General features: G+C 48.6%; 4 protein-coding genes and 1 non-coding gene across 31 annotated transcripts; 3 read left to right on the top strand and 2 right to left on the bottom strand.

Annotated features, from left to right (window-relative positions):
- Window positions 1-49,116: 49,116 nt before the first annotated feature.
- On the top strand, window positions 49,117-171,458 carry PPP1R13B (protein phosphatase 1 regulatory subunit 13B). Of its 2 annotated transcripts, none has more exons than XM_007987958.3 (17): window positions 49,117-49,217; window positions 107,613-107,760; window positions 118,413-118,532; window positions 124,782-124,858; window positions 146,594-146,695; window positions 150,387-150,561; window positions 151,427-151,623; window positions 154,621-154,761; window positions 158,385-158,565; window positions 162,123-162,292; window positions 162,630-163,131; window positions 164,647-165,416; window positions 166,192-166,329; window positions 166,403-166,536; window positions 167,355-167,521; window positions 169,020-169,219; window positions 170,015-171,458. In XM_007987958.3, the coding sequence occupies exons 1-17, from the start codon at window positions 49,206-49,208 to the stop codon at window positions 170,054-170,056; spliced, it is 3,276 nt and encodes a 1,091-aa protein (XP_007986149.3). In that variant the 5' UTR covers window positions 49,117-49,205; the 3' UTR covers window positions 170,057-171,458. The 2 variants fall into 2 exon arrangements, with proteins under 2 accessions (XP_007986149.3, XP_007986150.2); XM_007987959.3 differs by lacking the exon at window positions 49,117-49,217 and adding an exon at window positions 49,894-50,156.
- LOC119619171 (small nucleolar RNA SNORD51) lies at window positions 107,780-107,858 on the top strand. Its single transcript, XR_005235604.1, has one exon. It is a non-coding gene; the product is annotated as a small nucleolar RNA SNORD51 (small nucleolar RNA).
- Window positions 171,459-171,546: 88 nt separating the features above from the next.
- Window positions 171,547-190,059, bottom strand: ZFYVE21 (zinc finger FYVE-type containing 21). Of its 3 annotated transcripts, XM_007987951.3 has the most exons (8): window positions 189,858-190,059; window positions 178,294-178,344; window positions 177,244-177,412; window positions 176,194-176,269; window positions 175,995-176,086; window positions 175,332-175,385; window positions 172,443-172,585; window positions 171,547-172,223 (listed from the first exon to the last, which is right to left on the bottom strand). In XM_007987951.3, exons 1-8 carry the CDS (start codon window positions 189,993-189,995, stop codon window positions 172,188-172,190), a joined length of 759 nt encoding a protein of 252 aa, XP_007986142.1. In that variant the 5' UTR covers window positions 189,996-190,059; the 3' UTR covers window positions 171,547-172,187. The 3 variants fall into 3 exon arrangements, with proteins under 3 accessions (XP_007986142.1, XP_007986145.1, XP_007986144.1); XM_007987954.3 differs by lacking the exon at window positions 175,332-175,385 and having other exon boundaries at window positions 189,858-190,057; XM_007987953.3 differs by lacking the exons at window positions 172,443-172,585; window positions 175,332-175,385.
- A 319-nt stretch (window positions 190,060-190,378) lies between these two features.
- On the top strand, window positions 190,379-207,176 carry XRCC3 (X-ray repair cross complementing 3). Of its 7 annotated transcripts, none has more exons than XM_007987955.3 (9): window positions 190,379-190,416; window positions 192,874-192,975; window positions 193,196-193,408; window positions 195,766-195,903; window positions 197,208-197,420; window positions 199,954-200,108; window positions 203,691-203,903; window positions 204,088-204,134; window positions 204,254-207,176. In XM_007987955.3, exons 3-9 carry the CDS (start codon window positions 193,354-193,356, stop codon window positions 204,471-204,473), a joined length of 1,041 nt encoding a protein of 346 aa, XP_007986146.2. In that variant the 5' UTR covers window positions 190,379-190,416; window positions 192,874-192,975; window positions 193,196-193,353; the 3' UTR covers window positions 204,474-207,176. The 7 variants fall into 7 exon arrangements, with proteins under 7 accessions (XP_007986146.2, XP_072867455.1, XP_072867456.1 ...); XM_073011351.1 differs by having other exon boundaries at window positions 190,402-190,420; XM_073011352.1 differs by lacking the exon at window positions 190,379-190,416 and adding an exon at window positions 190,448-190,470.
- On the bottom strand, window positions 201,734-272,857 carry KLC1 (kinesin light chain 1). Of its 18 annotated transcripts, none has more exons than XR_012091097.1 (17): window positions 272,565-272,857; window positions 247,932-248,193; window positions 244,650-244,880; window positions 240,301-240,379; window positions 239,551-239,776; window positions 233,396-233,483; window positions 232,711-232,812; window positions 229,506-229,679; window positions 229,271-229,370; window positions 227,047-227,096; window positions 226,892-226,959; window positions 225,136-225,244; window positions 223,075-223,212; window positions 215,319-215,449; window positions 210,485-210,551; window positions 202,553-209,353; window positions 201,734-202,082 (listed from the first exon to the last, which is right to left on the bottom strand). XR_012091097.1 is itself a non-coding variant. In XM_037984607.2 (17 exons), the coding sequence occupies exons 2-16, from the start codon at window positions 248,190-248,192 to the stop codon at window positions 202,554-202,556; spliced, it is 1,896 nt and encodes a 631-aa protein (XP_037840535.1). In that variant the 5' UTR covers window position 248,193; window positions 272,565-272,857; the 3' UTR covers window positions 201,734-202,082; window position 202,553. The 18 variants fall into 18 exon arrangements, 13 of the variants coding, with proteins under 13 accessions (XP_037840535.1, XP_037840533.1, XP_037840537.1 ...); XR_012091099.1 differs by having other exon boundaries at window positions 223,102-223,212; XR_012091096.1 differs by having other exon boundaries at window positions 223,075-223,236; window positions 272,565-272,855.
- Between the last annotated feature and the right edge of the window lie 12,302 nt (window positions 272,858-285,159).

The raw sequence follows: 285,159 nt of genomic DNA, 5'->3' as shown, positions 1-285,159 counted from the left end.
GCTCAGTTCATCTCACAGCACCTTGGGAGGTAGACAAGGTCATCCTCCCCACTTTCCAGGACAAGGAAATGAGGCTCCGAGAGGGGAAGTGACCTGGCCACGGGCGCACAGCTAGCGTTCAGCAGAGCCCACATTCAGACCCGCAGACCATCTGAAGCCAGAGTCCCAGCTCCTTGCACCCCACTGTGCCACCCACCCCAAAGCAGTGTGAGAACAGGAGCCCCCGCCCAGGGTCGGGCTGCAGACCCTCCGCACCTCCCACTTCCCAGCTGCTGACACTTTGTTGCCCGTGTGGCAGCACAGATGGGCTGTCTGGCATCACACGACACCAGGTTCAAGTCAGATTTGGCCACTTAACAATGTGTGACTGAGTCAGCGAACTTCATCTCCACCCCAAGCCTCGGTTTCCTCATCTGTCAAATGGGGTTGTAATGTCCACATCAGCAGGCCATGGTGAGACTGCCTGAGAATGAACTGAGGTGACCATGCTCCTCTGGATACTACAATCTGAGATGGTGGGGTGTGTGTTGAGGGGAGGGGGTCAGCCCTAAAATCAAGACCAGGAAAACAGTCACAGCGCAGGCACTCTGCAGGCCTCCTGCCTAAGCTCTGGGCTCCCCAGAGAAGCCTTGCGCCCAGCCCACCCAGAATGGGCTTTCAGGGGCCTTCCCATGAGAGAGAGGGGCCCTGTGCTCCCAGTGGCCTCCTGGATCGCTGGGGAGACTCCAGGCTGTCAGAGCAGCTCTGGGGTCCACGCCTCCAACCTCATCCCCAGACCCACAGCAGGAGATGGCTGAAGAAACAAGGCTGGCCTGGGGTGGGGCCTGGCTGTCCCACCCAGTTGTCTAGAAAGTACCCGAATTTTTGGTCAGCTTTAGGTCGGAAGGGACTGGGGTCACTGAGTCTCTGCCAATGGCCTTGCCAGCGCTGTGTCTGAGGGACATTGACTAAATCCTTTTTGCTGTCACTGCTGCTGATGCTGATTAATTGCAACTGGGCAAGTCACCGCCCCGTCCACCAACTGGAGCAAATACTACCACCCACGCGGTGCTTAAGTGAACATGTACCGCCTCGGTAATCAGAATATAACAACAGGACGCTTTACAAACAATAATGTAATAGCCCCCGGTCCAGCTGGGGCGGGCAGATGATAAGATCGTGCTGCGGGCGGGGCTTGGGGAACTCCCGGTGAGATCAGTGTCTCCGTGTCCAGGCCTGACCACCCCGACCACAGGCACTGGCGTTCCACCCACGGCCGAGCCTCCAACCCTGAGGAAGTCCACGCATTCCTCGGCTTCCACTGCAGTGTAGTGCCCTGCCCCGCCCTGCCCGGGGGCTGTACGGGCCCCCATTCTTCCCATCTCAGCCCTTTGCCCCAGGTGCCCCGCTGAGGCTGTGTGACGGCTCCCTCCGCCAGGAAGGAAAAAGAGACCCTGCTTCCACCCTGCCCTTGGTGTCCAGGCAGTGTGAGTGGATCGGGCCCTCGGGCAGCACCCCAGTGAGCCACATGCGTGATCCCTCAGTCCCAGACCAACGTGTGCACTGGCGGCCTATTTCCTCAGTGTACACAGGAGCTTGCAGAGCTGGGCACGGGGCGAGGTGAGTCATGTTCTCCTGGGGCAGAGCATTGAGGGCCACGGCCTCTAAGGGCCCACCAGCCCTCTGCAAGGCTGCCGCCTGACCTACCACAGTGCCATCTGGGGAGCTGGCTGGCTGCACCCTGCACCCTCGTCCCAGCCATGGGAGCTTGGACCCTCTAAGAGGCTTTCCCAAGAGCCTTAGAGGCCACAGCCATTTGCATTGTATGAGGATTTTGGTTTTTTAAAAAAAAGAAGGCCGGGCGCAGTGACTCACACCTGTAATCCCAGCACTTTGGGAGGCCGAGGCAGGCAGAGAATGCCGTCAGGATAGCAAGACCATCCTGGCTAATACGGTGAAACTCCGTCTCTACTGAAAATACAAGTAATTAGCTGGGCGTGGTGGCGGGTGCCTGTAGTCTCAGCTACTCGGGAGGCTGAGGCAGGAGAATGGCGTGAACCCGGGAGGCAGAGCTTGCAGTGAGCTGAGATTGTGCCACTGAGCGCCAGCCCAGGCAACAGAGCAAGACAGTGAAAAAAAAAAAAAAAAAATGCCGAACGCAGTGGCTCACGCCTGTAATCCCAGCACTTGGGAGGCCGAGGCGGGCAGATCACCTGAGGTCAGGAGTTCGAGACCAGCCTCAACATGGAGAAACCCCGTCTCTACTAAAAATACAAAATTAGCCAGGCGTGGTGGTGCATGCCTGTAATCCCAGCTACTCGGTAGGCTGAGGCAGGAGAATTGCTTGAACCTGGGAGGTGGAGGCTGCTGTGAGCCGAGATCATGCTATTGCACTCCAGCCTGGGCAACAAGAGCGAAACTCTGTCTCAAAAAAAAAAAAAGGAAAAGAAGAAGAAGAAGAAGGGGAGAGCTTGCCAAATCAAACACCGTGATATGCCTGGAAGTTTATATTTCACAGTGCAGCCTTTCACTTGAGAACTCCACATGTAACTCACTGGAAGGTGGTTTACAGTTGAGGCCTTTGGTGAGGGAGGCTCCAGGCATGGCCCTGCCTCCTGCTCTGTGCCTGCAATTCCCATGGACCTGAACTTGGACCTCAGCCCCTGTGTCTCTCAGCCGTGAGGCCCAGCATAGGCTCTGGGGAACAGAAGGTGGACAGAGGGACGGCCGCTGGGAAGCGTGGCAGGTGCTTCCTGTCCCTGCCAGGAGACCACTGGCTGTGATGTCACTCTTGTGCTCTGGCCTGGTAGCGACAGCTCTGGTCATGACCCACTTCCCCTCAGGTGACTCACCTGCACCTTCTGCTCCTCAGGTCATTATCGAGCATGACTCACCTTCAGTACCAGCTGAGCGAGGCCCAGAAGATGACCGACTCCATGGGGACCTGAGGTCAGGAGGCAAACGTGCAAGGTGGTTTACGCCTGTAATCCAACACTTTGGGAGGCTGAGGCAGGAGGATCACTTGAGCCCAGGAGTTTGAGACCAGCCTGGGCAACATAGTAAGACCAAAAAATATAAAAATTAGCTGGGCATGATAGCACACGCCTGTGGTCCCAGCTACTCAGGAGGCCGAGGTGGGAGGATCACTTGAGCCCAGGAGGTCAAGGTTGCAAATCACAGCACTGTACTCCAGCCTGGGTGACAGAGGAAGACCCAGTCTCAAAAAGAAAAAAGGAGACAAATGTCACCAGGGGCCATCCTGCAGGAGCTTGGGGAGTTTCTGCTGCTGCCTCCTAGAGACCTTCTTCCTGCAGGGGTGTGGCCCTTTACAGTTTGCCCAACTAGGTCCCCCCGTCCCCGTTCTCTCACGGAGGCTCTGGAGGGGACTTGATGGCCTAGTCAGCAGGGCGGCCAGAATGCACTGCCAGTCTCCTAACTCTGAGCCCAGGGTCCTTTGGGTCGGCCAGGCTCAGCCTGAGCTGAGGGGAGAGGGAGGAGAGCCAGAGGCCCCACCAGAGGGTGAGAGGAGTGAGGGCAGCAGCCAGGGCAGACCCACAGCAGGTGCCAGGCCTGGAAGGCATTCATGAGCCCCTTTGAGACCTTTGGTCTCACCTACCTGGCAGGGAAAGGTTAGAGGTCAGAGGCAGCTGAGGAGGGCACAGCCTGTCTGGGTAGATGAGGGGGCAGAGGTGAGAAGGCACCATCCACCCTCCAGCTGGATGGGGCGGGAGACCGAGCTCAGGAGCTCTGAACTTTTGTCTCACAGCCCTGGCAGTACCTGTCACCACAGGTGGAGGCTCAGGTGCGGACGGTGTGCTCACACCCTCCTGGCTGGGAAGTCTCCTGGGCCTTGGCTTCAGGCTCCTCAAGGTCCCATCTGCTGGCTCCCAGGCGGAGGAGATGCCTGGCCTGTGGTGAGAGGGTGCGGCCCGGGTCCCCCAGCCCCCACTCCACCTCACTGTGCCAGTTTCAGCTCCATCAGTCGGAGCCTGGCTGGTCCGCCTCTCCCCAGAGAATCCCAGTGCCCCCTCCACGGTGTCCAGCCCAGACGCCTTGGTGGCCCAGGGGTACCCAGAGAGCAAAGGGGAGGGAGGTTCAGGGGGCAGCCAGGCTGGGGTTGGGCCTGTGGAAGCCCACCGTCAAGCCTCCAGGCAGATGGAAGGCGTGGCACGGCCGCCCCTCGTCCTGCTCAGCCTGGCTGGAGCGTCTATTCTTATATCCACACTTCCTGCTTCTTTTCCGGTTCTAGGTAAAGGCTGAGGGGCTCTATGGGGCCTGGCTTCTCACACAAGCCCGATCCTGCTTTCTGGACAGAACCATGAAATGGGGGGCTCCTACACGCCTCCCCAGAGAGGGTCCTCCTGCTGTAGGGCGGCCTTGGGGATGCCTCTGCTTACCCCTGCCAAGGGCGGGCCCCTGAGGAGTCTGCAGCAGCCGCTGCCCACATGTCTGTCTGTCCTGCGCCCCACACTCCACTCCCCACCCCCAGATGCATTCTGTCACATGGCGTCCCGCCAGACCCTGAGGAACCCAAGAGGAAGGAAGGAGTGGGCTGGAGAAATCAGGAGGCGACTGCTTCGCCTTTTGGTTTGTTTGTCTGTTTTCACTAGAGAGAGGGTCTCTCTGTGTTACCCACACGGGAGTGCAGGAGCTGTTCACAGGCACGATCAGAGCACCACAGCCTTAAACAGGAATCCTGGGCTCAAGTGATTCTCCCGCTTCAGCCTCCCGAGTAGCTGGGACTTTGGGTGTGCAACACCATGCCTGGCCTGGTGTTCTTTAAAAAGAACAATATTCTGAACTTTATCTCTGGGTCCCCTGGCTGTGGATCCACAGAACCGGGGTTCGCGTCTCTGTCACTTGGGGGCAATCTCAGTACCTTCACCTGTGAGATGGGTTCCCGCTGCGGCAGTGACAGCTGACACAGCCCGGCTGGGTTCACAGGTCACAGCCAGTGTGGGGACGGCAGCCATCAATTCTTTCGGCCACCAGCATCCAGACACCAGTTCGGGGCAACTCAGGCAAAAAGAAGACTCTCCTGGAAGGAGGTGGGGTGTCTCCAGGTGAAAGGGGGGCTCACCTTTCCAGTCTGCAGCCTTGAAACTGGGGCCACCTCTAGGCAGGTCAATGTCTCCCTGAGGCACAGCCAGATCAGTGCTGGGGCTCGTGATATTTTCAGGGAGCTCATGGAAATGATTTTATTTATTCTAAAATCGGGAGAAAATGGACTTTCAGGTTGAAGGAAATGTTTGTATGTGGACTATTAACATATTCATTGTTCCACCAATGCAGTTACGGCCCTTCCTCACACCCTCCCCACAAACTGGGGCCTCCTCCCCGACCCGTCAGGCTTCAGGAGGAGAGTCTGACCCTCAGCTAGAGTCAGAGTCTACTGGGGGACCAATCAGCTGAAGCCCGTGGGACAGGATGACCCGGTCCAGACTTGGGCCACTCCATATCAGGAACATTCCTGGAGAATGGGAGTGGCTGGGAGCTCCCACAGTGGGCTCTACCCTACCATTGTGGTCCCCTGTGGTAGCTGCCATCAGAGTCTCCCACCTCCAGTCTCAGCCATGCCCTTGGTCTGCCCTTTGCCCTCTCACAGGTGGGCACCACATGCAGGAACCTCGGGGCTGCAGGCGAGGGTAGGGTGCTCGTCCACTGGAGCAGGCCAGCAGAGACGGCTGTGGCCATGACCGCCTTCAAGGTCAGCACCACCAGCCCTGACCTTGGCTGAGGGAGGACAAGGACGCTCCTGAGCATGCAGGAGTTTGCTGGAGGGACCACCGGAGGGAGACCTCCCCTAGGATCCCTGACAGCTGGCAGGGAGCAGGCATGGGGGAACTCTGGGTCAAAGGAATTTGGGATGTGGTATGAGACGGGGTGATCCTTAGTGGCCGTGGATGGAGCCAAGACCATCCCCTTCTTTGGTCCCCTCTAGGTCCCCTGATAAAACCTCTTCAGGCTGGGGCAGACTCTACTGAAAGGATAGGGGAGTAGTGGCCAGGGTGCCCCCACCGCACTTCCTGGGAGTCCTGGGTCAGCTTTTCTGAATGCCGGTTCTCTAACCAGAGCCTGGAGAAGGGACGGTGACACGAAGACTTTGCAGCATTTGGTGGGTGAGGGCCCGGAGGAAGGGCGCCTGGCAGAGTTTGCAGCATTTGGTGGGTGAGGGCCCGGAGGAAGGGCGTCTGGCTTGGGGTTGATATGCTGGGTCTCGTAGCATGAGGCTGGTAACTGGCCTCCCTGTGAGGCCAGGGCCGACTCCTCAGGAACCGCCATGGCCACCAGGCAGGAAAGTCCACTGTGGAGCCATCCAAGCCAGAAGGGGCCTCAGATATTATCATTTTGTAGATGGGGAAATGGAGGCTCAGAGAGGGAAAATGATTAACCCAGGGGCACACAGCAATTATGGCAGAACCAGGGCTGCCCTGTGGGAGAACAATGGGCTTTGGGACTGGCTTTGGACCAGCTGTGGGACTCTGGGCAAGCTCTTTCCTCCCTAAGCCTCACTCCCCTCTTCTGTAAAGAAACCCAGCTGGCGTGGTGGCTCGTGCCTGTAATCCCAGTACTCTGGGAGGCTGGGTGGTAATCCCAGTACTTTTGAGGCAGGAGGATCGTTTGAGCCCAGGATTTTGAGACCAGCCTGGGCAACATAACAAGTCCCTGTCTCTACAAAAATACAAAAATTAGCCAGGTATGGTGGTGCTCACCTGTGCTCCCAGCTACTCAAGAGGCTGAGGTGGGAGAATCACTTGAGCCTGGTAGGTCGAGGATGCAGTGAGCCATGATGGTGCCACTGCCCTCCAGCCTGGGCAACAGAGCAAGACCCTGTCTCAAAAACAAACAGAAAAACAACAACAACAACAACAACAACTTCAAGGACCAAGCTCGTGCATTGCTGAGAAGGAGAGTGAGGAGAATCTTGAGACAAGATAGATTCTTAAACGGACCTTTACGGAGCCCTCATTCCTGGGCACTTGCTAAGTCCTTTGGGGGCATCTTGAGAATCTTTTTTAATTTTAATTTTATTTTGCTTTATTTTTGAGATGGAGTCTTGCTCTGTCACCCAGGCTGGAATGCAGTGGCACGATCTCAGCTCACTGCAACCTTCACCTCCTGGGTTCAAGCGATTCTCCTGTCTCAACCTCGGGAGTAGCTGGGATTACAGATGTGCACCGCCACGCCTGGCTAATTTTTGTATTTTAGTAGAGATGGAGTTTCCCCATGTTGGCAGGCTGGTCTCGAACTCCTGGCCTCAGGTGATCCACCTGCCTCAGCCTCTGGAGTTGCTGGCATACGCCAATGCACCTGGCTAATTTTTGCATTTTTGGTAGATAGGGGGTTTCACCATGTTGGCCAGGCTGGTCACAAACTCCTGACCTCAAGTGATCTGCCCACCTTAGCCTCCCAAAGTGCTGGGCGAATCATCTTCTAATTTAATTTATTATTATTATTATTATTATTATTATTATTATTATTATTATTTTGAGATGTTCCTCAGGACTCAAACTCCTGGGCTCAAGTGATCCTCCTGACTCAGCCCCCAGAGCAGCTGGGACTACAGGCATGTGCCATTACCCTTGACTTGGGAATCTTGAGTGGAAATGAACAAGCCCAGGCCTCCTGGGAGCCAGAGGTCATGACAGACAGCCGGAGGCCAGGAGGCTCCCAGACATGACAGACAGCCGGAGGCCAGGAAACTCCCAGTCATGACAGACAGCCGGAGGCCGGGAGACTCCCAGGAGGAAAGTCTGGCGTGCAGTCCCTCCCAGACCGCAGCGGCTCTCCAGGCCCTCTAGTGGGACACCTTCTCGCCATCCCCCTGGCCTTGGAGTTTCTGTACATCCTGTGCCCTGCAGCCCAGGGTGCTCTTGTCCACGTGTCAGCCCAGGCCATCCAGTGCAGACCCCGGAAAACTTCCAGACCTGTGGGAGCCCCTCATCTCCACCCTGTGTGCACTGTGTGCTTGGGGCACACCCAGGGCACCTTCCCGAGTGCTGACTATTCCCGGGCACCTGGGCTGCGCCATCTCACCCTCACAGCCACCCTTGAGGCAGGTGCCCTTATTCTTACCCCTGTCCACAGCTGAGAGAAGCCCGGCTCAGGGAACTGGGTCGCAGAGCAGCGGCAGGGGCTGTGTCAGGTCTGTCTGCATCGCCTCGACAAGCGCAGTGTCCCATCAGAGCAGCTTCTGAAGCATGCCTGCCCTGCCTGCCGGTCTCTGGAGACAAGCTCCCTGGGACCAGGCTGGAGCTGGTTGGTCTTGGTGGTGTCCAGGACTACCTTGCGTGTGTAAGGCAAGGTTAACCAGGTCCCTGCCAGGACTGCGGCTCACATGTGGCACCCCCACCCAGCCCACTGCCCTGCAGGAGTGGCTCCACTTGGCACTGAACTGGAGTAGGCTGTACAGTTCTGTCCCAGGCCAGGAGGGGAGTGCCTGAGGCCAGGTGCAGTTCCCCAGGGCTGGTCCTCACAGGTCCTCCCATGGTGTTAGCAGGGCCCCCACCCAGTCCCGAGGCCTCCTTGCTGTTCCATCCGGCCCCAGGGTGCAAGCGCTGCCATTTGGCACATACATAAAGCGTTCAGCAGGCGATCAGCCTGGGCAGGGCTGGGGAGTGGGAGGCAGCTCCCTAACATCTGGAGAACATTACCTCCCTGTCCCACATGCTGGAGATAATACAGCTTGTTTGTCTGGGGAGATGCACCCTCCTGGCTGTGCCCAGAGCCAGCGGGGCTTTTATGCAATCCAGTGTTTGCAGTGATAACCCTGGAGAGTCACCCCACTTTGGGGGTGAACGCCCCGCCTTGGGAGGGCCCACACTCGAATATTTTCTATACTGGAAGTTATTTAATCCCTCTGGAGTGGATCTCTCCGAATGATGTGAAATAAACCAGCTTTCTCTCTTGAGAGTTGTCCAAACCCTGTATACGGAATAGTCTACCCGTTCCCCCACTGGTCTGCAGAGCCAGCTCTCTCTGGGTCATGTTCTTTAAGATTTTAGGTTTGATCCTAAAAGTAGCAGAGACCAGTAAACCACTCTGATCCAGGGGACTGTGGCCTGAGCAGGGAACCATGGCAGGGCAAGCTGGGCGGTGGCTGCTCTCGGCCGGGGTGGGCTGAGGGGGATGAGGAGGCTGCAGGGAGGCAAAGGAAGGGCAGGCTTGGAAAGAACCTGGGGGGTCTGTTCCCAGTGAGATCCTGGCTGTCTCCCCTGGGAGCGCTTCTGCAGGCAGGGTCTGCTCTTGGGCAGCTGGGTCTGGCTTCCCTGGCAGGGCCGGGAGCGGGGCCTGGAGCTGTGCAGCGAGGTAGATCTGACTGGGTGTCCTGCCTGAGAGGGCCTTCATTTCCTGGATTCCAGGAAGGCTCCCAGAGGGGCAGTGGGCAAGCCCTCAACAGGGGTGTGCACATCCAGCAGCTCCAGCCAGCCCTTCCGGTGGCCAACACGAGGCCGGGTGGAGTTTCTGGGAGTGTGTCTGGCCATCCGGTGTCAGGGGCTGCCCGGCAGGAAGGCCCCGAGTTCAGCTAGGCCCCAAGCCTCCCAGAATAGCAGGGAACCGAGGTCCAAGAACCAGCCCGCAGTCACAGAGCAGAGCCACCCAAGGAGAGCCCGGGGCTGCTGGGGAAAACAGGTGGTGGCGGCCAGTGCCTGGGTGCTGGCCCTGGCCCTCTGTGTGGCCTTCCCTGTCTGAAAGCTGCTGGCTGACCGGCTCCACATTCCATGCACAACCACATGCTGACCGTGAGGTTGTCCCTGAGCCCGAGTGTGCCGACCAGTTGCCTTGGGCACTGCCACAGCAGTGGAGGGCAACACAGATACAGGCTGCAGGCGACAGGCCTGCCCAAGGGGGAGTTGGCAGCTCACCAGAGGCGAAAGCAGATTCTGAGTTTGCAGCCTCATGTTCCTGGGGCTGGGGGCACAGCTAGGGAGGCAGAAACGTGGGAGGGCAGGAAGATGGGGAGAAGCCAGAGGGTTCTGATGCCTCCATAGGAAAGGCTGGTGGGGTCCCCTTGTAACACGGGCCCCTGGGCGGTCAGCATTCCGGCGGGGCCATGGAGACAGGCTGCACCAAGACGGAGGCGACTGGCTGTAGGGTGGACTTGGGATGAGCTAACAAGGCACAGAGAGGGAGGGCTGTGCCCTGGGAAGAACAACGGGGGACCCTAAGAATGAAGCCCAGTGAGGAGGTGGGGTCCCATGCGGAAGACATGGAGTCCCATCACCATCCCCGCCAGTGGGCCTCTCTAAATCGCCCCTACCCTTCCCACCAGCTGCCCCCGAAATGCTGGAGCAGCAGAAATAGCGCAGCTGCTGGCTCTTGCTGGGAGGCCCTGCTGCCGACAGAGCTGTCCCTGGGAGAGGGCAGGGGAATGGGGCTGGAGGGAGCATCCAGCCAGCTGTCTCAGAGGTTGGGGGAAGGAGAGAGAGGAGGCTTGGGCTGTGGGTACCCACTGATGACTTCCAGCAAACAGCTCAGGATGAAAAGGGCTGACTGGAGCGCTAGCTCCTCCTCCCATGATGAAGGGAGGTGGGCGTTGCTGCTGGGCGACCCCTGGCCCGGGCTAGGAGGGTGGGGAGCCATTCCCAACAGCTTCTCATTCGGTGACCCTGAAACAGGGGGCAAAGCAGGCGTCAGCCTTTCCCCAGCATTTCCGCTGGTGGATCTGCCGCACGTGGGCACGCTTCCAGGGCACTCTGCCAGTCCCCAAAACCACACGCGGGGTTGCCACACAGAGGGGACTAAAAACATACTGAGCAGCTTCAGTGCTGGACCACAATTGTAAGCACATTTTCTAGCAGCGATTTCACAGTCCTCAAAAGGCGAGTCCCTTGGGTCCCTCCCAAGGAGCCCCAGAGGCCGAGAGGCCAGTGCTGGTTAACGGACCTCACTTTATTCCAGCTTTATTAGCTAATGGCAGCGAAAAGTTACTTTACACAAAATAATGTGTCGGAGATCATTGTTCCTGGGCACAGCTCCTAAATTCCAGCCCACAACCAAAGGCCAAACGTGCCCGTTAATGATTAAACCTCTGGAATCAGTGCTCAGGGACACAGGCAGGGAGCAGCCCAGAGAGGTACCGGGTGGGGGTGGGGCAGCAGCCAGGCCCCACCCAACAGGAACCAGTTCCTGCCCAAAGCGGGAGGGGAAAGGCTTTTCCACCAAGGGAAAGCTAAATATTGTCTAATTCCAGCACCCAGGACGACACACAGGCTTCCCATTGTCTGCCGCGCCGCAGGTCTCGGTCACGGCCCAGGTTGTACCCATGTGAGGTCAGGGAGGGTGGAGCATCCCAGGGAGGGGGCCTGCCCCCGCTGTCTTCCTCTGCACCAAGGCACATTCCTGGGAAAGGTCTTACGTTGCCAAAAGGGCTTAACCACATGACACAAATGAGTGTAGGCGGGCACCAGTGAGGAAAACCCATCCTTGGCAACAGAAAGCCAGTGCAGGGTGATGCTTCAGACCACAAGAACCATGTTCTCCAAGGTGGCCGAGAGCTTTTCAACTTGGCGAGCCTGGGCACCAGTCCCAACTCTGCTACCTTTTCGTTGTCATATGATGTCTCAGTTTCCTCCTCTGTAAAATGGGAACGTGGTACCTGACCTCAGGGTCGCCATGAGGTCTACTGAATGGCCCCTGTGAAACAGAGCCGGAGCCCTGGAACCTGTAAGCTCTCAATACCCGGCAATTATGTTTCTTACAATTATGATCACAAGATTCTATTCCTTTGCGAGATCCTTTCCAACTGCACTCTTATGTTGGTGTTTGTTTGCAGGTTGATGTTGGGCCGTATTTACATTCAGTGTTAGGGGCTGACCGGGAAGAAATCTGAAAGTGGAAGAGAAGGGGAGGGCACCAGTAACCTCGTCTTCCCAAGAGAAGGTCAGAGGTGAGTGTGAAAGTAAACATATTATTGTTTTTTTGACACGGAGTCTCACTCTGTTGCCCAAGCTGGAGTGCAGTGTCACCATCTCAGCTCACTGCAACCTCTGCCTCCTGGGTTCAAGCAAATCTCCTGCCTCAGCCTCCTGAGTAGCTGGGGCCTGCAGGCACGTGCCACTACGCCCGGCTAATTCTTTTTTTTGAGACAGAGTCTTGCTCTGTCACCCAGGCTGGAGTGCAATGGCGCGATCTCAGCTCACTGCAAGCTCCGCCTCGCAGGTTCATGCCATTCTCCTGCATCAGCCTCCTGAGTAGCTGGGACGCCAGGAGCCCGACACCACGCCCGGCTAATTTTTTGTATTTTTAGTAGAGATAGGGTTTCACCATTTTGGCCAGGCTGGTCTTGAACTCCTGACACTCATGTGATCTGCCCAACTCAGCCTCCCAAAGTGCTGGGATTACAGGCGTGAGCCACCGCGCGGCCCAGTTTTTTTTGTTTTGTTTTGTTTTGTTTTTTGTTTTTTGAGACGGAGCCTCACTCTGCCGCCCAGGCTGGAGTGCAGTGGTGTGATCTTGGCTCACTGCAAGCTCTGCCTCCTGGATTCATGCCATTCTCCTGCGTCAGCCTCCCGAGTAGCTGGGACTACAGGCGCCTACCACCATGCCCGGCTAAGTTTTTGTATTTTTAAAAGAGACGGGGTTTCACCGTGTTAGCCAGGATGGTATGGATCTCCTGACCTCATAATCTGCCCGCCTCGGCCTCCCAAAGTGCTGGGATTACAGGCGTCAGCCACCACGCCCAGGCTTTTTTTTTTTTTTCTATTTTTTATTTATTTTATTATTATTATTTTTTTGAGACGGAGCCTCACTCTGTCGTCCAGGCTGGAGTGCAGTAGCGCGATCTCGGCTCTCTGCAAGCTCTGCCTCCCAGGTTCACGCCATTCTCCTGCCTCAGCCTCCCGAGTAGCTGGGACTACAGGCGCCCGCCACCGCGCCCAGCTAATTTTTTGTATTTTTAGTAGAGACAGGGTTTCACCATGTTAGCCAGGATGGTCTCGATCTCCTGACCTTGTGATCCGCCCGCCTCGGCCTCCCAAAGTGCTGGGATTACAGGCGTAAGCCACCTCACCCAACCAAAACATACCGTTTTAAAATACACAATTTGGCCAGGCATAGTGGCTCATGCCTGTAATCCCAGCACTTTCGGGGCTAAGGCAGGAAAATTGCTCGAGCCCAGGAGTTCAAGGTCAGCCTGGGCCACATAGGGAGACCCTGTCTCTACAAAAATAAATAAATAAACTAGCTGAGCATGAAGTGGAAGGGTCGCCTGAGCCTAGGAGGTAAAGGCTGCAGTGAGCCATGATCACGCCACTGCACTCCAGCCTGGCTGACAGAGCAAGACACTGTATCAAAAACAACAATAACAACAAAAACCAGCTTGGATGACATGGTGAAACCCCATTTCTACCAAAAAAAAAAAAATTAGCTGAGTGTGGTGCCCCATACTTCTAGTCCCGGCTACTCAAGAGGCTGAGGTGGGAGAATCACCTGAGCCAGGGAGTTCAAGGCTGCAGTGAGTGGTCATCGTGCCACTGCACTCCAGCCTAGATGACAGAGTGAGATCCTATCTCAAAAAAAGAAAAGTTCTATGAAGTAACTTTTACTGTGCCTAATCTATAAATTAAACCTTCTCGTAGATACGTATGTATGTATGTATGCATAAGGAAAAGCAGTCTGGTGGGGCGCAGTGGCCCAAGCCTGTAATCCCAGCACTTTGGGAGGACGAGACAGGCGAATCACGAGGTCAGGAGATCGAGACCATCCTGGCTAACATGGTGAAACCCTGTCTCTACTAAAAAATACAAAAAAAAATTAGCCGGGCGTGGTGGCAGGCGCCTGTAGTCCCAGCTACACGGGAGGCTGAGGCGGGAGAATGGCGTGAACCCGGGAGGCGGAGCTTGCAGTGAGTGGAGATCGCACCACTGTACTCCAGCCTGGGCCACAGAGCGAGACTCCATCTCAAAAAAAAAGAAAAAAAGCACAGTCTGTGTAGGCTTTGGCACTATCTCTGGTCAGACATCCGCTGGGGTTCTTGGGATGTGTCCTCATGGATAAGGGGAGAAGTACTGAATACAAAATGTGTGGTTTTTTTTTTTGTTTCTGATTTTTTTTTTTTTTTTTTTTTTTGAGACGGAGTCTCCCTCTGTCGCCCAGGCTGGAGTGCAGTGGCCGGATCTCAGCTCACTGCAAGCTCCACCTCCCCGGTTTACGCCATTCTCCTGCCTCAGCCTCCCGAGTAGCTGGGACTACAGGCGCCCGCCACCTCGCCCGGCTAGTTTTTTGTATTTTTTAGTAGAGATGGAGTTTCACCGGGTTAGCCAGGATGGTCTCGATCTCCTGACTTTGTGATCCGCCCGTCTCAGCCTCCCAAAGTGCTGGGATTACAGGCTTGAGCCACTGCGCCTGGCCTTTTTTTTTTTTTTTTGAGATGGAGTCTCACTCTGTTGCCCAGGCTAGAGTACAGTGGCGTGATCTCAGCACACTGTAACCTCCTCCTGCTGGGTTAAAGTGATTCTCCTGTCTCAGCCTGCCGAGTAGCTGGGATTACAGGCCCTCGCCACCACACCCAGCTAGTTTTTGTATTTTTAGTAGAGATGGGGTTTCACCACGTTAGCAAAGCTGGTCTTGAACTCCTGACCTCTGGTGATCCACCTGCCTTGGCCTCCCAAAGTGCTGGGATTACAGGCGTGAGCCAACGTGCTCGGCCTAAAAGCTCATTTATTGAAAGCCACTCAGTTACAGAGTGGGACAACCTCAGAAAGCAGAGGAAATGCACCAGCTTTAAGTTTCTTTTATACGGGGGTCTTATCTGTATAAAGACTAAACTAAGCTGTGCCTACGTGCGGGTGGGCTGACAGCATGACAGAATTTATTATTCGGTTGATTTAAAGAAAACTATCCTTGACATTTTAGTGTGCAAGTTCATAAGGCATAAGTATAATTACCTCGAAAGCATATATTATTGTGTCTGTTGGAACATCTGGACTTTCCATAGTTGTAGGAGTGTGTCCTTGCAGGTATCTTTAAGATGTTTTCTCCTTTGTAAATATCTCAGTACGATATGACTGCCAAGGAATGTCCCTTGCTAGTTTTAAGATGAAGTTGGTTTTAAGATGGTGTGATCCTGGCTCTCCTAGGCTCCTGTTTCCCTAATAGCAGAAAGAATATTACTTAAAGTTACTGAGGGCCGGGAGCAGTGGTTCATGCCTGTAATCCCAGCAATCTGGGAGGCTGAGGCAGCCAAATCACTTAAGCTCAGGAGTTCGAGACCAGCCTGAGCAACATGGTGAAACCCCGTCTCTACAAAAATACAAAAAGTAGCTGGCAGTGTGGTGTATGCCTGTAGTCCCCGTTACACAGGAGGCCTACGTGGGAGGAATGATTGGATCCCAGAGTTTGAGGCTGCAGTGAGCTGTGTCCATACCACTGCACTCCATCCTGGGTGACAGAGCAAGACTCTGTCTTTAAAAGTTAATTTAAAAAATATGCCAGGTGCAGTGGCTCAAGCCTGTAATCCCAGCACTTTGGGAGGCGGAGGTGGGCGATCACCTGACGTCAGGAGTTCCAGACCAGCCTGGCCAACATGGTGAAACCCCATCTTTACTAAAAATACAAAAATTAGCTGGGTGTAGTGGTACATGCCTGTAGTCCTAGCTACTTGGGAGGCTGAGGCAGGAGAATCGCTTGAACCTGGGAGGCAGAGGTTGCAGTTAGCCAAGATCGCACCACTGCACTCCAGCATGGGCAACAGAGCGAAATTATGTCTCAAAAACAAAAAAGTCTGGGCATGGTGGCTCACATCTGTAATTCCAGCACTTTGGGAGGCTGAGGTGGGTGGATCATCTGAGCTCAGGAGTTCAAGACCAGCCCGGCCAACATAGTGAAACCCCGTCTCTACTAAAAATACAAAAATTAGCTGGGCAGAGTGGTGGCCACCTATAATCCCAGCTACTCGGGAGGCTGAGGCAGGAGAATCACTTGAACCTGGAAGGCAGAGGTTGCAGTGAGCCGAGATTGCACCATTGAATTCCAGCCTGGGCAATAAGAGCGAAACTCCATCTCAAAAAAAATAAATGAATGAATAAATAAATAAGGTTACCAAAAAAGCAGTAGAAGAAATAAAAATAACTATATTAACAATGAAGTTTATAGGGTAATGTGATGTAGTTAAATTCCCATCTTTCACATGGAGGAGTTGGTAGTGTCTAAAATGTGGTAAGTCAGAGAAAAGAGATGCTGTGCATGGCGCAGAGCTGTCCAGGTCACTGTCAGCAGAACTACACACAGCAGGAGTCACAGGAAGCAGCTCTTGGGGAGACCCTGGGAAGATAAACTGGAGAGGGGAGGTTGGGGGCACAGTGTTACTTCTCATCGTAAACATGTCTGTGTCATTTGGGACTGTGAGTGTTTTGCTTTCATTCAAAAGACACTTTGTTGGCCAGCTATGGTGGCTTGTGCCTGTAACTCCAGCATTTTGGGAGGCCAAGGCAGGAGGATCGCTTGAGCCCAGGAGTTTGAGACCAGCCTGGACAACACAGTGAGACCCTATCTCCATCACAATAATGTAATTATTAATTATGCTTAAGTATAAATTTTTTTTTTTTTAAAAGATACTTTGTTGATTTATTTGTTCATTTACAGTCAGGGTTTCTTTCTGTTACCCAGGCTGGAATGCAGTGGCGAGATCACAGCTCACTGCAGCCTCAAACTCCCTGCCTCAAGCAATCCTCCTACCTCAGCCTCCCGAGTAGCTGATACCACAGACGTGCACCACCACTTCTGGCTAATTTTTTAAACAACTTTTTGTAGAGCCAGAATCTCACCATGTTGCCCAGGCTGGTGTGGAACTCCTGGCCTCCAGTGATCCTTTCACCCTGACCTCCCAAAGCACTGGGATTTCAGGCCTAAGCCATCATACCCAGCCAAGACACTTTGTTAATTATAAAAATGTTTGGAGTCATCACCAATTTCAGAACTAAAAATGTAAGTTTGCAAAAAAATCGGGTTCCATTTACCATTTGGCAGAAGTCCCAGAAGAGAAGGTGTCTGGAACCAGCAGGCAGCTTGAGCCTCAAGAAACCATCTGCCTCCATACTACTTCTGCCACGGGGTCTTGGTCCGCCTGTGCAGCCATGAGGCTCAGGAGGGGTGTCCTTGCCTACTCCCAAGGGACAGCCCTCTAAATATTCAAAGGCAGCTCTCCTGCTCCCCTGAGCCTTGTCTTCTACAGGGTAAACTTTACCCACCTCTCCAGCTGTTTTATGATTCTTTCTGGCCAGAAACCCCAGCAACTCAGCATATACAGGGAGACAGGAGTGGTCCTCTGGCTGTTGCTGAGAACACACCACCCACCCACCTATCCATCCACCCATCCACCCACCTCCCCATCCACCCACCCACCCACTCATCCACCCACCCATCCACCCACCCACCCACTCATCCACCCACCCATCCACCTATCCATCCACCCATCCACCCACCCACCCACTCATCCACCCACCCATTCACCTATCCGTCCACCCATCCACCCACCTCCCCATCCACCCACCCATCCACCTATCCATCCACCCACCCATCCACCCACCCATCCACCCATCCACCCACCCACCCACTCATCCACCCACCCATCCACCTATCCATTCACCCACCCACCCACCTCCCCACCCACCCATCCACCCACCCACCCACTCATCCACCCACCCACCCACCTATCCATCCACCCACCCACCCACCTCCCCACCCACCCACCCACCCACTCATCCACCCACCCATCCACCTATCCATCCACCCACCCATCCACCCACCCACCCACTCACCCATCCACCCACCCACCCACTCATCCACCTATCCATCCACCCACCCACCCACTCATCCACCCACCCACCCATCCACCCACCCACCCACCCACCCACCTCCCCACCCACCTCCCCACCCATCCACCCACCCACCCACTCATCCACCCACCCATCCACCTATCCATCCACCCACCCACCCACCTCCCCACCCACCCATCCACCTATCCATCCACCCACCCATCCACCCACCCACCCACCCATCCACCTACCCACCCACCTATCCATCCACCCACCCACCCACCTCCCCATCCACCCACCCACCCACCCATCCAGCCACCCATCCACCCACCCACCCACCTTCCCATCCACCCATCCACCCACCCACCCATCCACCCATCTATCCATCCATCTACCCACCCACCCATCCATCCATCCACCCACCCACCTTTCCAAATATTTATCCATCCATCCACCCATCTATTCATCTAGTTGTCCATCCATCCATCCATGCATCCACCCACATGTCCATACACACACACATCTGCCCACTCATCCACCTGCTCATCCGTTCATCTACCCATCCACCTACCCACCCTTCCATCTATCACTTTCTGATACCTTCTCAGAGCCAGCACCATGAGTTCTGCCCTTAGAGAACATCGAGTGCAAGGGCCAGACTGAAGCCAGCAATGACCACATGGGATGAGAAGTGTTGGGTCAGCCCCAGATGCAAGAGCATCAAAAAAGACTTCCTGTTTGGGGAAGACAGTGAGGAAGACACTTGAATAACCAGTCTCAGGTTAGGGCAGCAGAGAGCAGGAGAAGCAGGGAGTTCTCCACATGGCCAAGTCTGACCAACTCAGGGGTCAGGGCAGAGTAGAACAACGATGTCACCAGGAGTAGTGATTCTACAGCTGTCTCTAGCCTCCTTCTGCAGACACCCTCTCCAACTTCAGGAAAGGCTCTGCAGCAACAAACTCAGCTTTGGAGCCCCTCCTGCTTATGTCCTGGCCTGCTTCTCCCACTGGGTGTTCAACTTTGAGCTGTGAATTCCCCTCCTAAGCCTCCAATCACTACCTATATAAATGAGAAACAAGGCTGAGTATGGTGGCTCATGCCTGTAATCCCAGCACTTTGAGAGGCTGAGGTGGGTGGACTGCCTGAGCTCAGGAGTTTGAGACCATCCTGGGCAACATAGCAAAAACCTGTCTCTACTAAAAATACAAAAAATTAGCCAGGCATGGTGGTACGTGCCTGTGGTCCCAGCTACTCAGGAGGCTGAGGTAGGAGGATCACTTGAGCTAGGGAGGCAGAGGTTGCAGTGAACCAAGATCGCGCCACTGTACTCAGGAAAAAAAGGAAAAAAGAAAAGCACTGTGAAATGTTCTTGGGGATTTGTGTGACAAGGGTTTGCTGAGTACCTGGTATATGTCAGATACAGTTCTAGGTCCTGGGATAGCTGTGGGCCGAAGTCTTGCCCTCGAGGTCCTGTGAATTAGAGTGAGCACCAAAAGCATGCAGCACAGTAGGGCTCAAAAACCAGCAGCCTCAAGAAGTGTCACCCTCTTTTTCTTTCTTTTTTTTTTTTTTTTGAGACAGGGTCTCACTGTCACACAGGCTGGAGTGCAGTGGCAGGAACATGGTTCACTGCAGCCTCTACCTCCCCAGGCTCAAGTGATCCTCCCACTTCATCCTCTTGAGTACTTGGGACTACAGGTGTGTGCCAAGCCTGGCTAATTTTTGTATTTTTTGTAGAAATGAGGGCTGGGCATGGTGGCTCACACCTGTAATTCCAGCACTTTGGGAGGCCAAGGTGGCCAGATCACTTGAGGTCAGGAGTCCAAGACCAGCCTGGCAGACATGGTGAAACCCTGTCTCTACTAAAAATATAAAAATTAGCCAGGCATGGTGGTGCATGCCTGTAATCCCATCTACTCTGGAGGCTGAGACAGGAGAATCACTTGACCCTGGGAGGTGGAGGTTGCAGTGAGCCGAGATCGTGCCACCACACTCCAGCCTGGGCGATAGAGTGAAACTCCATCTCAAAAAAAAAAGAAAAAAAAAAAAAACGTCGGAGCATGGTGGCTCAGGCCTGTAATCTCAGCACTTTGGGAGGCCGAGGCAGGTGGACAATTTGAGGTCAGGAGTTCACCACCAACCTGGCCAACATGGTGAAACCCCATCTCTTCTAAAAATACAAAAATTAGCCAGGTGTAGTGTTGCACACCTGTAATCCCAGTTACTCGGGAGGCTGAGTGAGGAGAATCACTTGAGCCTGGGAAGCAGAGGTTGCGGTGAGCTGAGATCGTGCCACTGCACTCCAGTCTGGGCGACAGAGTGAAACCCTGTCTCAAAAAAAAAGAAATGAGGTTTCACCAAGTTGCCCAGGCTGGTCTTGAACTCTTGGGCCCAGGCAATCCTGGCAGCTTCAGCCTCCCAAAGTGTTGGGATTACAGGCATGAGCCACTTTGTGTGACCAAATGTCACTTTCTTAGCAACAATGCAGATGCAGGACTCCCCACTGCACACAGGGCCCTGGGCCTGGCTCTGGAGGGGATGCCAGGAGCCCCTCCAGCCCCTTCTTCAGCTGTTGAGGAATGTGCGCCCACAGATTCTGTTGGTGGAGTCTTCCTGCTGAGCCGGCTGTGGTTCTGGAAACCTCCTTTCCCCCTTTTTTTTTTTTTTTTTTTTTTGAGACTGAGTCTGGCTCTGTCCCCCAAGCTGGAATGCAGTGGCGCGATCTCGGCTCACTGCAAACTCCGCCTCCCGGGTTCCTGCCATTCTCCTGCCTCAGCCTCCCGAGTAGCTGGGACTACAGGCGCCCGCCACCGCGCCCGGCTAGTTTTTTTGTATTTTTTTTAGTAGAGACGGGGTTTCACCGGGTTAGCCAGGATGGTCTCGATCTCCTGACCTCGTGATCCGCCCGTCTCGGCCTCCCAAAGTGCTGGGATTACAGGCTTGAGCCACCGCGCCCGGCCTCTTTCCCCCTTAAAAAAGCCTTTCAGGCCGGGAGGCTGAGGCAGGAGAATGGCGTAAACCCGGGAGGCGGAGCTTGCAGTGAGCTGAGATCCGGCCACTGCACTCCAGCCTGGGCGACAGAGCGAGACTCCGTCTCAAAAAAAAAAAAAAAAAAAAAAAACCTTCAGGGCCTCCTAGGTATGGCCTGTGGAGGGGGGTAATAAACATGAAGGAGATGTGGCCCTTCCTTCCCACAGGCCTCAACCGCTTGTTCTGCTCAGCCTCCTCCAGCTCAGGGAGCAGGGCCCGCGGGCCACAGGTCGCATGGCTGCGGGAAGAGTCCATCCTGCAATTGATAGGAAAAGATCCTGCGGCCGAATTTGGCCAAGTTGTTGATGGTCACTACGGAAGTGACCTCCGGAGACGGCACATCTGACTGGCCCCAGATGCCCACTCACAGTGATGGCACTGCCCAGACACGGGGCCTTCGTCCATAAGACCCGGAGGCCTGGCCTGGAGGGCCTGGATAAGCACGCGCGGCAGGCTGGGTGGGTGAGGCTGGGCGTGTGGTGGGCACCCACCCAGGGAGGGGCGGGGGAAGTTGGATGCTGCCGCAGGAAAGGCCCAGGCTCGCCTTCTTGTCAAGTTGTCATTGTCACCAAGTCCAGGACACAGCGTCAGAGAAGAAGGTGGCTGCGGCAGGCAAGGCCAGGGCTGGGTGGGGAGGGGCGCTGGGGGAAAAGAGCACCGACCGGGTCTGGGAGAACAGAAGCCCCCCAGCAGGAAGGAAACGTGGCCTGCAGGAGGTGCCCTCTGGGCTTAGGAAAGGGAAGAAGTGGCGCCGGCCACGCCCAGGCCACGCCCCCGATGCCACGCCCCCCGTCAGTGGTGCCCCTCCAGAGACCCGGGCGCACCCTCAGCTGAAACCCTTGTCAAGCGTCCTGAAGCCGGCTGGCCGCCCGCCTGTCCCTGCTGCGTCCCCCGCCCCCAGGAGAGCAGGAAGGCGCGCCCGGCTGCCTTTGCTTGGCTTCTCCAACGTCCCCCAGCCGATGCGCGCTCACCCCTACACCTGGGCCTTGGCAGGTTCAGGGCTGTGGGGGCGGCCGCCCTGGGACAGTCACAGGCCCCCGGGAAGGGTCTGCCGGGTTGGACCGTATCTGAGCCTGGGCCAGGTTCAGTAGAAGGTGTTCTACTACCTGGACAGTAGAAGGTATTCGGGAACGGAGAGAGCCAGGGCCTGCCCACTTGCTCGCCCCAGGGAGCACCTTCTCCCCAGAAAGAGGCTCTGCCTGAGGGGCTGCTCAGGGCCTCTCATCTGAACCCTCCTGGGAACAGGAAGTCTGAACCCTAGATCTAGGGATGATCACAAACATAGGACAAGAACACCAGCCACGAGCCACCACAGCGGCTGCCACCATCGACCTGCACCCACCTGGGGACTGTCACTTTTTTTTTTTTAAGCAGGAACTGATCTCTGCTTACTGCAGCCTCCACCTCCCAGGCTCAGGAGACCCTCCCACCTCAGCCTCCCCAGTATCTGGGACTACAGGCACAGGCCACCATGCCTGGCTAGTTTTTTAATTTTTTGTAGAGATGGGGTCTCAGTGTGTTGCCCAGGATGGTTTTGAACTCCTAAGGTCAAGCGATCCTCCTTCCTGGGGCTCCCAAAGTGTGGGATTATAGGCTCAAGACACAGCGACCCGCCCATTAGGGAAGCAGGAGTCCAGGAGAGCCAGAGCAATGCCTTTGTAAGTTCAGCTCCGTCCTGAGACTAACAAGGCACGTTCCTTGCCAGCCACGACTTGTGGTCACAAGATGCTTACAATGAAGGGAACAGCCTAAAGATACCTGCAAGGACACACTCCTACGAGAGAAAGTCCAGATGTCCCCATACTCGTAACAACATATGCTTTCAAAATAATTACAGCTATCCTTTGATGTACTTACACTAAAGTGTCAAGGATAGTTTTCTTTTTGTTTTGGTTTTTGGGTTTTTGGGGGGTTTTTAGGTTTTTTTAGACGGGATTTCACTCTGTTGCCCAGGCTGCAGTGCAGTGGCACTATCATAGCTCAGTGCAGCCTCAGCCTCCTGGCTTCACGATCCTCCCACCTTGGCCTCCCAAAGTATTGGGATTAGCCACCTCACCTCGCCCGGCTTGTTACTCCATTAACAAGTGATTCCACCTGACCAGCCAGCATCTGGGGGGATTGTGCCCAAGGAGGATGGTACCAGGGCCCCTTACAGTGGTCAGAGCCAGGAATGGGCCTGGGATGGCCATACTCCAAGGTCCAGCTGACAGCCCCAGACAGAAGGGAGGGCAGGCCTCAGGGCAGAAGGTGACCAGCGGCTGGGACCCAGACCAAGGCTGCAGCCCTGAGGTGCCACACAGGGTCAGGCAGACAGGTACCAACAAGAATGGTGCAAAAGGGAAGGGACCCGTCCAGTTGGATGGGCTGTAAGAGGGTTCTGTGCAGAGCCACCTAGCAGGAATCAACCTGGTCAAACCTTCTGGCCTCAAATCTGGCTTGGCTCCTGGGGCTGAGCTGGAGCCCAGCAAGGGGATGGGGAGAGTAGGGCCAGTCATGTGGCTCTAGGGATCCTGTGGCAGGGAGTCAGGCCAGGCCTCAGACTCCCTCTGCAGGGGTCAGAGGCCCAGTTCTGGGCCCCACATACCAGCCTGTGGCCAAGCTCTAGGCTCTTCTGACCAAGGCCAGACTTTTCCTGCAAGGTCGCCTGAGACCAACCCTGGGGGGAGTTGGACGGTGGAGCCTCAAGAGCCCACATCTTGACAGGGCCCCGCACTACCTCCTCCTATCTATGGAACACCCCATCCTTCCTCTTTTCAGGGCAGTTCAGACGTTGGAGGAAGAGACAAAGAGCCTTGAATGTCACAAAAAGGAGGTTGGACTTTATCCTGCAGGCAATCAGAAGCCAGAAAGGTTTCAGGATGGATGAGGTGATCACATTCGAGTTTCAGCAGGCCGCTGTGAGAGCATGCGGAAACGGTGTGGCTGGGGACAGGAACCCCAGTGAATGGCACTGCTGTCCATGAAGAGGGGCAGCAGGGGCCTGGGCTGTGCAGGGACCAGAGGGTACAGCAAAGGGGCTGGTGTCCAGAGAAAGCACAGGGATGCCCCAGGACAGTCGTACCACCATAGGTCTTTGGGTGCCGTCCCTTTCCTTGAAGATCCAGCAGAACGGGTGCTGCTTGATTTCCCAGAAGCCCTTTGTGGAGAGTAACTTGCCCCATCCCCCACCCCTGCCACACAGACTGCTACAGACACCCAGACACCTGAGCTGCAGCCGGGGCAGGCTGCAGGATGCCCAGCCATGTCCCCAGGATGCCCCACACACCGTCCTGAAAACTGACCTGTAACTGCAGCTCTTGGAGCCTTCCGGAACCCAGATCCCCACCTGAGATCAAACCAAAGACCTGGTTTAAGGTCCTTGGTTTGGCTTATTGCCTCCCATTGCTGCCCTAGTTCGCTGTCTTTCTTTTTTTTATTTTTGAGATGGAGTCTTGCTCTGTCGCCCAGGCTGGAGTGCAGTGGTGCAATCTCGGCTCACTGCAAGCTCCACCTCCCGGTTCTCGCCATTCTCCTGCCTCAGCCTCCTGAGTAGCTGGGACTACAGGCACCCGCCACCACACCTGGCTAATTTTTTCGTATTTTTAGTAGAGACAGGGCTTCACCGTGTTAGCCAGGATGGTCTCGAACTCGACCTCGTGATCTGCCCACCTCGGCCTCCCAGAGTGCTGGGATTACAGGTGTGAGCCACTGCACCCGGCCACCTTCGCTATGTCTCTAGGCCAGCCCTGACTGCCCTGAGCCTCAGCTCGCCCAGGCCCTTGCAGAGTGATGGGGTCACAGAGAGGTACAGACACAGTACAACAACAGACATGTACGTGGGGGGTGGCACATGTGACCATGGGAACAGAGAAGAGGGAGAGGGAGGAGGTCAGGGTGGGGACATCAGAGTTGGTGCTTGAAGGTGGGATGAGGTGGAGCCAGGGGTTGCGGGCACCTCCCTCTCCCCCAGGCACCAGTACCCAGCACTGGCTCTTGCCCATGGGCAGGAATGATGAACGGATGTCATTAGCAGCAGCTCCCAGTAACTACCAATAGGTGTGAAGCCCGGTAGGGTTACAGAGGCCTGACATGCTGCAACCTGCGCTTTGGCAGCACATACCTGGGCTTTGAAGTAAGTCTCATTATCTCCAATTCACAAATGAAGAGACTGAGGGCCAGGATGGTGTAAGTCACTATCAGTGAGTGGCCATCCTTGTGGGGTGGGAGTGTCGGCCCTGGAGGCCCAGAGTGGGCAGGATGCTGAAGTCCCTTCCCTGTATCCCTGGGCAGCTAGGTGTGCCCTGCCAGAGCCTTACAGCATCTCCAGTCTTGGGACAGGAGATCCCTTAAAGTGAAGCCGAAGGTGAGTCCCCAGGAGAGGGGATCCGAGGGCCCGGCCCATCTCCTTCCCTCCAGCCTGCCCTGAGTTTCTGAGTTGGGTGACGGGGGCCCAGGAGAGCAGGAATTGTGGGCGAGGCTGGCCTCCCTGAGCCTAGGTGGATCAGGGACAGTTTCTTGGAGGAGGATGTGCCTGAGCTGAACCTTGAAGGCCATGTTCAATTTTCACTAGAGAGGATGGAAGCAGGGATGTGCTGGGATCAACCAACATCATGAGCAAGGATGGGGCCGGAGGGCAGGCAAGGGAGTGATGAGCGGCAGGTGAAGCCAGAGGAGCTGGAATGGAGGGCCGAGGGGAGCAGGAGCCAGGGCAGGCCTCCTTCAGCATTTGGGGCCCCACAGATACCAGCAGGTCACTTCTGTGTAAAGCTCTGTAGCAGCACCAGGGAGGCCTGGGGAAGCACCCCCAGATATACACCCTACACTGCTTGCCTGCAAGATCAGCCCTCCTGGGGCAGCACCACTGCCCAGTTACAGTCGGGTCTGGTCAGTGCCAGAGACCGGGAGGGCACAGGGGCACGGAAGTCAGGAGATTGGAGACCAGCCGCCCTGCTCCAAGAGAGGCCTCAGAGGAGCCAGCTCCACTGAGCCCTCCCCATGGCCAGCCAGTGGCACGCGGCCCTCTGAGGAGGTAAGAAATCCGAGCCTGACAACAAGCCAGATGGACTGTTTCTCCTGGGATGGCAGGCCCCGAGCCAGTGCCTACAGGCCCAGGCGTGACTGCCAGCCCCCAGCCCCGCCTCCCTCCTGGCACTCCACTTAGCTGGGCCATGGGCAAGGCTGCTTTGATGGTGGAAATGCACAGTCACAGCTGCCCATAGGTTTGGGAGCACCTGGAGCTGAGCCTGAGGTTACAGGGGCTCCAGGCCCCATCCTGCCTGTGTGATCTAATGGCTGGTTAATTCGCCTTTCTGGGCCTTGGTTTCCTCATCTGTCAAATAGGAATGACAGCAGTGCTTACTTCCTGGAGGTTGTTTGAGGATGAAGGGACAATGTGTGTGAAAAGCCCCGGGGAGCTACAGCTAGGGTGCAGGGGAGGAAGGATTAGGCAGCACCCCACAAAGCAAAGTCAGAGCTACCTGACAAGTCCACACACCTTCAAGGAGGTCAGGAGGTGGCAGAATATGCCCGGGAAGGCTTCCAGCAGGAAGGTTCTGGAACATCCGCCAATGCTCGAACCCCTTTCAGCATCTTTCCAGCAATGGAGCGCCTCGCTGCTCCTCCAGGCATAGCTGCAGGTCCTCCCCTCTTCTACGGAACATCCTGTGAGCCCCCTGCCCCTCCTCCCCACCAAGCCCTGCAGTGTGTCCCTGAGCTTTCAAGACTGGAATGGCCACCATGTGTGGCGGCTCATGCCTGTAATCCCAGCGTTTTGGGAGGCCAAGGCAGGCGGATCACCAGGTCAGGAGTTCGAGACCAACCTGGCCAGCATGGTGTAACCCCATCTCTACTTAAAATACAAAATTGGCCGGGCATGGTGGTGGGCGTCTGTAGTCCCAGCTACGCGGGAGACTGAGGCAGGAGAATGGCGGGAACCTGGGAGGCGGAGCTTGCAGTGAGCCAAGATCGCGCCACTGCACTCCAGCCTGGACAACAGAATGAGACTCGGTCTCAAAAAAAAAAAAAAAAAAAAAAAAAAAACGAGTGGAATGACTGGAGACACAGGTCATGGCCCATCATCGTCAGGGGAGAAGGTGACCTGCACCATCGCTGTCCAGGGACCCAGGCAACTTCCGGGATGCCCAGGGAGTCCCTCCGCAGCCCCCGCCCAGCTGGGAGTGCTTTCTGTGGTGCCGTGCTAAAGCTGTTCCTTCTTGGGACGAGGGAGGCAGGCATTGGCTCTGGAAGGCTCCAGTAAAGAGGAGCAAGTTCCAAGTTCCCGTCAGCAGCCCCAAAACTACTTGGCAGGTAGGGGAGCCACACCCCAGAGGCCTAAATCCATACATGGTGTGACATGGGCTCCCAGCACACGGGTCTTCAGTCAGTGGCCCAAGGTCACGTCTCTGCCTCACCACCTAGCCCCTCTGTGGCCTTGAGCAAGTTGCTCAACTCCTCTGACTCTGTTCGCTCACCTAAAAAGTTGTGGGTGACAACTGTGTGACCTTCCTCCAGGGAGAGCTACGAATGCTTATCAAGTTAAGTACCAAAAAGAAGTCAGAGGTGAAAAACTTTTTTTTGTTTTGTTTTGCAGATGAAGTCTCCCTGTGTCACCCAGGTTGGAGTGCAGTGGCACGGTCTCAGCTCAGGTTTTAAGCCCCGCATGCATTAGGTATTTGTCCTAATGCTCTCCCTCTCCTTGCCCCCCCAACCCCTGACAGGCCCCACTGTGTGATGTTCCCCTCCCTGGGACCATGTGTTCTCATTGTTCAGCTCCCACTTATGAGTGAGAATATGCGGTGTTTGGTTTTCTGTTCCTGTGTTAGTTTGCTGAGAATGATGGTTTCCAGCTTTATCATCCATGTCCCTGCAAAGGACATGAACTCATTATTTTTTATGGCTGCGTTTAAAAAAATTTTTTGTAGAGATGAGGTTTCACCATATTGCCCATTCTGGGTCTTTGTATGAACACATGTTATTGTTTCTCAAGGGTAAATGACTAGAAGTGAGACTCTCTATATACACACACGTTAAATTTTATAAGAAGGCTGGGTGCAGCAGCTCACGCCTGTAATCCTAGCACTTTGGGAGGCCGAGGTGGGAGGATCACCTGAAGTCAGGAGTTCGAGACCAGCCTGGCCAACATGGCAAAACCCTGTCTCTACTAAAAATACAAAAATTTGGCCAGGCACAGTGGCTCAAGCCTGTAATCCCAGCACTTTGGGAGGCTGAGGCAGGCGAATGACAAGGTCAGGAGTTCAAGACCAGCCTGGCCAATATGGTGAAACCCCGTTCTACTAAAAATACAAAAATTAGCCAGGAGTGGTGGTGGACACCTGTAGTCCCAGCTACTCGGGAGGGTGAGGCAAGAGAATCGCTTGAACCTGGGAGGCGGAGGTTGTAATGAGCTGAGATCAGGCCACTGCACTCCAGCCTGGGAGATGGAGTGAGACTCCGTCTCAAAAAAAATACAAAAAATACAAAAATTTGTTGGGCATGGTGGCATGCACTTGTAATCCCAGCACTTTGGGAGGCTGAGGCAGGAGAATCGCTGGAACGCAGGAGGGGGAGGTTGCAGTGAGCTGAGATCGCACCACTGCAATCCAGCCTAGGCAACAGAGCGAGATTCCATCTAAAAAAAAAAAAAAAATTGTATAAGAAAATTAAGAAAATGCCAAGCTGTTTTTCAAAGGGGCTGAGCCATTTGCAATCGCACCAGCAGCATAAGAGAATTCCAGGTGCCCCACATCCTCAGCAAAATGATACCAGCAGGCATCTTCATTTTAGCCTCCACAGCAGGTCTGATGATGACTAATGATGATCCTTTCATGTGCTGATATGTCATGCATATCTCTGGTGAAGTGTCTGTTCAAATATTTTGCTCATTTTTTATTAGGTTGTTTGCCTTACTGAGTTATAAGAGTGTTTTTTGTTTTTTTGTTTGTTTGTTTGTGAGGGACGGAGTCTTGCTCTGTTGTCTAGGCTGGGTGCAGAGGTGCAATCTTGGCTCACGGGCAAGCTCTCCCTTCCGGGTTCACGCCATTCTCCTGCCTCAGCCTCCCGAGTAGCTTGGACTACAGGCGCCCGCCACCACGCCTGGCTAATTTTTTGTATTTTTAATAGAGACAGGATTTCACCAGGATGGTCTTGATCGCCTGACCTTGTGATCTCCCCGTCTCGGCCTCCCAAAGTTCTGGGATTACAGGTGTGAGCCACTGCGTCAGACCAAGAGTGTTTTTATATATTCTGGATACAAGTCCTTTATTAGGTTTCTGTTTTGCGTCTTGCAGCTTTGGAACCAGAGCTCTAATAAAAACAAGGACACTAATACCAGTGCAGTCATTGCTCCTCTGGCATGAGCACCTGAAGTCACAATGAGGCCTCCTGTGCAGCTGTAGCCCCAAGGCTTGTGCTTCCTCCATGGAAATGTAGATCCTTGAAGACATTTACCTCTAAAAGAGAGGTTTCATCCAAATTAAAAATACAATTTAGAGGTAGTTTTTTTTTTCTTTCTTTCTTTTTTTTTTTTTTTTTTTTTTTTTTGAGGCAGGGTTTCACTCCCGTCACCCAGGCTAGAGTGCAGTGGTGTGATGATAACTCACTATAACCTCAACTCCCTGGGAACAGATGATCCTCCCACCACAACCTCCCAAGTAGCTGGGTGGGATGCAAGCGTGTGCCTGGCTAAGTTTTTGTATTTTTAGTAAAGATCGGGTTGCACCATGGTGCCCAGGCTGGTCTGGAACTCCTAACCTCAGGTGATCTGTCCACCTAAACCTCCCAAAGTGCTGGGATTACAGGCATGAGCCACTGCGCCTGACCAAGGCAGTCTTCTTTATCAATGCAAAACCAAAATGATTTAGCGCAGGGGAACCTCTGCATCTTCTTCATCTGCACACTCAGCTTCCCCAGGCAGACTGAAGAGGAGGGGAGCCAAGTGGTTCTACACTACTCTGCCACTAATAGAAGGCTTTTCTGTAGGACTTTTTTTTAGCTTGCCTTGTATTTGTTTGTTTGTTTGAGACAGTCTCGCTCTGTCGCCCAGGTCGGAGTGCAGTGGCACAATCTTGGCTCACTGCAACCTCCGCCTCCTGGGTTCATGCAATTCTGTGTCTCAGTCTCCCCAGTAGCTGGGACTACAGGCGCCTGCCACCACACCTGGCTAATTTTTGTATTTTTAGTAGAGACACGGTTTTACCATCTTGGCCAGGCTGGTCTTGAACTCTTGACCTCGTGATTCACCCGCCTCAGCTTCCTAAAGTGCTGGGATTACAGGCGTGATCCACCATGCCAGGCCTTGTTTGTTTTGGTTTTTTAATACCCTGACTTGATCAGCTTACTTTTTTTTTTTTTTTTAAAGAGACAGGATCTCCCTCTATCACCCAGGCTGGAGTGCAGAAGTTGATGTGATTGAGGCTCACTGCAGCCTCAAACTCCTGGGCTCAAGCAATCCTCTTGCCTCAGCCTCCCAAGTAGCTGGCACTACAGGTGCACTCCACCACAGCTAGCTAATTTTTTTTATTTTGTGGAAATGGGGTCTCACTGTGTTGTACAGACTGGTCTCGAATTCTTGGCCTCCAATGATCCTCTTGCCTCAGCCTCCCAAAGCTCTGGGATTACAGCTGTGAGCCACTGCACGTGGCCAGTGTGGCTTTTCCATTTTCTGTGTGTGTTTTCTTTCTTTCTTTTTTTTTTTTTTGAGACAGAGTCTCACTCTGTCGCCCAGGCCAGAGTGCAATGGCACAATCTCGGATCACTGCAAGCTTCACCTCCCGAGTTCACGCCATTCTCCTGCCTCAGCCTCCTGAGTAGCTGGGACTACAGGTGCCCGCCACCATGCCCAGCTAATTTTTTTTGTATTTTTTAGTAGAGATGGGGTTTCATCGTGTTAGCCAGGGTGGTCTTGATCTCCTGACCTTGTGATCTGCCTGCCTCGGCCTCCCAAAGTACTGGGATTACAGGTGTGAGCCACCGTGCCCAGTGCTAAGGCCCTCTTTTTAACTGGTGAGATGTTTGCCCCTGATGGCTCCATCATTTAATATGCTAGGGAAAATTCTGTAGGAACAGCTCAACTTCTGGGTCATATGACATCATTCTGCTGTTTACAAATCACCTGTGAGCTAATTTGCACTAATAAAACACATAGCAAAACGATCTGTACACAATTTGGATCAGCGATGAACAATATTTACATGGGCACAATAATGGAATCCTTAATATTATTTTAACTAAAAATATGACATAACTGTATTGTTAAAAAAAGAGAAAATAGGCCGGGCGCGGTGGCTCACGCCTGTTATCCCAGCACTTTGGGAGACCGAGACGGGCGGATCACGAGGTCAGCAGATCGAGACCATCCTGGCTAACACGGTGAAACCCCATCTCTACTAAAAATACAAAAAATTAGCCGGGTGCGGTGGCGGGCGCCTGTAGTCCCAGCTACTCAGGAGGCTGAGGCAGGAGAATGGCGTGAACCCGGGAGGCGGAGCTTGCAGTGAGCCGAGATTGTGCCACTGCACTCCAGCCTGGGCGACCGAGCGTGCCTGTGTCTCAAAAAAAAAAAATAAAAAAAATAAAAGAGAAAATGTGTTGGGAGAAGGCAAAGTTGCTAAATTCTCACTTACCATAGAAAAGGAACCAGCCGGGCGCAGTGGCTCACGTCTGTAATCCCAGCACTTTAGGAGGCTGAGGCAGGTGGATCACCTGAGGTCAGGAGTTCAAGACCAGCCTGCTCAACATGGCGAAACCCCGTCTCTACTAAAAATATAAAAGTTAGCTGGGCATGGTGGCGCATACCTGTAATCCTAGCTACTGGGGAGGCTGAGGCAGGAGAATCGCTTGAACCCAGGAGACAGAGGTTGCAGTGAGCCGAGATGGTGCCACTGCCCTCCAGCCTGGGCAACAAAGCAAGACTCCATCTCAAAAAAAAAAAAAGAGGGGGGGAGGGCCGAGCGTGGTGGCTCACACCTATAATCCCAGCACTTTGGGGGGCTGAGGTGGGCGGATCACGAAGTCAAGAGATCAAGACCATCCTGGCTAACACGGTGAAACCCCGTGCTTACTAAAAAAATACAAAAAATTAGTTGGGTGTGGTGGCGCATGCCTGTAGTCCCAGTTACTTGGGAGGCTGAGGCAGGAGAATGGTGTGAACCCAAGAGGCGGAGCTTGCAGTGAGCCAAGCTCGTACCACTGCACTCCAGCCTGGGCGACAGAGTAAGACTCTGTCTCAAAAAAAAAAAAAAAAAGAAATCTGTACACAGATGGCCATGGCAGCTTTGTTCATAATTGCCAGACTTGCAAGCAACCAACATGTCCTTCAGTAGGTCAATGGATAAATAAACTGTGGTACATCCAGAGAATGAAATATTTTTCAGCACTAAAAATAAATGAGCTATCAAGCATAAAAAGACATCACTGGGCACAGTGGCTCATGGCCTGTAATCCCAGCAATTTGGAAAGCTGAGGCTGAAGGATCACTTGAACCCAGGAGTTTGAGACCAGCCTGGGCAACATAGTAAGACCCCTATCTCTACAAAAAATAAACAAAATTAGCCAGTGTGATGGTGTGCACCTTGTAGTCCCAGTTGCTTGAGAGGCTGAGATGGGAGGATGGCCTGAGCCGGGGAGGTTGAGGCTGTAGTGAGTTAAGATTGCACCACTGCCCTCTAGCCCCGGCAACAGAGTGAGACCCTATTTGAAAAAACAAACAAACAAAACAAAACAAAACAAGCCAAAAAACAAAACAAAACAAAAAACCGAAAATACAAAAAAAATGAAAAGGCTACATACTGTTTGATTTCGGTACTGGACATTCTGTAAGAAGCAAAACTAGGGAGACAGCATAAGGTCAGTGGTTGCCTGAAGTTGGGGAGGGAGGGATGAATAGTGGAGCACAGGGGATTTTTAGGACAGAGAAACTACTCTGTATGACACTAGAGTGGCGGATACCTATGGTTATGCATTTGTCCAAACCCATAGAATGTATAAGAGTAAGCGTGAGCCCCATTGTAAACTAGGGACTCTGGAGATCGTGATGTGTCAGTGCAGGTTCATTGATTGTAACAAATGTGCCACTGTGGGGGGAGATGTTGGCAGTGGAGGAGGCTGCATGGGTGGAGGAACAGGGGTCAATGGGAGAGCTCTGTGTCTTCCACTCCATTTTGCTGTGAACCTAAAACTTCCCTAAAAAATAAAGCCTATTATAATATTTTTTAAAAATCAAGCCAGGCAGGAGAACATGGATTGGAGGCAGGGAACCTAAGGCCATTTCACACCAACTTCCTAGAACTAAATTGAAAGGAAAACCCGCCGGGCGCGGTGGCTCAAGCCTGTAATCCCAGCACTTTGGGAGGCCGAGACGGGTGGATCACAAGGTCAGGAGATCGAGACCATCCTGGCTAACCCGGTGAAACCCCGTCTCTACTAAAAAATACAAAAAACTAGCCGGGCGCGGTGGCGAGCGCCTGTAGTCCCAGCTACTCGGGAGGCTGAGGCAGGAGAATGGCGTGAACCCGGGAGGCGGAGTTTGCAGTGAGCTGAGATCCGGCCACTGCACTCCAGCCTGGGCGACAGAGCGAGACTCCGCCTCAAAAAAAAAAAAAAAAAAAAAAAAAAAAGAAAGGAAAACCCTAACTTTCCAAGCCTAAGTAACAAAAGGACCAGAGGCTGCTCCTTTTGCAAACCTCCACTTTTCTTTTCTTTTTTTTTTTTTTTTGGAGACAGGGTCTCATTCTGTCATCCAGGCTGGAGTGTGGAGTACAGTGGCATGATCTTGGTTCACTGCAACCTCCGCCTCCCAAGTCAAAGTGATTCTCCTGCCTCAGCCTCCCGAGTAGCTGGGACCACAGGCACATGCCACCACCACACCCAACTAATTTTTTTTTGTATTTTTGGTAGAGATGGGATTTTGCCATTGTGGCCAGGCTGGTCCTGAACTTCTGACCTCGAGTTATCCGCTCTCCTCAGTTTCCCAAAGTGCTGGGATTACAGGCGCGAGTCACTGCACCTGGCCCAAACCCACACCTTTTCTTCATGGCAGATGGGAAATTGGCTGTCGGCAAGCAATCAGACTGATTGCTGGCTGAGTCTTCATTTGCATAGGAGTATAACTTTATAACTTTAGCCTCTGATTGGTCACTTTCTACAGCCAATCAGATGTTTGCACAGGAGCGTGACCTTTGTAACTTAACTTCAGCCTCTGATTGACTGCTTTCCGCAACCAACTGTGGGCCACGACTTCATTTACATGAGGCGACTACCAAGTGGCCAATGGGAAACCTGTAGTGGGTATTTGAACCTGCAAAGATTCTGTATCTGGGCTCTTGAGCCCCTGCTCCAGCTGCTTCCACACTGTGGAGCGTACTTCCGTTTTCAGTAAATCCCTGCTTTTGTTATTTTGTTGCTTTATTCTTTCTTTGCTTTGCTGGGCATTTTGTCCAATTCTTTGTTCAAAACCCCAAGAACCTGGACAACTTGCAGTCAAGACCCTCTACTGGTGACAGAAGTGCATGGATGATGATGATGACTATTATTATTATTATTTGGAGACAGAGTCTCGTTCTGTTGCCCAGGCTGGAATACAGTGGCATGATCTAGGCTCACTTCAACCTCTACCTCCCGGGTTCAAGCAATTCTTGTGCCTCAGCCTCCCAAGTAGCTGGGATTACAGGTGCGTGCCACCACACCTGGCTAATTTTTCTATTTTTAGTAGGGATGGGGTTTCACCATGTTGGCCAGGCTGATCTCAAACTCCTGGCCTCAAGACATCCACCGGTGTGTGCATGTATGTGGGTGCGTGTGTGTGTAAACTGCCCCCGGCCCCCGCCGGACCCATCTTTCAAGACCAACATCCTCCAGCAAAGCCCCCTCCTGGCCTCACCTGTGCTCTTCAGACCTCGCTCAGCGGAGCAGCGCCTGGCTCCGGGCAGGCTAAGGGAAGGGCAACTTCCTTTCAGCATCTCTGGGAGGTATGTACCATGTCCTCCTACTTCACTTCGGAGGTGTTTCCTGAACTTTTCAGAACCATCTCAGGCACCCCAGCACCAATTGCAGCAGTCAGCCGCCTTATCTCCAAATACTGCTGCCAGCTGCCTTCTCTAGTGTTGGCAAAAAGGACAGATCACCCTGTTCCCCTTTGTACTCATGTCTGTGTGGGGGAGGCTGGTGTGGGTGAGCCAGTGAGAGAAGATGCTGTTGTTTAGCTGGTGGGGGCATTTCAAGGTCAGGTCGGCAGCCTTCGCACTCAAGGCAGATGAGCAGATGAGCTCGATGGCCATGAGATGGGGGCCCTCCCTAGCAGGCAGCAGTGTCTCACCCAGTTCAGGGAAACAGCAAATGCCTATGTGGTGTTCGGTAATGTGACGCACGCATTGTTTCATGTAACTGACAAAAATCCTTGAGGGAGGCTGGGCGCTGTGGCTCATGCCTGTAATCCCAGCACTTTGGAAGGCCAAGGCGGACGGATCACCTAAGGTCAGGTGTTCAAGACCAGCCTGGCCAACATGGTGAAACCTCGTCTCTACTAAAAATACAAAAATTAGCCGGGCATGGTGGTGCACGCTTGTAGTCCCAGCTACTCGGGAGGCCGAGGCAGGAGAATCACTTGAACCCAAGAGGTGGAGGTTGCAGTGAGCCGAGATCTCACCACTGTACCCCAGCCTAGGTGACAGAGCAAGACTCTGTCTCAATAATCATCATCATCATCATCGTCATCATCATTATCCTCCTCCTCCTCGAGGGAGGCACTGTTATTATCCCCATCTAGGGGTGAACAAACTAAGGCACAGAAACGTTATGTAACTGGCCCAAAATTACACAGCTGGAACTTAGTGGCAGATGTTCTCTAGCGCCACAGTCCAAGCTCATAGGTACTGTGTGAAAGAAAGCACATTTTGCTAACTTTTTGCTACAAAATATCCAAGTAGTTACTGCCAAATGGATCCTGAGCTCATAAAACAATGCAAAGTGTATACATTGTATAGCGTGTAGGATTTAGAGTCAGAAGAGCTGGACTTGAATCTTGGTTCTCCCACTCAGTGGCTGGAAGACCTGGAAAACCTCCATATCCTCATCTGTAATGAAGGAGAAATGGTATTTTCTTCACAGGATTACAGCGACCGGCAAGTGAGATAAAATTATTTGAAACACTTGGGAATGATGCAATGACAATGTTTAAAATCAAGATTAAATTTCAACATAAAAATAAACTAAGGAGCACTCAGAAGTGGCCTTGATTTGGCCCTCTAGAAAGACCACAGCAGGTGTAGGCCGGGCACGGTGGCTCACACCTGTAATCCCAGCAATTTGGGAGGCCGAGACAGGTGGATCACGAGGTCAGGAGATCGAGACTATCCTGAGCAACACGGTGAAACCCCATCCCTACTAAAAATACAAAAATGAGCCGGGCGCGGTGGCGGGCGCTGGTAGTCCCAGTTACACGGGAGGCTGAGGCAGGAGAATGGCGTGAACCCGGAAGGCGGAGCTTGCAGTGAGCACTCCAACCTGACAGAGCGAGACTCCGTCTCAAAAAAAAAAAAGACAGACCACAGCAGATGGACTAGGGGAGAAACCCCAGGCCAGGAAAGGCAGGGGCATCTGAGAAGCTTCAAGGGGTTTTTGCACAAGACAGATGATGGAATCAGCGGTCCTGCTCGGGACAGTGAAGAGACACTGTCCTCAGGAGTGGGACCCAAGGCTGACCTGGAGGCAGCTGGCTGGTGGGAAGGACAGAACAGGGCTGGAGGCCAGCGTGCCAGCTGAGTCCCTCCTCCCCAGGCTCAGCTTCCTCCCACCAGAGGCCCCTGTGACAGGGAGCACAGGCGGTCAGGGAGTTCCAGGTGGGCCAGGGAACAGGGAATTCAGACCGAGAGTTGGATGGAGGCAGGCCGTTGGCTGCCCACCCAGGGGACTGCAGGGAGGTGGGTGCTGAGGGAGCACAGAGCCTAGAAACTGGCAAGGGAGCGAGCAGGGATGGCCTGAGCTGGGAATGGTTTGCCGGCAGATTCACTGGGCAGAGCTGGCAACACTCTCCACCCCTTAGTTACCTGTGAGGGAGCCAAGGAGTCGTCCTCCAAGGAGGTAGTCAGCCAATTTCAGAGTCACCTCTTCTTCTCAGGCCTCCTTCCCTTTCCCTTCCCCACCCTCAACATTCACTAAACACCTGCAGAGGTTTATGGAGACCAGGTGCTAGGAAGGCCCCACATCTGTCCCCACCTGGCCAGCTCATGTGGTCCTTCCTTTCCTTCCTTCCCTCCCTCCCTCCCTGGTTCCTTTCCTCCCCTCCCCTCCCCTCCCTCCCCTGGCTCCCTCATTTCCTTCCTTCCTTCCCCTCCCTTTCCTTCCCTCCCTCCCTCCCCGGCTCCCTCATTTCCTTCCTTCCTTCCCCTTCCCTTTCTTCCCTCTCTCCCTCCCTCCCTCCCCTGGCTCCCTCATTTCCTTCCTTCCTTCCCCTTCCCTTCCTTCCCTCTCTCCCTTCCTCCCTTCCTTAGTGGTTACTTATTGAGTGTCAGGCACTGTTCTAAGTGCTTGGGGCACATATACAGATCCCTGCCCTCCTGGAACTTACACTTCACTAGGAGCAAGACAATAAACAACAAATATAATAAATATGTGAATAAAATGCTTTATTAGAAGGCAATATATGTTAAGGGAAAGAGAAAAAGTAGAACAGAGTGTCCTGGGTAGGGTGTACAGAGGGCAAGCCCAGAAACTGGGATTCCAGGGCCAGCTGTGGGTTTGGAAAGTGATCCTAGGAAACGAGATGAGGAGGGAAGGAGAGAGTACAGGGGGCATACCTGAACCAGGTAACCCTGTGCCCGCCTGGGCTCAGTGGCCTCTGGGCAGCTGTGTGGAATGTGCTTCCAAGCTGGCCTGTCACGGGAGGGAGCCAGGGACCCCACCAGTTCCACAGTCTTTGTGAGGACTGCTCCTTCGCAACAGCCAGGATACTGGAGTGGCCTCCCACAGTCTCAGGGGCTACCAGATGGGTGGGGTGGTAACAGCCTGGGGCAGTGGTTCTCAAAGTGTGGTCCCTGGACCAGCAGCATCAGCATCACAGGGGAATTTGTTAGAAATGCAAATTCTTGAGCCCATCCCAGACCTACTGGATCGGACACCCTGGGGATGGACCCAGCCTTCCGGGAGATTCTCAGGTGCTGAAGGTGGAGAAGCATGGGCTTTAGGGATGTGGCTGGGCACGGCTAACGTCTGCACAGGGTTTGGGGAATTGGGAGTGAGTGGGGTAGTGTAGGGGTGATGTCTTAGTTCCGGCTGCTATAACAAAGTATCATTAACTGGGTGCTTATCAACAACAAAAATATATTTCTCACTGTTCTGGAGATTGGAAAGTCTGAGGTCAGGGCAGCAGCAGGTGCAGGGTCTAAGGAGGGCCTGCTTGCTGCTTCATAGACAGTACCTTCTCTTCCTTTTTTTTTTTTTTTTGAGATTGAGTCTTGCTCTGTCGCTGGGCTGGAGTGCAGTGGCATGACCTTGGCTCACTGCAACCTTCACTTCTGGGTTCAAGTGATTCTCCTGCCTCAGCCTCCCGAGTAGCTGGGATTACAGGTGCTTACCATGTCCCACTAATTTTTGTGTTTTTAGTAGAGACGGGGTTCGTCGTGTTGGTTAGGCTGGTCTTGAACTCCTGACCTCAGGTGATCCGCCCGCCTCAGCCTCCCAAAGTGCTGGGATTACAGGCATGAGCCATCACGCCCGGTCGACAGCACCTTTCTACAGTGTCCACACACACCAGAAGGGGTGAGGGGTCTCTCTAAAGCCTCTTTTATAAGGGCGGTAATCCCATTCATGGGGCTCCACGTGTTATGGACTGAATGTGCTCTCTCCAAATTCATGCGTTGAAATCCTAACCTTCAAGGTGGTGGTATTTGGAAATACATTTGCACTATCGGAGCAGGCCTTGAGGGATAGAGCAAGGGTCAGCAGATCCACCTAGAATGGAAGAGAGGGACCTTGGAGAGCCACAGCCCAGACCACAGGGGCTGTGGAGCACATGGCAGTCTGGCTTGCTGGGAGCAGAGTTGGGGCACTGTACGCAAGGCCACCAGGTGTGGCTGTTACATGACAGCCATTGATGGTGCTATGGAAGGACCTTCAGTGGGGTAGTGACATATGTATTTTGGGGTCCTGTTAAAATGCAGTTGTTCTTACAAACCAGGAAGGCTCGGCTGGGCACCGTGGCTCACGCCTGTAATTCCAGCACTTTGGGAGGCCGAGGCGGGCGGATCATGGGGTCAGGAGATCGAGACCACCCTGGCTAACACGGTGAAACCCCATCTCTACTAAAAATACAAAAAAATTAGCCGGGCGTAGTAGCAGGCGCCTGTAGTCCCAGCTGCTGGGGAGGCTGAGGCAGGAGAATGGCGTGAACCTGGAAGGTGGAGCTTGCAGTGAGCCGAGATCACGCCACTGCACTCCAGCCTGGGCGACAGAGCAAGACTCTGTCTCAAAAAAAAAAAAAAAAAAAAAAAAGACAAACCAGGAAGGCTCTGGCTCAGGAATTCACTTGATGTCTCATACTACAGAAACCCCCTACAAAGAAGAAAGGTGTTTGCATAGAAGTTTCCTGCACACCTGTGCTGGGTGTCCGGCTTTCGTCCTCCCAGATCGATGTTCCATCCTTCACCCTGCTTTCGCTTTTTGGGGGCCACCTCCATGGGCTGCAGCCACAGGTGGAGGTGCCCCTGTGGGAGGTCAGAGGCAGGAGAAGGAGCAATGTGGGAATGGATCCCTTCCCTCTTTGGGCCTGCCTCTGACCAATGCCACTGCCCTCCAGGCTGGCCTCCTCTGGACTTTCTTCTTTGCTGGAGACCTGCCCTTTCTCTTCCTTCCAGCCCTGAGGGTGGAAAGAGTCCCCCGATGCTGGTCCCAGAGTCCTGCCCTCCCCCAGTAGTCCCCCGCTTCTGTAAGCATCCCCCTTTGTAAATCGCCCTCCTGGAATTTCCCTAATTTGCAGAAGCCATCTGTTTCCCCATAGGACCCTGACTGACGTGACAGCGTTGTGAGTAATGGCGGGAACTGAAGCAGCCATGAGGCAGAAAGCTGGGAACAAGCAGAGGGTTCAGTGGAAGAATGTCAGGGAAAACTCGAGATAAAGGCAGGAGTGAGTGGGCGCTTCGGGTAGGATGCCTGGTGAAGAAGAAAAGACATAGGATGCTTGGTGAAAAAGAAGGAAGACTAAAGTGTGTGGCCTGACACGACCTCCAGAGGGAAAGCTCGCTGTGTGCAGGGACCAAGACTCCTACCCTCCTTCGGGCCTAACACGGAGGATGCAAGAAAGGTCAGGAATGAATGAATGAATGAATCAAGTGTCTTGGCCCAGCGCCCTTTTCTTCCTCACAGGGGCCCCAGACAGATTCCAGGAGGAGGGGAGAAAGAGGGGTTTAGACCCTAAAAGGCCAGTACTGTGTGTGTAGGACACCCAGCCAACCCTGCCAAGGCAGAGGGCGGGACTTGTGGAGCTGGGAGGGTTTGGAGGCAGCGGCCACCAGGCGGAGGCCATAGATTTGGCTCCGGGTTCCAGCCACAGGCTGGGTAGCTCTGTGGCCCTGGGCAAGTGGCAAAGCCTCCCTGGGCTTCAGAGAACACCTGCCCGTATCTGAGTCCTTGCAGGAAGACGAGGCTGCAGTCGGCTGAACACTTGCTGAGTTCTGGGCATGGCAACCCCTACCCTTGGACAGTGACCCCGTGACAGAGGCCTGTCGCATGAATGAAAACAGGTGGGTTGGCTCCGGAGACCCACTCCCCGAGTTCCAAGACTCCTGGGTGGGAACTCCTGGCAGGGATACTCTTTTCTGCGGCCTGGGTGGATGTCGTTGGGTTTCCAGCTGTATTTTCTTTGGTGGAGGCAGCAGTGGAGTCTGCCCTCCATGCACATTTATTAGGTGTCTACTGTGTACTGGGGATCCAGCGCGGGACACAAGTGCAGCCTCACAGGCCACAGGGGCCACTCGCGACCAAATGAAAGACGAAAAACAAGCAGATCGCTGGGTGTTTTCCCACCAACTTATTTTCTAACCTGGATAACAAAAAATATTACTTAATGCCCCAGAGGAGCGAATGGAACCGCGACTGGTTCACAGCCAACACGTGCGAAAACAGGTTTCCCCAGGCAGCTGTGGGGCGGGACAGGAGCTGCACGTCCCATTGTCCCAGAGTCCCCACCCCCACACTGGGGAGGCGCTGCCAGCGGGGCCTAGGGTGGGGTGGGAGTTGGCCTGGGGCGGGGGATGGTGAAGGCAGGAGGCTGGAGAGCCACAGACCCAAGCTCTCTGGGGTTTAACTACCCTTGACCATCAGGGCAGAGGGGAGGCCCGAGGGGTCCCAGTGGGGAGTGGTTGGGTTGGATTTCCCAGTGGGAGGGAGGCTAACTTGGAGTAGAGGTGACGGCAGCTCAGGTTGGGGTGGGGCAGGAGAAGAAACGAGGGGTATGTGTTGTGGAAGGACTGACAGGGTGGGGGGCACGGGTAGCACCTGGCATTTGGCAGCAGTGCCAGATGGATCCTAGGGTGGGCGGTAGGCCCAGACTGGACAGGAAGGGGAGTCATGAAATGTGGCCTTCTTGGGGACAGTGTGGCCAAGCTGACGTCAGCACAGAGCCTACGGGTCCTCGGCACCCTCTCGTAGGCCTGGATAAGGCATTGTGGGCACCAGGTCACAGGCCCCACACAGCAGCCCCAAAGCCTGGGGCCATCCTGCGTCTTTCCTTTCCTCCTCCCAACTCCCACCCTTCAAATCTTACCCCAGATAAAAGCCCGTCGCCACATCCACTTCCTCTACCTTCCTAATCCTAAGGGACCGCCCTCCTCCACTTCTGCGGAAGGCCAGCAGCTTCCACCGGAAGCTTAAGACTGTAAATCAGCTGTCAGAAAGAGTTTCCCCTGGAAACACCAGAGGGAAGGCCCCCTGCCCCCAGGGCCAACAAAATCCAGACTTGCCACAGCCCGCAAACTGAAGCCTGACCCTACCTCCTTCCGCAGCCTCCAGCACCTTCCCATACCTGCTCCTCCTGCTCCCTGCTCCCTGCAGCCCACAACTCAAATTCACCTTTTCCTGGCAGAGGCAGCTGTCTCTGTCACATTATCTAGCTTTATTATTATTGTTATTATTATTTTGAGACAGGGTCTCCCTCTTTTGCCCAGGCTGGAGTGTGGTGGTGCGATCTCAGCTCACTGCAGCCTCAGATCCCTGGGCTCAAGTGAATCTCCCACCTCAGCCTCCCAAGTAGCTGGGACCACAGGAGCACCACCACGTCTGACTACGTTTTGTATTTTTGATGTAGAGACAGGCTCTCCTTATGTTTCCCAGACTGGTCTTTAACTCCTGGCCTCAAGTGATCCTCCCGCTCCAGGCTCCCAAAGAGATGCGATTACAGACATGAGCCGCCGCACCCGGCCTGGCCTTATTGTTAAAAATACACTTACCAGTGTTTGTGTTCTTGTCTATCATCTTCTCCCCTGGCTGGAATACAAACTCTGTGAGGACAGGGACCTCACTGTTTTGCTCAAGGCTCTGTCACCAGGGCCTGGAACCGGCTGGGTACATGGAAGAAACCAGAGGACACCAGTTAACGGAGCCCGCTGGCCCCTGGGGCGACAGGTACATGGAGAGCTCTGAGGTGGCAGATTGTGATGGGTGACCCAGGTCTGGGCAGTCTGGAGGAATATGGTGAGATGCATCATCCCTGGGAGATCTGGGGAAACCCTGCAGAAGGCTTTGATTTTCTTTTTTTTTTTTTTTTTTTGAGACGGAGTCTTGCTCTGTAGCCCGGGCTGGACTGCAGTGGCCAGATCTCAGCTCACTGCAAGCTCCGCCTCCCGGGTTTACGCCATTCTCCTGCCTCAGCCTCCCGAGTAGCTGGGACTACAGGCGCCCGCCACCTCGCCCGGCTAGTTTTTTGTATTTTTAGTAGAGACGGGGTTTCACCGTGTTAGCCAGGATGGTCTCGATCTCCTGACCTCGTGATCCGCCCGTCTCGGCCTCCCAAAGTGCTGGGATTACAGGCTTGAGCCACCGCGCCCGGCCAAGGCTTTGATTTTCAACAGGAACAGGCAGCACTTCTTTCCGAGGGACACGCAGAGTGCTTTCTCGTACACAGGGAGGTGGGTGGACAAGGGCCTGGAGGTAGGGGCTTCAGAGAGGCAATCAGGTGAAATGAAGTCCTGTGGCTGGGCCCTGATGCAATGTGACTATGACCTATGAAAAGAGAGACACCAGGCAGGTGGACACACAGCAGAAGATCATGTGAGGAGCCCACAAGAGGGTGGTCACCTGCCAGCCAAGGCAAAAGGTCTTGGAAGAGCCCAGCCCTGCAGCACCTTGAGCTTGGACTTCCAAAAAAGTACCACGAACTGTGAGAAAATAAATTTTTGTTTTTCTAAGCCACCTAGTCTGTGGTATTTTGTTATGTCGGGCCTAGCAAACCAATACAGGTCTTAGCAGTGTTTTTTGTTGTTGTTGCTACTGTTGTTTTATTTATTTTGTTTTTGAGACAAGGTCTCACTCTGTTACCCAGGTGGGAATAGAGAGGCGTTATCTGTATTCCCTGCAGCCTTCACTGCGGCCTTGATCCCCCCAGGCTCAAGCAGATCCTCTCACCTCAGCCTCCCGAGAAGCTGGGACCACGGGTGGACTGCCACTATGCCCAGCTAAGTTTTAAAAGTTTTGTAGAGGCCAGGTGGTGGTGGCTCATGCCTGTAATCCCAGCACTTTGGAAGGCTGAGGTGGGAGGATCACCTGAGGTCCGGAGTTTCAGACCAGCCTGGCCAACATGGCGAAACCCGTCTCTACTAAAAATACAAAAATTAGCTGGGTGTGGTGGCTCATGCCTATAATCCCAGCTACTCGGGAGTTTTAGGCAGGAGAATCACTTGAGCCCAAGAGGTGGAGGCTGCAGTGAGCCAAGATCATGCCACGGCATTCCAGCCTTGGTGACAAGAGTGAAACTCTGTCTCAAAATGAAACAAAACAAACAAACAAACACAAAATTTTTTTGTAGAGATGGGGTCTCACCAAGTTGCTGAAGTTGATCTCAAACTTTCGGGCTCAAGTGGTCCTCCCACCTCAACCTCCCAAGTAGCTGGGACCACAGGCACACGCCACCACACCTGGCTGATTTTTCTATTTTTTTGTAGAGATGGGATTTTTGCCGTGTTGCCCAGACTGGTCTCCAACTCCTGAGCTCAAGAAAGGCACCTGCCCTAGCCTCTGAAAGTACTCGGATTATAGGCATGAGGCACCACACCCAGTCAAGTTTTTAAAAATGTTATTGTAATTTAGTAATACTGTCACCTGATTCAAAAATCAAACATGAAATGCAACAGCAGCCGAGAGATGAAGGTCAGTGTCAATGGCACTGTCATGCTGATCATATGTGTTCTTGATACAATCGACGAAAATGGTCGCGTACTTCTGCAGTCTTCCTCCCCCAAACTCACAACCTCAATGTAATCATGAGAAAAATATCACATACATTTCAACTGAAGGACATTCTACAAAATACCTGAGAAGCACTCAAAACTATTAAAGCCATAAAAAACAAGGAAAGCGGTGGCTCATGCCTGTAATCCCAGCACTTTGGGAGGCCAAGACGGGCAGATCACGAGGTCAGGAGTTCAAGACCAGTCTGGCTAAGATAGTGAAACCCTGTCTCTACTAAAAATACAAAAAAATTAGCTGGGCGTGGTGGCACACGCCTGTAATCCCAGCTACTCCGGAGGCTGAGGCAGAGAACTGCTTAAAAACCTGGAGGGGTGGAGGCTGCAGTGAGCCGAGATCACGCCACTGCACTCCAGCCTGGGCGACAGAGCGAGACTCGTCTCAAAAAAAAACAAGGAAAGCTGGCAGGGCGCAGTGGCTCACGCCTGTAATCCCAGCACTTTGGGAGGCCGAGGTGGGCGGATCACGTGAGGTCGGAAATTCGAGACCAGCTTGACCAACATGGAGAGACCCTGTCTCTACTAAAAATGTAAAACTTAGCCAGGCATGGTGGTGCATGGCTGTAATCCCAGCTACTGGGGAGGCTGAGGCAGGAGAATCACTTGAACCCAGGAGTTCAAGGAGGCAGAGGTTGAGGTGAGCCGAGATGGCGCCATTGCACTCCAGTCTGGGCAGTGAGAGTGGGGGGTGGGGGGGGAAGAAAAAACCAAGGAAAGCCGAGAAACCGTCACAGCCAAGAGGAGTCTAAGGAGATACAATGACTAAATGCCACGTGATGTCCTGAAACAAAGGACACTGGCCAAAAACTAAGGAAATCTGGGAAAAGTATGGACCTGAGTTGATACTAACATATAGATACTGGTTCATTTGTTGTAACAGATGTACTGTACTGATGTAAGATGTTAAAAAATGTGGAAAACTGGAAAGGGGTATCTGGGAACTCTGTATTTCAAACTCTTTGCAATTTTTCTATAAAACTGTTCTAAAAATAAAGTTTATTTTTCAAAAACTAATAGTGAAAAGCCTCACTCTGATTTCTGCCCCTTATCTACCTAGTTGCCATTCCCACATGCAGTCATCACTTTATTAGTGTTCCCTGGATTCTTCCAGAATTTATTTATGCCAATATGAATATATACTAATCTCCTCCCTAAAGGGACATTTTATCTGTTTTAAGAGTATTTAATCATTTTTTAATTTTTAAAAAAATTAAAATAGAGAGGGGGGTCTTGCTATGTTGCCCAGGTTGGTCTCAAACTCCTGGGCTCAAGCAATTCTCCTGTCTTGGCCTCCCAAAATGTTGTGATTACAGGCGTTAGCCACCATGCCCAGCCTTTATTTATTTATTTTTTTTGAGACAGAGTCTCGCTCTGCCGCCCAGGCTGGAGTGCAGTGGCCGGATCTCAGCTCACTGCAAGCTCCGCCTGCCGGATTCACGCCATTCTCCTGCCTCAGCCTCCCGAGTAGCTGGGACTACAGGTGCCCGCCACCTCGCCCGGCTGTTTTTTTTTATTTTTTAGTAGAGACGGGGTTTCACCGTGTTAGCCAGGATGGTCTCGATCTCCTGACCTCGTGATCTGCCCGTCTCGGCCTCCCAAAGTGCTGGGATTACAGGCTTGAGCCACCGCGCCCGGCTATTTTTTTATTTTGAGATAGAGTCTTGCTGTCACCAAGGCTGGGGTGCAGTGGGGCAAACTCAACTCACTGCAACCTCTGCCTCCAGGTTTAAGAGATTCTTCTGCCTCAGCTTCCCGAAAAGCTGGAATTACAGGCGCCCACCACCATGCTCAGCTAATTTTTTTTTTTTTTTTTTGAGACAGAGTCTCACTCCATTGCCCAGACTGGAGTGCAGTGGCATGATCTCAGCTCACTGAAACTTCTGCCTCCTGGGTTCAAGAAATTCTCCTGCCTCAGCCTCCCAAGTAGCTGGGATTATAGGCATATGCCACCATGCCTGGCTAATTTTGTATTTTAGTAGAGACTGATTGGCCAGGTTTGTCTCGAACTCCTGACCTCAAGCAATCTGCCTGCCTCAGCCTCAGCGATTAGTGCTGGGATTACAGGTGTGAGCCACCATGCCTGGCCTAATTTTTATATTTTTAGTAGAGACAGGGTTTCAGCACATTGGCTAGGCTGATCTCAAACTCCTGACCTCAGGTGATCTGCCTGCCTTGGCCTCCCAAAGTGCTGGGATCACAGGCTTGAGCCACCGACAGTCTTCAGCCACTGTGCCCAGCCATGCCCAGCCTTTAATCTACAGCCTTTAATCTTTTTTTTTTTTTTTTTTCTGAGGCAAGGTCTCTCTATGTTGCCCAGGCTGGAGTGCAGTGGCGTGATCTTGACTCACCGCAGCTTCCATCTCCCCGGCTCAAGTGAACCTGTTGCCTTAGCCTCCTGAGGAGCTGGGACTACAAGTGAGCACCACCATACCTCGCTTCTTTTTATTTATTTATTTATTTATTTATTTATTTTTTGAGATGAAGTCTTGCTCTGTCTCCCAGGCTGGAGTGCAGTGCCGCAATCTCGGCTCACTGCAACCTCTGCCTCGCGGGTTAAGTGATTCTCCAGTCTCAGCCTCCCGAGTAGCTGGGATTACAGGCGCATGCCACCACACCCAGTTAATTTTGTCTTTTAGTAGAGACGGGGTTTCACCGTGTTCGCCAGGTTGGTCTCGAACTCTTGACCTCAATTGATCCACCTGCCTTGGCCTCCCAAAGTGCTGGGATTACAAGCATGAGCCACCATGCCCAGCCTCTTTAATGATTTTGTTTGTTTGTTTTTTGAGATGGAGTCTCACTGTGTTGTTGGGCTGGAGTGCAGTGGCACAATCTCGGCTCACTGCAACCTCTGCCTGCCGGGTTCAAGTGATTCTCCTGCCTCAGCCTCCCAAGTAGCTAGGACTACAGGCGCTTGCCACCAGGCCCGGCTAATTTTTGTACGTTTAGTAGAGACAGGGTTTCACCATATTGGCCAGGATGGTCTTGATCTCTTGACCTCGTGATCCACTTGCCTCAGCCTCCCAAAGCGCTGGGATTACAGGTGTGAGCCACTGCACCCGGCCCCTTTAATTATTTTTAACATAAAATATTTCAAACATAGAGTATAAAATACAATGCAGCCCAACACACCCACCATCCAGGTTCAAATGTTATCAATAATTTGGCACGTATATTTCAGTTATTCCTAACTGCTTGGCTCTCTTTCCCCTTGGCTGAATTGTTTTTAAACAAACTGCAGACCCCTTACATATGCTAGGATGCATCTCTAAAAAATATGGACATCTTCTTCCATAACCCTAATGCCTATATCCCATCATTAGTGGTGATTCCTTTTTTTTTTTTTAGAGATGAGGGAGCTCACTGTGTTGACCAGGCTGGTCTCGAACTCCTGGCCTCAAGCAATCCTCCCATCTTGGCCTCCCAAAGTGGTAGAATTACAGGCGTGAGCCACTGCACCCCACCATTAATGGCGATTCCTGATGGGCCGCTCATGAACTTTGTTCTGGGTAATGGGGAGACACAGAAAGGCTTTACAGGGTTGGGCCCTGTGTGCTCCAGGAAGATGGAGGGCAGGGACATGTGGGGAATGGTGGGGGCGTGGAGACTAGAGCAGTGGGCTTATAATGAATGAGCTTAGTCCAAGTGGGAGGTGAGGGGCCGATGCCTGGAGGTGGCAGGCTGGGTGGAGAGGAAGACAGGGACCAGTGGGAAGGACTTGAGGGGGAGCTGACCAGGCTGCCTCAAATGGACCCCTGCCTGGAGGATATAGGAGGCTTTGGTGTGAGGCAGGGTAGCTGCCACTGTCTGTACCCACAGGTCCTGCAGGCAAGAGGGGGGGCCTTGTGCCAATGCTCCCCTTCCTGGGAGAGCAGGCTCATTTGGATCACCTTACCCTGGGGGGCACCTCTCTGAAGAGCCTTGGCAAAACCTATCCTTTGTTAGGTTTCGTGGGCCAGATGTACCCCTTCGTGACTCAGGGATATCAGCTGTCAAAGCTGGGGAAACCAACGCCCAGAGAGGGGGTGCAAGTTGCCTAAGGCCCCACAGGAGGTCAGAAGTAGAGCAGCTAGAATTAGAACTTAGGTATGTCTGTGACTTTCAGCCTAGGATCACTCATTATCTAGAGCTTCCTCTTCTCTCCAAACCCTGCTCCCAGAAGAGGGGTGTCATTAGCCATTCATGCCCAGGTGTGGATAAGTTTAAAAATCCCAGGGACGTCTGTACACTAAGCCTCCTTGCTAAGCACGGCCCCACTACAGAATGCTATTTATGGAACAGCTACCACGTGCCACAAATTGTGCTGGGAGCTTTCCATCCCTCGCATCCGAAAAAGCCCCCCTACACGAGGCACGCACTATTATCCCTACACTCTCTCATCACAGAGACAAGCACACTACGATGCAGAGAAGATGCGGTTTGTTTAGGATCCCAGGCGAGGGTGTGGTGGAGGCGGTGCTGAACCAAGTCTGTCTAACTGGAAAGTCCACACTCTCAAATACGAGCCCCCGTGGCCTCTGAGGGACTGGGGTGGCTCCCCAGGAATGGGCTGGTGGGAGCTCCCTGGCATCCTCCCTTCCTCTGCCCCCACTGTGCAGCAAACCAGAAGCCTCTCCGAGCACCAGACAGGCTCCAGACTGACCCTGACCTCGCGGCGGCCTTCTCCACGGGGCCGGCGCTTCCCAGGGCGGCTTACGCCTTCCGTGGCTGGGGCCAACCGCAGACCTTGCCTTCTGCTGCCGGTGGGAGTGCGGTGCTGCCGCCGGGAGCACCTCAGTCCCCCTGTCGGCTCTCCACCGCGGTCCGGGCGAATGGCATCATGTGGGGGGCCCCGAGCGGGTGCCTGCCCCCCTGGCAGCCTTTGCTGAGGGTCTGCTCAGGGCCCTGCCCAGGGCTCTGTCACTACGGCGCTCAGGATCGAGGGGGCGGCGCCTCTGGATACGAGGCTGCAGGGAGAGACCTGGACCCTGGAGATGGGGACCGGACCCTGCCCGGGGACGCTGGAGCTGGACCTCGAGGGATGCTGGCGCAGGTGGGCACAGGTGGCACAGGATTCTAGGCGGCAACTCGTTCGGGCAAAGGCCAAGGCTCGGGAGCCGGTGCGGGGGGCGCGGCCGCGGAAGACGCTGGTGGGGGCGGGAAGCAGGTGCCGGCCAAGGGCGCCAGGCAGGGGCTGGTTCCGAGTGCGCGGCGTCGGGTCACGCGCCCGCTCCGGGGTCCCCCGCGCCCCTCCCATCGGCCTCTGGGCCGCAGCCCAACGGGGCGCCGGGAGCCGGGGGTCAGGCCACGGTCAGAGTGCGGGTGCGCGCTGTCGCCGCAGGGACGCTCCCGCCCACAGTCGGCCCCCGGGAGCCCGGGTTCGAGTCCCGGCCCTGCCGTGATCCGCTGCGGGACCCGGGCCGGCCATTCCCTGTCGGGCTTCCGTTCTCCCACCGTCCGCGGCCTCCCCTAGTTGGGGCTCACGCAGGCGCCGGGGCGGCCACCGGTGCCCACGGCGCGCCCGCCCCTCCCCCGCCGCCGGGAGCGCGGACGCGCACGCACCTGGCTGGCGCTGAGAGCGAGGGTGGCGGGCGGAGTCGGGAAGCCCCGCCTCCCTCTCCGCCCCCGCTTCAGCCGGGCCAATCAGAGGGGGCGACGGGCCCCGTGCGGGGCGCCGCGCTGGGGGCGGGGCCTGCGGGGGCTGAAGAGCGAGCTGGGCGGGCGGTCGGGAGGCGGTCGGGCTGGGGCTGAGGCTGAGGCGGTGGTGGCGGCCGGGTGCCCGGGACAGCGACGCAGCGCGCCGGCGGCCGCCACAGGGCCGGCGAGAGCCCCGCAGCCCGCCGCAGCCGCCGCCTCGCCGCGGCCGGGCAGGAGAGCACAGCGACGGGAGCGCGGCCTTAGAAGGCGGCCGGAGCGGCGGGCGCAGCTCAGCGCGGAGCGTCCTGTCAGGCGGCGGCCCAGGGTGCCGCGGACTCTCCCCGCGATGATGCCGGTGGGTGCTGGCGGGCGGGCGGCGGCGGCGGCGGCGGCTTCCTTCGCGGGCCGCCGGCCAAGCCTCCTTCCTCCCGCGGCTCCCAGCCCCCGCGGGCCGGTGCGAGGCCGGGCGGGCGGGGAAGGAAGTGGCTGGGCGGGCGCGCCCGGCCGCGGCGCCCCCCGGGCAGGCAGGTGGGGGCGGCGCCGGCTGTCAGCGCGGGGCCGGGGCCGCCTGCGGGCCCTTCCTGCTCGGCCTCCCCGGCCGCGGGGCCGCGGGGACTGCCGTGGGGAGAAGCAGATGCATGTGGGGCTGGTCATCCCTTGGGTCGTCTCCGGCGCGCGGTCGGAAGCTGGGGCACAGGTCTCGTGGGTGGCGCAGCTGTGACCCGCCTGAAACGAACGTCCTGGGGTCGCCCTGGGAGTCGACGGGGTGGGCACCCACGCCCGGAGTTCCCACACTCGGCACCCGCATTCCCGTAGCCTTCGCGGTTGTACTGAGGAAGGTGTCGAGTGCACGGATTTTGAGAGCCATCTTAGGAATTCCCTTTTCCCGTATCTGCAATATTGGTTCGTTTTGCTTTAACTGGTTTGTTCTCCGTGTTCTGAAGGTTGAACGAGGTTCGTTTGTAGTGGTGGTGCCTTTGTCCTGTCCTTAAGGATGCTTTTGCCTAGAAAGACATTGGCCATTAGATTTGCCGTCGTCCTACGGACCCTTCCCTTTACCTATAATCTAAATAGGAGGGGATGCTGAATTCTGATGTTTAAAAATTGGCTTTTTGGGAGGTAAGCATCATGACTTATGAAAAAATGTGGGACTGGTCGTACCCCGCTGGAGAGGTATTGGTTTTCTGAGCGTCTATATAGTGAGTAAAATTCTCAAACACATTTATAGTAAAATAACACAGTCATTTTTTAAACCTACAATACTACATTGAAAATCACATTTCACAGGAAAGTGCGGTTTCTCTGCATTCTCTACTTGAGTTGAATATTGCCATTCTGCTGTGCTGCACCCAAGGACATTTAGATTAGATCCCCCCTCTCCCTCCTTTATTTCCTTTCTCTTGATAATCTCTTCTCCCCGTTTTTAGAGGATTCCATCCAGCATGTTTTGTAGCCGGCTTTCAGTGTTTTCTAAGTCTTAAGGTTTGATCTACTTGATCCTTAGGTCTTTCTTTAGCATCAGGCTTGTTGGGTTTCTAAACATTTGGTTTTAAATGAATAATTGTCTTGTAATGGAAAGAGAATTGGATGAGCATCAGAAGATCTGGGGTGAAACACTAGTTCTTCCACTTTTTAGCTGTGTGACCTTGAACAAGTCAAGGTCTTTGAGCCTGGAATTACCTCTAAAGTAGGGACAAAAATATACCAATATCTGAGCGCTGTCCTGAGGGTCAAATAGCATGATGTTTCCAAAAGTGATTGTTGAACAGAATGTCATACAAATATTTATTCTTAATATGGGTTTGAATTTTCAATTTCTAATTTTAATCGCTATAAGATAAGGCATTTGGAAACTTCCCTCCCTAATTCTCACTGGCTAGATTTTGATGAAAGGCATTATGGTGTTTCATAATTTTGAAAGCAGTTTTAGTTAAATCCTGTAATAGTTGATTGATGCGTTCATACTATGGTGGCATTGAAGGATATCTAGAAATATTTTGGCTGGCTTCATCATTGTATAATGTTTAATTATAAATATTCTGCTAAGAAACTTGGCTTACATTTTCCATATGATTCATTCAGGCATTTTACCTCTATTCCACGTGATTAGAGTTTTGAGTTCCTACCTTAACAGGTTTCCTTTTTAAGAAGTTTGTTTAGCTGGGAATTGGGACATTTCTTCAAATTTCTCAAAACAATAAAATACTGTTTTTTTAAATAAAAGTTCTATTATCTGTTTAATATACTGCTTTTGTTTAAAAATGCCTTTTAGAAACGGATGGCATTGCTCTTAGACTCTCTTTTATGGCTTTTACTTTTGTATTTCCTTCTTGATCCTTAAAAATACTACTTGTGGGACTGAGTCCTTCCTCTATTAACACAGTTGGAGTTGGTTGTAAATTTAGTAGGAGTTTTCAGAAATGCCATTCTTACTTGGTAATGTGTAAACTATGTATCCAAAAATGTAAATAAGATTTTTCTCAATTTATTGTATATTTGGTATTCATCATCATGATGATGATGAATCAAAGGAACGTTGGATCATATTTTGCAGTTTGTGTAGAGCAGCACTGTCCAATAAAAATGTAAAGCAAGCCACAAATGCAATTTTAAATTTTGTGGTAACTACATGAAACAAGTTGAAAAAGTATTAATTTTAACAGTATCCTTTTATTAACTCAATATATCCCAAATGTTATTATTTTAACATATAATCAATAGAAAAAATCACTAATGAGATATTTTACATTTTTTCTGCTACTGTTTGAAATCTGGTGTGAATCTGGTGACAGTTTGCATTTTACAGCACACCTTAGTTCAGACTAGCACATTTCCAGCGCTCAATTGCTACATGTGGTTAGTGGCTACCATATTGGACAACATAGGCTTAGAGTATATTTTATTTTATTTGAAAATTGGCAATTAGTATATAATGTCTGTGGTAACTTTTTTTTTTTTTCTTTTTTTGAGACAGAGTCTCACTCTGTTGCCCATGCTGGAGTGCAGTGGCACAATCTTGACTCACTGCACCCTCCACCTCCCAGGTTCAAGCAATTCTCCTGCCCCAGCGTCCTGAGTAGCTGGGACTACAGGTGTGTGCTACCACACCTGGCTAATTTTTGTATTTTTGTAGAGATGGGGTTTTTACCATGTTGGCCACGCTGGTCTTGAACTCCTGACCTCAAGTGATCTGCCCACTTTGGCCTCCCAAAGTGCTGGGATTACAGGTGTGAGCCACTGCGCCTGGCTTGTGGTAACATTTTTTTCTGAGAGAGAGTCTTGCTCTGTTGCCTAGGCTGGAGTGCAGTGGCCCAATTTTGGCTCACTACAACCTGCACCTCCCAAGTTCAAGCGGTTTTCCTGCCTCAGCCTCCTGAGTAGCTGGGATTACAGGCACCCTCCATCCTGCCCAACTAATTTTTGTATTTTTGTAGAGACAGGGTTTCACCATGTTGGGCAGACTGGCCTTGAACTCCTGACCTCAGGTGATCTGCCCTCCTCAGCCTCCCGAAGTGCTCGGATTACAGGTGTGAGCCACCGCGCCCGGCCATGTGGTAACTTTTAATTAATCACATGGTATAGTACAGTGCCCAGTCTCTCAGCTGTTGGGAATAAATGAGAGTGTCTGGCCAAATTCTCATCTGACACAATCAAATCTCTGTGGAAGTCCTCTGTTTGCTGTTGTACAAAGTGCCATGACTTTCCACTTTTTTTTTTCCCCCTCAATACAGGGTTTCACTCCTGTTGCCCAGGCTGGAGTGCAATGGTATGATCTCAGCTTACTGCAACCTCCGCCTCCTAGGCTCAAGCAATTCTCATGCCACAGCCTCCCGAGTAGCTGGGACCACAGACATGCCACGGCAAATGGCTAATTTTTTGTATTTTTAGTAGAGATGGGGTTTCACCATGTTGCCCAAGCGGGTCTTGAATTTCTGAGCTCGAGTGATCTGCCTGCCTCAGCCTTCCAAAGTGCTGGGATTACAGGTGTGACCCACCCCTCTGCCCCTGCACCTGGCCTTTCCACCTTTTTTTTTTTTTTTTTTTTTTTTTTTGAGACAGAGTCTCACTCTGTCGCCATGCTGGAGTGCAGTGGCACGATCTTGGCTCACTGCAACCTCTGCCTCCTGGGTTCAGGTGATTCTTCTGCCTCAGCCTACCAAGTAGCTCGGACTACAGGTGCGCACCACCACGCCCAGCTAATTTTTGTATTTTTAGTAGAGATAGTGTTTCACCATGTTGGCCAGGTTTGTCTTGATCTTTTGACCTTCTCATCCGCACACCTTGGCCTCCCAAAGTGCTGGCATTGCAGGTGTGAGCCACTGCGCCCAGCTGGTCTTTCCAGTTTTTTTTTTTTTTTTTTTTTTTTTTTGAGACGGAGTCTCGCTCTGTCACCCGGGCTGGAGTGCAGTGGCCGGATCTCAGCTCACTGCAAGCTCCGCCTCTCGGGTTTACACCATTCTCCTGCCTCAGCCTCCCGAGTAGCTGGGACTACAGGCGCCCGCCACCTCGCCCGGCTAGTTTTTTGTATTTTTAGTAGAGATGGGGTTTCACCGTGTTAGCCGGGATGGTCTCGATCTCCTGACCTCGTGATCCGCCCGTCTCGGCCTCCCAAAGTGCTGGGATTACAGGCTTGAGCCACCGCGCCCGGCCGGCCTTTCCACTTTTAAACTAAATTATATTTTGGAATTTTCCCTTAAAAATAGTATTTTTTTTTTTTTTTTTTTTTTTTTTGGTTATCTGTAGTCACTCACCTTTTTATCAATGGATGACATTTTAAAAATGTTTTCCCAGGAAAAAAGGGTACCATTTAAATAATACTTTTCAGTTAGTCCGTAAGATCTGGGCCTGAAAGCATTTAAAAGTTTGATAGAAGTAAGAAGTTTAGTAAAAATGGAAAGCCCAATTTAGATTATGGAAAGGATGAAAACTGCCTTGATTCAGCATAATTTTTTTTTTTTTTTGAGACAGTCTCGCTCTGTCGCCCAGGCTGGAGTGCAGTGGCAGGATCTCAGCTCACTGCAACCTCTGCCCCTCCAGGTTCAAGTGATTCTCGTGCCCCAGCCTCCAGAGTAGCTGGGACTACATATGCACACCACCATGCCTGGCTAATTTTTTGTAATTTTTGGTAGAGACACGGTTTTGCCATGTTGACCAGGCTGGTCTCGAACTCCTGGCCTCAAGTGATCTGCCCACCTCAGCTTCCCAAAATGCTGGGATTACAGGCGTGAGCCACCACACCCGGCTCAGCATCATTCTTTTTGAAAGAGTGTGGACGTTTTGTAGCTAGTAAAACTTTTCATGCATAGATGAGGTATATCTGGGGAATGTTGCTAAGGATACTTTTTTTTTGTTTTCAGACTGGATCTCACTCTGTTGCCCAGGCTGGAGTGCAGTGGCGAGATCTTGGCTCACTGCAACCTCCGCCTCCCAGGTTCAAGCAATTCTTCCACCACAGCCTCCCAAGTAGCTGGGATTACAGGGGTGTGCCACCACACCTGGCTCATTTTAGCATGTTTAGTGAGATGGGATTTCCCCATATTGGCCAGGCTGTCTTGAACTCCTGACCTCAGCTGATCTACGTGCCTCAGCCTCCCAGAGTGCTGGGATTACAGGTGTGAGCTGCCATGCCCGGCCAGGTTGCTTTTTCTTTTCCAAAAGAGTATCGACGAGTCAAGAAGTGTTCTGTAGCTCTGAAGTGTTTTTTCTTCATAAAGAAGGCACTCTGGGCTGGGTGTGGTGGCTCAGGCCTGTAATCCCAGCACTTTGGGAAGCTGAGGCGAGCACATCACCTGAGGTCAGGAGTTCAAGACCAGCCTGGTCAACATGGTGAAACCCCATTTCTACTAAAAATACAAAAATTAGCCAGGCATGATGGCGGGCGCCTATAGTCCCAGCTACTCAAGAGGCTGAGGCAGAAGAATCGCTTGAACCTGGGAGGCGGAGGTTGCAGTGAGCCGAGATAGATAGTACCTCTGCACTCCAGCCTGGGCGACAGTACGAGACTCCATCTCAAAAAAAAAAAAAAAAAAAAAAAAGAAGGCACTCTGGTGGTGGTGGTTGGTGATGTTAGCAATGGGGCACCTAACTTCTATTAGACGCTGTGAAGTGTGGCTTTTATTCTACTTATTCCTGTCCTAGGAGCCCTTTCAGCATGTTTACTGCAGGGTATGGATAACATTAATTTGTTTTTAATATTTAGCTTTCATTAAATATGTACTTATTCTAGGTATTCATTTTCTTCCCAACTATGTAGAAACATTTTGAGATACTAGAATAGGTTTTTCACTTTAAAATAAACAACTGACATGTAATTGACAACAGAACCCTGAACTGGAAATAGGATTCTTGTTCCTACTGTTAGTGAAGACCTTTGGACTTAATCTCTTCGGGCCTGTTTCTCATCTGTAAAATGAGTTGGATGTGGTAATTTTCAGGCATTTATGGTGGATCCCGTAGCTGATTTATGGCAGATATTTGCATGAAGTTCTCTAATATTCATATTGGCTTCATCAAAGGTTGAGGCAACTTGACACTTGTTTTGGCAGGCTTCTAGTAAACTCTTTCATTTCCAAAGCATCTTTTTTTTTTTTTTTTTTTTTTTTTTTTTTTGAGGCGGAGTCTCGCTCTGTCGTCCAGGCTGGAGTGCAGTGGCCAGATCTCGGCTCACTGCAAGCTCTGCGTCCCGGGTTTACGCCATTCTCCTGCCTCAGCCTCCCGAGTAGCTGGGACTACAGGCGCCCGCCACCGCGCCCAGCTAGTTTTTTGTATTTTTTAGTAGAGACGGGGTTTCACTGTGTTAGCCAGGATGGTCTCGATCTCCTGACCTCGTGATCCGCCCGTCTCGGCCTCCCAAAGTGCTGGGATTACAGGCTTGAGCCACCGCGCCCGGCCTCCAAAGCATCTTTTATGACAGAGCAGATAGTAAGAGCTCAGTAAATGTTTGCTATTATTTTTTAATTAATAATTAAGTGACTTGATAAGCTTAATTTTACAGCTGATTTCAGTAAACAAACACCAAAGACAGGACAATATTAAAAAAAATTTTTTTTTCTCTTTTTTTCTTTTTGAGATGGAGTCTTGATCTGTCACCCAGGCTGGAGTGCAGTGGTGTGATCCCGGCTCACTGCAATCTCTGCCTACAGGGCTCAAGCGATTCTCCCACCTCAGCCTCCTGAGTAGCTGGGATTACAGGGACCCGTCACCACGCCGGGCTGGAGTTTCGCTCTTGTTGTCCAGGCTGGAGTGCAATGGCGCCATCTTGGCCCACTGCAACCTGTCTCCTGGGTTAAAGTGATTCCCCTGCCTCAGCCTCCTGAGTAGCTGGGATTACAGGCATGTACCACCACATCTGGCTAATTTTGTATTTTTAGTAGAGACAGGGTTTCTCCATGTTGGTCAGGCGGGTCTCGAACTCACGACCTCAGGTGATATGCCTGCCTCAGACTCCCAAAGTGTTGGGATTACAGGTGTGAGCCACTGTTCCTGGCAAAAAAATTTTTTAATTGATATATTTGTATATGTTTCTGAGGTATATGTGATATTTTGTTACTTGCATAGAACGTGCAATGATCAAGTCGGAGTATTTGCGGTGGCTCAAGCCTGTAATCCCAGCACTTTGGGAGGCCGAGACGGGCGGATCACGAGGTCAGGAGATCGAGACCATCCTGGTTCACACGGTGAAACCCCGTCTCTACTAAAAAAAAAAATACAAAAAACCAGCCGGGCGAGGTGGCGGGCGCCTGTAGTCCCAGCTACTCGGGAGGCTGAGGCCGGAGAATGGCGTGAACCCGGGAGGCGGAGCTTGCAGTGAGCTGAGATCCGGCCACTGCACTCCAGCCTGGGCGACAGAGCTACACTCCGCCTCAAAAAAAAAAAAAAAAAAAAAAAAAAAATTTTAATTGATATATTTGTATATGTTTCTGAGGTATATGTGATATTTTGTTACTTGCATAGAACGTGCAATGATCAAGTCGGAGTATTTGGAATATCTGTTGCTTCTAGCACTTACCATTTCTACGTGTTGGGAAGATTTCAGTGGCTCTCTACTGTTTCAAAATATAGACTACATTGTGTTCTTTTTTTTTTTTTTTTGAGAGGAAGTCTCCTTCTGTTGCCCAGGCTGGGGTGCAGTGGTGCCATCTCAGCTTACTGCAGCCTCCACCTCCCGGGTTCAAGCAATTCTCCTGCCTCAGCCTCCCAAGCAGCTGGGTTTACAGGCATGTGCTTCCACGCCCAGCTAATATTTCTGTATTTTTAGGAGAGACAGGGTTTCACCATGTTGGCCAAGCTGGTCTCAAACTCTTGACCTCAAATGATCTGCCCGCCTTGGCCTCCCAAAGTGCTGGAATTACAGGCGTGAGCCACTGCACCCTGCCAAAAAGGGGTAGTTTTTTTCACCTGGAGTTTGGGGACAACTCAGTTTTAAATGTAAATGTGTTAAATGTATTTTCTTCATTCCTTTCTCAGCATCCTACTTTGAACGGTTTTAGGATTAACAGTTTCTTAGGATTTTTAGCAAAATAGGAACTTAAAATATCACTGAGTTATTGTATTGAAGTTATATAACTGGTTGTCAACATGCATTTGTATGTGTTTGCACAGATGGAGAATACTTTCTCAGCAAAAGTATGGTGGGATTTTGGTGCCTTGAAATGCTGTTGTCATAGTTATTTCACAAACTGTGGTTCTAGGGCTAAACAGAGGAATGGTGGTAATCAGATTCTATTGTGACACTTTTTTGGCTTGATTGCTTTGCTTTATTTCACTGCAAAGATAGCTATGTGACTGTTGTTCAGACTAATTGGTAAGCAAAAGCTGCTGTTACTGGATTTTGTAAAATGAAAATCTTTGGTGATATCATATAGAACAATATAAAACTGGAAAAATTAGGTAGTTTTTATTAAAATTAATGGCATTTGAAATATTAGTGTACAGTTCAGTACAAGATCTTGTTAGTGGCATGACTGAAGTGTTTAGAGAAAATGTTAACTGAGGTTTTAGCAGAATCATGATTTATGCCACATGTTGTGATTGTAATTATCATAGCCCAAGAAAATGCAAAGGCTGTGTGGTAGGAGCATGCCCAGCATGCTGGAGAAACAAAAGTAGGCCTGTGTGGCTGGAGCAGAGTGAGTAAGGGGGAAAGTGGAGGAGGTGAAGTCAGGTGATGAAGACAGTAGTGTAGGATTGATCTTGTAGGGCCTTAGAGGCTATTGTAATGACAAAGGAGATGGAAAGGTTTTTTTTTCTCTTTTTTGGCGGAGTTTTGCTCTTCTTTTTTTTTTTTTTTTTTTTTTTTTTTTTGAGACGGAGAGTCTCGCTCTGCCGCCCAGGCTGGAGTGCAGTGGCCGGATCTCGGCTCACTACAAGCTCCGCCGCCCGGGTTTACGCCATTCTCCTGCCTCAGCCTCCCGAGTAGCTGGGACTACAGGTGCCTGCCACCTCGCCCGGCTAGTTTTTTGTATTTTTTAGTAGAGACGGGGTTTCACCGTGTTAGCCAGGATGGTCTCGATCTCCTGACCTCGTGATCCGCCCGTCTCGGCCTCCCAAAGTGCTGGGATTACGGGCTTGAGCCACCGCGCCCGGCTGGAGTTTTGCTCTTCTTACCCAGGTTGGAGTACAATGGCATGATCTCAGCTCATTACAACCTCCACCTCCCAGGTTCAACGGGTTCTTCTGCCTCAGCCTCCCGAGTAGCTGGGATTATAGGCATGCGCCACCATGCCCAGCTAATTTTGTATTTTTCGTAGAGATGGGATTTCTCCATGTTGGTCAGGTTGGTCTCTAACTCCCAACCTCAGGTGATCTGCCCACCTCGGCCTCCCAAAGTGCTGGGATTATAGGCGTGAGACACTGTGCCCGGCGAGGCATTTCTTTGATCAGAAATGAAACACAATGGGCCGGGTGCTGTGGCTCACGCCTGTAATCCCAGCACTTTGGGAGGCTGAGGTGGGCAGATCACAAGGTCAGGAGATCAAGACCATCCTGGCTAATATGGTGAAATCCTGTCTGTACTAAAAATACAAAAAATTAGCTGGGTGCGGTGGCACGCGCCTGTAATCATAGCTACTTGAGAGGCTGAGGCAGGAGAATCGCTTGAACCTGGGAAGCAGAGGTTGTGGTGAGCCGAGATTGCGCCACTGTACTCCAGCCTGGGTGACAAAGCGAGACTCCGTCTCAAAGAAAAAAAAAATGAAATACAGTGGTCTGTTTATTGCATCATAAGCAGTTCTGAGTAATAGGCATTGCCTAGGTGACTTTACATGTAGCAGGTAAAAGTGCAGACACTCACTTTATTCTGCTTAAATATGGATGCTGGCATTGCCATTTATGGGCTCTCTGTCCTTAAAGTTCCTTGACCCTCACTGACCTCTGAGTTGGTTAATAATAGTAACCTTACATTGTTGGTAGGAGGATCAGATGCATGAGTACAGTGAAAGTGGTCTGGCATGTAGTAAATTTTTAGTAAATATGTTATTTGTAAACTCTGTTCTCTGGAAAGCTTTTACCATCTCTGCCTTGGCCAACCCTACCATCAGAGGTGCTCACTCTGCTGTGTCTTTTTCTGGGATGGGGGATATGATATAATTCATGTACTATAAAATTCATCTTTTAATGTGTACAGTTCATTGGTTTTCAGTGTATGCACGAGACAACTGTTGCCACTGTCTAATTTCAGATTATTTTACTTGGAGTGTCTTTGCAGTACTTGTCTTAGTTGTAATCTTAAACATTTGTTTGTGTGACTGGTTGATTCCTGTTTCTTGTCCTAGACTGTGAGCTTCATGAGAGCAGGAGCTCTCTCTTTTTGCTTCTCATTATACCACTGCCACTTAGCCCAATGATTTACACATAGTTGATGCTCAATAAATATTTGTTGAATAAAGAAAGATATGATGTGGAAGGTCATGTTGGACTTCATTGTGAAGAGGTGTGTGTGTGTGTGTGTGTGTGCCATAACAGAGTTAGACTTGATCCTGTAGAGATGGTCAGAAACCACCAAATGTTTTTATTGTTGTTACTTATTTTATTTTATTTTATTTATGTTATGTTATGTTATTTTTTTGAGATGGAGTCTCACTCTGTCGCCGAGGCTGGAGTGCAGTGGTGCAATCTCTGCTCACTGCAACCTTTGCCTCCTAGGTTCAAGCGATTCTTCTGCCTCAGCCCCCTGAGTAGCTGGGACTACAGATGTGAGCCACCACGCCCAGCTAATTTTTGTATTTTTAGTAGAGATGGGGTTTCACCATGTTGACCAGGCTGGTCTTGAATTCCTGACCTCAGGTGATCTGTCTGCCTTGGCCTCCCAAAGTGCTGGGATTACAGGTGTGAACCACTGTGCCCGGTCAGAAACCACCAAATGTTTTTAAAAAGTGGAGTGATAGAGTCAGGTTTGTATGATAGAAAGATAATTCAACAGGAAGAGTACTTAGGAAACAAATTGCTGTAGGCCTGACTTGAGGCTCTGAAGAGAAAGATCCAGTTGAAAGGCAGTAAATAGATCGGATGGAGAGTGTGTGTATGTGTGCGTGTGAGTGTGTGCACGTGAGGGAGTGAGTGCTTGCGTGTGTGCACACGTAAGTGTGTGTGTGTGTGAGAGAGGAAGGAAGGAGGGAGGGAGGGAGATAGCTGGAATTGAGGATAACAGGTTTATTGCTTCAGCACCCAGGCTTGCCTTTCCTTTAAGATAAAAGATACTGCTTGAGAAGGAGTAAGTTTAAAGGGTTGCGAGAATAATGAGTTTTATTTTGGCTGTGTGGAGCTTGAGATAGATCCCTGCCATGTCCAGAAAGATGTTATCCTTAAATCTTGTTTTTTTTTTTTTTTTTTTTTTTTGAGACGGAGTCTCGCTCTGTCGCCCAGGTTGGAGTGCAGTGGCCGGATCTCAGCTCACTGCAAGCTCCGCCTCCCGGGTTTACACCATTCTCCTGCCTCAGCCTCCCGAGTAGCTGGGACTACAGGCGCCCGCCACCTCACCCGGCTATTTTTTTGTATTTTTTAGTAGAGACGGGGTTTCACTTTGTTGGCCAGGATGGTCTCGATCTCCTGACCTTGTGATCCGCCCGTCTCGGCCTCCCAAAGTGCTGGGATTACAGGCTTGAGCCACCGCGCCCGGCCTATTATCCTTAAATCTTAAGGTAAAATAAATATATTAAATCAAAATTTTTTGCCTCTGTTCAGTGGCTTTAATGTTGTGGGTTCTGGATTGCTGCCTGGGCATCTGCAGCACCCACACACGTCCTCCCTGTGTTGCCAGTTTGCCTGATGAGTGTCACCCTGAGCCCACTGGACCAAGGTTCTCAGGGCAGGGACTGGACTCGCTTTGTCCATCTTTGTGCTCCAGGCACCTGGCAGAGTTTATATGTACACTTTTTGTAGAGGTGTAATTTCTGTCTGTGTTGATTTCTTGTGTTACACTTTTTACTCAGTTGCATGTTTGTATTTCTATCTAATGACATTCTTGAAAATAGTATCAGTAAATAATAGTCAACATCACAAATTACCAAAGTATAAACAGAGATTTTTGTAGAGCTAGTATTTGTGATGGGAAACACAGATGTGAAAGTGTAGAGCATAGTGGTTATCAGCAAGTCCAGACCTGAGACTGTATATTCTGGCTTTGCCTCTTACCAACTCTGTGACTTTGGACAATTTTTTTTTTTTTTTGAGACAGACTCTTGCTCTGTTGCCCAGGCTGGAGTGCAGTGGCACTATCTTAGCTCACCGCAACCTCCACCTCCCGGGTTCAAGTGATTCTCCTGCCTCAGCTTCCCGAGCAGCTGAGATTACAGGCGCGTACCACCACGCCCAGCTAATTTTTTTATCTTTAGTAGAGATGGGGTTTCACCATGTTGGCTAGGCTGGTCTCAAACTCCTGACCTCATGATCCGTCTGCCTCTCTCTCCCAGAGTGCTGGGATTACAGGCATGAGCCACAGCGCTCAGCCGACTTTGGACAAATTATTTAACCTCTTTGTGCCTTATTTTCCTATTTGTAAAAATGGGTTTAATAACACTATATTTCATAATGCTGTTAGGATTGTCAGGTGCTTAGAGTATTGTCTGTTACTATATGTAACAAGTAGTCAGGGTCTGGGCGTGGTGGTTCATGCCTGTAATCTCAGCACTTTGGGAGGCCAAGGCAGGCAGATCACTTGAGGTCAGGAGTTTGAGACCAGCCTCGCCAACATGGTGAAACCCCATCTCTACTAAAAATATAAAAATTAGCTGGACGTGGTGGAGGGCACCTGTAATCCCAGCTATGTGGGAGGATGAGGCAGGAGAATTGCTTGAGCCTGGGAGGCAGAAGCAAAAAGAGCCTGGTTGCAGTGAGCTGAGATTGCGCCACTGCACTCCAGCCTGGGCGACAAAATGAGACTGTCTTAAAAAAAAACAAGTCAGTAGGCCAGGTGCCATGGCCTACGTCTGCAATCCCAGCACTTCAGGAGGCCGGGGTGGAAGGATTGCTTGAGGCTAGGAGTTTGAGACTAGACAGGGCAACATAGTGAGACCCTATCTATATTTTAAAAAAATTAAAATTAGCAGGACATAGTGGCATGCCTTTGTAGACCCAGCAACTCAGGAGGCTAAGGCACCAGGATCGCATGAACCCAGGAAGTTGAGACTGCACTGAGCTATGATCACCCCCTGTACTTCAGCCTGGGCAACAGAGAGAGACCCGGTCTCTTAAAAAAAAAAAAAAAAAAAATGCTGGGCACAGTGGCTTATGCCTGTAATCCCAGCACTTTGGGAGGCTGAGGTGGGAGGATTGCTTGAGCCCAGGAGTTTAATACCAGCCTGGCTATCATGCCAAAACTCCATCTCTACCTAAATAATACAAAAATTAGCTGGGCATGGTGGCTGACACCTGTGGTTCCAGCTACTCCGAAGACCGGGGTAGGAGGATCCCTTGAACCTGGGAGGTGGAGGTTGCAGTGAGCTGTTTTCATGCCATTGTACTTCTGCCTGGGCGACAGATCCTGTCTAAAGAAAAGGGCAGATGTTTACTGAGTACTTTTAAGTTTTCTCTAGCAACCATGAGGCTTCTTAGCAGACAAGATTCAGTCAGAAAAGGATCACAATTACCCTATGACTCTGAGGCAGAATGCTTGTGCCCTTCATGCTGAGAATAGCTAGGTGGTAATTGCAAAATCTATTAAGTTAATATGGACAGAGAGAGAATCGTTTGCTTTTCTTAGAAATTAAAGTTTAGCTGGGTGTGGTGGCTCACGGCTGTAATCCCAGCACTTTGGGAGACCGAGGCAGGTGGATCACCTGAGGTCAGGAGTTTGAGATCAGCCTGACCAACATGACGAAACCTCATCTCCACTAAAAATACAAAGAAATTAGCCAGGCATGGTGGTACCTGTAATCCCTGCTACTCGGGAGGCTGAGGCAGGAGAATCACTTGAATCTGGAAGGCAGAGGTTGTGGTGAGTCGAGATTGCGCCATTGCACTCCTGCCTGGGCAACAAGAGCGAAACTTGGTTTCAAAAAAAAAAAAAAGACATTAAAGTTGACCTTCCCTGTGCAGTACTTTCTGTTTTCCAGACTTGACTCAGAACCAGAATAAGGTCCACTTCACGCAGTGTTCTGTCAGTCAGCTGAAAAGCCCTTCTCGTGGTCTCTACCTGGATGGCACCTTCCATCTTGTATGAAATACCCCTCCCCTTCCTGTGCTTTATTCCTCTTTGTAGTACTTAACTAGTTTTTGAGACAGTCTCACTTTGTCACCCAGGCTGGAGTGCACTGGCGTGATCTTGGCTCACTGCAGCCTCTGCCTCCTGGGTTCAAGCGATTCTCGTGCCTCAGCCTCCCAAGCAGCTGGGACCACAGGCGTGTGCCACCATGCCCAGCTAGTTTTTTGTATTTTTAGTAGAGACGGAGTTTCACCATGTTGGTCAGACTGGTCTTGAATGCCTGGCCTCAAGTGATCCGCCCTCCTCGGCCTCCCAAAGTGCTGGGATTACAGGTGTGAGCTACTGCGCCTGGCCAGTTCCTCTTTGTAGTACTTATATCGGCCTGGTGTTTATTTGTGGAAGCACCATGGAAGCAGTTTTGTTTTCTTTTCCCACTGCAGTATCCTTGGCACTTAGGACATTGTGGGTCTCTGGTAGGCATTTAATATGTACTTGCTTACTGAATGAACTCAGCATGCCTTTAGGATGCATCATTTATGTGCTGGGTCAGCCATTGCTTCTGGTGAGCTCACATTGTCGAGGACAATCATGTAGCTAAAGAATGCCATTCCAAAAGATAAAAGTCAGGATACAAGGTGCAGCAGAGTACAGTAAGAGATCTCTTCTCAACCTCAGGATGTTGGGAAGTTTCACAGAGGAGGCGACATTTGAGTGGGGTTTGGAAGATTGAGGAAGAGAGAGTGATGGTGATGGGGAAGGACTTTTAGGTAGAAGGATTTTATTTTATTTTATTTTTATTTATTTTTTTGAGATGGAGTCTCGCTCTGTCACCCAGGCTGGAGTGCAGTAGTGCAAGCTTGTCTCACTATAACCTCCGCCTCCCGGGTTCAATCGAGTCTCATGCCTCAGCCTCTCCAGGAGCTGGGGTTATAGGTGTGCACAACCACACCCGGCTAATTTTTGTATTTTGGTAGAAACAGGGTTTCACCATTGTTGGCCAGGCTGGTCTCGAACTCCTGATGTCAGGTGATCCACTCGCTTCAGCCTCCCAAAGTGCTGGGATTACAGGCATGAGCCACTGCGCCTGGCCAGGTAGAAGGATTGACGTTTAGAATGTTGAGGTCTGAATCAGCATGGTGTGTTAAGGGAAGTTGCCTAGGATATGAGGCCAAAAGAGGTAAGAGGAAGGGGACAAGGCTGGAAAAGTGGTAGAAGCCAGGTGTGAGGGAAGTGTATTACCTGCATAAGAATTTGAACCTGGTCCTGAGAAAGATATGAAAATATTGAAGGATTATTTTTGAGTTAAAATATGAGTTACCATTTTAGCAATTTTTCAGTGCACAGTTCTGTGGCATTAAGTACACATTGTTGAGCAACCATTATCAACATCTACCTCCAGAACGTTTTCATCTACATCTTCTCAAGCAGAAACTACAGTTGATGGATCTTTTTTTTTCCCTTTTTCTTTTTGGAGACGTAATCTTACTCTGTCACCCAGGCTGGAGTGCAATGGCACGGTCTCGGCTCACTGCAGCCGCCACCTCCCAGGTTCAAGCGATTCTCGTGCCTCATCCTCCCAAGTAGCTGGGACTACAGGCGCCCATCACCATGCCCAGCTAATTTTTGTATTTTTAGTAGAAACAGAGTTTCGCCGTGTCGGCCAGGCTGGTCTCGATCTCCTGACCTCAGGTGATCCCCACACCCCCCCACCTTGGCCTCCCAAAGTGCTGGGATGCTGGGATTATAGGCATGGGCCACCATGCCCAGCTGGTGGATCTTAAGCTGAGATGTAAAGTGCTCCAATTTAAGTTAAAATTGATACCTTTAAGTGTTTGGAGTTGAAGAGAGTAGTCCCTTACAATAGTCAAGGCAGAAAAGGGTCTCTGAGGGATCAAAATAGTTGTCAAGGAACTTGGCGTTGAAACTGAATTCAGTTTGTAGATTTCCTCTATCCTTCACATAACCTTTATTCTTACATGTTACACAGTTCTAATTTACCAGGCTTCTAAGCCATTAGAAGCTGCATCTGAGGTTGCTAGAGGGGTAGTTGTTGGCAGACAGACTGGAGAGTGCGGTCTCAGGCTGGAAATCATACAGAGGTATAGCTTCAGGCACAGCCTGAGGTTGAGGTCTGAGGGTGGGCAGCCTGACCTTAGTCAACCCAACTATAGTCACAATTATAGATGAGAAATTACACATAGGGTAGTAGTTAAAGTTCCTCATGATGACTGAGTCATCAAGAAAAGAGTAAATAATATCAGTGATGTAGACAGCAACTGGATACATTTTAGATGAGCTGTGTGCAATAGAAACATAACTTTTTTTTTTTTTTTTTTTTTTTTTAAAGAAATAGGGTCTTGCTTTGCTGCCCAGGCTGGAATGCAGTGACAGACTTACTATAACTTTAAACTCCTGGGCTCAAAAAATCCTCCTGCCTCAGCCTCCTGAGTAGCTGGGACTACAGGTGCACACCACCATCCCTGGCTAATTTTTGTTGTTGTTTTTTTGAGATGGATTCTTGCTCTGTCACCCAGGCTGGAGTACAGTGGCATGGTCTCGACTCACTGCAACCTCCGCCTCCCAGGTTCAAGCAATTCTCCTGCCTCAGCCTCCCAAGTAACGGGGACTACAGCCATGTGTCACTACACACGGCTAATTTTTGTACTTTTAGTAGAGATGGAGTTTCACCATGTTGGCCAGGTTGGTCTTGAACTCCTGTCCTCAAGTGATCCACCCGCCTTGGCCTCCCAAAGTGCTGGGATTATAGGCATGAGCCACCGTGCCCGGCCACAATTTAAAATTTTCTAGGAGCCACTTTAAAAAGGCAAAAGAGGCTGAGCCTGGTGGCTCATACCTATAATCCCAGCACTTTGGGAGACCGAGGCGGGTGGATCACTTGAGGTCAGGAGTTAGAGACTAGCCTGGCCAACATGGGGAAACCCTGTCTGTACTAATACAAAAATTAGCCGAGTGTGGTGACAGATGCCTGTAATGCCAGCTACTGGGGAGGCTGAGGCACGAGAATTACTTGAACCTGGGAGGCAGAGAGTGCTGGGAGCTGAGATCGCACCACTGCACTCCAGCCTGGGTGACAGAGTGAGACTCTGCCTCAAAAAAAAAAAAAAAAAGTAAAAGAATGATGTTGAAATTATGTTTAACTCATGTAAAAAATATGACTTGAGGCCGGGCATAGTGTCTCATGCCTGTAATCCCAGCACTTTGGGAGGCTGAGGTGGGCAGATCATGAGGTCAGGGGATCAAGACCATCCTGGCCAACACAGTGAAACCCCATCTCTACTAAAAATACAAAACATTAGCCAGGCGTGGTGGTGGGTGCCTATAGTCCCAGCTACTTGGCAGGCCGAGGCAGGAGAATCACTTGAACTTGGGAGGCAGAGGTTGCGGTGAGCCAAGATCATGCCGTTGCATTCCAACCTGGGCGACAGATTGAGACTTCATTTTTTTTTTTTTTTTTTTTTTTTTTTTTTTTTGTTGAGACGGAGTCTCGCTCTGTCGCCCAGGCTGGAGGGCAGTGGCCGGATCTCAGCTCACTGCAAGCTCCGCCTCCCGGGTTCACGCCATTCTCCTGCCTCAGCCTCCCAAGTAGCTGGGACTACAGGCGCCCACCACCTCGCCCAGCTAGTTTTTTTGTATTTCTTAGTAGAGACGGGGTTTCACCGCGTTAGCCAGGACGGTCTCGATCTCCTGACCTCGTGATCCGCCCGTCTCAGCCTCCCAAAGTGCTGGGATTACAGGCTTGAGCCACCGCGCCTGGCCGAGACTTCATCTTAATAAAAAAAGAAAAAAAAATTACTTGAGTATGTAGTTAATATTAAAACATCATTAGTGGGGTAGTTTACATTCTTTTTTTTATACTAAGTGTCTCAAATTTTAGAACATATTTTACATATATGTCACAACTCAGTTCGGCTTAACCACACCCCAGATTCTCAATAGCCGTGTGTGCCAGTGGCCATCATATGCACAACACAATTTCAGATTTTGCCTGAGATGGAAGGGTTAACCCAGCCATTCAGAGAATGCTGCCATTCATAAGAATTAGTTCCTTAAGGATTATAGATGGCTGGGGTTTTATTATAGTAGTTTTCAGTTATGAATACTTGGTTTGTATGTTTGGAAAACTATTGGGAGGCAGTAAAGAGTATAGATTTTGGAACAGACTATCTGGGTTTGAATCTCAACACTGTCTTTTCCTAGCCATGTAATCTTGGGTGAGTTACTTAATTTCTCTGTGTCTCAGTTTCCTCATCTATAAAATGGAGGTCATAGTAGTACCTACCTCCTTAGGTTTTACGAGTTTTAAATGAGTTGTTACATAAAAAGAACCTATAAGAGGCTGGGCATGGTGGTTCATGCCTATAATCCCAGAACTTTGGGAGGCAGAGGTTGGGAGGTCACCTGAGGTCAGGAGTTCAAGGCCAGCCTGGCCAACTTGGTGAAACCCCATCTCTACTAAAAATATAAAAATTGGCTGGTCGTGGTAGTGTGTGCCTGTAATCCCAGCTACTCGGGAGACTGAGGCAGGAGAATCACTTGAACTCGGGAGGCAGAGGTTGCAGTGAGCTGAGATTGCACCACAGCACTCCAGCCCGGTCGACAGAGTGAGACTTCATTTCTTTTTTTTTTTTTTGAGACGGAGTCTCGCTCTGTTGCCCAGGCTGGAGTGCAGTGGCCGGATCTCAGCTCACTGCAAGCTCCGCCTCCCGGGTTCTCGCCATTCTCCTGCCTCAGCCCCCCGAGTAGCTGGGACTACAGGCGCCCGCCACCACGTCCGGCTAGTTTTTTGTATTTTTTAGTAGAGACGGGGTTTCACCATGTTAGCCAGGATGGTCTCGATCTCCTGATCTCGTGATCCGCCCGTCTCGGCCTCTCAAAGTGCTGGGATTACAGGCTTGAGCCACCGCGCCCGGCTGAGACTTTATTTCAAAAAAATAAATAAATAAAATAAAAATATGGGCCAGGGCAGTGGCTCACACCTGTAATCCCAGCACTTTGGGAGGCCAAGGCGGGTGGATCACGAGGTCAGGAGATCAAGACCATCCTGGCTAACATGGTGAAACCCCGTCACTACTAAAAATACAAAAAAATTAGCCGGGTGTGGTGGCGGGCACCTGTAGTCCCAGCTACTCGGGAGGCTGAGGCAGGAGAATGGCATGAACCCGGGAGATGGAGCTTGCAGTGAGCCGAGATCGCGCCATTGCCCTCCAGCCTGGGCAACAGAGCGAGACTCAGTCTCAAAAAAAAAAAACCAAAACCCAAAATTAGCCAGGTGTGGTGGCACACGCCTGTAGTCCCAGCTACTCAGGAGGCTGAGGCAAGAGAATCACTTGAACCAGGGAGGCGACAGTTGCAGTGAACTGAGATTGTACTATTGTACTCCAGCCTGGGCATAGAGAGTGAAACTCCATCTCAAAAAAAAAACAAAAACAAAAAACCAATAACAAGGCTAGGCACAATGGCTCATGCCTGTAATCCTAGTACTCTGGAAGGCCAAGACAGGAGGATCACTTGAGGCTAGGAATTCCAGATCAGTCTAGGCAGCATACTGAAACCCTGTCTCTACGAAATATTTTTTAAAAAGGCCAGGTGCAGTGGCTCACACCTATAATCCCAGGGCTTTGGGAGGCCGAGGCAGGCGGATCACCTGAGATCAGGAGTTTGAGCCAGCCTGACCAGCATGGTGAAACTCCATCTCTACTAAAAATACAAAAAAATTAGCTGGGTGTGGTAGCGGGCATCTGTAGTCCCAGCTACTCGGGAGGCGGATGCACGAGAATCACTTGAACCCGGAGGTGGAAGTTGCACTGAGCCAAGATCGTGCCACTATACTCCAGCCTGGTGACAGAGGGAGACTCCATTTGAAAAAAATAAAAATAAAATATTTAGCCAGGTGTGGCAGTGCTCACCTGTAGTCCCCAGCTACTTTAGAGGCTGAGGTGGGAGGAATGCCTGAGCCCAGGAGTTTGAGGCTGCATTGAGCTGTGATGGTATCACTGAACTGCAGCCTAGGTGGCATAGTGAGACCCGTGTGTATATTAACTATACACTATAGATATGTGTTTTTATCCTCAAAATATTTATTATCTGTAAAATGTTAGGCTGGATATGGGTGGCTCACTCTTGTAATCCCATCATTTTGGGAGGCCAAGACAGTAACGTTGCTTGAGGCCAGGAGTCTGAGACCAGCCTGGGCAACAACATAGAAAGACCTTGTCTGTATTAAAAAAATTTTTTTTGGCCGGGCATAGTGGCTCACGCCTGTAATCCCTGCACTTTGAGAGGCTGAGGCGGGCGGATCACGAGGTCAGTACATCAAGACCAACCTGGCTAACATGGTGAGACCCCGTCTCTACTAAAAATACAAAAAATGAGCCGGGCGCGGAGGTGGGCACCTGTAGGCCAGGAGAATGGCGTGAACCCAGGAGGGGGAGCTTGCAGTGAGCTGAGATCGCGCCACCGCACTCCAGCCTGGGCGACGGAGCGAGACTCCATGTCAAAAAAAAAAAAAAATTTTTTTTTTTTACGTGATTAAATTGTTTTGATTCAGTACAGTTCAAAGACAGTCTTGCTTTAGAGATTCCTTCATTTCATATAGGCATTTAGCAAGTTTACACAAGTGAAGAAAAAAATGTTGAAGTGTCATTTTTGAGAATGCTTTCTAATTGATGTCTTTAGGTAACTAGTTTCCTTGTTTGCTGCAACATTTGAGTCTGCTTAACAACCACAGCAGTAGTGTAATTAATGATTAAAGGATTTAGATATATAATTAAAATTAGAAAAATTTTGAAAGGATGATTTTTATCAGCATTTAATTAATAATACTGTTACAGTTAAGCCACTCTTTCTCTCTGAAACACTTTAGAATTCTATGTCTGAGGAGACTTCATAGTTTTATCTTTTATTTTATTTTATTTTTTTATACTTTATTTTTATTTTTTTATTTTTTTATTTTTTATTATTATACTTTAAGTTCTAGGGTACATGTGCATAACGTGCAGGTTTGTTACATATGTATACTTGTGCCATGTTGGTGTGCTGTACCCATCAACTCGTCAGCACCCATCAACTCGTCATTTACATCAGGTGTAACTCCCAATGCAATCCCTCCCCCCTCCCCCCTCCCCATGATAGGCCCCGGTGTGTGATGTCCCCCTTCCCGAGTCCAAGTGATCTCATTGTTCAGTTCCCACCTACGAGTGAGAACATGCGGTGTTTGGTTTTCTGTTCTTGTGATAGTTTGCTAAGAATGATGGTTTCCAGCTGCATCCATGTCCCTACAAAGGACACAAACTCATCCTTTTTTTTTTTTTTTTTTTGAGACAGAGTCTCGCTCTGTCACCCAGGCTGGAGTGCAGTGGCCCGCTCTCTGCTCACTGCAAGCTCCGCCTCCCGGGTTCGCGCAATTCTCCTGCCTCAGCCTCCCGAGCAGCTGGGACTACAGGCGCCCGCCACCTCGCCCGGCTTATTTTTTTGTATTTTTAGTAGAGACGGGGTTTCACCATGTTAGCCAGGATGGTCTCGATCTCCTGACCTCGTGATCCGCCCGTCTCGGCCTCCCAAAGTGCTGGGATTACAGGCTTGAGCCACCGCGCCCGGCCAAACTCATCCTTTTTTATGGCTGCATAGTATTCCATGGTGTATATGTGCCACATTTTCTTAATCCAGTCTGTCACTGATGGACATTTGGGTTGATTCCAAGTCTTTGCTATTGTGGATAGTGCCGCAATAAACATACGTGTGCATGTGTCTTTATAGCAGCATGATTTATAATCCTTTGGGTATATACCTAGTAATGGGATGGCTGGGTCATATGGTACATCTAGTTCTAGATCCTTGAGGAATCGCCATACTGTTTTCCATAATGGTTGAACTAGTTTACAATCCCACCAACAGTGTAAAAGTGTTCCTATTTCTCCACATCCTCTCCAGCACCTGTTGTTTCCTGACTTTTTAATGATCGCCATTCTAACTGGTGTGAGATGGTATCTCATTGTGCTTTTGATTTGCATTTCTCTGATGGCCAGTGATGATGAGCATTTTTTCATGTGTGTGTTGGCTGTATGAATGTCGTCTTTTGAGAAATGTCTGTTCATATCCTTTGCCCACTTTTGGATGGGGTTGTTTGTTTTTTTCTTGTAAATTTGTTTGGGTTCTTTGTAGGTTCTGGATATTAGCCCTTTGTCAGATGAGTAGATTGCAAAAATTTTCTCCCATTCTGTAGGTTGCCTGTTCACTCTGATGGTAGTTTCTTTTGCTGTGCAGAAGCTTTTTAGTTTAATGAGATCCCATTTGTCAATTTTGGCTTTTGCTGCCGTTGCTTTTGGTGTTTTAGACATGAAGTCTTTGCCCATGCCTATGTCCTGAATGGTACTACCTAGGTTTTCCTCTAGGGTTTTTATGGTATTAGGTCTAATATTTAAGTCTCTAATCCATCTTGAATTAATTTTCGTATAAGGAGTAAGGAAAGGATCCAGCTTCAGCTTTCTACTTATGGCTAGCCAATTTTCCCAGCACCATTTATTAAACAGGGAATCCTTTCCCCATTTCTTGTTTCTCTCAGGTTTGTCAAAGATCAGATGGCTGTAGATGTGTGGTATTATTTCTGAGGACTCTGTTCTGTTCCATTGGTCTATATCTCTGTTTTGGTACCAGTACCATGCTGTTTTGGTTACTGTAGCCTTGTAGTATAGTTTGAAGTCAGGTAGTGTGATGCCTCCAGCTTTGTTCTTTTGACTTAGGATTATCTTGGAGATGTGGGCTCTTTTTTGGTTCCGTATGAACTTTAAAGCAGTTTTTTCCAATTCTGTGAAGAAACTCATTGGTAGCTTGATGGGGATGGCATTGAATCTATAAATAACCTTGGGCAGTATGGCCATTTTCACGATATTGATTCTTCCTATCCGTGAGCATGGTATGTTCTTCCATTTGTTTGTGTCCTCTTTGATTTCACTGAGCAGTGGTTTGTAGTTCTCCTTGAAGAGGTCCTTTACATCCCTTGTAAGTTGGATTCCTAGGTATTTTATTCTCTTTGAAGCAATTGTGAATGGAAGTTCATTCATGATTTGGCTCTCTGTCTGTTACTGGTGTATAAGAATGCTTGTGATTTTTGCACAGACTAAACCAGGAAGAAGTTGAATCCCTGAATAGACCAATAGCAGGCTCTGAAATTGAGGCAATAATTAATAGCCTACCAACCAAAAAAAGTCCAGGACCAGATGGATTCACAGCTGAATTCTACCAGAGGTACAAGGAGGAGCTGGTACCATTCCTTCTGAAACTATTCCAATCAATAGAAAAAGAGGGAATCCTCCCTAACTCATTTTATGAGGCCAACATCATCCTGATACCAAAGCCTGGCAGAGACACAACAAAAAAAGAGAATTTTAGACCAATATCCCTGATGAACATCGATGCAAAAATCCTCAATAAAATTCTGGCAAACCGGATTCAGCAGCACATCAAAAAGCTTATCCACCATGATCAAGTGGGCTTCATCCCTGGGATGCAAGGCTGGTTCAACATTCGCAAATCAATAAACATAATCCAGCACATAAACAGAACCAAAGACAAGAACCACATCATTATCTCAATAGATGCAGAAAAGGCTTTTGACAAAATTCAACAGCCCTTCATGCTAAAAACGCTCAATAAATTCGGTATTGATGGAACGTACCTCAAAATAATAAGAGCTATTTATGACAAACCCACAGCCAATATCATACTGAATGGGCAAAATCTGGAAAAATTCCCTTTGAAAACTGGCACAAGACAGGGATGCCCTTTCTCACCCCTCCTATTCAACATAGTGTTGGAAGTTCTGGCTAGGGCAATCAGGCAAGAGAAAGAAATCAAGGGTATTCAGTTAGGAAAAGAAGAAGTCAAATTGTCCCTCTTTGCAGATGACATGATTGTATATTTAGAGAACCCCATTGTCTCAGCCCAAAATCTCCTTAAGCTGATAAGCAACTTCAGCGAAGTCTCAGGATACAAAATTAATGTTTTATCTTTTTTTTGCAGTCAGTATATTTAACACACTGGATTATTTTGAGAGTTTCCACTTCTTTGTAAATAGAGTAGAAAAGAGTATCAAAAGTAAAATAAAAATGTAAAAAGATTACTATTTAGTACCTGGAAGATGGGTAAGAGGAGGACCTTTATCACCCAAATCTTCATGTGGTAATTTGAATGTCAAGTTTTTGGCACAGAAGAAAGCAGCTCCTGATGGGGGATTCTTCAGTCCTGCTTTCATCTGCTGTTGATTAGCAATCCAGCCCTGCTGCTTCCAGTCTATCCTGTCTTCTTGGGACATAATCTGCCTACCCTCTCATTCCATCTGTGGCTTACTCCTTTCTGTCTTAGCCTTCCTGTGGCGTCCTTTGGGAAGTCTTTCCTGTTGGAGCAGGCAGCCCTTCTGTGGGATCTCGTGGCACTCTGCAGTTCTGTACTGTAGTTTTCTGCTGTCTTTTCTCTGTGTCTGCTCCAGGTATAGTGAGGGCAGAAGTTGGCTCAGAGCCTGGCCCAGCGCCAAGCTGGGCTGAGTAAAATTTTCCTAAATGAATGAATGAGTGATCCTGTAAATGTAACCAATTTATGTTACATAAAAGGTAATACTGCCTTACACTGTAGGTTTTGGCTGCTTGCACTTTTTTTTTTTTTTGGAGACAGAGTTTCACTCTTGTTGCCCAGGCTGGAGTGCAATGGCGTGATCTCGTGATCTCGGCTCAGTGCAACCTCTGCCTCCTGGGTTCAAGTGATTCTCCTGCCTCTGCCTCCCAAGTAGCTGGGATTCCAGGCGCATGCCACCACATCCGGCTAATTTTTTTGTATTTTTAATGGAGATGGGGTTTCACCATGTTGGCCAGGCTGGTCTAGAACTCCTGACCTTGGGTGATCCACCCGCCTTGGCCTCCTACAGTGCTGGGATTACAGGCGTGAGCCACTGCACGCGCCATGCTTTTTATACTGCCATGTCTTGCCATAAAACAAAAACCTGGCCGGGCGTGGTGGCTCAAGCCTGTAATCCCAGCACTTTGGGAAGCTGAGACGGGTGGATCACAAGGTCAGGAGATCGAGACCATCCTGGCTAACACGGTGAAACCCTGTCTCTACTAAAAAAATACAAAAAACTAGCTGGGCGAGGTGGCGGGCGCCTGTAGTCTCAGCTACTCGGGAGGCTGAGGCAGGAGAATGGTGAGAACCCGGGAAGCGGAGCTTACAGTGAGCTGAGATCCGGCCACTGCACTCCAGCCTGGGCAACAGAGCGAGACTCCGTCTCAAAAAAAAAAAACCTTAGAGCCCAATTTTAATCTCTTTATGTGGTTATTTGCCTCTGGAATTGAACAAATTCTTTAAAAATCACTCTTAATAGTACCTTATGGTCTAATTGGTTTCTTGTCCTTTTTGAGAGTTGCTAGTAATTAGATACTAAGGCTTCTGTGGGGTGACTAGGAGAGGAAAATGCTGTTTTTATAACAGCAATAGTAGCTGCTTATACTTCTGGTAATAAAGTCACAGTAGCTAAGTTTCATGATTAAATGTAATGGAAAAATGAATCTGTGTTTTGTCAGCTTTTCTTGTTAGGTGACAGCCAATCATTGTTGAAGTCTCTTAAGCCGAAGCTTTATGGTTAATGATATATTATATGAACCTGTTCCTAGCAGTTTATGATGTATTGGCTAATATTCAGAGAAGTCTGGTGCTAGGAATTACTGAAACCAAAATTTTACACTACCATGAGATAAGAAATAGGCCTCTCAATGTTTTTGCAGGCTCTACTACACATTTAGATTTTTGCAAAATCTCATTACCTTCACATTCCTCTCTCCACCCCAAAAAGTACCTAGTATAATTTTTTTTTTCTTGAGATGGAGTCTTGCTCTACCGCTTGGGTTGGAGTACAGTGGCGTGATCTCCGCTCACTGCAGCTCCACCTCCTGGGTTCACACCATTCTCCTGCCTCAGCCTCCTGAGTAGCTGGGACTACAGGCACGTGTCACCATGCCTGGCTAATTTTTTGTATTTTTAGTAGAGGTGGGGTTTCACCGTGTTAGCCAGAATGGTCTCGATCTCCTGACCTTGTGATCCACCTACCTCAGCCTCCCAAAGTGCTGGGATTACTGGTGTGAAATACTGCGCCCGGCCTTAATCTACCTTTTTTTGGCTTTTTTTTGTTTGAACAGAGTTTCGCTCTGTCGCCCAGGCTGGAGTGCAGTGGCGCGATCTCGGCTCCCTACAAGCTCCGCCTCCCGGGTTCACACCATTCTCCTGCCTTAGCCTCCCTGGTAGCTGGGACTACAGGCGCCCGCCACCACGCCTGGCTAATTTTTTTTTGTATTTGTAGTAGAGACGGAGTTTCACCGTGTTAGCCAGGATGGTGTCGATCTCCTGACCCCGTGATCTACCTGCCTTGGCCTCCCAAAGTGCTGGGATTACAGGCGTGAGCCACTGCACCCAGCTTTTTTTTTTTCTTTAGTAGAGATGGGGTCTAGCTATGTTGCCCAGGCTGATTTCAACCTCCTGGCTTCCCCACTGTGCATGGCCTATACCTACCAAAATCTACTTAGTTGCTTTATACTTTTGTTTCAAAATTTTCAATGTGTTTCTTGTGGTTTGAAGCTTTATTAGTTTGTCATAAAACCATAATTTATGATTTCTCTTACTATAAAGTGAGGAGAAATCCATCTATAACTGCTGAGATCCCTTGTAGTGCTGACTTCTCGTGATAATAGCTGAGTAGACCTCTTTATGTGAAAACCCTCTTAGGGAAGCTCCTGGTGAAGCAGGTGGGTTTCAAATTTGAATTGTGTATGCATCCTGAGATCAAGAAAGCCCAAGTGGCCTGGGCTGAGCGGGAAGCAGTTCTATCCTGGGTGTTAAGTCTACAAAGGCTTACTTTGGAGATACTGCGAGTTTGATTCCAGACTACTTTAATAAATCAAATAATCACAATAAAGTGAGCCGCACAAATTTTTTGGTTTCTCAGCGCATGTAAAAGTTACGTTTGGCCAAATGTCGTGGCTCACACCTGTAATCCCAACACTTTGGGAGGCCGAGGCAGGTGGATCACCTGAGGTCAGCCTGACCAACGTGGTGAAATCTGTCTCTACTAAAAATACAAAAATAGGCCGGGCGCGGTGGCTCAAGCCTGTAATCCCAGCACTTTGGGAGGTCGAGACGGGCGGATCACGAGGTCAGGAGATCGAGACCAGCCTGGCTAACATGGTGAAACCCCGTCTCTACTAAAAAATACAAAAAAACTAGCCGGGCGAGGTGGCAGGCGCCTGTAGTCCCAGCTACTCGGGAGGCTGAGGCAGGAGAATGGCGTAAACCCGGGAGGCGGAGCTTGCAGTGAGCTGAGATCCGGCCACTGCACCCCAGCCTGGGCCACAGAGCCAGACTCAGACTCCCTCTCAAAAAAAAAAAAAAAAAAAAATACAAAAATAAAAATACAAAAATTAGCCAGGCCTGGTGTCGGGCACCTGTAATTTCAGCTACTCGGGAGGCTGAGGCATGAGAATCACTTGAACCCGAGAGTTGGAGGTTGCAGTGAGCTGAGATCACGCCACTCCTCTCCAGCTTTGGCGATAGAGCGAGACTGTCTCAAAAAAAAAAAAAAAGGAAAAGAAAATATCGTTGTCAACAGTGTTGTTTAGTATAGCCACCTTCGTCAATGATTGTAGCTAGATCTTCTGGATAACTTGCTGTAGCTTTTCTGTCATTACTTGTTGCTTCACCTTGCACTTTTATGATACAAAGATGACTTCTTTCCTTAAAGCTCATGAACCAACCTCTGCTAGCTTCCAACTTTCTTTTGAAGCTTCCTCACCTTTCTCAGCTTTCATAGAATTGAAGAGAGGGCCTTGCTCTGGATTAGGCTTTGGCATAAGGGAATGTTGTGGCTGATTTTCTTGATCCAGACCACTGAAACTTTCTCCATATCAATACTAAGGCTGTTTCAGGCTCTCATCATTTGTGTGTTCACTGGAGTAGCACTTTTAATTTATTTTGGGAAGTTTTCCTTTGCATTCACAACTTGGCAAGAGACGTAGCTTTCAGCCTATCTCAGCTTTTGACATTCCTTCCCCTTAAGCTTAATCATTTCTAGCTTTTGATTTAAAGTGACAGACATGGTCACTTTCCTTTCACTTGAGCACTTACAGACCATTGTAGGGTTATTAATTGGCCTGATTTCAATAATGTTGTGTCTCAGGGAATAGGGAGGCTCAAGAAAGGGAGTGAAATGGGGGAATGGCCAATTGGTGGAACACTCAGAACACACACAACACTTACCAATTAAGTTTGCTGTTTTACATGGGTGCTATTTGTGGTGCCCCAAAGCAATTGCAATAGTAACATTAAAGATCACTGATCACAGATCACCGTAAGAAACACAATAATGCCGGGCGCGGTGGCTCAAGCCTGTAATCCCAGCACTTTGGGAGGCCGAGACGGGCGGATCACGAGGTCAGGAGATCGAGACCATCCTGGCGAACACGGTGAAACCCCGTCTCTACTAAAAAATACAAAAAAAAACTAGCCGGGCGAGGTGGCGGGCGCCTGTAGTCCCAGCTACTCGGGAGGCTGAGGCAGGAAAATGGAGTGAACCCGGGAGGCGGAGCTTGCAGTGAGCTGAGATCCGGCCACTGCACTCCAGCCTGGGCGGCAGAGTGAGACTCCATCTCAAAAAAAAAAAAAGAAATACCATAATAATGAAAAAGTTTGAAATGTTGAGAGAATTATGACACATGGATGAGCACATGCTGTTGGGAAAATGGCCCCAGTAGACTTGCTTGACACAGGGTTGCCACAGCCCGTCAGTTTGTTAAAAAAAAAATGCAGTATCTGTAGAACTCAATAAAGCAAAGCACAATAAAACAAGATATGCTTGTACTTTCAACAAATATGTTTGTGCTCTGATTAAATGCCAGGCCATTGTGAAAGATGTGAATGGCCCAGTAGGGAAGATAAATGTAGTACAAAGAAAGTGACATACAACAAATATTTATTACCTTTTGTTATATACCCACATGATCGTAGGCACTGTGGACTTAAAGACACTAATTTGCCGTCTCCTTTTTCTTCTTTTTTTTGAGACAGAGTCTCGCTCCGTTGCCCATGCTGGAGTACAGTGGCGTGATCTCGGCTCACTACAACCTCTACCTCCCGGGTTCAAGCAATTCTCGTGCCTCAGCCTCCCGAGTAGCTGGGACTACAGGTGTGCACCACCACATCCAGCTAATTTTTGTATTTCTTTATTAGAGGCGGAGTTTCACCATATTGGCCAGGCTGGTCTCGAACTCCTGACCTCGTGATCCGCCCACCTCAGCCTCCCAAAGTGCTGAGATTGCAGGTGTGAGCCACCGTGCCCAGCCTAATAATGCCTATCTGTAAATAAATTATGATGTGATCATATAGAGAAATAGCCTTAAAAAAGAGAATGAGGGCTGGGCACGGTGGCTCACGCCTGTAATCCCAGCACTTTGGGAGGCTGAGGTGGGCGGATCACAAGGTCAAGAGATTGAGACCACCCTGGCCAACTTACTGAAATCCCATCTCTCCTAAAAACACAGAAATTAGCTGGGCATGGTGGCACGCGCCTGTAGTCCCAGCTACCTGTGAGGCTGAGGCAGGAGAATTGCTTGAACCTGGGAGGTGGAGGTCGCAGTGAGCCAAGATCGTGCCACTGAATGCCAGTCTGGCGACAGAGCGAGACTGCATCTCAAAAAAAAAAAAAAGAAAAGAAAAAATGAGGTAGAATGTTTTTCAGCTGACGAAACATTTTGTTAGCTGGAAAACTAACATTCTACTTCATGTAGCCTCATTGTGAAAAGAGAAGAAAAGTGTTTTGTGGTGTAGAAAGGGTTTGAAAGGATATGTATGTACTTTCTGTCATTAGGGGGCTATTTTTTATTTCCTCTGTTGGTTGACTTTTTTTTCTTTTTTTAAAAGTATATGTATATTAATTTGTAAAAACACGAAAGATACTTTAAAAAACACAGGATTTTTGGCAGGCTTGAAAGTTGTCATACATAAAAAGTGATCACAAAGTCTAGCATATAGTAAATGTCAATAAGTGGGTACTATTACTGTTATTGTTGGAGGTGGCAGCCAAGGAGGAGGAAGACTGCTAGACTGAATAATTTTGATGGTTGAAATTTGGTTCTGGGGTTTAGAATTTCCAAGGTCAGTTGATTCCCCAGGTATAAGATCTTGGTGACAAGGTGGGGTCCAGAGCCCATGAGTTTTGCCTGGCCTTGTGTGAAGGAGGCAAAATGTAGACCAAAGCTAGGTCCATTGTGCAAGTCATGTATGAACACTGCCCTCCCTTCCTTTCCATTCCTCCCCTTCTCCTTTGAGAATAACACTGTTTAAGTCACTTTGATGGAGGGAGAGCGGTGGCCTGCCAAATTGTCCCTGTTTTTTTTTGAGAGTCTCGCTCTGTCACCCAGGCTGGAGGGCAGTGGCGCGATCTCAGCTCACTGCAACCTCCGCCTCCCGGGTTCAAGTGATTCTCTTCCCTCAGCCTCCCCAGTAGCTGGGATTACAGGTGTGCGCCACCACGCCTGGCCAATTTTTTGTATTTTTAGTAGAGATGGGGTTTCACCATGTTGGCCAGGCTGGTCTTGAACTTCTGACCTAGTGATCCGCCTGCCTTGGCCTCCCAAAGTGCTGGGATTACAGGTATGAGCCACCGGTGAAATAGGTAGTTAGGGTGAATTTTTATGAAGAAAGAAATGTATTCTGTGGGGTTTTGGTGTTTTCTTTTTAGACTTGATTTTATAAAAGTTTGTGGCTTTGGCTGGGTGCGGTGGCTCATGCTTCTTCTAATCCCAGCACTTTGGGAGGCCAAGAAGGGCAGATCACCTGAGGTCAGGAGTTGGACACCAGCCTGGGCAACACGGTGAAACCCCATGTCTACTAAAAATACAAAAATTAGTCGGGCATGGTGGTGGGTGCCTGTAATCCCAGCTACTTGGGAGGCTGCGGTAGGAGAATTGCTTGAATCCGGGAGGTGGAGGTTGCAGTGAGCTGAGGCTGTACCACTGCACTCCAGCCAAGACTGTGCCACTGCACTCCAGCCTGGGCGACAAGAGCAAAACTCCGTCTCCAAAAAAAATAAATAAATAAATAACAGTTGTGGCTTTTTGATCCTCATCTCTTGGGATTGTCTTGTGGATGAAACAACGTAGTTTTTCGTAGGTATGATTTGTATTGGGTGACCATACATGCAGATGTGCATGGGAAGGTCTTGGTTTTTACCTGTTGTCTTGGCAGTCTGTTCTGTTAGCTTATTTTTTTCATTCAAAAGTGGCATATTTAGTTCTTAATTTTATGATACCTCAATTGTATCCCAACTAAACGCCTTGGACTTACTTATTTTTAACAAATGTTGTCACTTAGCTTATATTTTCCAGGGTCTTGTTGGTATTTATGGAGCCCTCTTTTATGTTTTTAAATCATATTTTAGAACTATTTTGTGGTCAGCTCCTCTTTATTTATTTTATTTATTTTTTTTGAGATGGAATTTTGCTCTTGTTGCCAAGGCTGGAGTGCAATGACACAATCTCGCCTCACCACAACCTCTGCCTCCCGGGTTCAAGCAATTCTCCTACCTCAGCCTCCCGGGTGTCTGGTGTTACAGGCAGGTGCCATCACACCCAGCTAATTTTGTATTTTTAATAGAGACGGGGTTTCTCCATGTTGGTTAGGCTGGTCTTGAACCCCTGACCTCAGGTGATCTGCCCACCTTGGCCTCCCAAAGTGCTGGGATTACAGGCATGAGCCATCATGCCTGGTGCTCCTTTGTATTTATAATTCGCACTTGATATGTTCCTGTGTCAATTTTGGGTCTCTTTTGTGACTTAATTTCAGTTCATTTCTGCAATTTTAAACGTTGCGTGGAGGCTTCCCAACTTTTTCAGTGCCCATTAATATCAGGTACTGAAATTGAAAAGAGAAAGAGGAAGCTAGATTTGAGAGAATATGGTATGTCGTGCTTTGGCCAGACATTTTACAGACCACCTTTAATATTCAGTGAACAAGGTAACTGAATACTGAAAAGGATATGGCATGCAGGGATGAGAATCAGCCTGGATTTTAGTCTTCCTTTTGTTGCCAAGACGATTTATTAACCTTGACAAATTATTTCCTTCTCTGGGCTTCTGCTTCCTCATCTACAAAATGGGAAAAGAGTGTTGGATAGATTAGGTTCTAGTCTGGCTCTAAGATTTTACGACTGATCTTTTTGATAGTTTAAATTTGAAATCTCAGCATATCCCTTTTAGCTGAATACTTTCAAAAGGACTAAGAAGCAATCATTTTCTTGCTTACCAACTCAAATTACAAGAAAAGCAAAAAGTTATCCCTTTTTCCCCCCAACTTTAGTGACTATAGAAAAAAATTGAGGCAGCTACGTAGTGTTGTTTTAAGTTTGCAGCTTCTAATGTAAGCTTTTCTTCTTACAGGACTAGGGCCGGGTGCAGTGGCTCACACTTGTAATCCTAGCACTTTGGGAAGCTGAGGTGGGAGGATCACTTGGGACTAGGAGATGGAGACCAGCCTGGGCATCTTAGTGAGGCCACCCTGTCTCTACAAAAAAAAAAAAAAAATTCCTGGGCATGGTGGTATGTGTGTCAGTCCCAGCTACTTGTGAGGCTGAGGTGGGAGGATGGTTTGAGCCCAGGAAGTTAAGGGTGCAGTGAGCTGTAATTGCACCACTGCACTCCAGCTTGGGTAACAGAGTGAGACCCTGTCTATTTAAAAAAAAAAAAAAAAAAAAAAAAGGACTACTGTGAATGTTTATTGAATGTTTATTTTTGTGTCAAAATATGGGTCCTTGTGAGAACATCCTGAATGCTAAGCCAATAACAACACTATTTTTGAGAAGAGAGAGAAAATGATTTTGCAGCAGTGTAGAAAGATGATAAAACAAAAGGAAAGGTGATCTGCCAATTTGGCCCCATTTTCTTTCCTCTTCTGTAGCCAGAGCTTTCAACTTCGTGAAGCTGGGGCTTTCCCGTGTTTGCTGAACAGAGGAGCTGAGGCTCTTGACCTGGTGGGGTGGTAAGAAAGGAGGGGCGTTGTCCGTAATAGGATGATTCCTGCTTCTCACGAGTCCCTCCCTAGGGAAGTTGCTGGGACTGAAGCCTGATTGTTGCTGGCCTTTTTTCCCCTGCCCCCTCCCCCTTGTTTTTGTTTTAAGCTCTCTGTACCCGTTGGCAGGTAGAGGACTACTCAAGGCCTTGGAAGCAGTGTGCTTTAATGGAGTAAATGCAGGCTTAGGAGCCAGTCAGACTGGTGTTCATATCTGAACTCCACTACAAGTAGCTGTGGGTCTGGGATAAGTACTGAACCTTTTTTACACCTCAGGTTTCTCTTCGTAAAATGATGATAATTGTAGCAGTTAAGTTCCTTTTGGTCTCAAGTGGCGGAAACCAACTGTTGTTTTCTGACTCTCAGAAGGGGGTTTATTGGAAGGACTCTGGAGGGATAGCCTAACAACCAGATCTTCAGATGGGGCAGAAACAGGGAAGCCCTGGGGACCTTGGCAGCAGGTGTGGTCGGCTTTCTATGGCATGACCTCTTTCTCACAGTCCACATCCACTCCACCAGCAAATCCTGTCAGAATTACCTTTACAGTATACCCAGGTTCTATTCTGCATTATCTCTAGGGTTCTCACTCTCTCCTGGATTTTTATATTAGCCTCCTGAGGCTCCTTCCTATTTTGTTCCTTTTTTTTTTTTTTTAATATAGACAGATTCTCATTCTCTTGCCCAGGCTGGAGTACAGTAGCAGGATCATAGTTCACTGCAGCCTCAAACTCCCAGGTTCAAGGGATCCTACCACCTCAGCCTCCCAAGTAGCTAGGACTACAGGCCTGCACCACCATGTCTAGGTTTTCCTAATTCTGTGCTTGTTCCCCCATCAGTCTGTTCTCAACAAAGCAGCCACAGTGAACCTGTAAATCTTTATGGTAAAATATGCCACTTCTTACTTAAAACCCTCCCAGGGCTTCTAATATCCTGAGAAAAAGCCTAATTAGTAGCTTATCTCTCATTTCCTGCTCCTCTCCCGTTGATTTCCCTGCTTCAGTCAAGCTGGACTCCTTACTGATTCTCAGTCTCTTCAGGCATTCATTCTGCCTCAGGGCCTTTGCACTTGTTCCCTTTGCCTGAATGCTCTTCCTTCAAGCTGTATCCTGCCTCATCCTTTCTCCTCCTTCAGTGAGGCTTTTATTTCCCTTCCAACTTAGAATTATCCTTCAGCAGTAAGGCTTTTTCTAACCACCTATTGAAAACTAAAATTGCCCCATTCCCAGTCTCCTTTGTCTGCTTAATTTTTCTCCATACTATATAGTACCACCTACTATCCTATATGTTTTCCCTATTTAGTCTCTTTCCCCCAACTATATAGTAACGATTCCATAAGAGCAGAACCCTGTCCATTTTGTCACTGCCGAATCTCCAGTGCCTGGCACGTAGTAGGTGCTCAATAAATATTTGTGTAATGAAGAACATTTTTCATCAAGTGTTTTTCTTAGTTGAGTCAGCATGGCAAGAGGGATGGGCCATGTAAAATAGGCATGACCCCTAGGAACTTGCCCAAATGTGAATCCCAGAGAAGAGGAGAAATAATTGTCATCTGAAGGCCATCCCAGTTGATGTCTCTGAGGTTGCCATGAGGACGAAATCAACTAGTGTATGATTGTCTAGTAGCTGCCAAGAAAATACTCGTTCTTCTCCCTTTGTGAAAACAGGTAACTACCTGACAGTATAAACACTGAGAAATTCAGTCATTCTCTGTAATATAGGTTGTTATTTGGAAGAGTAGAAATTATGGTCATAGAAATATGAAAACTCATATGCAGCCTAATGTTTGAATCAGTAGCGTCTTCAAAAGGAATGGTATTGAAATTCTACAAATGGTAGACGGGTTTTATTTATTTATTTATTTATTATTTTTATTTTTTGAGACGGAGTCTCGCTCTGTCGCCCGGGCTGGAGTGCAGTGGCCGGATCTCAGCTCACTGCAAGCTCCGCCTCCCGGGTTTACGCCATTCTGCCTCAGCCTCCCGAGTAGCTGGGATTACAGGCGCCCGCCAACTCACCCGGTTTTTTTTTTGTTTTTTTTTTTTTGTATTTCTTAGTAGAGACGGAGTTTCACCGTGTTAGCCAGGATGGTCTTGATCTCCTGACCTCGTGATCCACCCATCTCGGCCTCCCAAAGTGCTGGGATTACAGGCTTGAGCCACCGCGCCCGGCCGGTAGACGGGTTTTATAAGGGCTCTTCTGGTATCTGAGTAGACCCAAATCTCAGGACCCAAACCACATTCATAAAAGAATGGGAACTCATAGAGTGGGAAGGAAGGCGTTGAAGTTTTCATTTTTAATTTCCTTTCTTTAGTAGGAAATGTTTTGCCTGGTGGCAGGCTAGGCTGTGAGTACATTCATCTTTGGATTTTATGATGAATATCTACTAATTCGTCCTTTTATGTCACACGTATGTTTTGTTTTTCAAAGGTATATGTATATTATATGTTTGAAGTGAGTTCTTTCTTTATCAAAAAGGTTTGATTTACCTATCTGATAATTTTTGGATAAAGATTATGTCCTGCAGTTTCATCAAGATGAAGAACTTGAATAGTTGTTTTTTTTTTTTTTTTTTAATGTTCATAAACTTTAGCACTGTTTTGTTCCTGAACTATCTGAGTAGAAACTTAAGCTTTGGAGTCAGACACACTTGGGTTAGATTGTCATATCTGAAGCATCTCAGTCACATGGCCTTGGACACTCCAGCCTGTCTGCAGTGACAGGATCATCATCCTAGCACCTAGCATAGGCCTGTTGAGAGTTAAAAAAAAAAAAAAAAAAAAAGAGGCGCTTGTCCTTAAACATAGCAAGCAAAAATGAGTAGCTATTTGTATTATTAATAAATGGTAAAAGTCCTTTAATGTTAAGTGTCTTATTATAAATTTCATTCTGATTTTAAGCATCTAAATTGTCAATACTAACAAAATTTAAAAAAAAAATTAGCTCTATATATATCCTACTTTGAACAAGCAAATAGTTTTCAGGAGCATAAAACATGAACAAGGCATTTATTGTGAAAACATATTTTAAAACCTTTAGGTTTCACTTTTTAAAGTTGATAACCAAGCTTAGACAAGTGGTTTTTTTAAAAAAAAAATATAACAAGTTTTATATGAAGATTAGTAAATTTGTGTTTAGTCTTCATTTTGATAGTGATTTCTAGATCTTGGTCACAGTTGTTATTGAAAAACGCTACCACTGAATTTTTTCTTCACTGGAGCTCACCTAATTAGGTGAAACTTTATCCACCATGTCACTGTGCAGTAACAACGGTGGTCTGTCTTGTTTCATTAGGACATCTTATCATGGCTCATGTCATTAGTGCCTGAATTTAGATTCCACAAGGCCTGAGGGACATCTGTCTGAGTATTTTCCCTTTCTAGATGACATAGATCATCTCCAGGCACTTGCAGTTTTGTTTTCCACACTTTGCTTTTGCTTAATTTTCTGAAGATGAGAAATATTTTAAGAACAGTAACTCTGAGCATTATAAGCAAATTCAAAGCAGCATGATGGTTTTCAAGAGCTGGCTCAAATCTGAAACAGAAAATGGATAGAGTCATTTGTAAAAAGATAGGGGTGCTATTGGATTTACTTTTCGTTGTAAATTGTATTCATCAGGTGAATAGTATTTACTAAGCTGTATTGATATACATGATTATATAAAAGTGTTCTTCAGGAACATTATTTTTCTAATTATCTTTGTTGTTTTAAGCCCCAGTTGCTACTGGCAAATGGATTAATACTGAATTTTTAGTATTTGCAGACATTAAAAACTAAGATTTGTACAGCTGTAAATGTTTATTGCCTGAGAAAAGGAAAAATATTTGCAAGGAAATAATATTTTTGTTTTGTTTTGTTTTGTTTTTCTGAGACAGAATTTTGTTCCTGTTGCCCAGGCTGGAGTGTAGTGGTGCAACCTCCGCCTCCCGGGTACAAGCAATTCTCCTGCCTCAGCCTCCTGAGTACTGACTGGGATTATAGGCATGTGCCACCACCCCCGGCTAATTTTTATATTTTTAATGGAGACAGGGTTTCACAGTGTTGGCCAGGCTGGTTTCGAACTCCCGACCTCAGGTGATCCGCCCACCTTGGCCTCCCAAAGTGCTAGGATTACAGGCGTGAGCCACCATGCCCGGCCGGAAACCCGGCCTGAGGTCTGGAGTTCAAGACCAGCCTGGTCAACATGGTGAAACCCCGTCTCTACTAAAGATATAAAAATTAGCCAGGATTGGTGGCACGTGCCTGTAATCCCAGCTGCTTGGGAGGCCAAGGCAGGAGAATCACTTGAACCTGGGAGGCAGAGGTTGCAGTGAGCCAAGATCATGCCACTGCACTCCAGCCTGGGCAACAGAGTGAGACTCTGTCTCAAAAAACAAAAAAAGTTGTTTTCATTGAGAAAAATATTTTACTGATTGTATAGGTTGAATAATTGGCATAGCAAGGTTTTGTTTTTTTTTTTTTTTGAGACGGAGTCTCGCTCTGTTGCCCAGGCTGGAGTGCAGTGGCGCAATCTCAGCTCACTGCAAACTCCACCTCCCGGGTTCACGCCATTCTCCTGCCTCAGCCTCCGGAGTAGCTGGGACTACAGGTGCCCACCAGCACGCCTGGCAAATTTTTCTGTATTTTTAGTAGAGACGGGGTTTCACCGTGTTAGCTAGGATGGTCTCAATCTCCTGACTCATGATCCCACTGCCTTGGCCTCCCAAAGTGCTGGGATTACTGGCGTGAGCCACTGCATCCGGCGTGTTTTTTTTTTACTTTAAAATTATTTTATTTTATTTATTTATTTTTTGAGATGGAGTTTCACTCTTGCTGCACACACTAGAGTGCAGTGGTGCAATCTTGGCTCACTGCAACCTCCATCTTCCAGTTTCAAGCGATTCTCCTGCTTCAGTCATCGGAATAGCTGAGATTACAGGCGCCTGCCACCATGCCAGGCTAATTTTTGTATTTTTAGTAGAGACAGGGTTTCACCATGTTGACCGGGCTGGTCTTGAACTCCTGACCTCATGATCCGCCCGCCTCAGCTTCCCAAAGTGCTGGGATTACAGGCGTGAGCCACTGTGCCTAGCCTGTGTTTGTGTTTTTTAAATAACAGCTTTATTGGTACATAATTCACATACAATAACACTCACCTTTTCAAAATGTACCATTCATTGGTTCTTAGTATATTCACAAGTTGTGCAACCATCACTACTATCTAGTTATGTATTTTCATCCCGAAAAGAAATCTTGTACCCATTTTTCAGTCACTCCCGCTCTCTCCTTCCTCCCAGCTCCTACCAATGACTAATCTACTTTATCTCTGTGGATTTGCCTGTTTTGGACATTTTATATAAATAGAATCATACAATATGTGATCTTTTGTATCTGGCTTCTTTTACTTGGCGTAATGTTTCCAAGATTCATCCATGTTTAGCATTCATTTCATTCCTTTTTATGGTCAAATAATATTCCAGCGTATGGGTATGCCACATTTTGTTGAGGCATTCATCAGTTTGAGTTGTTTCTGCTTTTTGGCTGTTATGAATAATACCATAAATATTTGCAAGTTTTTACATAAACATATATGTTTTTCTTTCCTTTTTTTTTTTTTTTTTTTTTTTTTGAGATGGAGTCTCCCTCTGTCGCCCAGGCTGGAGTGCAGTGGCGCGATCTCGGCTCACTACAAGCTCTGCCTTCCGGGTTCACACCTTTCTCCTGCCTCAGCTTCCCGAGTAGCTGGGACTACAGGTGCCTGCCACCACGCCTGGCTAATTTTTTTTGCATTTTTAGTAGAGACGGGGTTTCACCTTGTTAGCCAGGATGGTCTCAGTCTCCTGACCTTGTGATCCACCCGCCTCAGCCTCCCAAAGTGCTGGGATTACAGGCTTGAGCCACTGCGCCTGGCCCATAAACATATGTTTTTAATTCTTTTGGACATATAACCAGGATGGTGTATTAGTCCATTCTTACACCGCTATAATGAACTACCTGAGACTGGGTAATTTATAAAGAAAAGTGGTTTAATTGATTCACAGTTCCACGGACTGTACAGGAGGTATGGTTAGCGAGGCCTCAGGAAACTTACCATCATGGTGGAAGGGTGAAGGGAAAGCAAGCACATCTTCACATGGTGGCAGGAGAGACAGCAAAACAACCAGATCTTTTAAACAACTAGATCTTGACTGGGTGCAGTGGCTCACCCCTGTAATCCCAGCACTTTGGGAGGCCAAGGCGGGCGGATCATCTGAGGTTGGGAGTTCAAGACCAGCCTGACTGAAACCTCCATCTCTACTAAAAATACAAAAAAATTTAGCCAGGCGCTTGTAATCCCAGCTACTCAGGAGGCTGAGGCAGGAGAATCAATTGAATCCGGGAGGCGGAGATTGCAGTAAGCGGAGATCGTGCCATTGCACTCCAGTTTGGCTAATAAGAGTGAAACTCCGTCTCAGAAAAAAACACACACACACCCAAAAAAACAACTAGATCTTGTGAGAACTCACTGTCACGAAAACAGCAAGGGGGAAAGGGGAAATCCACCCTCCTGATCCAGTCACCTCCCACCAGGTCTTTCCTCCACCACTGGGGATTACAATTCAACCTGAGATTTGGGTGGGGACACAGCCAAACCATATGAGATGGTTTTAAAAAACATGTACAGGGAATATATTTTCTTAAATTGTATAAAGCAATATGTAGAAAGAGGAAGTCTTATAATGAGAATTGTTAGTACTCCTAATTTAAATTTTTGAAAAATCAAGAAAATTTGATTAGAACATTTGTATAGTTTGAGTCAAATAATCTTTACAATTGAATAATTATTTAAAAAAATGCCATGATTCTCTTTTTCTGGTTCTCCTGTATAATAATTAGAAGAAAAAAATTCTCACTTTGCATTTGATAGTTTTATCAAGCATTTTTGTTTAACACTTGGTAAATTGGGAAGTTATTAAATAATGGGGGGTATGTTATAATGGAGGAGATATTTGTTAAAACTTTTTTTTTAGACAGGTTCTCACTGTGTTGCCCAGGCTGGATTGCAGTGGCATGATCATATGTCACTGTAATCTTTAACTCCTGGACTCAAGGGATCCTCCTGCCTCAGCCTCCCAAGTAGCTTCCTGTGTTGGCCAGGCTGGTCTCAAATTCCTGACCTGAAGCGATCCTCCCACCTCAGCCTCCCCAAATGTTGGTATTACAGGCATGAGCCACCTCGCCTGGCCTTTTTTTTTTTTTTTTTTTTTAAATAGTGATGTGGTCTCGTCAAGTTACTTAGGCTCATCTCTTAACTCCTAGCCTTAAGTGATCCTTTTTCCTCAGCCTCCTAAAGTCTTGGGATTATAAGTGTGAGCCACTGGGCTCAGCCCATTAAAACTTTTACTGCCTTCTCTTTTTTATTTTGAAGCATTTTAGAGTAGTGGTTTAAAGCTTAAGCTTTGGAGTCACACAGGTCAGGATTAAATCCTGACTGGTATTTATTAGTTCAGCGGACTTGGGACAAATTATTATTATTTATTTATTTTTGAGACAGAGTCTTGCTCCGTCACCTAGGCTGGAGTGCAGTGTTGCTATCTCAGCTCACTGCAACCTCCACCTCCTAGGTTCAAGCGATTTTCCTGCCTCAGCCCCCCAGGTAGCTGGGAATATAGGCATGTGCCACTGTGCCTAAAATTATTTGTATTTTTAGTAGTGATGAGGTTTCACCATGTTGGCCAGGCTGGTCTCGAACTTCTGACCTCAGGTGATCCATCCGCCTTGGCCTCCCAAAGTGCTGGGATTACAGGTGTGAGCCACCATGCCCAGCTGGAACAAGTTATTTAACCTCTCTGACCCTATTTTTCCTAATCTGTACAGTGAAGAGTAGTACCTATATCATAAAGATGGAATGACAATTGAGAATGTGTAAAGTCCATACTATAGTGCCTAATAATAAGCACCAATAAATGATAATGGAAATGTTTGTTTCCCTAGTGCAGTGATTTTTCATTTAGTTTTATGGAAGTCCTGGTAGGTTTCATGAGGCCTCAGAGTAGTATCTTTCAAACTTTTCTGACCATGAACCCACAATAAGAAACACCTTTTAGGCCGGGCGTGGTGGCTCAAGCCTGTAATCCCAGCACTTTGGGAGGCCGAGACGGGTGGATCATGAGGTCAGGAGATCCAGACCATCCTGGCTAACACAGTGAAACCCCGTCTCTACTAAAAAAAATATAAAAAACTAGCCGGGCGAGGTGGCGGGCGCCTGTAGTCCCAGCTACTCAGGAGGCTGAGGCAGGAGAATGGCATGAACCCGGGAGGCGGAGCTTGCAGTGGGCTGAGATCCGGCCACTGCACTCCAGCCTGGGCGACAGAGTGAGACTCCGACTCAAAAAAAAAAGAAACACCTTTTACAAGGTGACTCAATTCTTACGTATATACTCAGACACGTATCTATACATGTCAGAATGTCAGGAGAAAATGCCCTGTGTTATTCTTTTCTTACACTGCTATAAAGAACTACCGGAGACTGGATAATTTATAAAGGAAAGAGATTTAATTTACTCAGTTCTGTGTGCCTGGTTGGCCTCAGGAAACTTACAATCATGGTGGAAGGCACCTCTTCACAGGGTGACAGAAGAGAGAATGAGTGCTAGCAGGGGAAATTCCAGATGCGTATAAAACCATCAGATCTCGTGAGACTCACACATTATCATGAGAACAAAATGGGGGAACCACCCCATGATCCAATTATGTCCACCTGGTCCTCCCCTTGACACATGGGGATTACAATTCAAGATGAGCTTTTGGGTGGGGCACAGCCAAACCGTATCTTACCCTTTCCATGGGCAATGTATTGCCTTGTTTTTTAGAGAAGTTTTAGATATACAGAAAGATGGAACAGAAAGTACAGGGTGCCATATACCTTTTACCACCACTGCCACCTGCCCCTTCCCCCCAGTTTTCCTATTATTAACATCATACATTAGTGTGGTACTTTGTTATAACTGATGGACCAAGATTGATTGATTGGTTGGTTGATTGATTGATTGATTGATTCATTCATTCATTCCCAGGACCAGCTTTGACTTTAACTGATACATTTTGTTGACTAAAGTTTATAGTTTGCATGGGAGTTTACACTTTCTGTTGTACAGTTTTGTAGGCTTGGACAAATGTGTAATGACATGTTTCTTCTTCTTCTTCTTTTTGTTTTTTTTTTTTTGTGGTGGAGTTTCCCTCTTGTCGCCCAGGCTGGAGTGCAATGGCGCTATCTTGGCTCACTGCAATCTCCGCCTCCTGGGTTCAAGCGATTCTCCTGCCTCAGGCTCCCAAATATCTGGGATTACAGGTGCACACCACCACTCCTGGCTAATGTTTGTACTTTTAGAGAGATGGGATTTCACTGTGTTGGCCAGGCTGGTCTCGAACTCCTGACCTCAGGTGATCCATCCGCCTTGGCCTCCCAAAGTGCTGGGATTACAAGCGTGAGCCAATGACATATATCTTCTATCACAGTATCATATAGAATAGTTTCACTGCCCTAAAAATCCCCATGCTCCAACTATTCAGCTCTTCTTCTCCTCCGGCCCTCTGGCAGCCACCGATCCTTTTACTGTCTCTATTGCTTTTCTCGTCCAGAATCTCTGTATACAGTATACGTAGTATACTCTACATACTGCACCTAGCATACAGTAGAGAGCTTTTTTATACTGGTTTCTTTCACTTAGCAATGTGCATTTAATATGGTTCCCTCATGTCTTTGTGGCTTGATAGCTCATTTCTTTCATTTTTAACTCTCTTCTGGATTTGTGCATTTTTTTATATTGCTGAATAATATTCCAACAGTATTATGTACCACAGTTTGTTTATCCATTCATCTACTGAAGGACACCTTGGTTGCTTCCAGGTTTTGGCAGTTATGAACAAAGCTGCCATAAACATTCACATGCAGGTTTTTGTCTGGACATATTTTCAATTCCTTTGGGTAAAGACCAAGCAGTAGGATTGCTGGATCACATGGTAAAAGTATGCTTAGTTTTTTACGAAGCCACCAAACTGTCTTCCAACGTGGCTATACCGTTTTGTATTCCCAACAGTAAGTTCCTTTTGCTCCACATCCTCACCAGTGTTAGGTGTTGTTGGTGCTTTGGATTTGGGCCATTCTAGTAGGTGTGTAGTAGTATTTCATTGTTGTTGTATTAATAATTTGCAATTCCCTAATGACCTATGATATTGAACATGTTTTTCATATATTTATTTTGCCATTTGTATGTCATCTTTGGTGAGGTGTCTGTTCAGATCATTTGCCCATTAAAAAATTAGGTTGTTTTGGCCAGGTGCAGTGGCTCACGCCTGTAATCCTAGCACCTTGGCTGAGGTGTGTGGATCATTTGAGGTCAGGAGTTCGAGACCAGCCTGGCCAACATGGTGAAACCCCATCTCTACTAATGATACAAAAATTAGCTGGGCCTGATGGCAGGCACCCCTAATCCCAGTTACTTGGGAGGCTGAGTCATGAGAATCGCTCGAACCCAGGAGGCAGAGGTTGCAGTGAGCTGAGCTTGTGCCACGGCACTACAGACTGGGTGACAGAGTGAAACTGTGTCTCAAAAACACAGAAACAGCCGCATGCGGTGGCTCACACCTGTAATCCTGATACTTTGGGAGGCCGAGGTGGGAAGATCACAAGGTAAGGAATTCGAGACCAGCCTGGCCAATATGGTGAAACCCCGTCTCTACTAAAAATACAAAAATTAGCTGGACGTGGTGGCGGGCACCTGTAGTCCTAGCTACTCAGGAGGCTGAGGCAGGAGAATCGCTTGAACCCAGAAGGCAGAGGTCACAGTGAGCTGAGATCATGCCACTGCATTCCAGCCTGGGCGACAGAGCGAGGCTCCGTCTAAAAACAAACAAACAAAGAACAAACACACACACACAGAAACAAAGCTTGTTTTATGATTATTGAGGTTTTTTTTTTTTTCTTTGAGGGGGAGTCTGGCTCTGTCGCCCAGGGTGGAGTGTAGTGGTACGATCTCAGCTCATCATCAGTGGCGCGATCTCAGCTCACTGCAAGCTCCGCCTCCCAGGTTCACGCCATTCTCCCACCTCAGCCTCCTGAGTAGCTGGGACTACAGGCGCCGGCCACCACGCCTGGCTAATTTTGTTTTTGTATTTTTAGTAGAGATGGGGCTTCATCGTGTTAGCCAGGATGGTCTTGATCTCCTGACCTCATGATCTGCCAGCCTTGGCCTCCCAAAGTGCTGGGATTACAGGTGTGAGCCACCGCACCCAGCCTGGATGACAGAGTGAGACCCCATCTCAAAAAAGAAAAAAAGAGTTCTTTGTGTACTTACGATACAAGTCCTTTATGTATTTATTTATTTAGAGACAGGGTCTCACTCTTGTGCCCAGGCTGGAGTGCAGTGGCACGGTCATAGCTCACTGCAGCCTCAACCTTCTGGGCTCAAACAAGCCTCCTACCTCAGCCTCCCAAGAAGCTGGGACTACAGGCCTGCACCACCATGCCTGGCTACTTTTTGTATTTTTTGTAGAGATGGGGTTTCACTGTGTTGTCCAGGCTGTTCTCAAACTCTTGGGTTCAAGTGATCCACCCACCTTAGCCTCCCAAAATGCTGGGATTACAGACATCCCGAAGTGCTGGGATTATAGGTATCAGAATTGATACTCTTTATTCTAGAATATTCTTTTTTAATTTTAATTTTTTATTATTATTTTTGAGATGGAGTCTCACTCTGTCACTTGAATCACTGCAGCCTCTGCCTCCTGGGTTCAAGCAATTCTCCTGCCTCAGCCTCCGGAGTACTTGGGATTAGAGGCATGTGCCACCACATCAAGCTAATTTTTGTATTTTAGTAGAGATAGGGTTTCACCATGTTGGCCAGGCTGGTTACAAACTTCTGACCTCGTGATCCACCTGCCTTAGCCTCCCAAAGTGCTGGGATTACAGCCATGAGCCGCCATGCCCGGCCTTTTTAAAAATTTGAGACAGCCCGGTGCGGTGGCTCACGCTTGTAATCCCAGCACTTTGGAAGGCTGAAGTGGGTGGATCACAAGGTAAAGAGATTGAGACCATCTGGCCAACATGGTGAAACCCCGTCTCTACTAAAAATACAAAAATTAGCTAGGCATGGTGGCACATGCCTGTAGTCCCAGATATTAGGGAGGCTGAGGCAGGAGAATTGCTTGAACCTGGGAGGCAGAGGTTGCAGTGAGCCGAGATCGCGCCACTGCACTCCAGCTTGGGCAACAAAGCGAGACTCTGTCTCAAAAAAAAAAAAAAAAAAAATTTGAGACAGAGTTTCACTTTGTCACCCAGGCTGGAGTGCAGTGGTTGGATCATAGCTCACTGCAGCCTTGACCTCCTGGGCTCAAGTGATCCTCCTTACCTCAGCCCCCTATGTGTCTGGGACTACTGGCATATGCTACCATGCCCGGCTAATTTTTTGTGGTTTTTGTAGAGATAGGGTTTCGCCATGTTGCCCAGACTGATCTCGAACTCCTGAGCTCAAGCAGCCTGCCCACCTCAACCTCCCAAAGTGCTGAAATACAGGCGTGAGCCACCACACCCAACCTATTCTAGAGTATTCTTTAAGTTTTAGTGGATGGAATAAATGTGGTCAGCTGTATCACCTCTATGTCCTGTAGTCATGACACATCTTGGTATTATGGAAAGCTGTATGAATTTTGCATTTCCACAAGGTTTAAGACAGGTTCCCTCAAAATGCGTTATGCTTTTAAATACTGAAGGGACTGTATACTAAGTAAATAATGTAAATAGAAGCTAAGGTGTCTATTTTGTATTCCCAGGAATACTATGTAATGTAATTTAAAATGTGAAAGTATTAAGGGAAGTAAAACAGTGATTAGAACTAAACAGAATTGATAATGTTATTGAGAATCTATTGTAGTGGCTATTTAACTTTGAGTAGATGCTACTCAATATTTAAATATGTCTAGGCCAGACATGGTGGCTCATGCCTGTGATCCCAGCACTTTGGGAGGCCAAGGCGGGAGGATAATTGAGCCCAGGAGTTAGAGACCAGCCTGGGCAACATAGCAAGACCCCATCTCTACAAAAAATAAAAAAATTAGCTGTGGTGCACTTTTACAGTCTCAGCTACTTGAGAGGCTGAGACGGGGGAGGATCACTTGAGCCTAGGAGTTCGAGGCTGCAGTGAGCTAGGATTGGTGCTGCTGTACTCAGCCTGGGCAGCAGAGCAAGATCCTGTCTCTAAAAAGATAAATTTTTTTTTTTAAATGGGCATATATCTGTCTCTGCCTTCGTAAGAGGGTTAAATATGTACTTACACAGTCTTATCATTTATTTGGAAAAAATTTTTCATTGCTCTAAGGTTAATTTTATTTCTTTTCCAAAATAATACAAGCTCTAATTATGGAAATTGGACTTAATATGATCTGACTAAACTGTACCTTTATCTTCCTTGGAGTTAATTCTTCATCCCTAAAATTTGCGTCAGGGGAAGGGGGTGGTGCTGAACTCACCCCCTGTTACCCTGCAGTGCCACCTTGTGGAAAGAAAGGCTTTAGCTCAAACTTGTCCAACCCATGGCCCCGGGACCCCAGGAGGCCCAGGACAGCTTTGAATGCAGCCGAACGCAAATTAGTAAACTTTCTTAAAACATTATGAGAGAGATATATTTTTTAACGGTCTTTCTTTCTAGCTCATCGGCTGTCATTAGTGTTAGTGTGTTTTATGTGTGGCCCAAACAATTCTCCAGTGTGGGCCAGGGAAGCCCAAAGATGGGACACCCCTGCTTTAGAGCAAGGGACATCCATTGTATCTCTAGGTTTGAGTGAAATCTGCCAAATACCACATACTTATGTTCAAGGCTCCTGACTTTCACTCTGATTTTTTTTTTTTTGAGATGGAGTCACTGTCGCCCAGGCTGGCGTGCAGTGGCATGATCTTGGCTCACTGCAACCTCTGCCTCCTGGATTCAAGAGACTCCACTGTCTCAGCCTCCGAGTAGCTGGGACTACAGGCTTGCGCCACCACGCCCAGCTAATTTGTTTTTGTATTTTTAGTAGAGATGGGGTTTCGCCATGTTGGCCAGGCTGATCTCGAACTCTTGACCTCAAATGATCCATCCACGTTAGTCTCCCAAAGTGCTGGGATTTACAGGCATGAGCCACTGTGCCTGGCCTCACACTAACATTGTTTTTAAGAATATTTTTCTTCTCTTTGACGTGGACTAATTCAGTGATTAGAGGGGTAAAATACTGGCTGTTGCCGGGCGTGGTGGCTCACGCCTGTAATCCCTGCACTTTGGGAGGCCGAGACGGGCGGATCACGAGGTCAGGAGATCGAGACCATCCTGGCTAACACGGTGAAACCCCGTCTCTACTAAAAATACAAAAAACTAGCCAGGCGTAGTGGCGGGCGCCTGTAGTCCCTGCTACTTGGGAGGCTGAGGCAGGAGAATGGCGAGAACCCGGGAGGCGGAGCTTGCAGTGAGCCGAGATTGTGCCACCGCACTCCAGCCTGGGTGACTGAGCAAGAGTCCGTCTCAAAAAAAAAAGAAAAAAAGTACTGGCTGTTTTTCTACGGAGACCTTGAAGATGAGAAAACAGGCAAACCACCTACCTGTCGTGATTCAAGAAACCTGCTATAAAAAGACATTTCATGGCTGGGTGCGGTGGCTCACGCCTGTAATCCCAGCACTTTGGGAGGCCAAGGCAAGTGGATCATGAGGTCAGGAGATCAAAACCATCCTGGCTAACACGGTGAAACCCTGTCTCTTCTAAAATTACAAAAAATTAGCCAGGCATCATGGCAGGTGCCTGTGGTCCCAGCTACTCGGGAGGCTGAGGCAGGAGAATGGTGTGAACCCAGAAGGCGGAGCTTGCAGTGAACTGAGATCGTGCCACTGCAGTCCAGCCTGAGCAACAGCCTGAGACTCTGTCTAAAAAAAAAAAAAAAGACATTTCACATATAATTGGGGGAGTTTATTGAGTGCCTCTTACGTGCCTGACACTGCTTCAGGCACTACTGATACAGCAGGTAATTAACTGAAACTCTGCTCTCAAGAAGCTTATGTGTTCTATTGACAGCAGACAGAGGATAAACAAGTATATAACATAGATCAGGTGGTGGTTGAGTACTAAGCAGAAAAACATAAGCCAGGGTAGGAGGACAGAGTGATGGAGTAGTGCTATTTTAGATAGGTTGGTTAAGGAAAGCTTCCTTTCTAAGGTGCCATTTGAGCAGAGGCCTGAAAGAAGAGAGTAATACAATGTCAGCAGCTGAGTGAAGTGGTCTAGGCGGAGAAGAGCAAGTGCAAAGCCCGAGGCAGGTGTTGGCTTGCCCTGTTGGGGGAGGGAGAAGGATGAAGAGTGTGGTGAGCAGCGAGATCAGAGTGGTGTGCATGTGTGTGTTGCAGGTCTTGCAGGGCCTCTTAGACAATAGTTAGGACTTTGAAATTTATTCTCAGAGAGGAAACCGTGGGAAGGTTTTGAATGAAGTGATGTATCTGAAGGGCGAGAGTGGAAACAGATGAATGAGGTTGCTCTTGCAGACATCCTTTCTGAGAGGTGGTGGTGGCTCGGGCTTAGGTAGTAGCCAGGGAGACGAGTTGTCAGATTCTGAGTACGAGCTTGACAGTCTTGCTAATGGATTGTTTGTGGAGTATGAGAGAGAAGGAGGTTGAGCCAATCCTTTATTTTATTCTCCTTTCTCTGTGTGGATGGCAGTGACTCCCAGGTGTGTGTGTTTGTCTTTTGAGAGGCTGATTCAGGCAAGTGGGATGAAGCATTTAAGGTGATGGCTTAGACTTAGTTTTCCTTACAGCTCTAATGTTTCTGGGATTTTAAACTGGTGAACTGAATTGCAGTCAGGGCCAGAAGGGACCTTAGCATCAATTCTCATATTGGGGTGCGTGGCCTACTGGAAAGCTAAATGGGTCTTCCTGGTGTTCACCCACCCCCACCCCAACTGATCCTTTCTATGGCTTTTATGAGCTATTTACTTATAACCTACCAAGTGAGTTATTGCAGGTTACTAACATTTAGTATAGCTTTTATCACCTTATTTCTCTTCAGTTATTTTTTGTTATCCCTGAGCTCCTTTTCCACTAGAAAGAAGAAGTAGATGGTAAAGGTGAGCTGGGGGGTCTGATACTTTACCTGATTGGGTTGGGCTAGAAAAGCCTGAGAGCATTTTCCTGCAAATGTGTGTTTCATATTATCTGCTGAGTTCCTGCCAAGAAACCAAGACCCAGAGATAGACCAAGGAGCAGCTTCCCCAGCCAGTTGCAGCAGTCAGTGGCATAGCTGAGGATAGAACTTGAGTTTCTTATTGCAGGGTTCTTTGTACCATGTAAGTCAAATTCCTTAATTCCTTTTCTAGAAGTTTTATATATCCTACTTTTTAAAAACAGCTCCATTGTGGTATAATTTATGTGCCATAAAGTTTACCTATTTTAAGTGAACATTCGGTGATCTTTAGTAAATTTACGTATTTGTACAACCATCACCACAATCTAATTTTAGAACATTTCTGTCATCCCAAAACAAAGTTTGTGCCAATTTGCCATCACTCCTTATTCCCATCCCCAGTCCTAGGCAACCACACATCTTTCTTTCTCTATGGATTTGACTGTTACGGGCATTTCACATAAATAGAATCATATAACGTGGTCTTTTGTGTGGCCTCTTTCACTTAGCTTAGTATTTTCGAAGTTCATCTATGTTGTAGCATGTGTCAATACTTTGTTACTTTTATTGCTGAATAATATTCCATTGTATGATATTCCATATTTATCTGTTAATGGAAATTTTGGTTTTGTCTTGTCCTTTTCTTTTTCCTTCCTTTTTTTTTTTTTTTAATTTGAGACAGCATCTCGCTCTGTCACTCAAGCTGGAGTACAGTGGCATGATCACAGTTCACTGCAGCCTTGACCTCCTGAGCTCAAGCAATCCTCCCACCTAGGCCTCCTGAGTAGCTGGGACTATAGGCATGTGCTACCACGCCCAGCTACTTCTTCTTTTTTTTTTTTTTTGAGACAGAGTCTCGCTCTGTCGCCCAGGCCGGAGTGCAGTGGGCAGATCTCAGCTCACTGCAAGCTCTGCCTCCTGGGTTTACGCCATTCTCCTGCCTCAGCCTCCCAAGTAGCTGGGAATACAGACACATACCACCATGCCCAGCTAGTTGTTTATTGATTTATTTAGTTTTTAATAGAGATGGGGTCTCACTATGTTGCCCATGCTGGTCTCAAATTCCTGGGCCTAAGCCATCCTGCTGCCTCAGTCTCCCACAGTGTGGAGATTACAGACTTGAGCCTCTATGGCCAGCTAGTTCCTGTTTTTTAATAGCTTATACATCCTTAATTTGTGTTTTACTTTGGTTTCCTTGGACTGTCAAGAAAATAGTTTAAATACCAAGTTTGTAAAAATGTTAAAATATCTGTGTGGATTACTTAAATTAGTGATTATTTGATTTCAGTTGATTTTCTTAGTTCAGATGTTCCAGAAAGCAAGGGTAAGATGACATCTTAAGCTACTTAATATGGTCGTCAGTTTTCTGCCTGCCCCATCCTGCATTTCTTGAGCACCGCTGTGTGTCCAGGCACTGAGCTGGAGAACACAAGTATTGGCCTTATGGTCTAGTATGGTCTTTTCAACCTTTTTGAAAAAAAAAAAAAAAAAAAAAAAGGAGCAAGTTAAGATACACTTAGATGATTTCAAGACCAGGTAATGAGTCACAGATACTGTTCCAGTAGAGGATATAATCAAGAAAACTATTGATAATTTAATGTAAGAAAGTTGTACTGTAAATAGCCACAGTCTGTTACAGCAGGGGAGAAGAGGAGGCTCTATCTGAGGTTGGGTCAAGATGGGCAGACATTGGTTCCGATCTTTCTCAAGTCAGGTCAGGATGGGTAGAGAGTATTGTCAGTGAGCAGAAAAGGGCAGGGTTTGTTGTGTGATTCATCAGGGCAGAGAAACAGTTTGAGGAAAGGCATAAGTAGGACATCTTGTCATTACATGCTATATTTGTTACAGCACACAATTAGAAATTTTTGTTTTCCTAACTGTAGCTAACCAGATCTTATAGTTTATTTATTTATGTATTTTCGAGATGGAATCTCGCTCTGTTGCCCAGGCTGGAGTGCAGTGGCGCTATCTCAGCTCACTGCAAGCTCCGCCTCCTGGGTTCACGCCTTGCCTCAGCCTCCCCAGTAGCTGGGACTGTAGGCGCTGCCACCACGCCCGGCTAATTTTTTGTATTTTTAGTAGAGACGGGGATTCACCGTGTTAGCCAGGATGGTCTTGATCTCCTGACCTGGTGATCTGCCCACCTCAGCCTCCCAAAGTGCTGGGATTACAGGCATGAGCCACCGCGCCCGGCCCCAATCGTTTATTTTTAACATATGAATCCTTTAGGAAGGATAAACATATTAACTTGTTTTCTTTTTTCCTTTAGTTTCCTTAATCTTACTGAATTTCATTTGTTTTGTATATACTATTAAAGAAAAAAATATGCTACCCATTAAATTGTGTCGTGCCATCAATTATGAGATGTACTGTGATTTCAAAGATGTTATTAAAATATAAACAAGTGCATCTAGAATCAATACAATATATTTGTGTTGGAGCTTCTTTAGTTATTTTTAAGCTAAAGAAATCTTACTAGAATAACATTAGCAGTCACATGACTTTTCAGCTTCAATTTTCGGTGATGCTTTAGGGGAATACGTACCATCCAGGTCAATACCAGCTTAATTTCTCTAGAAAGCTTTAAAATCTGCCATGATTACAATGAAATTAGCTTTGAATAATAGAGATTAGGGAAAATGAATTTTGCTAAAATTAGGAAAGACAAGGTTACTGCGAGTGATAAAATGGAATGTAAGAAATTGAAATAATGTTTAGTGACTTTTGGATAAGTTATTTGGGTGTTCTTCGCTTTTAAAAATAAATGTTCAGATTTACAACCTGCCATCATGCCTCTCCCCCTCGCTCGTGAGATTGAACTTACTCATGAGCTGAAGAGTCTTGGTAATTCAGAAAGTTCCCCAAAATACTGCCACACCATCCTTCATTCTGACAATGCATTCATAAAGAAGTCTACTTTTCAGAGCAAGTAAGCACAAGCTGTGCCTCTGTGAGTGCCGAAGGCTACTGCTTTACGCGTGCCGTACTCATGAGCTTCTGCCTTCTAGAGGTAAGGATTGTGCGAATGTTTTGCTAGCTCAGAGCATTGAGAGCAAACCGTGGGATGCCTTAGTGGGTAGAAGGGTAAGGGACGAGGAAGAAAAACCGATTCCGAAATACTGAGTGAAACAGGGCATTCTGCTTGTTGCTAGTGAACTGTAGGAATAGCACTTAAGGGAAGGTAGTAAAAAAATCTTTTTTACTCATTTGAAACTTCAATTTATAAAGCATGATTTGGGAAAATATATTATTAGATCTTTAAGAGCATAGATTATGAAGTCACACTGGAAAATATTTACCATTACAACTGTGTAATAAATGTGTATAAGTAAGAATAAACTACATTCCATTGTTTCTGATGAAACTGTTAAAGCATTCGTCTTGGCCTTGTTTGAGCTGGATCCAGTAATTACCTATTTTATTCCAAATTCTATAGATTCCAGGCTACTTATTTCAGTATACAGACCCCTAGTTTTTATAAATTCTTACGGGTTAGTGGGCAGAGGTAACTGTTACTTAATTTTTTAAAAATTTATTGTAAAATAGAAATGTGTTCAGGGAAGAGGGATGATGCTTGTTTATTGAACAGACTGGATGTATCTTCGATTGTGTGTGTATATATATTTTCTCAACTTAGGGCATGGTGGGTGTTCTGTATTTTGTGTGTCATTCATGGAGTTGACCAGATTTTAGTGTGCCTCCCAGGCATCAGGCCCTCAAGACTCAAAAGTGAAGTGCTTGGAAGAGTGCAGAGTCTATGAGGGGAGGGAGTCATTGAGGTGATGCAATAGATATCTGGCTGAAGAGCCACTGGATTGCAAAGGAAGGAGCATGTGGCCTCCCTGGTGAGCGGAGGTCGTAAGGGATGTTTTGCAAAGATGGTAGTTAGGAGCTGAGTTTTGAATTGTGAATAGGAATTTATAGGCAAACAGGAAGGGTACTTGGGCAGAGACATGGCTGCCAGAGAGAACTCCATTGATGCTGATGGAGGGAGGTTTAGTGCTTGGAGAGACTTAGAAGCTAGAAGGCTAGGAGCATGTAGTTCATCTTGTTTTCTCAGAGTATATTTTATAGGAATCCAAGCCTCATGAGATTCCCTGGAGGGAAGAAAGAAATATACATGATCATTACATTAGATTCTTAAGGAGTGCTCAGTTAAGAAACCTGTGGCCTGCTTATATACCGGAGAAGGTGTTTTGGGAAGGGCTGGTGTTGGGCAGTGGGGAGCTCTTAAATATTTCAAGCAAGGGAATAACTTTATTTGACTTTTAGAAAATGAAATGGTAGGCCAGGCATGGTGGCTCATGCCTGTAATCCCAGCATTTTGGGAGGCTGAGTTGGGCAGATCACCTGAGGTCGGGAGTTCAAGACCAGCCTGATCAACATGGAGAAACACCGTCTCTACTAAAAATACCAAATTAGCTTGCCTGCCTGTAATCCCAGTGCTTATAGTCCCAGCTACTCAGAAGGCTGAGGCAGGAGAATCGCTTGAACCTGGGAGGTGGAAGTTGTGGTGAGACGAGATCATGCCATTGCATTCCAGCCTAGGCAGCAAGAGTGAAACTCCGTCTCAAAAAAAAGAAAAAAAAAAGAAATAAAATGAAATGGTAGTGGGTGAGGAGTTAGAGTCGGGGGAGATTGGTGGCAAGGAAACCAGTTTAAAACTGTTATCAATTTTGGTTACATAAAATCTGATCATACTTGTAAAGATGCTTAATTTCAGAATGTAGGAATTTAGGGCACTTGTAAGAAAAAAAAATTTTTTTTTTTTTTTTGAGACAGAGTCTTGCTGTGTTGCCCAGGCTGGAGTGCAATGGTGCGATCTTGGCTCATTGCAACCTCCGCCCCCCTGGAGTTCAAGTGATTCTCATACCTCAGCCTCCTGAGTAGCTGGGACTAGAGGCGCGGGCCACCACGCCTGGCTAATTTTTTGTATTTTTAGTAGAGACAGTATTTTGCCATGTTGGCCAGGCTGGTCTCAAATTCCTGATCTCACATGGTCCGCCCACCTTGGCCTCCCAGAGTGCTGGGATTACAGGCGTGGGCCACTGCGCCTGGATGAAAAAAAAATCTTAACAACAAACTGAAATTATATACTTAGTCGAATTCAGAGATTTTAAGGTCTGGCTCTGTTGCCCAGGCTAGAGTGCAGAGGCGCGATTGTAAGCTGCACTGCACCTTCAAATTCCTGGGATCAAGTGATCCTCCCACCTCAGCCTTCGTCTGAGACCACTGTCGTGAGCTACCATTCCTGGCCTGTTTCTGACCTTTTATCGAAGATTAGACAGAAATGATTTTTAAAAATCTTTGGTTTAAATTTTACTTTATTCATTTATTTTTATTTATTATATTTTTTTGAGATGGAGTCTTGCTCTGTCACCCAGGCTGGAGTGCAGTGGTGCGATTTTGGCTCACTGCAACCCCATGCCTCCCAGGTTTCAGTGGTCCTCCTGCCCCAGCCTCCTGAGTAGTTGTTCTGCTGTGCCTGGCTAATTTTTTTTTTTTTTTTTTTTGAGATGGAGTCTCGCTCTGTCACCCAGGCTGGAGTGTGGTGGCACAGTCTTGGCTCACTGCAACCTCCGCCTCCTGGGTTCAAGCGTGTCCCCTGCCTCAGCCTCCCGAGTAGCTGGGATTATAGGCATGCACCACAATGCCTGGCTAATTTTATTTGTATTTTCTCCATGTTGGTCAGGCTGGTCTCGAACTCACGACCTCAGGTGATCCATCCACCTCGGCCTCCCAGAGTGCTGGGATTACAGGCGTGAGCCACCGCACCTGGCCTGCAGCTGGCTAATTTTTGTATTTCTTTTTTTATCAGAGTTGGGCTTTCACCATGTTGGCCAGGCTGGTCTTGAACTCCTGATCTCAGGTGATCCACCCACCTTGGCCTCGCAAAGTGCTGGGATTACAGATGAGAGCCACGATGCCCGGCCTAATTTTTACTTTAGGTGTATTGTTGTGTTTTTTTTGAGACGGAGTCTTGCTCTGTCGCCCAGGCTGGAGTGTGGTGGTGCGAAATAGGCTCACTGCGAGCTCCGCCTCCCGGGTTCATGCCATTCTCCTGCCTCAGCCACCTGAGTAGCTGGGACTACAGGTGCCCGCCACCACGCCCAGCTGATTTTCTTTTTTTTTTTTTGTATTTTGTTTAGTAGAGACGGGGTTTCACCGTGTTAGCCAGGATAGTGTTGATCTCCTGACCTCGTGATCTGCCCGCCTTGGCCTCCCAAAGTCCTGGGATTACAGGTGTGAGCTACCGCGCCCAGCTAGGTGTATTGTTTTTAAAGTATCTCTTTCATTGTTCCACTGAGGAAAAGAAAAAAGAGAAAACATTTTCCTTCCAGTATGATGTCTTAAGATGCTAGATCAAAGTGTTAGTATTTTTTTTGAAATTAAAAAAAAAAAAAAAAAAAAAAAAGGCCAGGCACAGTGGCTCACGCCTGTAATCCAGCACTTTGGGAGGCCAAGGCAGGCGGATTACTTGAGGTCAGGAGTTCGAGATCAGCCTGGTCAATATGGCAAAAACCTGTCTCTACTAAAAATACAAAATAAAATCAACTGGGCATGGTGGTGTATGCGCCTGTAATCACAGCTGCTCACAGAAGGCTGAGGCAGGAAAATTGCTTGAACCAGGAGGCAGAGGTTGCAGTGAGCCAAGATCGTGACATTGCGCTCTAGCCTGGGCGACAGAGTGGGACTCTGTCTCAAGAAAAACAAAAAAACAATTAAAACACCAGGTGTAGTGGCTCACATCTGTAATCCCAGCACTTTGGGAGGCCAAGGCAGGAGGGTTGCTTGAACTCAGGAGTTTGAGACCAGCGTGGGCAGCATGGCAATACCCTGTCTCTACAGAAAATACAAAAATTAGCTGGACATGGTGGCACATGCCTGGAGTCCCAGCTTACTTGGGAGGCCGAGGCAGGAGGATCTCTGGAGTCTGGGAGGCAGAAGTTGCAGTCAGCCAAGATCACGCCACTGCACTCCAGCCTGGATGACGGAGTGAGACCCTGTCTCAAAAAAATGAAATGAGGCCAGGCGGTTTTTATTTTTTCGAATACACTATAATGTATTTTTTCTGTTTAAGGGTCGTTTATTTTTCTTTTACTGTGATATATTAATACACTTCCCTGGCCAATTTCTTTTAAGGAATTGGATTTTTGGTCTTTTTATTATCATTTTTTTAGGAGCGCTTTATGTATTGAGGGGATTAGCTATTTATTTGTAATATGAGTTGCAAATATTTTCACCTGCCTTGTTTTTTTGGTTTATAAGAGATTCTTATATTTAATATACTTGAATATCAATCTTTTTAAAAATAGTGTCTGGTTTTTGAGTCATAGTTAGAAACAACATCTATACTCCAAGGCTATAAAAGGGAATTTACCCAGGTTTTATTCTGGACTTTTTATGGTTTTAGGGTTTGTATCTAAATATTTGATCTATTAGGAAATTATGCTGGTGTACGATATATGGTATGAAACCATTTTTTTTCCAGATGGATATGTTTTGCTCAAACATCACTCATTGTATAGTTGTTTTCCCTCCTTGATTTTTGAGATACCTCCCTCCTCATTTGCCATTTTTTTCATGGGTAATTGGGTCTATTTCTGGGATATGACTTTGCCCCATTGATCTATATATGTACTGGTGCCTTGTTGTTTTGAGGCTTTATAATGATCTGGTAGTGCTCTTTCTTTTCTATTACTCTCCTCGTTTGGAATTTTCCTGACTTGTCTTTTTCATCTTGTAGGTGAACTTTAGAATCAGCTTATCTTTTATTATTTCCAGAAAAGAATCCTGTTGGCATTTTGGGGGCAGGGGGTGGGTAGAGGGATCACTTTAAATTTATAGATTAATCTCTTTGTGATAAGGAATCTTAAGTTGTAGCTTTAATATTTTCTCTTACAGATGATATTAACCGTTTTCTTGAGCAACAATGAACAGATTTTAACAGAAGTTCCTATAACACCAGAAACAACCTGTCGAGATGTTGTAGAATTTTGCAAGGAACCTGGAGAAGGCAGCTGCCATTTAGCTGAAGTATGGAGGGGAAATGGTATGTATTAGGTCCTGTGAAGGTTGTTACATGAATAAAATCAGATCACCATCTTTTAGCTAGCTTGTGATGGATTTGCTTTTTTTCTGATAAACCTGGGGGAAAAAAGGTACTAAGGGATAAAAGGTACCAAGTACCTAAAAAAGTAACTAAGTACATATAATTTAGTATTTATCAAATGGAAAATATTGCTTCTAGTTCTTAGTTATCTGTGGTAATAAAAAATTGAGTAATTAAAATAAATGTAATTATATTGCACGGGACTGACTTTTACAAAATGCTTTTTTATATACTTTTTTTTTTTTTGAGACAGGTTCTCACTCTTATCTCCCATGCCAGAGTGATAGATGTTTGGGTTGTCTCTTTTTTTTTTTTTTTTTGGCTGTTATGAATAACGCTTCTATGAACTTTCATGTACAAATTGTTTTTGTTTTTTGTTTTCTGACACGGAGTCTTTCTCTATTCCCCGGGCTGGAGTGCAGTGGCATGCTTTTGGTTCACTGCAACCTCCGCCTCCTGGGTTCAAACGATTCTTGTGCCTCAGCCTCCCAAGTAGCTGGGGCTACAGGCGCGCACCACCACGCCTGGCTAACTTTTTGTATTTTCAGTAGAGTTGGGATTTTGCCATGTTGCCCAGTCTGGTCTTGAACTCCTGAGCTCAGGCAGTCCACCCACCCTGGCCTCCCAAAGTGCTTGGATTACAGGCATGAGCCACCGTGCCTGGCAATGTACAAGTTTTTGTGTGGACGTATATTTTCATATCTCTTAGGTATAAACGTAGGAATTTCTGGGTCATATGGTAATTCTGTGTTTAATCTTTTCAACAATCACCAGATTGTTTTCTAATGCAATTGTTTCATTTTACATTCCCTACAGCAGTATATGATGTGGAGAATTTCTCCACATTCTCATCAACACTTGATACTATCTGCTTGATTTTAGCCATCCTAGTAGTTGTGAAGATATGTCTTACTGTGATTTTCATTTGCATTTCCCTAATGACTAATGATGGTGAAAATCTTTTCATGTGCATATTGGCCATTTATGTATCTTCTTTGGAGAAATGTCTATTCAGTTCCTTTGCCTATTTTTTTTTTTCTTTTTTTAAGACAATGTCTTTCTTTATTGCCCAGGCTGGAGTACAGTGGCACAATCCTGGCTCGCTGCAACCTCTATCTTCTGGGCTCAAGCAGTGCTCCCACCTCAGCCTCCCATGTAGCTGGGACTACAGGCATGCAACACCATGCCCAACTAATTTTTGTAGAAACAGGATTTTGCCATTGTTGCCCAGGATGGTAACTTCTGGGCTCAAGTGATCCACTGCCTTGACCTCCCAAAGTGCTGGGATTACAGGTGTGAACCACCACACCCCACTCCATTGCCCATTTTAAAAATGGGTTGTCTTTGTAGTACTGAACTGTAGAAGTTCTTTATGTATTCTAGATACAAGTCCCTTATAGATATATAAATTACAATTTTTCTTTTTGCAAGGTTTTGTGCTTTTAATATTATACTTAGAATTCAGATTAAAGAATTTTAAGGATACATGGAGAAAAACTTGACTTTGATAAACATTGGACTATTATAAATTAGAAGTAAAAGGACAGGTCCTCAATTATTAGCCTAATGACAGCTACAGGAAGCAGGCAGTTAAGTAATTGTAATTAATGTGGTTTTTTTTTTTTTTTTTTTGAAACGGAGTCTCGCTCTGTCGTCCAGGCTGGAGTGCAGTAGCGCAATCTTGGCTAACTGCAACCTCCACCTCACGGGTTCACACCATTCTCCTGCCTTAGCCTCCCGAGTAGCTGGGACTACAGGCGCCCGCCACCACGCCCACTAACTATTTGTATTTTTAGTAGAGATGGGGTTTCACCATGTTAGACAGGATGGTCGCAATCTCCTGACCTCGTGATCTGCCCGCCTCGGCCTCCCAAAGTGCTGGGATTACAGGCGTGAGCCACTGCGCCCAGAATTAACGTTTTTAAGGGGAGCAGTGTTAGAGCCTGATCATTAATTCCATTGTTTTTCTTCTCTAGCCTCTTAGCACTTTTGTTCTCTGTTACTTGTTATCACTTCTAATTCCTCATCTGCCTTCCCATTGTAAGGGAATAAAATTTTTACATAAGTATTATAGCCCTAAATGGTCTATGGCCTTTTGAGAATGCTTATCTCCCTCTTATGAGTCACTCAGTTGGTGCCATCCTTGTCTCCCGGCCCATCTCAAATCATAACTCTTAGTTTTACCTCCTCGAGAATGAGGACTAGCACCCTGGAGCACAGAGTCACAGCACAGTACATTTACCGTGGCTTCTGTACCTGTCCCTTCATTGTCTAGAACAACCCATAGGAGCTTGGCTAACATCTGTTTATTCTTTGCCTCTCATCCCTTCCATGAATCTCAAAGGGTATTAGTGTCCCTGTGCTCTAATACTGTTGTAGTATTTATCAAAACATGATATAGGCCGGGCACAGTGGCTCATGCCTCTCTAATCCCAGCACTTTAGGAGGCCAAGGCGGGTGGATTACTTGAGGCCAGGAGTTGGAGACCAGCCTGGCCAGCATGGCAAAACCCCATCTCTACTAAAAATATAAAAATTAGCCAGGCATGGTGGCACATGGCTGGTAGTCCCAGCTTCTTGGGAGGCAGGAGAATCCCTTGAACCCTGGAGGTGGAGGTTGCAATGAGCTGAGAGTGTGCCACTGCACTCCAGCCTGGCAGAGCGAGACTCTGTCTCAAAAAAAAAACAAAACAGAAAATACAATATAGTAGTAGTTTTCATCTCTATCCTGTTGAACTAAAATTCCTAAAGGCAGGAACTTGTCTGTTGTTCACCATTATATCCCCAGTGCCCAGCCTAGTGTTCGTAGAAGGCACTTAGTGAACACAGATTAGTAAGTAAAATGGCCAACAAAGCTGGGTCTAGGAAGAAGAGAAGGTAACTTCCAGTGGATGCCATCAAAGGGAGAGGGAAAGCACTGTAACAGCCTTTCTCAATCCTTTTACCTAGAGGAACCCTTACAGAGTTTTTTTTTTTTTTTTTTTTTTTTTTTAAGGTTTCAGACAACCCTCACATAAAACTTAATTGCACCTGGGTGCTGTGGCTCACTCCTGTAATCCCAACACTTTGGGAGGCCGAGGCGGTTGGATCACCTGAGGTCAGGGGTTTGAGACCAGCCTGGCCAACATGGTGAAACCCCGTCTCTACTAAAAATACAAAAAATTAGCTGGGCGTGGCGGTAGGCACCTGTAATCCCTGCTACTTGGGAGGCTGAGGCAGGAGAATCGCTTGAACCTGGGAGGTGGAGGTTGCAGTGAGCCGAAATCACACCATTGCACTCCAGCCTGGGCAACAAGAGTGAAACTTCGTCTGAAAAAAAAAAAAAACTTCTGCACCCGTAACTGCTGACATTCGTATGATCAGTATGTCGTAGATAGAATCCTTCAACAGTAATTATCAGTGCTTTCTAGTAGAGCTAGTTCACTGTGGATCTGTGCATTATTTTGCTAAGGTTGCCATAACAAAGTGCCACAGACTGGGTGGCTTAAACAACAATAATTTATTTTCTCACAGTGATGGAGGCTAGAAGTCTGAGACGAAGGTGTCAGCAGGCTTGGTTTATTCTGAAGACTCCTTGACTTGTAGATGGTTGTCTTCTCTTGCCTGTGTCTTCCCTCCATGCCTGTCTGTGGACAAACCTCTTCTTGTAAGGACACTAGTCATATTGGATTAGGGGCCACTTTGATGACTTCATTTTTTAAAAATCCTGTCCCCAAATATAGTTACATTTCGAGGTACTTGAGGTCAGGACTGCAGTTTCACGGGGACACACTTCAGCCTGTAACAGTCTGTTAATTTGGCCAGGTTATGATGTATAGGGTTGTTAGTCCATTTTCATACTGCTATAAAGAACTGCCAGAAACAGGGTAATTTATGAAGGAAAAAGGTTTAATTTGCTCACAGTTCTGCATGGCTGGAGAGGCCTCAGGAAACTTACAATCATGGCAGAAGGCAAAGGGGAAGCAGGGCACCTTCTTCACAAGGTGGCAGTAAGGAGAAATGTCAAGTGAGGGGAAGAGTCCCTTCTAAAACCATCAGTTTTCATGGGAACTCACTGTCATGAGGAGCCACCTGCGTGATTACAGTGACCTCCATCTGGTCTCTCCCTTGACATGTGGGGATTATGGGGATTATAATTCAAGATGAGATTTGGATGGGGACATAAAACCTAACCAGATCAGCAGTGTTTTTCCTTTTCTTTCCTTCCCTTCCCCTCCCCTCCCCTCCCTTTCCCTTTTCTATGACAGAGTCTCACCCTGTCACCCAGGCTGGAGCACAGTGGTGCTATCTCAGCTCACTGCAACCTCTGCCTCCCAGGTTCCAGTGATTCTTCTGCCTCAGCAATCATGGCTCACTGCAGCCTCAAGCTCCTGGACTCAAGCAATCCTCCTGCCTCAGCCTCTCTAGTAGCTGGGACTACGGATGTGTGCCACCACACCCTGCTAATTAAAAAAAAAAAAAAAAAGGCCAGACTTGGTGGCTCATGCCTATAATCCCAGCCCTTTGGGAGGCTGAGGTGGGCGGATCATGAGGTCAGGAGATCGAGGCCATCCTGGCTAACACAGTGAAACCACGTCTCTACTACAAATAAAATTAGGCGGGCATAGGTGGTGCACGCCTGTAGTCCCAGCTATTTGGGAGGCTGAGGCAGGAGAATGGCGTAAAACCCGGGAGGTGGAGCTTGCAGTGAGCCGAGGTCACGCCACTAACTCCAGCCTGGGCAACACAGCGAGACTGTGTCTCAAAAAAAATGTAGCAATTAAGTCTCACTGTGTTTCCCAGACTGGTCTTGAACTCCTAGGCTCAAGTGATACTCCTGCCTCCCGAAGTGCTGGGATTCAGGTGTGAGCCACCATTCCCAGTCCTTAGGGTTTTTTTTTTTTTTTTTTTTAAATATATGCCAGCTTTTCAATGCTTCTTGATAGAGCACATGAGCTGATATTAACTTGTTTTTTTTTTTTAAGACAGAGTCTCACTCTGTCACCCATACTGGAGTGCATGGAGTGCAGTAGCACGATCTCAGCTCTCGGCAACCTCTGCCTCGGTTCAAGCAGTTCTGCCTCAGCCTCCTGAGTAGCTGGAACCACAGGCATGCGCCACCACACCCGGCTAATTTTTGTGTTTTTAGTAGAGATGGGGTTTCACCATGTTGTCCAGGCTGTTCTTGAACTCCTAACCTCAGGTGGTCCATCTGCCTTAGCCTCCCAAAGTGCTGGGATTACAGGCATGAACCACCACACCCAGCCTGATATAAACATCTTGATTATGTAAAAGATTAGTTTTGTAATCCCATCTCTTTGGGCAGCCGAGGAAGGGTGGATCACTTGAGTTCAGGAATTCAAGACTAGCCTGGCCAACATGGTGAACCCTATCTCTACAAAAAAATTCAAACAATTAACTGGTGTAGGCCGGGCGCGGTGACTCATCCCTGTAATCCCAGCACTTTGGGAAGCCAAGGTGGGCGGATCACCTGAGGTCAGGAGTTCAAGACCAACCTGACCAACATGATGAAACCCTGTCTCTACTAAAAATACAAAAAATTAGCCAGGTGTGTTGGCTCATGCCTGTAATCCCAGCTACTTGGGAGGCTGAGGCAGGAGAATCGCTTGAACTCAGGAGGTGGAGGTTGCAGTGAGCCGAGATCATGCCATTGCACTCCAGCCTGGGCAACAAGAGTGAAAACTCTGTCTCAAAAAAAAAAAAAAAGGTGGACGTGGTGGTGCATGCCTGTGGTCCCAGCTACTCAGGAGGCTGAGGTGGGAGGATCGCTTGAGCCAGGGTGGAGGTTGCAGTGAGCTGAGATCGTGTCATTGCACTCCAGCCTGGGCAACAGAGTAAAACTCTGTCTCAAAAAAAAAAAAAAAAAAAATTTAATGGAATAACGTAGCTTGATAACCATTTGAGGGTTCAGGTCTGTGAAATAGAGGGGAATCATGAGAATCTTTCTTGTTTAAATAACCAAAATAAACTGAAAAATTAGGACAATGAATGTACAAGATTCAAACCAATGTCAATAATTAAGACTGACCGAAATGGTGCATAAGGTTTGTGCTTTGAAGCACTCCTTCTGCTCCAAATTCATAAGAAACTAAGTTTCAGAGAAAATATATAAAAACTAAAAAGACATTCTCACATTAAAAAAATAAATAGATGACAATGAAGAGTAGCCTTTCTGTGGAGCAAAAGTGCAAGACAGTGAACAGGACCAAAACTGTGGTTCTGCTGGCCTCTACTGGACATAGGCCACGGGGCTGGGAGTTGGGTTCCTGTGGAGCAGCCGGGCTAAAGGTGTGTTCTACCTGAGTTAAGCCACCTGAGTTGACTCCACCTGAGTTAAGCCAAGGCCAGGCTTCACTACTTGGTGCTGGAGTTACTCCTGGTAAGAATGAATATTAAATAATATAGTGCCTGTAAAGTGCTTACAACTGTGCCTCAAGTGGAACAGAGTGGGAAAAGGGGAACACAGAGAACTCCATCAATCCAAGAGAAATCAGAAAAGGGGGAAGAAAAAGAAAGGACAAGAGACTGAAAACCTGAAATAAACCAGGAGAACTAAATATAAAAATATCCATAACCATGTTAACTGTAACAGATTAAATTTGCCTATTAAGACAGAGGTACAGATTGGGTAAAAAATAAAATCCAGCTGTATGCTGCTTACAAGAGACAGACATACAAGCATAATATCATCAGAAATGTTGAAATGAAGAGAAAGGTGAAAAAGCTTTTCTGGCAACATTAATATCAGGCAAAATAAAATTTAAAGTTAAACTGTTAAGATAAAGATGGACATAACAAAAGGAGTGATGTATCAAGAAGCTTAAACAGTCATGAGTAGATGTACATTTAACAACGTAAACTGAAAAATATAAAGTCAAAATTTATAAAATTAGGAGGAATTTTGCAAATCCACCGTCAAAATGGGAGATCTGTAGGCATGTATCTATTAGAAATTAGTAGATCAAACAGTCAAAATAAGATAGGGAAGAACTGAGCAACACTATTAACAGGGTTTATTTATTAAGTACAGTTGAACCTTGAACAGCATGGAGGCTGGGGACACCAAACCACTGTGCAGTTGAAAAACAAGTGTAACTTTTGATTCTTCCAGAACTTAACTGCTAGTAGCCTTTTGTTGACCAGAAGCTTTACTGATAACATAAATCACCAATTAATACATTTTATATGTCATATGTGTTATATACTTTATTATAATAAAATAAGCTAGAGAAAAGAAAATGTTAAGAAAATCACAAGGAAAAGAAAATGTATTTACAATTCATTCAGTGTAAGTGGATCATCATAAAGGTCTTCATCCTTCATGGTTGTTTGGGTTTTTTTTTTTTTTTTTTTTTTGAGACAGAGTTGTGCTCTGTCACCCAGGCTGGAGTGCAGTGGCGCAATCTCAGCACACTGTATCGTCTGCCTCCCGGGTTCAAGTGATTCTCCTGTCTCAGCCTCCCAAGTAGCTGGGATTACAGGTGTGCACCATCACGCCCAGCTAATTTTTTGTATTTTTAGTAGAGATGGGGTTTTGCCATGTTGGCCAGGCTGGTCTGGAATTCCTGGCCTCAAGTGATCTGCCCACCTTGGCCTCCCAAAGTGCTGGGATTACAGGTGTGAGCTGCCACACCTGGCCCTCATCTTCATGTGAATTAGGCTGAGGGAGGAGGAAGAGGAAGGGTCAGTCTTGCCGTCTCAGGTGGCAGAGGTGGAAGAAAATTCACATGTGAATGGACCTCTGCAGTTCAGACCTGTGTTCAAGGATGAAGTGTATACAGTATGCCACAGCTGTGTAAGATGTTGGTGTTAGGGGAAAGTGGATGAAGGATATACAGGAACTCTTTGTACTATCTTGGTAACTTCTATAAATTTCAAATTATTCCAAAATAAAACAATTACGTTTAAATGATAATGAGCACATGTAAAACAGAAAATCAAGTTCAGAGGATAAATTAAGATGAGCAAGACCTCCATGGTGAGACGTTTTAAGACATCATTGAAGAATACAAGATGCATGAAAAAAATGGAGGCACACAATCATGTTCATGGCCCAGAAAACTTGGTATCGGAAAGATATTAGGTCTCCCCATGTTTATTTATACATCAATTAATATGGTTCCAGTCAAAATTCTACCTTTTTAAAAAAGATCTGGACAAAAAGGGATGAGAAATACTAAGACAATTTTGAAACTAAGCCATGTGAGGGAAATTGATCTACCAGGTAGCAAGACTTACTACAAAATGAAAGTAATTAAGGTTGTGGTATTGTCACAGTGATAGGTGGATAGCCGATGAAATAGAAGAGACAGCTCAGAAAGATCCCATGTACATACGACATCCTGCTACATATTAGAGGTGACAATTACTTGGCGGTGGAGAATGGATAGACTATTCAATAAATGATACTGGGACCATTGATTATTCAAGTAGGAAAAAATAAAATCAGATCTTTATGCCAAATGCAGAAATAAATTCCATAAAGACAGTGAAAACCTGTACTTTAAAATTTGTAGAAAGAACATAAGAGAATATCTTTTTTACCTTGGAGTAGAATAGGATTTATCATACCAAAAACTCAAACTAAAATTGGAAAAGATTGATAACTGCTTACATTTAAATTTTTTAAACTTCTATACAAAAATGATACCAACAAAATTAATAGGCAAGTTTATTTTCAGTATATGTAACCAACATGAGATTAGTATCCAGAGTATAAAGAACTCCTTTAAATCACTAAGAAAGAACCCAGATTCCCCCTGCCCCAACACCCCCGAGATGGAGTCTTGCTCTGTCGCCCAGGCTATAGTGCAGTGACTCGATTTTGGCTCACTGCAACCTACACCTCGGGTTCAAGCGATTCTTCTGCCTCAGCCTCCTGAGTAGCTAGGACTACAGGCACCTCCCACCATGCCTGGCTAATTTTTGTATTTTTAGTAGAGATGGGGTTTCACCAGATTGGCCAGGCTGGTCTCGAACTCCTGACCCCAGGCAATCTGCCCACCTTGGCCTCCCAAAGTGCTAGAATTATAGGCGTGAGCCACCCCGCCCAGCCACAATCCAGATTTTTGAAAAATAGGCATAGTATCTGAGACAGTTCACAGAGAAGCAAAATGGAATGCATTATAAATATAAAAGTGGTTCTTTTAAATTCAACAACTGGGTTAGTGCTCTTCTCAAGTAATTGGTGAGATATTGGCCAGGCACAGTGGCTCACACCTGTAATCCCAGCACTTTAGGAGGCTGAGGCAGGCAGATCGCTTGAACCCAGCATTTGGAGACTAACCCAGGCAACATGGCAAAACCCCATCCCTACAAAAAATACAAAAATTATCCAGGCATGGTGGCACGTGCCTGTAGTTTCAGCTACTTGGGAGGCTGAGGTGGGAGGATCACATGATCCTGGCAGGTGGAGACTGCCGTGAACTGAGATCGTACCACTGCACTCCAGCCTGGGTGGCAGAGCAAAAACCCTGTCTCAAAAAAAAGAAAGAAGTGTGAGATTGTGAGTAAGCTTTGATTTTTAAAATACATTTAGTTCTATAGGATTTTATTTTTATTTACTTGGTACTGACAGACATTCACAATAATGTTGCCTGAGTCGCCAGGAAGTGCCCTGTCCAGCCTTCGTACCTCTGATTGCCATGCCTGACATTTTAAGGAATAACATGGCCTGGTCAATTTATGTTTCTTTCAAGAATGGGAGGCCGAGCATGGTGGCTCACACCTGTAATCCCAGCACTTCAGGAGGCCAAGGTGGGTGGATCACCTGAGGCCAGGAGGCCAAGACCAGCCTGGCCAATATGGTAAAACCCCGTCTCTCCTAAAAAGACAAAAATTAGCTGGGCATGGTGGCAGGCGCCTGTAATCCTAGCTACTCAGGAGGCTGAGGCAGGAGAATCTCTCAAACCCTGGAGGCAGAGGTTGTAGTGAGCCAAGATTGCACTTCAGCCTAAGTGATAAGAGCAAAACTGTCTCAAAAAAAAAATAGGCTGGGTGCGGTGGGTCACGCCTTTAATCCCAGCACTTTAGGAGGCCAAGGTGGGTGGATCACCTGGGGTCGGGAGTTTGAGACCAGCCTAACTAACATGGTGAAACCCTCTCTCTACTAAATACAAAAAATTAGCTGGGCGTGTTGGTGCGTGCCTGTAATTTCAGCTACTTGGGAGGCTGAGGCAGGACTCTCTTGAACCCAGAGGCGGAGGTTGCAGTGAGCCAAGATGGTGCCGCTGCACTCCAGCCTTGGCAGCAAGAGCAAAACCCCATCTCAAAACAAACGAACAAAAAAACAAATGGGAGACACAATGCTTTGTGATAAATAAATTTTGTAAAGGGCATGTTTCAATGTTCCCTATTTAATGTTGCAAAATTGCTTTCATGGATACTTTTTGTGTTTATCTGTTGCCTAAATTATTTCCCATTCATATTGCTTTTACTCATTAATGTTGAAATTCAGTGCTTGTAATATCTTTGAATTCTAACATATAGACATGCAAGTGTGCATATATACATTCATTTAAGTTTTTTTAAAAATTTACTTTTTGTTGGAGTCATTTTAATTCTGGAGTCAAAAAGATGTGGTCTTTTTCCTAGAACGTCCCATACCCTTCGATCATATGATGTACGAACATCTTCAGAAATGGGGTCCACGGAGGGAAGAAGTGAAATTTTTCCTTCGACACGAGGACTCTCCAACTGAGAACAGTGAACAAGGTGGATAAATGCTTTCTTCCTCATTTGTTAATTTTTGCTAGAAAAGTTAATTTAAGAAAAATAGGAATAAATATTATTCACATACACCCAGCCCTGCACTTGCAAGTGGCTAGAGGGAAAGTTGGTATCTCATGTTTCTTTGGCTTCTGTTAGTGTTGTTTACCATCATGGCACTTTTGTTTTTTTTGAGACAGAGTCTCACTCTGTTGCCCAGGCTGGAGTGCAGTGGCGCAATCTTGGCTCACTGCAACCTCCACCTCTGGGGTTTAAGGTATTCTCCTGCCTTAGCCTCCCAAGTAGCTAGGACTACAGTGCATGCCACCACACCCAGCTAAGTTTTGTATTTTTGATAGAGATGGGGTTTCACCATGTTGGCCAGGCTGGGCTCGAACTCTTGACCTCAAGTGATTTGCCACACCTCAGCCTCCCAAAGTGCTGGGATTACAGGTGTCAGACACTGTACCCAGCCAATTACATCACACTTTTTAGGCATCAATGTTAATTAAACAACATACTCAGATACATAAAGGGACTTGGTGTTTAAAGGGATTGTTTTTGGTTTTTTTTTTTTTTTTTTGGAGATGGAGTCTCACTCTGTCACGCAGGCTGGAGTGCAGTGCGCAATCTTGGCTCACTGCAACCTCCACCTCCTGGGTTCAAGCAGTTCTCCTGCCTCAGTCTCCCGAGTAGTTGGGATTACAGGCACCCACCACCACGCTAAAGGGATTGTTTTTGGTTAAATAACAGATTGGTCAAACCTCTAGATTTTAAAAGTGTATAAAACCATGAAAAGACTAGAAGAAAGCTCTGGGAGATCTTTTTATTTTTAAAGTGAACAAGGCCTTTGTAGGTGTAACACTAAACCATAAAAGACAAGACTGATAAATGAATTATTTAAAACAAAGGCTGGGTGCAGTGGCTCAGGCTTGTAATTTCAGCACTTTGAAAGGCTGAGGCAGGCAGATCACTTGAGCCAAGAAGTTCGAGACCATCCTGTGAAGCATGGCAAAACCCCATCTCTACAGAAAAATTAAAAAATTAGCTGGTTATGGTGGTGGATGCCTGTAGTCTCAGCTACTTGGGAGGCTGAGGTGGGAGGCTTGATTGAGCCCAGAGATGAAGGCTACAGTGAGCCGTGATTGTGCCACCACACTCCAGCCAGCCAGGGCAACAGAGAGAGACCCTGTCTCAAAAAAATAAAAATAGGCCGGGTATGGTGGCTCACACCTATAATCCTAGCACTTTGGGAGGCCAAGGCAGGCGGATCACTTGAGGTCAGGAGTTTGTGACCAGCCTGGCCAACATGGTGAAACCCCATCTCTACTAAAAATTAGCCTGGCGTGGTGGTGTGCGCCTATGATTCTAGCTACTCAGGAGGCTGAGGCAGAAGAATTGCTTGAACCCGGGAGGCAGAGATTGTAGTGAGCCAAGATCACGCCACTGCACTCCAGCCTGGGCGACAGAGCGAGACTCCCATCTCAGAAAATATATGTAAATAAAACAAAACCAAAAATAACTGCATGGCAATAACATCTAAAAAAAAGTCAAAAGATAAATTATAAACTGGGAAGTAGCATTTATAGCTCATATTGCAAAGGGCTAATTCCCTTTACACGTAAAGAGTTCCTAAAATTTGATAAGAAAAAAGCTTGGCCAGGTGCGGTGATTCACACCTATAATCCCAGCACTTTGGGAGGCAGAGTGGGGCGGATTACCTGATGTCGAGAGTTCGAGACCAGCGTGGCCAACAAGGTGAAAACCATCTCTACTAAAAATACAAAAATTAACCAGGCATGGTGACTCGCACCTGTAGTCTCAGCTACTCGGGAGGCCGAGACAGGAGAATCACTTGAACCTGGGAGGCAGAGGTTGCAGTGAGCCTGAGATCGCACCATTGTACTCCAGCCTGGGCAACAAGAGCGAAACTCCATCTCAAAAAAAAAATAATAATAAAACTTAGTAGAATAATAGGAAAAATATATACACACACAGTTCACAGAAAAGGAAATATACATGGCCCTAGGATATATGAAAAGATATTCACCTTATTCCTAACAAAAGACATGCAGAGAAAATTATCTTGAAATACTATATTTTACCTGTCACATTGGCAAAGATTAGAACAGTTAATATCACAGTGTTGACAAGGATGCTGAGACACAGGCAGTCTTCTGCATTGCTGTGGGAGGCAGTTGGCACCTTCTATAGAAGGAAATTTGGCAATAGCTGTTAAACTTACAAAACATAAAACCTTTTACTCAGCAGTTTCATTTCTGAGAATTTATCCTAAAGCTGTGCCCTGGCACATACAAAATGCTATATAAACAGGGTTATTCACTGAGCATTGCTGGTAGACACAACCTAAATGTCCACAGGAGAGATGAGCTAAATAAATTAGGGTCCATCCACACAGCAGAATGCTCTGCAGCCGTAAATAATGAAGAACCTCTGTGCCCTGACCCAGACCATCTCCTAAACATGTTGAATGAATTAGCAAAAAGAATGTGCACACTTAGCTGCCTTTTGTGGAAAGATGACCAAAGAGTAATGTACATATATATCTGTTTGTATGTGTATATGTATAAAGCAGTTTTGAACAGATATCTACGCAACTGGGGATGTTGGCCTGGGGGTAAGGGAAAAGTGGCTGTAGATCAGAGGAGGGAGGGTTGTTGATTGTATACCTTTTTGTTCTTTTTGATTTTTGAACCATGGGAATATACTATGTATTTTTGAATTAAAATTTAAAGAAAATAAGAAAATTTTTTCTGAACACATATACACTGTATAGTTAAAAGACCTTTGGCCGGGCGCAGTGGCTCATGCCTGTAATCCCAGCACTTTGGGAGGCCAAGACAGGTGGATCACGAGGTCAGGAGATCAAGACCATCCTGGCTAACATGGTGAAATCTCGTCTCTGCTGAAAATACGAAAAAATTAGCTGGGCGTAGTGACAGGCGCCTGTAGTCCCAGCTACTCAGGAGGCTGAGGCAGGAGAATGGCATGAACCTGGGAGGTGGAGCTTGCTGTGAGCTGAGATCGCTCCACTGCACTCCAGCCTGGGCGACAGAGCAAGACTGTGTCTCAAAAAAAAAAAGACCTTTAACTTGTTATTTAACAGTGATTATGGATTACTTCTGATATTTAAAAAAATGAACTCAAGCAAATAAAAGTACAATCCTTTATAAAAGTATTATTTCTATTTTGCAAGTTATCCCTCTTTATTTGTATTTTATAGTAAAGGAAAATTTGCCCTTGGATGAGCTACTATCTACTTTTAAATCATCTTTCTGTAGCTGTAAATATTGTTATAAGGCTGTCTTTTAGAATACCATTACCTCCGGATCCAGGACACCAAGGCTCCGGGCTCAATTCTTCATCTACTTTTACCTTAGACCAGGGTCCCTCCTGTCTTCGGAACATCCACCTGAAGAGGAGGATTAGACTGGCTGACAGTTGAAGTGCTGCTTTAGTGCTAAGGATTTATTTTAACTCTCTACCTGAGCTCTGCAGATACCTATACCCTCCCTCAACTAGCTATACTTAAATAAAAAGTCTTATCTTTTACTTATTAATATGTACCTAATTCTTAATGTCCTGAGGAGAGGTTATTTTTTTCTCACTTTATAAAGTTTGGAAATCGGCCAGGCGTGGTGGCTCATGCCTGTAATCCCAGCACTTTAGGAGGCCGAGGCGGGAGGATCACGAAGTCAGGAGATTGAGACTACCCTGGCTAACATGGTGAAACCCCATCTCTACTAAAAATACAAAAAATTAGCCGGACCTGGTGGCGGGTGCCTGTAGTCACAGCTGCTGGGGAGGCTGAGGCAGGAGAATGGCGTGAACCCGGGAGGCGGAGCTTGCAGTGAGCCGAGATCGCACCACTGCACTCCAGCCTGGGGGACAGAGCGAGACTCCATCTCAAAAAATAAAATAAAATAAAGTTTGGAAATGGGCTGGGTACGGTGGCTCATGCCTGTAATCCCAGCACTTTGGGAGGCTGAGGTGAGAGGATTGCATGAGCCCAGGAGCTGTACATTCACTCTCTTTCATGTCCCGACTCAGAATTCCATCTTCCCTACCTGTAACACTCTACCCTCTGCCCCTTTACCTCTGCCTAAAAGGGTGGCATAGAGAGTAGCTTATTGGATGCTGTCTCATGTTTTGTTTTGCTTTTGCTCACTATACTCCTCCCTTCAGCTTATTAATATTCTTTTTTTCTTTTTCTTTTTCTTTCTTTCTTTCTTTTTTTTTTTTTTTAGAGACAGTCTCACTCTGTCACCAGGCTGGAGTGCAGTGGTGCAATCTCGGCTCACTGCAACCTCCACCTCCCAGATTCAAGCAGTTCCCCTGCCTCAGCCTCCTGAGGAACTGGGACTACAGGTGTGCACCACCACACCCGGCTAATTTTTTGTATTTTTAGTAGAGATGAGGTTTCACCATGTTGGTCAGGATGGTCTCAATCTCCTGACCTCATGATCTGCCCACTTTGGCCTCCCAAAGTGCTAGGATTACAGGCGTGAGCCACCACGTCCAGCCCCTGTCTCAATTTTAACTCTGTTAGTGAAGGTCCTTTTTTTTTTTTTTTTTCTTTTTTTGAGACAGGATTTCACTTGTTACCCAGGTTGGAGTGCAGTGGCGTGATCTTGGCTCACTGCAACCTCTGCCTCCTGGGCTCAAGTGATTCTCCCACTTCAGCCTTCCAAGTAGCTGGGACCAGAGGTGTGTACCACCCTGCCCGGCTAAATTTTTTGTATTTTTTTTGTAAAGATAGGGTTTCACACTGTTGCCCAGGCTGGTCTTGAACTCCTAGTCTCGAGTGATCCTCCTGCCTTGGCCTCTGAAAGTGCAGGGATTACAGGCATGAGCCACCATGCCTGGCCCTAATGCAGATGCCTTTTGGATTTTTTTTTGCTTTTGGTTTTGGTTTTTTTTTGAGACAGAGTCTCACTCTGTCGCCCAGGCTAGTGTGCAGTGGTGTTATCTCAGCCCACTGCAACCTCCCCCTCCCGGGTTCAAGCGATTCTCCTGCCTCAGCCTCCTAGGTAGCTGGGATTACAGGTGTGCGCCTCCATGCCTGGATAATTTTTGTAATTTTACTAGAGACAGGGTTTTGCCATGTTGGGCAGGCTGGTCTCAAAACTCCTGGCTTCAAGCAGCCTGCCTGCCTCAGTCTTCCAAAGTGCTGGGATTACAGGCATAAGCCACCACGCCTGGCTGTAAATGCCTTTTTGAAAACATTTTTCTCTTTTTCCCCTCTTGGTAATATGAATGCCAAATTTTTATCTTTATTTTATTTTTGAGACAGGGTCTCACTGTCACCTGGACTGGAGTGCAGTGGTGCAATCATGGTTCACTGCAGTCTCTACCTCCTAGGCTCAAGCTATTCTCCTCAGCCTCCTGAGTGGCTGGGACTACAGGCACATGTCACCATGCCTGGCTACTTTCTGTATTTTATTTTTGTAGAGACAGATTTTCGCCATGTTGCCCAGGCTGGTCTTGAATTCCTGAGCTCAAGTGATCCTCCCACCTTGAGAGAATCCCAGCACCTCCCAAAGTGCTGGGAATACAGACGTGATCCACCTTGCCCAGCCCCAAATTTTTATTTTTAATAGTGATAAAATACACATAAAATTTACCATCTTCTTCATTTTAAAGTGTTAAAAGCCTTTTGATAACAAGTCAATTTCAAGATTCTGAGATAGAATGTAAAAAGAAAAGATTTCATTTAAACAGCTTTATTTCATTTATTTTTAATTTATTTTTTTAAGACGGGGTCTTGCTTTGTTGCCCAGGCTAGAGTGCAACAAGCAAGATTGTACAGTAGCCCAATCCTGGCTCACTGCAGCCTCGACCTCTCTCGCTCAAGTCCTTCTCCTGCCTTAGCACCCCAAGTAGCTGAGACTACAGGGTGTACCACCATACCCGGCTAATTTAAAAAAATTTATTGTGGAGACAAATTCTCCCCATGTTGCTGAGGCTGGTCTAGAACTCATGGGCTCAAGCTGCCTTGCTGCTTTAGCCTCCCAAAGTGCTGGGATTATGGGTGTGAGCCACTGAGCGCGGCCTAAACAACTTTTATAAAAGATTAATTGCAAGACCATTTTTTCAACTGTACTGAAGTCTTGAATTTCTCAGCCTGGTATTTTACACTTGTGTTCAATAAATATTTGAATACATGAAGAAATGGGAGAATATTACTTTTTTCTAATAGGCCTTTCGGTGAGTTTGGTTCTTTTATTTCTTTAGGTGGCCGTCAGACCCAAGAGCAACGAACTCAGAGAAATGTAACAAATGTACCTGGAGAAAAACGCACTGAAAATGGGGTAAGTGAGAGTGAATTAAATTGAATTTTAAAAATTGATGGCTAGGTGCAGTGGGTTACACCTGTCATCGCAGCACTTTGGGAGGCCAAGGTGGGAGGATCACATGAGGCCAGGAATTTGAGATCAGCCTGAGCAAGATGGTGAGACCTTCTCTCTATAAAAGGTTTTTAAAAATTAGATGAGGCCAGGTGCAGTGGCTCACACCTGTAATCCTAACACTTTGGGAGGCTGAGGCATGTAGATCACGAAGTCAGGAGTCGAGATCAGCTTGGCCAATCTGGTGAAACCCCGTCTCTACAAAAAAATATAAAGATTAGCCGGGTGTGGTGGCGTGCGCCTGTAGTCCCAGCTACTCGGGAGGCTGAGGCAGGAGAATTGCTGGAACCTGGGAGGCAGAGGTTGCAGTGCACCAAGATTGTGCCACTGTACTCCAGCCTGGGCAACAGAGTGAGACTCCATGTCAAAAAAAAAAAAGGAAAGTCAGATGTGGCCAGGCATGGTGGCTCATGCCTGTAATCCCAGTACTTTGGGAGGTCAAAGCAGGCGGATCCCCTGAGGTCAGTTCAATACCAGGCTGGCCAACATGGTAAAGCCCTGTTTCTACTAAAAATACAAAAAAAATTAGCTGGGCATGGTGGCGGGCACTTGTAATCCCAGTTACTCGGGGGGCTGAGGCAGGAGAATCGCTTGAATCGCTCCAACCAGAGGTTGGAGTGAGCCAAAATCGTACCGTTGCACTCCAGTCTGGGCAAAAAGAGTGAAATTCCATCTCAAAAAAAAAAAAAATTAGATGTGGTGGCATCCACCTGTACTCCCAGCTACTCAGGAGGCTGAGGTGGGATGATGACTTGAGCCCAGGAGTTTGAGGCTGCAGTGAGTCATGATTGTACCACTGCACTTCAGCCTTGTCAGAGTAAGACCGTGGTTTTTTGTTTGTTTGTTTTAAAATTGCTTTTTACTGGTACTAATGAGTTTGGGTTATAACTTATTTTTAAATTATTATTTTTGGGGCAGATATTGTCATTTCTATTGAATATTTCAAAATATTATATGAAGTTACAAAGCAGCAGTCACTGAGATGTGTTGCCTATTCACATGATGCTCCATGAATCGGATCACGTCTCCTTTGGAGCAGCCTTCCAACTGCCCTTCACATGCTGCTGCCATGTCCTCTCCTGGAGCAGGCAGTGGGTGCCCTCTGTGCAAGTAACCATAGCATCTCTGTGGTGGCAGATGGGCTATGGGGTTAGCTCGTAGACTAAGAGTTGAGTAGGTTGACTTGCTTTGCATCTTCAGTGTTGGTTCTGGATCCTCTGTCAGGTTTTGACAGACACAATGGATGGTGGGCTGCAGTGTCTTCCTCCATCATTGTGGTATAGACTTGGAGAATAGATGGAATGCTGATCATAGGTGAGGGGAGCTGTGGAGGAGCTCTTTGTAAGAAATGTTGGTGTTGGCTGGGCATGGTGGCCCACACCTGTAATAATGGCACTTTGGGAGGCCAAGGTGGGTGGATCACCTGAGGTCAGGAGTTTGAGATCAGCCTGAGCAAGATGGTGAGACCCTCTTTCTATCAAATGTTTTATAAAATTAGTCAGATGAGGCCGGGTGCGGTGGCTCATGCCTGTAATCCTAGCACTTTGGGAGGTTGTGGTACACAGATCACAAGGTCAAGAGTTCGAGACCAGCTTGGCCAATCTGGTGAAACCCCGTCTCTACAAAAAAATACAAAAATTAGCCGGGCGTGGTGGTGTGTGCCTGTAGTCCCAGCTGCTCGGGAGGCTGAGAGGAGAATCGCGTGAACCCAGGAGGCAGAGGTTGCAGTGAGCCGAGATCGTGCCACTGCATTCCAGCTTGGGCAAGAGAGTGAGACTCCGTCTTAAAAAAAAAGAAATGTTAGTATGTGTTGAAAGAATGAACCAAAAGGGACATTTTTAATGTGGTCTTTTCTGAAAATTTTAAAGATAGCTTTAACAAGTAATTTTAAGATTAGAGATTGAGTTTCTTTTTGTGCTGTAACACTTAACTAGGCATCTAAGCTTAGGCAAGTTCCTTCCTCACACAAGGCTGGGCATGATGAGACACTGGTAAAGTGCATGGAGTCTGGAGTGTGACTGGCCCATGTTCAGCCCACTGGCCTCGGAGCTTTCTAATGAGCTGAATTTGAGCAAATTACTTCACCTCTCTACTTCCCAACTTATTATTGAATTGCTAGTTCTTTTATTGGCTATATTTGTGACCCTACATCATGTACTTAAATCTCTGTTTATTTGCACTATCAACTTTAAACAGTATCACTGGACCTTGCTCTTTATAAAATGAGAATATTAGGCCCCTGCCATCTTCCCTTCCTTCCTTTCAGCTCTTGCAGCTGTACCAGACTTTTATGTTGTAAAGGTTGACAATATTTGTATATTGTTATCTAACTATAAACCTTTTGTGCTTTGTTTGTAGATTGGTTATAAAGTTGAAAACCAATTTAGTAGTTTTATTATTTTAGATTTTGCAGGTATTATCCACTGCAGAGCCATGTGGTGTACTAGATTATATTTTCTTCTCTTTGGTTTCAATATCATAATCCTTCTGCCACTCAGGGAGAAATATTCCTGTTATTAAGATTGTAGGTTCTCCTTCCTTATACTCTAATTTATAAAAGTCGTTTCACAAATCCTCTTCACATTCCTACCTTCTATCATTAAAGTAGAGATTTGTCCACTGCAAATCCAGAGCCTCTGCAGAGTTCTTCCAGGCAGATCTGCTTCAGGACGTCTTAAGAAATAGAGGCACACACGCCACTGGTAGAAATTTTCATTCAGTAAATCTGGAGTGGGGCCTAGAAAACTCCCCACGTGACTATGTTGCCATGCCAAGCTTGGGAACATCCAGGTTACACTTTAGCAAGCATAGCTTATTTGTCCAACAGAATGTTGAAGATCTTTTTGAGTTCTAAGATTTACCATGGGACAGGCGCAGTGGCTCGCTCCTGTAATCCCAGCACTTCGGGAGGCCAAGGCAGGCGGATCGCCTGAGGTCAGGAGTTCTAGACCAACCTGGCCAACATGGTGAAACCCTCTCTCTACTAAAGATACAAAAATTAGCCGAGCATGATGGCAGGTGCCTGTAATCCTAGCTATTCGGGAGGCTGAGGCGGGAGAATTGCTTGAACCCAGGAGACGGAGGTTGCAGTGAGCTGAGATTGCACCACTGCATTCCAGCCTGGGTGACAGAGCAAGACTCTGTCTCCGAAAACAAAAAAATAAATGAATGAAAGAAAGGAAGGAAGGAAGGAGGGAGGGAAGGAGTGAGGAAGGGAGGGAGGAAGGAAGGAATTACCATGACCTGAACTCCAGGGAAGATTAAATAGATATATTGAGTAGGCTGTGTGTTGAAGAAGTGAGGTGTATTATATATGATATAATATGTGGAAGAGACTCAAAAGAAAAGTATTCCAAAGGTATGATAAATTGGATAGACCAGTTTTGATGTGATGAGACCTTTTCCTTGATAAAGTTGTTTCTTGTTAATATGGAGATAATGTGTGTATTTCAAGATCAACAAAATTGAAACCTGAAACCAAACGTGTTTTTATCCTTTATGTGGCTTGTAATTAGAGGAAAGTGTGAGAGCTCTTCTAGAGGCATAACTTAGTATTGGAATCGTCACATCAAAGATGTTACTGTATTTTATGGCTTACACATCTACCTTTTAAGCTTAATAATACATTACCTTGTGAAACACTTCATTGTCTACAGAGCACTTTTACGTGCATTTTAAGATATGAAAAACATCTTCCCCCAAAATGTTTCTGTGTATACCTTGGTTATAGAATAATGAGGTGCTAAGCCTTCTAACTTCTGGGTTGAGACATCTAAGGACAGATTAAGGAGAACTGTGAGGAGAGGAGGGAGTGTGGGTTAGAAGAGAAGGGCAGGATGCTGAGTTGGTGTGATTGATGTCCATTAGCAGCTGCTGAACTAAGAAGCCAGGGAAGTTCTGCTCTCTGAAAATTGCAGGACAGCAAGTCAGGTTAGTACATGTGCTGGTTTGTCATTATGCTATAAAGGCAAATTGATTTGTTCTCATTATATATGCCTGTGTTGAAGCTTCCAAGATGTCCTCAGGTTCCGTGATTTGCTAGTATGACTCAGGACTAAGCGTAGAGTTCTCTTGAGTTGCTACAATGAAAGGATTCAGAGCCAGATCAGCAAAGAGGAAAGACACATTCGACTTAGGTATCCTGGAAGCACTTGTTCCTGTCTTCTCAGCCAAACAGGTTTAAAATCTGAGTCAGTTTTTGATAGGATATCCAGTAAGTTGCTAAGACCAATTGATCCTACCCTCCTGTGTTTTCTTCTAAGAGCTTTATAGTTTTAGCTCTTATGTTTAGTTCTGTGATCAATTTTTGAGTTAATTTTTGTGTATAGTGTGAGTTACAGGATTCAAATTCATTCTTTTCCATGTAAATATCCAGTTCTACTAGCACCACTTGGTGAAAAGACTATTCTTTCTCCCACTGAATTGCCTGACGCCTTTGTCAGATCAGCCGCCCATAAATGTGATGTTTATTCCCAGAGGCATTGCTAGTGTAGTTACCCAGGCACCGTTTTCCGTGTGGCGCCCAAGACTCAACTGTGCCCATCATCTCCTAGGCCAGATCACATTTCAACTGTCTAGAGGAAAACTCAGACTTCTGCCAGGAGAGGAGAGAGGCAGTCACCTAGGAGCATGGAGTTGGGGAGGAGATAGGGATTTAACTGCCTCTTAAATATCGTTCACTCAGTCTGCCTTATTTTCAGTCCCTACATTTTATTCCCCTTTCCAGAGGTACATGGTGTTGTCAGTTTCTGAAACTTTGAAGATTCTGTGCTGTAACTGGAGTGTTTATCCAGTTTTACTCCTTCTGGCTTGAGGTTTGTCTCAGGTGTACTAGGTCAGTTATTTCTCATCTGTCCTTTTGCCAACTTCCAAACATCTGTGTTGTGTGCACTCCTGTTAGTCGCGCTTTTGTGGCTTTACATTATTTGATGTCAAAAATCCCTTTACTGTCAATTAGTGGAGTTTTGGGATTTAATGAAATTTGGATTAATCCTCCCTTATGAGCAGAGCCAGGTGTGAATTTATTTTAATTTCCCTATTGGGCTTTGTTGAATTTACTGATTCTGAGTATTGGCATCTGTCAGCAATTCTGGAACATTCCTCTATTATCTTGACAGGTATTTTATCTTCGGCATTCTTTATGTTTTCTTCTTTTGGAACTCTTATTAGACCTTCATCTTTCATTTTATTCTCCTTGTCTCAATTTCTTTTTTATATATTCTCTTTTTTGGTCTCTTCATACTGTATTCTGGATACTGTCCTAAGATACATCTTTCAGTTAGTGAATTCTGTCTTCAGCTGTGTCTGTCTATTTAATGCATATAAGGTGAATTTATTTTTTATTTATTTTTTTATTTTTTATTTTTGAGAAGGAGTCTCACTCTGTCGCCCAGGCTGGAGTGCAGTGGCATGATCTGGGCTCACTGTAAGCTCCGCCTCCCAGGTTCACGCCATTCTCCTGCCTCAGCCTCCCAAGTAGCTGGGACTACAGGCGCCCGCCACCACGCCCGGCTAATTTTTTGTATTTTTTTAGTAGAGACGGGGTTTCACCATGTTAGCCAGGATAGTCTCGATCTCCTGACCTCGTGATCTGCCCGTCTCACCTCCCAGAGTGCTGGGATTACAGGCTTGAGCCACTGCGCCCGGCCAAGTGCTTTTAATATTATTATTTTGAAAGATATGACATAGTCTGGGAAAAATACTAGCAAATCATGTTACCTGATAAAGGATTCAGATGTAGAATATATAAAGAACTCCCAAAGCTTAATAATAAGAAAACAAACAACTCAATTCAAAAAAAGAAATAGGCCAACCTCAGTGGCTCATGCCTGTAATCCCAGCACTGAGGAGGGTGGATCACTTGAGGTCAGGAGTTCGAGACCAGCCTGGCAAACATGGTGAAACCCTGTCTCTACTAAAAATACAAAAATTAGCCAGGTGTGGTTGTGCATGCCTGTAATCCCAACTACTTGGGAGGTAGGAGAATCACTTGAACTCGGGAGGCGGAGGTTGCAGTGAGCTGAGATCCTGCGGCTGCACTCCAGCCTGGGCAACAGAGTGAAACTTTGTTTCAAAAAAAAAAAGAAACAGATGAAATATTGAACAGGTGCTTCCCCAAATAAAATATATGAATGTCAAGTAAGCACATGGAAAGGTGTTCACCATCATTAGTCTTTAGAAAAATACAAATTAAAACCACCATGAAGTAGCATTACACACCTATTAGAATGTCTAATGTTAGAAAGACTGATGATAACAAGTGTTGGTGAGGAAAGGGAGAAATTGGAACTCTTATGTACTGCTGGTGGGAATGTAAAATGGTATAATCTGGAAAATAATTTGATAGTTTGAAACTTAAACATAAATCTACTGTATGACCCAGCAACTCTACTCTTAAATATTTACCTTAGAGAAATGAAAGCAAATGTCTGTGCAGACTTGTACGTGGATGTCCATAGCAGTTTGATCTGGCTTGAAGCCAAAATCTGGAAACAACCCAAATGTTCATTAACAAGTAAATGCACAAATAGACTATGGTATATCCTCACAGTGGAATATTCCTGAACAATCAAAAGAAATGGACTACTAATACATGCTACAACATGGATGAATCTCAAAATCATGTGCTGAAAGAAGCCAGCCAAAGGAGTACATACTGAATACTGTATGATTTCATTCATATACAATTCTAGAAAACATAAACTAATCTCTAGTAACAGGGAAGGTCAGTGTTTGCCTGTGGACCATGAGAGCCAGGAGTTGGGAGCAAAGAGATAAAAAGGAAGGGATTACAAAAGGGCACGAGGAAATTTGGGGAGAGGATGGATTTATTTTCTTGCTTGTGATTATTTCATAGTCCATACATTTGTCAGAACATCAAATTATATACTGTAGATGTGTGCAGTTTATTATATGTGAATTATACCTCAGTAAAGCTCTTGTAAAATTCATTAAAATTTTCAGTTCTAGAAGTTTTAGGCCACGCGCAGTGGCTCACGCCTGTAATCCCAGTACTTTGGGAGACTGAGGCGGGTGGGTCACCTGAGGTCAGGAGCCCTAGACCATCCTGGCCAACATGGTGAAACCCCATCTCTACTAAAAATACAGAAATTAGCCTGGCGTTGGTGGCAGGGGCCTGTAATGCCAACTACTTGGGGGATGAGGCAGGAGAATCGCTTGAACCCAGGAGGCGGAGGTTACAGTGAGCTGAGATTGCGTCATCGCACTCCAGCCTGGGGGACAAGAGCGAGACTTTGTCTCCAAAAAAAAAAAAAAAGAAGTGTTAGATCTTAAATCTTCTTAATTGCTCTTTGTGTGTATTTTAAACACACTAAACATTTTATATTCAGCAACTAATAATTTCTCTATCTGAATGTTACTTCTGCTGACTGTTGAGTCATGGCTCCTTGATTGCTGTGTGTTTTGATTTTTGACAATGAGCTGCTTGTTTTCCTTGAAACTTTACCTCTGGGCATTTTTTGAGGCCTGGATAAAGTCAGGATTTTCCTGAAAGGCTTGCATTTGCTTTGTCAGTAACTAGGCACAAGTTAGGCTCAATTTCTACTGTCCTTTGTGGATCATGAAGCTTGCATGAGAGCTGTCTAGTGGTTACAGATTGTTAGGGGGCCATCTCTCCTTCCACTCAGTGATGGAGAAAGGCAGGTTTCCCTACTGCCCCCTTCTGTGTGGAGGGTTCATTTCATAGTTAGCCTTACATTGAGGTTGTAGGTCTTTGCATCCTGGACGTTTGTGGGCATCTCCTTGGACTCTCCCCACTGGAATGAGCCTAAGTATTTACCTCCTAATGCCAGACTCCACCAGCTGCCAGGAAGCAAGTATGCAGGTGGGCAAATACCTTCAGGACAAAAGCCAGCTGTGGTGTTCTTTTATTATTGCCCAAGGTTTCTGCTTTCTCTTTATTTTTGGTCCCTGTGGTTTCCTTACTGTTGTGCCAACTCAGTGATGCTTTTGAAAACATGCTTTGGCCGGGCGCGGTGGCTCACACCTGTAATCCCAGCACTTTGAGAGGCCGAGGCAGGCGGATCATGAGCTCAGGAGATCTAGACCATCCTGGCTAACATGGTGAAACCCCGTCTCTACTAAAAATACAAAAAAAGAATTAGCCGGGCGTGGTGGCAGGCGCCTGTAATCCCAGCTACTTGGGAGGCTGAGGCAGGAGAACGGCGTGAACCCGAGAGGCGGGGCTTGCAGTGAGCCGAGATTGCCCACTGCACTCCAGCCTGGGTGACAGAGCCAGACTCAAAAAAAAAAACCAAAAAACAAAAAACACATGCTTTGTGATATATCTTGCCTTTTAGGTGTTGTTACCAGGAGTGTGATACAGGGTGTCCTGTCGGCCATGCAGTTGGAAGCAGAGCACTCGCAGGGTGTTCTTTTGTTTTCTTTTGTTGTTATCTGTGTACTTTGATAGCCCATTTTCCTGCCAGTCTCTTTCTAGCCCTAATTATTCCTAGCATCTTGTCTTGGGTATAAATGTGTATTGAATTGAATTGATATGGATGATTTTTTTTTTTTTTTTAAGACAGAGTCTCGCTCTGTCGCTCAGGCTGGAGTGCAGTGGCACAATCTTGACTCATTGCACCCTCTGCCTCCCAGGTTCAAGCAATTCTCCTGCCTCAGCCTCCCACGTGACTGGGACTACAGGCATGCACCACTACGCCTGGCTAATTTTTGTATTTTTAATGGAGAATGGAGTTTCACCATGTTGGCCAGGCTGGTCTTGAACTCCTGAGCTCAAGTGATCCTCCTACCTCAGCCTCCCAAAGTTCTGGTATTACAGGCAGGAGCTACCACCTGGGCCTTATGTGAATAAGTCTTATGAGTAAAATTTATTCATATTGGGCCAGGCATGGTGGCTCACACCTGTAATCCCAGCACTTTGGGAGGCCAAGGTGGGTGGATCACTTGAAGTCAGGAGTTTGAGACCAGTCTGGACAACAGAGTAGACCTCATTTCTATTTTTTTAAAAAAGTTTTATTCACATTTACAGACTAAAATAGCATGTTGTAGTATTATTGCAGGGTAGGGAGCTAGTATGCATTGGAGATATCTAATTGACTCTTATTAATTTGTGAGACTTAGTAATTGTTGGAATATGAGATATTCTGGCTTCAGAATATAATGAGATGTTAGAGAGGCTTGATTTTATTGAACATTTTATGTTTTTTGCCACCTTCGTGACTGGGATTACTGAACATATAATTTATGTGATAAAAATCAGCATCCATGTTTATAAGGTATCTTGATATCATTATCAACTGTTTTTTGTTTGCTAAATGGGCAAGTAAAACCTACTCTTCAAATCTGAAGATGTGTAACCTTGAAGAGATAGGAATAAAGAGGAATGATTTCATATTAATGAATATTGCGTGGAAGTAGGTTTTATTCTGATTATTTTGCTAGAGTTTTGCATTAAGGTTGGTTGTCATTTTTGTAATGACACTTTACTTGAGAAACCACTTATACTTTAAAAAACTAGTTATACAGTGTGAGTTGTGGCTCACGCCTGTGATCCCAGCACTTTGAGAGGCCGAGGCAAGAGAATAACTTGAGACTAGGAGTTTGAGACCAGCCTGGGCAACATAGTGAAACACTGTCTCTACAAAAAAATTTTTTTTTTTTTTTTTTTTTTGAGACGGAGTCTCCCTCTGTCGCCCAGGCTGGAGGGCAGTGGCCGGATCTCAGCTGACTACAAGCTCCTCCTTCCGGGTTTACACCATTCTCCTGCCTCAGCCTCCTGAGTAGCTGGGCCTACAGGCGCCCGCCACCTCTCCCGGCTAGTTTTTTTTTGTATTTTTTAGTAGAGACAGGGTTTCACCGTGTTAGCCAGGATGGTCTTGATCTCCTGACCTCGTGATCCGCCTGTCTCGGCCTCCCAAAGTGCTAGGATTACAGGCTTGAGCCACTGCGCCTGGCCAAAAAAATTTTTTTAAAATACATCAGCGTAGGCCAAGCACAGTGGCCCACACCTGTAATCCCAGCACTTTGGGAGGCCGAAGTGGGCAGATTACTTGAGGCCAGGAGTTTGAGACCAGCCTGGCCAACATGGCAAAGCCCCGTCTCTACTAAAAAAAAATACAAGTATTAGCCTGGCATGGTGGCACGCACCTGTAATCCCAGCTACTCAGGAGGCTTAAGCAGGAGAATTGCTTGAACCTGGGAGGCACAGGTTGCAGTGAGCTGAGTTCGCACCACTGCACTCCAGCCTGGGTGACAAGAGTGAGACTTCATCTCAAAAAAAGAAAGAAAAGGAAAACCAGTGTAATGTGGGAAGTAAAACAAAGAGAAATAAAAAAAAATTTCTTTAAACTGCCAAAAATATTTAGTCTTTTTAAAATCTTGTGATGATTAAATTACAAGATAAGATACTAGACATTTGGTCTAATTTTCTTCTATTCTTTATTGTGAAAAATATACACAGAAATATATGTACATGTATAAAACATGTACAGTTTAAAGAGACACTCAGAGCTGGGTGGGGTGGCTCACACCTGTAATCTCAGCACTTTGGGAAGCCAAGGCGGGTAGATCAGTGAGGTCAGGAGCTTGAGACCAGCCTGGCCCACATGGTGAAACCCCGTCTCTACTAAAAATACAGAAATTAGGCTCCGTGCAGTAGCTCACGCCTGTAATCCCAGTACTTTGGAAGGCCGAGGCAGGTGGATCACAAGGTCAGGAGATCGAGACCATCCTGGCCAACATGGTGAAACCCTGTCTCTACTAAAATACAAAAAAATTGGCCGGGTATGGTGGTGTGCGCCTGCAGTTCTAGCTACACGGGAGGCTGAGGCACAGGAGTTGCTTGAACCCTGGAGGCGGAGGTTGCCGTGAGCCAAGATGGCACCACTTGCACTCCAGTCTGGCGACAGAGCAAGACTCCGTCTCAAAAGAAATAAATAAATAAAAATACAAAAATTAGCTGGGCATGGCAGTGCACGCCTGTAATCTCAGCTATCTGAGAGGCTGAGGCAGGAGAATCGCTTGAACCTCAGGGGGACGGAGGTTGCGGTGAGCCGAGATTGTGCCACTGCACTCCAGCCTGGGTGACAGAGTGAGACTCCATCTCAAAAAAAAAAAAAAAAGACAGGTGACTACCACCCAGGCTGAGAATTTCTCTCTTTATTCTTTTTAAAACAATTCTATCCAACTTATTTTAATTGTAGACAGAATAAAGACATAAAAGCAAGATGGTTAGTGAAGGCCACTTGAAGTCTCCTTTCAGATTTCATAGAGAAAGAAAGGGTATTTTTGGAGATAGATGTGTGAACAAATCATGCTAGTATGAAAAGTGTAGTAAAAGTGGAATAAGGCACCAAAATAAATAGGTATGATTATCAAGATTGATATCGGGCAATACTTCCCAAAAGAAAGAATCAGAGGATTCTACAAAGATACAGAGGAATAGACGTGAAACTCTATGGTGACAGAGAGTTATAAACGGGACTGTGCAGCATGAAGTGTAGGGACAGGCAAGGGGGAGGGGACATGGAGAGGGAGGAGAGCAAGAGGACCAGCCCGGGAGAAGCCAGGTCTCAGCATGCTAAGATCTCAGATTAATCTTGTGGGATTTTAAGCAAGCTGTGTTTTAGAAGTATCTCTGTGGTGCTGGCCTGTAAGAATTATATCTCAGCAGTGGGAGATGAGCAGGACAGGAATGAGACTGGAGATGAGAGCCTGGTGAGGTCATTGTTTCTGTGCTTTGCAATGGTGTCACAACTACTGGAATCTCGGACTTTCAAAGGAAGTATTTGAAAATACAATTTCAAAGGTATGATGATATAAGCAGAGGAGGCATCCAGTTATCTATAAATTACCATTTAGAAGAAATTTCACTTCTTATTTATTTATTTTAAAGAGACAGAGTTTCGTTCTGTTGCGTAGGCTGGAGTGCAGTGGTGAAATCATAGTTCACTGTAGCTTGGAACCCTGGGCTCAAGCAGTCCTCTCACCGCAGCCTCCAAAGCAGCTGGGACTAGAGGTGGGCACCACCATGCCCAGCAATTTTTAAATTTTTTTGTAGAGATGGTGTCTCACATGTTGCCCAGTCTGGCTTTGAACTTTTGGCCTCAAGTGATCCTTCCACTCCAAAGCCCTTCGGTGTCACTGGGCAGGTGACATTAAGCATTAAGTCTATCTGGTCACTTCTCATAATCTTTCAAAACTAAAGAGTTGCTTAGAGTTCTCATTATTGCATTTATCTTATTTTTTTATTTTTTTATTTTGAGACAGAGTCTCGCTGTTTCACCCAGGCTGGAGTGCAGTGGCACGATCTCAGTTCACTGCAAGGTCCGCCTCCCGGGTTCATGCCGTTCTCCTGCCTCAGCCTCCCGAGTAGCTGGGACTACAGGCACCTGCCATCACCCCTGGCTAATTATTTATATTTTTAGTAGAGATGGGGTTTCACCGTGTTAGCCAGGATGGTCTTGATCTTCTGACCTCGTGATCTGCCCGCCTCGGCCTCCCAAAGTGCTGGGATTACACGCATGAGCCACCACACCTGGCAGCATTTATCTTATTTTTAAAATTATTTTATTCTTGAATCAGGTAACTTTTATGTTTTTCAAGAGGGAGAAATTAATCCTTTCCCATTAGTTCGAACTATGTGAAATTGTTGATGTTTGATCATTTTTTGACCTGGCGGATCATGAGGTCAAGAGATCGAGACCATCCTGGCCAACATGGTGAAACCCATCTTTACTAAAAATACAAAAATTAGCTGGGCATGGTGGCACGTGCCTGTGTCCCAGCTACTCAGAAGGCTGAGGCAGGAGAATTGCTTGAACCCAGGAGGCAGAAGTTGCAGTGAACCAAGGTAGCGCCATTGCACTCCAGCTGGTGACAGAGCGAGACTCTGTCTCAAAAGAACAAACAAAAAAGCAACATTTTCATATGATTTAGATTATTAAGATTTCTTCATGATGTCTGGTAGAGTGTTTACACTTTGACGCAATAAATGGCCGTTGATTAGGAGCAACCATGTATGCCAAGCTGCAGCCAGGTAGTGAGGGCAGCACTTCCCATGTGATGGAAAGAGTGCCTGCTTGCTGTCAGGAGATGCAGCTAGGATCCTGGCACTGCTACTGACCTGACACGTAAGCTTGGGAAACCCAGTCAACCAGCTGCCCAGAGCCTCAGCTTTCTCACCTGTAAAATAAGCTTAAGAATTTTCCTCCTAGGGGCCAGGCACAGTGGCTCAGCCTGTAATCCCAGCACCTTGGAAAGCCGAGGTGGGCAGATCATGAGGTCAGGAGATCAAGATCATCCTGGCTAACACGGTGAAACCCCGTCTCTACTAAAAATACAAAAAATTAGCTGGGCATGGTAGTATGCACCTGTGGTGTCAGCTATTTGGGAGGCTGAGGCAGGAGAATCACTTGAACCGGGAGGTGGAGGTTGCAGTGAGCCGAGGTCTCGCCACTGTGCTCAAGCCTGGGCCACAGAGCAAGACTCCGTCTCAAAAACTAATAGTAATAAAAAAAAATAAGGCCGGGCGCAGTAGCTCACTCCTGTAATCCCAGCACTTTGGGAGGCCGAGGCGGGTGGATTACGAGGTCAGGAGATCGAGACCATCCTGGCTAACATGGTGAAACCCCGTCTCTACTAAAATACAAAAAAATTAGCTTGGCATGGTGGCAGGCGCCTGTAGTCCCAGCTACTCGGGAGGCTGAGGCAGGAGAATGGCCTGAGCCCGGGAGGCGGAGATTGCACTAAGCCAAGATTGCGCACTGCACTCCAGCCTGGGCGACTGAGCAAGACTCCGGCTCAAAAAATACATATAATAATAAATAAATAAAATAAAATAATAAAAATTTCCTCCTAGGGTTTTTGTAAGCATCATCTAAGACAACTATAAACTTGGGTACGTATAAATGTCTGCTATGCAGCAGGCATTCTTTACATGTTAATTGTTGAATCTCTAGAATGAATTCAAGATTTCATTTTAGGCCGGGCGTGGTGGCTCATGCCTGTAATCCCAGCACTTTGGGAGGCCGAGATGGGCGGATCACGAGGTGAGGAGATTGAGACCATCCTGGCTAACATGGTGAAACCCCGTCTCTACTAAAAATACAAAAATTAGCCAGGCGCAGTGGCGGGTGCCTGTAGTCCCAGCTACATGGGAGGCTGAGGCAGGAGAATGATGTGAACCTGGGAGGCGGAGCTTGCAGTGAGTGGAGATCGCACCACTGCACTCCAGCCTGGGCCACAGAGGGAGACTCCGCCTCAAAAAAAAAAAAAAAAAAAAAAAAAAAAAAAAAAAAGTTCATTTTAAAAAGTACTGAGTTCTTCCCATCTCTGAAAGTGAATAAACATCCTGAATATCAAAACAATGGTATGAGAGAGTCCTTGGAGAATCAGAAGAACTTCAGGAAGCAGATGGCATTGCCCCTAGGTCTTAAGTGATAGGCAGAGTTTAGGAAGCAGTGGGGGAAGGGCTCTGTGGGTAGCAGAAAGAGCATGAGTGAGATATGCTCACAGGAAAGTGTTGGTTCTAGAATGGAGTGGCAAGTACCAATGTGGGAGGTCATAAAGAGCACTTTTGAGCAGCAGCTTTTATTTAGGGCAAAGATGGCTCAATGAAAGATGTTGCTGCTGAGGCTTCTGGAAAAAGGCTAGAGCCATTCATAGAAATAGGGAATTTAGGGAGGAAGCCACGCTTGGATGGAGAGAGAGGAATTTGGTGGAGAGAGGCCAGAGGTGGATGTTTTGGCAAGGTGTGTTCTCATATAAACTAGGTGCAAAAAAGAATGAGCATGAAACTGTTGAACTATTTCATGTCATCTCACTGGAGCTTGAAAGTTTAGGGAATTTTTTATTCCACATAATATATTTTTTTTGATTCTAGGTTACAGTTTATTTCAAATAATCTGAGTACAATGACCAGTATACAATTTTAAATGAGGTACACAAGGAAATAAGACATCATGAACAAAATGTGACAAACACCTCAGATACCGGTGTGACCTGGCACAGGCTATAAAACAGCTGTGTTTTATTTAAAGAAATGACAAGTTTTGATCGTATGTTCAAGAGAATAGGAAAATATTTCAAAATGGCACTGCAGACTGAAAAAAGAACCAAACGGACTTTCACAAATGAAAAAAAAACCCTGAAATTAAAAGCTCAAAAGAAAGGTTTAACACATATAGACAAATCTGAAGATTTACAATGAATAACAGAAATTGAGAAGAAGCATTTTGAAACTTTCATATCAACTTAGGGTAATCTTATGTCTACTCACTACAATAATAAAAACATTGTGGATGTATTTTGTACTTCACTTCTATAATAATTTATTTTCATTGTGTTTTCTGATAAAATAAAGGACTCATGTGTGGGATAACATACTATTACAATTCAGCAACAAGAAGACAACCAATTTAAAAATAGACATCTCATCAAAGAAGAGAGATGGCTAACAGGCATATGAAAAGATGCTTAACATTTCCAGTCACTGGGGAAATGCAAATTGAAACCACAGTGAGACACCATTACACACCCACAAGAATTAAGCTATAAGCAAAAAGACAAATATTGGCAAGAATGTGGACACGCTGGAACCCTCATACGTTACTGGTGGAAATGTAAAATAGTGCAACCACTTTGGAAAACAGTTTGGCAGTTTCTTAAAAAGCTAAACATAAACTTACCCTACAAGCGAGGAATTCCACTCCTAGGTATCTACTCAAGAGAAATGAAATATATGCTCACACAGGCCTCTATGCAAATGTTCACAGCAGCACTGTTACTCATAGCAGCTAAGAAACAGCCCAAATGTCCATTAACTAGTGAATGGATAAACAAAATGTGGTATATCCATCTGACTGAATATGACGCAGCATTAAAAAGAAACTACTCAACACAGATGAACCTCAAAAACATTACAGCAGATGTAAAAGACTACCTATGGTATGATTTCGCTTATATGAAGTGTCCGGAAAAAAGTAAGTCTAGAGACAGAAAGCAGATCAGTGGGTGCCTGCATCTGGGGTTGGGCGTGGAAATTAATAGTGAATGGGCAGGAGGTAACTTTTGGAGGAAGATGGAAACATTCTAAAATAGAATTGTGGTGATGATTGCACAATTCTATGTATTTGCTAAAATAACTAAATTTTCCAGTTACAATGGGTAAATTTTAGGATATGTAAATTATGCCTCAATTAACTCTAAAAAAGAAAAGCCTATGGCTTGGAAAGTTAGGAAAAAAAAAATCTAGGGATAGGGCTGAAAGTTACACTCAGAATGAGTATGTGGCTTTAAATTCTTTTATTGTTAAAAAGCAAACTAAAAATAAGTGAACTCTCTACTCAATAAATGAAGAAAAGTTTCAAATAGACATGGGATAATTAAAGATAAAAGTACAGATGAATAATATTGAACACAAACAGAACATTCAAAAGAATAAATGAACTTACAAGGAGACATAACCGCCACAGATGGGGAAGAGATTAAAAGGGCCGTTAAACAGTGACCATGTACTAGTGAACAGACCCTCCTTTCTAAATGAACTCACTATGGAAAGAAGCTACAGATGTTTCATAGAAGAAAGCAACAGGCCCACTGAGTTCCAAGTCAACCTTTCAACCCTATTTCATGGACACATTCCACATTGTATTGTTTCTGAAATCTGGGTCCATCTCATTATCCCTGTCGTGAGTTGGCAGTGTGAGGGAGCTGCAGGAAAAGCTTCTACAGGCCACCCCAGGAACCATCACGAAGTGCTGGTGACAACGAATCTTCTAAGGATGGTAGTTTTTGAAGTTCTCTATTATTGCTTGTGCTAAACCTTGAAGCATTTTGCCATTTGTCTTTCTATGGGCTAAGAGACTGGTACTTTAATTTTAGCAGATACTGTAGATGGGACAGCAACAAGGCTGTTTTTCCTGATGGAAATTTGCTCTGATTCTACTGTGTCTTGTCCTTCTTTTGAACTTTTTTCACTCTTCCATGCTTTTACTTCCATGAAGTAATTTGGCTGATTATTAAAATCAGCATATCAAGATTAGGGACATCTGAAGTGACCCATTTGCCAGTAGATGTTCAATTGCTGACAAAATCCACTAATCTTTTCTGTTAACTGATCACCAAGGAATGTGTGTTAGGCATTGAAGGAAAAAGCACCATTCATAGTTAGACCTCCATTGTTTACACTGTAGCTTAGCTCCTTTAAACATATGCATGTTCTCTCTCTTCCCTGGGTTATGATGATGCTGTTTGGGGAGATTGCACTGTGACTGAACTTAAAAATAAAGTTACAGGACAGGAAAGCATCTTTAGGGTAACAAAAGCTAAACAAGAGGGCGCTTCAGAGCAGGTAGAGCCAGCATATGTGCACAGCAAAACAGGCATCGGAGGTGCTCCCCTGCCTCTGAGGCACTTGGCACATGTATGCCAAGCAAAAGCAGAATATTTTGGGTTTATCCAAGCATGACACAAAATTCAAATCTGTACCAGAGTCTGTTCTCTGACTAGAAACAGTTGGGTTGACTAAATTAGTATGTTTATTTGCCTGAAATTGTAATGTCAAAATAGCATTCCTTACAGAGCATTATTTAGTGTTTCTTTTTTTCTTTTTTCTTTTTTTTTTTGAGATGGAGTCTCGCTGTGTTGCCCAGGCTGGAGTGCAGTGGTACAGTCTCAGCTCACTGCAACCTCCACCCCCCAGGTTCAAGTGATTCTCCTGCCTCAGCCTCCCAAGTAGCTGGGATTACAGGCACTTGCTACCACGCCCAGCTAATTTTTTGTATTTTTAGTAGAGACAGCATTTCACCATGTTGGCTAGGCTGGTCTTGAACTCCTGACCTCATGAGCCACCCTCCTCAGCCACCCAAAGTGCTGGGATTACAGGTGTGAGTTACTGTGCCCGGCCTGTTTAGTGTTTCTAGATGAAATATTAATTATACCAAAAAAAAAAAAAAAAGCATAGTTTTTCAAGAACTGCAATAATGAGTCATTAACTGGACAGATACGGATGAGTATGTAATATGATGAATTTCTCTGTTCATAGGTAAAATTGTAGTCTTTACTACTTTTTGGTACATAGCAAAATTTTTTTTCTTTTTTTTTTCTTTTCTTCTTCTTTTTTTTTTTTTTTTTTGATATAGGGTCTTGCTGTGTCCCCTAGGCTGGAGCGCAGTGGTACAGTCACAGCTCACTGCAGTCTCAACCTCCTGGGCTCAAGCGTTCCTTCCACCTCATCCTCCTGAGTAGCTGGGACTACAGGTGTCCGCCACCATGCCTGGCTAATTTTTGTATATTTTGTAGAGATGGGGTTTCACCATGTTGTCCAGGCTGGTCTGAAACTCATGAACTGGGATTACAGCTGTGAGCCATCATGCCTGGCCGCATATTAGCAAAATATTTCAGTAGTACCTTAAATAGAATGTAAGACTAGCCTTCTTACTAATACTTGGAGAGGCAAATATTTTGTTTATACAAATTTTGTAAGCTACCTAGTAAAGTCTCTTATTTCCGCAAGTAGATTTGTGGAAGTTTGGAGAAAGAAGGCAGTGATATGATTAGATAAGTGATCATAAAAACGCCTCTTTCCCTCTGCTCATGCTGGGGTTGGGGTGGGAGGCTAGCTAGACCTGAGGTGGGGTGGGCCGTGTTTATTGTGGAAAACAAGCGACGGGGTGTGAGGTGGAGAGTGAGCTGGGTTCATCAGGAGCAGAAACAGGGTTCCTGGAATCCGGAGTTCAGGTAGTGAACGTCGGTGTTGGAGGAGATCTGGATCCCTGGGGCCACAGGTGGTAGTCCCTGCCGAAGGGATCATTGGAGCAGGTTTAAGGCTGGTGGGGTGTTTCCTTTTTGGGGGTCCTGTATTCGTAGGCACCTGTCTGAGTGTTGCTGAGAGAACTTTTCTGCTAATTAACTTAGTTGTTGGAAGTGGCTTGTGCTCTGTGTGACCTGGAGCGGAGCTCATCCGACAACTCTACCATAATTAGGGACCTCGAATTGCCTGAGGGAACAGAGTTTGGTTTCTTCTTATTAGATGCAATCAATGAAGAGAAATAGGGAAGAATTAGGTAATAGGTTTGTTTGAATAAATAAAGTTTGTATGAAAAATTTTAAATTGTGAATAGGGATTAGGTTGCATGTAATACATTGCTAGGCCTATTATTAAAAAACAAATTTTCATTGAAGGGTTTTCATTTTCTTTAAAATTGTGGAAAAAGTGCTTCTTTTTTCCCAAGTTTTCACATTGCACAATTACTAAAATGTAAATTGTTACATATTTGTTGACTTACAGGTTTATGGTAGCTTATGTTTTTATAACCCATTTAAATACAATTAAAGCACACAGGCATGTTCACTTTGAAATAATTCATTCAGCTGTACGTTAGGATTTATTACACTTTTCTATATATAAGATCTTCAGTAAAATTTCATTACAATATTAGTTGATGTATAAGATACAATGACTGAATTACTTATGACAACATGGCATATCTTAATTTTGTACCTAGAAAAACACATGCAACATAAAGAGTAGAAATGTTTGTATTGGCAAATAAAATACTTTTTGGTTTAGGTAAGTAAAATATTTTAATAAGCTCTTTTATTCATAGATACAAACATCAGAACACCAGACAGTTAAATTTCTCTTCTATCCTCTTTTCATTGTTTTGTGAAGCCTTTGGTAGGGGAGACCAAAAAGCTAGTTTTTGATTTTTTTTTTTCTTCAAGTTGTGAAATTATAAAATTAATGTTAATTGAAAGATTTGTTGAATAGACATAGTTTTCCTCTAGTCAAAAAGTATTTAAGTCTGGGCACACTGGCTTACACCTGTACACCTGTAATCTCAGTGCTTTGGAGACCCAGGTGGGAGGATCGATTGAGGCCAGCACAGGCAACATGTTGAGACCCCTGCCTCTACAAAAAAATTTTAAAAATCAGCCAGGCATGACGGCGTGTGCCTGTAGTGCTAGCTAGGCGAGAGGATAGCTTGAGGCTGCAGTGATTGCATCACTCTACCCCAGCTTGGGTGACAGAGCGAGATTCTGTCTCTAAATTAAAAAAGAAAAAAGAAAAAAGCTTGTACCATATTGTTTGCTCAGGATTCTTAGATAAACAGACTGGTGGTTCCAGTTAAGGCTGTTAAATCCGGCCGGGCACAGTGGCTCATGCCTGTAATCCAACTGTAATCCCAGCTCTTTGGGAGGCCAAAGCAGGCAGATCACAAGGTCAGGAGTTCGAGACCAGCCTGACCAATATGGTGAAACCTCATCTCTACTAAAAAACACAAAAATTAGCTGGGTGTGGTGGCGGGCACCTGTAGTCCCAGCTACTTGGGAGGCTGAGGCAGGAGAATTGCTTGAGCCCGGGAGGCGGAGGTTGCAGTGAGCCAAGATTGCGCCACTGCACTCCAGCCTGGGTGACAGAGCAAGACTCCCTCTCAAAAAAAAAAAAAAAAAAGGACTGTTAAGTCCTGATCCCACGTTTCAAGAGTCAACAGTGTGCTCAAACATCCGTCAAAGAAGTTTAGGAAGACATGGAGCCGGAGGAACAGAAACTGTAACTGACTATTAAGAATTCTAAGAGGTTTAAGGGTGGAGGAAGGTAAAGGTGTCCTAAGAGTATATATGAACCTAGAAGTAGAACACGGGGGCTTGAGGAGGAACTGTGTGGCCTCCCTGCTCAGAACTGAAGGGTTTGGAGATGGGCTTGTGAGAATGGAGCTCTAGGGCTTTAATGAGCTGCATGCCTCTAGGCATGCTCCTTCCCTCACCCCCATGGCTCCTCACCCAGAGTGGGGCTCACATCACCCCTGCAGCCCCATGCAGATTTGTTTTGAAGAGCATATGCCACAGTGCTCATAACATGTCTGTCACCGTACACAGTGCACGTGGTGTGGGCTTAGTAAGTAATGAACTGTGAGTAACAGTCAAGAACATAGACTCTGCATCTCTGCTCTGCCTCACAAGCTGACTGGCCTGTGCTTGTGTTCTTATCTGTAAAATAGGGATGTAACAGTACCCACCTGATTGGTCATTCTGAGGCTGAAATGGGTCCATATATATAAAGTGTTCAGTTCAGGGCATCATTGACAGAATGGAGAATGGAGAAACAGCCAATTGCATTCCTCTAGATGTTACTTTGCATGTTGATTTCACATATGTAATTCTTTCGGATGATGTGTTCATGTACGTCACACATATGGTGTTTTTAGTTATTCGTATATTAGAATCCACTACATATTTTCATTTCCTGAAGTCAGGTGATAGTGAGATGACATTTGTTCTTAGGTGTTACCTGCGTATTTATTTTTTTGGTTTTGTATCCTTAAACATTTGACAGCCTCATTTGCTCAAGTATACCTACTAAATTGTCATTCCAGAAGGAGGAATGTCACTTACAATACATATTTGCAAATGTTTGCTTAAACTTGAGCCCTTACTAAATACAGTATCTGATGTTTATGCATTAGAAAAACAGTTATTTATATTTAATAAAAGCAGTCTACAGTTAGGAAAAGTTCTTACAAGAAAATAAACTAGTTGGTACTCTCCTAATTTCTAGGGATCCTCTCTAAAGTCCTGATATGTGTGAGTTTTGACTCTAGAGAAAGACAATTATGCAGATAAACGTATGTTCCAAAATAAGTGCTTTTTGTTTAGGTTGGGAATCCACGTGTTGAACTTACCCTCTCAGAGCTCCAAGATATGGCAGCTAGGCAACAGCAGCAGATTGAAAATCAGCAGCAGATGTTGGTTGCCAAGGTGAGTTATAAAAAGAGGTATTGAAACATCGTTCAAAAAGTACCTTTTTTAACCATCATTTTAGACTGGGGTCAATATGTTCTTGGGTAACGCTTATAAAATAGGACCATGCCATAGGAGTGCTAAGTGCAGTCTTTCTCTCTTTGTTATCACTTCCATAGTAATATATGCATACTCTAGTTTCTGGAAGTTGGGAAGCTATCAGAACAAGAGTATCTCACCTTTGACAGACACAATAGACACCCCAAACAGGAAACTGATGATCTTATTAAAATCATAGATAAAATTTTTTTTTTTTTTTTTTTTTTTTTTGAGACGGAGTCTCGCTCTGTCGCCCAGTCTGGAGTGCTATGGCCGGATCTCAGCTCACTGCAAGCTCCGCCTCCCGGGTTCACGCCATTCTCCTGCCTCAGCCTCCTGAGTAGCTGGGACTACAGGCGTCCGCCACCTCGCCCAGCTAGTTTTTTGTATTTTTTTAGTAGAGACGGGGTTTCACCGTGTTAGCCAGGATGGTCTCGATCTCCTGACCTCGTGATCCGCCCTTCTCGGCCTCCCAAAGTGCTGGGATTGCAGGCTTGAGCCACCGCGCCTGGCCCATAGATAAAATTTGAAAATGGGCCAGGCACAGTGGCTCCTGCCTGTAATCCCAGCAGGCAGGAGGATTGCTTGAGCCCTGGAGTTCAGGACCAGCCTGGGAAATATAGGGAGACCCTGTCTCTACAAAAAATAAAAAAAATTAGCCGGGCATGGTGTCATGTGGCTGTGGTCCCAGCTATGTGGGAGGTTGAGGCAGGAGGATCACTTGAGTTCAGGAGCTAGTTATGGTGAGCCAAGATCATGCCACTGCACTCTAGCCTGGGTGACAAGAGTAAGCGAGACCCTGTATTAAAAAAAAAAAAAGAGGGGCAGGCGCGGTGGCTCATGCCTGTAATCCCACCACTTTGGGAGGCCAAGGTGGGCAGCTCATAACGTCAGGAGTTCGACACCATCCTGGCTAACACGGTGAAACCCCGTTTCTACTAAAAATATATTTTAAAAAATTAGCCGGGCGGGGTGGTGGGCGCCTGTAGGCCCACCTACTCTGGAGGCTGAGGCAGGAGAATGGCGTGAACCCGGGAGGCGGAGCTTACAGTGAGTGGAGATTGCGCTGCTGCACTCCAGCCTGGGCGACAGAGCAAGACTCCATCTCAAACAAACAAAAAAAATCGGGAAAAAAGAGTGCTTTTGTTTTCTCCTTTTGCCTCTGGGTATGCTCTTGGCTATGTCATTGGTATTAGTGTTCAAGAAGAAAGCAGCAATCCATGATGAAAACACTGATCAGGGCCATCAAGACAATGACAGGTGGTTAACGGGGCTTTCCAGTGTGCCTACTCTAGGTTGGACTTGTTTGCTTTATTACACTGTGGGGCATAGATAATGCTCATTACATATACTGAGTTCTACACTGGTTATTGAAACTGGAATTTTTCTAAATAATGGTTTAGTCATACGTAATTGAAACCTCACATCTATCACACATGCCTGCTGGAAATGATCCATGTTGTAAATGATCTTAAAATGTTCCAAAACTGGCCGGGTGTGGTGGCTCACGCCTGTAATCCCAGCACTTTGGGAGGCCGAGGCAGGTGGATCATCTGAGGTCAGGAGTTCGAGATCAGCCTGACCAACATGGCGAAACCCTGACTCTACTAAAAATACAAAAATTAGCCAGACGTAGTGGCTCATGCCTATAATCCCAGCCACTCAGGCTGAGCAGGAGAATCACTTGAAGCCGGGAGGTGGAGGTTGCATTGAGCTGAGATCACGCCATTATACTGCAGACTGGGCGACAGAGCGAGACTCTGTCTCAAAATGGAAAAAAAAAAAAAATTCCAAACTGCTTTAAAGATAATGTTTTTAAACATTACCAACTAGGTTCTTAATTGCTTTCTTCTGTAGAGAGATTTTCTTTATGACTAAAATGTTCAATCTGAATTTTTAAAAAATGTGTTGAGTGACTGTATACTTTATTGTACTATCCACTTTTATGTAAATAATAATTTGGGTTGGACTTGTTTTAAAAAGTTGTCTCAACGTTTATTAGATGTATGAGAATAAACATGATTAAAAGTTCAATTGGAAAGTGTCCCATTAATAAGAGTTCTGAGATAAAATATACATAGTATTATGTCATTGTAAAAATTTTCTAACTCTACTTTTAATTTTTTTCCAAATACTGAACCAAGAGTATTGCTGTTAAAAATAGTTGTAGATATTTTCAGCAATGTAAATCACAAGTTAATGCTGCATCTTAAATATTTAAGCACATATTGCTTTACCTTAGAGTGTAGTATGTAGTGCCTTCATAATCACACCTCAAATCTCTCCTTATTTAGGTATATTTTATGCATAAATATGGGATCATGAATATTTAATGTTGACTCTTATCTTTAAGGTATGTTTTCACATTAATAGGGAAAACCCTATTGAAGAGTATTGCATATATTGTTATTTTTAGATTGTTTTGGCATTGTTTGACTCTAAAATGTTTTATTATTGAAGAAACTAATCCTGGAGAAAGCAGACAGTTCCTTGATTGTTCAGTATCATAAAAAATTGAAGATTTATCTCCTTACTGATCACCTTATCTCTTTTCAGTGTAAAATCCTCTGCTGGTCAGTGTTCATGTCCTTTAGGAAATGAATTAGATTCTTGTAAGCCACTTTGTAGCAGCACGAAATGTATTACTTGCAGCAGGAAAGTAAGGCTCACTGGGACTTCACAGATGTGATAGAGTGAAGAGGAGATTGTGTTAGTGCATGTTCTGCTGCTGGGAGGTTTTCTGCAGAAGCGCTTATATTAACTGGTGTAGATCAGTGTGCATAAGAAAACCCTCTCTCACCGGGCACGGTGGCTCACGCCTGTAATCCCAGCACTTTGGGAGGCCGAGGTGGGCGGATCACAAGGTCAGGAGATCGAGACCATCCTGGCTGACACGGTGAAACCCCATCTCTACTAAAAAAATACAAAAAAATTAGCCGGGTGTGGTGGTGGACACCTGTAGTCCCAGCTACTTAGGAGGCTGAGGCAGGAGAATGATGTGAACCTGGGAGGTGGAGCTTACAGTGAGCCGAGATCATGCCACTGCACTCCAGCCTGGGCGACAGAGCGAGACTACGTCTCAAAAAAAGAGAAAAAACCCTATCTCTTAAAAAACCCCCAGCTCTTACTATTTCATACTTAGGTATGCCCAATAATTTCAGTTTTGTATGGTCTAAGATTCCTCTAGTGTTTTAGTATTCATGAAGATGAATGATACTGTAGAATACTGTCACATTTTTGAGTATATAAAAGTAATCATAAGTTTCAGTTTTCTTTTTTCTTTTTTTTTTTTTGAGACAGTTTCACGCTGGCACCCAGGCTGGAGTGCAGTGGCACGATCTCAGCTCACTGCAACCTCCATCTCCCGTTTTCAAGTGATTCTCCTGCCTCAGCCTCCTAAGTAGCTGGGACTATAGGCGCCCACCACAATGCCCAGTTACTTTTTGCATTTTTAGTAGAGATAGGGTTTCACCATGTTGGCCAGGCTGGTCTCAAACTCCTGACCTCAGGTGATCCACCCACCTCAGCCTCTCAAAGTGCTGGGATTACAGGTGTGAGCCACTGCACCCGGCCTTCAATTTCCAAAGTTACATTTTTCTTTCTTTTTTAGGAACAGCGTTTACATTTTCTAAAGCAACAGGAGCGCCGTCAGCAGCAGTCTATTTCTGAAAATGAAAAGCTTCAGAAATTGAAAGAACGAGTTGAAGCCCAGGAGAACAAGCTGAAGAAAATTCGTGCCATGAGAGGACAAGTCGACTACAGCAAAATCATGAACGGCAATCTGTGTACGTGCCTGCAACACCCCCTGACACCACTCTCACCAGGCCCAGATCCAGTGAAACAGTCTAACTGCCTGACAATTCAGTCACAAATTCACAGGACTAAATAGGAAGTGTGCTAAAGTTTTGCTCTGTTATTTGCATCTGAAAGGATGGGTTGGTTAGGTTAAGTGATCTTAGAATTGTGTAGTCCCAGCTACTTGAGAGGCTGAGGTGGGAGGATTGCTTGAACCTGGGACGTCAAGGCTGCAGTAAGCCATGATCGGGCCAGTGCTCCCCACCCTGAATGACAGTGAGACCCTGTCTCAAAAAAATAAAAAGATACCTTGTGACCCTTAGATGCAGTAGAAAGATCCTCTCGTTACATTGGTACCAGTGGCCCTTTGGATTAGGGTGGGGCACTCCAAGACTTACTCATTCAGAGGGTCTGTTTTTCTTGAATAACTTAACTTGTATCCGTGCATTAAGATAAGTTATGATGATGCTCACTTTTTTTCTGTATGAACTCTTATTCATTGGTTCAGTCTATGCCTACTTGTAAGTCACAGTGATGCATGAGACAGGCTTGGATGGCCCTGCCTTCACAAAACCTTTGGTCTCAGAGATTTCTAAGTCACTTGAACAAACTAGCTTATGGACTGATTACCCTAAAGAATAGTCAGGAATTAATGCAAATATAATTATTTGTTTTATGAGTAATCAGATACATGTGTCCCAAAGGCTTTTTGAAATGTGTTTTGGATTCTGCATATCACAACTTTCTCCAAGGTCTGGCACTAGATGATACTAGAATTAAGTTCAGTGTAAGAAATGAGAAAAAAAAAAGGATCAACTAAATGTTTTATCTTTTTTTGTGTGTGGGCAATTATAGCTGCTGAAATAGAAAGGTTCAGTGCCATGTTCCAGGAAAAGAAGCAGGAAGTACAGACTGCAATTTTAAGGGTTGATCAGCTTAGTCAGCAGTTGGAAGATTTAAAGAAAGGAAAACTGAATGGGTTCCAGTCTTATAATGGCAAATTGACAGGACCAGCAGCGGTGGAGCTAAAAAGACTGTACCAAGAACTACAGGTAACTCCTGGGTCTGGCAGTGGTTGTATTAAAACATTCTCATCTTTCTATCTTTTGTTAGCGTGGGTTGGAAACCTTAGGAAGTGGAAACAAATTAGTAGATTCTAATTTAATAGTAGGCACGAGTTATATTCAGTACAAAATAATTTTTAAAATGACTTGGGATAGTTCGGGTGTGGTGGCTCACACCTGTAATCCCAGCACTTTGGGAAGCCGAGGCGGGCAGATCACAAGGTCAGGAGTTCAAGACCAGCCTGGCCAATATGGTGAAACCCCATCTCCACTAAAAATACAAAAATTAGCTGGATGTGGTGGCGCGTACCTGTAGTCCCAGCCCCCAGACAGAAGAATCGCTTGAACCCAGAAGGCAGAGGCTGCAGTGAGCCAAGATTGCACCACTGCACTCAAGCCTGGGCAGCAGAGTGAGACTATCTTAAAATTAAAAAAAGGGATATAATTCACACAGCATACAATTCATCCATTTCAAGGATACAATTCAGTGGCTTCAGTACCTTCACAGACTTATCAGTTACGTCCACCACCACAATTAATTTTAGAACATTTTTATCACCCAAAAAGAAGGCCCATACCTCTTAGCCATCACCCCACAACCTCCATTCCCTCCCGAGCCTGGCAGCCACAAATCTACTTTCTGTCTCTGTGGATTTGGCTATTCTGGACATTTCATATGAGTGGAGTCATGCAGTACAGGTTGAGCATCCTTAATCCGATAATCTAAAATGCTTCAAATCTGAAACTTTCTGAGCTCCACTGTGGCATGCAAAGGAAATACATGCTCATTGGAGCATTTTGGATTTTGGATTTCGGATTTCCAAATTAGGAAGGATGCTAAACAGGTAAATATAACGTAAATATTTAAAAATCTGAATGAATCCAACGTCTGAAATGCTTCTGGGTCCCCAGCATTTTAGTTAAGGGATATTAACCAAAACACACCCTGTATGTGGTCCTTTGTGACCAGCTTCTTTCACTTAGGATGTTTTCAGCACAAAAGAATTTAATAATAATCCAGTAAAGAATTAAACTTAGGTGATATTTTAAGGCCTTTGTGTAAACTCTTTTGATGAGCTAGGTGCCTATTGTTAAATCCTTGTCTTAGCTCAGACTGCTGTAACAAAATATCATAGGCTGGATGGCTTAAACTATAGACATTTATTTCCCACCATTCTGGAGGCTGGAAGTCCAAGATCAAGGTGCCTGCAAATTCAGTTCCCATTGAGTGTTCACTTCCTGGCTTGCAGAGAGCCGCCTTCTCACTGTGTCCCCACGTGGTGGAGAGAGAGTTTTAGTCTGTCTCCATTAACTTCATCATGGGGGGCCCCACGCTCATGACCTTGCCTAAACCTAATTACCTCCTAAAGACCCTACCTTCAGACACCATTACGTTGGGTTTAGGGCTTCAACATAGAGATTTTGGGGGACATATTCAGTCCTTAACAATCCTCAATATTTTCATGTCTCAGAAGTTGTCATTCAGCAGGTGATTTTTCAAGCCAGAAATAGGTCTTGCTGCTTTATTAGCACTTGCTAGAAGAAGTATTATATCATTTTATGAAATGAGGGTATTTAACTAGAGTAAAATCACTTGTGGCTGCTGTTCTTTAACATACATGCATAGAAGTACTACAGTATTATAAGGTTTCATGACTTCTTTTACATTTTAAGCGAGGTTTTAAGGATTTTTTGATGAAATGTGATGAGTGTGATATAAGGATGTCATTTATTTCCAGCTTTTTGGACTACAATCCAGGTTTGTTTTTTGTTTTTTTGTTTTTTTTTTTTTTTGAGATGGAGTCCGAGGCTGGAGTGCAGTGCCACGATCTTGGCTCACTGCAACCTCTGCCTCCTGGGTTCAAGGGATTCTCCTGCCTCAGCCTCTGCAGTAGCTGGGATTACAGGCGCCTACCACCACTCCTGGCTAATTTTTGTATTTTTATTAGAGACGGAGTTTCACCATGTTGGCCAGGCTGGTCTCAAACTCCTGAGCTCATGATCTGCCCACCTTGGCCTCCCAAAGTGCTGGGATTACAGGCGTGAGCCACCGCGCCCAGCTTGCAACCCAGTTTCTATTGTTGTTGTTTCGTTTTGTTTTAAGAAAGAGTCTGACTCTGTTGCCCAGGCTGTAGTGCAGTGGGGCAATCTTAGCTCACTGCAACCACCGCCTCCTGGTTTCAAGCAGTTCTCTTGCCTCAGCCTCCTGAGTAGCTGGGATTATAGGTGCACGCCACCACACCCGGCTAAATTTTGTATTTTTAGTAGAGACGGGGCTTTACCATGTTGGCCAGGCTGATCTTGGACTCTTGACCTCAGGTGATCCACCTGCCTCGGCCTCCCAAAGTGCTGGGATTACAGGTGTGAGCCACTGCACCTGGCCTGCAGTCCAGTTTTTAAAAGTACATTTTATGTCCTGTTGAGTATACACATGGACGTGTGTATGCACTAGTGCTGTGGGCATCTGAAAGTTTAAGACAACTCTTACTATGGGAAGTACACTCTGATATTTTCTGTTCTATCCTAGTTCATTTCTTAAAAATGCTAGTTGCAAGCCACTAAAATGACGTAAAGGTGCTTCACTTGGTGATTCAGGCCATCATTTTTGGTCCTTTTTGAATTTCCTGCTGCCTCCACAGTAAGGTGCATCATGTGGTAGGCTCAGGCCTGAAGCAGCTCCATGGAGTGGAGCAGATTTTTCTTTAGTTATACCGCACTCAGTCTCCGTAATCATCATTGGCACTAGTCATTTCGTGTGCTTTGAAGAAGATGCATCACAGATGTTCGCTCTTTCTTTGTTCCATGAGAACTCTGTCCTGGCTTCATCTCTGCTGTACCTGTGAAATATTTCACACAAGGTGGCAGTGCATGCATGTAAATATACATCAGAACTTAATGCTACTTTTTCTTTTTTAATCTCCCTGGCAATGAGAATTTGACTTTTAATTAACGCAAATCATAAAAGTTGTATTTTGTGGTTTGTAGATTCGTAACCAGCTTAACCAGGAACAAAATTCAAAACTTCAGCAGCAGAAGGAACTCTTAAATAAGCGCAACATGGAGGTGGCCATGATGGACAAGCGAATCAGTGAACTGCGTGAACGTCTCTATGGGAAAAAAATTCAGGCATGTGAAAAAGTTTTTGTGAGATAAACTACTAAAGATAGTTTATCCAAGCATTGCTCATCTTCTGTAAGTAGCATTATGCTCCCCCTATCCGCTGTAGCTGATAAAACATAAATAGGCCATAAAACATCAAAAATGACAGAACAAAGTTCCTTCTCCCAACAACTCATTTGTTTCCTAGTGTGTGGAGGCAAAACCATCCCCAGCCTGCACCCTTGCTCTCCGTGTCCTGGCCTTCCTTCCTCCCCATGTGTTTCTTCTGTCTCCTCTTCACCGGGGGATGTTGTTGGCTCTGGAGTCGCAGCATCTGTCATGGTCTGCACTCTGCCATTTTAAGCTGTGCCGGTTTGAGCAGATTCCTTGACTTGCATAGCCTCATGTTCTTGCTGTAAAGTGATTTGTCCTACCTGCCCCATGAGTTGTTGTAAGGATTCTTATAAATAAGCCATGTGGAAGGATTTTGTAAACTCTTGACCAAAATGCTACATAAGGGGTTGTACTTCTAAAAAATCCTTATTTGATACTGAATTTCAAAGGTAGTAAATACTCATTGAAAAAGTAATACAATAAAATACCCATTGAATAAATACTCATCGAAAAAATAATACAATAAAATACTCATTGAATAAATGCTCATTGAAAAAATGAGTATTAACCTTTGAAATTCAGTATCAAAGATTTTGGACTTGCCGGCATCCACAATCACATGAGTCAATTCCTTAAGATAAATCTCTTAAGATAAATACAGAAATATTTAAGGGAAAATGTGAAAGTCCTTTCCACCTGTTCTCTAGAGGTGGTAATTGCTAATGGTTCCAGTCTTTTCCTTAATAAAGACACAAAGGTGGCTGGGCGCGGTGGCTCACGCCTGTAATCCCAGCACTTTGGGAGGCCGAGGCAGGCGGATCACAAGGTCAGGAGATCGAGACCATCCTGGCTAACACAGTGAAACCCCGTCTCTACTAAAAAAAAATACAAAAAAATTAGCCGGGCACGATGGCGGGCACCTGTAGTCCCAGCTACTCGGGAGGCTGAGGTGGGAGAATGGCGTGCATCTGGGGGGCGGAGCTTGCAGTGAGCCGAGATCGCGCCACTGCACTCCAGCCTGGGCAACAGAGCGAGACTCCATCTCAAAAAAAAAAAGACACAAAGGTACAGAACTGTAACTGAAAATGGGATTGCAGGAATTACACTAGTCTCACTGTCTCACCTAGTCTTTTTTTAACTGCAACACGGGTGTCTTTCCAGGTCATTACCTCATTCTGGTTGTACCATCTGAAAGCTATAACCAGAGCCTGTAACCCTTTTACCACCCTCTGTAGTCAGACAGGGAGTCCTGAGTCTTGCTGCCACTCACAGTGCATTGGTGAGCACATGTATCACTGAGCCACCTGCATGGAGGAGGGGCACCTGCACTCTGTGTCTTTGGCTGGATGTGGCACTTGACTTTTCTCGCACCTGTGGCACTCAGTTATTAAGGGAGCAGTGCCTGAATGCAGAGCTGAGTACACTCTGCCCTCGTGGTAGGAGAGTGGCACACCCACTCTCCTGACCCACCAGCAAGGATGCCCTTCCCACATCTCCCTTCTGCATATAGTTTGGTGACAGAAGAGTGTCCTCTTGTTAGTCTCTGCTTCTCTGAAAGATGCTCTGAGGAGGCAGCATGGGCTTGAGGGACTTTGCCTAGGGGGAGTGGGTTTAGAGGGTGGTAGACGAAGAAGGGGGCTTCCAGTTCTGTGAGTGTCACAGTTTCTTATTTACAAATCTGCCCTTCTTTTAAAAAAACAAAACAGTGAGTTTAAAGGTCAGTAATTTGTACAACTTTATGATTTCAGATGTTGGTTTTCCTTTTTCTCAAGATTAACAACAAAGAGGCCATGTAAGAGAGAGGCTGCAAGCACTTTCTCTGTGCTTACGTATGCTCTCCAGTAATGGCGTAGTAGTCAGGGCTCCCCAGAGAAAGAGAACCAGTAGCGCGTGCGTGCGCACGCGCGCGCGCATGTGTGTGTGTGTGTGTTTGTGTAGAGAAAGGAAGAGAGATTTATCTTAAAGAATTGGCTCACGTGATTGTGGACGTGTGTGTGTGTGATTTAAGGAATTGACTCACATGATGGTGGACATTGGCAAGTCCAAAATCTGTGAGGCTGGCCAGCAGCCTGGAGGCCCAGGAGAGATGTTGCAGCTGGAGTCCGAAGGCTGACTCTAGGCAGGATCGTGCTTTCTCAGGGCATCTCTCTGTTTCTCTTAGGGCATTCCACTGATTGGATGGGACCCACCCACCTTCTAGAGGGTCATCTGCTTTACTCAAATCTACCAATTTAAAAGTTAATCTCATCCAGATTGGAGACTGTTATTCTAAGTGAAGTAACTCAGGAATGGAAAACCAAACATCGTTATGTTCTCACTCATAAGTGGGAGCTAAGCTATGAGGATGCAAAGGCATAAGAATGACACAGTGGACTTTGGGGACTCAGGGGGAAAGGGTGGGAAGGGAGTGAGGGATAAAAGACTACAAATTGTGTGCAGTGTACCAGTGCTTGAGTTCACCAGATCTCACAAATCACCACTAAATAACTTACTCATGTAACCAAACACCACCTGTTTCCCAACAACCTATGGAAATTAAAAAAAAAAAAAAAATTAATCTCATCTAGAAAATACCTTTTCTATAACATGTAGTCTGGTGTTTGGCCAAATAACTGGTTACTAGCCAAGGTGATGTATAAAGTTAACCATCACAAATAGCTAGATTCATTCCACCTACACTTCAAGGGATCGCCTTGAAGCAGTCAGAATTTTTTATTTTTTTGCGGAGCTGCGTCTCCACCCTGAGGTCCTAGGCAGCTTTGAGCAGTTGTGAAAGCCACGACCCCTCACCCCAAGATGACCTAGGAAATGATCTCTGCTCACGCATGTAGAATCTTACAGACAATCAGATGGGTTATGCATCCCATTTAGAGCCTATATTGACATCTCAAGGAGTCAGTAGTTCTCTAGAATCCCTATTCCAGGCCCCATTGTTCCTGAGCAGTGTTACGTGAACAGTGTCCTCTGTCTGTGGCTCTGTGTCCTGGCTGAGAAGGGCAGCGCTGCCTTCAGGGAACTGGGCTCATTGCTCGGAGTCAGAGTCTTCTCTGCTCACTGTGCCCCATGTGGCTTGGACAGTACTGACTACAGCCCTTCTCCTGACTTTACAGGTGTGGGCACAGAGGCCAAGTCACCTGCCCAAAGCAGCACAGTGAGTAAGTGACAGAAGAGGGAATTTGAAGCCAGGCTGAGGCCTAGGATTTGACCAGTGTCTCTGTGCCCACCTAAGGGAGGAAGAGCATCCTGAATAAGAGGGAAGCTACATGTGGATCACGGGGAAGTCGCTCTGCCCTGGTGTCAGCTCCTCATGTGTACGGCTCCGGTTGGGTGGGTGTTGTCAGAGAATTGCTCATAGGAAGCTTCAGTTCCTTCTCCACAGTCTCCCCTTCTAGATGCCGATCTTTCCAGATGACACGCTTCCTAAAAACAAACCACTGAGTGATTGGTTTCTGTCCGAGCTGGCATTCTCTTGCACTAGGCTTAGGATTTCTTTTAATTTAGGGGAATCTTGACTCTCATTTCTACCCAATTTGTAGCTGAACCGTGTGAATGGCACGTCATCACCACAGTCACCTCTGAGCACATCCGGCAGGGTCGCTGCTGTGGGGCCTTATATCCAGGTTCCCAGTGCCGGAAGCTTTCCTGTCCTGGGGGACCCCATAAAGCCCCAATCTCTCAGTATTGCCTCAAATGCTGCTCATGGAAGATCCAAGTCCGGTGAGTGGTCCTGGCCCTCTTTGTAGGGGAGAGTTTGTGAGCAGGGAATGGGGCTTGTGGTGGAGGGGTAAGGGGCGTGGCAGGCTCCTGAGGCTCTGACCCACACATCATCAGACTCCAGGCTCAGTCTCCCCCTGAGGCATGTGGGGAGCTGTGTTCCCCCGTGGTAACAACTCTAAAAAGAAAACAAGTTATTTTTACTGAACCAGAGGTCTCTATTGTGTGGTTTTTCAAAACACAAATGATTAATTAAAACTCTGATCCATGGGCTGGGCGCGGTGGCTCACATCTGTAATCCCAGCACTTTGGGAGGCTGAGGCGGGTGGATCACCTGAGGTCAGGAGGTCAAGACCAGTCTGGCCAACATGGTGAAACCTCGTCTCTACTAAAAATACAAAAATCAGCCGGGTGTGGTGGCGTGCACCTGTAATCCCAGCTACTCGGGAGGCTGAGGCAGGAGAATCACTTGAACCCAGGAGGCGGAGCTTGCAGTGAGCCAAGATCGTGCCACTGTGCTCCAGCCTGGGCAACAAGAGTGAAACGTCATCTCAAAAAAAAAAAAGCTGACCCACAAGTGTCCTCTCCTACTGCAGGTTTAGTTACCCTGAGGACAGTGAGGGCCGGCATGGATGCCTCACCACAACTCAACTGCAGCCAGCCAGGTGCAGGGGCTGCCCCTACAAACAGAGCTCTGTCCTCATTGATCAAAGTCCACACATCATTGCTTTGGTCTTGACCTCACAATGGTGCTGTGTGATGGACTTGGGCCTCCAGCTCCGTGCTCCAGTGTAGTCCACGGGTGGTATCCCTGCCAAGCAGAGGGCAAGCTGTTTGTGGAGAGTCTGTTTCTCAACCAATGCATTAAAAGTGTTGGGACTTCCTTGCAGTAAGACTTTATGACTGGGGTTGACACATTTCCCTGTAACACACGGCGTCAGGAATCCCTGTCCTGATGTATTGAAACACACCTTCATTTATGAAAACAGTACTGTTAACTCTCTGGCCATCAGGCCTGTGTTTTGAGCCCCCTTTTCAGCATTGGTGGTGGATTTGTGCTTATCTTTGTTTGCTTCATTTTCTCTTGCCTGGCCCCCAGGAGGGACAGCGACACATCTGTTGCCCCCACTGGGGAGCTTGGGGCTTGTTCTGAACTCCGAAAGAGAAGGCCATCACCAGCCCTTGTGAGCCACAAGCCCCCACTCAGATCCCTTATGGCCGTGTCTCAGCAGCCACATAAAGTGTGGGGTTGGCATGAACCCCTAACTACAGCTTGCTCTGCTAAGCTGTTATTTATAGTTTTAACCACCCTGTGGTAGGAGTAGATATTTGTCTGTTTCCAGTGGGAGGTAATTAGCACAGCCAGCTACTTCTCTGCTGACTTCGTTTGAAAAACTCCCCAAGCTGAGAATGTCTGCTGTTTCCCATCCCTGTTGGTGTCTGCTGTGCTGCCTCAAGGGGTTGCAGGAAGGAGATGCCTTCACAAAGCCCTGGTCCTAGTCTCTGCTGTGGTTTAAAGTCATGGACACAGGAAACCTGTGCTCGCCTTCAGAGTGGGGACAGAAGCTCAGCCCAGAGGTGGAGCTGGGGTGTGAAACCTCCTGGCAGGGACTCTAATCCCTCGCTGTTGGCTGTCCTGGTTCTGTGTCACACAGATGGCCACAGTAAACCCAGAGTGACCAGCTCATGGACAGTGTCAGACCTCGACGTCAGGCCTAACTATGGCTCCTCGCGGCCCTCTGCAAGCCCATTTGTAAACCGTATGTTGGCTGACAAGCTTAGTGGGAAGCTATGTCCTCTTTAATATGTACAAAATCAACTGTCACTTGTTTTTCCAAACTGACAAAGGTCTGCTCATCACATCTAGACTTGAAAAAGATGCCACACAAACTTAATTTGTCCCTTTCTTCAACAGACAGGTACAGAGTTTGGGTGGGGCCACATGCACCCTCCCATCCTCAGAAAGGGTGTGACACCGAGGGACAGATGCTGGCATAGCATGGGTTTTGTTTTGGAGGGTTTTTTGTTTGTTTTTACAAAATTAAGATAATTTTCTGAGTTTATTAAGAGGCTTTTAGTTTTACAATCATACTAAAAGATAATTGTTCCTCTACAATGAAAACAAGTGATTTTCCTTCTATAACTCTTGCCTTGTTTTGAAGAAAGGAGAAAATTGCTTTTTGGTCCCCACTATGGCTGATTTCCATAAAACTTCCTGTTGCTGGGTGGTTTCTGAAGCAGCTGGACAGCCACATTCCCTGTGACCCTGAGAGCACAGGCCCTGTTCTCGGGGAGCCTGCAGGTTTCTGGCCACACATCCTCCAGGCCACACGGAGCAAGATGGCAGTTGGTCCAGGGGCCTTGGAATGCCTCGCCAGGACCCACGGGGCTTGACTAGAGCTGTCGCAGAAGCTGCTGCCTGGAGCCAGCAGTGATGTTTAGCAGCGTCATACTTTAGCAGCCTAGCAGTGTATGCAGCTGGGGTTGCAGTGCTGCTGCATCTGGTTGGTTTGGCTTAGGAGCCAGCCATGTGAGGCTGCGGCTGGTGGGCCCCTGTGTTGCCCAGGCGCTCAGAGTGCAGTTGGGAAGCTTCCTTGTCATGTTCTATGAGTCCAGAGTTCTGGCTCAAGCGTTGTTGTGAGGACCAATCATTTTCCTGCTGCTGCTTAGTTGCCTGTGCTGGCAGATGGGATAGGGAAGGGGATGTGCTGTTCCTGCCAGGAGGGCCCAAAACAGTCCCTCTGATTTCTGTCTTTCCCATATTACTGGTGGCGCTGGAAGTGCTGAACACTTTAGTTCAGTTCAGCACCTGTTCCTGTGAAAGAAAACCCAGGAACCTGTGTTGTAATGGACTTTAGGCCACTGTGAGGGGTCCTGTGTTACCAGGGGACACTTCTGCACCCTTTTTCAGTTTGGAAAATACTCCATAAAGAACGTATCATTTCAGTGGCTTTCCTAAAAACTTGGGGTTGATGACTGGCTTTCTAATCACTGCAACAGAATGATAGCCTGCTCCTCCTGCTACGCACATCAGTGGGGACTTGCATGGGCCTCCTGTGATCATAAGTGACCTTAGAGGGCAGAACTTTTTATCTCAGTAATGAAAGTGCTACAGGTCAAACCTGTTATGAAGTCAAAAGATCAGTCTTTTCTATTGCTCTATGTAATTGTGTTTATAAACAGTGTTTCAAAAGTAAGGGCCAGTGCTTGTTTTATTTGGTGGGGCTAATGTAATGGCTTTGACCTGTGTTGAAATAGGGCGCAGCCCCGGGCCCGCACCAGTGGAACCTTGGTTTGGCGTGAGTCTCTGGTAACACTTGAGGCGATTTGGGGATTGGCAGTGAGCTGCCAGCAGAGCCCGTCCCTTGGTCTTGTGCACGGGTCTGTGGGCGCTGGAGGAGATCAGTTGTGCATGTGGCTGGTGGTCGGCCACTCGGTTGATGGATCAGCATCAGAATGGGATGTCCCAGTGCTGTTTTTGTCTCTGGCAGGTTGTTATTCTTAGGTTGGTTCAACTAATATCAAGAAAAGTTTTACTTAAGTTCTGTGTTCTTTTCAAGCTAATGATGGAAACTGGCCAACATTAAAACAGAATTCTAGCTCTTCAGTGAAACCAGTGCAGGTGGCTGGTGCAGACTGGAAGGATCCGAGCGTGGAGGGGTCTGTCAAGCAGGGCACCGTGTCCAGCCAGCCTGTGCCCTTCTCAGCATTGGGAGCCGCGGAGAAGCCGGTAGGCAAGCTCTTCAACAGAGCTCTCTTCTGCCTTCGTACTAATCTAAAGGATATGACTTGGCAGGAGGCAAGTTAATCCTGTTATTGTCCAGACAACACCCGAAGTCCTGAGAGGGTTACTGGGCGCCAAGAGCCTGAGCAGCCCACGAGCACACACACCTCTCGGTCAGAACGTTTGCAGACAGGCAGTGAGCTCAGCAGTGGGCCCCATGCCCTGGCCCCAGCCAGTTTGACGGATGACAAATCCTACTGTGTGTTCTTTCGGGAATGTGGGTGGAAATATGCTTAACTGCTCAAAGGGTGACTTTGTTTTTCTTCTTAACACCTAAACTTAGGGCACCGAGATGGGTAAAGTGCCACCTCCCATCCCGGGTGTAGGCAAACAGCTGCCTCCAAGCTATGGGACATACCCAAGTCCCACACCTCTGGGTCCTGGGTCGACAAGCTCCCTGGAAAGGAGGAAGGAAGGCAGCCTGCCCAGGCCCAGTGCAGGCCTGCCAAGTCGACAGAGGCCCACCCTGCTGCCCCCCACAGGCAGCGCCCCCCAGCCAGGCTCTTCACAACAGATTCAGCAGAGGATTTCTGTACCGCCAAGTCCCACGTACCCGCCAGCGGGACCACCTGCATTTCCAGCTGGGGACAGCAAGCCTGAACTCCCACTGACAGTGGCCATTAGGCCCTTCTTGGCCGATAAAGGATCAAGGCCACAGTCTCCCAGGAAAGGACCCCAGACAGTGAATTCAAGTTCCATATACTCCGTGTACCTCCAGCAAGCCACACCACCTAAGAATTACCAGCCGGCAGCACACAGCGCCTTCAATAAGTCAGTGAAAGCAGGTAGAGTGGGTTTATACTCTCCTTTTCTTGGGCTAGAAAATCATACTTTTAATTAAGAAAATACTAACGCATATCTTTTCTTTTTCTTTTTTTTTTTTTTTTGAGACGGAGCCTCGCTCTGCCGCCCAGGCTGGAGTGCAGTGGCCGGATCTCAGCTCACTGCAAGCTCCGCCTCCCGGGTTCACGCCATTCTCCTGCCTCCGCCTCCCGAGTAGCTGGGACTACAGGCGCCCGCCACCTCGCCCGGCTAGTTTTTTGTATTTTTTAGTAGAGACGGGGTTTCACCATGTTAACCAGGATGGTCTCAATCTCCTGACCTCGTGATCCGCCCGTCTCGGCCTCCCAAAGTGCTGGGATTACAGGCTTGAGCCACCGCGCCTGGCGTAACGCATATCTTTATATTTGGGCCATGTGCTATTTAGGGTTAAACTTAATTCTTACGTAAAAGTACAGCCTTGGGTGTCAGTGTGAGAAGGGAATGGAAGCTGGAATGCATAGAGGAGGCCGTTTTGCAGATGGCTCACAGTTCTCTGACTTCCTGTCTGAGCGGCCGCCTCTCTGTGCTACTTAGGAAATCCAGCTCCAGGAAGGGTGAGATGTTGAGAATTTCCTCTTTTCCTTCTGTTTCATGGTAACTTGTGCCAGGAGCTGTCCAGTGAGCAGAGGGTGGCCTTGACCATTGGCCCTCCTGGCAGTGGCTGAACCCAACCCCTGGGCATGGGCAATTTAAGGAGGGCATCTGCTGCTTAGGAGCCTCCCCCATAGCCCAGAGGAGAGGAAAGCCTTGGTTTGGGTTATGGAGCTCAGATGTTCTAAGAAGGCAGCTGAGAGAAGGTAACTTAGTTCCACACCTACCACAGAGGCCGATGGTGTTTCCAGCTCTTATGGGAGGAAGCCGTGGGTCAGTTCTAGGTTAGGGCCTCCTTAGACATTCCTGGGCATTGGCTGCAGCTTCTAGACTCATAGTTGAGGGATTCCTGGGCGTGCCTGGTCACTCCCTGCACAGGGACCTCCCAGGTGGTGGTGCAGTGTTCTCTTGTGGGGAGGGTTATGGCCATGGTGGGAAAGGTTTAGACCATTCACAAGAGCTCCTGGACTTCCAGGTAAAACCTTCCTACTCTGAGGAGGCGCATGTTTCTCCGTCATCTGAGTTAGTCCAAGAATCAGATGCGTGTTTAGTGGTTTTTGCCTTTTTCCTTGGCCAGAAAACAGGCAGGCTTGTCTGCGGCGGGAAAGTTGGGTTAGCAGCCTATTTTTTTCTTCTGAAAAAGCTCCAGTTCTGGAAACCCAAATATAAAAACCGACACATAAGAGAGGCACTGCACCTTTCAGAAGGAGTCAGTGGAGGCTCTAGGAGGTGGAGGTTTCCTCAGAGATTTGAAATGAGAATTAAGAACAGCAGCAGATGTATATATGTCTCTTTGCAGGAGCCTGTCTCTGGTGTAATCATAGGTGTGTATGACTAGACCTCTGCAGTGAGGTCGAAATTGCCTCTGCCCTTTGTGTCTCCCGCAGTGTATGGTAAGCCGGTTTTACCTTCGGGTTCAACATCTCCATCGCCGCTGCCGTTTCTTCACGGGTCGCTGTCCACGGGCACACCACAGCCTCAGCCACCCTCAGAAAGTGCTGAGAAAGAGCCCGAGCAGGACGGCCCCGCCGCCCCCACAGATGGCAGCACCGTGGAGAGCCTGCCACGGCCACTCAGCCCAACCAAGCTCACGCCCATCGTGCATTCGCCACTGCGCTACCAGAGTGACGCGGACCTGGAGGCCCTCCGCAGGAAGCTGGCCAACGCGCCCCGGCCCCTGAAGAAGCGCAGCTCCATCACAGAGCCCGAGGGCCCCGGCGGGCCCAACATCCAGAAGCTGCTGTACCAGCGCTTCAACACCCTGGCCGGCGGCATGGAGGGCACCCCTTTCTACCAGCCCAGCCCCTCCCAGGACTTCATGGGCACCTTGGCCGATGTGGACAATGGAAACACCAATGCCAATGGAAACCTGGAAGAGCCCCCCCCCGTCCAGCCTACAGCCCCACTCCCCGCCGAGCCTGCCCCGTCGTCAGATGCCAATGATAATGAGTTACCTTCCCCCGAACCAGAGGAGCTCATCTGTCCGCAAACCACCCACCAAACTGCCGAGCCGGCGGAGGACAATAACAACAATGTGGCCACGGTCCCCTCCACGGAGCAGATCCCAAGTCCTGTGGTCGAGGCCCCATCTCCAGGGGAAGAGCAGGTCCCTCCAGCACCTCTTCCCCCTGCCAGCCACCCTCCTGCCACCTCCACGGTGGGTGTCATTGCTAGACCAAAGCCTGGCCTTCCTGGTCATTCATGCAACTAGGACCTCTGGGGTCCTCCCTTGGTCAGGCTGTGCTGGGAGCAGTGAGAACCAGGGATGTCCCTGAGTTAGGTCTTGTGGGGAGGACGGACAGTCACACAGACCAATGGGGCATGAAAAGGCATGACAAATGGGGCTTGGCCACACTGTGCATGTGGCCAGGGAGCTCCAGAGGCTTTCCTGAGGAAGGCGAGCTGTCGCTGGCACCTGAAGCTCCTGTAGAGAGACGAGGGAAGAAGCATCTAGACAAAGGCCCTGGGTGGGAGGTCAGTGTTGATGGAGCAGAGAGGGAGTCAGGCGCCATCTCAGGGAACCCTTGGTGGGGTTCTCTCCACTAGGATCTGGTGCTGTAGCAGGAAGAACCCTATCGCATATGGGCAGGAACGAGCTGCTGGCTCCCATCAGCTACTTGGCAGTCACACGCCACCTTCCCTCCCACAGGGTCTTCCGAGGAGTGGCCAGAAGCTCAAACACAGCCGTGTCCCTCTGTGAGTGAGCCAGGGACTCAGGCCGCAGGGCAGTGTTCTCCCTTATAGTGAGCATAGAGTGGCCCTGCCCCTTATTTGAGGTGGTCACCTGGGTGCTGCTACTGCTGCCACACCAGGGATGCTTCACGGAGCCACTGTCTTTGGGCTTTAGCTCTCACCACTCTTTCGCAGCAGGCGTGGGTTCTTAGACTTTAGTGGACCAGCTCTAACTGGAAAGCTTGCTTCCTTCCCAACAGAGCAAGCGGACCAACTTGAAGAAGCCCAACTCAGAGCGGACAGGGCACGGGCTGAGAGTCCGGTTTAACCCCCTGGCACTGCTTCTAGATGCATCTCTGGAAGGAGAGTTCGATCTGGTGCAGAGGATCATCTACGAGGTGAGCTGCAGCTGGGGACCAGTGCACGCTGCTGGGGGCGAGGGGGCAGGCACTCACAGGCCATGTGTCCTAGGTGGAAGATCCCAGCAAGCCCAACGATGAAGGGATCACCCCACTGCACAACGCCGTCTGCGCTGGCCACCATCACATCGTGAAGTTCCTGCTGGACTTTGGCGTCAACGTGAATGCTGCTGATAGTGATGGATGGTGAGGCCCTGTGGGGGTGTGGGGTGGAGAGATTTACTTTCCCTACTTTACATAAGGAAAACATGCATGTTCTAGACAAACAGGAAGCACGGAATAGAATTAGAGCAAGAACACCCATCATTTCATCCTTAAAAGATAGCTGTTGCCAGGGTTTCCTTGCCTATCTTTCCAGCCTTTTCTCTTGATGATTTTGTTAAAAACATGGCTGTGGTTATGCTCCTTCTGTGCCCCATCATTAACATTGCAATCTAAGCATTCTGTGAATCATTCCATCTTCCCCTTTTCACGTGTTCCATATGAACTCTTCACACTCTATGCTCCGTGTGAAAAGCAGCCTCGGCATCCCCCTGGGTCAGGCATGTAGGTTGTTGCATTGTTCATTTCCGTTTGCCTTCGGGAGCTATGCTGCTGGGCGAGACACATTGGTCTCCTGTGGGGGTTATTTTGAACTTTTAGACAGCTGTCATTGTGTTGTTTTTGAATCGTGGTAAAATACACATAACATAAAATTTCACATCTTAGCTATTTTTAAATGTGTGTTTCAGTGTATTATGTACATTCACATCACCATGCAGTGTGGCATGAATATCTGTGGATTGGCCATTTCTTAACCCATTCCCTGTGCCCCCTTTTCAAAATGTATGTATGGTCTGAAACAATTGACTCATGGAAATCATGCCTTTAAAGAAACAACACAGAAACTTGATGGCACAAAGGCGAACGCCTTCCATGAGATTCCTTAGAGGGAAATCTCTGAGGGCCGTGACCTACAGGACAGGCAGTGCCAGACCTGCACCTTCACCTGTGCTCTATTCCAGGACGCCGCTGCACTGCGCTGCCTCTTGTAACAGCGTTCACCTCTGCAAACAGCTGGTGGAGAGTGGTGCCGCCATTTTTGCCTCAACCATAAGCGACATTGAAACTGCTGCAGACAAGTGTGAGGAGATGGAGGAAGGCTACATCCAGTGCTCCCAGTTTCTATACGGTATGCAGGGGAGGCCTGGGGCCACAGTGGTGCTGTCTGCCATGGTACTGCCATGGCAATAGTCGGCAGGTGCCAGAGAAGCTTCAGCACAGCTTTCTGTTTGTTTTTTTAAGACAGGAGATAAGGTCTCATTCTGTCACCCAGGCTGGAGTGCAATGTTGCGATCATGGCTCACTGCAGCCTCGACCTTCCAGGCTCCATTGATCCTCCCACCTTAGCCTCCCAAGTAGCTGGGACTACGGCCTTGTCCCACCACAACCAGCTACTTTTTTGTACTTTTTTTTTTTTTTGTAGAGACAGTTTTTGCCATGTTGCCCAGGGTGGTCTCGAACTCCTGGGCTCAAGCGATCTGCCCACTTTCAGCCTTCTAAAGTGCTGGGATCACAGGTGTGAGCCACCGTGCCCGGCCGCACAGCATTCTCGAGCTGTTCCACCTTCTCCAGGGGCAGCCAGGATGTCTCAGTCGAGTGAAGGTCACACTGCCCCTTGTTTTCATTCGTGAAAACATGTTTGAAAGTCCGTGTTGTTAGAAAGATTCTCTGCCAGATTCCCAAGAAAACAGAATGACTTGGCTGTGCTCTGCATAGATGTTTTGCACCCTTGCTTCCGGAAGCAAGGCCAGCTCCATTCCTGGGGTGGCCTGGGGCCCTGGCCATTCCCCAGAAACATCTGATGAATGAGGCTCATGTCCTAATTAAGCTGCTTTAGCCAGGGCCACATTTTCCAAGCGCTGGAACATCTTCTCTATTCTGAGTATTAAACAGTCCCGAGTCACTTATTCCACACATTACTTGAGAACACACTGTGTGCCCTACACTGGACCCTAGGGTTGAAATTATCCATGAAAATAGCCAGGTGATGCCCTCCTTGGCCCAAGCTCCCGCAACAGAGCCAAGCAACAAATTCTCAGGCTGTGTGGTAGGGCTGGGGAGGCACAGCAGCCCCCAGGTAAGTCCAGCCAGTGTGAGGAGGCGGCTGCAGTCACAGTGGCACCACCAGAGGGAGGGGAAGCTCCCCACGGTCACCACAACTGGGCCTCGGAAGCAGTGTCCCCGCAGAAGGCCCTTTGTCAGGGACCCACAAGTAGCTGTTCGGTCAGGGCTCCGTTGTGTGTAGTTTGTTCATTGCCATCGAAGCACAGTCACAGCTGCTCTAGTTAGTGACTTTAGAAATCTGTTCTCGCTGTGATTGCTAAGTGTCACCTTAGGAACAGCACACCTTTGCCCTGGGACTCAGGAGCTCGTTTGTCCTGTCTGTCCTGCAGGGCTTAGGGCCGGCAGCAGGAGCAGCAGCAGCAGCAGCTGGGCCGGGCAGGGGAGGTGTCAGGAGGTATCAGGTGGGAGCCCTAGTCTCCAATAGTCTCATCTCCCACGCTGGCCTCTGTGGGGCCTGCTGAGAGCAGCCTCGGCAGCAGCATGACCGTGTCCTATTCCTTGAGCAGGGTCCCTCTCTGCAGGCCACCCTCTGCTGAGGCCTGACCATTGCTCTCTGGTTCCAGGGGTGCAGGAAAAGCTGGGTGTGATGAACAAAGGTGTGGTGTATGCTCTGTGGGACTACGAGGCCCAGAACAGTGATGAGCTGTCCTTCCACGAAGGGGACGCCCTCACCATCCTGAGGCGCAAGGACGAAAGCGAGACTGAGTGGTGGTGGGCTCGCCTTGGAGACCGGGAGGGCTATGTGCCCAAAAACCTGCTGGGGGTGAGCACTCAGGTTACGTACTGGGAAACCTGCTGTCCTTGTCTCTGTACATCATGTGGTCCTGTCATGCTGTGGGGCTGGGGAGGGAGGCTTTGCTTTTTCTGAGCCTCAGCAGCCCCCTGTGTATAGGGGGAGGTGCCTACTTGGCAGTGCTGGCATGAGACTCAGGCAGGGCCCCAGGAGGTTCCCCTGGCCATGCTGATGCTGTGGAGGCCGAGTGCCCCAGTGAGGGGCAGCTCAATGAGCTCGGTTCATGATGAACTTCAACAAGCAGCCCAGCTCACCCCACCCACACTTTCCCCAGTCTAGAAATCTCTGCAGCCTAGAAATTTCTCCATCGGAGGAGAGAGGTGGGAACGTGCAGGCTGCTAGCTCTGTGTTGGACTTGTGATTCCATCAGTCCTCTGGCAGAGGGAGCTGCCTCTGCTCTATGTGCCCTGCGGAGCTGCCAGGGGCTCCCTGTTGAGCCAAGGTTCCTGGCCAGGCAAACACAGCAGGGAGCCAGGCAGAGACCCTTGCCCAGGGGAGTTTATGACCTTGAGAGCCACAGACACTCACAAGTCTTTAGGTGGCATGAAGTGCTGTGAGAGAAATAGGATATTCTGGGGGTACGAGGCACATTTGAAAGGGGGCTGGGTGGGTCTCAGCATAGAGGTGCAGCTGAGCGTGGGCCTAAGGGAGAAGGGTGCTACACGGCTGTCCAGGGTGGCTGAGGTGAGGAGCAGGGGTCGGGTCTGGCTGGCCCTGCTCCCTATGTGTGGCTTCCTGTCCTGACGCGGCTCTGTTGCTTCCCAGCTGTATCCACGGATCAAACCCCGACAGCGAACGCTCGCCTGAACTTCCTTTTGGAGCACCGCATGGTCTTGCCAGCTACCAGGAGCCACTGAAGAGATTATTGTGCCGTTTTCCCAGGAAAGCTGAAGCTAGAAAATGGTCTTAATGGTGCTCACTTCAGCAGACAGCGTCCACAATGTGAAACCTACAGTTTCCAGGTGAGGCCCTTTCTCCAGTTTGCCCATAACTGGGAGAGGTACTTTCACCTCCAAGGACTGAATTTTGCCAATTACTATAAATCCAAATAAATACCTGCTTTCAAAACACCCACCCCTCTTGCCATTAAGAAGGTCCCATAACCCCTGGTTGGTTGCCAGTGAAGACGGAAGCTCTTACTGACTTGGCCCCGAGGCCATCACCCGCTCCAGCAGTGAACACTGTCCGTCGCTGTGAGGCCTGCTCCCCTGCGACAGCCTGCCTCCTGTCACTGAATCGGACACTCATCCTTTCTTACACTCCCCACACACGATCCTTCTTCCTCCCTTCATCACCAAAGGAGCCTCTGTATGGAAACGTGTCCAGTGTTGCCCGACGTGTATGCCTCCCAGCAGCCACTCTGCCTGGCCGCCTTGGGGGTTCTGCCTCCTGTTCCAGTTCACCTAAAGGCTGATTGTGCAGGCCCAGCACTGTGGCTGGACTGCCATGCCACGGGCACCAGGACCCCTAAGACCAAGTGACAATCGGAAGAGCCTCAGCGTATACTCTTCTCCTGTGATTTCACAGCCTCTCATGCTGCTCAGTGTGGTTCTCACCCCTGCAAGCTCAAATTCAGTTCTCTGAATGGAGTCAGGTGCTGGAGGCCGTGGCAGCGGAGGGTAGTCAGGGTTGGGGCTGGGGGTGGACTGGCGTGAGGGCAGACCAGGGCCAGGTAGACGGGGCTGTTTGGTGTCTGAAGGATGGCAGGTGCCTGGCATCAGGAGGGGCCGCCACCGAGGGGCAGCAGCTGGGGCAGAGGAGATGGGGTCAGGGGCCACCCCCCTCTGCTGATCTCCCTGCCTGGGCTGGCTGTGAGGACACCCCCTTTGTCCCAGGCCCAGCCTCAAGGCGAGGAGGGCGCTTCACTGAGCTGTGAATTGTACGTACAGGCTTTTTATATACCAAAAGTATTTTTTGACTAGACCATTCAAAGCTACCCGAACTATGTTGGAAATTTTTTTTCTCATTAAAATACAGGCCCTTAGGCTCTATTTTTCATGTATGAGTCTTGTGTGTAATTTATGTATAAATGTGTGTATAGAGTCACTGATGCAGCACTGTAGCCCATCACCCTGGAGCATTGACTGTACATAGTGTGGTGAAGAAAACTGAATGCCCTTGTAGAGCAGCCCGGCCACAGGAGCGTGGCCACTGCCACCCAACGCTGCTGACGCTGTGTAAATGTGCACAATAAACCCGTCTCACCCTGGCGGCTGTGAGTCTTGTTTCTGGAGCCAGACTGCGCTGCGGCACGAGGGTTCAGGTGATCTGGACGCAGGAAGGCGAGGCTTTGTCCGTATGTTCAAAATAGGTTTTAATCATAAGCTTTATATACAAATTGCTGTACAGTCATCTTAATAAAGTGAAATAGTGAGTGAAAAGTACAAAACACAAAGCCCCCACGTTCCCCTTAGTGAAGTATCAAAGGATCACTCACAGCCCAAAAGTCCAAAATTAGTGATAAGGTAAGTGGACAGTCTGTAAAACAGGCTAAGGCAAGTGCTGTAAACTGGCTATTAGAGGCGAGCAGGCTCTACTGCAGATCAGAAGCCTGAGTTCCTACTACCCAAACTGGTTCTGTGGAAGAGTTAAATGAAATGAATATCGATGGGCCAGAACCTTCTAGTAAACCTGGGAACTCATAAAAACAGTATATATTATGCTAAAAATAGTTTAGCAGTAGTGTAGCTCAGTCTCTCCCACCCCCAATTAAGTATTGACAATACACAAATTCTAAAACATGAAGCTGTTTAAAGCATTAATAAACTGTGAACATATTGCACTAGATAAGTGAACACTTCTGTTTCTCCAAATACATGAGTTGCATTTCCCAGCACAAGCAGGATTAATCCCTGTGGTGCACAAAGAGCAGGCTCTGCTGTTCCAAGCGACTCAGTCCTGGTGACCACACGTACTCCAAGCTCAGACCCACGTAGAGTTACTGGTCCCGAGATTCGTAGAGGAGCTTTGCAGCCTGCAGATCAGATAAGATCAACACAGTGAGACCTGCTTGGTCCTGTGCCTGGTGGAGCCAAGCCTGAGTGCATTTGAGGGGAGATGGCGTGGGCACCCCAGCCGAGGGGGAACAGATTGTGGGGATGGGGGTCAAATGGCAGGACACAGCTTCCTCTGGGAAAGGCAAGCTTTTGCTCTAAGCCAAAGGGCCCAGCCTCCCTGGCCTGGGCTCAGGTACCTTGTGCATGGCCACTAGCCACGCCACCGCCTGCCTCCTGCCCACATTCGCGTCCTCCACCGCTGTCAGCTTCAGCTGGGTCACACCCTCCGTCCCCGGCACTGTATACTGCAGGAACATGCCTGTGGCCCGTGCGTTGCCTCCTGGAGGAGGGAGACGAGGTAGGACAGCCCAAAGGAGACCCTGAGTGCCCAGGTGGTCACCAGCCCCAAGGTGGTGGTGGCCAGGACACCTTCCTAACCTTGTGCTGCTCCCAAGAGTAGCCTGGCGGTGAGGACTGGTGCTCAGGAGCACCCAGGGAACACCATCTCAGGCCTCTGAAGGGAGACCCCAAACTCACAGGGTAGGTGGGAGAGGGACAAAGACACTCAGCCGGGTGCCCCAGGGCTGGGGACAAACCACCAGAGCCGCATCACCACAAGAGGCCTCATTCTCCGCTAATTGAGGCGCTACTGTGCCCTGGGGCCTGTGGGGGTTCCTGCCTTCAGAGAACCCCCAGACAAAGACTGGCTCCTGCAGAGGTGCCCACCTGCACCCAGGGCTGGGGGAAAAGTGGAGGCCACCTCGAGAGTGCCCTTGCCACCGACAGGCCAAGCAGATGGTCAGGGTCACAGCTGGCCTCACACCCAGGAGTCGGAGGCCTCAGCCTCTGAGAAGCAGGGCCAGCACAGAGGGGATTGTCAGTACAAAGGCCCAGTGCCAGGGAAATGCCACCCCAGCCTGGTCACGGGCCATCTCCCCAGACCTAGCACCCATGTTGGGGACTGGTCTTTGGGACCCAGGCTCCCCATCTTTGGGCAGTGACCAGCTGATCCAGTGACAATGACTCAATTCCAGCACTTGTTCCAACAATGAACCACTCAAGAGAGCGACTCTTCAGGCAGGGCTGGAGTTGAAAGAGACCCATGGGATGCAGCCTCCCATGAACTTAATGACTTGGGAGGGAAGCCCAATCGTGAGCAATCGCTGACCTCTCGGGAGACCCCTCCATCAGACACACATCCCCCCATCAGCATCCAGGGCCGGCTCTTCTGCCGGTTGGTGGAGTGGGCCTCAAGGCTGCAGCTGGAGGCGCCGGAGGCCCCGGAACCACACTTCTCCTTTCTTCCTCCACCCCCACCCCTGCCCCCGAGACACAGTTTTTGTTCTTGTTGCCCAGGCTGGAGTGCAGTGGCACGATCTTGGCTCACCGCACCCTCCGCCTCCCGGGTTCTAGGGATTCTCCTGCCTCAGCCTCCTGAGTAGCTGGGACTACAGGCATGTGCCACCATGCCCAGCTTTTTTTTTTTTCTTTTTTTTGTAGTTTTAGGAGAGACAGGGTTTCTCCATGTTGGTCAGGCTGGTCTCGAACTCCCGATCTCAGGTACCCAACTCGGCCTCCCAAAGTGCTAGGATTATAGGCGTGAACCACCGTGCCTGGCTTTTTTTCTTTTTCTTTTTTTTTTTTTTGGAGTCTCTGTCACCCAGGCTGGAGTGCAGTGGTGGGATCTCGGCTCACTGCAATCTCCGCCTCCTGGGTTCAAGCGATTCTCCTGCCTCAGCCTCCCAAGTAGCTGAGACTACAGACGCCTGCCACCATGCCTGGCTAATTTTCATATTTTTAGTAGAGACAGGGTTTCACCATGTTGGCCAGGATGGTCTCGAACTCCTGACCTCAGGTGATCCACCCGCCTCAGCCTCCCAAAGTGCTGGGGTTACAGGCCCCCACCATGCCGGGCCTCTGGAACCACATTTTCATAAGCCCGGTTCTATGGTTAGGGCACACCCACCCAGCCCCCACACTGGGGAACCTTGCCTATCAGTGTAACGTCCTGCCTGGGCTCTAGAGCAGAGTGACCTGGCTCTGTCCACCGCCTGTGTTTGCTTGATAAAGCACCACTGGACCAAAGCCATGGCCGTCTGTCACCCTGTCTTCTGCAGCTGCCTCCACCATACCACGGCACATGTGGCTGGCAAAGGTTTACTATCCGGCTGTGAAAGAATGAGTGTGTGGCCTGCCCTACAGGGCCCAGGCTGGCAGGCGGTCCCCTGGCTGCCTTCAGGTCAGCGGACTGTTACTACTGTCCCCGCCCCCACTGGAAGACGGGGCTGGGGTCTGAAAGGCTCTACTGAGACTGCGCAGAGTGGGGCTCACTGCACCCCCCAAGCCACCACAAGGGGACACAGTGCCAGAAGCCCTGGGGAGGGTCAGCCCAGGAGAGCAGTCCCGGGGGCTCCATTGCCCCGGCCTCAGGAGCACTGGATGCCCCTAAGCACTGGCCTTCATCTGAGCCTCAGGCTCCCCAGGAGGAGGCAGGCAGAGAGGGGTGCTTGGGGTGACCCCCGCTTCTCCAGACCCTACCCTTCGCACCTGGGCATCTATACCACGCAGCCTGCTCAAGGCAACCAGCTTGACACCATCCCGGCTCCAAACACATCCCTGAGCTCAGGACGGAGGTGGCAAAACACTGGCCTGGGCATCTCACCTCATCATTCAGGAGGCTGACAGAAGCGCCAGGAGAGTTAGGGGTCCCAGGAGGCCACACTGAGCTGGGGAGCGCCAGGCCTCAGTGGGAAGGGCTAAGTTGGGAGAGGCTCCCGAGGGCAGGTGAGCACCCATGCCCCCTGGCCTCAGCCAGTTCAGGGCTGGCAGGTACTGACAGCTGTCAACTGCTGGGTAACCCTCCCCCCGAGACAGAACTGAGAAAGTACATCTGCTGCGGTATCTTCATTTATGCTTTAGAAACCCACGTACCAGACCCAACATCTCTCTTAAGTCAACCAGAAGAAGTGAATTCAGGTTTCACAAAGAACCCTGGCACGGACCACCCCATGGACAGAAGCCAGGTGGTGAGGGGAGGAATGGGCCCGCTGCATGCAGGGAGCCCCGGCGAGGAGGAAGAGGCTGACCTTCAGAGGCAGGCTGGCTCCCCAGGAGGCTGGTGTAAGCGTGAATGTCTTTTTCTATGGCAAGAAGGTGGGCAGGCAGTGGCGAGAAGGAGCACCCAAGAGCCGGTGAGAGAACGGAAGGAAAGCAACATGGGTTACGGCACGCGCATCTGTCAGCACAGTTTGCAGATAACAGGATGCGAGCTCCCCGTCAGCGGAGTTTAGTGGAGAGGCCCAGGCTGGGCCGAAGCTCACCAGGAAACGCACCAGGGGTTTGGTCTGTACAGACGCCTGCAGGAGGAGGGCTGAAGTGCTGGCTCCTGATGAGCCACCACTCAGACCTTTCTGGGGATCTCAGTTATTGCATTTGGGGCTTTATCCTTGATGTGAGTCCAACAATAAACGGAATGATACATTACAGCATTTAGAGCAGAGGAAATCATTACGACATGCTGAGGCAAATTTCCCTTTGCTGTCTTACGGTTTAAGTCTCCACTCACCTGGCGAGTTCTAAAGCCACTGAGTAAACACACGCCCCCCAAAGAGGAAAGGCAGGCTGTCCTGGAGACCCAGCAGACCCCGTTCCTCAGGGTGGCTGCCTGATCCCAAAAGTGGACGCTCCTCTTGTCACCCATGCATGGCACCAAACCCTCCTGGCTTAGGAAAGGACATGCTGGCATTTACCTCCAGGAGGGAAGCCTTCTGTGAGGAGCTGCACGGTGGAAATGTGCACAATTTCGATTTCATAGTGGCTGTCTCCATCCAGAAACAAGTATCTACATCAAATAAAAGTGTCCAAATCGGGTCACTCTCAGGCTCAGTGCCACCGAGGTTCCCGGTCTGTGACAATGCTGCCCCGTGCCAAGCAGGATCTGGCTCTTACCTCTGGTTATTGGAAAGACGACAAATCATAGTTTCGGGTTTTTCTGAGTTTCCAAACGTGACGAGGAAGGTGGCTCCTTGGGAACACAAAAGCAAACATGAGAACAGGGTCTGCTTTTCCACCTAACCCTTCCCACGAGTACCAGTAGGAGACACATGCACAGAGGACAGAGTGAAAACATCAAGAAACAAACCACAGCTTTGTTCTAAGGACCTCTTCAGCTGAGCAAAAAGGCAGTCATGGATCAAAGGTTTAAGAGGTAAACGAAAAGGTGCTGCTCTAAACAGGTTCTGCTTGCTTACAAAGCTCCTAGAAATTTTTCTACATCCTTCAAAGGATGCAGGGAATCTATCACCAAGGTCCAGATCAAAGAACAATACACCCCTCTGCTCGCAGGTCCTAAGAGCTGGCAGGACCAAGACAGCAGAAAGGAAGCACAACAAAGCCCGCTGTCCAGCCAGGGACCGCGCCCGTTTCACACAGGCCGGAGCTGTGGGCGGGAAGGCAGGTGCTCCCAGACCCCATGGCGGGCAAGCTGGGGACAGGAGGCTGGGACGGCAGTGGCCAGAGGTGGGCGGGCAGTGGGGAGAAGGCGCTGCTCAGAGATTCCAGGGAGGCACAACATAAGCCCCCGGAGAACGCCCTTCTCCCACACCAGGTCCCCAGAGATGGCTCAAAACCGGGTCTGCATCGTGCTACCGGGCAAAGGTCTACGGACCCTCATCGAGGAGCCATGGTGGTCGCAAAGGCCCGAGCGCCGGCGCCGGGTTCCACCTGGGGGAGGTGCTGCCTGGGCCCAGGGCCTCCCCTCCCACCTGATGGACGTGCCCAGCGGCGTCAGCACCAACATTTTAGACGACATTCCGTCTCTGAAGAGAAGGGAAGGCTCTATAACTGCTTCTAAACGAATCCAGAAGAAAACAGGGAAGGGAGGGAAGGCGAGAGAACGTCAAAGAGAAGCAGAACGCCCTGTGCACAGCCCACAGCATCGCCACAGACACGAGGAGCCGGCTGGCGGCGCGCGCAGGACTGCAGGACCCGCGTCCTTACCGCTCAGGAGCACTTTGAGCTGCTTGTCGTAGAACTCCGCCTCCTTGTGGGACACCAGGGCGCACTCCGCGCACTGCCGCACGGGGTCCACAAAGCACATGCGCCGCAGCGGCACCTTCTGGCTGCAGCACCTGTCGCAGAAGCACTTCCCGCAGCGGCGACAGTGGTGCTGGGCAGATGCGGGAGGATTGGCAGTGAGGAGGGGCAGGGGACAAGCGGCCCCGGGTGTGGACCCTGCTGGCCTGGCACTGCCCGGGCCGCGCCTAAACGCGAGGCCCCCGTGCTGGCCGCTGCACACGCGCACCTCCTGATGCCAGCCCCTGGGCTCCCCACCACACAGCAGGGCTTCACCTCACCTGGGAAATGAGGCCCTTTTTTCAAAATTGTGGATCAAAATGGCTGTTTTTCAGCTTTCTTTCAACCACCCAAGTCTTACTGCTTAGGACGCCCTCAGGCCTCGGGACGCCATGAGCTGGGCACACATTAGGGGCAAGACACTTCGCGACGGCAAAGCAGGACAGGGCAGGGTAAGAGGTAGGTGCACAGGCCTCGCAAGCTGCATCCCCACCCCATGGCATCCAGCAGAATCAGCCCAGTCACTTTCCACGGAAACAGGGCATGGCTGACACTCAAAACGAGCCATAATGGCTGGGTGCGGTGGCTCACACCTGTAATCCCAGCACTTTGGGAGGCTGAGGTGGGAGGATCATCTGAGGTCAGGAGTTCTAGACCAGCCTGGCCAACATGGTGAAACCCCATCTCTACTAAAAATACAAAAATTAGCTGGGCATGGTGGTGGGCGCCTGTAATCCCAGCTACTCAGGAGGCTGAGGCAGGAGAATACCTTGAACCCGAGAGGCAGAGGTTGCAGTGAGCCGAGATGGAGCCACTGCACTCCAGCCTGGGCAACAAGAGCAAAACTCCGCCTCAGAAAAAAAAAAAAAAAAAAACGAGCCACAAAATGACATCCGTCCCCTGCCAGAAGGGGCAGCTGTCCTGTTGGGGCCCCTCCCCTCTTCCCGCCACCCCCACTCAGCAGCCTCAGCTCACCTTTCTGGTGAGAAAGTCAAACTTGGCGTCACACTGCATACATCTCCGACACTAGGAAAGAGACGACAAAGCGTTAAAACCCAGCTTAGTCACTCACCATGTCGCTGGGGCAGGACCCCGGGCTGCTGAGAAGGCTGGGCCCTGCTACCTCCCCCCACACCCAAGCGGCCTGAGGCAGGCAGGCTTGTGACGCAGGACGGTGGACTGGTCGCCTGTGCCCAGGCTCCAGAGCCAATGCAGTGGGGTGCAGGCTGCTCTGAGGCCTGCAGGAGATGCACCCAGCGTACCCATGGGGTCTGGGCCTGAGGTGGGCTTGGGGTTTGGCTGTCTCGCAGCAGAGAGTGCATCCCGGCATTTCAGGTCCCTCCACACTGGACCCAACAGCCGTTCACCTTAGCAACACCTTTCTGGCCCTGGTCCTGTTACTGGAACCAAAGAGCAACGCCGTGAAGAGACTAGGAAACCCACAGCAGGAGCCAACCTAAACCCCTAAACCAGGGAAGGCTGTGCTAGCACCCACTTCACAAACGAGGCGGGCATGGGGACCTGCTGATTCTGGGGCTGCGCGCCAGCTGGCAAAAGTCCAGGTACCTGAGACATAAAGCCGATTATTCTGGTTCTTTACTTGGAGTCCTGCTGTGCGTGCCCTGACCCCCGCCTGTGAAGGAACCCCTGGAAGCAGCTGAAGCACACACAGGCTGGTGTGTGTCACGGGGACGCACGTCAGACCTGGGGACGCCCTGAAGATGCTTCCTCAACTGGAGGACCCAGGCGCAGAGAAGCTCCGAGACGCACAAGCCAGGGCTCCCAAGGCTGGACTTTCTTGGCAAACACAGTTCTCTGCACACAGAATGTACAAACGCAGACAGAAACAGGACGGTGACTGGGCTCAGGGCCCACCAGGAATTCTGACCACACAAGACCTGGGAACTGGGCAGGTGGCCATGGGGCTCACTTTCTCCAAGGGGTCACAGCAGGCCTGAAGCCCCATGGCAAGGTGGTGCTGTCCTGGCACTGAGGATGCCCTCTGGGAAGACGTCCTCCTATGCCTCACCACAGCAGCCAGGAGGCAACCATCCTGAGGGCGGGGCTATTTCTGCTGAGTTGGAATCACATCTGAAGTTTCTTCAGCTGCCTCACTAGAGCCTCAGAATTACCCTTGAAATTATCTAACGGGCTGGGCGCGGTGGCTCATGTCTGTAATCCCAGCACCTTGAGAGGATGAGGTGGGCGGATCACCTGAGCCCAGGAGACCAGCCTGGGCAACATGGTGAGACCCCATCACTACCAAAAGAAAAAAACAAAATTAGCTGGTGTGGTGGTGCACACCTGCAGTCCCAGCCACTTGGGAGGCTGAGGTGGGATCACTTGAGCCCAGGAGGCAGAGGTTGCAGTGAGCTGTAATCACGCCACTGAACTCCAGCCTGGGTTACAGAATGAGAGCCTATTCCAGGAAAAAAAAAAAAAAAATTGTCTAACGGCTGTTCAGGGGGCCTCATTTCATGTTTAATACCCAGAGTCCCAGAGTGATGGCCAGGTGCCACTGAAATCCAGGGGACCGCAGACCCTGTGGCCATCTGCTGGGCGTTGTTAGGTCACTGTGGCCATAAGGAAATAAAGAAGTATGTTCTCTTTACGAAGCTGTGGCAGTCACACCAAGAGCGCTGTGCCCAGGAGGGAGAGAGAGGAGGCGCGGTGGCCCGGCCTAGCTGTGAGTGTGGTGCCTGGTGCACACCGGCAGGGCTTGGTCAAGGCTAGTGGAGAAGGCGCCTTCTTCATGAATTGTTTCAAACAAACGCACACCGCCTGGGCCTATGGAGCATATAACCCCTGTTGGGGCAGAAGGGACTTGGGGCCTAGCTCCAGCCTGGCAGGGAAGCCTATGGGCCTCGGGGTGGCCAGAGCCTTTCATATGTGGGGAACAGGTTAAGTTTGACACCTCAACACAGGAGAGCAGGGTGACCCGGAAGATGCCAGATGGCAAAGAAGCCCTCTGCAGCCTGTGCACCTCAGATGCTTGGTCGGTCTAAGGGTGAAGGTGGAATTGAAATCAATCACTTAGAAATAAAACAGATTTAAGATGCTCCCTCAATTTCCACTGCTTCACTTGACTAGACAAAAAAATTATCACCAAAGCGCAGGGTACGTTTACCAAGCACCCAGAGACACACATGTGGTGGTCTATGCTGAAGCCCCCAACTGACGCTGCGCTCTGAGCCCCTGCCAGGAGGCCCTCACTGAAGAGGCCACAAGCCCGAGGCCACGCCCCACTGTGGGCAGCCATGGCCACCCGGCCAACTCCTTAGAAGAACCAGCCAGGCCTCCAAGCTCCCGTGAGGGCTGCAGAGACCTCAGGACTGGCCACAGCCCAGCTTCTTGCAGAAGCCCCAGATGGAGCGCGGCCCAGTGAGGTGCCTGCTCGTGCACGACCACCACAGAGCCTGCTTCTGAGGGGCCCAGGTCCCAGCTGTGCCTGCCGCCTCCACTTAGAACAGCAAGCCGGATGCGTTTACCACTTGCAGGGGGTTCCTAGCTCGAACCTCCTCATGACCACGGGACGAAGTCACCGTGAACACGCTCGCCCTCAGGACCAAAGGCACGGAACTCCCAAACCTCAGCTGGGAAGGCTCCGTCCTGGCCTGGCTGCCTCCTGCTCACTCCAGATGGCAGGGGGGCCCTGACACCGGCATGAGCGCAGCATGAGGATGCTGCCATCACCGCCGGCTCCCCCGCTCTAACAGCAGGGACTCCAATCCAAGGGGAAGACATTCAGACCTGCTCTGAAGGAAATCTGTGCCACTGTGCATTCTTTTAACAGCGTAAAGGACACTTTTGCCATGAAAATGGTGGTCCGCGGATTCGGTGAGCCGGTACAGCCTTTTTCAAAGCTGGGCCTCGGTGCTGCCCACCCACTCCCCAACAGGCCCTTCAGCAGCACATGGGGGCTGTGGGACCCAGGACGCCTCGCCTCCCTCAGCTTCATGAGAACAAGACCCTCGTGCTCTGGGGCCCTTGGTAAGGATGAAACAAGAAGGTCCCAGCGAGGCTGCCGCCTGGTGTGACCAGCACACCCCACTTTGGTCCTCGCTGTCAGAGACCTAGGTGGCAGGTGGTGAGCTAGAAACAGGTGTGGGTTAAATGAACCAGCGACCGAATGGTGTGACTCAAAGGGGTCCTCTTGGAGAGGTGGAGGGTCTTTTTGCATCTGATGATTAAGGACTCGGATGAATATTGACCAAGAATCATCCACGTTCAAAGCACAGTAATACTCAAAAGAGATGTAAGAGAAGACCTTCGCTCCATGAAAAGTCCCCTTTTCCCTTCTGGGGGAAGGAGGGGCCCCCAAACGAGACCAGGAATTACCTGGCGAGCATAAACTGAGGGCCTGAAGTCTCAAAAAGGAGGCAGACTGGAGGTGGCCACAGCATTACCAAGCCACACACGAGTTCAAACGTCTTATCTAACGCGACAGCCGCCTCAGAGCTCCATCAAGGACGGACTGGCTGTGTTGGCACCAACAAGCAGCTGACAGGGCTCGGCCCCTCGGTAGGAAAGCCGCTCCCACACGCATGGCACTGTTCCAGCCCAACTCCGGGCCGGCAAACACTGCTGCGGCTGATTCCACAACAAGGCAGGCAAGGACTGTGGGGGCACCAGGGCCGAGCACCTTCTGAAACACAGGCCCCTGGGTCTGAGCCGCGGTGGGGACCTGGTGGCCGCCCAATCCTCCAGCGCCTCTGACATGGCTGCACAGCCTCCCTGGGGTCTGGGGGGACCAGCCATGGATCCTCCACCACCCTGCCCTGATCCTCTCCCTCACAGGCATGGGGACTCTCCCCTGCCCTGCACCCCTCCTCTGGGAAGTCCAGCCCCTTCTCTGAGCCCCAGAAGATGTCGGTGCGGAGGAGTTGCTCCGATGTGGTGCCGTCACAGCCGCCACCCTCACCGTGTCCCCGCCACCCTGCGCTCTGCAAAGGCAGGGCCTCCCTCCAGCCTACGGGACCCACACACGCAGCACAAGAAGCCTGCGGCCCCTCCACAGGGGGCTCAGAGACAGCCCACATCGGGTGCCAAGTGCCCACTGTGCTTAGTTGGCAAAACAGAGTCTGGTGGTCCTGGGACTCTGCAGATGCTTCTGGAAGGACTCCTCTGGGGTCCACAGCCACATGTGTGGGAGCCTCACTGGGGGAGGACAGAGGTCCCGGTTGTGGCGCACATCAGGGGCCCTTCAGACGCCATTCTGCAGCAAGGACTGGCCCCTCGTGACCCACACGAAGGCCTCATCCCTGCCGAGTTCCATGTCGCCACTGCCCCAACTCAGGCAGGTCCTGAGCTTTATGAGATCCCACGACCAGCCTTTTTCTGTTTCCCTTTGCTTTTAAGCTGCTTCCTGGACTTGGAAACCAGGTCTGGCCCGCCCCAGCCTTCTGGAAGCATCTACAAAGTCCAGCTCACAGCGCTGCCAGGGGCTCCCTGCCCACAGGCTATGGGCATGGTCTGACTGTTCCCCACCCTCACTGTGCTGCGGCCCAGCCCTGCCATTGCCCTCGAATGGGCCTGTTGGTTCCGGAACGCTCTGCCCGCTATGCGGTGGCACAGTCCCTGCCTCTGTGTGGTGGTCCCTTCCCTGACCCCAGACGTCCACTAGCCACAGAATCCACTAGAATCTGCTAGAGAAGGCTTCACGAGGGTTTTAACTCTGAGCTTAAGCAAACACAAAGCCACGTTATCACCAGGTTCCAGTGAGAATAACTGTTGACGCTCTCTCCGTGGTGACCCTGGCCCACAGTGCCCGACAGGAGGGGGTGTCCTCTCAATATTCTCAGCAGATGGTGCTGACAGAGGACTGCTTTTCACATTTACTGTGTAGTCTGTGTTTGGGCAAGTTGAAAAGCCAATTTCTAAATATAAGACCACACTGCTGGAGCAGTGGCTCACGCCTGTAATCCCAGCACTTTGGGAGGCTGAGGCAGGAGGATCACTTGAGCCCAGGAGTTTAAGACTAGCCTGGGCAACACAGCGAGACCCTGTCTCTAGGAACATTTTTTTTTTTAATGAGCCAGGCGTGGTGGTGCACACCTGTAGTCCCAGCTACTTGGGAGGCAGAGCTGGGAGGATGGCTTGAGCCCAGTTCATATCACTGCACTCCAGCCTGGGAAGCAGAGTGAGACCCTGTCTCAAAAAAAAAAAAAAAAAAAAAAAAGAGACAGACCACCCCTAGGATGTGCTCCCTTAAAAATATAAGTGATCCAGAAGTTTATTACTCTAAATAACCAATGAGCTTAGATGTATAAATTTTTAAATAAGGTAATTTCCTATTGATTATATTAGTGAAAGAAATTTTAAAAATTATCAGTAGAGCAATTTAATATGAAATAAAGCAATGGATGAAGATATAAGGTAAAACTACTGCCAAATGCCTACCCCATCATAAACACGCTCCACAAAGGAAGCACAGGCACAGCAAGCCGGGCACCAGACCAGGCTCCCACCAGCGCCTCCTTTAATTGGACCCAGCAGCTCTGATGTTCAGTGAAACAGCTATTTTAGGAGCTAGGGAGAATACACCAAAGCCCAGAAACCAAGTGTGATTCATCTGTTTCCACCGTAGGTGGCCGGCGGTGTCTGGAATGCCAGCCTCTCAGTCTGTGTCACATCCCAGGTACACACGTGCCACCACCAGGGTGGGCTGGGGCAGACTTTCAAACCAGCACATTCGCCGGGGAAACCAAAACCTCCAAGAACAACCCAATAAAGCAGGCCTCAAGACATTTAGTGAGGAAAATGAATAAATAAATAATAAAGATGTTTAGTGAGGGCCACGAGGCCAGAGGTGCAGCCTGTGACAAACACACAGAGACGAAGAGGGAGAGTGAGGCAGGGTCAGCTCGGGCAGTGACCCTAATAACACCCATCTGCTGCCCGACCCTCTTGCCCAAGCCAACCAGAAAAGCCTGCTAAGGACAGACACTGCCCCCCGGGATGGACGGCGGGGCCCAAGTGCTCTCCAGGAGCCCTCTGTGCCCTGTGCAGTGGCATCACAGAGGCAGCCTCCGCCCAGGCCTCTCTGGGGGGGGAACTCACTTCCACAGGAGGCCTCCACGGCCACCTTGCAGGGCCCAGCACAGGCTGGGTGGGTAGCTGCATGGACACAGAAGGAGCTGTCTCAAGGGAAGTGGGGCTAAGAGGGAGTGAGGACCAGGGCAGGCGCATGTAGACAGCTCCCAGTGAAATTTCGGAACACACTTCCCCTGGCTACCTATAGGAGTCAAAGCCCTTGGCGCTTGTCCACTCCTTGCTAGTCCAGTAAACCAACAACTGACTCACACCCACCCTGCCAGATGACATGCTCGGAGGTGGTCAAGGCAGATGCCATAAACTAAGCTTCCCAGTGGGTAAGCAAGCAATGAAAGAAGAAACCAGGCCAGGCGTGGTGGCCACACCTGTAATCCCGGCACTTCGGGAGGCTGAGGTGGGAGGACTGCTTGAGCTCAGGAGTTTCAGACCAGCCTGAGCAACATAGCACGACCCTGTCTCTACAAAATAAAACCTAAAAATTAGCTGGGCGTGGTGGCGGGCGCCTATGGTCCCAGCTACTCGGAAGGCTGAGGCAGGAGAATCGCTTGAACCTGGGAGGCGATAGTTGAAGTGAGCCGAGATCGCGCCATTGCACTCCAGCCTGGGCGACGGTGAGACTCCGTCTCAAAACAAGAGAGAAATCATGAAACCCATCGTTCCTCCACGGTGGGAGCAGACACCAGCACAGAGCTCCTTAGAGACCTGCAGGTCGAGACCCACTCCCCCACTCTAATGCAACAGCAACAGCCCCTCGAGGGTCACAGGGCAGCTCCTCAGAACCAGCACCCGGCCCACCTGCCAAGAGTGGGGTTTGACAGCACGCAAGAAACCAAAAGCGCCTCCACCCTCAATGTCAGTATCATCTGTAAGCATAGTTTAGGGAGTTTAAATGGATGTTCAAGAAAAGTTACCATAAAAAGAACCAAATTTCAGGACATATGCCTGCCCTCCCTTTGAGGCTGGGATGACAAAGGACAGTCAGGCCCCACCACGCACTGAGCTCCCACACTACAGTGAGAAGTGTCACCCATTGGCTGGTGGGGCTCCCACAGTCAACTAATTCTCAGGCCCCCAAGAACTCGTCAATCAGAAAACAATTTAAATACATGTATCAATGCACCTTTAGTGAAAGACAATCATGTTTAAATGGTAGAGCATAACTCCTACAAACAGAAAAGGAGCCCATGTCAAAGATTCAACCCATTAGTTAATGAGAGAACCAATAAGATTAAAAACCCAGTTCCAAGGAGGACCCAAAGAGCAGACATGGACACAGGCCATGAGGAAGGAAGACAGGAGTTGTAAACTGGCTCCTCCTCTCACGGGGACCCCGCGGTGGGGTGAGAGAGGGTGTCAGCTTCACCTCTGAGGGACAAAATCTACTTGCATCTCAGGGACTAGAAACATGTGCGTTACTATCAGTTTTCTAGAATTTTAAGCTGTCAGACAGTTTGAAGATGGTGACAGGTGCAGACACCGTGATCGCATCCTGGGAGGGCTACGCTAAAGGCGGCCTGGCCTCCCACAGGATGCCTGGGAATCGTTTTTTGTGGCTTCAAAGTCTCAGTTTTACCTAACATCAGTAAAAGCTCTCCAGCCTGGGTGACACAGCAACACCCTGTCTCAAACAAGAAAAAGATCTTAGCCAGCCACAGGGACCCTTGAGAAGCTCGCCGGTGTCCCTGGCAGTATCTCACGAGGCTGCTGGTTCCCAAACACCTGGTGGCCCCTGGCACCTCACAAGGGTGAGCCTTACCCAAGCGTTGAGATCCTGGAAAACAACTGTAAAACCCCCCACCCTGCAGTGTGCTGGGAGAGCCTTCCGCTGAGAACGACCCTCCCCATACAAGCCAGAGGAGATCACAGATGTCCCCATGTCCCCCTTGTTTACCTACAACAAGGCCCTCCAAATTCCCTTTCTCTGCCCCAGAAAACATGGGCCAGAAAATCCTCATGATCAACTGGAACACAAGTCCCTTATCTGGACTTTTTTTTTTTTTTTTTTTTTTTTGAGACAGAGTCTTGCTCTGTCGCCCAGGCTGAAGTGCAGTGGCACTATCTTGGCTCACTGCAACCGCCTCTTCCCAGTTCAAGTGATTCTCCTGCCTCAGTCTCCCGAGTAGCTGGGATACAGGCACACACCACCACACCGGACTACTTTTTGTATTTTTATTTTTATTTATTTATTTATTTTTGAGACAGAGTCTCGCTTGGTCACCCAGGCTGGAGTGCAGCGGCACAATCTCAGCTTACTGCAACCTCTGCGTCCTGGGTTCAAGTGATTCTCCTGCTTCAGCCTCCCGAGTAGCTGGAATTATAGGCACACACCATCATGCCCACCTAATTTTTATATTCTGGCCGCAGCTCTCTGATCTGCTGGAGGTCCTGACCCTCCACTGGCCCATCCCACCTCCCCAGCTTGATTCTTTCTAGCCTTGGCCACTCCTTCCTGCAAAAGAAAAGCCCTGTCCGGCCTGGCCTGTGAGACCCTCACAGAACTCAGGGTCCCCTGTTCTCCCTGCTGCACAGCCCCAGATGCCTCTAGCAACAGTCCTCACTTCAGATCTCTCCTCATCTGAGTCCAGGCTCGTGATCAGACACGCACGTGCTCTCTCCTCCCTGGTTCTGAATCTAGAGTATCCATCAAGGTGTTGACCCGCCAGCATGGAGCTGCGGTCACTGCTTCTGCCAGCGCCACGGATAGGAGGTGGGAGGGGTGTACATCGGCAACGATTTTAAGGATAAAACTCAGGATCTTAGCTGCTTATGATAAGCCCAGATGGCTGCACGCCCGGACCGCCCACCCCCAAGCCCACTGCCTTGCGTCAGTGTCGGATATTTGATGGCAGAGTGAGACAAGCCCCAGAGATCATCTGAGGCTTCCTTCACAGCCGCAAAGCACCTCTATCCAAACTGGTGTCGCACGAAGCTTTACACACCGCCTCTGCCTCCCCTGCCCCACAGGTTCTTGAGGAGGCACAGACTGGAGAAACGATTCTCAACTGGTTCTGCATCAGAGCTCCTTGAGAATCTGAGAGCTGCAGGCCACCTCTCTGAGAAAGGCACACATTCCCCAGGGGGGTTTGCAGCATTTTAAAGGGATAACCCTCATGGGCCCAAACTGATAAACCAGCCCAGGTCACGCACCTGGTATTCCGGAGCTGTGCAATGGGCTGGACTCAGACTCCCCTGGCTAAGGACAGAGCCAGAATGAAAATGGATCAACACGTTTACAGATATGACGATGATGCCAATTGGCACACGGCCACCAAGCCAAGGACAATGTTACCCACCTGCCAAGTTCTACCAAATTCTCCTCTCCCCATGACGAACCACCACAAATAAACCTACTTCCCACAACGGGTTATCTGCACATTTGAGTCACCTCCCGACAATCACCTTAGCAGCCCCAAGCACGAAGCCAGCACAGCATGGCTCAGTGTCCCCTTCAGCACCGCCACGTGCCTGCCAGGCAACTGTTACAGTAGTGTCCCCTCGAGCTATTGCAACTAAAGCTGGACTTTATTCCAAATCTTCCAGCCCTCACTGCCCCGTTCTAAGTTACTCCAGAACACTGTCTTTGGTCACTTCTGGCCTGTAAGACCATGCTCCAATAAAATTCACAAAACTCAAAGACAAAGTCCATCTTCACCAGAATGGTTTCTCTGTCCCCCAAGCCCGCCCAATGCTAGGACCTTCTTCAGCTGCTCACATCCCAATTAATCATCCAAACATGGTGGGGGGCTCTGGAGAGGCATCCTGCCACCACGTCAACATGGGAAGGAATCTTCTCTTCCACCTTGACTCAAGTGTTTCAACTCCACTCGGTCGGAAGTCACCGCGGGACTTCCACAGTGCCTCACCAGAGGTCACAAAGAAAGGTGGGGGAAAATGCTAAATGATTCAGCTGATACCAAAAGGGCTCTGGAAGAGAGAATGAAGGAGGGGAACACAGTGGTTAACTAAAAAACAGAACTGTAAGATCAGTGCATGTGTACAGTAGGGAGAAAGAAATTGTGCTTTGCTGGAAACTTCTGCCTCGTCTCGGCCACACTTTCTCACGTGCTCCATACGGTTCATACAGATGTGGAGTATTTCTGTGCTATTAAGAGTTCATTACACCATAAATACATACAATTTTCCCTTGTCAACTTAAAAGTAAAATTTTAAAAAGATGTCATAAGCGGATGATTAGGGGGAAAGTGTCTAAAAAGACTCCTTAGGGTGGCGATACTGGGGAGAGATGAGCAGCACTGGTCTCAACTCTTCAGGACACGCTTGCACACACTGTAGATGCTGAGACACTTCCCCAGTCACTCGAATTCCGTCCTGTCCCTGAGGCTCTGTGGCCGCCCACCCCCCACCAGGCCTCCGAGCAAACTTCAATGAACGCAGCCAATTAGTGCTACTTTGGCTTCTTGAACCTAGTTCCAACGTCTGCTTAGTTCTCTCACTGAGGGAATTAAACCAATCTGTAACATGTGTTAAGCATGAAAGTCATATTACAAAAATTATCTTTCTCCCCCAATTTTTTTTTATCGTGGTTAAAATCCACAGAACAGAAACTGGACACACCTGTTAGCGCACAGCCAGTGGGATTAAATGCACTCAGGGCCTTCCTAGCTGGCCAATGGGCTAGTGTGAGGCAAAGGCACCTCCGATCAGGTCACAGGGAACCCCGCGGGAGGCCCAGGGGACTGCCTGGCTCAGGGACCCCCCGCCCCGGCTCCAATTGCTGCAGGAGTGGCCTGGGCAACTCCCGCCGTGTCTGGGCCTAAGGGAAACGCGTGCAGATCTGCGGTCTCCTTCAAACTGTCCAGTGGGCGACTGCGATCTCGCTTCTGAGGTGGAGGGTGGTGTAGACGAAGGGGAAGTGGGGGCAGCCTGGCCCGCAGAGTGGGTCCTGGCCCTCCTCCAGGCCCGGCTTCTGAGCAGGAGATGGCTTCGGAACCCGCCACCCGCCCGAGGCACCGACGCCTTCCCCGATTCCCGGGCGGGACCCCTGCGGGGCCGCCGGCTCCAGCGCTTCGGCGGACAGCACGCCCCCTCCCTGCCGAGCCTGCGAGGAACACGCGCCGCCTTCCACTTTCTCGGGAGCGAGCCCCAGCTCTCCGGACGCAGCCCACACGCGCCAGCCCAGCACGAACCGGCCTCGGGCAGGGCCGCACCCACCCCCGGGGCCAGCCTGGGGCCAGCCCGCGCCCCGCACCCCGCCTCCCGGCGCCCGCCCTGGGCAGGTGCAGGGCCTCCTGCCCTCCCGGGACCCCCGCACCTGGACCCCGCGCGCCTCCCGCCCTCCCCGCGGGCGCAGGAGCCTGACGCGGCGGCCCGGGGACGCGGCCAACCTGGGGGAGAGTGGGGCGGGGGCCGGCTGGGGAAGGGGCCGCCCGGAGGCGGAGGGGGCGCCGCAGGAGCCCGGAAGCCCGCTGGCCGGGCCGGGGCGGCGGGGCTGGTCGGAGGCGCGGGCCAGGGCGACGGCCACCCACCTCCTTGTCCGGGACCCACTGCGGCTCCTCCAGGCCGAACGGGCTTCCGAAGGCGCGGTGCTCGGGCACCATGCGCAGGCCGCTAGGGGAGCGCACCAGCTTCTTGGCGTCGCGGCGCGCGGACACCTCGGAGGACATGACGCCGCCTCAGTCTCTCGGCCCGCGGCCCCGCACCCGGCCCCTCGCCCAGCCCGGGGCACCGCCCGCCCCGCCCCGCCCCGCCCCGGTCCGCTCGCGGCTGACAGCACCGGCGTCCAATCGCCAAGCCCGCCACGGAACGCGGACTAATCGGAGCTTGAACTCCGCCCCATCGCTGCCCTCTCCAATCCGCGTAAGGGCACCGCCCCTGCCACCCTGCGGTCAGTCACCAATCGGCGGCGAGGGCTGGCCCGGATGCGCTCCGCCCCTCTCAGAAAGATTGAGACTTTGGATTGGTTGGTTCGTCAGCCACGTCGGCGTCATTTCGCCTCTGATTGGTGTAGCCCTATCAGGGCGCTCGGAGCCTATTGGAGGAAGCCGAGAGGGGCAGGACGGCGCGAAGAGGAGTGCGGAGCCAGCGGTAGGTGAGACCCGTGGAACCTGGCTGCGGTGCCAGGCGGCGGCGGGGTCGGAGGTCGGGGCGGCCGCGGACGTGAGGGGTGTGGCAGGGTCGAGGGGCGGGGGAGGCCGCGGGTCTCCATTGCCCGAGCCGGTGGGCGCAGGCTGGCCTCGGGCTGCAGCTCTCACCCTGGGTGCCCCGGCACAGCTCGGGTCGCGTTCAGGCGCCTTCCCGGGGCAGGGCCGCGTGCGCTCAGAGCGGGGAAGGCGGGGAAGGCGGGCTCTGGGGCCCCCGGTGTGCGCGGGGAGGTGTCTGCTCAGGGGAGGCCGAGGTGGGCCCGCGGCTGCACCCCCGGCCTTCGATGCCTTCGTTCGTCCGCCTGGGACCGCGCTGGCCTGGCATCGAAGTGGGAGAGATCTGAACAGTTATTTTAATGCTTTGATTTGGAAAGAAAATCTTTAGGCCGGACGTGGTGGCTCACGCCTGTAATCCCAGCACTTTGGGAGGCTGAGGCGGGCGGATCACGAGGTCAGGAGTTCAAGACCAGCCTGGCCAACATGGCGAAACCCCGTCTCTACTAAAAATACAAAAATTAGCTGACCATGACGGCACGTACCTGTAATCCCAGCTGCTTGGGAGACTGAGACAGGAGAATTGCTTGAAACGGGACCCAGGAGGCGGAGGTTGCAGTGAGCCCAGACCACATTACTGCACTCCAGCCTGGTCTACAGAGAGAGACCCGGTCTCAAAAAGCAAAAAAAAAAAAAAAAAAAAACAACGAAGAAAATGTTTATTCATCCTGCCTTTAATTCCTCATTACAAGGCATGAATTTTTATTGGTTTTTTTTGAAGTCTCTTGCTGTGTCGCCCGGGCTGGAGTGCAGTGGCACCATCACGGTTCAGTGCAGCCTCCACCTCCTGGGCTCTCAAGTAGCTGGGACCGCAAGCACCACCACGGCACCCGACTGTTTTTCTTTTTCTTTCTCTCTTTTTTTTTTTGGTAGAGAATAGGTCTTACTGTGTTGCCCAGGCTGGTCTTGAACTCCCGGGCTCAAGTGACCCACCGCGTTGAAGCCTGTGAGGTGGGGGTCCGTGTGGCTGGCTCTGCCCTCTCCTGTGGGCATTGGCGCTGCAGGGGTCCTTGTGTGTGGAGGAAATAAGGAGATGACCAAAGTATGATTCCACGAATCACACGGTTTATTGTCAAAGAGAATTTGTTCTCGGGTTCACAGTGCTCAGAGGGGAGGAGAGGGGAGGAGATGAAGATGCCTGGCGGGGAAGCAGGGCCTCCATGGATGGGGTGCATTCGCCGCAGGGAGGTGAGTGCCAGAATGGCCAAAGTCGTTGCTCCGCCGGATGGAGCAGGCCCCTGGAAAGTGAGATCTGGTTAAAGTTGGCAGTGTGCCTTAATAGCGGTGGAGAGTGTGAGAGCGGGAGCTCTCTGAGAGGCTGGGACCAAGGACCAGCTCCCAGGCCAGCAGGGTATAGCTTGTCTCAAAGCATCTGCCCAACCTTCAAGTTGATTTGTATTTCCGCAGCCCAGCAATCAAGGTCAGTAACTTACAGAGCCAGGCGAGGCCACATCTCCTTTGGCAGTGTAGTGCCTTCCCTGGAGGTGGCATTCCTTTTTGATTTGCCTTCTGTGCTGGGGAACTTCACTTCCTCACTCTGGCCAGCCAGCAGTTTGGAGCTGGTTTCAGCGCCCCACCGCCCTGCCTTGGCCTGCACCCGGCCCTCCAGGGTGGCTTCTCGCCAGTTCCTGTGAGGCCTGCCTGGGCAACCAGGCCTGGGCACCTCCCTGTCCCTTGCTCAGAAAATCCACAGGCTGTGGGGCCCCGGGAGCCTGGTGCACGGGCAGGAAACGCATCCTGGAGCACGAGTTTCCCTGCCCTGCCCGCCTCACAGGGTGCCTGGGGGCGTTTTCCACTCCTGGCCCTGAGCCGGCTGAGCATGGGCATGCAGTGACCAGCGTAATCGCATCCAGGCCAGTGCTACATTCTGTGTGGTCCAAGGGAAAGCCTTCTCCAAGTCCGCGGCCTGCCCTTTCTTCTGCTGGGTTACTGCCGAGGGCGCCCGGCCTCACTGCAGGACATGGCCCTCGAGGCTGCTGCCTTCCGGTTTCCTGGTGCGCTGGACACTCTTGTTCTTGCCATTTGGGAGGCCGATGGGATGTAGAGTGGCCTGTTGGAAAGGCCTTATGTGATCCCAGGCTGAGTCCCTGAGCAGCCCACCGAGGCCGGAGGGGAGAAGAGCTGAGCTTCTCCCTCCCTGGACCGGGCTCGGGCTGTGGAAGGGCTGCCAGCTCCCTTCCTGGGAGAGGCTGGGTGGGGTCCACAGTGCCTTCTTCCTGGAAGACACTGGAAGCAGAAGACAGGAAGCTGTCTTCTGCTGTTGGCTGCTGAGACAGCTGGAGGCCACTGATGTTCGGATTCCCTGAGCACTCTGCCAATCCCAGACTCACTCTCCCACTCCTTCCAGAGTCCCCAGGGAGACACTTAAAGGAAATTAAACTGCAGAGTGCAAGAGATGCCTCAGTCAAGTCAGCCAGAAACTCGTGGGTCATCCCCGAGCCCCAGAGAGGTGAGTCGGGCGGGGCACTCACTTTTCGCAGGAGGATGGTCTTATTTCTAGCACTTTCCACAGGGGTTGAATGTGGTGGGTTTGGGGGATTTTTCAAATGCGTCAGTGTCTGGAATGGGTTCTAAGCTGCTAAATAATTCTTAGAGGTAAATTACAGACATGTTGCCCTGGATAGAGCTAGACAGCTTTCCCTGTACAGTGAAGTCTCTTCCACCCTCAGTGACAGAGCCCAGATGACACGGACACGGTGACTGCTGTCACTTCCATGGTGCGTGCCTTCAACAGGCTTTGAATTGAAGGCAAGTGCTTCAGAATTTGCATCCATTGTTCTGTCTTTCCTGGGAAGTTATTCATCCTGGTGGGCAGCCCACCGACAGAATGGATTTAGATCTACTGGACCTGAATCCCAGAATTATTGCTGCAATTAAGAAAGGTACATTTATTTCTATTTACATAAGGGGTGTGGGTGGGTCTGTGCACTTTACATAAGGCAGGTTAACAAAATGCTGGCTGGCTAAGCCTTCCTCCCTTTGCCTACCCTGATTATTACACCGAGGGTAGGATGTACTGTGGGGTTTTCAGGTGTGTGTGTGTGTGTGTGTGTGTTTTAACTGCATGGATTTCTTTCAGTTACTTCTATTTTTACCAAAGTAATACATGCATATTGTCTAAAAGGTAAAATGGAGCCACATAAAGTCTTTTAGTTTTTTGTTTTTTGTTTTGTTTTGTTTTGTTTGAGACAGAGTCTCGCTCTGTGGCCCAGGCTGGAGTGCAGTGGTGTGATCTCGGCTCACTGCAAGCTCCGCCTCCTGGGTTCATGCCATTCTCCTGCCTCAGCCTCCCGAGTAGCTGGGACTACAGGTGCCCGCCACCACACCCAGCTAATTTTTTGTATTTTTAATAGAGATGGGATTTCACCGTGTTAGCCAGGATGGTCGCTATCTCCTGACCTCGTGATATGCCCACCTCGGCCTCCCAAAGTGCTGGGATTACAGGTGTGAGCCACCGCGCCCAGCCATCTTTTAGTTATTTTTTTAAAAAATATTTACATCTGGGCTCCTAAATATGTTTACGTTGTAAAGTTTGATTTGTCAGTGTTATTGATTATCCATGGACTTCCTATTGGCGGTGAGGACTGAGTGTGCCTACACCTGTGTACCCCAACTTCCTCTTCCCCCAGCTCCCTGCCCATAGTTAGAACCTAGTTTGGATGACATCAGCTGTCGGGGTTGTGACTGGTGCATACCTGGTGTGGTTCAACAATGTGGGGTGTGGGGGATCGTTTTCTTTCTTACAGCATCTTTTTTCCGCCGAGTTAGCAAATGCTCAAAGCTCAGGCCCCACGTGCAGCCCCTGCCCCTGCTCTCCATGCCTGCAGCCCAGCTGTCGTCTGGGGACCCTCCTTCCATCTTCCATCCTCCCCCGTCTCCCAGGGCCTCAGCTACGTGAACCTCAGCACACCGTCTGTGGCGAGAAGCGGGAGTGCTCGTGGAGCTGCTGCAGCGACCTGGTGACTGGCCAGGGCCTCGCTGTCCTGCCCTTCCATCCTTGGCTGTTGGTTTTTATCCTCCTGTTGGTGGCCTTGTGATCACGGCTGCTGCCACAGCTGCAGACACGCCGCTTGCAGACCAGGGACAGAGAAGGGGAATGGGCTCAGCCAAGGAGTTCCTTTCTCACCTGTGTCTCTTACTCAAAAACCAATGTTTCCAGAAGTCCCTGCAGACTTCGAAACTGTGAAAGGGGCTGGGGCCGTGAGACTTATCAGGGGAGCCGCCCCACCAGAGCCCCGATCCTAGCGAATCCTCAGGGCCCACAGAGCCCTCTGGAGCAGCCTATCCACGGGAAGCCCTCTCCACTGGATCTGGTGAAACCCAGGGGCGCTTTCTTCATCCGCACCTCTCCATCTCCTTGTGTTTTCTGTGTGGCTTTTCTGAAGATCCCACCAGTGGTTACTGTTTTCCAGCCTGACAATGGCTGTCTTTTCACTGCAGCGTTCAGCACACCCATGTTGAGGGGGGTTCTGATGCAGCGGGTGTGAGTCTCCGTGGCCAGGCGGGGCCCTTCATCCACCACTGCTCCCTCGTGTGCACTTCCTCGCACTTCCCTGATGGGCTGATCAGTCTGCAGCATTTGTTGTCTTTCTCCGAGTCTGAAAGTAGAAAGTGATGCACTTATCCGAGTCCAAAATGAACTTTGCCCTCCTCCCCACATGGCAGGTCCTGGGGCTCTGCACCTCTGTAACTGATGCCGCCACCATTCTGATTCGCACATGCTCTGCCCCCTGCCCTGACTGCCCTGCACAGCAGTGTCTGGACTTGGACTCTGCTTGCCTCCCAGCGCTCCACTCCCCAGGGCACGTGTCCTTGCCCGTGGCTCAGCCCGGCTCCGGGCCTGGCAGGCGGGTGCTGGAAACCTCGGTGTTGGTTTTTTGCTGCCCCTTTCTGGAGCACTGTCTCCAGCTGGCATGGAACTGGGTGCCTGTCGTTTCTTCTTAGCACCTGGGACCTGCCCGACCCCGTCTTCTGGCTTCTGCTCCTCACATGAGGCTGGTGTCTGCCCGAGTGCCAAGACTCAGGGCGCAGTGCCCAGCAGTCCTTTCCCCTTGCCCGTGTGTCGGCCACACTCTGTCCAGGGTTTCCAGGGAGCAGGGGATCTGGTCCCTACCCACCTTGTCCCCAGAATCGGAAGCAGGGTGGTCTCACAGCGCTCTTATAAAGCACCTTTTGTTGCTGTGTCACCCTGCATTATTACAGTCTGACAGTTTCCTGTAATTTATCTGTGTCATTTCAGCCAAATTGAAATCAGTAAAGGAGGTTTTACACTTTTCTGGACCAGACTTGAAGAGACTGACCAACCTCTCCAGCCCCGAGGTCTGGCACTTGCTGAGAACGGCCTCCTTACACCTGCGGGGAAGCAGCATCCTTACAGGTAGGTGGGTCGTGGCATCTCCCACTGAGGGTGACATGTGGCTCCAGCGTCATGATCCCGGTGGTGCAGGGCGTGAGGCTGTGCAGACTGCACCCAGGGACCAGCCTCAGGGCATGCGGCGGCTGCTCACGCCCCAGAGTTCCCATCTTGCTTGTCCTACAGCCATGGGGCTATGGTCACAGCGTTGGGTCAGAAGATGTGTGAGGTGGACACAGAAGGGCTGTGAGGCCTCCTGGGGATCTTGCTCTGTGGGCCAGAGGAGGGGGTGCAGGAAGCAGGGGTGAAGTGGGCAGTCAGCACCCAGAGCCCTTCAGGCTCTGGCAGGGTGGGAACGGTGTGAGATGCGGCCCTGGCCGCGGTGCCACCACCACGTGTGGGAAACCAGGTCTTGGCAGCAGAGGGAGGTACCCAGTGAACCCCATGCGCCTGGACGGACAAGGTTTCCATCCTTGCATCTGATCAGGCCCCAGTGGGCAGCGGGGTCCAGGCATGAGCAGGGTCCTCCCTCCCCTGCAGGTGGCTCAGTGACCCGGGCCCCGAGGAGCATGCTGAACTTGGGGCTGCCGTGGTGGGCAGGTGCCACGGCCGCACACACAGTGCCGTGGGCAGAGCTCTGGGCAGTCCTCACAGGGTGGCCTGCTCCACCTGACCGGGATGCCCAAGGCAGTGTGCGGACTCGAGGGACGGGCTGCTCCTCTCGGCCCGGGCCCCAGGCCAAGAGCGCAGCCTGCACTGCGTGTCCCACCTTGAGCCTCCCCCGAGGGGCTTCGGTGTTGTGGGGAAGGCTGTGTCGAATGGCTCATCCAAAGCCCTTTAGCCAAGAGGCTGTGGCCAGCATTGCTCTAGAATGGTGTCCGTCGCAGAGCACTGACGGCATGGGGCGTGCACGTGTGCGTGCGTGCGGGAGCCCATTAAAGCTGTTTCAGAACTGTTCAGCACCCGGGGCATCCCAGCTGGACGGAGCTGTGCCTTTTTCTTCACACCGAGGCTGTTAGGGAGCACCTTGGGGCTCTCTGGAAGCTTTGGCTGAAGGCATCTGGTGCCGCAGTCGCCCCATAGGGGGATCCCTGGGGGCATGTGATAGTAGCCCTGGGGCTCCCCCGACTGCGTCTCAGGTGAACCCACCCTTTCTGGCCGGGTCACCCCTCCCTGCCCTCAGCACCTTGCTCACCCCTGGTGACCACAGGCACCATTGCTCCAGCCACACTGCGCCTGGCATAGGCAGGCTGGCCGTGCCTCCCACAGTCCCCAGCTCTGCCCGCAGGCCCAGGAGAGCCAGGCCTGACACCATCGCTGCCCTGTAGCACTGCAGCTGCACCAGCAGAAGGAGCGCTTCCCAGCCCAGCACCAGCGCCTGAGCCTCGGCTGCCCAGTGCTGGACTCGCTCCTCCGCGGTGGCCTGCCCCTGGACGGCATCACCGAGCTGGCCGGACACAGCTCGGTGGGGAAGACCCAGCTGGCGCTGCAGCTCTGCCTGGCTGTGCAGTTTCCGCGGCAGCATGGAGGCCTGGAGGCTGGTGAGTGGCCATCCCTTCCATGGGGTCTGGGCAGGTGGGCGACCCCTGCTCTGTTTGGGACAGCTTTCCGTTGAGGTGGGGGAGTGGCCGCCTCTCATGCCATTCCTACCATTGTGTCTCCCTCCTCCTTCTGGTCCTGACTACCCTCGCTCCTTCCAGAACAGGGAGGGGAAGTGAGGCTGGGCTCAGCTGACAGCAGGAGGGGTGGGAGGGTACAAACCCCACCACCAGGCAGCCTGCCCTGCATCCTGCCCTCAGCAGAGCTAGGCCCCCAGGGGTCACTGGCTGAGCACAGCGATGCCGGCCCAGGTTCCACACAGCTGCCAAGCCCGGAGTCCACAGAGCCAGTGGCACAGGGAGGGCAGCACGGCCTTTCTCGTGGGTGCCCCGCCGCCAGACCAGGTATGCTCCTGGCGCGTCCCCGTGAGCCTGTGTAGCTCTGTCTGTGAAACAAGGGTTCCCTGCATTGCTGAAGCGTTCAGAGCGTGCCTGCTTGGGTCTCTCAGGTGTTAAAAGCTCATGCCGTTTTAAACTGAGCTGTGAGTAGGAGAGATGTTTCTTAGTAGCTCCTTAACTTTTAACCCAGTTCCCTGGTGTCAACGTGCGATTCCCACACTGTCTTAAACTCCACGTGAACACAGAGTGGCAGCATTTTTCATTGGTGGCGCCTTGGAGTGCACCTGCTAGGCTCACTTCCCACACAGGGCAGGACCCCAGGCCCTGGACCCACAGGCTGGGCCAGCCACCTCCTCACAGGCCTGACCTGCCAGCGGCAGTGTGGCTCACCTCTGCCACCCTCAGGTCAGCGTCGTCCCTGGGACCAAGGGTGTGCTGTGCCTGCCTGAGCCTCCGTGCTGGGTGGAGGGTGAGGGGTCTCCGAGAGCCCGGCTGGGGTCTGCTCATACCACAGGCGTTTTTGTCCATGCAGTCCAGGGGAGGACACCCTCCTGTCAGGTGCCTGAGTCCCTGCGGCTGGTCTCAGGGGTGAGCTTGGAGACAGCCACAAGCCAGGAGGATAGGAGTTGGCCTTGAAAATGGGAGTCTCCCACTTACCGCATGGAAGAGCTGCTGTGAGGTGGAGGTGGGACTCGAGCGTGCTCAGAACAGGACAGGAAACGCCCTCATTCTCCAGCATCCTCCGTGCCAGGCTTCATGCAAATCTGATTTGTGCAGTGACTCCCCCTGAGCTTCCACCCCGTTGGCCTTTTCAGTGAAGCCCACACTCCCCGCTACCCAGGGACATGGAAGCCTTAGGACACCCTCCCCGAATCCCCCAGCGGTGCCCAGGCCAGGGACTGCTGCGGGAAGAGAGCACAGTCCAGCCTTGCAGGCCGGGGGCAGGGAGGAGGCCCCGCAGCCGCCGTGACCATGTGCAGGGTCAGGGCTCAGATGTGCTTTTCTGGGGAAATGACTTCTTTTCCTAGATCCAATCTGAAGACCCTAATTTTGAAAAGAAAGTGGCAGGCAGGCTGTGGAGTGATTCTGAGTCCTGTGCTTAAGCTGCATGAGGCTCTCCCAGGCCTGCTGGGGCCCTGCCCACTGCTGGGCTGCCCACAGCGACCCTCCTGCCAGCTTCACAATGTCCCCATGGCTGTGCAGCCCCCAATACATGACCCCAACAAAAACAGGCTGCCTGGCCGGTTCCACCTGCTTCCGAGCCTTCCAGCCCAGCCTCTCTCCAGCCAACAGGATGGAGGAACCCCAGGGCCCCGACCTTGCTGTGGCCTCCTGACTAGGGGCACAGCCACGGCTAGGGACACTGGTGGGGAAGGGAACCAGCCACAAGAGACATGGTCTCCCAAGGCAGTATTTGTACCTCCCTGGCCCCAAGTGGGCCAGATGCCTCTCAGAAGCTTAGTTCTGACACACAATGGGGCGGGGGTTCCTGGGTGTCTACCTGGGGGTGTGGCCGCTGGGCTAGTGATTTGTGTGTCACTCTTGAAGGAAGTGCCGGTTGTTTTCCGAGCTGCACCACTTTGCATTCCTAGCAGCAGCGCACAGGGGTCGGGTCCGCCTTCTCCACATCCTCGCCAACACGTGTCTTTTCAAGCCAGCTGTTTGAATTGCAGAAGCTTTGAAAGTGGGCGAGGAAACACTTGCTCGGCGGGGCCTTGAGTGTGGCCATGTGTCGGGGCTCGGGGCCATTTCCAGGGCGTTGCCCTGATGCTGCCACCTGCTTCCTGCCCCGCAGTGGGGGGATGGAGGGGCGCGGGGGGAAGGAGGGGCGCGGTGGGGCAGGAGAGGCCTCCCATCTGTGGCCATTCCAGCCCAGGGCCCAGGACAGGGGAAGTCCTTGCCTGGGTGTCGGAAGTGGAGGCCCAGCCCATATTCCTCCTGAGGGGTCACCTGGTCCTGAGGTGGCTGCCAGTGGGAGGGTGAGAACCAACACCAGCCTCTTCCCTCCCCGGGCCAGGGACAAAGAACCTACGAGGGGCAGAGTTAGAAATGGTGGGAGACGTCTGCGCTTGATTTGTGTGGCAGTCACAGGCCCGTCTGGAGTCCCCTGGGCACATCAGGCACTCTCACTTCCCAGGAGCCGTCTACATCTGCACGGAAGACGCCTTCCCGCACAAGCGCCTGCAGCAGCTCATGGCCCAGCAGCCGCGGCTGCGCACTGACGTTCCTGGAGAGCTGCTTCAGAAGCTCCGATTTGGCAGCCAGATCTTCATCGAGCACGTGGCCGATGTGGTGAGTGTGGGAGAAGCCGCGTGACACCCCTGAGGCAAGCTGTTCAGGACCACTGGGGCAGGTAACCGCCACGGCAGTGAGGTCTCACAGCGGGGCAGGCAGAGATGGGGTTCAGCTCTGAACACAGCCTGGGTCATGGGGGTTTACGCCCGAGGAGCAGGTGGGGTCAGAGGATGGAGAGTGACGGAGAGGAACTGGCAGGGGAGGGGGTCTGGCTGAAGCGTCTTGCCAGGACCCTTGCTGAAGGTGGGCCATGGGGACCAGACTGCCCCTGGGGACGGTGGAGGATGGACCAGTCAGCTACTGAGGGCGACTGGATGTGGAGGGCAGGGGTCCTGCTACCATCTCAGCAGGGATTGCCAAAACTGGGTTTCACGAGGACGTGCACAGATGGGCCTAGGAGGCGGCTCAGGAGCCTGACGGCAGTTTGGCCAAACAAAATCCTGGCCAGGAGTGGCTGTGGGCCAGGCAGGCAGGGCGGCAGGCTGCGACATCCAGTTACGTCTGAATCTTAGGCAGCTTTGAAGCATGTTCTAGAATGAGGATGCCCATATTCAGATCAACTTTCTTCATGATCTGAAACTCAGATGTAACTGGGCGCCTGTATACCATCTGTCAACCCTGCCCATGAAGACGGAGTGGGGAAGAGAAGCCCCAGGCGGGTGGCAAGGGCCTCCTCTGGGCTGTGGAGCCCTGACCAGCTGCCCTAGGAGACCACCGCCCTGAGAAGGGTGGGACCTGCTCTCCAGGCTGCTGCCCTGGTGAGAGAGCTGTGTTAGTTTCACCCTTGCCTCTGAGGGGAAGACGGCCCTCACTGGAGGCACAGGGGCTCCACCTGGCCAAGGCCTGCCGGGCCTCCAGCTCACACAGGCGACCTTAGATCCTTGACCACTGCCTGGCTGCTGGCTTCCCTGCAGACACTGGCTGGGCTTGGAGGAGGGACCCATGGCAGGGCCTTCCAGAGAGCAGGGGCCACTCACGGGGGGCCAGTGGAGTCCGTCCTGCAGCCAGGAAGCAGGCATAAGAGGCTGGGATGCATCCCTGCAGCTGGGGCAGCAGTGCTGTGAGCTGTCAGCACTTACTTTACAGAGATCATCCCAGGAGGGAGAAGTGATGAAGTAGAAAAGATGCAGAAGATAAGATGGGATCAAGTTTGGGAGTAAACCCCTGACCAAAGGCAAATAAGGAAATTCTGCCCTGTGCAGGGAGAGCGGCTGCCATGTCCAGCCCACCCTAGACATGGCTGTGGTCTGGCAGAGCCGGTGGGCCTTCCCCCACTTCTTTTTATTTTTTTTTTGAGACGGAGTCTCGCTGTGTCGCCCAGGCGGGAGTGCAGTGGCGCGACCTTGGCTCACTTCAAGCTCTGCCTCCCGGGTTCACGCCATTCTCCTGCCTCAGCCTCCCAAGCAGCTGGGACTACAGGCGCCCGCCACCTCGCCCGGCTCATTTTTTGTATCTTTAGTAGAGATGGGGTTTCACCGTGTTAGCCAGGATGGTCTCGATCTGACCTCGTGATCTGCCCACCTCAGCCTCCCAAAGTGCTGGGATTACAGGCGTGAGCCACCGCGCCTGTCTGGCCTTCCCCCACTTCTGAGTTCTTATAGAAAAAACTTTGAAGTAAAGCATAAGGCATATAAACGTTTAATTTAAAAAAATGTACAATAAAATACATTATCGCACACAACATGAGGAAGTTACACATGGGAAGGGAGCCGTGGGCCCAGCTCATGCCCAGGTCTCCTGGGAGAGGCCACGCCGCACCAGGGCACCAGCTTAGGCCCAGCCTCAGCCCCAGTCCCAAGGTCACGCCAGCCGTGTGGTCATCAGTATCGTGCCCCACGCACACAGACGCAGGAGAAATGAGTGAGCGCTGCGGCTCCCAGCCAGGGGCCCTCCCTGCTGCCCTGGCTGTCCCGGGCCAGCTCCAGGCCACACTCGGCAGTCCCATCCTGGAGCGGGGCCAGGTCGGGGTCACTGCAAGAGAAGACAGAAGGTCAGGGCTGGGCCGCCAAAACCTGATAGTGTTACTAAGTTCTGTTCTGAAAACAGCTCTCTGGGGAGCCCCCACCCCAAGTCTGCCTAGAGAAGAGGGTGTTGCTGGTTGTGAGCCTCCCTGGGGCCGAGGGGTCATAGGGGACCAGTGCATCTTTGGTCTCTGCTCTCTGGAGCACCAAAGGCCTGCATCTGGCACGGGGAAGGCCAGGGGTGTGGACACAGCCTTCTCTTGCATAAGCAGAGCCTGGTGCCGTTCCCACCCCACTACTCTGTGGGCCTTGGGCTTGCATGAGGGTGGGGCTCTCTGAGCCAAGCCCCTCTTGGAGGCCCAGCCGGGCAGCTAGCAGCAGTCACCACTTGCCCTTCCCCAGTCCCCCCAGTCCTGCACATGCGAAGTCCCTCCCTGGCCCAGCTGCCTGCTTCCTGGGGCTGCAGGCCGTGGAACTCACGTTAGCGGTGGCGTCTTCCAGGCCACTGCTGCTGCTGTCGTTTTCCACAAAAAGAGGATCGGCCAGAGACGCCCTGGAGACGAAGCACAGACGAGTTTCACTCAGGGCGTGCAGGGCATCTTCAGAGGTCCAGGCGTGACACCAGTGTGAGGCTGCAGACCTTGGATTTGAGGGGCAGCCTAGGGGCAGCTCTGGCCAGAGCTGCTGGCAAGGTCCATGGGACCTGAACTACCCTGCTTGGTGCCAGGAGCAGTTGTGCCACCCTCCCCTATCACCACAGCTCACCAACCTCTGCGGTCAGAGACCAGGCCAGCCATGTCAATGGCCGTGGCACCCACAGGCCACAGCGGCACCCAGAGGGAAGCCGAGGACACCTGCCTTCCCTGGGGGGCCCTCCCCTGGAAGCTCTCCTGGGAGCCGGTGGGCACAGGGCCGTTTCCACCCCTTGGCCAGGCCAGCTCAGAGCACAGGGCTAAGGCCTAGGTGCACGGGAGGCACTGGCCTTAAGGGTGTCTCCACCTACAGCCCCATCCTGACCCCCAGATGGTCTCCCAGAGTGCCCCACGCCTTGGCAGAGGCAGGCCAGGCCTGACTCGCCTGAGTAACGCCTGAAGGGCATTAGGCCCCGCCTTGCTGAGCGTCCAAAGAGGGTGTGGCCCAGGTGGTCGTGGCCACCACGGGCTAGATTTGGTGGCACTGTGGCCAGGTCTGGGTGGTCTGAGCACCTGGCATGGGGCCACTGAAGAAGAGGGCTGGTTGCTGCTGACCTGTGAGGGGGAGAGGGTGAAACTATGGCAGAAGGGAGAGCAGAGCCCAACAAGGACTCAGGAGCCTGGGCAAAGGACGCCTCTGCAGAGGATGGTGTTGGCATGGCCAAGGGGTGACTGCCAGGGAGGGCCAGAGGAAGGACATGGAGTCAAGGGAACCAGTTGTGTGAGCCTGAAGCTTCTATAGTTGGAGACTTTTTGAGAAGAATACAGAATTGGGCTCAGAGTTTGGGGACTGCAGAGCCAGCACTGTCAGTCCCAGGTGGGGAGGAAGGTTTTGAGTCAGACAGTTGAGTGACATTCCAAACGGGGTCTGGTCACCGGGGGCGGGGGCCTGCTGGCCAGCATACACCATGGCCCTGTCCCCACAGGACGCCTTGCTGGAATGTGTGAATAAGAAGGTCCCCGTTCTGCTGTCTCGGGGCATGGCTCGCCTGGTGGTCATCGACTCGGTGGCGGCCCCATTCCGCTGTGAATTTGACAGCCAGGCCTCCGCCCCCAGGGCCAGGCGTCTGCAGTCCCTGGGGGCCGTGCTGCGTGAGCTGAGCAGTGCCTTCCAGAGCCCTGTGCTGTGCATCAACCAGGTGGGCACCAAGGCAGGGGTGCACCCGTGAGCTCGTACTTTTAGCCAGGATGCGAGAGCAGAGCCGGTCTGCAGGTGGGGCGGGTGGCAGTGTGGTGGCCCCCAGCTCCTGCGGGTAGCAGCCTGTGCCTGCCCATCGGGAAGACCCGCAGCCATTGCAGCTGACCTGGACTGCGCTCTTCCAGGTGACAGAGGCCGTGGAGGAGCAGGGCGCAGCACACGGGCCACTGGGGTGAGTGCAGCCATGTGGTACGTGCACCTCTGCGCAGGTGCCAGGGGCACAGCTGGGCCGAAGTGGGCGGGGGCCACCAAGCCTTCTGAGCACCAGCTTGCCTGCTTCCTGTTTCTCAGGTTCTGGGACGAGCGTGTTTCCCCAGCCCTTGGCATAACCTGGGCTAACCAGCTCCTGGTGAGACTGCTGGCTGAGCGGCTCCGCGAAGAAGAGGCTGCCCTCGGCTGCCCAGCCCGGACCCTGCGGGTGCTCTTTGCCCCCCACCTGCCCCCCTCCTCCTGTTCTTACACAATCAGTGCAGAAGGGGTGCGAGGGACACCTGGGACGCAGTCCCATTGACACGGTGGCAGCTGCAGAACAGCCTTGCCTGAGAAGCCCCGACACACGGGGCTTGCGCCTTTAAAACGCTGTCTGCCTCGGCCGTGGCACAGCTGGGAGCCTGGTTCAGACAGAGCTCTTCCAGGGCAGCAGTTCCACTTTCTCAGCCAAAGGTGGTGGCCACAGTCCCCCACCTGAGCTGGGGGAGCTGTTCCACCTCTCCCTGGGTCTGGGGACAGGCCTGGCTTGCTGGGCACCTGGTCCCCACCGCTGAGCTGGTCCTTGGGGACAGGTGATTCCCAGGGCTGGGGCCTGGGGGTGTCCCTACAGTGACTCCCTGGGAGTTCCCTGCTTCTGCTGTCCACATGGAAGCCCACCTGGGGTCGCGTCTTAGGCCTCAGGCCCCCTCAGCCTTGGGGCCCTGCCGACGAAGGTCTCCCCTCCTACACACAGGGCTGTCTTTACTCCCCCAACCACTCAGGCCACAGTGGGGCTGCAGGCAGGCAGCTCCTCCTCACCCACCTCTGGGTCCTTGGGTCCCAGGGGCCCCACCCCGGCACACACCGTTCCCCACAAAACTTCAGTGTGGTACAAGGTGGAGAAAGCATATCCCACCGACCTCCAGCTTCTGGGTCCAGGAGAGCCTGGGGTTGGGGGGGGCTGCCTTGACTCTAGTAGTGTGGCCTGTGCCAGCACCACAGCCAGACAGAGGAGAGCAGGCAGCGTGGGACTGGCACGTGACAGGCTTGTCAGTCACCTGGGAACACAGTTCTGGTGAAAAAGGATCCAAGGTTGAGAGGAAGGAGGGTCCCAGTGTATCCTGGCCCCAGGGGTCTGGGCATCCAGCTCAGCCCTGGTGTGGCTGGGCGGCACTCTGGTAGGGATATGGCAGGACTCCTGGCAGGGCCACCTGCAGACCCAGTCCCACACTGTGGCCAGGCCTTACATCTGGCCAGAAAGCAGAGCCTCTCGGGAACACAGCTGGCTGCAGATGCTGAAATATCCACCCAGTGGTCAGTGGCGTGGCCTCCCCATGGGCAGAGTGGTGACCCCCTTGATTCCCACCCACCCAGTGCCTCCACGTGCTGCCTGGCACCAACCAGGCCTTTGACAAATAAAAGTTAAATGGATGCAGTTCCAGGACCTGCTTCTTGCTGTGTGCCAGGCACTGCTCTAAGTAATTTATGCACATTGAAGTACGTTCTCCTCACAACTCCTGGCGATAGGTACTGTTACTACATCTCCACTTGCAGGTAGGGGAATTGAGGCCCAGAACTGTTAAGTGGCTTGACTCCTCCCACAACCCAGAGGCAGAAATTGTCACCCCCACCCCATGTGCCCAGGGTGAGCCTGTGGGTGCTCCTACAGTGTGGGGGGGGGGGGCTGGCACTGGTTGGGGGGAAGGTAAGGGGTGGGGCCATACTGTGCAGAATTTTTCTGTTTGCCATTTTCTAGGGTGGGACAATCCGTTGAAAACCTTCACGTTATCAAGGCTCTCTGACCCTAAAGTTAAGAATCACTGGCATGAACATAGGAAAAAAATATTTTGGGGTTGGATTTTTACAAAACAGCCTTTCTGCAAAAGTGCAGGGATTCTACAACAGCAAATAAAACATTTTATTCTGTAACTGAACATAAGCAATTCCAAATGCTTTTCTAGGCAAGACATGCCGGCGATTAGAAAATGAGACAGCTTAAAGACAGGTACATTTAACAGAGAACACGCCTGGAAGCTCCGCCGTCCCCACCCATGCTGGCTCAGTTCCTGCCCTGGAGGGAAGGGGCTGAGGGGCTTCCTGTCCCAGGGAACTCCCACCACAGCAGTCTGCAGAAGGGCTGGCTTGGCCAGCACCGACCATCCCCTTAGGGAGGCACCACACCCTGGGGCGCACAGTCCCTCTTGTCCCGAAGACCCTTCCTCAGGGACCACGTGCCCTGACCCTCACTGCCTCACCATATCATAAAACACTTTAAAACCACTTAAGTTCTTCCCCACAACGTTGGGGAACTAATTGTAAACAGAATACACGTCTACGTATCAGCCCTAAGACAGCTGGCCCCGCTGCACATGCAGCCGGCCGGCCCTAGCAAGACATAGTCAGAGCTGGTGAGTGCTCTACAGTGTTCAGAAATCTGACCACAGTGTACACACAGCTCACAAGTCAGTGCAAACAGAAGCTAATGACATCCTCCAAGAAAATTCCATACAGTTATGACAATGGAAAACCTGTTATAGATTGTAGCCGTACATTTTTAGCAATGTTTAATACATCTTACTATAAACACTGAATTTCTAATTACGTGATATTTCTAGCAGCTTAATCCAGAAAATAACGATGTGAATTCCTCCAGTACTGTAAACACAAGACCAAGTGCTGCCCATGAGAGGGCCCCTGTGCCACCCGCGGGCACCGCCAGCCTCCGAGGACCCCTGAGCCGCACACTGCTGCTGCTTCAGGGAAGCAGTCATGTCACAGGACCTCCCCAGGGCCTGGTTTCTGCCACAGCTGCACTGACTACCCAGAGATAGGCTGTCCGCCCGCAGATCCAGACGCTCCCATGCCATAGTGGCTGGGACTGGGTGCTGCACACACGGCTGCCGTGGGGGGCGCAGTGAGTATTTTGACAGCAACTCTGAAGAAACAGGTGCTGACTCTCACGTGGGGGTCCCCTCACCAGAAAGACAACACAGGAGGAGGGATGGCTGGGCCTACCATTTCTCTGCTCTGAAGGGAAAAATTCAGACCGCCAGATGGGAAATGGCTTAAATCACTGCACTTCTATTGGGTGGGGGGGGTGGGGGGGGGTTCAAACATCAGGGACTCAGATACTCAGATTCCCTTGCCACTTTCCTCTCTGAAACATGAACCTTCCTTTACGAGCTGGCTTCAGGGAGGCCTTCTGGCTTCTCTTATCCCAACACACAGTGCTCCCACAGCCACAGTGCTGCAGAGGCCACGTCGGCCCTAAGGTTCCATGGCTGGACGCCAGAGCAGGCTCCACAGAGGCCCCACACCACCTCGTCTGCACCCATCAGTCTGAAGAGGTTAAAATTCACCTCCATATTCAGCCCTGTGTTTATTTCTTCTAAATGCCCTTTCTCCTTTCCAGAGAACTGTCACTAAGGGAAACTGTCTGGGTTCCAAACTCTGCTCAGCATCCTCACAGGGAGAAGGCACCCCCCACCACAAGGGAAGCTCCAGAGCCCTCCTGCCCGTCGCCTGTGCACAGACATAGCCCACTACGGGGGCAGCCACGGCACCTGTCAAGGGAAGCTGCTCTACACCCCCTTTTTTTGAGGGGGTGGCTTCTCACAACCCATCAAATTTTATATATTTATGGGGTTTTTTTTGGTAGACACAGGGACTCGCTGTGTTGCCCAAGCTGTTCTTGACCTCCTGGGTTCAAGTGATCCTCCCGCCTCAATCTCCCAAAGTGCTAAGATTATAGGATTACAGGCATGAACCACCGCACCCAGCCATATATATATAACATTTTTTCTTTTAATCCTACCCACTATTACAGAACCTATCAAATTTCCTTTAACACCTCTATGTAGCATTTAGAAAGTAAGCTCCTGATCCATCAGAATCTGCAAGAATGGAGTCAGGAGCCTCAGAAAAGGAGCCACGGCCACAGGTGAGCCGCTGGGGACAACACTGGCTCCATAGGGCAGCGCCTGTGCCAGGCACTCGCTGACGACTACATGGAGCTTGTCTTGTGGAAACAAACGCGTTTTCACAAACACAGCAGTCCTGCGACATGAGACGGGATGAAATGAAATGAAACTTTTAAAGGTATTTTAAAGCCTAGCCTTATATCAAAACCCCAGGATGCTCTGTCCCCAGCCTTCGGCCCCGTGCCCCACGGGGAGCTTCCAGGGACTGAAGGCGACAAGTGTGAGCCTCTGCTGTGCCATCACCCGCCCTGTTACATGACAGCAGCAAGCTGACCTTTCACGGGATGGCCAGCGTTTCAGACCGCCCCTCCGTTCCATAGCCTAGCTGGCTGGCATGGAGGTGGCGCTTCTGAGCGCCAGTCTTTGGAATCACTGCTTACCTCGGCATCTGTTTTGTAGGCTCTTTACCTATGGGATAGTCTGTGGACAGCTAAGAAACAGCCTCAGCACTGATTTGAAAAGGTTCCTGTCAGAGTCCACTGTGCTCCCTCATTCTATAAAGCTTAAGCTTTTAAAAAGTGAAACGCACGTCTCTATGGGCTTCGTGTGCGGGGCCTCCAGGAGAGAACACTGCTCAAAAGGGGTGGGCATGGGGCCCAGACCCCACAGGCGCCCAGGACCACGCCCGGGGACCTCGGAAACAGAGACCCAGAAGACGCTCCTGCTGGGAGGGGATTCACTCCCACTAACCAGGAGGTCCACCACGCTTCAGGCTTTACTGCCACAGATCACTAAATGCCTATCGTTCTGAAAGGTTACTTCATGTTTCCAGGTTCTTAGTTTACAACCTTATTACAATATTATAATTTAGAAGAGAGTTTAGTGTCATGGCAAAAAGCTGGCAGGCAGGAAGTGCAACAGCATCCGTGAGCAGGAGCCGACCCCCTGCGTGCTGAAGCCACCTCGGCCTCCGTGCGCCAGCCTGGCCGGGTCGCGGTCGAGGCGGCTCCTGGCACTGAGACTGCAGGCCGGGTGACAGAATGCTGGGGCAAGGTCGCCCGGGTGTTTTGAAAAGGCACCTCCAAGGTTGGTGGACGTCACTATCTAGAAAGGAAGCCAAGGAGTGCGGCTGGCGCCTCCGGGCAGGGCGGTGAGGGGCGTGGCAGGGCAGGGCAGTCTCACACTCCCAAGGCAGGTTACCTAGCCCTGCCGGCCCTCAGTGGGCCAGGTCAGTGTGGCTGGCACTCAGAGCTCGCGAGTCGGCCAGACAATTATTTCGTTCCTGCATGAAAAAACAAATAGAAAAATTACACTTAACCAGGACTTCAAATGATGCCAGCTTCAAACGGCCTCAGGCCTAACAGTACCAGCTGCACAGCTAAATCTAGGTTGGCACTCGAGAGGCCCAGGGGTCAATGTCCATGTGGAAACTCCAAGAAACCAGAGGGCAAAACACTGGGTCAGCTACAGAACCCTGTAAAATGAAGAGACTTTTTCCTCTCGTCATTAGGGGTGCTTCAAGCAGTATGTCCAGCACCCTACCAGCCTCTTCAGCAGCCACCGAAAAGGGGGCTGGGGAAAAGCTTTCCTGAGGTGGCTGCCTCCCAAGAGTGATGGGGGACAGGTCGGGGCGCTGACCTGTCTGTGAGGATTAGTGGATCTGGACAACTGGGAGGTCAGTGCCTGGCCACTGTCGCGAGCTCTCAGCACCAGCACAGGGGCGGGTGGGGACGGCCAAGTCCCAAGAGCTCGAGCTGCCGGGCGGGCTCCAGGCACCTGGGAAACAGGCAGGTTCTAGAGCAGCCACAGGCACCTGGCCAGCCACTGACAGCCACACAAAGGGCAGAGGGGATGAAAACTCAAAATGGCCTCCGTGATGGGGAAGGGAGTCAGTACTTTCAGATGTGAACCTGATGTGTTTGTGTGAGATCCGGACAGCTTCACCAAGTGCTCAAGATTTTAGTGTCAGAGTGACAACACGTTAGTCATCATGTTAATAAAGTTTTGAATACTTTTAAACTCTGAACAACAGCTTAAGTAGATAATTAATTATTAATAGTTATAAACTTAGGAGAGGCTAAAATCAAACAAACTAATACAAACTAGTAATTGGTCAAGCTTTGACAGTAGTTTAACAGAATAAATTAATTAGGTTACACTATTTTTAAAGACCATTTGAGATCATTAATTAATATTCTGAGAATGCTCACATGTGAACATGCCCATAATGCACAAAACCAGTGGTGAAGCAGAATATTAAACACGACTGTCAAAACTGGCTGTCCAGGAACAAACATGGTGGTGGCCCCAGCCCTCTGCAGGAGCAGGGGCGGAGCAGGGACCGGGCGCAGATCTGCAGACCTGCCAGCGTGGTCTGGGCAGCCTAGGACACAACTCGGGGTAGGCTCCTTACTTGAAAGCGATCTTCAGCAGCCTTGCCACCCACGTTAAGGACATTCAGAGAGCTGGCACGCTTCATGCTGCAACCCGGACACAGACATGCAAGGACAAACGATCAGCACATTGGTCAACCAGCAACAGGAAGCACAAGCAAAGCCCCTCCAAGGCCTCTGTGACACTGGGGCTTCTCGGGACCTTGCCTTCATCTTGCTCGGGTAACGGGAGTCCTGGGTCTTACTCTATTTAGTGCCCAGGAGAAAAGACCACAGCTTCTCTGCATCTTTCACAGCAAAATGCTGCTTTTAAAGTACCATATGCAAACTCAAAGTGTCCTTAGACTTGCACTTTTAAAAAGTGGCTCATGGGGCCGGGCACGGTGGCTCACACCTGTAATGCCAGCACTTTAGGAGGCTGAGGCGGGTGGATCATGAGGTCAGGAGATCGAGATTATCCTGGAGAAAACGGTGAAACCCCACTTCTACTAAAAATACAAAAAATTAGCTGGGCGCGGTGGCGTGTGCCTGTAATTCCAGCTACTTGGGAGGCTGAGGCAGGAAAATCATCTGAACCCAGGAGGCAGAGGTTGCAGTGAGCCAAGATCACGCCACTGCACTCCAGCCTGGGCAAAAGTGAGACTCCATCTACCAAAACAAACAAAAGAAAAGCCAGGCGCGGTGGCTCACGCCTGTAATCCCAGCACTTTGGGAGACTGAGGCGGGTGGATCATTTGAGGCCCAGAGTTCACAACCAGCCTGGGCAACATGGTGAAACCCTGTCTCTACTAAAAATGCAAAAAATTAGCCAGGCGTGGTGGCACACACTGTCATCCCAGCTACTCTGGAGGCTGAGGCACAAGATTCACTTGCACCCAGGAGGCAGAGGTTGCAGTGAGCCGAGATCGCACCACTGTACTCCAGCCTGGGCGACAGAGCAAGACTGTGTCTCAGAAAAAAAAAAAGGTGAACCATCTGGGAGCAGAGGCTCTGCCTTCAGTCTGATGGTTTTCAGGGAGGGCGCTCAAGGGATCATGTCAGACTCATCACCATTAAGGGATCATGAAGAGACACTCAAAACTCACTACTAAAAGAAGATGCATAAATATACTATTTTTTATCTTTCTATATTAATAGCAGGGAAATCAACTTTATTGTTAGTAAAATAAACTCTGAAGCCAGTATTTCTCTACTTAGAAACCAAAATTAAAGTCATGGCTCTCCATTTAAAGAAATACAGGAATTTATACATATATTTACTTTTCCTCCCATCTGATGTATTTAAAATGCTTGATGAAATAGCCTATAAATTATCTATATCCCAGTCATAAAATGACTATCATTGTTCACCGCCACCATGGATGGCTTTGAACATAAACTCACCTGAAGTTTGAAAGCTAAAGCAACCGATACTGAGGGTTACTTAAATTCTGAACGTGAACTGCATGCAACATGGACAGTGAACATGAGCACAGCAGTTCCTGGGCAAGCCAAGGATGGTGGCTACGAGGCTGAGGCACAGCCTTGAAGGGTGACAGGGACAGCCTCACAAAGGACACTGGGATGGGGCTGAAAGCCCAGGACACCCGCCCGTGTGTCAGCAGTGCTGTGAGCACAGCGCCTGGCACATGGTAGCTACTCAGCCAGCCCCTGCTGAACAACTGCACCAAAAAACCTAAATTTCCTTATCCCCAAGCAAAACTCACCCCCAAAATGTCCCAACCAGGACAAAACAAAAACATCCCAATGAAGCCCGCAACAGACATTGCCGGAGTCCTAAACAGGCTTTTCTCTACCTAGAACCATTCAAGAACCAAGTATAAAATCAAACCAAATCACAAGTAAATTATGATCTGACATAATTATTCTTGCTATAAAGTGGCCATTAACTTTTTTTTTGAGACGAAGTTTCACTCCATCGCCCAGGCTGAAATGCAGTGGTATGTGATCTTGGCTCACTGCAACCTCTGCCCCACTGGGTTCAAGCGATTCTCCTGCCTCAGCCTCCTGAATAGCAGGGACCACAGGCATGCGCCACCCGGCCCGGCTAATTTTTACATTTTTAGTAGAGACGGGGTTTTGCCATGTTGGCCGGGCTGGTCTCAAACTTCTGATCTCAAGTGATCCGCCCACCTTGGTCTCCCAAAGTGCTGGGATAACAGGCATGAGCCACCGCACCCAGCTGCTATTAACTCTTTTTAAAAGAGCTACACAACCTTCCCTCAAACCCTTTTACGAAACGAAAGAACTCAAATCCTCAACGTCTCTTCCTACCACTCTTGCCAACTGCCTTGTTTGAACACATGGCATTCCAAACCTTTCAGTACAATAACTGTTAGGAGTCAGCCAAACAGCAAGCTGCTAACACCCTGGTCCTGCTACGTCCAGCTCAGCGATTCTCAAAAAGCGGCCCCGGGTCAGCAGCCCCAGCACCGTGGGAACTTGTGTGAAACACAAATTCTGAGGATCAGGGACTCAGGAATTAGAAACTCAGGGGTGGGGCCTCACAGTCTCCGTCTGAAAAAACCCTCCAAAAGATGTCTGAGACTACTGTCTAGTTAATAAAAACAGTCACTCTTATTTGGAAAGATTATTCAGTTGTATGCATTTTACAGGATGCAATTTCCAAAGTCATGTAGAAAACGTTAGTCCGTGCAAGCGTGCATCTATATCACATGGTTCAGGCTGGCAGAGCTGTAGCCCCGTAAACACTGACCACAGTTCTAACCCTGGGGGCTGGTCACACACTGTTATATTTTTATCATGGCAAAGACAGAAACATGAAAAAACAGAACAACTCTGAGAGCTATCATGTGGGAGTGTGGTCCAACTTACAACACTCAGCACCAGAACTGGACTCTGCACTTAAAAGGCTTCAAAACTTAAGAACCTCAAACAATGAGTGTGTTCCCCTCCAGGAATTAATGTCCAGAATGCTCTCTCTGGGCATCATGTAATTCCTGGAGGGGACCTAAGAGCCGCTGCGTGACTCATCATATCATTCCAAGGAAGGGACACCAAGCAGTCACGCAGCCTGCTCAGACCCTCTCAATGCTGTAAGAAGAAACGTGTCATCTCAAAATTCATCGAGAGGCAGGTAGTAACCTATCATTTTGGTTCTGGAAATCTGTAAGCATTTTAAAATAAGATCACTATTCCAAAGGCAATTTAGAATCTATTCCCCCCAAATAAGAGTTCATTTGTTTCATCGTAAGCAATTTGCTACTAAATCCCCATAAACTTCCAGAAGTCCAGTCTTCAAATCCTGGGATCTTCCAGGGAGTTTTCAGAATGAACATCTGTGGGGCTCCTAAAACTCCCTCTCCAGAAATGGGCTGGAAAACAGTTGTGAGAAGCTCCTTACAAAAGTCACGTCACTCCTCTTGCCTCAGGCCTGCACCTCTCTCACAGCCATGAAGAGAAGTCTCCCTCCACAACAGAGACTCCCACAGGGACACCAAGCAGACAAGAGGTGAGCCCTACCACCAAGGGGCTGGGCCATCTCTGGCCAATCCGCACCCTGGCCGTGTGGCAGCAGGTCTAAGGGCTTAGGTCATCAGGGATACTGAGAGGGATGAAAAAGTGGACATATTTTTTAAAAAATAGCTTTTAAAAGACAAAATAGGCCAGATGTGGTGGCTCACGCCTGTAATCCCAGCAATTTGGGAGGCTAATGTGGGAGGATCACCTGAGGTCAGGAGTTTGAGACCAGCCTGGCTAACATGGTGAAACCCCGTTTCTACTAAAAATACAAAAAATTAGCCGGGTGTAGTGGCGCATGCCTGTAATCCCAGCTACTCAGGAGGCTGAGGCAGGAGAATTGCTTGAACCCAGGAGGCGGAGGTTGCAGTGAGTCAAGATCGCGCCATTGCACTCCAGCTTGGGGAACAAGAACAAAACTCCGTCTCAAAAAAAAAAAAAAAAAGGCAAAGTAACAAAACAACTGATGAGGCACATAACTTTAATATTTCCAATATGTTCTCCAGAAAAACTCGGTTTCACCATCCTGAGGTGATCAGACTTCTTACAGAACTTAAAGTGGGATCACTTGTAAAATAGTTTTACTAGGAATCAATCTCTAAAAAGTCAGTACCATTTAGGAAGTCAGAGTTACACAGAATGGCTGGCAAAAGCCTGCCTCATGAGAAATATGCCCAAGCCAGGAGCAGCTGCCCAGAGTGACGCTGGACAGTGCAGCAGGGGTAATCTGTCAACTTTGTGCACCATGTTAAAAACAAAGGATATCTTAAGAACCAAATTCCTTTGACAACTTAAATGTTATTTTTCTAAAGACTCTAAGACTCATGACTCAAACCTTTTTTTAAACATATGAAAAGCCTAAGGTTTTGAAAATCTTATAATAAAGTCTTAAAAGTTCTGATCCTATTTGAAACCATTTTTCTCCCTATTATAATACTATATGAGATTTAATATAGTTGTAGCTAACATCTGATTTATTTAAAAGATTAAAAATTTTAAAGAATTTAAACTAATGCTAATTTTAAAAACAATGCGTATCTAAAGTAAACAAGTTCAAAATGCTCAATGTTTTAATATAAATTTCCACATTTCATTGCTAAGGCTTTCTTAGAACATGTGACAGAATTTTAAGATTCCATAAATTTCTTTTAAAGGTATGAGCACTTCAGCCACTAACAGGAAGTTACCCAATTATTTCTCAGCCTGTCCTGGGAAAAACCTAGGTGGCAACTATGAAACCCTTCCATTGTGAGAATACGGGAACCAACTGGAGTGTCTTTCCTGACGTCTGTGGGTGAGGAAGGCTGCGCTAGGAAGAGAAGCAGCCCAGTGGCCGGCGTGCACGGGAGTCGGAGAGCTGGAAGAGATAGTTACCCGGGGTTCTTTGGCTCACTCTCTCGTGAACTTCCTCCCTTCAGCTTCCTAACCAGCTTCTCACTGCTGCGTCTAATGGAAGCCCGGAGTTTGCTAAAGGAATCACTGCGTTTTAAAGATCCAGTGCCATCCTGAAAAAAACGTGAACAAACGTGAAGCTGCAGGTGGTTCTCCCTCCCTCCCACAAGAGCCACACTGGGTGCAAATAAGAGCGCCACCACGGTCACCCTGCTCGCCAGCAGCTCACTGCTGACAGAGTCTTGCAGAAACCACCAATTACCACGTACGTAAACATACTTTTAACTAAACATTATCCACTTTTAATTTCATTAAAGATAATCCAATGATCATGAAAACCTTTGACATAAGGAAGCTCATTCAAACAAAAGTGATCGCATCCCAAAAGCAATATGAATCCTACTGCTATTCTGAGACAAAAGCCGACACACAGTCTCAAGAAAATTAAAGCAGCTTCTAGGAATATTATCAAAATCGACTTCCACATTTAACAGATATGTAAGCATCTGGTCCAGGTAACACAGTAGAGGACCCAAACCATTTGGATCTGACAGACGCTCTTCCTTTTAACAGTTTCGTCTAAATGCAATAGTTGGAGGTGCTGTTTCCTTCAGTAAATTTTACAGAACTATTTCCTTAAATGTTAACTATAAAGGTGGTTGGAAAATTAAATAAAATGCTCATTCTATACAAATAACTAAAAATCCTCAGACAACCTTGTAGGGAGGAGAGTGCCCAGCTCTCATCTTAATTGATTCAGGTATTAATAAGTGAAATACTTGGCAGTATCTGAACATGAAAATAAAAAACACAGTGAAGAAACTGTGCAGACAGCAGCATTTCTTCTTGGAAGGAATTCCTTGGTGTGATGAACTGTCACCCCATGACCCCTAGCAGCTCTGCCATGTGGCGTTTCATGGATAAAGAGTGAGAGAAGTTCTACCAAGCAGACAGACACCAAGACACAGGTCAGTCGGAGTGAGTTTATTAGAAGTTAGAAAGACACAAATACACAAATCACTGAGCACTTCAAGATTAGTAGAGAAAAGCAGAATGCCCGAATTCCACACACAGACTACACAGCAAATGCTACTGGGGCGTATCCTAGGGAGACCCGGAGTCCGAGCAGGAACCCCAGGGCTCTAAGTACCATGAAGCACGTGCGGCACATGCCTTGCTCTAAGGCTTAGTTACGTCAACAGGTCACCGTCATGCCATTGCAACAACACCTTGTGTGACACTTAACTACCTGTTATCAGAGTGAACAGCTAATCGCTCTTAATTTTTAAACTCGTGTATTACACAGTAAATGAATTTTATTAATACAATTTATATTACTAAGTACATATCTGGCAAAGCTACATGTATACAGAAATCAGGAACCCCCCAAAAAGGACAGCAGCACCGAAAGGAATGGCCAGTTCACAGAGAGGTGCAGCTCTGACAAGATCCTAGGGGGCTGCTAGACACAGCGGGCAGCACTGGAGAGAGAAGGGAAGCTGCGGGAGACGCCACCCGTCATGCAGGAGACAGTGTGAGAGTCACGGGCGGCTAGGCCTGTCAGACAGAAAGGAGAGAGAAAACCCACGTGAAACCGCGGCGAGGAAAGGCAGCAGGCTCTGCGTGGCGCGGCCTGGCTTACAGTATTTCTAGGTCACAAGTCTCAACAGCCTTCTGAGTGGCTTTAGGACTGGGATGACCTTCTGCCTGCTTCTACCAGCCCAGCATAAAGCAGGTGCTGGGCCTCGTGGTGCATTTCATAGAATTCAGACTGGTCCATTCCCAATGGTCAGCAAGTAAATTTCAACACTTTAAGAGTAAAGATTGGCAATGTATTAGAAATCTCCTTGACACTTAGTGTAAAAGGCTTTACAAGTAACTGTACGTAAGGAGATTATGCAATGAGAAACATAGGGACCAAAATAAAGGCTATAGGTATGACTTTCATTCTCTTAAAAACACATTTTAGACATTTCAGAAACTTTAGGAAACCACGGACTTTAAAAGTCTACAGCCCATTTTAAACATGCAGTTGATAATCCAAAAGAAAATTAATTTCCACAGGCAGCAATGCGTCCTGGGTCCTGCCAGATTGGAAAGCCGACGTCTCGACAGAAGCACCAGACAGCAGGGCCTGCGCCCCGCCCGCTCGGACTCACCATGGGACGCTGAGCAAGTCATTTAACCAGCCCGAGCTTCATTTTTCTCATCTTTAAAATGGAAAAATAACACTTGTTACCAACACCTCAAAAATGCTGGGAGGACAAGAAAACATAAGTTTTTGCTGCTCTTTAGAAAAAGGATGCTAAAATGCTAACACAGCGTCATCAACAGTGCAGCCCTTGCTGTTCATTTCAAAACTCAGTGCTACACTACAGTAGTGTTATTATAATACACCTGAACTAAATACTTGGCAGAACACAGAAGATTCATTTCACTCAGATTCAAAAGTATTTCATGTGACACACACACACACGCTTGCTCATGCTCTCTCTCTCTCTCCCCTCACTCTGCAGCTGCTGGAGTAGCAAGCTGACAACTGACAGCTGGGAAATGGGCCCAGGAGTCCCAGAATTGGGGTCCGGCCCAGCTGCCTCCTCCTCCCTGAGCCTCTGCAGACCCAGACCAACACCTGGAGTTGGCAATGGAGCGGGTCTGCCCCACTCTGGGTCAGTCGCCCAGGCTGGAGTGCAGTGGCCTGATCTTGGCTCACTGCAAGCTCCGCCTCCTGGGTTCACGCCACCTGAGGACCTTGGCTGTGAGAACCAGGGGGAAGGCCGGCGGCTGCCCTGGCCCAGGCAGATTTCCATTCAACTGGACTTCAGGGCCTGGGAGGATTCACTGCATTCTAACAGCTTAAGAAACTGTCTACCTCTTTATATTGCTGGGAAAGAATATTCACATTACAAAAGTGGGTTATCTGAGCAGGATTAAAAGGATAATGTGTTCACAGTTTAAAAATATGCAGTCATCATTATTATCTATATACAGTGGGATTTCAGATAATTTGGTGCTTTTTACATTTATTTATTTTTGGCATATTCTAGTTGTCTTACTAGTGTAATCTGAGACAGAGTCTGGTTCTGTCGCCCAGGCTGGAGTGCAGTGGCATGATCTTGGCTCAGTGCAGCCTCCACCTACTGGGTTCAAGCAATTTCCTGCCTCAGCCTCCTGAGTAGCTGGGATTACAGGCATGCGCGGCCATGCCTGACTGATTTTTGTTTTTTTCGTACAGAGGAGTTTTCACCATATTGGCCAGGCTGGTCTCGAACTCCTGACCTCAAGTGATCCGCCTGCCTCGGCCTCCCAAAGCCCTGGGATTACAGCCATGAACCACCGTGCCCAGCCCTTAGTGTAATTTTTAAAAAATAGAAATTCATCTATTTCTAACAATATATTCCATTCCCCAATAATCCTAGGTAAGAATTTAGTGTATTTGAAACGTGTAGAAATCTTAACATGGGAGCAGTGCGAAAAGAATGGCAAGACGGAGAGAGGCTGCTTCAAAAGGCCCCAGCAGAGCTGGTGACCTGCAGACAGACAAAGGTGGTGCAGCTGGGAGGCGGACCTCAGGCTCCACCTGGGGTGGCTCTGTGTGTCTCATGGGACCGCTGTAAAGTCAACTGGGTAATGATGAAACAGCCCAAGGGACTCCCACATTCCAACAGGGACCTGGTGCTAGTGGCTGACACATGCAAATCACACCACGAACATGAAGCCTCACGGACAGCAGTTATAAGAGGACCAGTTTTATCCAGAAAAGGATTTGTGTGCACAAAACAGCTGCACTTTCAGAGGCAAGACCATGAGAGAGAGCCAACTGAGGCTCACGGTGACAGCGGCTTCCAGACCTGCATGTGTCACACGAAACGAGGTCACAGAAGTGCCGCTGTCAAGTAGTTTAATCACAGTCCCTACAGTGTGTACCTAAAGGAGAGAACTGTCCTTCCCTGGACAAACCACCCACCAAGTCGAGACTTCGATCCAGACACTCCCTGCACATTACCAGCATCTGTCACCACCTGCTTTCCTTCTCAGTTCTGTGTGACACCAACGCCCAGGGGACGATTATCATTAATCAGTTTGTCCTTTCTCTGACCACATAACTCTGTTTTAAATGTTACTTATGAATATTTTGAAAAACTGGGTCCAATATCTGGTGTATGTGGTTATTATAACTTAATCAAAAGCTGTCACATTCATTCCTGGCAGTCACTTCTGCTGAAGCTATGACTTCCCAACAGGGAGCACAATGTTTTTCCCTATGGTAGTAGTTTTCAAACTTTTAAAAAGTATTAAAATGCCTTTTAGGCTGATGCAGGAGAATCGCCAGAACCCGGAAAGCAGTGAGCGGAGATTGCGTCACCTAACTCCAGCCTGGGTGACCTCCGTCTCAAATATATATATATATATATATATATATATAAATATATAAATAAAATTGAAATCACATTTTCTCACTACAAATATATAACAACTTATTCTAATAAATGAAACAAGAACAATAAAGCTACCTTTATAAAATCCAAAAATTTGAAATCTGAAGTTATAGGTAATAGGGATAGTTGTTTTCTTTTTTTGAGACAGTCTTGCTCTGTCACCCAGGCTGGAGTGCGGTGGTGCGATCTCGGTTCACTGCAACCTCTGCCTCCAGGGTTCAATTCCCCTGCCTCAGCCTCCCAAGTAGCTGGGATTACAGGCGCCTGCTACCATGCCTGGCTAATTTTTGCATTTTTAGTAGAGACAGAGTCTCCCCATGTTGGCCAGGCTGGTCTCAAACTACTGACCTCAAGCAATCCACCAGCCCTGGCCTTCCAAAGTGGTGGGATTACAGGCATGAGCCACGGCACCCAGCCACAGGTATAGTCTTTTTTTTTTTTGAGACGGAGTCTCGTTCTGTCACCCAGGCTGGAGTGCCGTGGCGCAATCTCAGCTCACTGTAAGCTCCGCCTCCCGGGTTCACGCCATTCTTCTGCCTCAGCCTCCTGAGTAGTTGGGACCACAGGTGCCCGCCACCACACCTGGCTAATTTTTTGTATTTTTAGTAGAGACGGGGTTTCACCTTGTTAGCCAGGATAGTCTCGATCTCCTGACCACCCACCTCAGCCTCCCAAAGTGCTGGGATTACAGGCAGGAGCCACCGCGCCCGGCAAGGTATAGCCTTAACATTTACCACAACACCTGATGTATTTGTCTATTTTAACTTAATTGCATAATACTGAAAAAAATCTTGATGTACACAAATAAGTGACTACAGTGGTAACAGTTTGCTTTGCAATCTCAGGGAAATCTTCACTTAAACAGCAACAGCATGATCAACTTTGTTCTAACATCCGTATAAAGACAAACTAATGTGCTGACCTGCACTGTGTTAATATCTAAATCAAACAACATTTAATATGGGCCCCTTTTATTGTCTCTAATTATCCCTCAATAAAGTTGACTAAAAATTAATACCTGTGTGCATACTGCCCTCACTACCTTTTAAAAAATAAGTCAGTGATTTATGCCTGTAATCCTAGCACTTTGGGAGGCTGAGGCAGGCAGATCACGAGCTCAGGAGTTAAGAGACCAGCCTGGCTAACATGGTGAAACCCCGTCTCTACTAAAAATAAAACAATTAGCCAGGCATGGTGGCGCATGCCTGTAATTCGAGCTACTCAAGAGGCTGAAGCAAGAGAATTGCTTAAACCAGGAGGCAGAGGTTGCAGTGAGCCAAGACAGCACCGCTGCACTCCAGCCTGGGCAACAGAGCGAGACTCTGTCTCGGGGGGAAGAAAAGAAAATCACAAGTTGATCGAGTTCAGCATTCTGCCTTCTCAGAACCTTAAGAGTTGTGGGGAGATCGGGTTGGGGGCAAGGTCTTCCTGTGAAGACTCTGAGGCAGCCTCAGCCGGCCCACCCAGTGAATTCACTCACTTTATCTAAGACTCCATCTGAAGACGGGGCTGCCTCCATGCGCAAAGTGAGTTTAGGAACCACTGCACTGGACAATTTAAAACTCAGATTGTTTTGGTAGATCACCCATGGCCAACGCATCCTGGGATGAATTCCATCGAAGCTGCAGAGCTACCAAGTATACTGCTCACGAAAGGGACACACCGGAAACAGCCTGCGCACGGCCAATGTAATCAGGTGTCCAGAGCGAGAAAGGAAGCGTGGAGGGAGGAAATCAGCAGGCACGCGGAGGGGCAGCTGCTTCATCCACAGCAGCGACACTTCCAGCCCACGGGCCTGACGGGGACACCTGCACTCGAATCCGCTGCAGGGGACACGTGACGAGGACACCTGCACATGAACCCGCTGCAGTGCACACGAGCAGTTCTCCTTCCTCTCCGAGTCCATCTTTAAGATGGTAACAGAGCTCTGAATTGTCACAATTTTATCATCAGATGATTTCATGTCAACATGGACCTAGAAATACTGTCTCAAGAGAAACCTCCTCCAGAACTTCATTCAAGAGTATCACAATCTGCACCCTGGCTCCTAGTGCCTAGATAAAGGACTTCCCTTCTATACGAAGCATGCAGGTACGACAGCAACCAAGAGAAGAGTACAGTACACAGTTCTGACAGAATGCGGGCGACAGGGAGGCCTGCGGGCCAGGATTTGTTTTAGACTACTGCCCCACTGGGGCTGAGTGGGCAAAGCTGATGCTGATTGGTTGTCTTGGCACAGAAAAAAAACCAAAGCAAGAAAGCTGCCAGATAAAGACAGTCAAAGAGAATGTTCTCCCTCAAATTTTGCTACTAACATTTTTTATAAAATATTTATTTAGAATGCTAGCTCCTACCAAATTGCTACAGCTATAGAAAATCCTTAAAGAATAAAAGGATTTACATTCTAAGAAAGCCCAAAACTACAATTTGGCAGAACATGTGTAGAATTATAACTAATCAAAATGCACTATGGCAACTTCAAAAAACCAACTGTGCCCCTAGATGAGTCAAATGCCGCCTTCAACTCTCCCTGACAAAAGCAAAATACCAAAGACACCAGCTTGTGTATTAAAAAAAAAATCCATGTGCTAAAAAATTCACTGGAGAAAAAATGTCCAGAAGGCCACACGGTCTTTGGCAACCACTGGATAAACAGCAGTGGTGAGGAATTTCCAGGGGCAAACCAGTAAAACCTAGAGGGGCCCTGTGCAGCCTCTCAGGCACATGGGGGCTGGCAACCATGAAGAGCCCCAAAGATCTGGACACCCTCTCAGGTGAAATGCAGGACGCTCAGGACTGAGGCAGGACATCAAGAGAGCAGCCACCTAAGCTCTTGGTTCTGACCTGTTTTCTAAAAACAAATTCTACTTACACAGCATCTCCCTTTAAAGCATTTCAACTCATTCTAACAAAATCTAGAGCAGCCTGGTCAGTGAAGTTAGGCGCACTGGAGTTAGCAATGAAATGGGTGAGTTAAAGAAGCGAGTTAGTTACCTGCCACACTGATCCTGATATTAAAATGAAACCAGATAGGGATCATGCTTTAAACAGCCAGGACACTCAATCAGCATTTAAGTGCTCAAAGTTAAGCCAAACAGCTTTCATGGATTCCTGAGAAGAAAATTACCACTTTAAATAACAGACTTAAGTATTAGCAGAAGTAAAGAACTTACAGAAAGCTTAATTGGCACTTAATTTGACAAAAGCAGAAGGTCTAGCACATGAGACAGGAGGAAGGCCTGGCAAGCGCCACGTGGGGGCGCCTCCCGGAGCACGTGCCCGCTGTGTACTGTACTTACCCCGTTCCACTCTACGCTCATACTCACTTCCTCCCCTCCGTCAGGGCCACTCTCGTACTTGACCACGTCCACGTTGAGGCTCTCACGGCTCCTGCGCTTCTCCATGTTCTCAGGGTCATTGAGCACTTCCGCCACCCTCTGTTTGTGAACATTGTCAAGACCCTGTGAGCCAGGCAAGGGAAAATGGTTGGACCCATTAGCACTTCAGATTTTCTTAAGTATTTCTGAGATACTTGGCTAAAAAAAAAAATACCAGTTCTTAATCACTGGAGGGAAAAAAACTGGAACAGTGGTTCCTCGGAGCGGGTGAGGGTGGAGACAGGAAACTGGAGAGAAACACAAAGGAACCCTTGGGGAACAGTGACGGGGCTTGGGTTGCACAGGGTGTGTGTCCATGTTCAATCATTCTGCGTCTGTATCTAGGACTGGAACAGCTGGGCCATGTGGTTTTCTGAGTTTAACTTTTAGACAAGCCATCAAACTTCTCCAGTGCCTGCACCCTTTTACATTCCCACCAGCAAGAAGACATGAGGGTTCCAGCCTCTCCACATCCTCACCAACACCTGTTATTCTCCATTTGTTCTCTTTTTTATTATAGCCAGTCTAGTGGGGATGAGGTAGTATCTCACTGTGATTTCAGTTACTATTTCTATAATGACTAAAGATGTTGAGTGTCTTTTCATGTGATTGTTGGCCATCTGTCTATCATCTTCAGTAAAATGTCTATTCAGGTCCTGTGCTCATTTTTTAATTGGGTTGCCTTTTTTTCTGGATACCAAAACCTTATGAGATACATCATTTGCAAATATCTTCCCCCATTGCATGGGTGTCCTTTCACTTTTTCTTTTTATTTTTTTCCTTTGAGACAGGGTCTCTCTCTGTTGCCCAGACTGGAGTGCAGTGGTATCATCTAAGCTCACTGTAACCTCCACCTCCCGGGTTCAAGCGATCCTCCCACCTCAGACTACCAAATAGCTGGGACCACAGGCATGGGCCAACACACTTGGCTAATTTTTTAAAAAAATTTTTGTAGAGACACAGTATCACTATGTTGCCCAGACTGGTTTCGAACTCCTGAGCTCAAGGGATTCCCCCCACCTCAGCCTGCCAAAGTGCAGGAATTACAGGTGCTCACCACCACGCCCAGCCCCTTTCACTTTCTTGATGATGTCCTTAGATGCACAATAGTTTTTAACTTTGGTGAATCCAACAGATCTAGTTACCTAGTTTTTATTTTGCTGTTCACGCTTTTGGGGTCATATTCATGTTATTTTATTTTATTTTAATTTACTTTTTGAGACGGAGTCTCAGTCTGTTGCCCAGGCTGGAGTGCAGTGGCATGATCTTGGCTCACTGCAACATCTGCCTCCTGAGTTCAAGCAACTCTCCTGCCTCAGCCTCCCAAGTAGCTGGGACTACAGGCTTGTGCCACTGCAGTGTATTTTCAGTAGAGATGGGGTTTTGCCATGCTAGCCAGGCTGGTCTCAAACTCCTGACCACAGGTGATCTGCCCACGTTGGCCTTCCAAAGTGCTGGGATTCAGGTGTGAGCCACTGCGCCCAGTCTCACGCCTTTGTGGGTTTTTTTGCTTTTTTTTTGTTTTTTTTTCAATTGGGACAGAGTCTCATTCTGTCACCCAGGCGGCTGGAGTGCAGTGGCGTGATCTCGGCTCGCTGCAGCCTCCACCTCCCAGGTTCAAGCGATTCTGCTGTCTCAGCCTCCCGAGTAGCTGGGATTACAGGATTACAGGCATGTGCCACACCATGCCAGGCTAATTTTTATATTTTTAGTAGAGACAGGGTTTCACCATGTTGGCCAGGCTGGTCTCGAACTCCTGACCTCAGGTGATCTGCCCACGTTGGCCTCCCAAAGTGCTGGGATTACAGGTGTGAACCACTGTGCCCGGCTTCACGCTCTTTTAAACAATATAACTTTATTTGTTCAAACTAAAATAATCAAGATTTACTATTTCTAAATCAAGTTTTCAACAAAAGTCATGTAAAAGAGAACCATTAAATTCAAAGTTCCCAAGGGCCGGTTAAGGACAGAAGTATGACTGACCTGTTTACGAGACCTCATGGCAGCTTCTTCTAATGTTTCTGCAGCTTCAAATTTGCCTTGACGTCTGTAAAGTGCCCCAAGATTTTTTAGAGTGGTTGTAACAGTTGGACTGTAAGAAAGCACATGACATATAGAACTGTGACATATAAGCTGTGAACAACCACTATCAACAGCACATAATCTAAAGGACTGACAGACTTATGTTTTGGCTTGACTATATTTTAACTTTCTCTTGTACTTTTTTGAAACTGTAAAATTATGAAGAGTTCTTCCTTCTCAAGTAGCTCTGCCTCCTATGACCCTGGCCCTTCCTGTACACAGCCCCCTCAGGCCAGGCTAACACCATACTCCATCCAGGCTGAGGCGGCTCTCACAGACCACTGGCCACTGTGTCAACAGAAACTTCTGGGCCAGGTCTGTGTGGTGATCAGCATGCTTTCCCTGGAGACACCTTGGTCTGCGCTGGCAACAATGACAACAGTGCTCTGCATGGTGCTGCTCACGTGCTCCCGTCTCCCTCAAGTACAGGGGAGAAGAGAGCAAAGCAGACCCTCCCTATCAGTGGGGTGTGAGGGCAGAGGATAAATGCTTCATGTACCAGGGAAGCAATAAGCAGATGGCTGAGAGGACGGCTGTGTTTCTGTGTTCTTTTTTATTTTTCAAACTGTATCATTAGGCTTGATGTTTCTGCATTTTTGATACAGCAGACTTATTAAAAAAAAATTACAAATAAATCTAGATTCATTTTAGCATAGATAAGTACTTCGAGAGATTTCTGTTCACTTTCTTACAATAGGCATTTTGGGTACAGAAATAAGCTACTTTCTATGTCTCTGAAACAAGTAATCTATGGTAAGTGTTATGGGAGCCCTGGAAAGGGTTCCGAGAGTTTTCTGAAAATAGATGAATGGTAGGCTGAGTATCAAAGGATGAGGAAAGTTAAGAGTTGAAAGACACGGTGGCTCACGCCTATAATCCCAGCACTCTGGGAGGCCAAGGTGGGTAGATCACCTGAGGTCAGGAGTTCAAAACCACTCTGGCCAACATGGTGAAACGCTGTCCCTACTAAAAATACAAAAATTAGCCGGGCATGGTGGCGGGCGCCTGTAGTCCCAGCTACTCAGGAGGCTGAGGCAGGAGAATCGCTTGAACCTGGGAGGTGGAGGCTGCAGTAAGCCAAGATCGCGCCATTGCACTCCAGCCTGGGTGACAACAACGAAACTCCGTCTCAAAAAAAAAAAAAAAAAAAGAGCGGAAAGGCAGTAAAACAGGTGGGCCACCTGGACCCAGGTACGGCAGCCATCACAGACGGCAGTCGGCACGGGCTCAGGCCCAAGAGGCAAGGCTCTAGGGCTGGCCATGGAGGGGCCTACACTTCCCTCTGCAGAGGACAAGGCCCCATGGGCCATGAGGAAAAGAAGCATGTGTGGATTTGTGTCTCCAGTGCTGTGTGTGAGGGGCTGGCCTTTCCAGGCGCGCTGGCACGCTTGTCATGAATTTACTGTATGGTTTCTACCATTAAATGTAAAAGTAAGGCAATTACCTTTGCACCAGCCTAATATGATGGTGGGTTTTATACATGTAAATGATCTCATTTACAAAGTTAGTGGGGTTTTTTAAATTGGAATTTGGGAAAAACATGGGACTGTGCACTTAAGGAACACTACACATCGGTCATTTATAAGCTGCCCTGTAGAACACAATTACCTTCCCCCTGCTTTTCAGTTTTTCCAGCCAAACGCGATTCCAGACATACCTATCAACTTTGCAGGCTTTGTACCAGCCGCCATACTCTCCAAAAGACGTCCCATCCTTTTGCTTTCCCTAAATTACAACAAATAATTTCAAATGAATAATTATCCTGAATGCGGGATATACAATTTAGAAAATCTCAAGATACTACATTCTTACTTTGCATTCTTCTCTTTCTTCAGCATGCATCCAGATGGGTTTATTTTCATCTAGGGAAGAAAACACAGCATACAGGTTGAGCATCCCTAATCCAAAACTCCAAAATCTGAACTGCTCTAAGGGGAATTTCCTTTGAGTGTCAAGTCAGCACTCGAAAAGTTTCAAATTTTGGAGCACTTTGGGTAATGGATACTTAACTTGTACTATAAATGAAGGATAACAGAGTCTGCTAAGTAAAACAGAAGTCATTAAGCCTCAGTGGCTGCCTTTTTTTTTTTTTTTTTTTTTAGATGGAGTCTCACTCTGTTGCCCAGGCTGGAGTGCAGTGGTATGCTCTCACCTCACTGCAACCTCTACCTCCTGGGTTCAAGCGACTCTCCTGCCTCAGCCTCTGAAGTAGCTGGGATTACAGGCACCCGCCACCACGCCCAGCTAATTTTTTTGTATTTTTAGTAGAGATGGGGTTTCGCCATGTTGGCCAGGCTGGTCTCAAACTCCTGACTTCAAGTGATCCACCTACCTCAGCCTCCCTAAGTGTTAGGATTACAGGCGTGAGCCACCACGCCCAGCCTGTTTTCTTTTTTATACGATCTTTGTTAGATACTACTACTTACAGCATGGACAGATTAAGTTCACACTGCAGGAAAAAGTCTGTGGAAGACAGAGCTGGACACCAAGCAACAGGTTAAGACATAGGGTGCAGAATCAATGTTCTGAGACAGGTGATCAACTGTCAAGACACCCCAACAAACGCTAGGACCCTGTAAATGTAACCGCTAAAATGTTAGCTGCTCAAGTAGCACAACGGAGTATTCAGAATGTGAGCGCTAAACAAAAGCATTAAACAATAGTCTAAGAAAAAGTAGTAAGATGTTGGTAGCAAAAGTAGAAAAGATATAAATCAAGGCTGGGCACAGTGGCTCACACCTGTGATCCCAGCACTTTGGGGGACTGAGGCAGGAGGATCACCTGCGGTCAAGAGTTCGAGACCAGCCTAACATAGTGAAACTTGAAATTTTGTATTTTGTAAAAATACAAAAATTAGCCGGGCGTGGTGATGTGCGCCTGTAATCCTGGCTACTCGGGAGGCTGAGGCAGGAGAATCACTTGAATCCAGGAGGCGGAGGTTGCAGTCACCCGAGATCATGCCATTGCACTCCAGCCTGGGCAACAAGAGCGAAATTCCGCCTCAAAAAAAAAAAAAAAAAGAAAGAAAAAGAAAGAAAGAAAGAAAGCATACAAATCAATAATCATTTTAAGTCATCTTCTCGGAACACTCACCCAAGTTTCTAGACAACCAACAGACCCATGCCATGGAGGAAAAAGCCATCTTAAAAATCATGTTTATGAAAATATTTTTATGACTGAAAGGTACTCACACTAAAAATGCAAAGAAAATAAGCAGTATACATGATGATATGGACGGTATGGTTTGAAATCTGTAAACCAAAGGCACAGAAGGAAGGAAAGACATTAAAAATGTGAAAAGATGGATTTGGGTGATTCTCCTCTTTCCATTTCTGTGTGAACTGTGTAGGTCTCTGCAACGAGGACATGAAGATGGATGTGGGTGATGCTCCTGTCTCCATTTCTGTGTGAACTGTGTAGGTCTCTGCAATGAGGACATGTTATGGGCTCTGGGCACTGCAATCCCAGTCTAACTGCTTCTCAGTTACAGGACCTCACGCAAGTCACTTAGTCTGTGGCGTCCTTGCTGCTGCTGCTTTTTTTGAGACGGAGTCTCGCTCTGTTGCCCAGGCTGGAGTGCAGTGGTGCGATCTTGGCTCACTGCAAGCTCCGCCTCCCGGGTTCATGCCATTCTCCTGCCTCAGCCTCCTGAGTAGCTGGGACTACAGTACAGGCACCCACCACCACGCCCAGCTAATTTTTTGTATTTTTAGTAGAGACGGGGTTTCAAGATGTTGGCCAGGATGGTCTCGATTTCCTGACCTCGTGATCCGCCTGCCTTGGCCTCCCAAAGTGCTGGGATTACAGGCATGAGCCACCACACGTGGCCTGTGGTATCTTTGCTTTTAAAATGGGGTAATGTTTGACCCGCTGCACAGGACTGCTGTGAAAGTCAAGTGAAATCACACATTTAAACTATTTAGCTTAATAATGTACACAGTTAAGTGCTTAATAAACAGTAACTAATACTATTAGTATATTATTAGTCAAGTCATTATACAATGAAATTCATTTGAGATGGGAGTATATTTCTTACCATCTACAGAACCAAACTCCCTTTCATGTGCACGAGTGAGAATCTCTTTGTACAGTGTTTCTGCTTGCTTGAACTTTCCTTGTTTCAGATAGCAGGATGCCTTAAAATAAAATAAAATATTTCATATCTTTCAGATGTAAATAAAGCATAATTTTAATCTATAGCTAAAGAAGTATTTGGGCTTGGGAAGAAAGCACTCCTGGCCACCTCCCTAATGCTATGCCAGTCAACACACCAGGTTATTTTTTGTCTTAGCCACGTTGGGGTCATCAGGTCCCAGTTTTGTCTGGTAGATCTCGAGGGCTCTTTGATAATAATATTCTACTTCTTCATACTTGCCCTGGTTCTGGCACAGTAAGGCCAAGTTATTCAACTGCTTGGCAACATCGGGGTGATCCTTCCCCAAAACCTGGGAATAAAAAACAGTGTATTAGAGACACTTGTTCTGCTCCCATCCAATCCATTCTCCACCCTACTGTCACATTATGATCTTCCTCAACATAAGCATGACTGTGCTACACTTTCACATTTAAATCCTTAACTGGCTCCTCACACCATGTAATAACAAAATAACCAGAATTTATCAAATTCTTATTTATGAGGGGAGGGAGGGAACTGTGCTCATTTTCTTTAGCTGCATTAATTATTGCAGTAATCCTTCATGGTAGGTACATTTTATGTGCATTTATTGTACTATGTACAAATGTGCATATTAGGCACATTTTGAAGATAAGGAAAATGGGCTTTGTAAGGGCTATGTGAGTTTTACTGCCAGGTTCTGGAGGAGCCCACAGCTGTCCCAGTTGCCCAGGACGTTCTTCTCCTAGCCCTCCCCACTAGCAATGACTTATCCTTCAGGGCTCTCTTCAGTTTCCCTCAAAGGGGACCTCCCTATACCAAATTAAGGGAGCCCTCACCCCACCTCACCTAGTGAACTCGCAGGCACATCACCTGGTTGTTCTTTCTTTGTAAGAATCACTACTCTGAACTACCTTGAATATTCTTTATTACAATGTAAGCCCCAAGAGTGCAAATTCTTTGTCACTTTTCTTCACCAGTGTAATCCCTGCATCTAAAAAGGGGCCTGGCACACAGATGGATGAATGAACACTAACCTCCTCCTTCAGTACCTTGAACAAGTGATGAGTTCTCTCTGCTTTGTGCCTTTACACATGTGGTCCGCAGGGAGGTAAGCTGCCTCTCTACTCCTTTCTGCATTCCCTACCTCTCCCTGCCTAGGACATTTTTAACTCAATTATTCAAGATGCAGTTCCAACACCAACCTTCCCTGAGAAACCATCCCCAACATCCCCTGGCTGTGGCCCGCAGGAACCCGCACTCCATGTCTTCCCAGAGCTCTCTATTCTAGACGCTGCTGTGCCCTCTGCGGTCCTCAGTCTGTCCAGTGGACTGTGTCCTAGTGGGAGGGACTACATCTCTGATCTGTAAATCACCAACTCTAAGCAGGGGGCTCGAAATGAATGAAAGGGTAAATATATGAATGAATTTGGCAGGTCATCTTATATGGTTCCTAATTCTTCATTTAGTACTTTTGTGCTGTCCCTGACTTTAACTCCAGCCCACCCCAAATTCGACCATTCTATTTCAGAAACATGCAGATTGACGGCTTAATATAATGTTACCTGTATAATCCGATAAGGAGCCCCTTTTCATTCTTTCTCCCCCAATTCCTTGCCATGTGGCTCAAAATTAACTGATAAGAATCACTGATAAATAATCACTAAAAATACCAAGTTAAAATACCATTTGTGTGGCTGGGCGCAGTGGCTCATGCCTATAAATCCCAGCACTGTGGGAGGCTGAGGCAGATGGATCACCTGAGGTCAGGAGTTCGAGATCAGCCTGGCCAACATGGTGAAAGCCCATCTCTACTAAAAAATACAAAAATTAGCCAGGCGTGGTGGCACATGCCTGTAATCCCAGCTACCCAGGAGGCTGAGGCAGGAGAATCCCCGGAATCCGGGCGGCGGAGGCTGCAGTGAGCCGAGATTGTGCCCCTATATTCCAGCCTGGGCGACAGAGCAAGACTCCGTCTCAGAGAAAACAAAAAAACAATTTGTGGTTACTCATCAGACAGACCTGATACCTCAATCTCTGTAACATCTGAAGAGACTGTCATACAGACCACTGCTGAAATGAACAAGTTACGTTATATTTTTTCAATACCTAATTACCATAAACTGTAGCAGCTGGTATTAAATATACATGACATCGACTCAACCTATAGCTCTGAGTTAATCTTTAGTTATAATAATAATTATTTCATTTTTCAGCTTCATAAAGCGTATTTGGTAAATGTATCTTTTTTTTTTTTTTTTTTTTTTGAGACGGAGTCTTGCTCTGTCCCCCAGACTAGAGTGCAGTGGCGCGATCTCGGCTCACTGCAAGCTCCACCTCCCAGGTTCACGCCATTCTCCTGCCTCAGCCTCCTGACTAGCTGGGACTACAGGCGCCCGCCACAGCGCCTAGCTAATTTTTTGTATTTTTAGTAGAGACGGGGTTTCACCGTGGTCTCGATCTCCTGACCTTGTGATCCGCCCGCCTTGGCCTCCCAAGGTGCTGGGATTACAGGCGTAAGCCACCGCGCCCGGCGGTAAATTTATCTTTAAACTATCATGGTTTTCTTAATGACAAGCACATGTTCCACTGTCAAATGCAATGCTCCCAGGCTTTCCATCTCTAGTCCTTAGACATGTCTTCTTCAATCAGAGTCACTTCTAGGCCACCTTGGACGGCACCAGACTCAGGACTGCACCTTTCTAAATGCACAAGTTTCATAACTGGACCTTTTTTTTTTTTTCTTTAGAGACGAGGTCTCACTGTTACCCAAGCTGATCTTGAACTTTCTAGGCTCAAGTGATCCCCCCACTTTGGCCTCCCAAAGTGCTGGGATTACAGGCATGAGCCACGCTGATTTGTATGGGCCAATCTGGCTTTTTGTGGGCTATTCGCTAATTAAATGAGTTGTTTCCAGCTAATAGTCAGTTAAAAACACATCACAGTGGTTATTTCTCAAAACCTAAAACTGAAAAATTTTTAAAAACACAAAAAACAGGGCTAGGCATGGTGGCTCATGCCTGTAATCCTAGCACTTTGGGAGGCCGAGGTGGGCAGATCAGGAGGTCAAGAGATCGAGAACATCCTGGCCAACATGGTGAAACCCCATCTCTACTACAAATACAAAAATTAGCTGGGCGTGGTGCTGCATGCCTGTAGTCCCAGCTACTTGGAAGACTGAGGCAGGAGAACCACTTGAACCATGGAGGTGGAGGTTGCAGTGAGCCAAGATCGCGCCACCGCACACCAGCCCGGTGACAGAACGAGACTCATCTCAAAAAATAAATAAAACAAACACACACACACACACACACACACACAACAAAAATCTCAAAGACGACGACTGCCCCCTTCTTTTGTACCTTTTCTCGGATTTCCAGAGCTCTTTTGCACAACGGCTCTGCTTCTTTGTACTTCCCTCTTTTACCATAAAGGACTGCAAGGTTATTCAAAGTCGCTGCCACCTGTCAACACAGAAAGAACCACTAAGAATGATAAAAGATAACTAAATGCAGTACATTTATACACCACATATTCATTTATACTCAATCTATACAGTAAAGCATTCTTAGATAGAACACTATGACTTCAGTTAAAAGGAAACGCGCAATTCACTAGAGTATAGATTATACAAAGTAATACTGCAGAATACTAAAACTAAACACATCAACGTCAAAAACATAATACCGACTTTTAAAAAATTTCCCTGGAAGCCACAAAGCCAACCAAAACAGATTCATATGCAAATCTGACCAGATTTTAATGAAGACAATGTAATTATTCAGGAAAAAATTTCTAGGAGGACATGCAATTTGATTTACAATCAAAAAATAGTTGGTGATCCGTGTGAGCAGGGGTCATAAACAAATTAGATGTGCTCTGGCCTATCACTAGCACTGAGTGAGTGAGAACCTCCTACCTGCACCATCTAGCGAAAAGGCAGTGCTTAAACTTTCCCTGTTGAGTTTAATGGTAAAATGAGTTGGATAAAAGAAATACATGGTGAAAATAAAATATAAAAAGAATGAAAGAACTTGATATACAAACCGCAGGATGATCTTTGCCCAAAGTTTTCTCACGAATAGCCAAGGCATCATTCAGTAGGTTAGCTGCATCTTTGTATTTATTCTGATCCCTAAATGGAAAACCACACATTAAGTGTTTCAGATAAGTGTTTCAGATGTAGATCACTACAGCTTTTTTTTTTTTTTTTTCCTGAGATGGAGTCTCACTCTGTTGCACAGGCTGGAGTGCAGTGGCATCATCTTGGCTCACTGCAATCTCCGCCTCCTGGGTTCAAGCAATTCTCTGCCTCAGCCTCCCGAGTAGCTGGGATTACAGGCATCTGCCACCACGCCTAACTAATTTTTGTATTTTTAGTAGAGACGAGGTTTCACCATGTTGGCCAGGCTGGTTTCAAACTCCTGACTTTGTGATCCACTCGCCTCGGCCTCCCAAAGTGCTGGGATTACAGGTGTGAGTCACCGCGCCCGGCCTCATTACAGCTTTTTTAAATGTAATTTTCAACTACAGAAAAAAAAAGTTAAGCTTAAACTATTTAAGAGGCCAGGCACGGTGGCTCACGCCTGTAATCCCAACACTTTGGGAGGTTGAGGCGGGCAGATCATGAGGTCAGGAGACCAAGACCAGCCTGGCCAACATGGTAAAACCCCGTCTCTACTAAGAATACAAAAAATTAGCCAGGTGTGGGGGCGGGCGCCTGTAGTACCAGCTACTCGGGAGGCTGAGGCAGGAGAATGGCATGAACCCGGGAGGCGGAGCTTGCAGTGAGCCGAGATCACGCCACTGCACTCCAGCCTGGGCAACAGAGCGAGACTCTGTCTCAAAAAAAAAAAAAAGAATGAAAGAAAAACCACAAGCTTATGGGTGGGGGAAAAAACACTGGAAGGAAATCCATCAATAAACAGACTGGCAAGGTGAACTCTGGAATCAGACCCAACTAGCTTCCGAACTTGACCTTCCCATCTAGGCCACTGGGAAGATAATGCCCCACACTACAGTGTTGTCATGCCTATGCCAGTTGGCCAGCACAGAGTAAGTGCAACAATCTGGAATAATGGACCGAGTTTGCATTTGGTATCAGACAGAATTAATTCTAGTGTCTGAGCTTGGGCTCTGCCAGTTAATGGCTACACGGCTTTGGGTACATTAAGTGACCTCACGCAGTCCCAGCCTTCCCATCTACAAAGCAAGTATGTGATCTATTGCACAGTCTTGCTATAAGATGATATGCTACATGTATACTGAAAAAGCCTTTTAAAAAACAGCAAACAAAAGTAAATATATTGCCATGTCTGAATTTGGTACCCAATCTGCCTCCATTTTTTTCAGTATAGAGGAATGAAGAATCTTTCTTGATTGGAGTAAAACAGCAACACCCCAGAACCAGGAACTCTCAGTTTAAGCATGCTACTCACTACTGATATGACTGAAAACAAGTTTTTGCTTTTGAGACTTAGTACACATCTTTCTCAATTGAGTAGTAGTAACTGCCTGGCAAGGCTTTGCCCTGCAGAACGTGAGAAAGACTAACAAGGCTTCTAGAACCTCTGAAGCACACTAATTCTGGCCACGTATTAATATACTGTTGTTTCTTCTTCATCCTATTACATTCTATTGTAAGCCGCCTCAAACGTTTTGTGAAAGTCGGCAAGTACAAAATAGAGTTCCAAAAAGTAGTGGCCAGGTGCGGTGGCTCACGCCTGCAATCCTAGCACTTTGGGAGGCTGAGGCGGGCAGACTGCCTGAGCTCAGGAGTTCGAAACAAGCCTGGGCAACACAGTGAAATTCCATCTCTACTAAAATACAAAAAATTAGCCAGGCGTGGCGGCATGCACCTGTAGTCCCAGCTACTCGGGAGGCTGAGGCAGGAGAATTGTAGCAAATGCAATTTAAAAATAAGCTACCAAGGCTGGGCGCAGTGGCTCACACCTGCAATCCCAGCACTTTGGGAGGCCGAGGCGGGTGGATCACCTGAGGTCAGCAGTTTGAGACCAGCCTGACCAAGATGATAAAACTCTGTCTCTACTAAAAATAAAAAAAATTAGCCGGGCGTGGTGGTGGGCACCTGTAATCCCAGCTACTCGGGAGGCCACGGCAGGAGAATCACTTGAACCCGGGAGGCAGAGGTTGCAATGAGCCAAGATGGTGCCATTGCACTCCAGCCTGGGTGACAGAGCAAGACTCTGTCTCAAAAAAAAAAAAAAAAAAAAAATGTCTAGGCATGGTGGTTCACGCCTGTAATCCCAGCACTTTGGGAGGCCAAGGTGGATGGATCACCTGAGGTCAGGAGTTTGAGAACAGCCTGGCCAACATGGCGAAACTCTGTCTCTAGTAAAAACAGAATAAATTAGCTGGGTGTGGTGGCAGTCGCCTGTAATCCCAGCTACTTGGGAGGCTGAGGCAGGAGAACTGCTTGAACCTGGGAGGCGGAGATTGCAGTGAGCCGAGATTGCGTCACTGCACTCCAGTCAGGGGGACAAGAGCGAGACCTTATCTCAAAAAAAAAAAAAAAAAGAATTAAATGAGATGAGGTATACTAAGCACTTCTGTAAACAATGACATATTATAAAATGTCTGGGACTATTAATTAGCAGTGGTTCTCAGGTGCGGTCCCAAACCAACAGCAGTCAGCCTCAACTGGAACTTATTAGAAACCCAGAACTACCCTAGCCCTGCTGATCCAGGAACTCTGGGAGTGGGACCAGCACACTGCGATTTGTTAAATCAAGGGGGCTTAAGAAGCCCACCAAGAACTCAAATTCAAAAGAAAACAAAAATAGAATCCTAATGCATTAAAATCCTAACAGAAAAATGTGCAAGGTAACAGGAAATTCACAGAAGGATGCAAATGATTAAAAATACATAATCAGAGAAATACAAATGAAAACACAATGCATACTCTATCTCCACCAACAGAACAGAGCCCCCCCACCTCCAGGGTGGTACCCGTGCAGCAGGAGCATGGGCAGGCACAGCCTTTCTGAGTGGCAGTTTGGCAGCAGGTTACCAAGGACTATAAAATGTTTATACTCTAACCCATCTTAGGAATTTATCCTAAAAAAAGAAATACATGGCTGGGCACAGTGGCTCACACCTGTAATCCTAGCACTTTGGAAGGCCGAGGAGGATGGATCACCTGAGGTCAGGAGTTTTGAGACCAGCCTGGCCAACACGACGAAACACTGTCTCTACCAAAAAATACAAGAAATTAGCGGGGCTTGGTGGCAGGCGCCTGTACTCCCAGCTATTCGGGAGGCTGAGGCAGGAGAACTGCTTGAACTCAAGAGGCTGACGTTGTAGTGAGCTGAGATCACTCCATTGCACTACAGCCTGGGCGACAAGAGCAAAACTCCATCTCAAAAAAAAAAAAAGACAGACAAAGAAAGAAAGAAAGAAAGAAAGACAGAAAGAAAGAAAGACAGAAAGACAGAAAGAAAGACAGAAAGAAAGACAGAAAGACAGAAAGACAGAAAGAAAGACAGAAAGAAAGACAGAAAGAAAGACAGAAAGAAAGAGAAAGAAAGAAAGAAAGAAAGAAAGAAAGAAAGAAAGAAAGAAAGAAAGAAAGAAAGAAAGAAAGAAAGAAAGAAAGAAAGAGAAAGAAAGAAAGAAAGAAAGAAAGAAAGAAAGAAAGACAGAAAGGAAAGAAAGGAAGGAAAGAAAGGAAGGAAAGAAAGGAAGGAAAGAAAGGAAGAAAGGAAGGAAAGAAAGGAAGGAAAGAAAGGAAAGGAAGGAAAGGAAAGGAAGGAAAGGAAAGGAAGGGAAGGAAAGGAAGGGAAGGAAAGGAAGGAAAGGAAGGAAAGGAAGGAAGGAAAGGAAGGAAGGAAAGGAAGGAAGGAAAGGAAGGAAGGAAAGGAAGGAAGGAAAGGAAGGAAGGAAAGGAAAGAAAGGAAAGAAAGGAAAGAAAGGAAAGAAAGGAAAGAAAGGAAAGAAAGGAAAGAAAGGAAAGAAAGGAAGAAAGGAAGAAAGGAAGAAAGGAAGAAAGAAAGAAAGAAAGAAAGAAAGAAAGAAAGAAAGAAAGAAAGAAAGAAATCCAGGCCAGGCGTGGTAACTCGTAGCTCACACCTATAATCCCAGCACTTTGGGAAGCCATGGCGGAGGATCCTTTGGAGCCCACGAGTTTGAGACCAGCCTGGGCAACATGGTGGGACACCATCTCTACAATAAATAAATAAATAAATAAATAAATCCAAACTCTTGAACAAAACTTATAAAGATCAGTAAAATATGAAAGGCAAAAAAAAAAAAAAAAAGCTTAAAATTACATGTCCTCAATACAAGAATGATGGAATAACAAGCTAAAGAGTAGAACACTGAATATGAACACAGATGCAGCTACTGTTTTTCCCAAACATCTACGCACATGGGTCGGCTCTCACACTATAATGCCAGGGAACCACGAGACTGACGGAGGCCATGGCACCCCAGCACCCAGCAGTGATGTGTGTGCCCATGCACGCTGTGCACAACAAAAACCTAGTTATGCTTACTAAACTCATTTATATTAATAACATCCAGTACTGTCCAGAAACTTCCATATGTTTTAATGGGCATGTAAGTTTTTTTAAAAAACAAAAAACAAAAACGCTGGCCAAGTGCAGTGGTTCCCACCTGTAACCCTAGCACTATGGGGGTACCAAGCTTATCAGATCACTTAAGCCCAGGAGCTCGAGACCAGCCTGGGCAACATGGCAAAATGCCATCTCTACAAAATATATACAATTTAGCTGGGCGTAGTGGTGCATGCCTGCAGTCCCAGCTACTCAGGAGGCTGAGGCAGGAGGATTGCTTGAGGCCAGGAGTCGGAGGTTGCAAAGACCCATGATCACATCACTTTTTGACCCTGTCTCAAAACACAAATTTTGTTGGAATGAACTGTCTCAATCTATTAAGAGCTAAATGCAAATATCTCTGACTAAGAAATACCTACAGTGAAATATGCAAACAATTGGCCAGGCACAGTGGCTCATGCCTGTAATCCCAGCACTTTGGGAGGCCGAGGCAGGAGGATCAGTTGAGGTCAGGAGTTTGAGACCAGCCTGGCCAACATGGTGAAACCCTGTCTCTACTAAAAATACAAAAGTTAGCCAGTCATGGTGGCACGTGCCTGTAATTCCAGCTACTCAGGAGGCTGAAGCAGGAGAATCACCTGAACTCAGGAAGCACAGGTTGCAGTGAGCTGAGATCACGTCACTACACTCCAGCCTGGGTGACAGAGCCAGACTCTGTCTCAAAAAAAAAAAAAAAAAAAGGAAAAAGAAAATATGCAAACAATCTCAACATTCACCAACAGGAAAACAGTCAAAAAATGTCTAGAATGTCCACGAAACCCTAATGCATAGTCACGGGGCAGACCAAGCTGCTGACAAACTACAGAGCCAAAGGGCATGGACTCGTTTTAAATAGTGTTGTTGTAACAGGGGGCTTACTTGCTTATTTGTGTGTTTTTCTTTATTTTACCAACTTTCAAAACTTATTTTTAAAGAAATTACTTACGCGTGTGGGTAGCTGTATCACCGAATTTCTCTTCAAGTGTCATTACGCCCTGCACTCTCCTCTCCTTCCACACATCCTCCTTCTTCCTCAGGCTCCCCTCGTTCCACCCCCACAACCTCAATCCTGTCCCAAGAGGACACCCTGCCTCCAGCTCCAGCCCCCAGCTGGATCCTAGGCACTGAGCCAAAGGAACTCTCCTACCACACAACTCAGAGCCCACCACTACCCTGGGGCATCCTTCAGCAGGGGTGAAAGAGTTAGAGGAGCACACAAGAGGCAAAGGGCAAGTTGAATCCTGGATTCCAAAAGGAGGTACAGCGTTCCAGGCCTCGGAGGGCAGGAATGACACTGCTAGGCCAAGTGGGAAGGCCATTTAGACGAAAGAAGCTGCCTGCACAGGGTCTTGTGGAAAAGGTCAAAACAGCGTTTGGCTGGTGTGAGGGATACACCGTGGGCTATTCTAAACAAGCTGAACTGAGTGGTCACGGGCAGCATCTTGTTCTGATTTGGTGACACCCTTCCACAGAGCTTGCTAAATATTTTTAATTTAACCCCTATTTAAAGAGAAGTGGATATGGTTGAAAAGTAGTTTATATAGATACATAAAAATATATTTTAAGGGGCAAGATGGTTAAAAACAGTGTCTCTAGGTAAAATTCAGTAGGGAAACAAAAGTGACTAGCCTGTACACCAAGGCCAGGATGTTGAGCATGGTGGCCACGTCCGGGTGGTCATGTCCTGAAGTCTTCTCCAGGTCCTCCAGGGCCTGCTTGCAGAGGGGCACGGCTACCTCGTAGCGTCCCTGCGAGGCGTACTGGATCACCAGGTTGTGGAGTGTCCGCAGCCGCGCAGGGATCTCGTAGCCGCCCTGCTGGGCAGCCGCGGCGGCGCTGCTGTGCTGCTGCTGGACTGCACGGAGAAAGTTCACTTCAGACGAGTTTTTAAAGACAATTATCCAGATGAGTCAGTTTCTTTAAAATTGTCTTTACTAGCTTTGGTTCAAGTTAGTACTTGGCCCCTAGTGCTACTTAAATCTTTTCCTAGTACTGTCTGGGCAGCCAGGATTAAGAGTAGTGACTATAGGGTCAGGGATGGCACCATGGCCCCTCAGTGCCATGAGACTCTTCTTGGCGCCATGAAACAAGCAGAATAAGTAATTCTGACCTATCTACCCCATAAGAACCTGCAGATCACACCTGAACTGCTCATGCCTGCTGCTGTATCCTAGGGTCTACTCTAACATATTCCTGTATTCCAACATACAGCACAAATTATTTTGGAAAACCAAAGGCAACCCTACTCTGCTGGTGCTTCCTCCAGGCAGGCCGCATGCACTAAGGCTGCCACTGATTGTTGATTGCTATGACCGTGTTCTAGGGGGAAAACACCTCTCTCCTGCACTCGGTAACATTCCCACATCACCCATCACTCACTTCCTTGCCCTGGGTCGTCTTCATCATTGGGGAAAAGGTCATCCAGAGGCTCTTTGGTAGAATCAGTGTCTTTGTCCTCCTATAAAACAGATCCAGGACAACACTTCATCTTACAAGTACTATACACATCCTGTCCTGAAAATCTTTAATATTAAATACATTTTAATTAAGAATCTTAGAAAAGATGATCAGTTTTTAACATCAAATGTAGGATCACCCACAATCTGGCATCCATCAGTTGAACAGGAGTAATGAAAAGCTAGATAGACTAGAACACAAATACTTCAGTGCAGACCAGAGTTTGACGAAATGGGCATGGCTGCATTTCCATGCCTCAGATCCTTCTCCTGTGCTCTGAGGGAGGTCTAGGAGAGCAGGGAAAACCCTGACTCAAAATAAAATCTTATTTGGGAACCAAATATGCAGCAACAGATGAAAATGGTGCATCTCTGATCCCCAGAGAAGTGGAGGGGCTAGATGCCTCACCACCACAATCGGCTCCAGGGCAGGATCCCTGGGAGCAGTTTGAAACCTCCCAGCTTTAAAGGCCGGTGACCCATGTTTCCCCACATATTGCTGATTAGGCAAAGAAATAAAATCAGAAACTACATAATGGGAAAGACAGGTAACAGCCTGACCAGTAAGAAATTAGCTTCATCGGGCCGGGAGCAGTGGCTCATGCCTGTAATCCCAGCACTTTGGGAGGCTGAGGGGAGCAGATCACAAGGTCAGGAGATAGAGACCATCCTGGCTAACACGGTGAAACTCCGTCTCTACTAAATAACACAAAAAATTAGCTGGGCGCCGTGGCAGGTGCCTGTAGTCCCAGCTACTCGGGAGGCTGAGGCAGGAGAGTGGCGTGAACCCAGGAGGCGGAGCTTGCAGTGATCCGAGATCACGCCACTGCACTCCAGCCTGGACGACAGAGCGAGACTCCGTCTCAAAAAAAAAAAATTAGCTTCGTCATGGGGCAGATGAACACTGTTTGGCTCCGGAATGGAAAATGTGATAAAGACACATTGCTTTTAGAATATTCCTGTCTGGGATGCATAATCCAAGTATTAGACAAACCCCAACTGAGGAATGATGGACGAAGTAACTGGCCTGCATTCTTCAAAAACATCAATGTCATGAAAGACAACCACAGACGGAGGTCCTGTTCCATGTGAAAGGCTACTCAAGAGATGTGACAGTCTCATGAAGGATGTGCCCCTGAACTGGGACACAGTGAAACAATGCCATGAAAGATGCTGTTGGCAGCTAACAAAAGGGGAGTATGAGCTTCAGAGGAGAGGATATGCTGGGTCTGTGTGCAACTTCCTGAGTGCCCCTGGCCCTGGACTGCCACAGGAGAACCCCTCACCCTCGGGAAAGACGCCCAGCAGCAGTAAGCAGCCGTGGCACGTGCTATGCCACTCTGTGAACAGGGTTCAGAAGAAACAAGCACTCATAAGTACCCCGGAAAGGGTAAGGAGAGTCAGCTCACTGGATGTTTTCTCCAAGTTTAACACGTTTTCAAAATAATAAATTTTAAAAGTCTCTGATCCTACGAAACCAGCTTTCTCCTTCTCAACATCCTCCAGTGTCCCAGGTCAATCACGGTTGGCATCGACGTCTGCAAGTACTCGCATTTCCATAGCACTCCAGAGCAAGCACATCTTTTATTTATTTATTTATCGTTCGTTCGTTTGTTTTCTGAGATAGGGTCTCCCTCTGGCACCCAGGCTGGAGTACAGTGGCATGATCTTGGCACACAGCAACCTCCGCCTCCCAGGTTCAAACGATTCTCATGCCTCAGCCTCCCAAGTAGTGGGACCACAAGTGCACACCACCACACCTGGCTGATTTTTTTGTATATTTTAATAGAGATGAGGTTTTGCCATGTTGGCCAGGTTGGTCTTGAACTCCTGGCCTCAGATGATCTGCCCGCTTCGGCCTCCCAAAATGTTGGGATTACACGCATGAGCCACCGCATCCGGCCTTAATTTTTTTTTTTTTTTTTTTTTTTTTTTTTTTTTTTTTGAGACAGAGGTTTACTATGTGGTCTAGACTGGAGTGCAGTGGCGCGGATCTTGGCTCACTGTAACCTCCATCTCCTGGGTTCAAGCAATTCTCCTACCTCAGCCTCCTGAGTAGCTAGAGTTACAGGTTATGTGCCACCATGCCTGGCTAATTTTTGTATTTTTAGTAGAGATAAGGTTTCACAATATTGGCCAGGCTGTCCTCCAACTCCTGACCTCAGGTGATCTGCCTGCCTCGGCCTCCCTAAGGGCTGGCATGAGCCACTGCACCCAGCCACATCTTTTAAATCAAAACATTTAGTTGGCCCCTAACCTAGAGGAGACGTGAGGGAGGAATATGGTAAGCCTCTTGAAATACCATGCTGTCATCTAAACTGCATTCTCCCCAAATTCCTATGTTAAAGCCCTAACCCCCAGTGTAATGGTATTTAGAGATGAAACCCTTGGGAGGTGATTAGGATAAGATGAGCTCGAAAGGGTGGGGCCTCACGATGGGATTAGTGCCCTTATAAAAAGAGACACCAGAGAGCTTCTTCTCTCTCTCTCTGTACCACATGAGAATACAGAGAGATGGTGGCAGCCCTCACCAGAACCGGACCCTGCTGGCGCCCTGACCTTGGATCTCCAGAGCTATGAGAAAATAAATGTTAAGCCACCCAGCCTGTGGTATCTGTTACAGTAGCCCAAGCAGATGAAGACACAGGGGAAATGTAGGTTTGCTGGTGCTACACATAAGACTGTTTCAGTAGTCTTAGAATGGGGATTCGAACCAGAGACACAAATGTGAACCTCTCTAGTATTCTGATTATGTACGTGAACATGCCTGGCACCATATAGGTATTTAAAAAATGTTAGTTCCAAATGCAACGTGGAACACTGGACTAGGTCCTAGCACAGAAAAGAGATACTAGTGGAAGGCCTGGTGACATCCAAACCAAGCTTGTGTTTCAGTTAACAGTAAAGTATTGATGTTAATATCTTAGTTCTGACCACTGACTACGATTATGTAAGATTAGGGGAAACTGGGTTATGGTTCTTCTCAAACTTTCCAACTTTTCAATCAATTTAAAATTATTCCATTGGAAACTTGAGAGAAGGGTAAAATTTTTAAAAATTAAAAATAAGTAAAATAAAATAATTCCAAAATTTAGAAATTGTCTTTAAAAAGAAGTTAACTGAGGCTGGGCATGGTGGCTCATGCCTGTAATCCCAGCACTTTGGGAGGCTGAGGCAGGCAGATCACAAGGTCAGGAGATCAAGACTATCCTGGCTAACACAGTGAAACCCTGTCTCTACTAAAAATACAAAAAATTAGCCAGGCGTGGTAGCACACACCTGTAGTCCCAGCTACTTGGGAGGCTGAGGCAGGAGAATCGCTTGAACCCAGGAGGCAGAGGTTGCAGTAAGCTAAGATCGTGCCACTGCACTCCAGCCTGGGCAACAGAGCAAGACTCCACCTCAAAAAAAAAAAAAAAAAAAAAAAAAGTTAACTGAATCAGAAATAAATGTTGAATGAAAAATAACTGAGACCAGGATAAATATCTAAATACAGCCAACAGAGAAAGCAAAAGTCTGGGCACAGTGGCTCCCACCTAGAATCCCAGCACTTTGGGAGGCTGAGGTGGGAAGATCACTTGAGGCCAGGAGTTCAAGACCAGCTTGGCCAAAATAGCGAAACTCCATCTCTACTTAAAAAAAAAAAAAAAAAAAACTTAGCTGGGCATGGTGTCACACACCTGTAATCCCAGCTACTCCGGAGGCTGAGGCAGGAGAATCGCATGAACCCGGGAGGCGGAGGTTGCAGTGAGTCAAGATTGTGCCACTGCACTCCAGCCTAAGCGACAGAGTGAGACTCCGTCTAAATAAAAGAAAAAAAAGAAAACCAAGATCCTTTCTTCCACTGCAGATATAGGAAGATAAGCCGGCAAGGGAAGCCAAGGGGAGGATGAGAGAGGTGGCAAGAGAGCCAGATGGTGTCTGGGGGACCAGGGTAGTTTCAAAGAGAATGGCAATGCCAAGAGCACCCACCATAAGAGGCAGAGAGCTTGCCCAGAGTCTTTGGACCACTGCTAGACCAGCAGCTGATGGCACGGAAGTCAAGCTGCAGAGGGGCAAGGAAGCTCTGGAGTCTAAGCTGGGGCAGACCTTGGGGCAGACCTTGCTGAAGGTAATGGTGTCTCTCTGGATTGTGGCTTATATTTACAAAACATTTTTGCATGTTCTGGTCAACGTTCTAATATGAAAAGAATAAGGTGAATAGAACCTCTACGACTTGCCCAGGGACTCCATTTTAAACATCAGCACCACATTTGCTACAGAGCCACTCACAGATGGGGAAATGTCGTCGTCGTATTTTTTTAGCTGATTCATAAACTCCAGATGCTTCTTCTCCTCCTCCAGTTGAGCCACAGACTGCTCGCTCTTCTGCAGTTTCTGCTGTGTGTTGGCCAATTCATCCCGTAGCCACTGATTCTCCTGGCATAGACGACGAACCTGCGCACGCAGTTTCTGCTTCTCGGACTCCACAGCATTCAGGTGATTTGACAAAGCCATCATAACCTGAGCAGACAGAAACGTGTACAGCACTGTGGTACATTGTCCAGCAAGTGTCCCTTCCCACCTGTGTGAGCATTCTGTGGCTGGGGCTGTAGCTTACACTCGCAGATGTTTTCTCCAAAGTACATATAAGTACCATCTGCCATTTATTTCTCTTTTCCCCTTCAGCCACAGACTACATAACAGGATACGAAAAAGAAAATCACATGCTCAGAATGCCTACAAAAAAACTATTTATTTTTTTGAAGAGCATGTCAAATGAACTAGCAATGAAAACACAGCTACCCTTCTGATGAAACTGTATTATTTTACTTTCTATCAAGATGGCCCAACATAATGTTTATAGACCTTTCCCATGTGTGAGGCCCTGTGTACACACATGCATGTCTGCGCACAGAGTGCAGGCTGGTGAAGGGCTGGAGGTGGAGGTCAGAGAACAGGGCACATACAAATTTTCCACGATGTTCCAAGGTGAGAGAAGACATCTCTGTAGCTACCACCAAGAGTAAGAATGCACTGGTGCACTCATAAGCTTACGTTTATGTCATAAAATCCAGAGAACACTCCAGGGCTCTGCCTACAGAGTGCTCACTAGTTTCTGGAACAGACCAGCATGAAGCCGTGGCAACTTACTAGGAGCATAAGAGCAGAAAGATCCAGGAGGAGCTGACTGGCTGCAATCTGTTCTCTCTTTAGAACATATATCTGCCCTTCTCTCTCATACATAATAACCAGGTTATTATTCTCCTAGGTTTAAAACCTGAAACTCCAGAAGGTGGGACTTTTTCTTCCTTCTTTTTGTAAAACTTATCTGCGACACCAAAAAAGCAAGTTTAAATTCATGTCACCTGTTCTCAAGATAACAGAACTTGAGAAATAATAGGTTCACAATATCCAAACAAAGCTACAGTTCTGCAACTCAAGTCTGTCACATGGTTAGGATGAAGACTCTAAAATCAGGGTGTAGGCATTCACTTCCCCTGTGAAAGCAGAAACCACTGGCCAGCAGCCCCTCTTTTGCTCTATTCACTCACGCAACTAGAGAAAGCTAAGAAGTCAAGCTTTAGTATATTTAATTTCACCTAAGATATGCTGGCAGAGCCAGAAGTTATCAGGAGAGAGAATTTAAAAACGTAGATGTTTCCAGTGTTTTCATCTCTATGTCAAGCATGATATTATAGAAACAAAGGTTAGTCAAAGATATGATGCAATCTGGTCCTGGGATTGCAGAGACCATCACCTACTGGCCAGTGTCCATTCTCCTTTCCTTCCTTAGGCTTGAGAACCTGCCACTGGCCGGGCGCGGTGGCTCAAGCCTGTAATCCCAGCACTTTGGGAGGCCGAGACGGGTGGATCACAAGGTCAGGAGATCGAGACCATCCTGGCTAACACGGTGAAACCCTGTCTCTACTAAAAAAAAAATACAAAAAACTAGCCAGGCGAGGTGGCGGGCGCCTGTAGTCCCAGCTACTCGGACGCTGAGGCAGGAGAATGGCGTGAACCCGGGAGGCGGAGCTTGCAGTGAGCGGAGATCCGGCCACTGCACTCCAGCCTGGGTGACAGAGCTAGACTCCGTCTCAAAAAAAAAAAAGGGAACCTGCCACTGTAAGTGGGAAGACAACATTCCCCAGTCTCCCACTCACCCAGGTACAGCCATGAGGTCTGGCCTATGAAATGTAAGCACTGCTGTACACAACATCAAAGAAGCAGCCTTCAAGGAAGGAGGCACGTCCTTCCTTTCCCTTCCCCCCTGCTAGAACAGGGCCACATGGCTGCCACTGGAGCTCACTCTCAGTCCCCAACACAGGCTGCCAAGGTGTAGTGTGGCAGATGTTAGCAGCCTGAGTACCTCCGATGACTGTGTAGCTACAGAACCCGTCCAGGACAGTGTACCTCAGTACTTGTTTGACAAACATCTTGTGGTTTAAGCCACTGCTTTTGTTTTTTTGATACTGGCAGCCAAATCAAATCCTAAATGATACACAGCAGTATCCACTATTTTGGCTCTGCTTTTTAAAATTTGGAGAGGCCCTGAGGTCAGGAGTTCAAGACAAGCCTGGCCAACATGGTGAAACCTCGTTTCTACTAAAAAAACAAAACATTAGCCAGGAATGGTGGTATGTGCCTATAATCCCAGCTACTTGGGAGGCTAAGGCAGTATAATCACTTGAACCCAGCGGGTGGAGGCTGCAGTGAGCCGAGATTGCGCCACTGTATTCCAGCCTGGGCAACAAGAGCAAACACTGTCTCAAAAAAATAAAAAATAAAAATAAAAGTCAGAGTCTGGACATGGTGGCTCACGCCTATAATCCCAGCACTTTGCTGAGGCAGGCACATCACCTGAGGTTGGGAGTTTAAGACCAGTCTAACCAACATGGAGAAACCCTGTCTCTACTAAAAATACAAATTAGCCAGGTGTGGTGGTGCATAATCCCAGCTACTTAGGAGGCTGAGGCAGGAGAATCACTTGAGCCGGGGAGGCAGAGGTTGCAGTGAGCCGAGATCGCACCAGCGTGGGCAGCAAGAGCAAAACTCCACCTCAATCAATCAATCAATCAATAAAATTCTTATGGGCCCAAATCAATAGTAATTAATTAACATACAGAACACACACGTAAGTGGATCTGGTTTTTTTGTTTTTTTTCTTTGAGATAAAGTCTCGCTCTGTCACCCAGGCTGGAGTGCAGTGGCGCAATTTTGGCTCCCTGCAACCTCTGCCTCCCAGGTTCAAGTGATTCTTCTGCCTCAAGCCTGCCTAGTAGCTGGGATTACACACGCCAGCCACCAGGCCTGGCTAATTTTTGTATTTTTAGTAGAGTCAGGGTTTCACCATGTTGGCTAGGCTGGTCTCAAATTCCTGACCTCAAGTGATCCACCTGCCTCAGCCTCCCAAAGCGCTTGGATTACAGGCATGAGCCACCGCACTCGGCCTGGATCTGTTCTTTTATAACCATCTTTCCTCTTCTTCAGTGAAACTGCTTATTTCAAACAAAGTCTCCATTTTACCAAACCATCAAAAGTTCTTGATGATGTCTGAGTCATTCTCGCTCATACCTGTGCCTCACTCAGGCCAAGCTCCAACATCTCCAGTGACTTCCGGATCATGTTTGATTTCTCCTCCACCAGGTTACTTTCATCATCTTTCTTCAAACACTTCAGTGTCTCCAGCAAACTTTGTAAAATGGAATTGTGCTCATTCTTCAAAGCTTCCAGCCCCTGAATTACTTGCTTTGTTTTAGAAATAATTTCATCCTGTGTAAGCTTCTCCAACTTGTCTTCCTTTATGTACACCATTGTGGACATGTTGTCATACATTCTGGAATGAAAAAAGAAAAAGAAATTAGACCCCTCATTACAAGTTTCATTTCTGTTACATCAAGTAAACATGAAAATTTTTTAATTAACATTTTATAGAGGAATAATAAATATGCACATTTGTAATTTATGATCTTGAAGTACCACATTCTGCACTGTTTCTGTTTTTCCTTTGCAGACACATTTAATTACTTTTCTGGTTTATGTTTCAGTTCTTTTTTATGACAGCAACTGAAATTAACGCCAAAGATTAAAAGCAGCAAAACATCTAAATTGCATTTCCAAAACACATAGCCTCAGTGAACAATGTTTTTTCTCAAAATGTTTGCAAGCCTTTTTCTCTTCCTAATGAAATGCAGAAAGAACACTACATTCTTGGTAACATGTTTAACTGGACAAAGTCTTGAAAAGGAGTCATGCAGCTGGAAGAAGAAAGAAAAACCAGCCAAAGAACATGGAACAGGAAGAGCAGCAGGGGAGAAGCACACCTGGAAGACACAGGGCACCAAGGACAGGAGCAGGATGGTCACCGGGCAGGCTCACAGATGAGGAGGGCACAGTGAAGCACCACTGGGGCCAGGCCCAGGGTGACGTGATGCAGTGTCTGGAATGGGCTTTCAAACACCCAAGTGAGAAAGAAAAGGGGGAGGAAAGGGGCATACAAAACAGCATCATTTGTGCTGGTGTGTCTGACAGCCACTGGCACTGAGCAATGGATTCCTCTGCTAGCCTCTCTCCTTTTTACTAAGTCTTAAAACTACATAGTTAAGTTTAAAAAAAAGAAAGATAATGAGCAGTGATCTTTTCAGCAGAGTGACAGGGATGGAGGCGAGATTACACGTCAGAGTTATTTCCTTCATAACACTGCCACTGTCTGAAACTCACATTTCATGAAGTGTCTAATATCACTTTGAATATAAGCTCTTATTTAAAAAAAGGCAGGACAGCCGGGCGTGGTGGCTCATTCCCGTAATCCCAGCACTTTGGGAGGCCAAGTCAGGTGGATCACTTGATGCCAGGAGTTCAAAACCAGCCTGGCCAACATGGCAAAACCCTGTCTCTACTCAAAATACAAAAATTAGCTGGGTGTGGTGGCACGCACCCGTGGTCCCAGCTACTCAGGGGGCTGAGGCACAAGAATCACTTGAGCCCAGAAGGCAGAGGTTGCAGTAAGCCAATATCACGCCACTGCACTCCAGCCTGGGCAACAGAGCCAGACGCTGCCTAAATAAATAAATAAATAAAAATAAACAAAATACAATTAGCTGGGTGTGGTGGTATGTGCATGTATTCCTTGCTACCCAGGAGAGTGAGGCACAAGGATCACTTGAGCCCAGGGGTGTGAGGTGACTGTCAGCTATGATGATACCACTGCACTCCAGTCAGAGTGATGCAGCAAGACCCTGTCTCTTAAAAAAATCCAAAAAAAAAAAGGCTCCACAGCATCTAGGCATAGTTACTGCCAGTCCATGTGATGAATGGATGGACTGACAGACACTGGATGAAAGGAAGAAAGGCTGAATCAGCAGACAGACTACATATTCCAGGATTTGGGGTGAAGCTATGAGTGCTTGAGAATAGGGTCACGTCAGTCTCTGCATCACCAATTTCACACTGGAAAAATCATCTTTTTTTCATAAATATGAAGACTAAATTCCTTTTAAAATTTGGAAGTTGTCTGTAGGACTATTCAGAAATTCACCTCCACTCCACTAAGAGCCCAGAAAACAACAGAACAAACGCCGGCCAGGCACAGTGGCTCATGCCTGTAATCCCAGCACTTTGGGAGGCCGAGGCGGGCAGATCACAAGGTCAAAAGTTCAAGGCCAGCCTGGCCAATATGGTGAAACCCCCGTCTCTAATAAAAATACAAAGATTAGCCGGGCCTGGTGGTGCTCGCCTGGAATCCCAGCTACTCAGGAGGCTGAGGCAAGAGAATCGCTCGAAACTAGGAGGCAGGGGTTGCAGTGAGCCAAGATTTCACCACTGCACTCCAGCCTGGGCAACAAAGGAAGATTTTGTCCAAAAAAAAAGAACAAAGGCCACTCCACTACCTGACAGTATGTTAACTGCTAGTATTTACTTAACACATGGCTCTCCAGCTTCACTGTAGCAAATCCATGTTGTGTGCCAGGCTGGGAATATATTGCTGAATAATACTGCTGTGCTCCATGAGGGACCTTGTCCATACTGTTCCATGATATATCCCCAGCCTGGCACTCAATACACATTCATAAAATGAGTGAAAGAAAACACTTAAGGACCAGTTTTCAACAAACAAGATTAAAATGTACTAGGTTAACATGTTGATCTGAATATCTCTGAGGTTCCTATGAGTGAAGGGAAGGGTCTTCAGAAGGAGGAAAATAAAACTTAAGGCCTGTTTTTCCTCCCTGACAGCAAAGTATTTATGTATTATATCCAAATGATGCAACATATATTCTTTTATGTTTCCAAAACTAGCAGATGCAAGTGTTTTTCTAAAACTTACTCTGAGTTAAGTAAGCCCTGGAATGTACAGATTAATAAGGGCCTCACCCTCCGGGACATGTGAGCTAGTAGAAGACAACCTACACAAGCAGGTGCACAAAGACCTGAAGGCCCAGGGACAGTGGCTGTGCGGCGGAACACAATGATGGGCGGCAGTGGAGTGGCCAACTGAGAGACGAAGGCCAGACAGAACAAACCATTCCCAAGGGATGTTATCAAGTAGCACCTCTCAAGGCTAGTAAGGGCACTGCCAGCCCAGGGCAAAAGGGGAGCTGAGGCAGAGGTGTGACGGCACCCACTGCTGGCGAGCAGCTGCTCATCACTGCAGAGCCAGACCCAGTACCAGGGCTAGAGGAGCAGTGCAGAGTGACAGCACAAGAAACCTGCCCCCCAAGTGACCATGATATAGATGTTAAGTACACACGACACTTCTTCAGAGGGAAACAGACAGTGGCATATATATTCAGACTCGATGCCTCTTGCCATTTCTAGGCTAAGCCATTATAACCACAGGCAGCTTATATTAATAAACAGTGCCAAGGCAACTGGCTACTTAGGAAAAAAAAAAAGTTAAACTCCTATACTCACTATATACTAACATAAATTTCAGATTAATAATTAAATTTAAAAAAAAGAAACTAGAAGGAAATACAAAGACCTATATGCACGTAGGTCAAACTAAAGAGCATTCTATGAATAAAAGTAATGGCAAGCTGGGCACAGTAGGTCACGCCTGTAATCCCAGCACCTTGGGAGGCCAAGGCGGGCAGATCACAAGGTCAGGAGATCAAGACCATCCTGGCTAACACGGTGCAACCTCGTCTCTACTAAAAATACTAAAAACTAGCCGGTTGTGGTGGTGACTGCCAGTAGTCCCAGCTAATTGGGAGGCTGAGGCAGGAGAATGGCGTGAACCTGAGAGGCAGAGATTGCAGTGAGCCAAGGTCGAGCCACTGCACTCCAGCCTGTGCGACAGAGCGAGACTCCGTCTCAAAAAAAAAAAAAAAAAAAAGACTTCGAGACCAGCCTGGCCAACATGGTGAAACCCCATCTCTACTAAAAATATAAAAAATTAGCCAGGCGTGGCGGCACACACCTGTAATCCCAACTACTCTGGAGGTTAAGGCAGGAGAATCGCTTGAACCCAGGAGGCAGAGGTTGCGGTGAGCAGAGATCCCACCACTGCACTCCAGCCTGGGCAACAGAGCAAGACTCCATCAAGAAGTGGAGAGGGGAGAGGAGAGAGGTGAGAGGGGAGAGGGGAGAGGGGAGAGGGGAGAGGGGAGAGGGGAGAGGGGAGAGGGGAGAGGGGAGAGGGGAGAGGGGAGAGGGGAGAGGAGGAAGGCAGACAGAGCGAGAGCGAGAGAAAGAAAGGTATAAAACTGTAAAAGACTGACAAGTCTACTTAAGACATTTTTCAAGTTTGATGCAGAAAGAAATAAAATATGTTTTTGAGGGAACACTGTTTTGCAGCTCATCAAGATGAAGAATTCAAAAGTATACAAGCGGCCAGGCGCGGTGCTCACACCTGTAATCCTAGCGCTTTGGGAGGCCCAGGCAAGTGGATCACTTAGGTCAGGAGTTCCAGACAAGTCTGGCCAACATGGTGAAACCTTGTCTCTACTAAAAATACAAAAAATTAGCCGGGCGTGGTGGCAAGTGCCTGTAATCCCAGCTACTCAGGAGGCTGAGGCAGGAGAATTGCTTGAACCCGGTAGGCAGAGGTTGCAGTGAGCTGAGATCATACCACTGCACTCCAGCCTGGGCAACAGAGTGAGACTCTGTCTCAAAAAAAAAAAAAAAAACAAGTATACAGGTTACCAGCTCAAAGGGCTAAGTCACAGTTATACTGGTTTCTGAAAGGTAAAAATTACTCAGAATCTAAGTTGACTCAAACATTTTGCCAGCCTATAAATCACATCATCGCTGGACCATCTTCCAACTCTCATGCTGTGTATGCCTGGAGATGATTCAATGCAACAACGAATCAGCCAAAACAATGCCTGGCACCCCACGGGCATGCAACAAAGATGCGTGCAATGAAGGAATGAAGCAGCCCTGGAGCTACTGCATCTTCTTCTCACCTACCCTGGGGCGTGCTGGAGGCTCAATCTCCCTGTAAGTCAAGTGAAATTGATACCCACCTGACCTAGCACATAGTACGGGCTCAAAAATACTCCCTTCCCTCTTTCCCTCCGACTGACACACAAGCTATCTGGCCCCAGGTTATTCTAACTAAGAATTTTTTTTATTATGCTTTTATTCCTTTAAAAAAAAAAAAAAAAAAGTCCTATTTAAGGTTCCATTATTTATTTTGTGAGACCAAAAGAACTCAATGCAAAATCTCCAGTGTAAAACCTGATAAATCTAATGTCTGAATTAAGCTCGCAAAACACAAGAAGCTCTTCTTAGGGTCAAACCTCTTTAAGGCTATTGTTCAACAGGCAAAGCTATACGGCCTACTGAATTTAAAGTCTCAGCATTCAAGTAAACCTAACAAATTATTATTTTTTTTTTTTTCTGAGATGGGGTCTCACCATGTTGCCCAGGCTGGTCTCAAACTCTTGGGCTCCAGTGATCCTCCCACCTAGGCCTCCCAAAGTGCTGGAGGTACGGGTATGAGCTATCACACCAGGCCCCTAACAAATTATGTACTGTGTCTACAGACTGTAAGTCACTACCTAACATAATGAAGACCAAAAAAACCCTATGTAGGCCGGGCGCGGTGGCTCAAGCCTGTAATCCCAGCACTTTGGGAGGCCGAGACGGGTGGATCACGAGGTCAGGAGATCGAGACCATCTTGGCTAACACGGTGAAACCCCGTCTCTACTAAAAACACAAAAAACTAGCCGGGCGAGGTGGCGGGCGCCTGTAGTCCTCGCTACTCGGGAGGCTGAGGCAGGAGAATGGCGTAAACCCGGGAGGCGGAGCTTGCAGTGAGCTGAGATCCGGCCACTGCACTCCAGCCCGGGCGACAGAGCAAGACTCCATCTCAAAAAAAAAAAAAAAAAAAAAAAAAAAAAAAAACCCTATGTAATTTTTACTTAATTTTAGAACTTACTTTGTTTCCATTATTTTAGATAGTGACTCAACTTTTGCAATTACATTGTATTGTGGTTTTCGTATGTTTTTCATTTTTGTTGAGAGATGGGGTCTTGCTATGTTGCCCAGGCTGAACTTGCACTCCTAGACTCAAGCAATCCTCCACCTTCAATCTCCCAAGGAGCTAGGACTATAAGAACTTGCCACTGTACTCCATTTTTCTTTTTTTTTTTTTAGACAGGATCTTACTCTATCGCCCAGGGTGGAGTGCAATGGCACTATTTTGGCTCACTGCAACTTCCACATCCCGGACTCAAGCCATCCTCCCACCTCAGCCTCCCAAGTAGCTGGGAACCACACGCATGCACCACCAAGCCCAGTTAACTTTTGTACTTTTAGTAGAGACAACGTTTCGCCATGTTGCCCCTGGTCTCAAACTCCTGAGCTCAGGTGATCTGCCTGCCTCGGCCTCCCAAAGTACTGGGATTACAGGCATGAGCCACACACCCGGCCCACTATGCCGTTTTCACATGTATTTTTAACATATGATTCTCCCTTTTTTTCTGAGACAGGGTCTCACTCTGTCACCCAGGCTGAAGTACAGTGGCATGATCTTGGCTCACTGCAACCTCCACCTCCTGGGCTCAAGTGATCCTCCCACCTCAGCCTCCCATGTAGCTTGGACTACAGGTGCGTGCCACCAAGTCTGGCTAATTTTTCTTTTTTTCTTTTTCTTTTTTTTTTTTTTTTTTTTTGGTAGAGACGGTCTTGCCATGTTGCCCAGGCTGGTCTTCAACTCCTAGGTTCAAGGGACCTGTCCACCTCAGCCTCCCAAAGTGCTGATATTACAGGCATAAGCCACCATGCCTGGCCACAAGTCTCATGTCCAAAGATTTACTTCAATCATTCTTTCACACTACAACATTGTGAGGACATAAACTGAGAATGTTAAGAACCTATCCTGCCAGGCTCCAAGTTGGGACCTCTGATTAAATATCTGTATCGCAACTTGCCAGGAGTAAAAAATAAATTTTAAAATCCTGTCTGTAGCATTCTGTAACCTAGAAATAGAACAATTTTGACTCTTTTTTAAATGTCATTTGAAAAACAATACAAATAGACATGGTCTATTTGTATCATGCACCACCTATTGGGACAGAAATGAGGAAATGCTATCTTTTTTTTTTTTTTTTTGAGATGGAGTCCTGCTCTGTCGCCAGGCTGGAGTGCAGTTGCGCGATCTCAGCTCACTGTAACCTCCACCTCCCAGGTTCAAGTGATTCTCCTGCCTCAGCCTCCCAAGTAGCTAGAACTACAGGCATGCACCACCACACTCAGCTAATTTTTGTATTTTTAGTAGAGACAGGGTTTCACCATGTTGGCCAGGACAGTCTTGATCTCTTGACCTCGTGATCTTGACCTCGCCCACCTTGGCTTCCCAAAGTGTTGGAATTACAGGCATGACCCACCATGCTCGGCCATGCTATTCTTTCAAAAGGCTTACCTGCCCTTTGGAAACATAAGAAATAATAACAAACAAATTGCTGGGCCAGGCATGGTGGCTCTCCCTGTAATCTCAGCACTTTGGGAGGCCCAGGTAGGCGGATTACCTGAAGTCAGAAGTTCAAGACCAGCCTGGTCAACATGGCAAAATCCCATCTCTAGTAAAAAAAAAAAAAAATACAAAATTTAGCCGGGTGTGGTGACACACGCCCATAGTCCCAGCTACTCAGGAGGCTGAGGCAGGAAAATCACTTGAACCTGGAAAGCGGAGATCCCGCCACTGCAGTGAGCAAAGATCCGCCACTGCACCACTGCACTCCAGCCTGAGCAACAGAGCAAGACTCCATCTCAAAAAAAAAAAAAAAAAAAAAAAAGTTTCTGGATAAAGTAATTAAAAAGCCCATGCTCAAACTTGAAATAAGGCTTAACAGTTCGGATAGACAAGGTAACTGTAGCATGTTTGTATTATTCAACATCCTACTTGACAGGTAAGGATTTGTACCTGTGTAACTGAAAAGAGATGGCACGCATTAATACCTAATATACAGACTACAACGAAGTTCCATCACTCAGCTTTGACCAAAAACACCAGACATAAATATTAATTTGTATATTCAGTTGCTTTACCTCTGCTCTAAAGTAATCTAAGCAGAGGTAATATACAAAATAGAAACAGTTCTTATGCTGGACACTGTGGCTGATGTAATCCCAGCACTTTGGGAGGACGAGGTGGGAGGATCCCTTGAACCCAGGAATTCCAGACCAGCCTAGGCAAGACAGCAAGACCCCATCTCTACCAAAAAAAAAAAAATTAGGCATGGTGACACATGCTTGCAGTCCCAGCTACTTGGGAGGCTGAAGCAAAAAGACTGTTTGAGCCCATGAGTTCAAGACCAGCCTGGGCAACATAGAGGGGTCCCATCTCTTCAAAAAAAAAAGAAAAAAAAAATTAGCTAGGCATGAAAATGCATGTCTGCAGTTCGCAGCTGCAGTGAGCCATGACTGTACCACTGCACTTCAGCCCGGGTGACAGAGTAAGACCTTGTCTGAAATATGTATATATACACACATATATGCAACATACATATTTTAATTAAAAAATTAAAAATTAGATGGGCATGGTAGTATGTGCCTATACTCCCAACTACTTGGGAGGCTGAAGTGGGAGGATGGCTTGAGCCCAGGAGTTCAAGGCTGCATGAGCCATGACGGTGCCACTGCACTCCAGCCTGGGTGACAGAGCAAGCAAGACTGTCTCAGGAAATAGTTCTTATTACACATTAAAACTGTCCTTTTAATTTGTCCTTTATGACAGGAGTGATATTTTACTTACTCTAATGACCAAAAGAGAAGGCCTTGGGAATTTTAACTAACTCTCTGACAGATACAATGGAAACTAACACACTTAGAATAGACAATTCGTACAACACAGACAACACAGTCATGTGCAGTATAATGACATTTTGGTCAAGGAGGGACCTCATATTTGACAGTGGTCCCATAAGATTATAACACCAGGCTGGGCGCAGTGGCTCACGCCCATAATCCCAGCACTTTGGGAGGCCGAGGTGGGTGGATCACAAGGTCAGGAGATCGAGACCATCCTGGCTAACACAGTGGAACCCCATCTCTGCTAAAAATACAAAAAAATTAGCTGGGTGTGGTGGCAAGTGCCTGTAGTCCCAGCTGCTCTGGAGGCTGAGACAGGAGAATGGCGTGAACCTGTGAGGCGGAGCTTGCAATGAGCCGAGATCACGCCCCACTGCACTCCAGTCTGGGCGACACAGCCAGACTCCGTCTCAAAAAAAAAAAAAAAAAAGATTAAAATACCTATTTTGACTACATCTTTTCTATGTTTAGACATGTTTAGTTGCACAAACGTTTACCAGTGTTACAGTTGCCTACTACAGCTACATGTTGTACAGGTTTTTAGCCTAGGAGCAATGGGCTACACCGTACCGCCTAGGTGTGCAGTAGGTTGTACTTTCTAGGTTTGTGTAAATGTACTCCCTGATACCCCCACAACGAAATCACTTAACAATGCATTCCTCAAAACACATCCCCAACGTTCAGCATAACACACACGACTGCACTGGGTGGGCTTTAAAACCGAGAAGTGCAACTGCGATGTCCACTATAAGCACGGCGGGGAACTGCAGAAGAACTGAGCTAGGCAGCACCAGAGGGAACCTGGGAGATGCCCAACTCTCATTCACCACTTGGTTTGTAGATCTGGTAGGGCAGCTAGGTCTTTGCCTCCAAAAAAAAGACAAGCAAATTTTCCTGAGAAATCTGGCCAGCCCCAGGCCAGGCGCAGGGGTTCACGCCCATAATCCCAGCACTTTGGGAGGCCGAGGCGGGCAGATCACCTGAGTTCAGGAGTTGGAGACCAGCCTGGCAAACATGGAGAAACCCCGACTCTACTAAAAATACAAAATTAGTCAGGTATGGTGGCACATACCTGTAATCCCAGCTACTTGAGAGGCTGAGGCAGGAGAATCACTTGAACCCAGGAGGCAGAGGTTGCAGTGAGCCGAGATCGCCCCATTGCACTCCGGCCTGGGCAACAACAGTGAAACTCAAAGAAAAAGAAAGAGAGAGGGAGGGAGGGAGGGAGGGAGGGAGGGAAGGAAGGAAGGAAGGAAGGAGGGAAGGAGGGAGGGAAGGAGGGAAGGAGGGAAGGAAGGAAGGAAGGCAGGCAGGCAGGCAGGCAGGCAGGCAGAGAGAGAAAGAAAAAAAAAGAAAGAAAGAAAAGGAAGGAAGGAAGGAAGGAAGGGAGGGAGGGAGGGAGGGAGGGAGGGAGGGAGGGAGGGAGGACGGAAGGAAGGAAGGAAGGAAGGAAGAAGGAAGGAAGGAAGGAAGGAAGGAAGGAAGGAAGGAAGGAAGGAAGGAAGGAAGGGAGGGAGGGAGGGAGGGAACCAAAGAAAGAAACCTGGCCAGCCCCAAAAGAATAACATCCATCCATTCCTCAAGGAAATGTTTACTGAGCCTCTACTTTATGCAAGGCACTGTTTTAAAGGTAGGAATTGACCCAAAAAAAAAAAAATTGTCCTAAGAAAATTAAAATATTGTGGTGACAAGAGAACATTATTTTTCTTTTCTTTTCTTTTTTTTAATAGAGACAGGGTCTCACTATGTTGCCCAGAATGGTCTCAAAGTCCTGGGCTCAAGTGATCCTCCAACCTCGGCCTCCCAAAGTACTGGGATTATAGGCGTGAGCTACCACACCCAGTCCCAAAGAATATTCTCTATACTTCCAGAGAGGGAGGAAAAAAACAGGTCATGTAGACCAGGCGCAGTGGCTCATGGCTATAATCCCAGCACTTTGGGAGCCTAGGTGGGTGGATCAGGAGGTCAGGAGTTCAAGACCAGTCTGGCCAACATGATGAAAACCCTTCTCTACTAAAAACACAAAAAAATTAGCCAGGCGTGGTGGCGGGTGCCTGTAATCCCAGCCACTCAGTAGGCTGAGGCAGAGAATTGCTTGAACCCGGGAGGCAGAGGTTGCAGTGAGCCTAGATCACACCACTGCACTCTAGCCTAGGCGACAGAGCAAGACTCTGTCTCAAAAAAAAAAAAAAAAGAAGAAGTCATGCAGAAAGAATCGGGAATAACTTTAGGCTTCTTTTTAATTTTTTTTTTTTTGCGATGGAGTCTCGCTCTGTCACCCAGGCTGGAGTGCAGTGGCGCGATCACGGTTCGCTGCAAGCTCTGCCTCCCAGGTTCAGGCCATTCGCCTGCTTCAGCCTCCCAAGTAGCTAGGACCACAGGCGCCTGCCACCACGCCCAGCTAATTTTTTGTATTTTCAGTAGAGACGGGGTTTCACTGTATTAGCCAGGATGATCTCGATCTCCTGACCTTGTGATCCGCCCACCTCGGACTCTCGAAGTGCTGGGATTACAGGCGTGAGCCACCATGCCTGGCCAACTTTAGGCTTCTTAACAGTCACACTAGAAGCAAAAGGCAATTAAACAAATGCCTTCAGGTCGGGTACGGTGGCTCATGCCTGTAATCCCAGCACTTTGGGAGGCTGAAGCAGGCAGATCACAAGGTCAGGAGATCGAGACCACCCTGGCTAACACGGTGAAACCCCATCTCTACTAGAAATAAAAAAATTAGCCGGGCATTGTGGCGGGCGCCTGTAATCCCAGCTACTCAGGAGGCTGAGGCAGGAGAATGGTGTGAAGCGGAAGGCGGAGCTTGCAGTGAGCCGAGATCGTACCACTGCACTCCACAACAGAGCGAAACTCTGTCTCTAAAACAAAGAATTCACAGCCTGACTCAGTGGTTCACACCTATAATCCCAGCACTTTGGGAGGCCAAGGCAGGTGGATCTCTTGAGCTCAGGATTTCGAAGACAGACGGGGAAACATGGCAAAACCCCGTCCTAAAAAAAAAATACCAAAATTAGCTGGGCGTGGTCACATGCACCTGTGGTCCCAGCTACTCAGGAGGCTGAGGTGTGAGCATCGCTGGAGTCCAGGAAATCAAGGCTGCAGTGAGCCGTGATTGCACCATTGCGCTCCAGCCTCGGTGACAGAGTGAGACCCTGTCTCAAAAATAATAAAATAAAAATAAAGAATTCACATATGGGCCGGGTGTGGTGGCTCATACCAGTAATCCCAGCACTTTGGGAGGCCAAGACAGGAGCACTGCTTGAGCCCAGGAGTTCAAGATCAGCCTGGGGAATACAGTGAGACCCTGTCTCTACAAAATTTAAAATTAGCCGGGTGTGGTAGCACGCGCCTAAGGTCCCAGCTAAGGTGGGAGGATTGTTTGAGCCTGGGAGGTCAAGGCTAAAGAAGCCTTGGTGGTACCACTACACTCCAGCCTAGCCCCGTCTCAAAAAAACTAAATAAGTAAAAGACAAGAAAGAGCCAGGCGTGATGGCTCATGCCTGTAATCCCAACACTTTGGGAGGCTGAGGCGGGCGCATCACTTGAGGTCAGGAGTTCAAGAACAGCCTGGCCAACATGGTGAAATCCCATCTCTACTAAAAATACAAAAATTAGCCAGGCGTGGTGGCACATGCCTGTAGTCCCAGCTACTTGGGAGGTTAGGGCTGGAGAATCACTTGAACTCAGGAGGTGGAGGTTGCAATGAGCCAAGATCATGCCACTGCACTCCAGCCTAGACGATACAGCAAGACTCCATCTCAAAAAAAAAAAAGGAAAGAAGAATTCACATCTATCCAATATTTTAGTTTTGGGAGCATTTTCAAATGTAGAATATTTTACTGAAATAACAATAAAAAAATCTGCAGGTAGTTTGATGACCTATCATTATAATTTCCATTTACAGCTGAGGAAACTGGGATAGATGAAGTGACTTTAGCTTATTCTACTGATAAGAGGAACAGAATCCAAGGTCTCTTTGCTCCAAGTGTCCCTCTGCTTCAGGAACCCTACCATGCTGCATGAACACACACACATCCACACACACCCCTCTGCTCACACACATACACCCTATGTTCATACATACACACCACCATGCTCACACACACCCCCACTGTGTTCACACATACACACTGTGCTCACACACATACCCCATGTTCATACATACACACCACTGTGCTCAGGCACACACACCCCCACTGTGTTCATACATACACACCACTATGTTCACACACACCCACACACCCCACTGTGTTCATATATATACAACCAGACTCCAGCCTGAGTGACAGAGCAAGACTCTGTCTCAAAAAAAAAAAAAAAAAAAAATTAAATGAAATGAAAGCAAAGGCCAGAGAAGCAAAGGGCATCATTTTTGGTCACTTTACCTCCCCTGGTTTTATCATGTGAAATTCAGCCAGGTGGGGAAAGCTCACAGTGATGAAGAAAGTTAAAAAAAAAAAAACCACCACCACCAAGCACTCAAAAGGAAAAAGGAATGTGTGGAATTAGATAGTAGATTGTAGTCGCACAAAACAGAGAATACATTAAAAATCACTAAACTGCACTTTAAAATGGAGCATTTGATGTGATGTGACTTACATTTCAATTTTCTAAAAGAGAAAAAGAACGTGGTAGAAAAATCAACAGGTCTGGGTACACAGAATGAAGGACAGTCAAGAAAGAAATGTGAATTACTCTCACAATTCTCAAATGTTAAAGTTCCTATAAATACAGAGGAGGGTAGCATATTAAGGAAAACCGGGATGGAGGGAAGAAAACAGAGGTTTTTGCCTTGCAAAAATGTCTTTATAAGGGATGTTTTACCAAGAGATGTGCATCTGAGTTGAGCCAACAGGAAACCCCGGCAGTGCTGGCCAGATCAGAGAGGTCATGTCCCATCCCCATACACAGGCGCAGAAGCCCCAAAGAATACCAGCAAAGAGGGTCATAAGGTGAAGGGACCAGCCTACAGGAACAGTCCAAGTCACATTCAGGGAAATAAATAGTATCGTGATGGCCCAGCATAGTGGCTCACACCTGTAATCCCAGCACTTTGGGAGGCCAAGGAGAGCGATCACTTGAGCCCAGAAGTTAGAGACCAGATAGGGTGAAGCCATGAAACCCTGTCTCTAAAAAATATTAGCCGGTCATGGTGGTGTGCACCTGTAGTCCCAGCTACTTCAGGGGCAGAGGTGGGACGATCACTTGAACACGGAGGCTGCACTGAGCCAAGATTGTGACACTGCACTCCAACCTAGGCAAAACAGCAAGACCCTGTCTCAAAAATTAAATAAATACACAAATATTTTTTAAAAAGAAAATATTAACTACCAGACAAAACAAATGCATCTATTTGGCCTTTGAGTGACTTATTTGTAGATGTGCTTTCAGAATTAAGGAAAGGAGGTCTGGATACTTTTCCCCGACAGCCTGCTTAGGAAGTCCACTGGGATTGTTTTGAAACCAGCCACCTCTATGGACACAGACCCTCTAACTCTTCAACAACCTAACCACATCACTGTTTCCAGGTATACACGCAGCTCTGGAAAAGGTGACGGAACTCTTTTAGCAATCTAAAGAGGCCTATTAATAACCATGGCTGTGGCTGAGCATGGTGGCTCATGTCTATAATCCCAGCACTGAGGAGGCCAAAGCGGGCAGATCACCTGAGGTCGGGAGTTCGAGGCCAGCCTGATCAACACGGAGAAACCCCGTCTCTACCAGAAATACAAAATTACCCGGGCATGGTGGTGCATGTCTGTAATCCCAGATACTTGGGAGGCTGCAGCAGGAGAATCGCTTCAATCTGGGAGGCGGATGTTGCAGTGAGCCCAGATCATGCCATTGCACTCCAGCAACAAGAGCAAAACTCCGTCTCAAAAATAAATAAATAAATAAATAACCACGGCTGCACCTGAAGAGATTTTTACAAGCAGGCGATTTCCCCAGCCAGCTGTCAGGTGCTTACCCCTAGGCGGGTCAGACAGCCTCCTGGTCATGACTAGAAAGCGAGCTGGTTCACTTAATTTGCCAAAGGACCACAGGCCCATCCTTCAGATGTAAATTGTAAGCACAAGACACTAGAAGAAAGGGTACTATATGAAAATACAGGATAACATGCTTTTTCTGAAAACAAGAATGAGTAAGTCCTAACGATGCAAACATCTCTATTCCAAGTTCTTGGCTGATCAAATAGAAAGGAAAAAACAGCTTCGTCTGACTGCGTGACTAAGAGAATACGTAACAGAGTACTGCAGGAGTATGGGGCAAAATATACAAATACAGATACTAATTCTGTGGTTACAAAAAGCACCTTTAATCAAATATTAAAAATGTCAGCAGACAAACATACCATAAGACTAAGTTTATGTATTTAAATGCTAATCAATGGAATAATGTTCTTTCCTAAATGAAGAAAGGCAATTAAAGAAAACATTTTTTTTTTCTTGAGATGGAGTCTCGCTCTGTCGCCAGGCTGGAGTGCAATGGCGCTATCTTGGCTCACTTCATTCTCCGACTCCCCAATTCGAGTGATTCTGCTGCCTCAGCCTCCCAAGTAGCTGGGATTACAGGCACGCACCACCACGCCTGGCTAATTTTTGTTTTTTCAGTAGAGACGGGGTTTCAACATGTTGGCTAGCATGGTTTCAATCTCCTGACCTTATGATCCACTCACCTTGGCTTCCCAAAGTGCTGGGATTACAAGCGTGAGCCACCGCACCTGGCCAAAGAAAACATTTTTAAAAAATAAATTATCTCAGGCCAGGCACGGTGGCTCACACCTATAATCCCAGCACTTTGGGAGGGTGAGGTGGGTAGATCACCTGAGGTCAGGAGTTTGAGACCAGCCTTGCCAACATGGTGAAACCCCATCTCTACGAAGAATACAAAAATTAGCTGGGTGTGGTGGCGCATGCCTGTAATCCCAACTACTCGGGAGGCTGAGGCAGGACAATGACTTGGATCTGGGAGGCAAAGCCTGCAGTGAGCTGAGGTTGAGTCACTGCACTCCAGCCTGGGCAACAGTGCAAGACTCTGTCTCAGGGGGAAAATAAAAGGAAAAGAAAACATTAAAAATAAATAAATCCTCTCAGGCTGGGCGCGGTGGCTCACGCTTGTAATTCCAGCACTTTGGAAGGCCAAGGTGGGCGCATCACCTGAGGGCAGGAGTTCAAGACCAGACTGGCCAAAACAGTGAAACCTCGTCTCTACTAAAAATACAAAAAAATTAGCGGGGTGTGGTAGCGTGTGTCTGTAAACCCAGCTACTCGAGGTCACACCACGGCACTCCAGCCTGGGCAACAGAGCAAGACTCCGTTTCAAAAAACATAAATAAATAAAAATAAATTCTCTCCAGCTGAGTAAGGTGGCATGCACCTCTGGTCCCAGTTACTCAGGAGGCTGGGCACGAGGATCACTTGAGCCTAAGAGTCAGAGGTTGCAGTGAGCCACGATAGCACCACTGTACTTCGGCCTGGGTGACAGAGGGAGACCCTGTCTCAAAAAACAAAACAGTGTCTCAGGACAAAGGAAATGGGACAGCTTTCACTGACATCTCTGTATGGCTATTGATACCTCTGTGTATCTTCAACTTCCCAAAACAGTGTATTTCTTTTTAATGATTTAAAAACATAAGCAGGCCAAAGAGGCTCATGCCTGGAATCCTAGCACTTTGGAAGGCAAAGGTGGGAGGATTGCTTGAGCTCAGGAATTTAAGACTAGCCTGGGCAACATTATGAGACCCCATCTCTATGAAAAATAATAATAAATAGATAAGAAAGCAGGAGCCATAAAAGAATGAACTGAAAAACTGGACTTCATCGAAATTTTCAAGTACTGCCTTTCTCACTCCCTGGTCATTTGGCAGCTGTTCTTCGTTGGGGGCTGTCCTGCACCTGAGGCAGGAAAGATGATGAAAGAATTTGTCACTTCTAGGCTCCAACTTGTTACGAAAAGTGGAAAGTGGCTGGGTGCAGGGGCTCACGCCTCTAATCCCAGCGCTGTGGGAGGCCGAGGTGGGCAGATCCCTGAGGTCAGGAGTTCGAGACCAGCCTGGCCAACATGGTGAAACCCCATCTCTACTAAAAATACCAAAATTATCCAGGCGTGGTGGCGTGTGCCCGTAATCCCAGCCACCCAGGAGGCTGAGGCAGCAGAATCGCTGGAACCCGGAGGCAGAGGCTGCAGTGAGCCGAGATCGCGCCACTGCACTCCAGACTGGGCGACAGAGCAAGACTCCATTTCAAAAAAAAAAAAAGTGCAAAGTACGTGCCAGGGTACAAGCAGACTCAGAATATGATCAGACAAAGCAAAGCGAAATCGGTCATCCTCGCCAGCAACTGCCCAGCTTTGAGGAAATCTGAAATAAAGTACTGTGCAATCTTGGCCAAAATTGGTGTCCATCACTACAGTGGCAATAATACTGAACTGAGCAGAGCATGTGGATACTACTATAGAGTATGCACACTGGCTAGCACTGATTCAGGTGATTCTGATATCATTAGAAGGATGACAGAACTGACTGGTAAAAAGTAAACCCTGTGGCTAGCGCAGTGGCTCACGCCTGTAATCCCAGCACTGTAGGAGGCCAAGGTGGGCAGATCACCTGAGGTCAAAGGTTCGAGACCAGCCTGGCCAACATGGTGAAACCCCATCTCTACAAAAAAGTAGCCAACCGTGGTGGTGCACACCCGTAATCCCAGCTACTCAGGAGGCTGAGGCAGGAAAATGGCTTGAACCTGGGAGACAGAGGTTGCAGTGAGTTGATATTATACCATTCCACTCCAGCTTAGGCAACAAGAGTGAAAACTCCATCTCAAAAAAAAAAAAAATAGATAAAAATAAATCCCGTGAAAATTTATTTAATAAAACTTGCCAGACCTTGGTTAAAACAATTGAAAGTATTGATTTATTAAAAGGCACTACCAAAAAATAAAGTTAAGCCACAGATTAGTAAAAAATATTTGCAACACATATATATCTGGCAAATGACTTGTATAAAAAGTATGTAAGGAACTGCCGGGCACGGTGGCTCATGCCTGTAATACCAGCACTTTGGGAAGTCAAGACGGGTGGATCATGAGGTCAGGAGATCGAGACCATCCTAGCTAACATCGTGAAACCCATATCTACTAAAAATAAAATAAAAATAGAAATAAAAATAAATTAGCCCAGTGTGGTGGCGGGCACCTGTAGTCCCAGCTACTCCGGAGGCTGCGGCAGGGGAATGGCCTGAACCTGGGAGGCAGAGCCTGCAGTGAGCCAAGATTACGCCACTGCACTCCAGCCTGGGCAACAAAGCGAGACTGTCTCCAAAAAAAAAAAAAAAAACAAAAAAACAGGCCAGGCGCGGTGGCTCACGCCTGTAATCCCAGCACTTTGGGAGGCCGAGGCGGGCAGATCACGAGGTCAGGAGATCGAGACCATCCTGGTTAACACGGTGAAACCCCGTCTCTACTAAAAATACAAAAAATTAGCCGGGTGTGGTGGCAGGTCCCAGCTACTCGGGAGGCTGAGGCAGGAGAAAGGCGTGAACCCGGAAGGCAGAGCTTGCACTGAGCCGAGATTGCGCCACTGCACTCCAGACTGGGCGACAGAGTGAGACTCCATCTCAAAAAAATAAATAAATAAATAAATAAGGAACTTAATCCAATTTTTTAAATGGGCAAAAGTCTTGAACAGACATTTTACAAGTCCAGGTATACAAAAGACCGACAAGCACGTAAGTGCTCACCATTATGAGTCATCAGGGAAATACACATTAAAACTAACAAGATGCCACTATACATCCACTAGAATGGCTCAGATGAAAAAGACAGGTAAGGTCAGGCACAGTGGCTCACGCCTGTGATCCCAGCACTTTGGGAGGCCAACGGGGGCGATCACCTGAGGTCAGGAGTTCGAGACCAGCCTGGCCAACATGGAGAAACCCATCTCTACTAAAAATACAAAATGAGCCCAGCATGGTGGTGTATGCCTGTAATCCCAGCTACTCCGGAGGTTGAAGCAGGAGAATCGCTTGAACCCAGGAAGCAGAGGTTGCAGTAAGCCAAGATTGTGCCACTGCACTCCAGCCTGGGCAACAAGAGCAAAACTCCATCTCAAAAAAAAAAAAAAAGTAAAGTATTGTAAGTAGTCAAAATCATAGAAACAAAGTAGAAAAGATGGTTACCGGGGGAGGGTGAGGGAGGAGGAGATATCAGTATTTAGGGGCTACAGTCTCAGTGCTGCCAGATCAGAGAGTTCCAGAAATGTGGAACAACAATGTGCATATCCTTAACACTACTAAATTGTGAACTTATAAATCGCTAAAATGGTACATCTTCGAAAAAAACTGAAGTGGTGCAAGGTTTTCACAAGAAAAAGTAATGATAGGATTAAAGAGCATTATGATTCACTTGAAGCTGCAGCTTTAAGTACTACAAGATGATTCAAAGCTTGTACTGCAGAAGCAAAAAACCTGACTCAGAATCCTGACTTCACAGCTGTGTAACTTTGATTTCAGAAACTTCCCCTCTCTCACCCTCAAATTTCTCAACAGTAGAATCTCAGTAACAGTACCTATTTTACTTTTTTTTTTTTTTTTTTTTGAGACGGGAGTCTCACTCTGTCTCCCAGGCTGGGGTGCAGTGGCACGATCTGGCTCACTGTAACCTCCGCCTCCCAGGTTCAAGTGATTCTCCTGCCTCAGCCTCCAAAGTAGCTGAGACTACAGGAGCATGCCACCACACGCGGCTAATTTTGGATTTTTAGTAGAGACAAAGTTTCACCATGTTGGCCAGGCTGGTCTCAAACTCCTGACCTCAGGTGATCCGCCTGCCTCGGCCTCCCAAAGTGTTTTTGGATTTAACATACCCAAAAACAAGCTGGCAATCTCCTCCTTCTCCCATTTTCCCTCCTTGGGTTTAAGTGTCACCAGCCAGTGAGTCACCCAAGTTAGAGATGAGGAAGTCATTCTAGATGCATTTCTTCAACAAACATTTACTAAGTTCCTATTACATGCCAAGCACTGACACTGAATACAAGAGACAAAATTCCACACCCTTGTGGAGATGATGAACTTAAGTGGAGACAAATAATAAAAGAAAGAAAACGATTAAAATAACACAGTATCAGCCAGGTACAGTGGCTCAGGCCTATAATCCTAGCACTTTGGGAGGCTGAGGCGGGCGGATCACTTGAGGTCAGGAGTTCGAGACCAGCCTGGCTAACATGGTGAAATCCCATCTCCACTAAAAATAAAAAAATTAGCTGGGTGTGGTAGCACATGCCTGTAGTCCTAACTACTTGGGAGGCTGAGGCAGGAGAAAGGCTTGAACCCAGGAGGCGGAGGATGCAGTGAGCTGAGATCATGCCACTGCACTCCAGGTGAGTGACACAGCAAGACTCTGTCTCAAAAAACAATAAAATAATAATAATGATGATGATACAGCATTTTAGATAGTGAGGTGTGCTAAGGAGAAAAATCAGGGCACAGGCTAAGGAGTATATGGGCAAGTGAGGAAATGCTAATCACTAGAAGAGTGGGTTTGGTTCAGAACTCCAGATGTGCCTGGAAGTGCTTGAGTAGGGCCAGAGCAGGAAGATGAAAAGAGACAGGGTGGGGTACTCAGAGGACACTGACAAAAGCTTTAACAGAGGAGTGACTCAGGTTTTCACAGGATCATTCTGGGGAGTCCTACCTGCACCTCCTCATTTACCCCAATCCAATCAGCCCCAAATCAGGTTGACTATAACCCTTACGGCCCAGCCCCTGCCCCCCATCTAGCTTCTCTGTTCCTTCTGTCACTGTCCTAATCCTGAGGCTTGCTCAGCTGGGGTTAACGGCTTCCTAATTAATCTCATCCCAGTTCACAGCATCTGCCCCACAACTGCCTATGCTTTTTTTTTTTGAGACAGAGTCTCGCTCTGTCGTCCAAGCTGGAGCGCAGTGGCACCAGCCCAGCCAGCCTGCCTATGCTCTTTTTAAAGTGTCACCTGGCTCCTTAGAATCTTCCAACCCTCTGGCCAGGCACGGTGGCTCACCTGTAATCCCAACACTTTGGGAGGCCAAGGCGGGCAGATCACGAGGTCAGGAGATGCAGACCATCCTGGCTGACATGGTGAAACCCTGTCTCTACTAAAAATACAAAAAATTAGCCAGGCGTGGTGGCACACACCTGTAGTCCCAGCTACTCGGGAGGCTGAGGTAGGAGAATCGCTTGAACCCGGGAGGCGGAGGCTGAAGTGAGCAGAGATCGTGCCACTGCACTCCAGCCTGGGTGACAGAGCGAGACTCCATCTCGGGGGGGAAAAAAAAAATCTTCCAACCCTCACCTGTAAACCTCAGAATGAAAGCAGACTTCTAAGAAGTCATTCAGGGCCTTTCTTAACTTCATCTTTCCACTCTTACTCCCACACTCCCTTACCAACACACCCGTTTACAGCAGCACAACCTCAGGATTTATTTCCTCCAAACAGGAACCCCAATCCCAACCCCTGACCCCCCGACACTGGCTGATTCGTACTTTTCTTTTGTGAAGAATCGCCTCCTCAGTGCACTCATCACAGCCTTTAACCTGGTCTGTGGTACCTGTCCATGCCAGCCTGTGAGCTCCTAGAGGACAGAGGTTTTTTGTTTTTTTTTTTTTTTTTTTTTTTGAGACAGAGTTTTGCTCTTGTTGCCCAGGCTGGAGTGCAAAGACGTGATCTCAGCTCACTGCAACCTCCACCTCCTGGGTTCAAGCGATTCTCCTGCCTCAGTCTTCCAAGTAGCTGGGATTAGAGGCACCTGCCACCACACCCGGTTTTTTTTGTTGGTTTTTTTTTTTTTGTATTTTTAGTAGAGACAGGGTTTCACCATGTTGGCCAAGCAGGTCTCAAACTCCTGACCTTAGGTGATCGGTCCACCTTGGCCTCTTAAAGTGCTGGGATTACAGGCATGAGCCATCGCACGGCTGACAGCTGCTCTTTTTTTTTTAGTTTGTTTTGAGATGGAGTCTCTCTCCAGTCGTGCAGGCTGGAGTGCAGTGACGTGATCTCGACTCACTACAACTTCCACTCACTACTCACTACAACTTCCACTTCCCGGTTCAAGTGATTCTCATTCCTCAGTCTAGCGAGTAGCTGGGATTACAGGTGTGCACTACCACACCTGGGTAATTTTTGTATTTTTAGTAGAGATGGGGTTTTACCATGTTGGCCAGGCTGGTCTTGAACTCCTGACCTCAGGTGACCCGCCTTGGCCTCCCAAAGCACCAGGATTACAGGCGTGAGCCACCACACCCGGCCAACAGTAGCTCTTTTAGCAACATATCGCTGACTACTCAGCACAGTACCTGCCATTCAGTTGATTCTCAACAGACATTTAAAACCAGTATTTGCATCTTAATTTGTTTGTCATTTTTATTATATGCCCTGAAATTTGACACTTAAATCTTCCCAAATACTCTCATTTGAATATATTACTCTCATTTGAATATATTACTGATCATTTCTTTGCTACATAAAATACTGGTTTCGGCCCAGGCGCAATGGCTCACACCTGTAATCCTAGCACTGTGGGAGGCTGAGGCGGGTGGATCACCTAAGGTTAGGAGTTCGAGACCAGCCTGGCCAACGTGGTGAAACCCCGTCTCTACTAAAAATACAAAAAATTAGCTTGGTGTAGTAGTGGGCGCCTGTAATCCCAGCTACTAGGGAGGCTGAGGCAAGAGAACCTCTTGAACCTGTGAAGCGGAGGTTGCAGGGAGCCGATATCATACCACTGAACTCCAGCCTAAGCGACAGAGCAAGACTCATCTCTAAACAAATAAATATATAAAAATAAAATACTGGTTTCTAACATTCCACTTATCCACGAAGAACATTTTCAGGCGATACTAATCCTACATTTCACTCAACTTTTGATTTTTCTATTCTAGGTTTCTTTTTATACAAGTATGTTTTAAAATAGTTTATGGCCCTATACAGAGTTACACATTGACTTTTTTCCAACATTGAGAAACATGCTTAAGAATGTATAAATTTTAAAAATGTATAAATTTGGGCCAGGCGCGGTGGCTCACACCTGTTAATCCCAGCACTTTGGGAGGTCAAGGTGGGCAGATCATGAAGTCAGGAGATCGAGACCATCCTGGCTAACACGGTGAAACACTGTCTCTACTAAAAACACAAAAAATTAGCTGGGCGTGGTGGCGGGTGCCTGGAGTCCCAGCTGCTGGGGAGGCTGAGGCAGGAGAATGGTGTGAACCCGGGAGGCGGAGCTTGCCATGAGCAGAGATCGCACCACTGCACTCCAGCCTGGGCGACAGAGTGAGACTCCATCTCAAAAAAAAAAAGAAAGTATAAAATTTAAACGAGTGTAGTTATTTGTTATGAAATATTTAAGATACTGTGTGCCTCTCCCGTGTCATTCCCTCCCCCTCTGCTGGAGATAAACGCTGTCCAGTGCACAGACTCCTGTGCACGTCTGGATGCTTTTCTAAGACAATGCTAGGCAAGGTGAGGTGCGCAAGGCTGCAGTAGGGTTAGAGGTTACCACCTGGGTCCTCCACAGCACTCAGTGCCAGACAGGGCTGCCAAGCTCAACCGCAACATGATGTTGCATTCTTTGATGACTTGGAGAGACACTGGCTCTTTAGAGTGCCTACCCTCCCACAAAGAATTCCATACAAGTTGAAATATACTTCATACTTGGTATCATTGTATTCCTACAAATATTTAGGAAACAGAGCAATAGGTCAAATTTCTCACCATGACAGGCTTGTTGACAATACCTGAAAGAAGCAAGGCCATGGCTGTAATATAACTTAAGGAGGTCGTTCCAGTTTCCTAATGCGTTTTTCACTAAACTAGTGCAATGTATTCCGAGCTGATTCTGATCAATGGCTTAGTCATGCCATACCAAAAAAAAAGGCCTTGGAATTTAACTAATGCAAAGAATCAAAGCTCTAACTGCCCTTTTACAGAACACCTGAAATAGTATATCTCAAATTTTTTGTTCTCACATTTTTTAAAAGCATCATTTTTGTAAGTATTCCTTTACAAGTGCTTAATATGTAAATTCTTAATGCATTTAAATAATAAAAAGTAACAGGCAGCAACAATTCCAACACAAAATATACCTAGAAACGACCTACAAATGTTAAGTATAAAACCATCCACTCCATCACGCATAAATTTCACTTTTTTAACGCTTTATTTTAATTTTCTTAAGGAAAAGAGTGCACCCAATTTTACATCGAAAAAGCATTCCAGGATGGGGGCTGCTTCAACTTTAGTTGGAGCAACGCCAGCTTAGGTGAACAGGGTCGCCTGAAACGTTTCACATCTGGTTACCGAAAAAAAGGGGTCGCCAAAGAGGCGAAGCAGAGCCGGCTCTCGGGAGGGACCCGGCCCCCCGCCGCCCGCGAGGATGACAGGCGCGTCCGCTCAGGGCGGTGCCGGGAGAGGCGGGGGTGGAAGGAAGAGGAGGAATCGGACAAAGCCAGCCCCGCCGGGCCTCCGGCCTCCCCGCCCGCCGCGATCCCGGCGGCGGCCACCTTCCCTGTCGCGGGCTCCCGGGGTCCACAGCTGTCCCCGAGAAAGGCCGCCACCGCCCGCAGCTGGGCCGAGCCGCGGATGCGGGGCCAGGGCGGGGCCCTGGGCAGGGTCGGGGACCGGAACCTGCAGTGGGACGCGGATGGGGAGGACGCACGGCGCCGGGAGCCGGGGCTGGGAAAGGGGCCGGGGACAGGAACCCGACCTGAACCTGCAAGGGGTCGCGGACCGGCCGGGGCGGTGAACTGGGGCGGGTACCGGGGTGGGAACCGACAGTGGCTGGGACCCAAACCGGGACAGGGACCTGGATAGAGACGTAGTTGCGCCCGGGGCGGGTCCGAAAAGGAGCGAGACAGGGACGGGGCAGAGGATGAGGAGGGGGCCGGGGCCGCGGTCCGGGGCGCACGCCGGGGACTCACCGTCCTGCTCCTGAGGGCCGCGCTGTCTCGCGCTGTCAGCACCTGGAGCGCCGCCGGGCGCGCGCGCGGCCGAGCCCGCCTTGGCTGTGTGAGGCGCGGCGCAGCAGTCACGAACGAGGGGCGCCGCCGCCCTGTAGCATCCTCAGCCGCCCGCGCGCTGTCCCCTTGGCCGCCGAGCACAGCCCCGCGGCTCCTCCTCGCAGCGGCAGCGGAGCCGACCCAGCCAGTCCCGCTCGGCCGCCTGCGCCTCTCCCGCCGCCGAAAATGGCGTCTCAGTGTTGCTCCCGCGGCGCCCCGCCTCGCCCCGCCCCACAATGCCGCGCGCAGGCATGACGTCATCGCCCCTCGCGCCGCCCGGGGCTGGGGAAACTGAGGCTGGGTGGCTGTCAGCAAGCGCTCGGCGAGCTGGGGACTGGAGGGGCGAGGAAGCTGTTTGGGTATCAGGTGGGCGGTCACAGGGAACAGGGTGACGGTGCAGGACGCCGCGGGCCTCCCGGCTGGAACACGGACGGGGGCGGGGCGCTTGGGGCAGGGCGCGGCTCGCGGGGTGGGCGGCCAGGCCCTGGCCTCTCCGACCTCGCAGCCGCGATGACCGAGCGCTTCGGCACCTTCCCCTCCAGCCGGGCTGTGGGCCCTACCGGAATGCGGCCGGGGAAAGTGCAGGCCTGGCCGCAGCCGCCACCACTGGGCTCCCGCCCCGCCCCACTCGGAGGCCCGCGAGCTTCATGCGCTCATTTCGGTCCCCCCAAAACCCCGCTAGGAAGCCTTCGGGAGCCCCCGGAATCACAGGATCCCGGCCAGGCCTTTCTCCCTTCTCCAGGAAAGCTGACAGCCTTTGGTCCAGACCCTGATCCCTAACCCTGCGCCTCCCTCTCCTCGGGGCTTTCGGACCCTCGTATCTGTACGAGGAGACTTTCCAGGCGCTCCCCCTCGACACAAACTGCGCCTCAGACAGGCAAAGGGGAAGGGCCGGGGTGTAGGCTGTGAGCGTGGGAGACATCCACTCTCTGACCCACGCAGCCACCGGCGCATCTCCCTCGCTGCAGGGCCTCGACCTCCAGCCCGGCCTGAAGGGCAGCGGAGCGGGCCTGGGTCAAGTCCTGCGGCTTCGCCGGCTCCGCAGGCCTGACTCAGCAGCCAGGCGAGAGGGCATGCTGATTCAGTGGGCGAGGCTCCACTCGCTGCTGCCAGCGGCTTGAGAAAAGCCCTCCCAGTGCCTGCAGACGTCCCAGGTGCGGGGCCCGGAGGCATCGTTTAACCTGGAGGGGTTCCTGGGCCAGTCCCCCAACCCCATCTTGTGAACTGCTGTTCCTTTCCGATGTTACCACCCAGCACCAGCAGCCCTGTGTGAACCCTGCAGTTATGCCCCGCAGTAACAGGAGAAGCAACTGCATCCCGGTTTTCCCAGGGCGGTCTGGTTACTTTTATCTCATTTATAAAGACAAAGGTGGGCTACAAAGGGGGAGCTCCTAGGTAACACGTTAGGGTTGGCCCAGGGAGAGGCACCGAGTCAAGGTCAAACAAACCTTCTCCATACCACTTTCAGGTTAGTGATTTCAGCCAGACTGCAGCTTGGATGTCACTAAGCTCAGCCACTGGCTGGGCACCGCCAAGCATGGAGTGCTCACTCTTTCTGTGCCGCTGAGCTCAGTAACTGTCCCCTCTGCTTACCCACAACCCTAGCCAGAATCCTGGGATGCCTGCACTGCTCCCTTATGCCCTACTGCAACAGGTGAAAAATATTCTCCTTCCTCAATATTTCTTTGTTTGAGTTAGGGTATCTTTGTCACCCTGACTGGAGGGCAGTGGCAATCATAGTTCACTGTAACCTCGAACTCCTGAGCTCGAGAGATCCTCTTGCCTCAGCCTCCCAAGTAGCTAGGGACTATAGGTGTGCACCACCACTCCCAGCTAATGTTTTTTAAATTTTTTGCAGAGAGGAGATCTTGCTATGTTGCCCAGACTGATCTCGAACTCCTGGCCACAAGCAGTCCTCCCAGCTGGCCTCCCAAAGTGCTGAGATTACAGGTGTGAGCCACCATGCCCGGCCTCTCAGTATTTCTTTAATCCATCTCCACTGCCACCACTTTGTTCTGGCTTTATTACCTTGTTCTTTTATTTCCTCAACAAATATTTGTTGCTCTCCCATGATCCTCATGATAACAGCCAAGGATGCATAGGTGAACCAGATAGATAAGGTCTCTGCTCTCTAAGAGTTTACATTCCAGTGAGGAGAAGTAGGCCATAAACACATAAGGAAATACTGGATCTTGCACAGATGGAACAGGCAGAGATGGAACAAAGGTGATGGAACAGGCAGAGGCTAGGTGGTCAGGGGGTGAACTCAGAGGCAGGCAGTGAGCTGAGACCCAAATGAGAGGAAGGAGACAGGTATTCAAAGCCCCAGGAGAGGCCGAGCAAGGCGGCTCACGCCTGTAATCCCAGCACTTCGGGAGGCTGAGGCAGGTGGATTGCCTGAGCTCAAAAGTTCAAGACCAGCCTGGGCAACACAGTGAAACCACATCTCTACTAAAATACAACAAATTAGCCGGGCGTGGTGACACACGCCTGTAGTCCCAGCTACTCGGGAGGCTGAGGCAGGAGAGTCGCTTGAACCTGGGAGGCAGAGGTTGCAGTGAGCCAAAATCACACCACTGCACTCAAGCCTGGGCAACAGAGCCAGATTCTGTCTTTAAAAAAAAAAAAAAGGCCGGGCGCGGTGGCTCAAGCCTGTAATCCCAGCACTTTGGGAGGCCGAGACGGGTGGATCACAAGGTCAGGAGATCGAGACCATCCTGGCTAACACGGTGAAACCCCGTCTCTACTAAAAAAAAAAATACAAAAAACTAGCCGGGCGCCGTGGCGGGCGCCTGTAGTCCCAGCTACTCAGGAGGCTGAGGCAGGAGAATGGCGTAAACCCGGGAGGCGGAGCTTGCAGTGAGCTGAGATCCGGCCACAGCACTCCAACCTGGGCGACAGAGCGAGACTCCGTCTCAAACAAACAAAAAAAAAAAAATCCCCAGGAGAGCTCTGCGGGCAGGAGTCCTTGGGCAGGAATGAGCCTGGAATGTTGGGGGAAAGGAGAAAAGGCCAATTCATCCACCAATGCTGCCACACATCGCTCTCTGCAGCAACTTCAAACTCTTTGGCTTGGTCGACAAGGCCCCCAGGGCCTAGTGCTGCCAACCTCCTGGTCTCCTGTCCCCTGAACACCCTTAGCTGTTGCTGAGTTCACCCTGGTCTCTCATGCCCCTGTACATCGTATTCACTCTGCCTAGAATGTTCTCCCTCCCCCATTCCTGAGGGAAACTTTTTCTGACAGCACCTGCCTGGGTCAAGGCCTCCTCTGACCACCCACCTGTCCCTTCCCCAGTGTGTACTATGTGGTCAGTTTACACAGCTGCCTTCTCCTCAGCCTGTGAGCAGAGAACAGGAGGGGCTGGTGTCCTCAACCCCACAGCCTGCTCAGCACCTGACGCAGCTGCAAAGGCACTCCTGAAGCAAGCATGAAAGGAGGGCTGGGCTGCTGCTTCTCCAGGCTTCTTTTGCACAGAGATCAGGTCCCCTTAAGTCCCTGACTTCTGCCATGATCCTCAGGAGATCCTGCAGTCCTTGGAGCAGCTCCTAGGTTGGACTCCTAAAGTGCTGCCTGGGATTAAAAGACATGGACAGCCTGGGCAACATAGTAAGACCCTGACTCTACAAAAAAATTTAAAAATCAGCCAGGCATGGTGATGCACCCTTATGGTCTCAGCTACTTAGAAGGCTGAACTAAGGTGGAAGGATCACTTGAACCCAGGAGGTCAAGGCTGCAGTGAGCTATGACTGTGCCACTGCACTCCAGCCGGGGCAACAGATCGAGACCCTGTCTCAAAAAAAAAAAAGGCGGGGGGGACTACTCACCTACTGCCATTTGCCAGGCCCCTGGGACATCAGAGACAAGAACAGAGCCTACCATTTTTCATATTCATGCCATTCTCAGTATTTGTTGAGAACCAGGTGCCCTGGACAAGTGAGCTGACAGAACCAGGTGCCCTGGACAAGTGAGCTGACAGCCGACAGGAACTGAGATGAGAGGCCTGAAGAAGTGCAGAGGGGAGCCGTCCCTCAGGGATCCAGGAGATGAGGGAGAGGGACACTCACGTGGCAGGTGGGAAGGCTGCAGCAGGTGGAGGAGCCACAGGAAGGAAGTGCAGTGCCCACATGGAAGAAACCACGCAGTCCCATTTGTCTCAAGTGGAAAGTGGAACAAGAAGTTATTTTTTACACTATTCATCTTTTCACTGTAGATGTTTGTGGATGTCTGTCTTTGCGAGTGGCTTTTTGGAAGAGACAAGCAGGCAGGGATTTCCCTTTGGTTCTTGAGGGTCTGCAATCTGGTGGGCAGCCCTGTCTATGAATGCCTGAAGAAAGGAGGGAGGAAGGGGGTGGGGAGGAAAGAGGGAGAGAAGAAGAAGGGCAGGGTGGAGGCAGCCTGAAGCCTGTCTCTGGTTGGGCAGCTGTACTCTGGTTGGGTGCCTGTCCTCTGGCTGGGAGGGGTGACCTGGCCAGAGGGACAGGGGCAGGGGAAGCACAGGCCATGGGAAGAGCAGGCTAGTTGGCTCCACGCAGCCCTGACCCCTCCCCGCAGCCCGCTCACCCTCCTTGTCAGGGCAAGGCTTAGGGACGAGTCACAGAGTCACCGGACGGGCATGCTGGGCCAGGGAGGAGCTGCCTGGCATCCGGGCCTGGCTAATCTGGGATCTGGCCTGCCTTGCTCTCAGCCGCAGGTCACACCCTCTCTGGTCTCAGGCTTCAATTCTAAAAATGGAATTCCTCTGATTTCCAGGATGTTTTTTCCTTTCTTCTTCTTTTTTTTTTTTTGAAATGGAGTCTCACTCTGTCACCCAAGCTGGAGTGCAGTGGTTGGAGTCTCACTCTGTCACCCAAGCTGGAGTGCAGTGGTGCAATCTCAGCTCACTGCAAGCTCCGCCCCCCAGGGTTCAAGCGATTCTCCTGCCTAGCCTCCCCAGTAGCTGGGATCACAGGCACCTGCCACCATGCCTTGCTAATTTTTGTATTTTTAATAGAGACGGTTTTTCACCATCTTGGCCAGGCTGGTCTTGAACTCCTGACGTCATGATCCATCCACCTTGGCCTCCCAAAGTGCTGGGATTACATGCATGAGCCACCGCACCTGGCCAGGGTGTTTCTTCTTTAAAGAAAGCTGGGGCTGCTCAGCACAGAGCTCCAGGGACCACTTCCTTCAGAACTGCAAGGAAAGGCGTGCTCAAGATGGGAAAGAGGTGGGGTGGGCACCCTGCCAGGAAGCCACCCATCAGTGTGTCTCTCTGTCCTTCACACACACTTCGCTCCCTCAGGACAGCCCAGGGCCCCCTGAGAGAACAGAGCCCAGGGTTCTCCCAGGGCCAGCAGGCCACCGTGACCACTCAGCAACACTGTCCCCCACGCCTGAGATCCTGTCTCAGCAAGCCTTGGTTGTGGTAGCTGGTTTCCTCACATGGCCTGGTGACCCAGACCCCCAGCATTTGTGTCCTGTTTCCTGGTACAGCTGGAGGGAGGCTGCACCAGTGCCAGCCTAAGCTTTAAGACAGCTGGAGGTGCCAGGCAGCGAGGGAAGCAGTCTGGGAGGTCCCCTGGGACCAGGATTTCTGCAGATGAGGACTGAGGTTCAAATGGCAGCAGGGAGGAAAACATCACCAGCCAAGCTCAGCCTGGCTAGGTGCACTGGGTTCATCCTATGCCAACAGAGCCCCACCTGTGTCTCTGGACTTGAGCCAGGTGCCAGGGCGACAGTATTCCAAGTGACCAGGAGACTATTTACCCCACTTCACTTCCTCTCAAGGAAACACAAGATATCTTGAGGAAAGTGCTGGACTTCCCACAATATGTGGCATGGACACTGGACGTGTTTTATGTGGTTATCCAAAAGGTTATGCCAGAAATTGGGAGAAGGGAAGACATCTGTATCATCCAAATAATTTCAAAATGGTTTGAAGAACACTGATAGAGGGAAACAGCAGGGCTCTGGCACCTGCGATTAGGGATTTGCCATGGAAGACAGATTCCACATTGGAGATTTTCTCCCAACGTTTTATTATGAAAATACATGTACAGAAGAGTGAAAAACCTGTACAGTGAAGACTGGGTGCAGTGGCTTACACCTGTAATCCCAGTACTTTGGGAGGCCAAGGGAAGAGGATTGCTTGAGGCCAGGTGTTCGAGACCAACCTGGGCAACATAGTGAGACACCAACTGTACACAAAATTTAGAGAAAACAGTTAACCAGGCCTCATGGTGTATGCCTGTAGTCCCAGCTACTACTATGATCATGCCACTGCACTCCTGTCTGGGCCACAGAGCAAGACCCTGTGTCTCAAAAAAAAACAGTAACAAACCGTACAGCGAACACTCACATACCCACCACCAGGATTCTACCATTAATATTTTGCCTGGGCTGGGCACAGTGGCTCACGCCTATAATCCCAGCACTTTGGGAGGCCAAGGTGGGTGGATCACTTGAGGCCAGGAATTCAAGACCGGCCTGGCCAACATGGTGAAACCCCATCTCTACTAAAAATACAAAAATTAGCTGGGCGTGGTGGCACGCACCTGTAGTCCCAGCTACTCGGGAGGCTGAGACAGGAGAATTGCTTGAACCTGGGAGACAGAGGTTGCAGTGAGCCGAGATCACACCACTGCACTCCAGCCTGGGCAACAGAACAAGACCCTGTCTCAAATATATATATATATTTGAGAATCTCCTATATACATATATTTACTAATCCTGCACTAGTGTGGTACATTCGTTACAACCGATGGACCGATATTCATATATTAACTAAGTCTAGAGTTTACATGAGGGCTCACTCTCTGTATTGTACACAGTATTGGATATTCTACGGGTTTTGACACATGTAAATATAATGATATATATATATAGCCTTATTTCCTTTATCACATCTCTCCTCCCCATTCTTCTATCTACTAATACATTTTTAATGCATTTCAAAGTAAATTGCAAAGATCAGTACATACCACCCCTAAACGCTTCAGTATTCATAGCATTAATGGAATCCAATATTCATTTGCTTGTTTGTTTTAGGAAACATTTACACGTGGTAAATGCATAAATCTTAAGGACAGCATTTGAAGAGTTTTGTTGTACATGATAGTGACCTTTATTTCAGGGACTAAACAGTGATTTTGTTTTGTTTTGTTTTCAAACAGGGTCTCACTCTGTTGCCCAGACTGGAGTGCCGTGGTGCAATCTCAACCACTGCAACCTCCACCTCCCAGGCTCAAGCAATTCTCGTGCCTCAGCCTTCCAAGTAACTGGAATTACAGGGGCTGGGCGCGGTGGCTCACGCCTGTAATCCCAGCATTTTGGGAGGCCGAGGCGGGCAGATCACGAGGTCAGGAGATCGAGACCATCCTGGCTAACATGGTGAAACCCCGTCTCTACTAAAAATACAAAAAAATTAGCCGGGCATGGTGGCAGGCACCTGTAGTCCCAGCTACTCGGGAGGCTGAGGCAGGAGAATGGTGTGAACCCAGGAGGCGGAGCTTGCAGTGAGCCGAGATCGTGCCACTGCACTCCAGCCTGGGTGACAGAACAAGACTCCATCAAAAAAAAAAAAAAAAAAAAAACTGGGATTACAGGTGTGCACCACTACCACCCAGCTAATTTTTGTATTTTTGGGGTTTCACCATGTTGGCCAGGCTGGTCTCAAACTCCTGTCCTCAAATGATCCACCTGCCTTGGCCTCCCAAAGTGCTGAGATTACAAGCATGAGCCACCATGCCCAGCCGGTTTTGTTTTGCTTTTGTTTTTGTTTTTGAGACAGAGTCTTGCTCTGTTGCCCAGGCTGGAGTGCAGTGGCGTGATCTCGGCTCACTGCAAGCTCCGCCTCCCAGGTTCACGCCATTCTTCTGCCTCAGCCTCCCAAGTAGCTGAGACTACAGGCGCCTGCCACCACGCCTGGCTAATTTTTTGTATTTTTAGTAGAGACGGGGTTTCACCATGTTAGCCAGGATGGTCTCGATCTCCTGACCTCGTGATCTGCCCGCCTCGGCCTCCCAAAGTGCTGGGATTACAGGCGTGAGCCAGCGTGCCCGGCCTGTTTTGTTTTTAATTGTGTTTTGTTTTTAATTGTGTTTTGTTAAAGCAGTTTTAGGCTCACAGAAGATTTGAGCAAAAAGTACGGAGTTGCCATGTATGTCCTGTACCGAGTTCCCCTACCACTAACATCTTGCACTAGTGTGGTACATTCGTTACAACCGATGGACCAATATTCGTATATTAACTAAGTCTAGAGGGCTAGACTTAGTTAATGAGGGTTCACTCTCTGTATTGTACACAGTATTGGATATTCTATGGGTTTTGACACATGTAAATATAATGATATGATGAGTTGTGAGAAACCTTTCACCTGTGTAACTGAAGTCCCTACCAGGAAATGGAATGTTTCCATCACATTGCAAGGTTGCCTCATGCCCCTGCCCATCTGACCCCAGGCAACCACTGTTGGGTTTTTTGTTTATTTATTTTTTATTTATTTGGTAGCGAGGAGGTCTATACACTATGCTGCCCAGGCTGGTCTTGAACTCCTGGCCTCAAGCAATCCCACTGCCTCAGCCTCCCGAAGTGCTGGGATTACAGGCGTGAGCTACCATGCCTGGGCTGTTTTTCTGTTTTGTTTTGTTGTTTTGTTTTTTGAGACGGAGTCTCGCTCTGTCACCCAGGCTAGAGTACAACTGGTATGATCTCAGTTCACTGCAACCTCCACCTCCCGGGTTCAAGCAATTCTCTGGCTTTAGCCTCCCAAGAAGCTGGGATTACAGGCACACACTACCACGCCCTGCTAATTTTTGTATTTTTAGTAGAGATGCGGTTTAATTAGCCAGGCTGATCTCGAACTCCTGACCTCAGGTGATCCGCCCACCTCCCAAAGTGCTGGGATTACAGGCGTGAGCCACTGTGCCTGACCCAGTTTTTATTTTTTTAAATGTAGGCCTGTTTTGCCTGTTCTAGCATTTTATATGAAGTCACTTAACATCTACTTTTGTGTCTAGCGTCTTTCACTCACCTCCTGTTTTTGGCATTCATCCACATTGTCACACATTTGTTTGCCATTCTCCTGCTGATAAAAGCTGGGCTGCTTCCATTTTGGTTGATATGAGTAAAGCTAATCTCAGCTTTCTTATACAAGGCTGTTGGTGAACATGTATTTTCATTTCTCTTAGGTAAATACCTAGGAAGGCCATGTGCAGTGCTTCATGCCTGTAATCCCAGCACTCTGGGTGGCCAAGAAGGGCAGATCATTTGAGACCAGCCTGGACAACATGTCAAAACCCTGTCCCTACTAAAACTACAAAAAAAATTAACCGGACATGGTGGCGCATGCCTGTCAACCCAGCTACTCAAGAGGCTAAGGCACGAGAATCGTTTGAACCCAGAAGGTAGAGGTTGCAGTGAGCTGAGATGGCATTACTGCATTTCAGCCTAGGAAACAGAGCAAGACTCTTATTTCAGAACATAAAAAACAAGAACAACAACAACAAAAACCTAGGAATGAAATTGCTAGGTGATCAGGTAGGCATATGTTTGTTTGCTTGTTTTTTTTTTTTTTTTTTTTTTTGTGGGGGACAGAGTCTCCCTCTTGTTGCCCAGGCTGGAGTGCAGTGGCATGATCTCGGCTCACTGCAACCTCTGCCTCCCAGGTTCAAGTGATTCTCCTGCCTCAGCCTCTTGAGTAGCTGAGACTACAGGTGCGTGCAACCACGCCCAGGTAATTTTTTGTATTTTTAATAGACACAGGGATTTCACTGTGTTAGCCAGGACAGTCTGAATCTCCTGCTCTCATGATCTGCCTGCCTCAGCCTCCTAAAGTGCTGGGATTACAGGCGTGAGCCATCGTGCCTGGCCAGGCATATGTTTAGTTCTATAAGAAACTTCTGGCCGGGCGCGGTGGCTCAAGCCTGTAATCCCAGCACTTTGGGAGGCCGAGACGGGCGGATCACGAGGTCAGGAGATCGAGACCATCCTGGCTAACACGGTGAAACCCCGTCTCTACTAAAAATACAAAAAATTAGCCGGGCGTGGTGGCGGGCGCCTGTAGTCCCAGCTACTCGGGAGGCTGAGGCAGGAGAATGGCGTGAACCCGGGAGGCGGAGCTTGCAGTGAGCTGAGATCTGGCCACTGGCACTCCAGGCTGGGCGACAGAGCGTGACTCCGTCTCAAAAAAAAAAAAAAAAAAAAGAAACTTCTGGATTGGACGCAGTGGCTCACGCCTGTATCCCAGCACTTTGGGAGGCCGAGGCCGGCAGATCATCTGAGGTCGGGAGTTAGAGACCAGCCTGATCAACATGGAGAAACCCCTTCTTGGCCGGGCGAGGTTGCTCACGCTTGTAATCCCAGCACTTTGGGAGGCTGAGGTGGGCAGATCACGAGGTCAGGAGATCGAGACCATGCTGGCTAACACGGTGAAATCCCGTATCTACTAGAAATACAAAAAATTAGCCAGGCGAGGTGGCGGTGCCTGTAGTCCCAGCTACTCGGGAGGCTGAGGCAGGAGAATGGCGTGAACCTGGGAGGCGGAGCTTGCAGTGAGCTGAGATCGCGCCACTGCACCGCAGCCTGGGAGACAGAGCGAGACTCCGCCTCAAAAAAAAAAAAAAAAAGAAGAAACCCCTTCTCTACTAAAAATACAAAATTAGGTGGGCGTAGTCGCACATACCTGTAATCCCAGCTACTCGAGAGGCTGAAGCAGGAGAATCGCTTGAACCCGGGAGGCGGAGGTTACAGTGAGCTGAGATCACACCATTGCACTCCAGCCTGGGCAACAAGAGCAAAACTCCGTCTAAAATAAATAAATAAATAAAATTAGCCCAGCATGGTGGCATGTGCCTGTAATCCCAGCTACTCAGGAGACTGAGGCAGCAGAATGACTTGAACCCGGAAGGCAGAGGTTGCAGTGAGCAGAGATCACGCCATTGCACTGCAGCTGTGGGTGACAGAGCAAGACTCCATCTCGGGGAAAAAAGAAAAAGAAACTTCTGGCTGGGGACAGTGGCTCACACCTGTAATCCCAGCATGTTGTGAGGCTGAGGCAGGAGGATTGCTTGAGCCCAGGAGTTCGAGGCCAGCCTGGGCAACATGGCAAATCCCCATCTCCACTAAAAATATAACAATTAGCTGAGTGTGATGGCATGCACCTGTAGTCTCAGCTACTCTGGAAGCTGAGGTGGGAGGATCGCTTGAGCCTGGGAAGTGGAGACTGCACTGAGCCAAGATCATGCCACCACACTCCAGCCTGGGCAACAGAGATTCTATTTCCAAAAAAAAAGAAAGAAAGAAACTTCCAGGCCTTTCTCCTAGGTGACTGTCCATCTAACCCTCCCATCAGTGAGCTATGAGCATTCCAGTTGTTCCACATCCTCCCCAACGTCTGGTGGTATCAGTCTTTTAAATCTGAGTCATTCTGGAGAATTGTAGTTCTCTCTGTGAGGGGTTTTGTTTGTTTGTTTGTTTTTGAGACAGAGTCTCACTCTGTCACCCGGGCTGGAGTACAGTGGCACTGTCTTGGCTCATTGCAACCTCTGCCTCCTGAGTTCAAGCAATTCTCCCATTTTAGCCTCCTGAGTAGCTGGGAGTACAGCTGCACATCACTATGCCCGACTAATTATTTTTTTTTGTTTTGAGACGGAGTCTTGCTCTGTTGCCCAGACTGGAGTGTAGTGGTGCGACCTTGACTCATGTAACCTCTGCCTCCCGAGTTCAAACGATTCTCCTGCCTCAGCCTCCCAAGGAGCTGCGATTAGAGGTAGATGCCACCACGACTGGCTATTTTTTTTTTTTTTTTTTTTTTTGAGATGGAGTTTCTTTCTTGTCCCCCAGGCTGGAGTGCAATGGTGCGATCTTGGCTCACTGCAACTTCCGCCTCCCAGGTTCAAGGATTCTCCTGCTTCAGTCTCCCGAGTAGCTGGGATTACAGGAGCCCACCACCACGTCTGGCTAATTTTTGTATTTTTAGTAGAGACAGGGTTTCACCATGTTGACCAGGCTGGTCTCCAACTTTTGACCTCAGGTAATCCGCCCTCCTCAGCTTCCCAAAGTGCTGGGATTACAGGCGTGAGCCACCGCACCCAGCCTCTTTGTGGTTTTAATTTGCATTTGTGTCCTAAGATGCTGAACATCTTTTCATGTACTCATTGGTCATTTATATATCTATCTTTGTGAAATATTTGTTCAGCTCTTTTGCTTTTTTTTTTTTTTCTTTGAGACGGAGTCTTGCTCTGTCACCCAGGCTGGAGTGCAGTGGCGCGATCTCGGCTCACTGCAACCTCCACCTCCCGGTTCAAGTGATTCTCCTGCCTCAGCCTCAGGGGCTGGAATTATAGACAACCACCACCATGCCCGGCTAATTTTTTTTTTTTTTTGAGATGGAATCCCTCTCTGTCGCCCAGGCCGGAGTGCAGTGGCGCAATCTCGGCTCACTGCAAGCTCCGCCCCCCAGGTTCATGCCATTCTTCTGCCTCAGCCTCCCGAGTAGCTGGGACTACAGGCGCCCACCACACCCAGCTAATTTTTTTT

The sequence above is a fragment of the Chlorocebus sabaeus genome, chromosome 24, assembly GCF_047675955.1.
Source record: "Chlorocebus sabaeus isolate Y175 chromosome 24, mChlSab1.0.hap1, whole genome shotgun sequence".
In the NCBI taxonomy this organism is placed as follows: Eukaryota; Metazoa; Chordata; class Mammalia; order Primates; family Cercopithecidae; genus Chlorocebus; species Chlorocebus sabaeus.
Note: the sequence above shows the minus strand (reverse complement) of the source record. Positions and strands in the feature narration are given on the sequence as shown.

Excerpts from the sequence above, each read along its gene's own strand:
- PPP1R13B (XM_007987958.3), top strand. Across the intron at positions 118,533-124,781 it reads AACTGAGAACAGTGAACAAG|GTGGCCGTCAGACCCAAGAG; the intron begins GTGGATAAATGC and ends TTATTTCTTTAG. Across the intron at positions 162,293-162,629 it reads TGGGAGCCGCGGAGAAGCCG|GGCACCGAGATGGGTAAAGT; the intron begins GTAGGCAAGCTC and ends ACCTAAACTTAG.
- ZFYVE21 (XM_007987951.3), bottom strand. The coding sequence starts at position 189,995 with ATGTCCTCCGAGGTGTCCGCGCGCCGCGACGCCAAGAAGCTGGTGCGC. Across the intron at positions 178,345-189,857 it reads AGTGGGTCCCGGACAAGGAG|TGTCGGAGATGTATGCAGTG; the intron begins GTGGGTGGCCGT and ends TCTCTTTCCTAG. Across the intron at positions 177,413-178,293 it reads TTGACTTTCTCACCAGAAAG|CACCACTGTCGCCGCTGCGG; the intron begins GTGAGCTGAGGC and ends GCATCTGCCCAG.
- XRCC3 (XM_007987955.3), top strand. The coding sequence starts at position 193,354 with ATGGATTTAGATCTACTGGACCTGAATCCCAGAATTATTGCTGCAATT. Across the intron at positions 200,109-203,690 it reads TCGAGCACGTGGCCGATGTG|GACGCCTTGCTGGAATGTGT; the intron begins GTGAGTGTGGGA and ends CTGTCCCCACAG. Across the intron at positions 203,904-204,087 it reads CTGTGCTGTGCATCAACCAG|GTGACAGAGGCCGTGGAGGA; the intron begins GTGGGCACCAAG and ends GCGCTCTTCCAG.
- KLC1 (XM_037984605.2), bottom strand. The coding sequence starts at position 248,192 with ATGTATGACAACATGTCCACAATGGTGTACATAAAGGAAGACAAGTTG. Across the intron at positions 240,380-244,649 it reads ACGACGACATTTCCCCATCT|GAGGACAAAGACACTGATTC; the intron begins GTGAGTGGCTCT and ends TCTGTTTTATAG. Across the intron at positions 229,680-232,710 it reads CTCTGGAAATCCGAGAAAAG|GTTTTGGGGAAGGATCACCC; the intron begins GTACAAAAGAAG and ends TTTTATTCCCAG.